Source organism: Cnephaeus nilssonii (assembly GCF_951640355.1).
Source record: "Cnephaeus nilssonii genome assembly, chromosome: 17".
NCBI lineage: Eukaryota > Metazoa > Chordata > Mammalia > Chiroptera > Vespertilionidae > Cnephaeus > Cnephaeus nilssonii.
In genome coordinates, this window is record NC_137088.1 from 13994878 (window position 1) to 14283235 (window position 288358).

The following is a 288358-nucleotide window of genomic DNA, read 5'->3' on the forward strand; positions in this document are numbered from 1 at the left end:
ATCATGCTGCAAGGGTGATAAGAGATACAGCAATTATTTTATGGCAGGAATTGGAAAATAATATTCTGCAAGCCCAAATTCTATTGTCCCCATTTTTTTTTCACTGTATGCGTTGCGGGAATACTCTGTCACAGAAAGAAATGACCAGGAGATATGTAAATATTCCTGTATGGCATGTGTTTTCCCAACTATAAGATGAGAAATTGGTTTAAATAATTTCTAAGGCTACTTCCAACTACAAAATTCTGTTACTCAAAGCAGGGATGGGAGTTTGGGTCCCAATCTACATCTCTTCTTTGAACCTTTGGGTCACTATTTCAACTTGGGACTTAATTTATTTTCCCCCCTACCTACTCTCATAAGAGCTTCACCTTCTGTCCAAGAAAGTGAACATTAAGGAGTAAAGATAACAGATTTCATAGTCTAGCCACCGTGTTGCTCCAGAGAGGTTTTAAGCTGAAAGCATGAATCATATTGCCTACCATGTTATACTTAAATCTTCCTGTCTACATCATATTATAGGCCAGGCCAACCTCTTTCCAGTAGTTTCTCCTCCACCTCCAATGTGCCTAATACCCCAGCGGGAATGTGGAACATGCTCTAGTCACTCCAGAGTGTGTTTCTATTGCTCAGGTCACCTGGCCATCCTTCACCCCTCCTCCAACCTTGAGATCCACACCTACTTTACTTACACTTATTTGTTCCTCTCTGGTTTCAAGCTCTTGTTCCAGACCCCAGTGTGAATTTTCATTTCTAGCCTCTGCTAGGTTCAGTAACTTGCTCATCCTACTCCTGGCAGCCTGGGCCTCGTGCTCTTTACATTTTTAATTTTTATTTTAACTTTTAGTTTCTTCCAGTCCTCTGGCGTTTTTGGCTCTCATGAAGAGTTCCTGTTCTAGCCAGAGGGATCACACACCTTACTATATCAATCCTTAGAAAGATTCTGACCATCAACTTAATACTTCAGAAAATTCATCCATATTAAGAGAATCCAATACCTTTAACATCTCTTCCTTTATGGAAACAAAATCAGTGTCCATCTTACTTTTTTCCATAACCTGGCCTACCTCACCCTCTATGTCCACATAGAATAAGTCTAGCCTCTCACCTCCACCCCAAATATTTTTAGGTGAATGTAGCAGATAGTATTGTACAACAATGGCTGCAACGATATTTCCGGTTCAATAAGCTCTTCCAGAATCTTTCCCCTCCTCTTTCAAGAGTTATCCCCTCCCTTGAAACAGGGCTGGCCTCTATGACTGATTTCGCAATAGGGATGCAGCAGAAGTCACACTGTGGGACATGCTGGCTAGGTCAGGAAAGGCATTACAGCTCTCACCAGACTCTATGTCTCCCATGGGACTTGTACCTTTGAAGCCCTGAGCCATCACATAAGGAGTCCACCCCCCTAGAAGTTACCTTACTAGAGAATCATGTGGAGGAACCACCTGGAGAGAGAGGGAGATGCCTGAGGACCCCCAGCTCTTGTTGTCTTCCCAGCTCAGGCACCAGACAGGTTAGCGAAGCTTGAGAGGATGCCTGCCCCTATCACCATATGCCTGGAGCCACTTGAGAGATCCCGAGTGAGAGTCACTCGGCGATGCCCTGTCAACTCCCAGAACCACGAGCGAGAACAGTAAGAAATGACTGTTAATTATTTCAAGCCAGAGTTTTGGGGTGGTTTCTTATGTAGTGATTGATAACCAAACCAGAAGACACCATGAAACTCTTTTCTTCCAGCCACTGTCAGTCTTTCAGCCAACGTTTACTAAGCATTCATGGTGACAGGCTAAATGGCCTGTTCTTCTCCTCATATTATGTACTTGTCCTCTCACTAGCCTGACCAATGACACTGAGTTTTGGACACAGGCGAAAATGTGCTAATGCTCTCCTAAAGGATAGCACCCAGAACTAAACCCTACATTGTTTTGTTGCACCATCCCAGACAGTTTTGAAAATTAAGTGTTTGTGTTACTAGCACAGTAGGCTTTCTGTTTGCATCCTAGCTTTGATGCTCACCAGCTGTGTGACTCCAGCCAACTCACTGAACTCCTCTGGACCTCTTTACCCCATCGAGGAAATAAGGTTATTAGCACTCACCTAGAAAGGACAATGTGGCTATTAAATGTATGTAAAATATCTGGCATGATGCCTCATAAATGCTTACTAAATGGTAAATGCAGTTCTCGTTTTATTCCCTCTTCTCTTCTGGAAAAGTAATTGTTTTAATGTACCCTAAAATCAAATTAGCAGATCCAATTAGCTTGGGCAGCCACTTACATTATTGATCATATGGAATTTACAGTAAGAGAAAATCTTTAAGTCAGTGCTTCTCAGACCAGGAGAGGATGATGACAAAATTCAGAGGGAAGGGTCCCATTCATCCATATCTTACAAGTGCCCGTAAGAGCAGTTGGTCCACGGACACTTTTTATCACCTACATTTGTGATAAAAAGTAGCCACATGCTTTTGCCTTTTCCTCATCTCAGCTTTCTTGGCTGATGTTAAATAATAAGCACTATTAAATTTCAGCCTGCTAACACTGGCTTCTGTTGTAGAATATAGATAATAATTCTTTCATCAAAGGTATTCAAAGATAGTCCTTTGAACCTTATGTCCCTTTCAATTTGACCAACACATTTTGTATATCTTCACCTGTCATTGATAAAAAACAGCATGTGGAAGCGAAGTCTTTCAGCCTTCCACTAAGAGCTGCCCCCTGCCTGACGTGGGCTCCCAATCCACCCCTTTTGGGGATGGACGTTTAACCAGTCATAAATCCACGTTGCCATGCTATCATCTTAGCCACAATTTCTATCTTCTTTTTAAAAATCAGAAGAGACTTTGACAAATGCTGTGCTGGATCCAGAGGCCTTATATCTATGGAATCTATGACAGGGCTGTCAAGAAGCCATAATAAAAAGGGAAGAGTCTGGCCCTGGCTGGCTTGGCTCAGTGGATAGAGCGTCGGCCTGCGGAATGGGGGGTCCCGGGTTCGATTCCGGCCAAGGGCACATGCCTGGGTTGCGGGCTCGATCCCCGGTGGGGGGCGTGCAGGAGGCAGCCGGTCAATGATTCTCTCTCATCATTGATGTTTCTATCTCTCTCTCCTTCTCCCTTCCTCTCTGAAATCAATAAAGAAATATATTTAAAAAGGGAAGAGTCTGAACAAATTGCCCTTAGCAGGGCCAGGTGATCTCAGCTGGCTTTCTTCTTCTTCTTCTTTTAAGTTTAATTTTTACCATTTCAATAAAATGTCCTGGAATCTAATGTCCTGGTATTGAAATTGGAATTACCACTTTGTGAATCTACTTATTTCTACTCTCTTGCTCTTCTCCCTCTTTAACCTTTCTCCCTCCCTTCCTTTCTTCTTCTCTCCAACTCCCTCCCTCCTTTTCTCCCTTACTTCTCTATATTTTTCTTTGCTTATATATTTACTTACAACCTTGAATTAGGAAAATTTAAATCTATAGAAAAATGGAGAAACTATTCTAATAAACTCCCTCTCCCCCCATTCACATTACCAACTTCAAATGCTTCATTCTCTGGTCAATCTGGTTTTTGTTTTGTTTTGTTTTTTGTTTTTTTCTGTGCCCCCGTACAATCCTCCCAACCACCACTGGATTGCTTTGAATGGTATCAGATCACCATTGTACATACTTTAGTAGGTATGTCCAGAATCAGGTTGGTTTGTTTAAAAAAAAATAACTGCAATACTATTTTATAATTAAAACATGATCATTCTTTAATATCATCAAATGTTCAGTTAATATTAAAGTTTTCTAGATTATCTCATACACTTTTTTCTTTTTTATGGTTTATTTTCATCAGAATTCTAACAACATTCTTAAATTACATTTGGCCAATGTATTTCCCTTGATTTTCCTTTGCATAAATTTTGTTGAAGAAATCAGGTCATTTTTCCTGTAGAATTTCTCAGATATTGTTTTTTTTTTTTTGTACCTCATGGATGTTTAACATGTTCCTTTGTTCCTCCATATTTCCTCTAAACTGGTCATTAGATTTAGAGGTTTATTCTGATTCAAGTATGATTTTTGGCAAAAATATTTCATAAATGATGTTGGGTACTTCCCACTGTATCACATCCCAAGGCATATAATGCCTGGTTGTTTTTCTTTAAATACTGTTAACAGTCCTTAAGGGTATTTTTTCCTTTCTGAAAATCTGAGCTATATTTGACACATGTGCATATGAATATTATTATGAATATTTATATATCTCATGCACCTAAACCTCTGAATGACCTCTGACCACAATTTAGGGTTTTACTTTCAGGTTGTCTCATGGCCTTGAGTGAAATTTGTATCAGGGTCTTAGATCTGATTTGGGCTAAGGGCTCTAGATCCTTGCTCCATGAACAAGCAGCACAGCCATTATCTAGGAGTTTTTGAGAAGTGCAAAATCTCCAGACCCATCTTCTTAGTTTTTAATAAGATTCCCAGGTGATGCATGGACATACTGCCATGTGAGAGGCTCTGTCCTAGGACACCAGACTCCTCCACATACATGTGAAACAAAAACTTGAGTCCTTGAGGCTTCAGGACTCCCTGGTAGATTTCAGTCTATGAGTAGGTCCCCTGTTCCATCATGACATAACTTCAGTATCTGCAGACTGGAAAGCCTGTCTCTTGTTTCATTCAGTTTTCCTTTCTCCTCCCTACCAGTCTTTGTGTTAGTTGCCACTCCCTCTTGGGTTTAAAATTCAGAGTTCAAGATGCCTCAAAATTCTGAACCCCTTTGGAAATAAAGATGTCCATGAAATAGCTTTTCACATTTTCAATGTGGTATAGGGGAAAAAACTGTCAGGAGGTGTGTGTTTCTTGGGCCCACATGTGCTCATCTATAGACACAGGGGTCAACCTAAGCACTCTCTGAGGCTGCTGTGTTAGTTGTAATGATATTAAAACAGGCAGCGTAAGGAGATGTCAGTTCACAGACTTGAGAGCTGGACTGCTGGTTTGCCTACTTCCCAGTTGCATGTCCTTGGGCAAACTATATAACGTTGTATGCTTCAACTCATCGGGGGAAAATATGTATAAAGTTCATGCCTGCCTCCTATGGCTATTAAGAGGATTGAATAAATTATTATTTGTTAAGTGATTACAGAAAGTGCTATATAGCTATTTCTGTTTGTTTTTTTCTAAGTAGTGGATTCTGTGATCTTGTGGGCAATTCCCTCTAGGAGGGAAGCCCCATCCTTCTTGTGTACTCAGCAGCAGATGCAGAGAGGCAAGTCCCATGTATGAGCTCTCAGGCTACATATCCACTCCACAAATATTTCTTCAGCTCGTCCTTGTGCTAGATGCTGGTGAGCAAGCCACGCAGTATCTGTGCTCAATGAGCATACAGCCAACACAGGAGGCAGCTACTGAAGAGCCTCCCTTTCTTTGTCTCTCACCTTTGGCCTGTTTCCCACTCATGAGCCACATATGCCCTCTGGAACAGTCATTGGTATCTGGTGTTTAGATACCATGTTTATGATATGTGTTTTGCATCTGGACATGATCTGGTGAATAGAGCATTCTGAGCTCTGTTCTGTAGAAGCTCCAATTTTAGCTTCAGAGCCAGAGAAGTTGAGCCCATCATCATTCAGCTGGGACTCTCCCAGCTCTTAGTGTTGGGGAGGAACAGCTATCAGGCTTCCTACCAATAACAGAATTAATTCTGAGGAGCTATTATCAGTTACCTATTGTGCATTAAAAATCACCGATCTTAGAGGCTTAAAACAGACATCATTAATTTAACTCATGATTCTATGGGTCAACTAGTTAGTGCAGGCTTATCTGGTAGTTCTGGTCTTGGCAGAGCTCCTTCATGCCCTTGTGATTAGCTGAAGACCAGGTGGGCAGGTTTACCGATGTTGGCTGGGTATTCTCACATGTCTGAGGCTTTATCAGGGACAACTGGACTCATTTGACTCGAGTGCACAGGGTTTTCCATCCTCCAGCAGGTCAGCTTACGCTTATTTACATGGTGGGGTGGGGACCCAAGAAAGTGAGTGGAAGAGTACAAAGTGCTTTAGGCCCAGGCTTAAAATCAGCACAGTGTCACTTCTACCGCATTTTAAAGCCAGACATCAAAGAGATAAAATAAATGTTATCTCCTGATGGGAGGAGCTTCAAAGCCACAGCAAAGGGAGAGATAAGGGATTGCAGCCGTATTGGCAAATAGTGTGCCATAAATGGTTTCTGTGTAGTCCTATCTGTCGAGAAGGGGCTGGGAATGAAGTACTTCTTGTGATGTCCTACTGCCTGCAGCCAACAAATGACCAGTCACTCTGGGAATGAATCACTTCAGAGTGGAGAGCGTTCTGAAAGTTGTATGTGCAGAACCAAGGTGCAGAGTTTGTGAAGCAGAGAACTCAAAGCTGAAAATTCTCATTCTTGCCTCTCCAGGAGATTCCAAAGTTTAGGGGAGAGATACATAGAGGACACGTCTCTTTGCATTGATCATTGAATAATTTTAAGCAAGTCACAGAAACTTCCATATGATAGGTCCCCAGGCAGCCCACCACCCCTTTGTGTGTTATTTCTTTCTAACATAACATGCTTGTCAAAGCAGTGCAGTATTACAGAGAAATGGGCTGTGGAAATGCATGCAAATAGCATTTATATTTTTGATGCACCAGGAGTCAAAGTGAACATCATACTGGCCGTTTAATTTTGAAAACAACCCTTGTGAAGCTTGTTTCATTGCTGTTCAAAATTCATTTGCCCTCCTTTTGAAAGTGCCTTCTACATCTAATACTTTCCTCCCCACTTAGTGTGTGGGCGGCTTATTTAGGGGATGACATGCATTACGACCTGAGACAAAAATCTCTCCAGGTTGTTGGGGAATTGATTCTGCCCCAACACCTCACTATTACAATATTTTCCTTATGATAGTCTATTTGACACTTCCCAATTGAGTGCAAAGGTCGTTTTATTATTTTTTTATTTCAAGGTAGTGGGAAATTGTGCAAATTGTGCCATTCACTTCTTCCTCCTTTTTTTTGTTTTCCCCTCCCACCCCAACCCAAATCAGCAGGCAGTTTTCATCCTGGGGTGACTTTTACTTTGCTTCTATGAGGAAATATTATCCTACTAGAGGCCCAGTGCATGAAATTCATGCACTCGGGAGGTGGGGCGGTCCCCTCAGCCGGGCCTGTGCCTTCTCGCAGTCCAGAAGCCCATGCGGAGTGGGCCTAAGCCGTCAGTCGGACATCCCTAGCGCTTGCCAGCCATGAGCCCGGCTTCTGGCTGAATGGCGCTCCCCCTGTGGGAGAGCACTGAACATCAGGGGGCAGCTCCTGTGTTGAGCATCTGCCCCCTGGTGGTCAGTACACGTTATAATGACTGGTTGTTCCACTGTTTGGCCGATTTGCATATTAGCCTTTTATTATATAGGATGTTGACTGAGTTGGGTTCTGGGGATTTTTAAATATCTTTTAATGATCACAGTTGATAGGATCTATGCTGCTGTCTTGTGTGTCTCTGGGCACGAACAGGTACAGATCTGCCTTAGAGATGCAGCATGCAGTGATGGTTAGAAGTTTGGCTTGGTGTCTAATGGCCTGATTCACTATCCCAGCACTGCTATTTACAAGCAGGGCAACATGATCTTCTCAAGTCCCTTCACTTCTCTAAGCCTCAATTTCCTTATATGGAACCAGAAATAGTATCTACTCATTAGGTAATTGTGGTGATTCATGAGATAATGCACAGAGGATGCTTAGCATGGGGCCTGGTACATAACAGAAACTCACTAAATGTTAACTATTGTTGGATGTCATTTCTATTGTGGTGGTGACCAGGACTGTGGACTTATCCCTTCCTTTTCTGAGCGAGGTCACTGGCTGGAACCAAGGCTCAGCCAGGAGCCACCTAAAACTGTTTTTGGAGATATCCTAAATGTCAGATGAGAAGCTTAATTTAACTCAGATGATATAATGCCATACAAGTGGGCAAAAGAGAGACAAAGAATACATTTCTTCCTTTCTCCTCCCTCCTCCCTTCATTCCTCCATTCCTGCCTTTTTCCCTCTCTTTTCCCTCCAGTTCTCCTTTCTCAATGGTTTTGTGTGGGCCCTGGGGCGTACACTAATATAACAAGGATCCTGAACTCCAAACGCCCTCAATTCCTGGGAGAGGGGGAGAAGCAGCCACTACAGCCCAGTGCTGCAGGGGAGCACAGTGGAGGCTCATCTTGACCTGACAGGGAGAGAATCAGGAAGAGTTCGTGCTAACGGTGAAAGTGGGTAGAATCGATCCAGGTAACTGGAGTGAGGGGCTTTATGGGGAAGAGGAGAAGACGTATTTAAGAAAAGAAGATGGGGAGAGCTGACTCTGTAAAGGCATTGCCTTGCTTGTGCCCCCAGGTAGAAGGAGGAATAAGCTGAGCCTGAGTTCTGAGGCACCGAGACCTGAAAGGGAGCAGAAAAATGAGGCAAATATAATTGAGAGTGTTGCAAAGTCTGTGAGCAGGAGCTGGTCCACAACACCTTTGGGAAAGTGCCACTCCAGGCACAGGCTTGTTGGAAATGTAAGGCTCTTTAAAAGGGGCAACGTGCAATGAACAGTCAAGGGCATGCAGTTGAGAAAAGTGTTTTTAAAAGGAAAATTCCTTGAGGGCAAGGGCTCTGGGTTTGTTTGTTGTTGTTTTTTAAACCTAGCATGAGATATAGTACCTGAAATATAGCAGGTACCTAACTAATGTTGGGAAAAGAATGAAGTAACTGATTAATAAAGATCTGAAAAGTTTTATCTTGTGTCTGCATGGAATGCCATGGAAAACAGGGAAGAGGCTTTGGATCCACACATGTGGGTTTAAGTCTCAACTGGAACACATGCCAGTTGTGTGACACCAGACAAATTATTTCATATCTCTGCGTCATCTCAGTTTTCTTATCTCTGAAGCAGAATGATGCTGCTGACCTTGCAGCGAGAGTTCTGCTGAGAATGAAACATGATGTTTGCTTGTAAACTGCTGAGCACTAGGTAGACACTCCAAGAGTGACAGCTCAGATTTTTCTATGTCAACCATATAGAGCAGAATGACTATATAGCCATGTGGTTAATATAAAAAATCTGAGCTGTTGCTGTTGGAGCTGACAACATTTTTTTTTTTTTTGCCTCAAATTAAAATCCATTGAAAGAATGCAAGAATAGCTTTAGAAAAAGAGATTTAAAGGGCACAACCTATTTAAATACATTAAAAATGTTTTAAACCTTCAAAGAACTCATACATTTAGAGAACTTTCAGTTTTTAAGACTTAGGTATTTTGTCACTCTAGTCATTAGAGTCCCATTAGAAAATAGAACCAGGGAAGTTTAATATAAAAAAATATTAATGGGGATGGAGTACTAGGGAATTGGCTAAGAGGAGGGAAAAACTCTTAAGGATACCCTAGGGCTGAGGGAGGGTACCCAAGGAAGGAACAAACTTGGGAGAGGGTATTATTCCCAAGGCTGACATTTAGTCCTTGCTGGCAAGGGTGTGGTTGATGCCCACTGGATGGTATACCAGTTGGCTGTGTTGTGTTGTCCAGTGGGATGAGGCTGAAGGCTGGCAGGCAAAAAACCCCACCTTCTGGGATGCCAAAGGAAACTCACCAGAAAACTTCCAAGGGGGATGTGGAGTGGGTGCCATTGACTTTCCAGAAAGCCAGCTGGGACAACTGATGGATTTGCTGGTAAGGTCCTGTGAAATTGTGATGGGATGCTGTTTACTCAATGCGAAGAGAATTGCCAGCAAATGAGCTGGTGCCTGGGGGAACTCATTAGCTGGCCTTAGGAATGTTGTTAAACTCCAGTCTGCTCAGGTGACTCTTGATGGGTGCTATGGGGGACACTGCCACAAAAAGCCACCCATGTTGCAGGAACAGAACCAGGACAACAAAGGGGCACACCAGAACCAGGAAGAAGCTCCTCCAGTGACCTCTCAGACCCTCTACTGACAAGGCTTAACATCCCAGCTGTCATAGAGCTATTAATAGTCCACCTCCCTTGCCATGGAGCAGGCAAAAAGGGTGACTTTGGAGCTGAGAGGCAATATATTGACACGTGGGGGAGAATATATTTTGGACAATTGTTTTTTTCTTCCCCAGGAAAGAAAGGATGGGTTTATACAAAGGTAGTGTGTCTATATCTTCCTCTATCTGCAAAGAGATTTCTCAGAAAATGCTTATAAAATTTCTATAACTTACTAACGAATGATTCTTGTAAATGATCAAATTAAGAATGCTAGTAGAGAGCATAGTTTTTGTGTTAAAATCATTTCCCTGATTTTGTCTATGGTTTATGAACACGTGTTAGAAAAGCTATGTGTTTAAGCAAATATTGCAATTAGATTTCTTAGACTTCATGAATTGTAGCAAAATATTACTTTGCAGACACGACATGTTCATTTTTAGAAAAATAAAACAGAAACCTCAAAAGCTTTTTTAATGCAGCAATATGTTTTGAAAGATTTGCTTGGTTTCCTCCAGTTTCTTCTGTGCAGCAAATATTTATTACCCAATTGTCTTAACATTGATTTCCCCAGAAGTGTGCAAGTGATTTATTAAGGAAGTGCTCTCAGTGAAGGAAGGGAGTGAGGAAGTAACTCAGGGCAGGGGAGGAAGCCAAGCAGAGCTCTGATCTCAGAAGAAGGCACACAGGGGGTCACTTTTACCCTGACCCCCAGGGAGCTTTGGGGTACCTGTCACACCTCCCAGTTGTCACTCTCTGAGGCAAGGGACCTAGAGTTTTCATTTCTTTCTTTCTTTCTTTTAATATATTTTTATTGATTTCAGAGAGGAAGGGAGAGGAAGAGAGATTAAGAAACTTCAATGATGCAATGATGAGAGAGAATCATTGATTGGCTGCCTCCTGTACACCCTCTACTGGGGATTAAGCCCACAACCCAGGCATGTGCCCTTGATGGGAATCAAACCTGGAACCCTTCAGTCTGCAGACCGATGCTCTATCCACTGAGTCAAACCAGCTAGAGAGCTGGAGTTTTTCTACGTCCACTCCCAGAGGGGGAGGCATGCCTTCCAACACTGCCAGCTCTCTGTTCATGTGGACAGAGTGGACTCTAGTAGGTTGAGAGGAGTCCTCAGAAATGCAACGATTGGGGGTGAAAGCATGTCTGTGTCTGATGGTGGGGGAGAGGTGTGCACACACGGTAAATAAGTAAATGCTAAATAGAGATTTGGAGAGATGTGGGCAGAGTGCGACATTATCCTCCTCACCATTTTATCTTTGTTCTCCACTCCTTCCTAACTAGCTTTTGCATAAAACTGTTGACCTTGGAAAGCTGAGAGGTTTGATAAGGACCTTTAAATTCAATTCACTACAGGGAAATGTGTACGAATGTGGTCAATAGGATAGGGGAGTCAATGAAAAGTCAGGGAAGTCAATAAGAAATGGACTGATAATTGTCTATTGTTTATAAGGGGTAGACAGTAATTGTTCAGAGAGATTTTTTACAGAGTGGTGGAAATCAGATGACAGTAGGTGAGAAATTGCAACTGGTTACATAGTCTCCTGCAGTAGAAATGGCTGTTTGTTTGTTTTTTTTAACCCAATATCCATTTTTATTTTTATGAGAACCCCAATGTTGTTAAAAGAAATAAAAGCCCAGTTTTCTTTTTTAAAAAGCAAACAACATTTTTCAGTTTCCTTTGAAGCTAAATGTGGTTTAAATTCTGGCCAAATAAGATGTAAGAAGAAGTGGTTGGATGGTGTTTTTGAGAAAGTTCCTTGATAAAAATGCTCCCATGGACCTTGTGCCTTCCTCCCTACCCATCTCTATATTTCCTTCCTCAAATTTGGAACACAAGGTGCCCAGGACATGTGATGACTGACTGACTAGAAAGGCAGAAGGAGCCTCGTCCCTGATGTCACTGTGGAACTGTCATAGCAATCCAGGAATTCGTAACTCCAAATTTACCACTCCACAAGAAAAAGAAAACCCCTATTTTATATTTTGGGTTCTTTGTGCTAGTAGTAAAATGCAACTTCTTCATGATCTGATTATTTTTCAAAAATGTTAGCAGTGAAGGAGTGAAAGGCTTTGTGGTGATCAGATGTAGACAGAGGGTCCAAGGAGGGTGTCTTGGTTTGGGTTTTCCCAGAAGTTGTCTTTGAAATATGGATTCAAGTGCAAGAAATTTATTTGGGAGGGAATCCAAGGAAATACCTCAAAAGAAGTACTGACATGAGATAGGGAAAGAGGGAAGCATTTAAAAAGATTGTATTTTAAGTACGTTACAACTGGAGTTTAATCCTACTGGAGAACTCTGGGTTAAAAATACTAAACATATGCTGGGTTGGTATGGCTAAGTGGTTGAGCATCAGACTAAGAGGTCACAGTACTATTCCCAGTCAGGGCAAGGTTGCAGGCTTGATCCCCAGTGTGGGGCGTGCTGGAGGCAGCCGATCAGTGATTCTCTCTCATCATTGATGTTTCTATCTCTCTCCCTTTCTCTCTGAAATCAATAAAAATGTATTTTAAAAAACACTAAACATATGCTTTAAAATGTATCCCACCTGAGGGATTAGGAAGCTGGGCTATTTATATACCAATAACCCTTAATTGCTGGTGGAAGGCTGCTCCAGAGAGAGGGGGCAGTTCATGAATTCCATGGAATTTTTCAGCTCGCTGAATAAAAGGAGATGGACTCTGGTGGCCAAGAAGCCCTCAATCCCTGGAATGGAAGTAGCCAAGGACACGTGGGTGGCATGCTCACAGTGTCTGTTACACAAGCGTTATGTTCTGGTTTGTTTCTGAGCATGAGAAACTCGAACATGTTTACAAGTCAGGAGAAGTGGCCCATAGAGAGGGAGAGGTTTAAGATTTAGGAAAGAAAAGAACTGGTTAGTGTAGCAGGGAATGTCAGAGGAGAGGTGGTTTCTTGAGCTTTGCCAGAAGGATGGACTGTTGTAGAATAAGTGGACAGTGACTGGAGGACGGAAGGAAGGAGAGAAGTATGGAAGTGGAGGTAGATAATTCTTTAGGTTGAGGGTTGGGAGATTGAGGTCTACCTTATATCATGATTTTAAATTATTAATGAACTATGAAGTCATCTTTTTTAATGGGTGCGGGAATTGGGCAGTTGTTGGGTAACTTAGGCTAGTTCTGGAGGGCTGAAATACCCTGTGATGGGAATGAGAAGGGATGCTGACCCACAGAACTGCCACATTGTGCAACCCCAGGGGCCCATTCATGTAATGATGGGAAGCATGACAGTCTGCTGATCAATGAGGAGGAAATGGCTTCAAAATCGACTCCAATGGATTATTTGATATTGAATATCAAATATTTTTAGTGGCACTTAGATTCATATGCGGACACGTTGGCTTCAGCAGGGCTCAGGCTTTTAAAAAGGCTGGTTGGATTGATTCACAGTAGGAAATGTTCACATAGAGTTGCTGAAGCCATAGAAACAAGGGTTTAGTCTCCTAGAAGACTAATTGGATTCATGAATCATGGAGTCAGTCAGACTGGTAAGAAAGTGGTCAAAGAATTGGGAGTGTTTCTGGTGTGAAAGAACAAGGGTCAGGGAGCAAAAACTGAGAAATGTAGAAGAAGTGGAGGTCATAGACAGACACAAGGAAACAGGAGATGGTCCAGGAAGTGACAATGAAATTGGGTTGATGAAATTGGGGGCAAGTGAAGATTATGGTCAATTGGAGAACAAGGATGCTGGGGCTTGCAGAGTTGGGAAATACACAGCAGGTTGATTACCAGGCCCCTCTCCTCAACCATGGCAGCCCTTACAAACCCATCATGGCACCGATGGCTTCATGATCCTTCTCCAACAGCACTACTGGTGGCTGTGTGCTAATCCCAGAACTTGGGTATTTTGTACAGAAGGTGATACACACCAATTTTAATTCTAAGTTGCTGCGTGTACAAAGTATGCCTGGACTGGACATCTGGAGGCGTGGGTCCTTCTTGAGGTTAGTCCAGGCTAAGTGACTCTGTGGAGGTGACTTGATGGGGTCTGGGGTCTGTATTGGGGATATATTATATCTACTTTGTCTACCTCATTGGGAAGTTGTAAAAATACTGCTCTTGGAAAAAGTAGAAGATGCTGTGTGGATATCTGTCATTGATATTATTAGTCAGGTAGAGAGCAATACAAATAGTGGCATATAATAAAGCAAATATGGAACTAATTAAAAAAGACTACCCATAGACTCAAAATACAAGGGTAGAGTCTGTATTTTATTTTTGCTAATCTCCATTTCCTGGGTATTTTTAAATTCAAATTGAACCATTCATTCCAATGACTGTAAGAGTTATGAAATGAAAAACAAAAGCTCAGTTATTTAAAAAACTGTCTAAAAGAAAGTTGAAGGTTAGAGTGATTACACAATTTTGTCCCATCATGCAACACTGGACCACTCAGATATTTTCTGCTTTTAAATTTTTTCTACAAGTTTCCTGCCTGCCACAGAGACCCAGAAATTCCTGTCCCATTGCTCATGTGCTCATGGTCAAGGGTAAATAAGACTTGTTGAGTTTTCTGGTTTGGCCCAGTTTGACCATCCCCATGTCAACCTGACCACTCTCTATTCTGTTTTTGCGCGGAGAAAGTGAAATGTTATTGTTTATGTCTCTCTTCTTGCTGGAACTCACAAATAGGCGGAACTTCCTTCCTGTACACCCGTGAAAGGATTCAAACTTCATGCTGATTTTCTGCCCTGTGGTCAAAACAGAGATTTGTCTTCTCTCTAGTTTATTTGAAAAGGATGTTGTTACAACGATGCCATTTGAATGATTATAGCTCACCTTTTCCAGTGAACATGTCCAGAGGCTTAATTGGATTCCCAAAGTGACCTCTGCTGACAACAGCTACTCCAGAAGGATGCTTCAGCTTGTTCGTCTCTCTCTCTCTCTCTCTCTCTCTCTCTCGCTCTCATCTCTCTCTCTAAAAAATAAAAATCTAGTAGGCAGGATTAAGTGATTGGCACATTTGTTAGTTATTTACAAAAAAGAATAATTAAAAGAGTAGAGATCTGGTAACAAAACTGACCCCAGTACATTTCTCTCTTTCCCCTCTACCTTCATAGAGCCTTTACTTGGATAGCATGTTTCATCGGATGAGTCCCCATATTTCTCATTGTACATTGTACTATCAATCCCTTGTGACCTCTCAGACAAATTTTAGTGACATCAAGCTCTATAGCTACGTCTGCTCTTTGGACTATCATTATTCTTACAAATTGTACATCATTATACTTTTATGATAGAGCTGTCATATGTTGTAAATAGTACAAGCCCCGCAACTGTGGCCCAGTTGGCAGCGGTGAGGGCACTGCTGAGTGAACAAGAAGATCGAGAGAAAACGAGTTCTCCTGGCTGCTGGGCACTATGGGAGGATGAGTGCTGAGGGAAGAGGTGTGGTTTGGAAGCCCGGCAGGTGTAGTTTGGTTTTCAGCTCTGTCACTGATGAGCTTGAGCACATTGCTGACCTTCTCTGCACTTTAGCTTCTTGAGCTTTAAAGGGGAGATAGTATCCCTGCCTCGTGGGGATGTGAAGGGTTACAACCATTTTGGAAACCAATGCGCACATCTATTGAAATTATATATATGTGCTGTCTTCAAACCAGAAGCCCCACTTCTGGGATCCATCTCATAGAGGTAACAGCATCAATGTACAAGGAGGTGTGTGCTCGGGTGTTTGCCCAGTATTGCTTCCAGTGCCCACTTATCAGGGGACATCATAGTGATTTGGAACATTTCACCCTGGAACATTGTGTAGCTCTCAGAATGAATGAGTTTTTCATGGAGATATTTTCATGAGGTATGGCAACCCCGGCCATGTGCCCTTGACCAGAACCCAACCCAGGACCCTTCAGTCCACAGGCAGACACTCTATCCACTGAGCCAAACTAGCTAGGGCTAATTTATGTGTGTGTGTGTGTGTGTGTGTGTGTGTGTGTGTGTGTGTGTGTGTGTGTGTTTAAGGTACTTGATAACAGCATCAATTGAAATGGAACTCAAAACTCTGTAACTGAAGGATGAACCTTCCTGGTTTTCTAGAACTTTGGAGTTCTGTAGGTGTAGGCCCGCTCCTGGCTCTTGGTTTGTCTTCATCTGTCTGAGAAAAACAAAACAGAAAACAATCAAGAGTTCAAATATCTGGATCATAATTTGTGTCCTGGCTCTAATTAACTGTGCGGCTTTGTCACTTCACCCCCCTGATTCCCAGTTTCACTTTCACTGAATTAGGTGAGCTCTCAGTTGTGTGATACAACCTACTAATTTAAGAGAGATTTACAACATGTACAACTTGATTTTTTTTTTAATTCTGAGTATTAGGCACCTTCTATATGTCACAATAATTAAGTAGGTTGACTGAGTGTTGATTTAATTACTAAGCTGCTTCTCAGCCATAATTTTCAGAATTCTCCACGCTCCCATTGGGATTCTTTACCCTTGACATATTTACTTTCTTACCTTGCCACATTATTCGCCGTTGCCTCCCTCGCATTTCTGCCTCTTCGTTAAATACTGTGACTGTTCTTGTCCTTCTTTGATGAACGATTTTACAGAGTGCAAGCTACAGCTACTTCTCTGAAGCAGAGAATTAGATACAGGCAAACCTTGGAGATAAATCTCCGTTCTGAACAGCCACATTTCAACTGCTCGTTGGCCACATGTGGCCTGTGGCTACTGTAGTTGTACAGTGCAACTCTACTCCTTTGCTAGCAAGTTCATTCTCTCCTTCTATGTACACTTTCTTCACTTTTAATTATTTAGAAATTCTCTTTTATGCTTGAAAATCCAACCATGTGAGCTCCATGGTCAGGGGAGGGGGTGGGCAGCCAGAGTGGACAGGGAGAGTCTTTGTGGCCCAAGGCAGTAAGGGAAGCACTGAAGCATTGTTTTCTGTTTTGTTTTGTTTTGTTTTTAATGAGATACAAAGGACATATAACATTATATTAGTTTCAGGTGTGCAACATAATAATTATTTGTATTATAAAGTGTTCACCATGGTAGTCCACCACATCTGTCACCAGATACAGTTACAAAAAATTTTTTTCTTGTGCTGAGAAACTTCAAGATCTATTCTCTCAGCCACCCTCAAATACGCAACAGAATATTACTAATTCTAGTCAGCATGCTGTATATCACATCTCAGTGACATTCATTGTATAAGTGGAAATTTGTTCCTCCTGAATCCCTTCACCCACTTCCTACCTGCTGCCTCAGGCAACCACCAGTCTGTTCTCTATGTTCGTCACCTTGGGTTATTTTTGTCTTGTTGTTTTATTTTTTTAGATTCCACATATAATTGAGATCACATGGTATCTATCTTTTTGCTGTCTGAGTTATTTCACTTGGCATAATGCTCTCAAGGTCCATCCATGTATTTGCAAAAAGCAAAATTTCATTCTTTTTTATGGCTAATAATGCTCCATTGTGGATATATAATCACATCTTCTTTATCCATTCATCCATTGACGGCACATTTTTTTTCTTATTATTTCAAGGTAATGGCAGACAAACGTTCATACAGATTAATATTATTACTTTTAAATTTTTACCATGAACATTAAATATTTTGATGAACACATTACTTGATTTACCCCTCACAACTGACTGAGCATTGCTTATCAGACAATGATGGAATCAAATCCCATATTTTATCCAATAGGACATGGTTCAGAAAAATTTGAAAGGCCTGTTCTTAAACAATAGCAAGTTATAAGTGGTAATGGGTATTAAAAGTGGGCAAGCTTTCCAGTCAGTGTAAGCCAATGCCACATTCACATGGAACAGCAGAGTTTAATAAAAAGACTTTTCCATGGAGCCAGCAGGCATTGGGGAAACCAGTGAAGGATGGTGCAGTATCCTTGGGCTGGCAGCAGTGGGATCCTCTGTCATCCCCTTGACCTACCTGAGGCGGCAAAGCAGGACAGTTACTGGAACTCAGAGAGAACAGCTCCTGGGAGAGGGCCATGTGGCAGGAGTCACTTGGGTCATCAGTGGGCGGAAACCAACAGGGAGAGAGCACAGAAAACTCACATTTGCCTTCTCTCTGATCTCCCACCAAAGCCCCTCATTGGTTGAGTCCAGCTGGAACCAGAGGGCGAGGAAGCCAAATGGGACAGTCCTTGCAGGTCAGACTCCCCAAGGCACAGAGCAGGGAGGAGAAGGGTAGAGCGGGGACGAGAAATGGCAAGTAGCCAGCACAGTGAGATAGGGCACTCCTGGGTGAGGATTCAGTGTCACCTGCTGCTGTGCACCTCTCCCACTAAGCCCGTCTCCGGAGCGGGATGCTCAGGCCCAACCTCCTTTCCCAGGATCCATGCCGCATGGTTGTTCTTTCGAGGAGTTTTTCAGGAGCGCACTCTTGTCTTGAACCTTTTATTTACTTCCTCTTAAATATACCCAAATATTGTCTGAGATTTTCTAAGGATTTTTACTACTCACAACCACAGGAGAAGATATAAAGAATAAACAAAAGGGAAAACCCCAAAACTTCAAACGTACACCACAAAGTTGAACAAGGAAAGGGTTCTGAGGTCTATAATGCGTTATAGACTTGGCCTCTGTACTTGTCCTCAGCTGATGAGTCCTGCGCCCCCTCAGACCTTAAGTTCCCCAGGGCCAGCAGTTTTTGGCAGGAAGGCACTAGCTTCCTTTGATTTCCTTTGCTTTCCAGAGATTTCTGTCGCTACCATCTTTTGCATGGGTTATAGCAAGGGTTGCAAGCACAAATGCGTGGGAGGGCCTGGTAGGAATTTTAATAAACTGGGCTGGCTGGAGTCTGAGACACTTACGTGCCAGGCACTCCGTGGTTTACACAGATCAGCTCCTTTGCTCGTCACGTTGATATAAGACAGGCATGGTTATTATCCCTATTTTTCAGACAAGGAAATTGAGACACAGAGCAGTTAATTCAGAGGATCCGCTTCCTACATAAAGGGAGCCCAAGCTACTTTGCTTTTCATTGTAATCATACAGGAATATGGGTCATGACCCAGATGTTTTTAAGACCATGAAATGTGGGTTTAATGTGAAAACACACACACACACACACACACACACACACACACACACACACACACACAACAAAACAACAAAGCTGGCTGTTTTGAAAATTTAAAAACACTAATGAAGGCCAAAGAAAATACCCCTGTGGGCCAGCTAGACCTTCGGGCAGCATTTACAGTCTCAGGTCAATGACTGTGGATACCTTATAAGCAGCAAAGCTAAAATTTTGTTAATCAAAAATACAGAGAACTCTGATACATAATTATGACTCTGCTTTGGGTTGAACTGACCCTGGAGGCCACTGCTTTCCCTCAGCAGGAGGCCCCAGGACACCGCCCCCTCTGCCACCAAGAAACAACTGGAGAGCCAGCTCCCACGGGAAGGTAACTAAAAGTTGCCCAGGAAAACACTGAGCAAGTGAACTTCATTTGCATTGTGCACAAGAGGCCTGACACTTGGCTTCTCCTTTTCAATTATCCTTCTTCACATGGAACCCTCAGGAGGGATTTAATTTCACCTCCAATCATTTTTCTATTACTTGTATTTAGGAAAATAAATCACCATCCCTGGTGCTGAGTATTCGCTTTGAAATTGTAGAACCACTACCCAATTGGGAGAAAATGTTTGGTTTGCTGAGCCCATTTTTATTCCTTGCACTTCCTGTTTTTCATAATGTCAGGTTTGAAACCAGCATACCATCATACCAGCATACATAGTAATGGCTGTGCTATAAATACACCAAAAAAATTGCTCCATTGCCCAGCTGGTGTGGCTCAGTGGTTGAGCATTGATCTGTGGACTGGGAGGTCACAGTTCAATTCCCAGTCAGGGCACTTACCCAGGTTGCGGGCTCGATCCCCAGTGTGGGGTGTGCAGGAGGCAGCTAATCAATGATTCTCTCCCATCACTGATGTTTCTATCTCTCTCTCCCTCTCTCTTCCTCACTGAAATCAATTAAAAAATATATATTTTTAAAAGATTGCTTCATGTCTCTGAAAGTTAGTTCTGACATATACACATGTAACTCTTTTCAGAGCGCTCCTCCTAGCCCTCAAAAAGACTTCAGTAGCAATTGAGGCAGATAAATGACGAATTATGGTGAAAATAGTTTGAGAGTCAAGGGTTTTTAAAAGCAAATGTCATTTTAAACATCTTCACAATTAGCTCTAATTGGCAGCCCTTTTCTTCTCACTGTATAATCCGAGAGGGCCTCAGGCCTCCTGTCCATCCTGACCCTCCCATGGGTGGGCAGGGCTGGGAGCAAGGGAAAGAACACAGCCATTTTCAAAGTAGTGATGGCAGGGAAGTTGACTTGAGGGAATGTCTCATGAGAAACCTAGTATGTACAGGTGGGGCTCTCCGGGAAGTAGAGGAGAGCTCCCCTGGGATGCTTGTTAAGCCCCGCTAGCTGACTGGCCTTCCCCAGGACCCACCAAGTCAGAACCTCTGGGAGATTTTTCTGCCGTGTCCCCTGCAGAGCACAGTAGGGCTGACCACTTCTCCGCTCTCCCCTTCTCTCTCAGCTTCCGTTACTCCAGTGTTTACCTTTACACTTCCCCAGTTGTCTTTTCTTTCTCTTACTGCTGGATTCTCTCCCTGTTTGCTCCTTAAATTCGGGGAGCAAGGTTCTATGCCAGCTTTCCTTCTCCCCATCTTCTGACAGTGTTAGCCTTTCATGTGGCTTAGCAGTTGTTTATGAAATGTTCGCCCTATGTCTCCTTCTCATTCGCTTTGATACTCCAGTACCTCATTTTTAAGCATCTTTTGATACATCTACTTGAAGGACCCACAATTATTTCAGACTTATCACAAATAACTCATTATTTATATATCCTCCCCAAACACACTTTTAGCTCTTTATTTTATTTTTATTTCTGTTGATGGTTTTATCATCTACTCGATCTTCCAAGTCAGAAAGTCGAGTCATCCTCAACTCCTGCTATTTTACTTCCACATTTAATGCAAGTGTTGAACTTTCTAGAAAATGCCTTGCTATTGCCTTACTTAGGTCAGATTTATAAATCGCCTCAGAATTGGACTGTCTTAAGCCCTCTTGCCTAGTCTAACTTTAGCGTGTCACCAGATTTGACTTCCAAAGAAACAAAGTTGATAATATCCTACTTCTGTTGAGTTGATATTCAACCTACAAGCTCAAGTCTAGACACCTCGACTTGAAGACATCACTTCATCCCATCTTTCTTCTCCGAACTCCACCATTCTGTTCACTCTCCCCTCTGTTCTTGCCACCCAAAACTGCTAATTTTTTTTCATTACTTCATTTGGTAAATTTGGCCTCATTTTCGAAGCCCAGTTGAATGCCATCTCCTCTGGGAAGCCCCAGTTTCTCCAAGCAGAGACCAAGTTACTTATGCTTTGGCTGCATCAGGATTTGATACACCGCTCTGAAATAGCACTCGCCCAATGTGCCCTGGTTACCTTCTCACACATCTGTCTCCATCCCTCAGCTGGAGCATCGTAGAGCAAAGACCGCTGATTTGCCTTATCTGTCTTTGTAGCCTCAGAGCCTGCACACGGTAGCTGCTCACTAAGTGTTTCTCCAACAGATGGCAACTGCTCCCTGGCAGTCAGAGCGTAATCAGTGTCACAGTTACTTATTTGCCCAAGGTCCATTAAGTTTGGCTCGAGCACTCACTTGCCAGGTTGGTGAGGCATTCTCTAGCAGGGGGTTCTTAAGTCTTATACGACCAGGGAATTGGTGATGGGAGAGGGTCCTGCACACAGCTTGTGGGGGTCATGGCTGCTCTGGCAAACCAGAATCATTGGAGGTCAGCCTCCAGTGGAACAGTCAGGGAGGTCAGGCATGGGCCATCTGCACCGACCTATACGGGTGCCTACATTGCCAGGCCCTTCTGAAGCCTGCCTGTCTCCATGGCCCAAGACCCAGGCCAGGACCTAGTAACTGCAGCCATTTGAAACTCTGACCTGCCCTCCCCCAGGCTTGGGGAGTCCCTGGCCCCATCTCCTCTGACCCTCAGAGGTCAGATTCTCTGTCCTCTTTGTTTCTCTGAGTATCCAGATTAGTTGCTTTGTAGGCCTAGACCAGGCACTGCCAACCACATGCCTACACGCACCAGAAAGCGGGCTGTGTCCGGAGACAGAAAACGAGGGCGACGGACAGTGGCTGCTTTTCAGTTTCAGCTGATGGACACCGTGAGGGAAGCCAGGCCCACTGTGGCCAAAAGGTTTTGCTTTTTCAACAGATGCTGGGAATGAGATTTTTATGAGAAATAGTTTGGCAATTGTTTTTTTAAAAATCCACATGGGAGCCAAATAAAACCTGTGTGTAGGCCGAATTTAGCCAGTGGTTGCGCAGTTTGTGTCCCCTGACCTAGGCCTTTCTGCCTTAGCATTTTAGGGGTTGTCTCTGTGGTGGCCCCCCCCATCCCCAGCAAATTCTCCTGCGAAACACAAGGGAACTGCTTACTCTCACTGGAGGATGGGGAACCTAGTTCTGGTGGTGTGTGTGTGTGTGTGTGTGTGTGTGTGTGTGTAGCAATGGTGGGGGTGCTCTCAACTTTTCCATGGTGAGCTACAGAAGCAAAAATAAAAAACAAAACAAAGGCTAGTTAATTTCTTAATAGTCTCCTTGTAATGTCTGGCTATAATGGCAGAGATTTAGGATAGTCCAAGGTTGTGTCCTTTCTTCTAAGGACCATTAAGTATTTTAATAGTGACTTTCTGTATTAGTCAATGTGTTTTAAGCTATCTGTGGGGAAGAACCATTTTTTAAAAAAAATCTGTCATAAATTAGTTGTAAAATATGATAATGAGAAATTACTAGAAAAATTAAATGAGAAGGCATGCACAATGCAAGCCCAGTAATATTTTCATATTATTAGATACTACAGTCATAAAATTCGTCTGTCAAGTTGCTATAAAGCAGTGGTTCTCAACCGGGAACATTTTGTCTCATGGGGACATTTGTCAGTGTCTGGAGGCATTTTTGGGTGTGAAAACTGGGAGGAGGGTGCTACTGGCATCTAGTGGGTAGCTGCCAGGGATGCTGCTAGCATCCTACACCTCACGGAACAGCTCCCCACAACAGTCACCAGGTCCACGAGGTCAGTGGTGCTGAGGTGGTTTCTAGTACAGCCTCTAAATGACTCCCTCATTTTCTGCCTTTCACTTTTTCTTGACTAGTTATGAGCACTTCCCAGACTGGAAATCACATTCCAAGAAGTGACAGTCCAGAGCTAGTGACACTTCCTTTCTGATCAGACCCAAAGCATGAGCCAATGGTGGGATTTCCAGACAACTTAGTGTGTTATCCAGAGATCCTAATAGCAGGTGGAAGGCACACTGCTTACAATATAGACATTTATTTCTTGAATGTGAGTCCTTTAGTATACAACTATGAGTGCCTAGGTGTATCTCCAAACAGCATAGAAGAAGGAATGCAAAATCCCAGGTCACATCATGGTACCTCACTGACACACAAAATACTCTGTTCTTCTTCGCTAATAGTATTTTAATCAATTTAGCAGGATTTCCCAAATTAATCACTAGTTTCTCACCACTAATCATTAGTGCTTGTTAAAAATATGGATTTCAGGTCCCCACCTAAGACCTAGGAATTGGAGAGAAGATGCTAGGAATCTATATTTTTAGTAAGTGCCCTAGGTGAGTCTAATGATTAGAAAGATCTGGAAAACACTAAGAGAAGGGATACCTCATTAGACATTCTCCTGCCATTTCTGAATCTAGTGACAACATGAGGACTGTCAGTGTGTTCATTTAACAGCTCTTTATTCAGTGCCTGGTTTGTGCCTGACATTGTTCAGCAATGGAAAAGGCAGACATGGGCCCCTGCCCACCGTTAGCTTTTACACACTTCCTATTTTACCTCCTATCTGTCCTTCCTCCCAGTTTTTTACCATCCCTGCCCTGGTGGCAGCACTTGCATCTCTCATCGTGATTACTGTGACTGGTCTCCTTGGCTCTGGTTTCACCCTATGGCCATCCCTGCTTCTGGCTGTCTCCCATATGCTACTGCCTCTCCCCATCTGTCCCCACATTAGAACTCTTCACTGGTTCTTCATTGCCTTTAGGACAAAGTCTAAGCTTCTAAACATGGTCTGTAGGTCTTTCATGACCTGGGGCATGCTCTCTTCTCTACCCTTATCTCTGGACTCCCCCCAGCTCCCGCTTTTTCCCTTCCAAGATATACAGACCCAATTATTGATGCTGGGCAGATGCTAACTCTTTACCCATGTTGGTCCCTCTGCCTGGAAAACTGGTATTCTACCTCATTTCCTCAACCCCATCAATATGATAACCTTGAATTCAGTTTTCAAATATCTGTACTCTCTAAGGACCATTTTTTCTGAAAGGCTTTGGTGCAATCCAGTGTAAAAATTGGACACGAGCTTTGTGATGACAGAGATGGCATTCCAAGCATGGGTCTGAAACTCCTCACTTCTGTGTTTGTGGGCAGGTTACTTAAGCCGAGCCTCTGTTTGTTCATCTATGAAAAGGGAACAATAATAATTTTTTTCACTCCTGTAAGGATTATAGAAGGGAATGTATGAAAAGCAATTGGCAGAGTACCTAGTTGATAGTACATGTTAAAAATGATAGCAACTAGCCCTGTCTGGTTTGGCTCAGTGGATAGAGCATTGGCCTGCGGAATGAAGGGTCCCGGGTTCGATTCCAGTCAAGGGCACGTACCTCAGTTGCAGGCTTTATCCTCAACCCTGTTCAGGGCATGTGTGGGAGGCAACAAATTGATGTTTCTTTCTCTGGCTCTCCCTCTCCCTTCCACCCTCTAAAAAAAAAAAAAAAGATAGCAACTATCATTAGTGAAAATTGTCACTTCTGGTTGGAAACATTTTTTAACCCTTTGAATAGAATTAGCCATCCCCTCAGCTGTGGCTTCTCAATGCCCCATGTATTTCATGGAACATAAAATACCTAAGAAAGGTTAGCTGGCTCTAACCCTGTTTCTCTCACCACATTAAAGTATTCGGAGGGCATAATTTTACTTTAACCTTTTGCACTCGGATGTCGAGATTAAAATTACTCTTTGAATGTATCAATAATTTGAAATATTAAAAAAATCCAAATAAATAAGTTTGTATGAAAAGAAACTCCAGTTTTTTATTCTACTGCTGCGCTTTGTAAAATCTGGGTTATTTAAAAAATTAAATCCCGAGTAGAATAAAGGAATCGAGAAAAAAGCAAGCGAGTGCAAAGGGTTAAATCCTGAGTAACTTACAGGGGAAGTACCAGTAATTGAAGAATAAAAGCAAGAAAGAATGTAACACAATGTCTATGTGTAGAAATAAATATGGAAGTTGAAATAACCCAGTAACAGGTGAGCTCATAGAGCAGTTTCTGGTTATCAATCTAAGAAATTTTGAATGGAACATTCCCTGGGAGGGAGCAGGACGTGCAGGTCTGTAAGTTGTCATTTCTGTAATGTCCCAGATGGCCCTGGTTGGTTTCAGACAGGGAGATATATAACCTACCAGAGCCGACCCTGGTCACTGTTCTGACCTGGGGTGGAAAGGAGTCACTTATTATAACGCTAAAAAATTTAAAAATATCAGTATTTTTAAGAGAGTTACCAAAGGTTAACTCCTGAATTTCTTATTTCTGCTTTCATCACTAGGTAGATCTCAGTCCTTTACTAGGTGTACTGGTTAATAATGCAGATTTTTTTCAATAGATGGAGTTACACATATGTTGATATATATGCAATTTGTTATGTATGCTATTTTGTTGTATTTACAACAAGCTTCAAAACTTCATATGTTAAATTTTCTGAAGGTGTTAACATCATAGATATTTTTATGCTTAAATATGTCAATTTTTGTGCCAAAAAAAGAGCATTTGCTCTTTTGAATAATGAAGTTTTAATTCATTACCTTATTTTGAAGGAAAGTGCTGCTGAAAGTTATCATATACTTCCGGAAGCTTATGGTGAACATGCTCCAAGCAATGGGAAAGATTTTAAAGGGAGGAAAATGGGTGCCACATCAACTAAACAAAAGACAAATGGAAAACCGAAAAATCATCAGTAAAATGTTGCTTCAACGGCACGAAAGAAAGTCTTTTTTTGCATCAAATTGTGACTGGCGATGAAAAGTGGATTTATTTTGAGAATCCCAAAATCATGGGTTGACCCAGGTCAACCATCAACATCAGGAAGTTGTGGTGTATTATGAGCTTCTAAAACCAGGTGAAACCGTGAATACTGATCGCTACTGACAACAAATAATCAATTTGAACCATACTTTGATTGTAAAACCACCAAAATAGGCTAGAAGACACAGCAAAGTAATTTTGCTTCATGATGATGCACCATCACACACTTCAAAACCAGTTAAATACATGTTAAAAGATCTTGCCTGGGATCTTTTAACATGTATTTAACTGGTTTTGAAGTGTGTGATGGTGCATCATCATGAAGCAAAATTACTTCATGATGATGCACCATCACAAATTTCCACCTGCCATATTCAATCAGATACAGTTAAAAATGCAGATTGACCATTTACTGGTTAAAAATGCGGATTTTGTAATCAAAGAAAACACGATAATTTCAAGAGAAATATCAAAAGTGCTTTATTCAAAGTAATGTCCATCACTAGCTACATATTTCCCCCATCTTTCAGGTAATTTGTGGATACTGTCCCAATAGAACTTTTCTTGTTTTGAGGCAGACCATTCAGAGATCCAATTTTCCACTTCTTCCTACATTTTGAAGTGCTGCTCAGAAAGTGCGTGTGCCATTGATCAGAACAAGTGGTAATCTGAAGGAGCAAGGTCTGGTTAATACTTCCCAGGTAAGATCTTTTAACGTGTCTTTAACTGGTTTTGAAGTGTGTGATGGTGCGTCATCATGAAGCAAAATTACTTTGCTGTGTCTTCTGGCCCATTCTGGTGGTTTTACGATCAAAGCATGGTTCAAATTGATTATCTGTTGTCGGTAGCGATCAGTATTAACGGTTTCACCTGGTTTTAGAAGCTCATAATACCACACCTTCCTGATGTTGAATAGATGGGGAGGGGACTCAGAAACTTCATAAAACTTGTCTGTGGGTTCTTAACATTAATATTTTTAACAACTCTAGTTGTACGCATATTAGGAATAATCAGCTCCAATTTGAGAGAAAAGGTCTGACTAACTTCACTGATGGAGCCTTTACCCGAGCTGGCCCGAAGAAACAATTCACCTGCAAAGGACTGACACTGGGCTCTGTGCAAAAGTAAACCAGCATCTTTATTTTCAGCCGTTGCAGGGTCTGGATTACATATGCAGTTCCCTAATGTAGTTGTCATAAACTTGCTTCAAAGTGGCATTAACTGATTGCTCCTATCATATCAACAGCTCAGTTAAAAGCTCCTGAGGGAATTTCACTTTAAACATAAAGCTTGTTGGAGGAATGACAAAAAAGCAGCACTCACTGATTAAATTTAAATTTACAATAGGAACATGGCTAACGCCCAACTTCCCTGCGCTTGCTGGAAGAAACACCGTGTGGAGAAAATTTTAGTCTAAAATCCAAACAAATATTCCACCTTTCTAATTCACCACCTCCTTTTGCTCATAACCACCAGCAGCAAGGTGCCTATCCCTTTCCCTTCTCCAAAGGTGGAATTGTGCAGGATTTTAAGTCTGAAATCCGATCGGGAAAAGGAATTCATTTGTAGAACTCTTAAATGTCAAGGCAGTACTGAATGCATGGGTAGTGGATCCTGGTCACCTCAGATGCCCTAACAGAGGTCCCCTGAGCAGGCATCACATTTAGCTTAGGGCTTCTCAGGCCAGATCAGACCCGGCGAAGTGGTTACTCCAAAAGGCTGGACTTTGGGGAGATCAGGGACCAAGTTTCCCTTACCTGCCTCGCCCAGCCTCTGGCCTAGAAGGGCTGCTGGGGGTACTTCCTGCCTATTCCCACCCAGGCAAATACACACATTCCCCATGCCTCCCCCAGGGCGGAGGGCCCCTGGCCCTGACTCAAGTGAGTGGCGTGCAGCCAGTCTCACACCAAGTATTAACAGAGAGCAGCCGTCTCCAGGAGGCTGGCACTGAAGCCTGGGATGGCAAAGTGAAAGAAGCGCCCTGCGTGCATCCAGGCCCCTCCCCTTGCCCAGGTGCACCTGCTGGTCCCCAAGCGGGGCGCTGCCTCAGCAACCACAGCCGCTGTGGAGACTGCGGGAGCCGCGCAGGGGGCAGCAAGGTGTTGGGGAGCAGCGATGAGCAGCGACCAGGACCCCGAGTGCCCAGTGGAAGGTAACGACTCTCCTGGCGAGGCTGCTGTTTTTAGTCTTTAACTGCGCCCCCCCGGCCCCCCCAGGCAGGCTTTAATCTCCCCACTGCTGATTGGCACAGGGAACTAGGAGAAGGGTCATTTCCCTGTAAGGTGGCTGGGATGGATTGGGAGTCTTCCTCTTGGTGGATTTTTTACACCCTTTCTGCATCTTTCAGGGTTACCTTTAGAATTAAACAAGTTAACGTATATAAAGAGCAGAGAACCGCTTGAAACAATGCACATTATACCGTTTGTTGAAACGCATAGGGTTTCAGGGCTTCTTGGTGTGCTTCTGTGGGTACCCTTAGACACAAGAGAAATACCTTCCCTGAAAGAAAGGTGATTTTGCTTCTACTTTGGGACATGCACAGCGTCACCCTGCCCTCCCACCACCACCCACTACTCTACAAACAGGCATTAAAAGAGGTTGCCTTGGTCTCACAGAGTGGGTGATGCCCTAATGTACTTCTGATTGAAGCTTGGGGGTGGGAGACTGGGACTTGACTTGCTCAAAGAAGTCACTATGGCAGCAGAATTCCCCAAAATGACTTTATAACTCGGAGTCATTAGACCTACGGTACAATAATGGGCACAAGGGTCTCAGATTGCTTTGAACGTGTGATGAAATGCTCTGAGCCCCTTTCCCATCCGAATTCACCTATAATACATGCTGGGATGTTTGCTGAAGATTCCAAGCTAGACCCCTTCACCGCCTCCGTGTACCTCCTGGTTAAGAACCTCTGCTTTGAAAGGTTCTTATTATTATTGCTATCTGAGCATTTTACTAACTAGCTAGTTGTTGACCTTTAGGAGGAGTGTTCCTCTAGGAATAACTCCCCTTTGCATCAATAACCCTTTTGGATAATGAAGCTGCGTTCAGTTGGAACTCTCTGGGGGCTTGGGCTCCACAGGTGCGTCAGGCACACTGGCTTGGCTTCCCTGGGGATCAGTCATTTTCAGGGCTGGGAGTCTGCACAGGCGTTGGCAAAGCAAGGACCATAGTGCTGCAAGAAACATTTCATGTCTTCCTTGTATAGTCCCAAGGAATGTTCCCACATAACTGCTCTGTATTCTCTTAAAAATTTTTTTTAATTTGCATTGTTATTGTTTTCATTATAAGGCATAAAAATACTGGCACTTTAAACTACTGGAGCCTATTGTAAAACTATCACTTTTGTGTTCCTAAAGTCAACACACACTGTAATGTAAGACATCTGGCTATTTGAGAACTAATTGAGAAGTGTAAATCATATTGTTGATTTAAAAATGTCCTAATAATATGTCAGGCTTCCTAATTTGAGGCTCAGTTGGGCAGGAAAATTGTATCTGACTACCTTATCCCTGAACTGTTTTTAATCTTAATTTATGTTTTAAAGCCACACACCTTAGAACTCTGATATAAACTTAAAAAAAAAAGTATCTATTCTTCCTTTGGGTGGGGGGGCTGTAATTAGACTTTTTAAATTATTTATTTAAAAAAATCTTTATCGTTGAAAGTATTATATATGTCTCCCTTTTCCCCCCATTGACCCCTTCTAGCAAGCCCCTCCCCCCACCCCACCCCCACCCGCCCCCAGCCCCCTCAAGTCTTCACCACTCCATTGTCTGTGTCCATGGTTATGCATATAAGCATACAAGTTCTTTGGTTGATCTCTTCCCTCCCATCCACCCACCCCCACCTTCCCTCTGAGATTCCACAGTCCATTCCATATGTGTTCTTGTAACCAGGCATGTCCGTAGTTTCTGAGGATTTCAATAGTTGGCATATATGAATAGTGAGGTGTGAAATTTAACCTTAAATCTGAACTCCAGAAAATACTGGAAAGCTTAGGCTGCTGTTATTCTTGAGCAGGCGATAAGGCAATAACATGTCTAATAACACCTAATTGTGCCAAATGTTTGCTATACCATCTTAAAGGAGTACAGGATATGTATCTGTCAGACTTAGTAAACTTCCAAGTATAGATGACAGGATCATGCAAGGTGACATCTGATCAGTATGTTAAATGATATGCCTGTGTTGAACTGCGTTGCAGGATATCTGTTACAGACTCGACATTATGGCAGAAAGTCACAAGGAATCCTATTTCAGATAGAGAATGCTTATTCTACGCCTCATGCTTTGATACCGCCCGGTTTATGAGTTTATGATCTTGCTATAGTATATCCAAGAGAAGTTTAGGCAGTTAATTACAGCAGATTCAGATTTTAATTCCACTAAAATAAATAATTCTTTGGACTTTAATAATATTTTCCTTTGTGGTTTGAAATAAACCTTCCCCATAATTTGGTGGGCAAAGTCATTGTTTTAATTTTATCCATCGTTTTGATGCTTGTTGAAACTATTAAAATGGAAACAAATTTCAAGTTTTAATGGAGGAAGATAGAATTGCTTTTTGCTGTGAAAAGCTGACTTTTGTGTACTGTTATAAATCTGGTATAGTATAAAACGATAACATTCAGGAACATATTTTCTGCATAATTTTTTTTGCCCCGTCTTTATCTTTTGGTTTTCTTTCTCTCTGTAACCCTTTTAGTTTTCATTACCTTTTTTAAAAAATATATCTTATTGATTTTTTTACAGAGAGGAAGGGAGAAGGATAGAGAGTTAGAAACATTGATGAGAGAGATATACCAATCAGCTGCCTCCTGCACACCCCCTACTGGGGATGTGCCTGCAACCAAGGTACATGCTTTGACAGGAATGGAACCTGGGACCTTTCAGTCCGCAGGCCAACTCTCTATCCACTGAGTCAAACCGGTTAGGGCACCTTTTTTTTTTTTTTTTTTTTAAATCATTTAAATGAAACCCACTGCAGGCAAATTCATTGCCCATAGATCACTTCTCACTTAGGACAGAAGTGTTAAGAACATCTATTCAACACTTACTATCTGCTATGCTGAGCTACAAGTCTATCTTATTTGATCCTTCCTCTTCACTAATCCCTAACAAGTCAATGGGAGGGGAACCAGTATTGTAGTTACAGAAGTCCAAAGAAATACCAAGCATGCTTCCTAGAGAAAGGGAGGGACCCCATTTATTAACACTAGTGGACTCCGGGAATAATTTCCAAATCAGAGTGAAGAAACACGCAGAGGGCTTCACTTTTTATAACCTTCTGGTGTCTTCCTCTTGCAGCTATGGTTCCGCCCCCTTTCGTGGGCTTACAGGAAGGCCCCCAGGTGTTGGGGGTCCCCAGGCCATATCCGATGATCTGTCCTGGGGCCAGTGATAACAACCCTCCCCCCCCACCCCCAGGGCAGTGCATTGTTCAAGGTTCCATGGCCTCTGCATTTAGATAACAAGTTCTGCAAGACCAGTTTCCTCCTCATTGTCTGCATTTTTTTTTTTTTTAATAAAACTGAGGCTCTTAGTGTATTAGCTCTGAACATTCAACTCCGGCCCTCTACCTCCAGACCCCACACTCCTAACACTTAACTCCTGGCCCCTGGTACCTCCTCCTGGGCCATAATGCTGCATGTCTACAGGTGACTTGAGCAGCATCCTTTGCCTGCAAATGCAGGGATCATAGGAAGAATGCTGGAAGGACCCTAGAATATGGCTCTAAGCTCATTAAAGTGACAGCAGCATTCTTTCCTCTTCCTTTGGCTGGGAAAGCTGGGAGGAAAGACTGTCAGTATTTAAAGGTTCCTACTGATGACAGGCCTGGGGCTCACACCATCTCTAGTGTCAGGCTAGCAGTCTAGGCTTGTCCCTGGGGGTAGGAACCCTCTGGTTGCTGGGAATAAAAGGCAGCTTGGCCTTTCTGAGGGAAAAGGGCGGTGTGTCCCATGGCACTCGCTCTCTAACAGCCTTTTTTTCAGAGCAGGTTTACCAGTGCTCACATTCTTTTAGGTCACCACAGTGAGACCATTTTAGAAGGTGGAGCAGGCAGACCCATGGTAGGTCTTGCTGTTCTCTGCTTCTCTGCGGGCAACTCTGGGAACAGAGGAAGGAGAAAAATGCACAGCGCTCTGCCTATGCCTCCTGTGTATCTCTGGATAAGAATTTATCCTCTGGGAGTCTCAGTGTCTTCATCTGTAAAGTAGGGACAAAAATATCCACCATTTAGAATGAATGTAAAGATCAGGAATAATATACAGCATAATACTATACTGTCTGGCAGGTAGTGGGCTCCCTTAAATAAACTTACTATATTCTGAAAATTGGATGTAGAGGTCAATGAGGTAATTGGAATAGCTAATTTGTAAGTGTCTCCTAATTGTTTTGTGCTTTCAAGATGGCTACTGTTGAGTATCCTTTTTTTAGTATCCTTTCTTTGCAAGATTAGTTCCAGGAACAAGAACCTCTTTAAAGCAGGATAGTTTCTTCTTTTTCCTCTTTAAAAAACAAACAACAACACATTTTTATTGATTTCTGAGAGGAAGGGAGAGGGAGAGAGAGATAGAAACATTAATGATGAGAGATAATCATTGAACCGCTGCCCCTTGTACACCCCAAACTAGGGATTGAGCCCACAACCTGGATGTGTATCCTGACCAGGAATCGAACCATGACTGCCTGAGCCACACCGGCCAGGCTTCCTCTTCTTTTTTTAATCACACTTCTTTGGGAATATATGTGTGAATGAGTAACCTTTAACCTTATATATTTATATACTTGGCATAGGTTTTAATGTTTCTTTTATAACATCTCAGGGAGCACCATGATCATGTTTTCTTTCTAATTTCTCATTGCTTCTTCAGTTTTCTGTCTGAGAAGAGGGGTCCTGGGTTTCTTTTTCTAGAATCTGCCAGTAGCATCACCATTCCCTTCCAAGTGGGGGACTCCTTTCAGTCTTGAAGGTAATCCCTACCACCCTGTGTTTGAGATTTTCCCTCACAGGAACTCTAATCCCCTCCCTGTTATCCAGCCCTGCTATACTTCTTCTCTAGAAGTCCTGATCTCTTCATTTGAGGATGGTACCCCATTCCATCCCACTGTGGTAGAATGGATATGGAAAAGGGGAAATGCTAGAAAAAAATTATATCTCAGAAATAGAATTCTTCTCCATGAACTTGGCGCCTGACACTCATGGGTTCTGGCACAGCCCCTTTCTCTCCTTCCCTGCTTTCCCTTCACATTGAGCTTGTGATGATTCCTGAGGCTGAAACTCCACAATGACTGGTTCTGTTTTGCGTCCATTAAACTTCTTTTCGGCTTATGAGAGATTGGTTTATATAGAACACCTAGATATCATCTTGTATGCTTAAGACTACCACCCAGATGAAGAAATATAATTGTCCCATCATCGTGGGCACATGTCCTATGTGCCCCATTCCAATGATAGCCGTTTTCCTCCCCTAGAAGTAACCATTCCCCTGATTTTGATAGTATTTACTTAATTGCATTTTTTATAGTTTAACTGCCCAAGTATGTCTTCCTAAACATAATAATTTAGTGTTACCCATTTTTTAATATCTAGATTTACCCTCCTGTCCTTTTTTAATTCTTAATAATTTATCTGTTGAAGAATCTGGGCGGCTTGACCTATAGAATCCTCCACAAACTGAATTTTGTTGCTTTTGTTCTCCTGGTTCAACATTTTTATTGAAGATTGCCTTTTTTTGAACTCCAGCTCTTGTACTTGTCTAAGTTACATTTCTTAGTCTAATCCTTAAATTATAGAAACAACCATGAAGTCATTTTATCTATTAGGCTTTTTATTATTAGACAGTAAATCATTTTACTGAGCTTCTTATATTCATCTCATTTTTTGCATTAACTTAATTAAGCATTATAATGAGTTGGTTAAAAATTGATATCATCGTTTACCAATTAGTTTAAGTATTAGTAATTTGGGAGTATTATCTGGCAGCTTTGAAAACTTTTAATTTTTTAAGCCCCTTTTTAAAATCTGTTTTCAGAAAATTTTATATTTTGTTCTATTTTACTTTTGATCTCTTATTTAATTTTCAGGCAATTATTTCTTCTCTACCATTAGTAGTTGGAATGCAATAATGTTTAGAAATACGGTTTAGTTTGAAAATTATAAATGCTGGGTTACTTAAATTACAATAGATTGTAGAATAGTTTGTACAGTAGGAGTCCATTTTGTTGAAAAATAGTAATTCATTTATACTTATGGAACTGGAGCAGAAAGAATACACACTTGGGGATTAAAAGTAATTGTGCAAGATTGAGTGAATAATGTATTTTTTTTCTTAGTTTCTTCTTATCTGTATTTTCTGTAGGGGGTCTTCAGTGCTCTGATAGAAAAAAAGAAAAATAATAATTTGGTAGGGGAGAGGGTTGGGATGGGGCTTTGTTTGGCTTAAATGTTTTTCTCATTCAATTTAGGCCAGGCTTTCCAGCTGTATTCATCTGGTTTGATTTTTATCATCTTACATGGGCATGGATGTCATTTTTATTATTCATACAAATCCTTACACTGACATCTAAATGTGTTCTTATTAACCCCCTATTGCTGAATACTGAGGTGATTTTAACATTTTTATAACAAACAAGATAGAGGGAAAAATAACTGACTAAAAATTAATTCAAAATATATAGCCAAAAAAAGAGTTGGGGGAGAGCTCTACAATTCTAGAAAAGGATTAACAATGTTTTAAGGCAAAATATATAGTTGAAAATTTGCCTAGATGTGCATAAGCATTACCAATCTTTGGAAATGCAATGACAAGAAATATTTATTTTTCTGACAAATGATCATCTTGACCAAATTGCATTTGGTCAAATTGCTGTTGAACAAACAGGAGGAGAAAGGAAAAGGTTTGAGCTTTGCTCCTTGTAGACCAAGACAACAGTTTATTCATTGACTGATGCAATGGAAGATAAGAGACAACACTACTTACCTCATGGGATTTTATGAGAACATATGTCAAGTACCTGGCACATTGAAGATAAGTATGTCCTACCTTCCTCCCTCAATAATTTTATCAAACTGAATTACATGGGTAAATATTCATGCAACTCCATGGGGAGTTTGTTTGGAAATAGATTTATTTTAAATAAATCCTCCAAACCAAATAACAAATGCATTCTATTACGAGGAAAGGAGATCTTGGACTCCTATGAGTCCTAATAGAGTAATTGAAAAAGGGACAGTGATTTTTAAGATTCTTCCTGCTCAAAACTGAAACAGCACAAAGAGAGAATACAATAGAAAAAATGTAGCATGGAAGATAGATTTTTTTCCCCCTGCTACTCTTAAATTATGATGAATGAGCTCAATATCTTCCTGAGTCTGTGCAAGGACAGAGTCTATCTCAGATGGGTTTAGGGAACTGAAGTTGGTCCTGCATCTGTTGCCATCACTAGTCTAAGGACTAGCCCTTCAACAGGCACTGAAGACTTGCACATGAAATGAATCACAGAGAGAGACCCTCAACATTAGTTTTCACCTGATATTTATTTTATGAAAAATACATCACAAAATTATTATGCAATGGAATTATCACAGAGCAGGCATTCTCTTGCCCTGGCTGAGCTTTGTTCCTCGTTGCTAGATGTGATTTAAATACTTAACTTAACGTTGCCTTTTCTGTGATTTTTGTCTGGGGCCCTTCATGCTAGAGATGGATCCCAAAAGTGTTGGTCTTCAGACTCAAGAGAATACCATGGAATGCATCTTTGCTGTTCCCTTTCGTTTCCTCATTGGTGGTGGAATGGCAAACATTTGTAGACTGAGATATGGAAGGATTTGGAGTTGGGTGAGAAAATAGAATATTTAGAGTTGAAGGATTTGAACCACTTGTCTATTCCACAGATGTCTCTCTCACTGCTAGTCACTTTATGTTTTTAAATTTATCTTTATTGTTGAAAGTAGTGCCGATGTCCCCTTTGTTTTTTTCCGCATTGACCCTCTCAACCCTGCACCCACCCTCCCAAGCCTTCACCACACTATTGTCTGTGACTATAACTATGTGTATATGCATATAAATTCCCTGGTTAATCACTCCCCACCCACCACCCACCCCTGCCTTTCTTCTGACCATTCATTAGTCTGTTCCATGCTTCTATGTCTCTGGATTTTGTTCATCAGTTTATTTTGCTCATTTTATTCCACATATGAGTGCAATAATGTGATACTTACCTTTCTCTGATTGGCTTATTTCACTTAGCATAATACTCTCCAGGCCCATCCTTGCTGTTACAAATGGTAAGAGTTTCTTCTTTTTTACAGGCATGTAGTATTCCATTTGTAAATGTATCACAGCTTTCTTATCTCCTCATCTGCTGTTGGGCACTTGGGTTGTCTTGAAATTTTAGCTATTATAAATTGCACTGCTATAAACATAAGGTGCATGTATTCCTTCTGATTTGACCCAGTGATCCCACTTCTAGGAATATATACTGGTAATCACTTTAAACATCAAACATTTAAAATTTGTATAAAGAAACTTATAAGATTTACAATAGCATAAAAAAAGAATACTTACACATGAGTATAAGAGTTATAAAGGAGTTGTACACTGAAAACTACAAACATTGCTTAGAGAAATTTAACAAGACACAAATAAGTGGAAACACATCCCAGGTTCATGGATTAAAATATTATTGTTAAAACACCTATATACCCGTGTGAACTACAGATTCAACATAATCTGTATCAAAATTACAAGAGCAATTTCTGCAGAAATAGAAAAATTTATCCTAATACTCATATGGAATCTCATGGGACCCCTGTTAGCCAAAACAATTTTGAAAAACAACACAAGCTGGAGGACTCACACTTTCTGAGTTCAAAACGTATTTCAAAGCTACAATAATCAAAACAGTGTGGTACTGGCAGAAAGACAGACAGATAGACCGATGCAATAGAACAGAGACCATAGAGACAAGCCCTAATGTATATGGTCAAATGATCTCCACCAAGGGTGACAAGGCTGCTCAATAGGGAAAGGATAGTCTCTTTAACAAAAGGTATTGAGAAAACTGGATATTCACTTGCAAAACAATGAAGTTGTATTCTTATTTTATACAATATACAAAATAACTTAAAATAATTAAAGACCTATACTTAAAACTCAAAACTATAAAATTCCTAGAAGAAAACATGGGGAAATCTTCATGACATTTGACTTGGCAATGGTTTCTTGGATGTGACAAAAATGCATTAGGCAACAAAGTAAAAGGAGACCAATGAGAATACATCAAACTTAAAATCTGTTGTACATCAAAGGATACAAACAAAGAGTGAAAAAGTAACCTATGACATGGGAGAAAATATTTGTGCTTCTTATATCTGATAAGAAGTTAATATTCAGAATATATATAAAGAACTTCTACAACTCACCTACAAAAATCAAGTAACCCAATTTAAAAAGGCAAAAGAATTGAACAGACATTTCTTCAAAGATGATATACAAATGACCAAGAAGTATAAGAAAAGATGCTCAATATCACTAGTCATCAGAATAATGCAAATCAGAACCACAATGAGAAACCACCTCACTCCTATTAGAATGGCTACTATTAAAAAAACCTCCCAGAACAGAAAATAACAGTGTTGAGGCTGAGGTGGAGAAATCAGAACTCTTGTACACTGTTGGTGAGATTCTGAAATGATACAACTGCTATGAAAAACAATATGAAGGTTCCCCAAAATTAAAAAAAAATATATCTATCATACAATCCAGTAATCCCACTTGTAGATAAACATCCAAAAGAATTAAAAACAGGGTGTCAAAGAGATCTTTGCACACCCAAGTTCATAGCAGCACTATTCATGACAGCCAAGAGATGGAAGCAATCCAAATGTCCATCAATGGATGAATAGGTAAACAAAATGTGGTATATAGACATAAAAGCTTATTATTTAGCCTTAAAAAAAGATAGAAACCCCATAACATGCTACAACAGGTATGAACCTTGAGGACATTATGCTAAGTGAAATAAGCCAATCACACAAAGACAAATATTGTATGATTCCACTTATATGAGGTACCTAGAGTAGTCAAATTCATAGAAACAGAAAGTAGAAGGGTGGTTACCAGGGTTGGGAGAAGAGGGAAAGAAGGATAAGTATTTCATGGGTATAGAGTTTCAGTTCTGAAGATGAAAAAGTTCTGGAGACCTGTATTGTAACAATGTGAATATACTTAACATAGTGAACTATAAACTTAAAAATAATGGACAAAGTAAATTTTATGTTATATGTTTTTACCACTACAAAAAAAGAAAATCCAATTTAAAAACTAAAAAACAAATAAACAAAAATGATATTTAAGGATATAAATATTTATAAAATAATTTAAAAATATGCTTGCCTCCCTGAACAAGTTTAATCTTCTTTTGTATATCTTGGCATTGCCATTGTGAGCACTGGATAATATTATAACATTTCTCAAGAGCTGAGATGTGCCCAGCTGCTTGTTCCTTCATTGAATGATGTCAGATTTCTGTTCTTGAGTTCCTGCATCTTCTTTTATATTGTTTGTATTTCCCTCATTATAGTCTCCTGTAGGTGTCCACTATATTTTCTTTTCTCTCATAAATCATAGTAGCATCTTTAATCATCACTTGCCACACTTCCTCCAATTTATTGCTTGTAACATGGTTATCTCATCTTCTTGTGTGTGTGTGTGTGTGTGTGTGTGTGTGTGTGTGTGTGTTGTTGTTGTCGTTTATCACACAAGAGGTTGGAATTGTACATAATATAAGGTAGATTGCCTCTGAATGAGGTATGAAAAAGGTCTATATGAGAAGAGTTTATAATTATTTGTTATATTGACAACTTTCTATTTATTTTGAATTCATCTGTATTCTTGTAAATGTTCTAGATATTTGCAATGGCCAGGTAAGAAGAGTGTGTATAAATGGAAAAAATATTTTTATGTAAACATATACATGATTAATTATAGTTCGTGCTCATGATTTGAACCCTCCGATAACATTTTATTGCTCAAGAGGTACACATGTAAACAAAGTTGGCAGGTAAGTTCCAGTTTAAAGGAAAAGCCTAGCTTTCTTCTCACTGGGAGTATGATTGACCTCTAACTCTGGGGGAGAGAACAATGACTGCATCTTCTCTCCTAACTTGTTCTGTTTCCACTGCTCCCACCAGCATCACCACTACGAGGCCCACAGCACAGCTTACAAGGTGCTGAAGAACTGTCTCTCACTCTTTTTTACACTTTTAAGAGCTTTATTGAGGACTGACTTATATATTATAAAATTCGCCTGTTTGAATGTGCAATGCAATTTTTAGTAAATTTGCAGAATTGTGCATCCCTCATCACAATCCAATTTTAGAGCAGATTCAAAATAATATAATTATGCTTTTCTGCTCTTTCTGAATACCTTGCTCTTCTTTACCAGCAGTTGTATTCCTGGGAGAGAATATGATCTTTACAGGTAGAATGCAAAGAGAAAAACAATTACTGTTTAGGTTCCAGTGGCCAAAATAAGAGTTTCAAAACAAAACAATAGTTTTACAAGTCAGGCTATTGCCTTGAGATAGGGCTTTCTAAATTCTTTTATTTTCCCTTTAACATGATCTACTAGGCTTAGAAGACATAATCCTGCAATTTTGTTCTTAGCACAGAGACGATACCCTTTTACACCTTTAAAAGTTATCCATGAAGTTAGGATCCCAAAAAGCAATAGTTAATGTAGGAAGAGGCAATAAAAAAAATCTCCACTATAATCTGAGTTAATAATGGGGAGAGAAAAAGAGATTGAGCCCATCTGGTGTTGTTCACTGGTTGAGTGTCAACCTATGAATCAGGAGGTTTCCCTTCCTCTCTGAAATCAATAAAAATATATATTTTTTAAATTGAGAGAGAGAGAGAGAGAGAGAGAGAGAGAGAGAGAGAGAGAGAGAGAGATTGAAGCATGAGAAGCAAGTGTTGAAAGACCTGGTCTCTATTTCTTATTACTTACGATCCAAGTCAAGGGCAGGGAGGGGTAGTAGATTATGGAAATACTGAAGACAACAACAGAGATCTTGACCAACATCACCTAAAACAAGACCACCTTGGAACTAATTCCAAGCAAAAGTGAAGGTTCAGTTAGTCAGATGGAGAGGGAGAGGCTGGATTTAGTTCCTTAAGCAGTGGAGGTGACTCAGAAGGACCCTCGAAGGAAGGTAGCAGGATTGTGTACTCTTGATCCTCCCATAATCCCACTCTGATAAGGAGGAAGGCAGAAACCAGGGGATGGACCTGCATTGTTTTCTACTGGGGAGCCTGATGAGATACCTGATTAAGGATGTGGCATAAGCCCAGAGGATACTACCCTCAACAGCAAGAACCCCTAGTACCTGGCCAAGATGAGAGAAAAGAGACCATGATTATGCCTCAGCCCTGATTGTCAGATGGGAAAGGTGTAAAGACGTAGATAAGTGAGATTGCCCAGAGACAAAGGTGCCAGTGGACACCACACTGATTCAAGGACCTACCACTCTTCCTCCATCTTAAAGTTGAGTAACACATGCTTTTCTCTCCATGTAACTAGAAACCATTAAGAACAGTACTAGGTGAGGTGGGGAATGGAAGTCTGAGGGGTCAAGCACTTTCACCCAGTAAAACTGAGCATTGCCCAAAGGGACTGTTCAATTTATTATATCTGACCAAATTTTAAGTAGGTTGGACTAAATAAAATAAATTTTGTTACCTCTTTCCAGGAATGGGTACTCAAGGGAAGACAAGATTAATTAGGGACCAAAATAAAGATGCTATGTTTTCTCAGTATATTTGAGTGTCATAACGGTAATGGTGCCACAAATAGCCTTGCAATACATGAAAGTGGTGCTTGAGCCACCGCCATGGAAACAGGCACTGTCTTTAGCAGTGTAATTGCCAAAGATAAATATGCACAAAGCTGGTCTTAGGTCTCCTGATGAAGTGCCCCATGGTAAGTGAGGCTTAGTAGATAAGTTCTCCATTCTTTAAAGGGGGAAAAGCAATGGGTGGCAAATGTCAACCAGTCATATGATCATTTGAAGCTGAATTATTCCTTCATTAATTCCTGGCTACAAACTTTTTGTTTAAGCAAAATAGTACAGAGGTGCTCTTGAGATAACATAGCTTTCTATGCCTGAAGTGGGTTGAGTGTGTTGTGAGGAACACTTTCAGAAATGCTGGAAGGTGATTTATGTTAATTACATGAATAGGAATTTAATTGAAAAACTGGCATTAGCCATAGAATCATTGACAGAGTATGGCAAGTCATTGTTGTGCATCATTTAGCTGAGAGCATGCTTAATCAGAATGTACTAAAGTACTACTTACAGAACTACATTGGGCTAGAGTTCAACTAAAACTCCCCCATCTCAAATTCCAGAGGATTCCTTCTATGCATATTGTCAGAGCAGATAATTAAAAGTCAGAAGTCATCCCTGCAAAATACGGGTTAAATCAGAATTGGATTGTTTGTTTGTTTGTTTCTTTGTTTCCACCAGCATCTGAGATGTCTTGGTGCAGTGTTTAAAAATTTCAGCATTCAGGAGCTCTTAATGGGAAATGTTACAGAGCAACTATCTGAATTATTTGATGTCAGCAAGCCATCGTTAAATATTAAAATCTGTTTTGGTGATTTAGCTGCAGCACTGACAAATCTTAAAATTCCACACTCCATTTTTTGCCCATGAAATATATTGCTAAGTCCTCCCTTTTTTTGAGTTTCTTAGCTGATAAGTCTATTCCCAACTCAGTATTCTTGGTCCTTTGTTGTTTGATCCCCTAATGCTTTGTATTGACTTGCACAATCGATAGAGACTTAGTGGACATTTATGACATATCTGTTGTTTCAGATGCTATGTGGGTCAAAGAATACATTCAAGGAAGTTATTTTCTTCATATGTATTTTCATCATGGTATATTCTGTTATGCCATCAGCTCGTTTTATTTCAGTACCTAATTTGTATGAAGCAGTGATAGAGGAGAAAGAAAATCTATGAAAAATTCAATTTCCTAATATTCTTCATCGGTGGCCTTATTTTTCAAGCTGATGGCACAACAAAACAGAATTTTAGAAAGTAATTGTGGAACATACATATGATGACAGTTTTGCCCAGAAGTGTTCAATACAATATGCCAGTTTAGTAGTTAATTGTTTTTTTATTGTTTTGTGTGTGTTAGTCCAATCTCCCTGATGAAAGAGGAAGCATGGTTTAATGAAAAAAGAAGAGACGTTACATCAATTATGGTTTGAATATTAGCTCTGCTATTTACTACACCAGCTATATGATCTTCATCAAGTTAACTAACCTTTCTGATTCTCATTTCCGTATTTGTAGAATTGGTTTGATTCTTCTTTCATAAAGTGTATGATGATTTGTGCAAAAGCATGTGACATGAGTGCCTTCACTACTTTGTATCTTTTGTACCTTGTGAAGAAGGCCATCTAATCTCTTTGGTAATGAAAATCCATGTGGATAGAGAGGTTCAGCAATCCCAATCTTCCCAGCTAAGCTCAGCTCCAAGCCAACACGCAAGTTGATCAATTGTGTGAGTGAGCCTAGATAAGACCAGCAGAATAACCCAGCTAAGTCATAGCATCATGAGAAATAATACATCATTGTTGTTTTAAGCTACTAAATTTTGTGGTAATTTGTTACACGACTCTAGAAAACATGCACCCTCCCAATAAATTATTTGTCTGCTTAACTTAATCAGAGTGAGTTTTAGTTGTTTGTGTTTTCACAGGGTTCTTATGTGTGATAAATGTACTACTGTTTATGAAGGACTTCCTAAAAACCTGGCACATAGTAAATGCTAAATAAATGCTAACAATTATTATGTGAAATAAGCTCTACATTCTTATGAGAGGTAAAGTGTGGACAACCCTGAGAGGCTCTGACAGATCCGTAGAAGAGCATGTCAAAGCATCAAACACTGTGTGTGCCAGTAAATCTCAGTTCCCTTAAATTAAAAAAAATGAGAACATTTGCTAAATGATCTATAAATGCTTGTCAAGCTCTAAGATCCCATGTTCCTACACAAAATTGGCAAAAGCAACCTTGGCACAAATTCTGGATGGATACAAAGCCATGCAAGAGTGGGTATCAGCTGTGGCATAACCTATGCCAAGTCTTTATGATCTGTTTGTGTGTTATTCTGTGAATATTTCATTTAGCAACACCAGAGTAGCAATGAGACATGTGGGCATCCCCAGAGCTCCTGCTTTTGTCATATCAGGGGCATCATCTATAATATAGTTTATGTGACTGTGTTGGCTCCCAGGTAAAATTTTTTTTTAGAATATTTGCTCTGATTTTATATGCAGGTAAAGCTAATTCTATATGGCTTAAAGGATAAGAAGGAAAATCTATATCACTGAGCAATTCATGTCTGACCCCAAATTTGTATATCCCACTTAGCAATGCATTTGCCTTCCCTCTTTGGAAGGAAGTTTAGATAATCTATTTTTTTTTTCTTTGAGCTGTATCTTACTGCCATTCCAAGCAGCTTCATAGTATATTTTTTCCAATTACATTTAATAAACTCCACAAAAGGGTTCTGGTAAATGCAGATTTCTGCATTTTAGGATGGCCTCACAGTATGTGTGTTGAGGTACCAAGAAGCTGAGAGTAATTGCCCTCACTCACCTAGAAGAGGATCTTCCCAAGGCCAAGGCTGGGAGACTGAACCCTGAGTACAGATAAGCCTCATATCAGAGTTAATCAATGAATCATGCAAACAAGGCAGCCATTTATAGCATTTATTTAAATTTTCATTTAAATTGCTGGTTAAGTGGAATACATTTAAAATCCTGAAGTCAACACTTAGCAAATTGGTTTTAAAACTATATAGTAAATTGCATCACATTGCAACTTAATACATAGTTCCAAGATAATCACTTCTTGCTTCGGAATACAAAATATGTGTTCAGATAGTTTAGTGTGGTTTATGAGGCACAAGAAGCAATATTTTCTTGTTTGCTTTTTGTGAAAAAGGTAATAATGTAGTAATAACATCACTTCTGAACTTAGGTTGTTTGGCTTTAACATCTGACTCTACCACTTACTAGCTATGTGATGTGGACAATTCTTTTCATCTCTCTGGCTTCAAATTCCCTATCTGAAAAATGAAGTTAATAACGGTATCTTCATCATAGATTTATTATGAGGATTAAATAAGGTAATTCATATAAGATGCCTAGTTCAGTTCCTGGTCTAATAAATGTTAATTATTATTTAGTAAGTACAGTTGTATTTTTTTGTTTTGTTTGTTTCCTTTTTGCCATACTACTTCTAGAAAGGAAAGTCACACAATGGCTTGTTTTATATTTCTTTTTGGCAGTATTGTTCTAGATTCTTTTTTGCTAAGATAGTACTCTACCCATTGACCTCAAGCATCCAGACTTATACTTAAGTGGAATGTTTTTTCAAAAGAGAAAGAAGAAAATACTATATTTATTTTCTGATTGTGACTGGGTGACCTTCCAGCTTTGGAGAACAATACAAATACATGGGAGACTCTAAGGAACCAGAGAGTATACTTATAGTAAGGTGTGTCTAGTTGTTTTAACTTTCCTTAGTTGAAATGCCTAAAGATGCCAAGTTATTCAGAGTATTAGTTATGGTTCCCTAGTTTCACAGAATATAGAATGACTTTCACTCACTAAGAGGGGGAGTATATTGAAAGGATCTTGGAGAAGTCACAGAAGTAGAGAGAGAGCTAAATAATTAGGCCTTGGGAAAGATAGGAGCCAAGGCAATTGCGGAGATATGGAATAGTTGGGACTTGGAGATACCCAGAAAAGCAGATAACCTTAACTGATGGTGCCGCCCAAGACAGTGTCCTGGGGGAAGGGTGGCTCCAGTTCAATGCTGGTTAGGCCAACAACGCCCCAAGAAAACAAGCAAACTAAAATTGGGCATTCTACCTATTGGTATTAAATCTCAGAAAAGACAGGCATCACTGATAAAGCAACAAGTAAAATCTGATGCTTTACAAACATATGTAGACAAGAAGCAAGGTGAAGACTCAGAGAGGACAAGAAGCCAAGATGACAGAGGGGGAAATGGCCGCAGGAACTGACAGTGGCTACTGAAGGCGAAGGAAGACACAGTGTACGGCTCCTGGGGAACACATTGCACCTTGGAGGAATAGCTCCCTCTGAGCCCAATAAAAGTACATCATCCACAGCCAAGCTCTACAGCCTGGGCTGCAATTTACCCTGCAGGTTTGCCAAATCCAGTTTTCTCCTGGAGCCCAACTGAACTTGTACCCATCAGAAAAGTTCATAAGGTTTAAAGGTAGGAGGATGGGGTGGGGGTAGGGGGTTCCTAAGAGCTTCCTATCAGTATGACAACAACCTTATACAAAGTTTGTTAAGTACTGTTTACTCAAGCAATAGGAATAGATGATAGTTGTTTCTGGAAAACTTACTCCTCTGAAAAATATCAGAAGGTTACCCAGTTACTGGCCCGGTATCCAGTGAAAAGACAATATTTTTGAAATTAAAAATCAGTAGATAGGATTTATGGTGCACCGTGCATTAATTGACCATTGACAGGGCACGGGCAGCTGCTTTATTTTGGGAGGGGAGGCGGGGGAGGGGGCTGTTTCAGAGATCCCCTTCTGAGGAGCTTGTCCTCGTAGAGAATAGATGATGTTCATGGACCCAGTTCTTTTGTTGAAGGCAATGCCTTGGTGTCTCAACAGAATCCGAATCATCATTTCACTGGCATCCCAGATGCTAATGCAACAGGACCTCATAAAATAAAACCTTAGGTGATGGGAAGATGTCACTTCCCAGAAATGTTATATTTTCATCCACCCTTTGCAAGGGAGGAGCCAATGCATGGATGCACAAAATGATTTTGTTCCTATCTTATTCTGTAACGTTTTCATCTAACGATCATTTTAGAACACAGAGTTACTGGAGGATAGAAAACTATCCTACCCATGGACAGGCAGGGCTCATTAAAAGACACAGGATTCTTGGATCCAAGTTTTTGAGAACACTATTGTAGGGGAGAGATTAAAATAAATATAAACCTACTGTCTTGTCTTTTATCGGATTCATGTCCTCCCTCTCCCTGGCCTGGATTATTGCCATCAAATCTCCCCACCTCCAGTTCTTGTTTTCCCATCTGAACGCTACAGGAGTACTCACTGCATCTTTCTGAATCACTCTCCTATTCCGTCTGAAGTTCTCAATGGCTGCTCGTTACCTACCAAGTACTGGTAACATCTAAATTCCTCAGTCTCCATTCAAGCTCCTGTAAGATCAGTCACCATGCCTCCTTCTCAGTAGTCACTTTTCCCACTTACAGACCCTGCCCCTTGGACAAACAGCAGTTCTTGAGGTTTCCTGGACACAGACAGACGCATACATTTTTCTGCCTAGTTCATGTTTGCTTACTTTTTTGTCACAAATGTTCTTGCCATGACGTTTGTTTCTATCCCATCATAAGCGTTTTCTACTAATCAGTGAAAAAATCTTGATACTCTACCCCCACCTTACCACCCACTTACCCAACTTGTCCTTTTCCAGTGGCCTTCATATCAGTATGGCCCCCAGCATTTCCCTGGTGTCTCAGGCCCCAACCCCAGGAGTCACCTGAGGTTCTTTTGTTTTCTTGACCCCCTACATCTACTTCATCAGCAAGTCCTCTTGGCTTTACCGCCAAAATGTCTCCCACTTTGCTACATTTCTGCTGCCTCCTTCCAGATCAAAGCTGCCATGATCTGTTGCCTGGACTTCTACAGTAGTCTCCTAAGCAATGTCCCTATTTCCACATCTGCCTCTGACAGTCCATCATCCTCATGGTGTCAGAGTAATCTTTTATAACTGCAAACTAGATCATGTTGCTCCTCTGTTTAGAGCCCTTTAAATGGCTTCCTGTTGCTTTTAGAATAAAATACCTTACCTGATCTGCTCCTGTCTGTCTCTCCAAATCTCACTTATTCCTGCCTTCTCCTTGTTCTCACACTTGAGCCACATTAATCTCTTTCTATTTCTTTAAGAGGCCAATTTACCGATTACTTGCATTTTCTTTTCCTTCTACCTGGACTAGTCTCTTTTTCCAGGTCTGGCTCCATCTCCTCTTTCATGTCTCAGTTCAAATGTGGCTTCTTCAGAATGCTTTTCCCTGACCAGGTTCTAAAATAACTTCTTGTCTGTATTCTATCAAGTCATTCAGGTAATTTTCTTTAGAGCATTTATTAGAGTCTGCAACAAATAAAGGAGAGAGAGAATGCAGGGGGAAATAAGCGGTTGCGATTTTAAGTAGGGTTATCAAGGAAGGCCTTGTTGAGAAGCTGGTATTTAAGAAAAAATGGAAGAATATTGAAGAAGCCAAAGTGGTGAGCTTAGAGGATAGAAATAAGAGATGAAGCTTGTGGTCCAAGAGATAATGGGAAAGTGGCTCATTGAGGGCCATAGAGGCCATTATAAGGACTTGGTCATTGGTTTAATGAGATAAATGGCCATTGAATGGTTTGAGTACAGTAGTCATCATGTGATCTGATTTATCTTTTCAAAGGAACATAGGAGCTACCATGTTGAGATTAGTCCACATGGCATGCAGGGTATAGGTGGAGCTGGGGGGTCAGTTGGGAGGCTGCTGCACTAATGTAAGCATTGATGGTGGTCTGGACTAGTATTTGATGGTTTCAGGAAAGAATGTAATAAAAAGAAGTCATATTCTGGCTACATGGAAGATTCCTTCAATTGAAAGTCTCTTATTAACCACTATAACTCCAGCAGTTAGATTGGAAGTCCTAGGGTTGCGTCCCCAAAGATCACAGTGTGACCTACTGTACAATCTCCAGAGGGTCTTTTCCCATTTGGGAAAATGCAGGGGGAGGAAGAGTCACGTGATGCCATTTGGCAGTAGAAATGAAACATATCTATCAAGAAAAGAGGAATAATTTATACCCAGTTTTTATAGTATTTCCTTCTAAATAATTGTATGAATTATGGGCATTTCTTTAATTTGTTGTTATGGAGACAGATCATTTTAATTCCAATTTCAGTAATTGCAAGTCGGTATTTGACATTTTTTAGTGTGTGTGTGTGTGAGAGAGAGAGAGAGAGAGAGAGAGAGAGAGAGAGAGAGAGAAGGAGGGAGGGAGAGAGGGAGAGAGGGAGGAGAGAGGAGAGACTCATCTGAGAGGCTGCTATTCCCTGGGCAATAAAAACCCACAATCCTACTAATGAGGTAGAAAAATCACTAACTTTTTCTGTGTGCTTAATAATAGCACTGCCTACTGACATAACCAGGGTTTCCTGAATAATTGTCCTCTTTTCCAGTTTATTTTTAGGACCTAAAATTGGGGGGAGGAAAGTGCCTTTAGGTGTAAAGCATTTCCGTCTAAAAGTGAAATTCTATTGCTTCAGCATTCAGCCCTAAACCATGTTAAATACATCCTTTCAAGTGTAAGATAAGTGAATGTGAGGGATGGAACGAAAATCTAACATCGGAGCTCTGGATGGTTCAGCCTTCAGTGTGAGGATAAAGTATGATCTCTCACTGCAGGTCCCATCTTTCCCAAGTTGGGGAATGTTCCTGTGACATTTCCATCTGCCTCTAGGGATACCATTTGAGTTTGGCAGCAATAGAAAGAAAGAGTTTATACACCTCAGGACTTTATCAAAACATTTAATGTTGAGGAGAAGACAAACTCAACAGCATAATACATGTTAATACTCTTAGAGCCCTCAATAAATATAAATATATTTGAAATACAGTTAGACCATCAGCATTCTTAAGGCAGTTTTAGATAGTATACGTAAGGCACTGGGCTAGGTGCAGGGCTGAGAAATACTTCCAAAACTTGTTTCTCTCAATTAACACAACTAAGTGAACATGAACATTATAAGGAGGAGAGAGGTACTATTTAGACAAAGAAAAACAAACAAATCAACACGTGTAGCAGATATTGATTGGATATCTGGATTCAGTTGTCAATGTTATTTTTGTGGAGGATGGTCCTTTATTCTCAGCTATAAATTTTGATGCTGACTTTTAACCGTTAGTCACTGACCGGCAGCTGTGTCGTCCTAAAAATGTCCTGTTCCATCCTTCCGCCTAGGCCTAAACTGCAAGTTTGAGAAGTTTAAAGCCATTACATACGGGTTTATGCAAACCATCATGCCTTACATTTTCTTTTGTCTTCTTTCAGTAGGAAATGGCTGAGGAGATTTAAGCGGGAGATCCTTAAGAAATTACAAGAAAGGGTGTGTTCATGCAGTAGACATGGGCTTTGTGTTTACCAAGATCTTTTGAAAGGTGTTTGTAAGAGTGGGTAAAATCGGTTGAATTTAAATTATTTGAGCTCATCCACACTCCCTGATGCTGAACAAGATGCTGCAGGAATGGAACATAGAGGTTTCTTTCCCTAACTCCACTCTTGAGCACCATATGAGAAACTGTCAGCTTCAATGCTGCAAATGTATTAAAATACAGTAAACCATGCCATTTGAAGCTGGGGTGGTGACTCATTTTTGACCCTGTGTTTTGTTGTGGTCTACTTAGATTATCTCTCATACACAGTGGTTTTTTTGTGTGTGCTTCCAGGAGATACTGATCAACAAGAGATGGTTCCAACTAAGAAGAGCGCTGTTCTCGTGGACGGGGTCATACTGAATGGTCCCACCACAGACGCAAAGGCAGGAGAAAAGTTTGTTGAAGAGGCCTGGAGGCTAATAATGGAAGAGGTGGTTTTAAAGGCGACAGATGTCAATGAGAAGGTAAAAGTAAAGAGTCTGTAAGCAATCCCAGGAATGAGGAAAGATGCTTTTTCCCCAAAAATCTGGATGGCTAGATGTAAGGGAAATGGGAAGTGCACACTGAATTTCCTCTATACCTTTGTTTCAAGGGGCTTCCCAGATACTAAAGTTGCATTTGTCTTCCCCACCCCATATCTGCTTTCCTGGAAAGGTTAGCATTTTAAGAAAATAAAAAATATATCCTATGTAATAAAAGCCTAATATGCTAAGTGTCCGACTGTTCAACTGTTCGACCAGTCACTATGATGAGCACTGACCACCAGGGGGCAGACGCTCCGACCGGTAGGTTAGCTTGCTGCTGGAGTCCAGCCAATTGGGACTGGGCAAGACGGGCTGGACATGCCCTAGAACCCTCCTGCAGTCCCTCCCAAGCCCTGATCGTGCACTGGTGGAGTCCCTCGGCCTGGCCTGCACCCTCTAGCAATCCGGGACCCCTTGGGGGGTATTGGGGAGCCGGTTGTGGCCTGATCCCCACAAGCCAAGCCGAGGGACCCAACCGGTGCACGAATCTGTGCACTGGGCCTCTAGTTTATATATATGTATAATTGATTTCAGAGAGGAAGGGAGAGGAAGAGAGAGATAGAAACATCAATGATGGGAGAGAATCATTGATTGGCTGCCTCTTGCATGCCCCCTGCCGAGGATCAAGCCCACAACTCTGGCATGTGCTCTGAAGGAGAATCGAACTATGACCTCCTGGTTCATAGGTCTATGCTCAACCACTGAGCCACACTGGCCAGGAATGGAAGGGTTAACTCTTAACAGTCATTATTTGCTGGGAGATTGTCTGGGACTCCACAACTTAGGCATATAAGGCCACAAAGCGCAAATACATGCCATATGTATTTGTTCATTTAATCCTTAAGGCCCCCTAAGAGGCAGGTACTGTTTAGTAACTATATTTTATAAATGAGGAAAAAAATGAGATACAAAGTGGTCAAGTACTCTGCCTAAGATCACATGCTAGTAAGCATCAGAGCTGGCACTGAAACCCAGGCAGTCTGGCGTCAGAGTCTGTGCCTTTAACTACTTACTCCTCTATATGTTTCATAAAATCCCCAAATTATCCTTTCTCTCATTGATCACCATTTATGTGTGAATTGGGTTACCAACAAATGGGTCAACAAATAGAGATGGAGAGATTTTTATTCCAATTCTATTAGTCGGAAATAAAAGTCATTTAAAAAACATTTTGAATATGAAGCGGAATGTATTCTGAATTTTTGATCACATGCATTTGGGAAAACTAATACCAAAATAGATTTAAATGAATTGTGAACTTTTGAATGGCTATGTTCAAGGCAAAATCACTGATATTTCCTAATTATATATTTATAATTGCCTATTTTATGGTCTTATCTGTACTTGTGAATTATTTTGCACCTGCTTTACTTTGGAGCACACTGCTCCTCTGGTAAGATTTTTTTTAAATTGGCCTTTATGTAGTAATTAAATATTAATTGAGTGTTAGTTATGGGTAAGACATTATATTTAGCCCAGAGAAATATAGAGAAAAATAAGAGAAAGGCTCAGCTTTGAACCGAATTTATAATCTAATTGGAAGAATAAGTTTTCGTTGGAAAAGAGAAGAGGGGGTCCCATAAGAATGTGATAAATGCTCTGTGACTGGGGCTGACTTTGGGGATTTCACAGAGCGGTGGGCACTTTGAGCTCTCAGGTGGAATGTGAAGGTTAAGTAAGATTTTGATGGGCGCAGAGAAGTCAGCTTCTGTGTGCTGAAGAAAGCAGGAAGTTAAATATGGAAAGAGAGTTGTAAAAGAACAAGATGCATTTAACATAGTAAGGGGACCATTTTGCCTAGAAAAAAAAGTGTTCATATAGGGAACTAATAGGAGATAAGATGAGAAGGGTAGGCTTATGATCCTAAGTTATCAATTAAGGAAACACAAGTCAATCACAATATAGCAGATGTGTAGACTATCCATGTGAACGTGGATAGAAAGCTATGTGGGGTGGAGGGAGGGAGTGAAGTTCTTATGCCACTAACTTAGCCTACTTTGTTAGAGATCCAACAGGGTACCATTAAAAGGTGACAGGGGTGGGGGTTACTAAAGGGTAAAGAGGTCAAATATATGGTGATGGAAGAAGATTGGATTTTGGGTGGTGGGTACACAACTCAATGTACAGATGAGGTATCATAGAAATGTACACTTGAAACATAATTTTATTAACAAATGTCCCCCCAATACATTTAACTTAAATTTTTTTAAAAAATAAAGTTCCCTGCTTATACATCCCCACACTTCGTGAGATGATCACTTCTAGTACCCAACACACTTTCTTAGCTGCCTTTAAAAAAAAAAAGTCATAATTTACATTCAGTAAAATTTTACTCTTTTTGGTGTACTGTTCTATGAGTTTTGAAAATTCATGGAACCATCACCACAATCAAGATATAGAATAGTTCTATCACCCCCCCAAATTTCCTTATGCCCTCTATAGTCAAACCCTCCCCTCAACTCTAGACCCTGGCAGCGATTACTCTGTTTTTTGTCCTTGTGGTTTTCGTCTTTTCCAGAATGTCAGATAGGTGGAATCATATCACACATAGCCTTTTGAATCTTGCTATTTTCCCTCAGCAAAATGTATTTGAGATTCATCCATGTTGTTGTGTGTATCACTAGTTAATTCTTCTTATTGTTTCTGTTACTTTTGATTTACCTCTGCCTGTTGTAGTCCTAACATCAGAGGCTGATTTCATACCTCTTGGACAACTTGATATTTCCTCCTGTTTCCCACAACCTCCCACCACTTAGTCTCCTCACTTCCTGACTACTCCCCTGTCTCTCTCCTCCCCTCCACAGCCAAACTTTTAAAAAATTGTCTCCCGCCCCCCTCCCTCTATCTCCTCACCTCCTACACCCTCATTTCACAGCAATCTGGCCTCCACTCCTACCTCTAAGTCACACTGCTCTTGCCAAGAACACCTCCTTGTTGACAACACCCATGAGCACTTCGCAGTCTTTATCTAATTTGGCTTCTCACTAGGATTTGACAGCGATGACTATGTTCTTCTTCTCAGAACATTCTTTTTTCCTTGTGTTAATAGCATTAAACTCTTCTAGGATTCTCCCTGCTTCTTCATCACGTCCCCCACCTCACACATGAGCCCCTCTCCCTTTGCCCATTTTTTAAGTGTTGGCATTACTCACTGAGATTCTGCACCTTTTCCTCTTTGCTGTAGGTTCTCTCTGAGCTGTGTTAACCATGTTAGATTACATGGTGTATGCCTGAACCTCTCTTCCTCATATTTCACAGGAGATTCAGACCAACTGCTACACCCCTTTGGATGTCTTGAGAATCCTTAGACTAAACATTCTCCGAACTCATCATCCCCACCCATACCGGATGCTTCTCCCTGTCACCACCATCAACCCATGCATGCAAGCTAGAGACCTCAGGATTGTCCTTGGTTATTCCTATCCCTCATCCTCACTGTGAAATTGATTTCTAAGTTCTATTGATTTAGCATTTCAAATATCTCTAGAAATACTTCATTCTTATAGTATCCGCCCTCATCCAGCCTGCCACCTTTTTTTTTGCCTGATTTATTACAGTAACCTTTATTTCCAATTTTACTTGGAATCTCCACATAGCAACAAAAGCTATTATCCAAAACACAAATATGATGATATAATTCCCCCATCCAAAACATTCCAATGGCTTCCTTAGTGCCAAGTTCACACGTTATGCCACATAAAGCCTATCATGATAAGAGTCTTGCTTATTTCTTCATTCATTCATTTACTTATTCATTCCTCATATCTTTATTGAGCATCCCCTTAGGTGGCTGGCTCTGCATCATTTACTTGGGACTAGTGAACAAACAGACCAATGTCTCCGTTTTCATGAACATTATATAGGACATAATAAATATTGGAAGGTGATAAGTGCTATAGAAAAATGACGAGTAGAAAAGTCAGGAGAGATTGGTAGAGATGGGTAATATGCAGCTTGTGATTTTTAATAAGGGAATCAGAATTGCTGTCATTGAGCAAGTGGCATTTGAGCAGAGCTGTGGAAGCAGTGAGGAAATGAGCTGTAGGGATATTTGGAGGGGGAGCATTCCAGGCGGAGGGCACAACCAGTGCAGAGACCCTGATGGGAGTATGCCTGGTGCACTGAAGAACAGCAAGAGGCCAGGTTGGCAGGGCAGAGTCAGCCAGGAGGAAAGTAGTGCTAGATGCAACGAGAAGGGGAACCCTACCAGGGGAAGCAGATTATACAGGATCCTTTTAGGTCATTGTACGGACTTTGGTTTTACCGCGAAGAATATGGGGGCCCGTTGGGAATATTTGAACAGAGGAATGACCATGCCACATTGCTAGTAGACTATGAGGCAAGGATATAAGCACACAGACTAGTTAGCAGGTATTTGTTATTTCAGCCTTAATTCTTGCCTCTCCCTTCCTCAAACTGCCTCTTCCAGCCGCACTAAACGTACTTCATTCTTCCCATGTGCCCTGGGCTCCTCTATTCGTATTTCAGCCTTTGTGACTTCTATTATGTCCACCTAGAATGCCCCTTGCACTACCCCATCCCTAAACTTGGTGTGGTTCCTCTAGGACAGTGATGGGCAACCTTTTGAGCTTGGTGTGTCAAACTTCGCCAAAAAACAGCATAACTTGGGTAGTGTGTCACTTTGAGGAAAAAACATTATTTCGCAAATGTTTCATCCTCGGCATGCGGCCGCCTCAGCGGCCGCGTGTCATCAGAAATGGCTACACGTGTCAGTGCTGACACGCGTGTCATAGGTTCGCCATCACTGCTCTAGGACATTTTTGACCTTCCAAATCTAAGGTGAGGCCCCTCATTTGTTTAATGACTTCTGCATTGTTGTGAGAGCTCTTTTCATGCTACACTGTGGTTGCACCTGTAAGTCCCTATAAGTCTCTCCCACTTGTCTGGAAGCTCCATAAGGTTAGAGTTAATGCTTCTAATATTCATTCAATACTTGGCCTCATGGGTGCTCAATTAACCGTTTCATTGCTAACCCTCCAGGTTTGTGAATGGCAGCCTCCTGAACAACTGAAACAGCTTCTTGATTTGGAGATGAGAGACACAGGAGAGCCACACCACAGGCTATTGGAACTCTGCCGGGATGTCATACGCTACAGTGTCAAAACTAGTAAGAATTTACTTCCTTGATCAGTACCTCTAATAAGCACATATCCTTCAGGATTTATTTACCTCATGATAAAGCTGAGTATGACAGTGTTTATGGATGAGAAACCTGGATCAAAACATAGTGGTTCTGCCCTAGCCGGTTTGGCTCAGTGGATAGAGCGTCGACCTGCGGACTGAGGGTTCCGGTTTCAATTCAGGTCAATGGCACTCGCCCAGGCTGCAGGCTCCATCCCCAGTGTGGGGCATGCAGGAGGCAGCTGATCAATGATTCTCTCTCATCATTGATGTTTCTATCTATCTTCTCCCTTCGTTTCTGAAATTAATAAAAATATGTTTAAAAAAAAAGTGGTTCTGATAGTTTTTAAATGGTCCATTTAACCCTTATTACAGATTTGTGGTAAAGGCCAAAAATAAAATGAGAGTGAAACTGTTGGTGCTGGTAGTCACAAGTAAATATTATCCACTCCTTGGCGATCCCCATTCCCCACTTATAATTAAGACCATATACCATTACTGCCGCTTCTCATTTCTTATGTTGATCCATACTGGCAAATGATACTTTGATTATAGAATTTGTAAGGGATTTCAAATCTCAATGGCCTAGAATATGCAAAAAAAAAAAGTTCAAGAATGTGTCTTTAATATAAATAGGAATAGATTTATTTGGAAAATACTTACTAACTCTGGGCAGTTGGTAATTACCAACTTATTTTTTCAACTCTAGTAGGATCAAAAAATAAAAACCTTTAGGAAGGTATAAAAAATGAATCCTATACATGGTGAGTTTATGTTGTGATAGTTTCACAACAATGCTTAACAACTGTGATCTTTGTAAATGCGGTAACATGATGCCAGTTTTGTGCTGAATACTGTTCCAGCTGACTGTTCATATATACCCAGGGAACAAGTTCTTAAAGTAGGCGAATAATTTTCCAAAATATGCATTTCTCAGTGTGATGTAAAGGTAATCTAGTGCTTAAGACTATGCAGGCATTATGCTGTGTGAATTCTGATGCTGAACTAAATGTAGTGGAAGGAACATCATAAAATCCTGGCTAAAAATAATTGGTTTATATTCCCTTGGGAAAGTCTGGTGTATGTATCAAAAACCCACTTAGCATTTCAAAAGTAGAGATACATATCTTATTATTCTAGTGCATGTCAGAAGTGTAGAAGGACATTTAATGCAGGAGATCTTTCAGCTTACTAGATATTTTCCATAACGTTACCATGGAAATCAATCATAAATTAACACAGAACTAAAAAAACAAACAAAACAAATCTAATTAAAATTACTTGCAACCGTGTCTGGTTTCCTTTGCCTGATTAGAGGAAGTTTTTCATGTTTTATTTTAAAAAGACATTTTCTCTTGATACTTCTGTTTTTCATTGAACCCCTGGTTGAAAGAGGAAAAATAACCTAAAACCAAATGCTGGAAGTTGTAACAAGAGGTCACTAACTGAAATGGTTCCCAAATACTCATCGTTGGAAACAGACCTCCTGCACCGTCGTTCTTGGTCAGGCTGGGCGTCCTGTGATTGAGAATGCCAAGCCAGTGAGCCTGGTGTTTGGTGTGAATATTCACATTGTGTAAAGCCAAGGACCTTTACGAAACCTTTTATAGGCGGGGGAGAAAAAAATAGAAAGTTGGAACTGATGTTGTTTGAGTCTTAAAGGCAGCTTGCCTTTGAAAAAAGTTGAATCAGAAAGTTTATGCAAGCTGCACGATGAGTCACGTCTTACTCCATCCACATAATGCCAGTTGCGTTATGAAAAGTGGTCCAGTCTGAAAAATAAAAAGGCCACCCACTGCCAGAAGCCCAAAGCGAAGCCTGCTGGTGAGAGAAGTGCGTGTACATTTGGAGAAGTTAATATCAATATTTTCAGAGGATAAAGGTAGCAGATTTTGATATTTGATACATGTACAGAAGGTGTTCACATAACCCAATTCTTGAGGATTTTGGGTTGGGTCAGGGTGGTAGAAAGAAAGCAGGCAAACCAAAGGTCGTAAAAGATGGCTCAGGTTTTACTCAGAAGTGTATTATTGTTCAGGAGAAAGGGCGAGGGAGATGGGTCTTTAACATTTGTTTCCTTTGTGCATGATTAAGTTTTGAATGCTCTTTTTAAAATTGAGGTGTAATTTGCATTCAGTACAATGGATTGATCTTAAATTCTCATATCGATGAATTTGCACATATGTGTATGTAAATAACCATCACCAAGATAGAGATAAAAACAATTCTCAACACTCTGGAGACTCCTTTCTAATTAATAGGTCCTTCCCAAAGGTACCCAGAATTCCAACTTCTATCTCCATAGATCAACTTGCCCTGATATTGAATATCACCTAAGTGCAGCTGTGCAGTATATCTTCTTTTGTGTCCAGCTGCTGTTATTGTCTAAAAGATTCATTTATGTGATTGCTATATAGTTTTGATAGATTTTTCTTTTTTATTGCTGTGTAGATGAATACTCTGTTTAAATTTACAGACCATCCAAGATTTTTCAACCAGTTGTACGCTGGACTTGATTATTACTCCTTGGTGGCCCGATTTATGACAGAAGCATTAAATCCAAGTGTGTAAGTATCCTTATACTGAAATTTTATACCAAATGTGGATTAGAGATGTTTTTTAAGTCGGTGAAAATTTTATTTTGTAAATTTCTAGTTAATGATTTCATTGGTGCAGTGTCATCATAAATAATGGAGTAGTCTTAAACAGTAGTATTCAAAGAGCTGTTTGATTTGATAGTGATACTGTGAGAGGGTAAGGCAGGCATTATGTCCACTTAAATGAGAAAATGAGCAAGCAACTTTTTAATTTATTCTGCATAAAAAGCTATGTCTCTGCTAAGTACCGGAGAGATAACTTTGAGTAAAAACAAACCTTGACTTGGCCTTCATGAAACAAAATATCTAGTGAGATAGAGATGCTCCGTGCAAATTAATCAAAATGTGCCCACAAATTAATCTAAAATTTCAATTCTCATGTAAAGTGGGCATGATGCTATAAATATAAATGGGCCAATTTTTTCTAGTTGGGAGCTCTAGAAAGTCTTCTCTGAGGAAGTTATAGCCAAGAGGTAAAGGGTAAGTAAGAATTAAGGTGAAAACGGGAGGGATGACTTCTAAACAGAAGGAACAGAATATACCAAGGCCCTGTGGCAGGAGACAGCATGACACATGCTGTGAACTGAAAGGTCACTCTGAGTGTAGCTGAGATAACTAGGGAGATTGTAATGAAGATAAGATTGGAGAGAGAGCTAGGAGCCAGACCTGTAGGACCCAGGGAGCCATGTTTATGCGTTATTCTAAGTACAATGGAAAGCCATTGAAGGTTTCTAAATTATCAAATGCCACTTGCTTATTTAAAATATCACTGGAAATAATGGAGAGGGGATTGGAGGGGATCAAGTAAGAGGGCATTACTCTTAGTCAGGTGAGAGATGATAATAACTTGGACTTGGATAGTAGTAGAAACAGAGACCAAAAAAAATGTGCTTAGAAGAAAAAAACAGAAAGAACTGGTTAATATAGGGTGTCTTCCCAAAAAGTATATACATACTTTGAATAATTATAAAGGCAGTGTTTATTAAAATACATTTCATTTTCAAAATTGAGCTGTCAGTTGTTAAAGTGTGCATACATCTTTTTTGGACACCCTGTATATTGGATCATAGAAATGAGGCAATGAGGGAGGCTTATGGAATAATGCCTGGATTTCTGGCTTTCATAGCTTGGTTGATGATCATGCCATTCATTGAGATGAGAAGCATTAGAAGAGGGGACCAATTTTCAAATACATGGTGAAAAAGGCAAGAGCAAGAATTTCATTTTCAATTGTGAGAATTTGAGCTTACAATGACTTTGAGATGTCTAAGAGTACATGCCACCAAGCTGATAGATACATGAAACTAAAATTCTAATATCTATGAAAAGGATCAATTTAAGAGTTATTGGTGAACAATGGTAGTTGAAACACTGGGCAAGGATGAGATTCCTTAAGTCAGTGATTCTCAGTCCTTTCTGCTCATTAGAATCAACCTGGGAACTTTTTTTTTTTTTTTTTTAAATTGAGACCTGCGTTCCAAACCAGATCAATTAAATATGAATTTCTGTGGTTGTGTTTATAAATGATTTTAATGAGAAGGATGGAGACACTGAAAAGCCAACAACCCAGGAGATGGAGAAGTGCTGCCTTTGGGACAGAGTATAGAGTGAGGAGAGAGGAGGGCTTAGGACTGAGCATTGAGGACATCTACTATTTAGCAGTTAGGAGGAGGAGGATCAGCCTGCAATGGAGAGAGAAAAGGAGAAAATCAGGTGAGGAAGCATGGAAGCCCTGGAGGAGAGTGTCTAGAGTCACATGTTGCTGAGTATTTAAGACAAAGACTAAAACATGTCCCTTAGATTAGCAACATGTATGCCACTGGTGACTTCAGTTAGAGAATTTTGGGTAGAGTAATGCAAGACCATGGATTACAATGAGTAGAAGAGTTAAAGTGTTAGGTAAGTCAGAAGAGACAGTAAAATTGAACAATTCTATGAGCCTTTCCTTGTGTGTATTGGTTTTGCTAAGTTCTTTTAACTGAAATCTTTAGAGGTTTTTAAAGTATTAGTTTTAATTTTTATTTAATTTAGTATTAATTTTTTCTTACAAAAAAGTGGATAATTATTTCACTTATATTGAAGGTACACATAAACATGTATACTTTCCCCCCCACATTTTTGATATGTGTAAACTGGGGTCCCAGCATGATTTAAAAATAGAACTTAGAGTGCTTGGCACATAGGGAGGTGATACATAGTAGATCTTCTTTTTTTATTCTTCTTCCCAAAGTTTTTCCTTCCAGATGTTAAAATAATAGCATTAAATTCTGTGACTATAAATCTGAATGTGTCTGCCTAGCTTATATATTCAGAGTACACATATTCAGGTACAATTCAATGCAATCACTTAACTGTTAGAGAAGGAGGTTGTAGATATTTAGTCATTCTCAAATTAATTGGAGAAAGAAGAGACTCAGATATTGCACAATGGTTACTGTCTCGGGTTCAGTTCCCTGGGAAGCTGCTCTAAATGAGATTTAGTGAACAAGATGTTTATTAAGGAATACCCGTGGGATCAACATGGGTGACACTGAGGGAAGGAAGCTGAGTGGGCAGAGATAGGAGTTAAGTTGCCATGCAGGCGCAATGACAAGAGGCTGACCCCATGGAGATCTCTGGAGCTACAATGGCTCTTTAAAGTGGTCTAGAGTTGGGCCCACGTGGCCAGGCCTTTGTACCTCGAGCTGGACCAGTCATCAGGTGTAGACCACCACAGGGAAGGGTTTAACTTTAGGGAAGGTGGCTCACTTATGCTGAGGAAATTCCTAAAGAGACTAACTTAGCAGTGCTCTCTGACTCCAGCCCTCCAGCCCAAAGCAACAGATTCTTCATGGCAGGGCATCTGGGTAGTGCTTCACTGTAAAATCCCATAATGAGAGATGTCCCACAGAGCACTTCTTATTTGTACAAACACAGGAGTGTGGTAGAGGAAGCTCTCATCCAGAATGGGTCATTTCCATGTGGAATATCTAGAGCTGCCTGCTAGGGTACTCACAGTGATAACCTAATAAAACCTAGTTACCATGACAATGGTTTTTCTGTTAGCCAGCATCCAAAGCATCATCCAAAGAGTAAAATGGCCGCTGCTCATGACTAATGCAAAGAATTGAGATGCATTGCCTTCATCTCTCCCAATGGAATTGAAGCTGTTCTGTAAATTAAGACTGCTGCAGTAGCTAGCATATCCCTAAGGCCACCCGCTATTATCTAACCACAACTAGCACTATCACTGACTGCATACTTCTCTATATCCAATGAATAAATTTCCAAAGAATCTATCTACACTTCAACAGCTACTTGGTTTAATAAAACTCTGTGCATTGCTTGGGACACCAAAGGGATGGTTTGACTCTAGTCATAGAAGTGAAGTATTTTTTATATCTATCTAGTTATACATATGAGGTGTCCCCAGTGTTTCTGTTAGTGGAAGAAGCGGTTCTGAAGAAAATGATTGAATTTATTGGCTGGAAAGAAGGGGATGGAATATTTAACCCAGGTAAGTACAATTAGTTATTGCCATCTCCCTTCCATTAGAAGCATCTAAAAATAGATTAATATAGTATATGAAGAACAACTCCTTGCAGATTCACACATCACAAAAAGTGGGATATTAATAATGCCACTTAGGGAGACCCTAGCTTGTGCCTTTCTCCAGAGCAATAATATCCATAATAATGAAAGTGTAACATGCTAATTAGACTGGACATCCTTTCGGACGACCTTCCGGACAAAGCTGGGACTATGAGGAAAGCCCAGGTCCCAGGTGCCAGAGGGAAGCTGGTGCCAGCAGCCGGGCGAAGGACTCTTGTATGAATTTCATGCATCGGGCCTCTAGTTTTACCTAAAAATAAATGACATAAATGCTAAACAAATTAGATATCTACAATTTAGGATTTATATCTAACACAAATGTTGGAAAGGCTATCATAAGATTATTAGGTTTTTAAATCAGTTTTACCTGAGAAGGTTCCTAAGTCACATTTTATTTATCCTACAATCCTTTGTTTGTTTGTTTGGAAGCTGAGATGGGAATGTATTGTCATTTTATTGATCCAATGACAGACAGAAAGAATATTATTAACTACAGAGAGCTAGATACAGAACTCATAGATTGAAACCTTTAGTTTGGAAAAATTCTGGAATGAGAGAATAGACCAAAACTTCTCACTTTGCTGAGATTGGAAACTGCAGGAATTAGAGACTAGGAAGTGTGTAAGAGTAATGGGGTGGGTGGGGTGGTGTTTAAATGACTTTCCCAGTGATTTGTCATTAGACCAGAGCAGCCACAGCCATTTATGCTTTCCACTGAAGTCAGCACTTAGGGAGCTATAACTTCATGCTATAAATATGCCGTTGCAATTTTGTTTTTGCAGGTGGCTCAGTGTCCAATATGTATGCCATGAATTTAGCTCGATACAAATATTATCCTGATATCAAGGAAAAGGGGCTGTCTGGGTTGCCAAGATTAATCCTTTTCACATCTGCAGAGGTAAAAAATTATTTTGGGTATCAGATATGGATTTTCTGAGAATGCATTATTTAAGAGGACTTGTTTGTCTACGGACTCCTGATGCACTTTTATCCTCTCTGTGTAACTAATATGCCTAAGTGTAACATCGTATTTCATCCCAAAAGAAATTCTGATGGGTTTGATATTGGCCACCCAATTTTGTACATCACCTTTTCTTAAAATTTATAGTCTGTAATATTTTCTTTAGAAAAAGAGAACATTTCATTTGAACGTGCTATCTCTGTGAATCTCTTCTTTGAGTAGCTCATTTATTAGAAGTTAGATGCTTCATACTGATCTCAGCTATGTCATCTACTCACATTTCTTTTTAAAATTGATTGCTTTGAATGACTAACACAAGGTCTTTTCAAGAAGAAAGGGATATATTGAGTTAAAATGAACCTCTCTCTGTCTCTCTCTTTTGCGTGTGCACACACACACACACACACACACACACCCTTGCATGTTGCCACAATCCCCTATCTCATTTTACTCTCCACTTAAGTAGGGGCTCTGATGGTGGATAGGTGCATTGGCTTTGAACTAGGCTGCCTGGGTTCATTTCTTATCTCTACTACTTACTATCTGAGTGACCCTGGGTAAGTTGATTAACTACTCTGTGCCTTAGTTTCCAAATTTGCAAAAATGAGCCTATCAGTTAGCTCTTGTATCAAATAAAATTATCCCAAAACCCAGTGGCATAGAAGTATACACGTTATTGTTTACAAATCTTGGGATAGCTGGGCAGTTCAGCTCCTCTTGCTGGGCTCCCTGACCTGTCTGGGGTTGGCTGGCCAATGACCGATCCAGGAGCAGTTTGGCTGGGATAACTCCAGTGAGTCCTCTCGGCTTCATTGTCTCTCACCCTCCAGCAGGCTAGTCCAGGTGTGTTCTTGTGGCAGTGGTACCAGGAACACAACTGCATGGAAGCATTCCGGGATTCTTGAGTTCTAGGCTCAGTACTGACACCTTGTCATGTCTCCCTTATTTTCTTGGCAAACTAAGTCATGTCTAGGAACCCAGATACAAGAAGTGAGGAAATAGTCTCCCTCTTAAGGATATTTGCTGCAAAACCATTTGGGAAAGGGCATAGACACAGGAGCAGTAAACAATTTGGGCCATTAAAGCAACCCAACAGCCACATGAGCTTAATGGTCACGGGTTAGTGGGTTGTTGCAAAGATTGAATGAGTTAATGCATGAAAAGTAGCATTTGGCACATAAAAGATAGAAAAAAATGTTTGCTCTTATTATTAGTGGGGAGAGAATGATCCAACTCTAATTATGTGGTTAGAATAGATGGCATCGCGTACGTGCCATCTTCTCTGGAAGACCCTATTATTTTTCTTTCCTGTTTTTGTGTGATTCCACTGGTGCCTCTGCCCATCCACAGCTGCTTTTTCCTCACGTCCCTGGCAGGAGAGTGTAGCTTCTGTACCTTTTGCAATTACCCTCGGTCTCCTATGCAACACACGAGGCTGGCAGAACCTGAAAATTCCCTGTTATTTCCAGCTGGGCTTTCCTGTATCTGTTCTTTTCCTTCAAGAGCAAAAGCGACTTTATTATCACAAAGGACAGATTGTACAAAGAGGTCCACAGTGGAAGGAAACCTGGCCACCCCCACGTTTTCCTCCTGTCCTGTCTGCCCTTTGCTCTGGTTAGTTCAGCGCTAAGTGTGAAGTGGGCGTTGGGTGTTGGGAGGCACCTGGGAGGAATCACCTAGTCTGAGATTCTTTACTCAGCCACCCCAAGGCCCTTCTTCACGAGGCATTGTTTCTATAGCAAGAGAAGAATATGTGGGAATGTGGGCACCTGGGGAAAATACTTGGTTGTTTGGGATTATTATGGAGTAGAATTTTCCTGTCTGGGTTCGAACCCTTGGTATCTCAGTTTGAGGAACCCTAGTATATCAGGAATCAAAGTCTCTCCTGCATTGAAGTCCCTATTTCCGTGCCTAGAAAAACTCATTAAATAGGGTCTCTGCTACCAGCGCAGGGCTTTGACTTTTGCCTTTCTCCTTCTTCATGTGATTTAAAACTTGTTAGAGTTCTTTTCTGGAATAATTGCTCCGGAAAGGGGGGAGAAATTCTATAAAAGCCTAGAATAAAGATTATGCCAAGGAAAGATCAGCAACACACGTGTAGTTACTCAGGATGCTATAACAACACCTCAGGGACAGGGTCGCTTAAAGAACAGACATTTACCTCTCACAGTTCTGGAGGCTGGGAAGTCCAAGAACAAGGTGCTGATGGATTCTGTGTGTGGGGAAGGCTCACTTCCTGGCTTGTAGACCCCTGTGTGCTCACATGGCTTCCCTCTGCCCAGGCTTGTGGACAGATGATAAGATCTCTCTGTCTTCCTCTTCTTATACGGACATTAATCTCACCCGATCTTAACCGATACCATCACGCTGCGGGCTGGGGATTACACACGTGAATTTTGATATAACAATGGGAATTCCACAGAGAAATTCCATAACTTCAAACACAGTATAGCCCTGACTATATATTCTCACCCCATCCATCCAGATTCCACTCTATAGCTTGTTCCTTTCCCTGTTCTGCCTAAGAGACTCGGTTCATAGTGTTTGCATTATCCTAATTCATATTTTATGACCACCTTCACCATTTATTACAACAAATCAGTTCATCATTTAGTTAAAAATAAAGAATTAAAGAAGGCCATGTTTCCTAATTGATCTTAAACCCAACATTAATCTTTTTGCTATCTTCCCCTATTTTCTTTTGTCTTTTTTTAAAAACATATTTTTATTGATTTCAGAGAGGAAGGGAGAGGGAGAGAGAGATAAAAACCTCAATGATGAGAGAATCATTGATCAGCTGCCTCTGAGCCCGCAACTGGGGCATATGCCTTTGACCAGAATCAAACCTGTGACCCTTCAGTCCTCAGGCCAATGCTCTATCCACTGAGCCAAACCTGATAGGGCTCCCTTGTTTTCTTTTGGGTGTTGGCCTATGGCCCGTATTGCTTGTTAGGTGGCCTGACTTTCCCAGTTTTTATGCTGCCCGAGATTACCCAGGGTAATTACTGCATCTCTGCCTTGGCCCATCGTATGCAGAATATATGTACCCACCACTGGAGGCATTTTTGCAAACTTCCGGTTCTGACTGTGATTCAGCTCTTGGTGGAAAACTGGAAGGTCATGACAGAGACCCGTAGACTGTTAGCATATCCAAGGTGGCCTCTCCAGGCTAAATAGGAACCAGAGAGAAGGGGACTTTACGGGGAAAATAACAAAAGCAATAAATGTGTGACTTGATTAGCAGTTAACTATGTATTCCTGGAATTTGTAGAAATCTTAGGTTTGTCATTCAAGTCATTTGGGGAATCAGCATAAAGTAGCGCTCCTTTGCCACTAAAGAGTGAGGGGAGAAAAGAAACTCATTGCTTCCAGGTCAGCTGTCAATTGTGCTAGTTGCTCTCTAGCAGGATGGAGGCTGGGGTGAGGCGAGGGAGACTCTAGGGCGCATGTCTCAGGTCCTGCTGCCTTAGATTTTGCACCCAGGGGCCTCGTTCACTCTCCCTATCCCTGGCCCTGCCTCCTAGTCTTGACCTGGGGTTGGATGTGATTGCAGGTGTTCTCCACAGGCAAGCAGGTGCTCTGAGGACGCCGTGCAGGCCGCAGATCAGTCCACCTGGCCTCCGGCTCTGCTGCTTTGGGCACTGAACCAGTGTGTGCTCTCGGAGACATTCTACTTTTCTTTCTTCCCTGGCCTATAGCATTCACGGACCTTGCTCTCCCCGCCGCCACCGGGAGCCAGTTTGAGCATCAAAACTAGGCAGCACTAGAAGGAGTCCAAGCATCCAGAACACCATCTGGAGAGGGAAGCAGTGGTTCATTGAGAAATCCAAGGTCACAGAAAAAAAATCCTTGCTGGAACCAGAAAGGAAAACTTCAGTGCAATCTGTCTTTCATGGAGGCACTGGCTGTTTTAATTTTACAGGAGTGAACACTCGCTGAGATTTTTGCGTCTCCTGTAGAGGAATGAAACCTAGGGGGGATTGGGTCTCAGAACAGCCGACTTCTCTCCTGCCAGTGATGGGAGCGGCCACCACTTGTTTCTAAATGCAGCTCTTACTTCTGAGCTCAGCCTTCTAGGTTTTCCTTTCCTTGAAAGTGCTCAGCATGTCTGAACCATCACCCTCTTTCTTTTCCTCCTCTGATGCTTTCAGATGCTCAGACTTCAGTTTTGCAGACCGTGTTTAATCTGTCCCTCTGCATTTGAGATTGACATCAGACTATATTTAGCCCTGAGGTACCCAAAGATAGCTCCGCTGAGGCTATTCTTATTCTGATAACCAGTGTTTCATTTAGCAGATCTATTAGTTGGGGATATCTTTCTATTTCTAAGGGCAAAACAATGTGGTTTTCCTTATTTGGCAGATATCACTATGGAATCAATAGCTGTTTGGTTGCCAGAGCCCGGATCTCTGGTGAGAAATAATTGGCCTTCCCTTTGTCACCTTTGCAATGGCGGGCTGATGTAACAAGTAGAGAATTAATTACCTTTTCATATAAGTCATGGCTCCTCAATATGCATATGTTCTTGTAACCACCTGAAATGAATGCAACCTACAGGCATTTTGGACAGGTTCTGTTTGACATTTGGAAATTAATTATTTATGGGGGTTTCATTTTTCCTGATGGTGTTGCCTCTGCATTTATTTTTACAGAGGTTTTTTTTTTTTTAAAGAGCTTCCAATAAATTTCTCTTGACAAAAGAAGAAAAAAAATTATCACATTTGAGGGAATATATCAAGATAAGTGTGAAGGCATGACTACTCTTAATGTATTCATACCTACAAATTAAATTACTAAGGTTTTGGGGGTACATTAATGTCCCTTAGCACCTTCATTTTTTTCTGTCATGAAAAAGAATTAATTGACCACCTGTCCACACTAATATATGAAGACTGACATCTCCAATATTTGAATGCTAATTATCTATGGGCTTCATGTAGTAGGCAGAAAGGTGCAATAATCTAAAGCATATTCTACTGTTTCCAATAAGAAATAGATGAAACCTAATTCCAGAGCTATTAGACTCATTCATGCCAGGGCTGCATAAAGTAATCTGTCTATAAATTATTATTAATTTTGTTATGATTTTAGCCACATTCCGGTATGTCTAACTTCAGCCTTACATTGAATATTAAACCAGACTGGTCAAGTGTCCAATCAGTATGTCTAACCCATTGTTTGCTGTTGAAAATCATGAAACTCTTCTGTGATCTGGGATTATAACTTCTGAGACAGAGTCTTGCTTACTCCTTAGGGGTTTTGAGTTAGCAGTGGACTAGATTCTCTTGCCATTGAGTCTTAGTAGCATCAAGATAAACTTTTCTCAATGTTATGGAAAACAGCCTCCAGCCACCAAGTTTGTTCCATATGCCAGGCTCTGTGCTAATCCCTTTAAATATATTAACCCATTGAATTCTATGACAAAGATGGAGTAGGCATTGACATGCCCATTTTACGGATTTGCAAATTGAGGCTTAGCGAGTATACATTATTTGCTTAAGTTTCCATAGCTGTAACTGGGACAACTTGTAATTAAATTCTGTTTTCTCTGACTCTAACATGTTCTCCACCACTGCACTTAGGGGCTCAATTAAATTACTACTTTCTTTTTCTTTTATGCAGTAATGTTTATAGATTGTGCTCAGCCATATAACTTACACCCATTTAGATAATAAGCAGTAGTTTTTTCATGCTACGAACTCATGTCTCTTTCTTCCCTTTACCCCTTTAATTCAGTGTCATTACTCCATGAAGAAGGCAGCCTCCTTTCTTGGGATTGGTACAGAGAACATCTGCTTCGTGGAAACAGATGGAAGGTAATGGGGACAGGATCCGGGAACCTGGTGGGTGGAGGGGGAAATTCCTACTTTTAAAAGAGCTGTACCTATGTGTGTTCACTGCTAAACATAACTGGACATCTCAAATCTGTGTCTCTTAGAGGTAAAATGATACCTGAGGAACTGGAGAAGCAAATCTGCCAAGCCAGAAAACAGGTGAGAGGGGAGAAAGAAAAAGAGGGAAAGAAAATGTATGCATGTATCTGGGTGTGAGGGCGAGATTGCAAGGAGGGAATATCAGCAGTCAGACCCATTTCTGGGGGTGTGGGGCGGGGGGACAGAGGAGAGAGCATGGGGGAATTAAAATGCAGTAACTTATTTCCAGGTGCTCCATTTCCAGGTGCTTGGCTCGTGTTCTGTGCAGTTTCTTGGATGTTCTCATTCCAGGTGGCCAGCACCTATTAAAACACTGACATCATCGTATTCAGGATTCTTGACTAGAATTATCCTTAAAAGGTGGACCCCACCCTGGTTGATGAAGCTATGTGGTTAGAGCATTGGCCTGCACACTGAAGGGTCACAAGTTCGATTCCTGGTCAAGAGAACGTACCTGGATTGCAGATTCAATCCCTGGCCCCAGACGGTGCGGGAGGGCAATCAATGAATATATCTCTCTCACATCAGTGTTTCTCTTTCTCTCTCCTCCTCCCTCTTCCTCCCTCCCTCATTTCCTCCCTCTTTTTCCCCTCCCTCCCTTCTCCTCCCTTTAAAAATCAATGAAAAAAACATCCTCTGGATAAAGATTACCTTTAAAAAAATAGTGAACCCAACCTCTCCAGCAGGGCCCCCACAACCACTCTCCTACAAAACTCCAGACTCTGAGAATTCTGAATTCTGCAGCCCAAACCATTAGTCTCTGTTGCATTCAGAATGATTCCTGACTTCCTGATCAACCTATCCTCCTGGATTGCTTCCACCCAAAGTCCATTCATAACCACCATCCTGTATTGAGTCTGGGTCTGATATTTCAGCTCTGGAAGAACGTTCTCTATCAGCTGCCAGGATGTATTAAAGCTGACATGTCTGTCACTGGAGAAAGCAAGGCATGACCATGCTCATCTGTGATGCTCTAGCTAGGGCTGGCCTTGACACCTGCTTTTGAGGTATGTCGCTGTCTTGGTGCCAGCCATCTTGCTTCTTGGACCTGCTGGCTTAGGTGCACCTACTTCTTCACTGCTTCCCTCCCAATCCCAGCAGAGTCCTCATTGCGAAAGGAGCTTCAGACTGTTCTCCTGTAACTTTCCAGTAGGTAGCAACGAAGTCAGGTGTGACTGCTGAATAATGAAAAGCCCAGCCTCTGACCTGGGATGTATCTCTCCCTCATAGGATTTCACACTCTAAAAAAAAGGGGTTCTCTTATTTTTAATTTTTTAAATTTTGATATTATATTTCTGTTATTTTACTCTTTATATTTTTATTTTCTTAATAAAAAACACATTATCCAGAGCATGCTAGATTATTATATTTGATTTAAAATTCTGTACTTAAAATTTTTGCCTTTTCTGTTTGTGTATTGGCTTAGGGTATGTCCTTAGATCTACATTTGTCTTTATTTTTTTAAACATTCCAATGGCAGGTAGACTTGAAGTTGTCTGGTGGTAGAGATGATCAGATTTATTTGCCTCTTGGGTAAAATTCTAGATTACAACCACCTTGTTCATCTGTGAACTATAGCCATCAAATCCTAGTTTTATCTTTTTCTACAGAAGTTACTATCAAAGTGAACTTTCATAATGTCATAATGCTTATTGGTAGGGAATATTGATTGTGCATTTTGTATAGTTTATATGATTCATTCATTCATTCTTTTCTCTCTTTCTTTTTTATTTATTTATTTATTTTTATTAAGGTATTATATGTGTACATATCTTACCATTGTCTCTCTCTTTTTCCCTTTCTTTTTCCTTCTTCCCTCCCTCCCCGCCTCCTTTTCTGACTCCCTCCCTCCTTCCCTGACCCCTCCACTCCTTTCTTTCCTTTCTTCCTATCTTTTTTGAATTTTGAACTTTTATTATGGAAAATTTCAAATAAATAAGTACAAAACTAATATAATGAGCATGCATATACCCATTATTCAGTTTCAACAATCATTAGCTCATGCTCCATTTTGTGTTATCTATGCCCAGTTCCGTCCCATCACATGTGATTAGTTTGAAGAAAATCCCACACATCATATCATTTGCTTTTTAAACATTTCAATATATCTATAAGAGATATGTCCTCTTTAAAAAAAAAAAAGTAATGCCAGCCCTGGTTGATTTGGCTCAGTGGATAGAGCATTGGCCTGCGGACTGAAGGGTCCTGAGTTCGTTTCTGGTCAAAGGCACATGCCCAGGTTGTGGGCTCCATCCCCAGTGGGGAACGTACAGGAGGCAGCCAATCAATGATTCTCTTTCATCATTGAAGTTTCTATCTCTTGCTCCCTCTCCCTTCCTCTCTGAAATCAATAAAATATATATATATATATATATATATATATATATATATATATATATATATATATATATTAAAAAAGAAAAAAGTAATACCATTACAAGGAATAATTTCTTAATATCATCAAATATCCACTCTATCTTAAAATTTCTCCCATTCCCATTTAAAAATAGTTGGTTTGTTTCAATAAGGATTCATAAAAGGCCTATGTGTTGCATTTGATTGATTCATCATATAAATCTCTTCTAGGCTATAAATCTCTTCTAGATCCCCCTCCTCCTTTTTTTTACTCTTACAATTGATCTGTTGAAGAAACTACATCTGTTAGTGTGGTAGTTTTCCACATTATGAATTTTGTAGACTGCATCACACATTTGAGACTCTAAGTGCTCCCCTCCTCTGCACCACCCATCTGTTCTCTATATTTCTTGTAATTTGACAGTTAGATCTTGAGACTCAGTGAGATTCAGATTGGAAATGTTGCCGGGAATTATTCATGGGTAAATTTTGTCCTTCCATGAGGAGGCATCTCTTGTCTCTTTCTGTGGTAACATTGATTGGTGGGTTCCGGTATTGTCAGCCCACCTGTTAGAGAGCTCTGCATCCGCCTCTCACCTCATGGATTTCCTGCCATTGATGATCCTTGTCTAGACCCATTGTTTCAGTAGCTGATGTTCTAATTTATTCTCTTGCTCCTCCTCCGTTTATTGGCAGGCACACTACCATAAGGAAAAATGTTCCTTCATCCCTATTTGGTTTCCCTAAGGAAACAGTTTTCACAGATAAGGCAGGATCCACATTTTCTTCTTTCCCATTATTTGCTAATTTTCAGAATAGTGAGTTAGTTGCCTAGCATCCCCTAAGATAGTCAAATCATTAAGTATCATTAAGAACTCATTTTCTAGTAGTATATTCGATGGGTTTTATCCCACTGCAATCATTATTATTTTCACTGTGTAAATTTTGCTTTGCTTTAACAATTAAAGTGCGTGAAACTGACCTAATCTTAAGGTGAGAACCTTGAAAAGAGAAGTTTCTCAAAAGTAAAAATTGCTTTCGGCACATTTTAAAGTAGGGCAATGGTGTGAGAGTCAGTATGTCTCCTCTGTTTTCCTTCAAGTCAGCTAAAACTGGGGCCTGGATCCACCAAGGGCAAACCTCCCATCCATTCTGAGATAATAATACCCGATGACTAGGTTATTTTTCTCAATAGCTTCAGACCTAGTTGTTCTGTTTCAAGCTTTTAACTCGGATTGTTTCAGATGTAGGAAATTGTGCATCCACTTCTTTTCTGTTGGGCTTCAATTCCCTGGCCAGCCACAATCCATTACAAATCTGTTGAGCAGTGACCTTTACTTGATGCGGAAAACCACAGAGGCATCCGAGGCTCTGAAGTGCTTATGAAGAGATAAAATAGTGTAACCACTGAATATTTGGGAGTATTTTTGCATATAACTTTTGAACTGACAAAATTTCTTAGAGAACACAAGATATGGTCAGCACACCATCAATTCTGTTTCCACTGAATTTTCTTATTAATCGCATGAGATGTGTGAAAGGAAAAATCTGGAAGGTTAAACCCAGATGGCAAAAGTTTAATTTCAGGGACTGATATTTATAGCTAGATTATTAAAAAGGTGAGAAAAAGTCATTAAAACGCTATGATAGCTTGCATAGGTGTTTTCTCACCACTGTCAGGATGTCATATAGTTTATGAGGCAAAGCTCAACCATTAAAGATGCCATAAATGGTTTTAGTAAATTACTTTTTCTATTGCTTTTAATGATTGATATAAACCTGGTCCCATTTCCTTGAGGTCTCTGCCATGATAAAGGTATATGATCTGTTGGTAGATGAGTGCAGGGAGGAATTCTCAAAGCGCGGGTTCCCCAGGGACTCTGTCACCTCCTGGTCCCACTCTGAGAAGTTTGGGTGGATGGACTAGGTTACAAGTGTCACAACCTTCTGCCTAAACGGCAAATGGGTTCATTGTGTACCGTCACTTTGATCTTATGCGTCTCAATTTTGAGATGTGGATTAAGTGCCCTTGCTCTGCCCCCCTTTCCATTGAGAAATGATATTTCTGTCAATGGTCAGCTAGATTGGAGTGAGTCTGGTTCAGAACCCCCAACAATAAAATGGGACGTAAACTTACTTTGTAAGAACTGCCTGCACTTGACAATAAAACTAAGGGGAAAAAAAATAATTTCATCCAAAATGGAGGTAAGAATGAACTCAGTGGGCAATAAATGTTCTTGTCACTTACTCCTCAGGTGCTAGAATAGTAGGCTTCTCCTTCCTCCCCCTCCCCCCACCTCTGTCTGAAAGTTTTCCCTCTAAGGCACTTCCACAGCCAGTAACATATCTCTGCTGACATGCTGGGATCATCTATGAGAAACAACCCCACGGACTATCTATCCTCTACCTAGTTGCCATGAACTCCCTTATGGGGCCAAGGTGCTGGCTAGCTTGGCTGGAATTACCACTCATCTCTGCATGTGTCCCACATCCTCCCTTTCTCTCCATTTCCTTCGGGCACCTGTTCACTCCGCAAAGATGCAGCCATCAGCTAGATGAGGAGGAATAATCAACGTAGAAGCTATGCAACTTCTCTCTTATAGCACATTCTAACAGACTTCTCTGGGGCAGCACCTGTCTTGGAGAGTGGATCCCAGTGAGGTTACCTTGCCAAGTTTGTACCTGAGCACACTCTCTGTTTTGTAACTGCTCATACTTCACAAGGAGACAAGCCCACAGGCCTGCGGGCTCTGTCCCTGGAGCTGACTGTTTGTCTTCCAAACGGTCCTTTTGATTTTGGAGAAGGGTAACAACACTGGCATTCTGGAGGCCCAGCGGATCTCCGCAAGGAGTGAGGAATCTTACATAATGCCAGTGTGCCAATGGGGATGAGGTTATTTACTTTCTATCTAGGAAAGCAATGAACAGAAAAGGCTATAAAAAGAAAAGGAAACTAAAAATATGGAGTTGGGATTGGGACAAAGGACTACTATTGTAGCATTTTCTGTTTCCTTAATCTATTTATAATACAAAACGATATAGTGAAAAAGCTTAGAAACAGTCACTGAATCGGTGATCATCTCCAAGAACCAAATACGTTTCTGGATATATTAGAACCTTTATAATGTACCAGCCTTTTACAGGATAGACTTAGAGGTGCTGGTGACAGTTCTCATGTGTGGGTCCTTTTCACAGGGAGCAGCACCATTTCTTGTCTGTGCCACCTCGGGTACAACGGTGTTGGGCGCCTTTGATCCGCTGGATGGAATAGCTGATGTCTGCGAGAGGCATGGCCTCTGGCTTCACGTGGATGTAAGTTCATCTGTATGTACACATCTGCTTAGCTTCCTAGTCTTTTTGCAGCTTTGGTGGGAAATCTTTCATTTTCTCAGACACTAGATGTGAGGTCCCCAACTACTTTTATTTACATTTCTAACTGGAGGAAATAGATAGGTCTTTTTTTCTAAGGTATAAAGAAGGATAGGCTAAGACTTGATGTGAAATTTGTTTCGGTTGTCTGGATTCCATTTTATTCCCTCTTCTCCCATGAACCCTTTTCTTTGGTCCCTTGAATCTACTGTCATTGAGGCAGCATGCTGAAGGGACACACTCTGGACTATCCAGTCAAGAGACTTTGGATTTGAATCGGCCTCCTTTGTCACTGTGACCTCAGCCCTCTGGGCTTTGGCGTCTTCATTTGTAAAGAGGGAAATGGCTGGTGTAGTCAGTAAAGAATCTTCTAGCTTTAAAATTATATGATACCAATCAGCCAGAAAATGTAACAAGCTGCACTACGTAATTTCATGCTCTAATTAAAGCAGGTTTTATCTAGATCTGTTATAGATAATTATTTGAGAGGGACTGGGATAACTTCACATTTTTCATAACTTTTTCACTTAAAGGATTGGCCTTTTTTTCTAATTAAGTTTGTAAGTCTTGGAGTTATAATAATTTTTTCCTTAATTAAAGGTCATTCTTAAAATTATACTTATCTAAAGTTAAAAGGTTGAATTCAGGCAGTTATAAATGCTTGTTGAGTGTTTTCTTTTGTGTGTGTGTGTGTGTGTGTGTGTGTGTGTGTGTGAGAGAGAGAGAGAGAGAGAGAGAGAGAGAGAGAGAGAGAGAGAGAGGGAGGGAGAGAGGGAGGGAGGGAGAGAGGGAGAGAGAGAGAGAGAGAGAGAGAGAGAGAGAAAGAGAGAGAGAGAGAGAGAAATCGGACGTTATTTACTTTGATTCATCCCAATAGAAGGGACTTGAACATGCTGATGAAACTTTAGGGCGCCTTCCTCCGGTAAATGAGTGGCTCATAGCTTCCTTATCAGAAAAAAAAAAGAAAGAACAATATTTTTGACTCGTTGAAAGAAAGGTAGCTGAGCATTGGGAGGCTATACCTACACAGAATTTTATACTTTGGATGGTTTTATGCTTTCAAAGTAAAGCATCTATGATATGATGGGGAGAGATTTTTCAGCAACTCAAGGCTTTCATTAGATGCATGCTAATGTATGGTAAAGGCAGCAGTAACATAATCCCACTAGAGTTATAGGCTCTATTAGCATGCCAATGGCAATATTTCAGGTAGGTTATTTGTGACTTCTTTAAGTGGAATTGTAATACTTGTATCTGTTTACATTTCAACTTACATCCTATTGATTTTTATAGACTTAGAAGCATAATAATACATTATGTCCTAAAAGATAATATGAAGTAAGTACTTCTGTAACTGTGGAAAGGATGGGAAAAAAATACATTAGCATGTATACTTGAAAATTCTACTCTCATAAAAAACATCAAATATGGATTATATAGTTTATATAAAACAGTAACTACAGCAGTTTCTAAATTGGAAATGATATTAAGAGATTTATGGGGCTTAGAGAGAACTGTGATTTATAAGTATGAATAAAAACTCTCTAGGTTTTCTAAAAATGAAAGGTTGAATTTTGGAAGGAAACACTTCTTAAAAGGAAATATGTAAGCCACACAAATTATTCTTTTTGCATGTAATGAATGCCTGTAGCACTAGATTAAATTTGACAACAGTTTGTCTGACCTATTATAGAAATTAGCTCAAACATAGAGGCAGTGTTCACGCGTTCTTTAATATTGCAGACATTGAATCTGTTGGTAAAGTTTCATACAGAAGCATGTAGTTGTTCTACCTTTTTATACCATGCAGAGTTTATTCATTTTAAAAATAAAAAATTAACAAAGTTGCCTTAATTACTTTGACCTGTTGGAAATTTTCTAAAGAGTATTTTAAAGATACTTTAAATTACTAAAAACTGATATTTACTTTCTTTTTTTAAAAAAAATGAAATTCTGATATTCTTCCGGTTTTTTTTCAAAACAACAACAACAACAACAAACAAAAAGAGTTGCCCTGCATATATACTAAAATTTATTAATTCTGAGAAATATTTTTTTTTACATTTTTCACATGTCTGGAATTGATATGTTGATATCATTCTTTTCTTTATCAGTGGTAACCAAAAATGATGACTCTAACATTTGATAGTGTCTTAAATTTGGTTAATTACAATGCAGTTTTTAACAACTGAATAATAAAAACCTATTCTTGTGGACATTTTTTGCCTCCAGTTCTATTCTTCCGTAAAACCAGATTATTATTCTAGCCTCTGCCTGTGGGTGGGAGGCCAGGATGTCAGGGCTGGCCCAGCTCTTCTCTGAAACAGAGGCTGTGGCTGCTGCAAAGCCTCACACCCCCAGCAAAGCTTCCTGAATCTCCCACCCACTCTTCATTCCAAGTCCCAGCAGGGTAGTAAACATTATATTTAACATCACGGGCGTTACACGCTGTTGGGTCTCCATTCTACCCCTGCCTCCACCTACCTTCCTTTCAGGATTGGCCTACTGTTCACTTATTACCTAAGTAATTAAAGAAAACATGCAAGTAAAATGCTAACTGTGGTGCCTAACATATAGTAATAGCTCAATAAATGATGGTCCTTATTGAGATAGAAAACCAAGCTCCTTCATCATGTAGGTGATTTGTTTGTTGTTTTTGCAAGTTTTGGAGTTAGAATTTACAACATTAAGCAAACAGAAGTAGGGCATAACATTAGGGGTGTGGTTTTTCTCCTTCCAGCTTTTTTTTGAAGAATAAGTTTATGGATGAGTTGTTCCTTACCCTCCTGACCATTCTGTAAACCAGTGCACCACACCTAGAAAGAATGCATGTGACTTGAAAACTTCAATCCAACTCACTAGGATTGGGAGAACATTGTTTACCTTTGGGGGAAGGAGACGAAGCAGAAGGTAGTGTAGGAGACACAAAGGAGTGCAAGTGTCGTAGGGGAGGCAGGTGGAAAGATTAAGAGGGTAAATGGGTGTGTCTGAGTCTTACTATTAATCCTTCTCATAATTGTCACTAGTAGGTTCTCAATGAAGTTGAGGATAAAAGGATTGAGAAAAAAAGTAGGCAACTCAGTGTTTAGGCGTGTGTAATGGAAGTGAGACAACATAATAGGTAAGTCATCTTAATGTTTGTGAAAGTAAAGATCTCAAGATCTAAATTGGGGATCCTCAATTAGTAGGCCAGGATAAAGTTTTCTTCGATGCTGAAGGCAGTTGCCCCTGTATCTCAGCCTTAATCAGACATGGTCCATCAGGAAAGCCCATGGGGAAGAGTGCAGCAAGAAGGGGGTCAACCCAAGTCATCGGTACTGTATCTGGGAATCTTTGGGATTTGCATGCATACCACCTTCAGTTCACAAACCTTTGGGAACCCTGTGGGGTTATTGGAGACACTAGTCCATGCAAACAGGGCTGGAATTAAGGTGACACAAATAAGGTTCCTAGGACTCAAGTTAAGAAGGGATTCACTCTGAGGGCCAGGCAAGAGCCCAATGCTGAGAGTGTGTGCCTTCTTAAATCATGCACCTTAGGTGACACAGTCATTGCATTCCAGCCCTAAATGAGAGAGCTGTTCATAAGTGGGATTTAAAGCCATGCTTTATGGTTCACCAACGGGCTCAACGTTTGCGATAGTCTGAGGATCATGGAGATGTCTCATTTCTGTCACCTTCCACATCTATGGTACACAGAACCTTTCCACACTTCTTTCCACATGATACTGGGTATTCATCATCTTTTTAAATTCTGTAGCCTAAAATAGGATGGTTCCTAAACTCACCTCCTGCCTATAATACTTCCATCACCCTCAGTTATCCATGCTGCACTCTACCATTTGGCAAACTGGTCACCTTCCCTAGTTATGATGCTATTGTGAAAAGAGAACGCGCTCTGGCTCCCAGATCTGTTTTTTATTACCTGTGAGACCTTGGGCAGTCTACCTACCACTTCTGAACCTTAGTTTTTTTCTATTAAAATTTGAAGTGATAATAATTCCATTCCCAGTGCAATGTTGTGCAGTGGAAATAGCCTTGGAGAGCATTCAACATAGCCCAAGACAGTCCCCTCCTGTTTCCTCGCTGCAATCGCCCTTCACTGCCCTACAAATGAAACTCAGAAGTTTGCTCAATTTCAGGAACCAAACTGACTTTCTTATTCCTCACATTGATTCTTCCTCCCTCCTTTCGAGACTTATTGACTATGGGATTCTCTTTCATCTCCTTATCCTTAGTTCCCCGCTCCTTTGCTCATGTTTACCTCTTCAATGAATAACTTCCTTAAATCCCAGGTTTTTCCTTTCTCTCACGTTTTTGACTTGTAAATATATCTGCAAGCTATTTGGCTGAAAAGATCTAATTTTTCAATAATAGGATCCATTTCCTCCTAGCTGAAGTTAGTTGGCTATGAATTCCTATATTCCCTTCTATCCACCTTGTTAAGCGCGTGCCACATTTACTCGATAGAATGCCAGGCCTTAGTCCCTGACTCGTTATCAGCATTGGCACCTTGTGTATGATAGAATCTTGGTGTGGTAAGGTTATTGTCTATTTTAGATGCTAAGATTCGAGAAGGTATAGACTGTGTCTTTTAAACCTTTTGGATTCCCACACAGCTCACCAGGTTACTATACCAATTTCTTTATAAGATGTGTGAATGTACATCCTAAGCGTCCATAGGGAGCCCTCTGTCCTGATGAGGCTCTGATTGCCTCGGTAGAGGCAGTAATCAATCTTTCTTGGAGTACAAGTTGGTTAACTCGGACTTAATGCCAAGTAGCAAAGCAGGTTGAGGTTGTCCCTCGGGGTTTTCTGGGACAGTTGGCTGGTGAACAGATAACACTGAAATAACATTGGTTTTGGTTATACACCTTTCTCAACAGGCTTCTTGGGGTGGCTCAGCTTTGATGTCAAGGAAGCACCGCCGGCTTCTGCAGGGCATCCACAGGTAAATGCCGCGCCCCACACACAGCGCCTTTGATCGGGGCATGGGAATCTCTTTGGATTTTGCCCACTTATGTGACATTCTGAAAACAGACAGAAACAAAGTAATTGCTTTAATTAAAGAAAAAAATCCCCAAACTCCAAATTCCCTAGACTACTTAAACAAGGAATCCTGTTGAGCCCTACCTTGGGTCTGAGTGCTGAATGTGTGTGCTGCTGATGGTAGAATTCTTTCCTCCAGCAGAAACTAATGGGGCCCCCCCACCTTGTCCTTGTCTTTGTTTTCCATAACAGAGCTGATTCTGTGGCCTGGAACCCCCACAAGATGCTGATGGCGGGAATTCAGTGCTGTGCTCTCCTTGTAAAGGACAAATCTGTGAGTTTTTTCTCTTCTGGCCTCTGGGCACTGAGGGGTTAAATTACGGGGTTTGCAGAAGATTTATTTTTGCTTTTATTTTGGTGCTTTGGGCCAGCTCTAGATAAAGGTCTTTGGTAAAGGTTGGCGCAACAAAAGGAAAGATAAATAGACTCAGTTGAAAGAGGCAGTGCTTCTGCTCAGGTAATTTTACAGATTTGATTTAGGTATTATGTAATCTCATTAGTTACAGCGAAATGGTCTCTCTCGCTCTCATTTGGATTATATTTTAAAAATCAGTTTTAAACACTGCCAAGAATTTTTTTTCTCCTTGATTAAGTCTGGGATTTAAGTTATCTTGAAACTTCTGCTCGCTGAGAAAGTGGAACAGATGTGTGTCATACATTAAATTGAATGCTTAATATGCGTAGCTGGGGCTTAACAGCCCGTTTCGATGGGAAGATGTTAGTTCAGGGCTGATCATCGAACACTGATTTATTAGAGGATTATCTGTCTCGAGCGGTTGGTACTTAGCTTCTTTTGGAATCTTGGGGAGAGTTGAAAACTAGTCTGGATTACTGGGAGGGAAGTGGGCAAAGAGTTGCTGAGGTTCTTCTTGGCTGGAGGTATAAACGCTGTTTTCTGTGGGTTAAATAAGGATCCTGGTGGGCAGTGGCCCAGGCTGGGAAGTGCCACTTCATTCTTAGAAATGCCTCCTCAAGATCTGTGTGCAGCATGTGGGTGATCTTTCTCAGCCATCTGTTTACATTTTTTCCTAGGGGACTCCCTTTGCCAATGCTAAAGTCATGTTCTCTTTGTAAGGAATTGGATTTCAAATGGAAACCATATTTAAAATGTGAAACTTTGTCTTGCCTGTGTGGATAGTTACACCTCTCTTTAAAGGGAAAAACTGTGGCATGTGTATGTCAGCGCCCTTTGTGGTTTGAGATGCGCAAACAGAACGTCCATGGGAAACTAAGAGCAGCTTCCGTATCTGTAGATAGAGACACTCTTGGGAACATGAATCCGTTCCTTAATGTTTTATTAGACTGGTTACCCTGGACTGTCTTCAATTCCATCGAACTGTTTTTCATTTAAGTTTTTAAATTGTAGAGTGATGACTGCATGTTATAACTGAAAGGTAGTTTAAGATTATTATATTATGTATGAACAAAAAAAAACATACTCAACTTGCCCAGCTGGTGTGGCTCAGTGGTTGAGCGTCAACCCATGAACCAAGAGGTTCCCAGTCAGGGCACATACGTGGGTTGCAGGCTTGATCCTGGGTAGGGGCCGTGCAGGAGGCAGCCAATCAGTGATGTTTCTCATAGATGTTTCTATCTATCCCCTTCCCTTCCTCTCTCTCTAAAAATCAATAAAAACATTTAAAAAAATAACATACTCAACTTTTCCATAGTTATATATGTAAGACATGATTTAAGAGTTTAGGAGTAAACCCAGGTTTTCCTTTGGTCTAGATATAAGACAAAAACTGTCTTACCTGTTGGTGTGCTGCTTCCAGGGGTGGAAATTTTAGACCAAGCATGTCAAACTCATGGGCCCCATGCCTCATTTATTTGGCCCGTGTTAGTCTTTGAGTTTGACATGCTTGTTTTAGACCAAAGATTTTATGACTACTCTTTTAAATACTTTTCTAGCTTTTATACATTTTTCTTGTTGAATGATAATTGAGTGATTTAGATAAGAGTTTATTTACATTTATGTACTTGAAGCAATTTAAAATTTTCTGGGTCATGTAACCCTATAACAGAGGTTACATTGTACTGTGTTGTTTTTTTTAAAGAATTCATTCCTGAATCTCAATAAAAGCAATAATATCCATGTCTACTCACTTGGCAAGATTTAAGAGGTTAGAAAAATTGCATTTATTGTATAAAGAATTGAGCACTTTCAAAAGTTGCCTTTTTTGGATGAAAGACCATTTTAAATGAACTGGAATAGAGAGCTGAGCCATGAAATATGAGATATGACAATCAGCTTGCAAAGTTTTGTGTCTGCAGTTTTCTTTCTCTTTTGTACCTATTTTCTGCCTCTGTTGTTCTCTTTCATATTCATTTATTCTACCAACACTAACTGATTTCCTATGTAGGCCAGGCACTGTGCTAATTCTGAGCTTATAAAACGGACACATCTCCCATAGTCAAAGAGCGTATAATCCCATAGAGGAAACAGTGAACAAAATATACCCATTTAATTCCTTGATTACTATTTTGATAAGTCAAAAGCTTAAATGTCCCTTCTTAAGGGTTCCAGGGCTCCACAAGGTAAACTGGCATCTCCCCATTATTCTTTCTCCGACCCTATTCCCTTCCTATGAAGTACTCACCATGATTTGTAATTATGACTTCTCATGTATTAACTTTCCCTACGCCTAGAATGTAATAGGAACTACGTCATTATATTCACCACTCTCTTTCCAGTGCATAGCGTGTTTTCATTGAACAGGAAAAAAATTAAAATTTGCTGAAAATTTTAATGAGTAAATAAATCAAAAGTCCTCAGCAATATCTGCCTTTATGCCAACAATAACTGAGAGTTTCCAATTTCTCCTCCACCCCAAATTATTCCTGTTGAGAGCTCTGATTAAACAGTGATTAAAATTATAGTGGATGAGCTTTATTGCCTGGTCCCTTCCACAGGCATGAGCATGCCTCCAGCCGTAATTGATGAACAGTGATTTTAATTTGGACTTATTTCTCCAGTTAATGGAAGGGGATAACTCCAGTTAAAGAAAGCAAATTACTTAGTGAATATACTTCTGTTAAGGAAAAAGCTAATTCCCTAATTTGTATCCTCAAAGCCCTAACATTCACAATGCTGCTTTCCTGATTGACTAGCTTGGGGTGTTTGCGTTTTTAATTTCCTGCATTAGGAACAAGGCTGCTTCAGAAACAAAGCTGAGCTGTTGCTCTGGAAGAGTACTATCGCTAAACCTCAGCATCATGGGGGGGCGGGGGCGGAATCAGGGATTTTGAAAAAAAAATCTGTGATTTTTAAACAGGTTGACTTCAGATGTAGATGCTGGATTTATAAGGCAATTTTGGATCAATGACAATTTTGATGTTTTCATCTGAAATAAAATATCCTTAAAATCAGTTGCATGGGTGCAGAAAAATCTCAATATTGGCTTCTTGATTTTTAGTGTTTATTAGGAGGACTTTTAGTTTTACAAAACCTCACAGAGGACATGAAATATGCTAATCAGGTGACTTGTTGAGTACAGATTATTCCTCTCCATTGGTACCTCTCCATTTGTACCTACCATTATCATCCAGTATTAATTCACAGGGACTCCCTGTTTAACCTATCAGCTGCAGGCAATTTAAGGGACTTTTTTAAAGAAAGACTGTTGATACTGTGAATTTTAATATTATGTCCATTTTTATAGGTTTATTTCAGTAGTAATGTATGTATATTTTAGGCAAATCAGAAAATTTATATATGGAGAAAGATGAAGAAAATGGCATTTTATGTATTTACTTATGCATATATACATGTACACCTACCTAATCTAAAAATATTATAATCTAAAAATATTATAACATATTTTGCTTTTAACATGCTTTTTCTATTGAACAAAATTGAGCATTGTTCCATGTCAATGTGCATTGTATACATTTTTAATATCTGCATAATATTCTATTGTTTTGATATGATATAGTTAACTTGACCACCCCCTTATTATTGACCAATTCGATTATTTTAATTTTTGGCTATTATGGATTTGACTGCCATCTTTGAGGCTAACTACTTGCACAGCCTTTATTCTTTCCTTGGAATAAACTCCTGGAAGTAGGAAAGCTTTGATCATCTTTCGTGATACTGTTTTATACTTGTTTCCTGAATTTCCTCCTAGGAATGGCTTAACTTTTCACTAGCAGAGTGTGTGTGTGTGAAAGAGAGAGAGAGAGAGAGAGAGAGAGAGAGAGAGAGAGAGAGAGAGAGAGAGAGAGAGAGAGAGAGAATGAATTACAGGGATCCCTTTGACATCACATGGGTATTTAGCTCTGTTGATTTAATAGGCAAGTCATTTGTACCATTCTAGAGAAGGCTCAGAATGTAATCCCAGTTTTTCTATAGGAGAAGGAGCAGTGGGAAGAAGAGTAGGAAATTCATTCAATACTAGGTGTGGGCACTGCAGTGCAAAGAGGAAAGAAGAAAAGGGAGATGAATACCATCTCCCAATGTGGTCCCCCAGTAGAAGGCAGAGAAATTTCCTTGGAATACCACCCCTGAAAAATGTGCTTTCTATCTCTCAGCCGACTTAGAATGATACTTGATATTGTAAATGACAATTATTATATGCCGTTTTTAAAAATTGTGCAAGCAAAAAAGAAGGAAGAGGAAAGAGATGTATCAGAGAAACTAGAACTATCGGCTTTTGTTCGGATTTCTCTTTTAGCTCTTGTTTTTCCTCTTGGGGTTCCTATAGAAGCGCCATTAGATGGTTTGAAAATACCGAACAATCTGATCATCAAAACATTGTTTTTCTTTCATGCCAGAGAACACTCATACTCTCCCTATGCACGTACATTATAAATGTCTTTAGAACGACAGCTTCCTAACTAATGTAGCAAAAAATAGGGGGAAGGTATGCGTTTAAAACTGATTAGAAAGAAGAAGCATTTGACTTGTAGAAGGGACATCAATCTTCGGTGCTTGATGCTGCCAAAATTATTCTCTGTATCTTGAATGCTCTTGCTTGAGCTGAGAAAATTCTTTTTAGACTTTTCAGCAAGGTTGAGAATTGCATAAACCTGGCAGAACTGATCGAGTTCATGGTTAGTAAATAGTCCTTTTCTTTTTTAATTCCTGTTTTTAAAATCATAATAAACAAAAGTTAATTTTATTTTCATGAGATTTTTGGAAATGTGTGCATATGCATGTTTATATGCATGCATTACATTTTTGAAAACCCACATGGTATTATTGCTCGTAACAAACACCCCTATTAGGTCTGCTTTCCTTCTCAATGAGGTAAAGAGATACAATAATTAATGTTGGAGTTACACATGTTCAAAATACATTATGCCTTTTTCCACCAAACAAAATAATAAAAATGGGGTTTAGTGTTTATTGTTACTGCCATTGTTATTAAATTTAACAGGGGATTTGTACTTTGGTTTAGATCCTTGCTCCAAGGGGTGTGTTATTTTGCATAATAGTTATTATACTACTTGATTTCAATTAACAGTTGCCATCTTGGCATAAATGGACACAAGTCCCAATGTAGGACTTAGTCCATGGTTCTTATAATCATCTATATATTAGGCCGTGCACTACTGGAGGGCAGAAGGGGTCTTATTGCTATAGTCCCACCTACTTAGAACAGAGCCCAACACTCAACTAATGCTCAATAAAAATGTCTCCTGAAATGATCTTTGTATCTTTTTCCAATACCATCAAATGATAATGTGTTTTAAATTCTTTACCTGCAGCTGATGTAGTAGTTCCATTTTATTTGAGACCTAATCTCTTCCAAGTCTCAAAGAGTATCCTTTCCCGCTAATAGGTAACAAAATTTTTTGACGGGGTGTAGAAATTGTTTGTCTCATCCATATGGTTAGATATACCCATTGCCTCCTCACATCTCCCATTTCATGTTGGCACTTTTTTAAAAAATCCTTTAAACTGTGCCAACATTTGGCCTTTTATCTTCGTGCCTCAGAGACCAATAATAAATCAGTGACTCATGCTTTCCTTTTTCAGAAACCGTATTATCCTTCCTCTAGGGAGTTATTTTTTGTTTTAATGTCTAATGATGCTGTTCTTTATTGGAGACTGGACAAGTGGAAGAGATACTTGCTTTTCTAAGGTTCCCTGAGTCCTCTCTTGACCTCTTCTAATAAACAGAATGCTTACTGGCTGTGGCTGCTTATATTATTAGATGCAGCATTTTGGCCAGTGGTTTCCTAATTTCATCCCTAAGTTCCTTCAAACCTCTGTGTGGCTGCCACCTGGTCCTACTGATTAAGCTACATTTATTTCATCAGTTTGACTTAGATGAGTTGGAATGTTGCCCAGTTTTGATTTAATATCTTCTTCCTATCTATTTCTGGAGAACCCTGAGAGTGTGTGAATCCCTCTGATATTTTTCCAGGTAAAGAATTCAATCTTTATGGCAACCATCCCATTTCAGTATGGGACTCACCCCAACCTTTGCTTCTCTGCCAATCATCACAGAAGACTTCAGATTTTCTAAGAAATAACCAAAAAAGGAAAAAAAAAGTATGAGACACTACCTTTGTGTCCTTTTGTCATCCCCAATTTGATAAAAACTAGCAGTTGAAAAATAGGATTCTATTTACAGATTGAATATTTTCTCTCCTCTCTTGTAACAAAACTGAAAAGGGCCTCAAAATAATGGGAAAATTATATAAGTTAAAAATCTAAGAAAAATGAGAAACATAAGGGTAAGGGCATAAAAAGAAACCTGGAATGAAGCTAATGGAAAAATTCATGCCATAATTAGCATGCTACACCTGCTTCAGTGGGTAGGCCAAAATATTTTAGCATTTTTAATGGATTCCAGGCATCTGCCTTTTTTTTTTATTTTGCCTTTTATTTTACTACTAGAGGCCCGGTGCATGAATTCAGGCACCATTGTGGTCCCTCAGCCTGGCCTGTGGGATCAGGCTGAAACAGGCTCTCCGACATCCCCCAAGGGGTCCCGGATTGCGAGAGGGCACAGGCCAGGCCAAGGGACCCCACTGGTGCACAATTGGGGCCAGGGAGGGACGCAGGAGGTTGGCCAGCCAGGGAGGGACCGCGGGAGGGCTCCAGGGTGTGTCTGGCCCTTCTTGCTCAGTCCCATTTGGCTGGACCCCAGCAGCAAGCTAACCTACCAGTCGGAGTGTCTGCCCCCTGGTGGTCAGTGCACATGATAGCGACTGGTCGACCAGTCAACGGTCTGCCCCTTGGTAGTCAGTGCATGTCATAGCGAGCGGTTGAGCAGTCTTAGTATATCATTAGCATATTACACTTTGATTGGTTGAACAGACAACCAGATAACCGGACACTTAGCGTATTAGGCTTTTATTACTAGGTATATAGGATTAACTCACTGCAACAAGGCTTTCTCTTCCATTTCTACTTTCTGTTATGACACTTGACACCCTTTTAACTTCTTGGAATAAATATTCCATGTGTTTGCCTTTGCACAATGCTAGTGGTCATTTTTGTTGTTTTCCAAGAAAGATATTTTAAAACATACCTAACACTCCTAATTACACTTTCTAGCTTTGTTGTTTTAAGGCCAAAAAGTTTCAAGAAGTCAATTTTTTTCTGGGTTTTTCTTCCACAGCAACTCAACATGTCAATACAAATCTATGTGAATGAGAGTAGTATTCCAATTTTGTAGATAATTCAGAGGTGGTAAATATATATTTATTTTCTATAGACTTTTAATAGTTGTACTTAAACTCTAATTTGTACAGAAATTGTTATTAGCATATAATAAAGAAGTTAATTGTGGACTGAATAGAAAAATGAAAATTGTACAATAGTTACCATATTTTTCATATTGAAGGTGCATATATCTTATGCAGCAAACACATCTGCACTTACATTCTCACAGCGAACATACCTGCTGCCTTTAGGCCCTCATGATGCTGATGGTAAATCATAGTCTAAGGAGTTTTATTTAACTGCCCAAGGAGCTCCATCTCTTCTCTGGTAGTTTATTCTTAAGGCTATTTGGGAGTTTGGAAGATATTGGTCATTCCTCCCCCCCCCCCCCCCAATTGATTATTATGAAACACTAGAGGCCCATTGCAGGAAGATTCCTGCAATAGGGCTTCCTGTGGCGGTCACCGCCGCCTGGCATGCTTCCCTCCCTTCTCCCCCACCCTGCCTGCTTCCCTCCCTTCTCTCCCGCCCTGCCAGCTTCCCTCCCGTCTCCGCCGCCCCACTTTCTTGCTTCTCCGCAGCTTCGCTCCCTTCTGCAGCACTTGGCTTCCTTCTATGCTGTCTTCAGTCTTCGCTCTGTGCCTAAATATGCAAATTAACCGCCATCTTGGTTGGGTTAATTTGAATACTCGCTCCTGATTGGCTGGTGGGCGTGGCTTGTGGGTGTAGCGGAGGTATGGTCAATTTGCATGTTTCTCTTTTATTAGATAGGATAGGAAAAACATAAATTTTATGCATAAAATTTAAGTGAAAATATTGATGTACTATCATAATAAGAATAATCAGGTAATTGCCGCCCAGAGTAAACCAATGAGCAGGAAACCAGAAATTGCTTTTATGCTCTTTCCTGTTACTGATTTTCTTGCTTTTCTTCTTAGTTTTGCTTTGCAGTTATATATCCTCAAATCATATAATTTACTTTCGCCTGTTTGAAATTTGTATAAATGGAATCATACACTGCATTTTTTCCATTTGGCTTTGTTGTTGTTGCTCCAACTTACCATATGTCCGTAAGATTCATTTATGTTGTGGCACAATCCAATTCCCACTGTTGCATGCTATTCTATGAGTACATCACAATTTGTGTATCCACGTATGTTGATGGGTTATTTCAACTTTGGGCTTTCACAAAATTTTTCTGTGAATATTTTTGTGTACATATCTTTATTGCTTGCTATATCCCTGAGGTTTCATCCAGTATAGTTTTTCTTCTTCTTAAAGGCCATATTTAGGAATTTCATAGGGAATCAAAAAGTGGCAAATGCTGTTAAACTTTGCTTCTTTAAAAATCTTTTTATTTTATAGTTTTCTGGGGACAAAATTCTGTGAGTAATTTTCTTTCAGAACATTTATAATTTTAGGGGGTGAGGCTGTTGGTGTTGCGTTAGAAAATTAGCTATTTAACTCATTCCTTTGATGGTAAAATGACATTTATGTGACTTCTTTTAAGATTTTCAGACTTTCCTTATGGATTTTGTTTAATTTACCTTATGTTGACTTCATTGGGCTTCTTGAATCTGTGAATTGTTATGTTTCACAAGTTTTAAAAACTATCGTTCAATTACTGACTCTGCATCCTTTCTTTTTTATGGCAGTCCAGTTAAATGTATATTAAAGCTACTCACTATTTTGTCTCTCTTACTTTATTTGTATGTCTTTCCTTCATTGTGGATATTTTTCATGACCTATTTTGAAATTCACTAATTCTCTGTTTAGCTGTGTCTAATCGGATGTTAACTGCCTCTCTTCTGTTCTTACTTTATCATGTCTTTCCACTTTAATAATACCTGAGTCTTTAAGCTCCTGTTGACATTTTTAAGATCAGCTTTTATCTCTCCTGTTATTTTTTGTGTTTGTGATTCCTATGTAGCCTTACAATTTTTTAATGGCTTACTGAATATTTTATTTGAAAATTACCTTTAGGAATACTTTGAAACCTGAAGTAAAGTTATTTACTGGATTTTGTATAAGTCTTGAGAGATTTAAAGTTATTCTCTTGCATTTTCTAAATACATAATCATATCAATATATAACTATAATTTTGTTTTCTTGCTAATATCTCAGCTTCATATCATTTGCAAATATAATACCCTGATAGAATTTCCAAAAATATATTCCATAATAATCTATCCTATATAATAAAGAGCTAAAATGCTGATTAGACTGGACAGTGGAATGACCTTTCGGAATAATCTTCCAGAACGACCTTCTGGAATGACCAGTGGGCAGGGGCCCAGGGCCGCCGGGGCCACGAAGGCTGAGACCCTTGCACGAATTTCGTGCATCAGGCCTCTAGTATATATATAAAAGTATAAGTGACCAGCCGACCATTCAACCATCCAGCCAGTAGCTATGACACGCACTGACCACCAGGGGTCAGACGCTCAACACAGGAGCTGCTCAGCTGCAATGACTTGGCAGCTGCAGTTCTCGGGTGATGCAGAGAGGAGGGAGCCCAATTCCAGGGTGCATCACCCGAGAACTGCCCTTTCGTAATCCAGGACCCCTCAGGGGATGTCAGAGAGCTGGTTTTGGCCCAATCCCTGCAGGCCAGGCTGAGGGACCCCACCGGTGCATAAATCCATGCACTGGGCTTGTAGTAAATAAAAGGCACTTCTGTCTTCTTTGTGAGTTTATTAAAGTTGCCTTATGATACACATTCTTTATAAATCCTCTTGAGAAATTATCTAGGAATGAGTATTGAATTTTAACATATTTGTTTTATTATATAATCATTTTACTTCTTGAATGAAGTTAAATGTGTTAATAGATTTTCTACATTACTGATTAGCCTCATTTTATTGCAACAAATTGCTTTAATGTGTTGATGGATTTGTTATTTAGATTTTTGCCTCTGTATGTATGTGATTGAACTACTCTGTGTATGTGCACATCCACCTGCATGTGTGTGTATGTGTGTGTGTGTGTGTGTGTGTGTGTGTGTGTGTGGTATGTTTTATTGTGATTGGATTGTATTTTGAGTGCCAGTTTTAAAAGATCTTTTTCACTATGTTGTAATTACTATAGCATAAAGATCATCAGTTTTTAGAAATGCCCAGAAAAATCAATCATAAAACTCTTGCTCAGAAATTTTGGAGGAGGTAATTCCATAATCAACTGTTCATTTTTTTCTATCATTTTTAAACTACTAAGCATTTCCTTGAGTCAGTTTTGATCACTTAATTTCTCAAATATTTAATATATTTGATTGAGACTTTCAAATATATTAGAAGAATATATACCATCCCTTTATTGTTTTTGTCTCATTTTTATCTTATATCTTTACCTAAAATGTTAATTTAAAAATATTTTTCTATTTTTCTTGATTATGTTTATCTTATCTTCTTAGGAATTGCTTCTTGCATTTACTTTCCAATTGATATCTTTATTAAATTTATTTAAATGCTATTCTTTGTCTCCTGCTTTCTTTATATTTTGTTCTGTAAGAATGTGCTCTAACTCTGAAAGTAACAGTGAATTTTAATAAAGGGCAGGGTTTGCAAATTACTCTTGCTGATTGCTGTCAGTGACTAAAAAGCTTCTTTTAGAAACTGAAAGGAAGCCTGGCTGGGTGTGGCTCAGTGGGTGAGCATCAAACCAGGAACCAGGAGGTCAAGGTTCAATTCCCCATAGGTCACATGCCCTCGGGCTCCATCCCCAGGGGGGGCATGCAGGAGGCAGCCAATCAATTGATGATGTTTCTCTCTATCTCTCTATCCCTCTCCTTTCCTCTCACTAAAAAAATCAATAAAAACACAGAATCTGAAAGAAGAAAAAAATGGAAATACAGTATAGTCTCCCCATTTCCATGGGGATACATTACAAGACCACCAGTAGATGCCTGAAACTGTAGATACTACTGAACTATATACATATATATATATATATATATATATATATATATATATATACACAATATTGTGGGGCTTTTTCTTACACATACATACATATGATAGCATTTAATTTTTAAATTAGGTAAAATAAAAAGTAGCAACATCTAATAATGAAATATAATCTTACCTTATAATAGAGAAACATGCAAATTGACCGCACCTCCGCTATGCCCACGATTGGGCCGGCAGGAGGCTGGGGGCGGGACTCCGGGTGGCATATCCACCATTGAGAAGATCAAGATGGTGGTGCCCAGTGGCCAGGCCCATGCCTCCGCTCCCAGGGGTGCCTGGGGTGATGGGCACCCCGGGGGGGGCGTGGCCGGACCCATGCTGCTGCACCCGGGGTGCCTGGGGTGATGGGCACCCCGGAGGGGCGTGGCCCTGCCCATGCCGCCCCTCCTGGGGGTCCCGGGGGGCGACGGCCACCTGTGGGGGCGTGGCCGGCCCCTCCTGCCCCTCCCAGGGGTTGGGGGGGGGGGGGCGATCGGCCACCTGTGGGGGCGTGGCCGGGCCCATCCTGCCCCTCCCGCCGCTCACGGGGGTTCCGAGGGTCGATCGGCCACCTGGGGGGGCGTGGCCATGCCCATCCCGCCCCTCCCGCCGCTCCCGGGGGTCCAAGGGGCCGGGGCTTTCCGGGCCTTGGGCACCAGCGAGGAGCTGCACTGATCGCAGGAAACCACTGGGGGTCGGCTTCTGTGATAGGTAGCAGGGACGTTGGGTGCGGCGAGCCCAAGGCCAGGAAAGCCTGGGGCGGAGGCTTTCCCGGCCTTGGGCACCAGTGGGCAGCCTGCATGGATCGCAGGAAACCACTGGGGGTCGGCTCCTGCAATCCTTAGCAAGGATGTTGGGTGCCGCTGAGCCCAAGGCCACCGCCCGGGGCCAAGCCCCGACCCTGAAAAAGGCAGAAGGCGGTGGCCACAGCCAAGGCCTGGGTCCCTGGTGCCGGCAGAAAACTGGTGCAGGCAGCCAGGTGAATGAAGGTCTATTGCACGAATCTTTGTGCAAACGGGCTACTAGTTAATCTATAATAACAGTTTAGATTTAGTGTTTTGAGCCAAGAGTGATTTATTTAAGTTATTTTAACCTGCCAAGTACTTAAGATATATTATGACATTCTGGTTTGTTTAACTGTAGTCAGATAATGAACAGAATGAAACCAGGGATCAAGAGTAACAAATTTTTTCCTTTTAAACACAAAAGTGACTTTTGAGAGGATATCTTATCATCCAGAATCCATTTTTATTTTGCTTTTTTTCCAAGGAAACTGTCAGTAGAATTGGGGAGGGGAGAAAGTGTTTGAGGAGGAATGAAGTGTTAAATTTGAATGTGGCCCAGCCACGGTGGCTCAGTGGTTGAACCAGGAAGTCATGGTTTGATTCCCAGTCAGGGTACATGCCAGGTTGTGGGCTCGATCCCCAGTAGGGGGCGTGCAGGAGGCAGCCAATCAGTGATTATCATCATTGGTGTTTTTCTCTCGCTCTCCCTTCTTCTCTGAAATCAATAAAAATATATTTTTTTAAAATATGAATATGCACACCCAGGGGGGGTCAAGAAAGAATAGAACTTCCCTGTAAGTGTAGGTCATATAGGTTTTCCTTGTCTTTTGGTTCAAGTTTTGGTGAAACTCAAGAGAGTTGGGAAGACTCTCTCGTCCCCTACCTCTCATGTTATCATGGTAAATCAAAAATTAAATAATTGGCAGGGGAGTTATGTCTAGGCATCGGCGTTTCTGAGATAGCCTCCAGTTTTCCTGCAGGCTTCAGAGTGGCTGGCAGGAAGATCATCCAAACGTGACTGAAAAAGAAGACACAAGACAGCCTGGGAATAGGGGCAACAAGAAGCATGATTCATATGACATGTCAACCAGAGTCTGTGGCAGGTCTTCAGGTGTGAGCAGGGAGAGGTAAAGACCATTCAGAGATGAGCTAAGGATGACGCAGGTGGTCAGCACAAGGATAGCAGTGAACACCCTGGAGAAGCAGATGTTCACGCCCAAACTTCAGCAGAGGGATGGCATATTTAACAAATAAAAATAAAGGATGCTCAGTTAAATTCGAATTTCTGATAAGCAATATATAATATTTTAGTATATCCCAAATATTGGGTAGGATGTACTAAAATTTTTGTTTTATAAATGGTTATGTAATTCAAATGTAATGGGATGTTTTGTATTTTATCTGGCAATTCTCCTCAGTGGCATTTGTGAATGCCCCGATAATGTTAAATGAAGAGCAAGAGGAAGAAAACTGTCAGGAAATATGATTGATTTCTGAATGATCTGCAAGACCACTCAATGTGAGTTTTTTTCTAGAAATGACCAGATTAGATTTTTGCATTAGAAATAAATGTAGCTCCAAATCAGAAATTTTTGTTACAGAAAAGTGAAGTGTCATCTTGGTACATCCAAAATGATATAATTGTATTTGTTTTTAGGTATGTGTGGGGTAAAATAGGGCACTTTGCAGTGTGATATTTACATCTTTGTGCAAGTGACCAGCACAAGCTAAATTATTATCCTTCAGTGTTAATTCCAAATTCCTCGTCTTCTCCACCTCTGGTCCAATAAACTGGGACCAGGGGGATGGGGTAGGAGAGTGGTGTAATGTGACAATCTCTGTGAATGAGAAGTAAGGGGTCCTTGTGAGCCTAATTTGTGTCTGCAGTAAACATCTGCCATCTTCAGCTGTGACAACTACCAGGAGATTGCTGAGGTTTAAAGCTGGTGCAGAAACTAAAACAGCAGGCACATGGATCGCATCTCCCACATCTCTAGCTCCAGGAGTAATCAGAAAGAAGCTCATAGCTTCTTTTTTTTATAAGGCTACTCTCTTCCCAGTACATTTCATTATGCCCTTGTCATGGGCAGCACGTGTCACTGTTATACATCCTTTGGACCTTATCTTGACATATTATTCCTCTGTTTTATTACCAGTTTTAGACAGCACCATAGTGCAGATTAAACCCTCGACATCCAGTTACAGAAATACCGATGCATTCATTTAGAGTGCTGTCAGAATCTTTGTGCAATTTCAATACCCAACTTGCCAGAGTTGTAGTGAAATGCAATGAAATACATGGCTTTTCTTAAGAGCTAGTGAGGATCAGGGATTTATGCATAACAAGGAAAAGATTGTTTCGTGCCTGTGAGATAGCAACAGCAAGCATTACAGGGTTAGTTATTCTAATAGGGTTTATATTCCAATTCTTAAAAGTTATAGGGCCCCATTCACTTAAAGGGCTCAATAGAATTCCAGGAGGAAAATATCCAAGGGAATGGAATTCTTGAAATACCTCCTTAATTTAAAAAGATTGTGATTGGGGAAATGACTCACCATCATTGGTGGTGAATTCATGGAGCCAGGAATCTTAAGTGTACTCTACAGTCTGATCTTGGCTTTACAGTTTAACAATGAATTAATGTGAGCCCATGGAGTTTAACTTTTCCTCTGTGGGGATCTCCCCCCATCCCCAATGTGTCTGTTGGTCTAGGCATTCTTGAGAAAGGTTTGCACTTAAATTCAATAATCTACAATAATAAAAGCATAATATGCAAATTGACCAAATGGCTGAACAGCAGAACGACCATCCAGATGACCTTCTGGACAACCATGCTATGACACACACTGGCACCAGGCCAGCCAAGGCGGGTGCAATGAGCTTGGTCGGGGGGGGCCCCGCCATTGCCCCTCAGAGGGAGGCCTAGGCCACCCTCTGCGGGGTGATTGATGAGGGGACTCCTCGATTGATCACTCCAAAGAAGGAAGCCCAGGCTACCCAGCTGGCGGTGCTGCAGCAGGTGTGCAGGGCCGGCCAGCAATCACCCCACAGAGGGAGGCCCAGGCCAGCCAAGCGATCGCACCCATGCCTATCGCCAGCAGAGGGAGATGACCAGTGGCAGGGGATGGGGGGGGGGGAAGGGCCACATAGATGGCAAGCAGTGGCAGTGGGGGGGGGGGCAGGGGGGGGACCAGCCGCTGGCAGCCGGGGGAAGGAAAGCCCCGATAGGCCCTGATCACGGCCAGGCCTAGAGACCCTACCCAAGGGGTCCCGGATTATGAGAGGGTGCAGGCCAGGCTGAGGGACACCCCCCCCCTCTGGTGCACAAATTTCATGCACCGGGCCTCTAGTTTATAATAATTATTTAGAACAAAAAATATCATTCATTGTTACCAGGCTAGATGAGATCACAGAGAAGACATTTTTTCCCCTCATTATTGTACCAACTTCATGGATTTTGTAAGGTAGGGGAGAAAGAAGATATTGATGGTTCATTTTAGGTCCCTGTGGATCTGGGACCCTATACCTGTCAGCCCACAGGTGTCTTTCTAGAGAGTACACTGAGCAATGTTAGGCTTGAGGACTATATTTGTGGTAGGGTAATGGTAGGAGTAGGAATGAAGCCTTCACCCCATGATGTATGTGCTAAACAGAAATTGAGATGGGGCTGTGCTGAGAGATGGGGCTAGGAAGCAATCTCAGGTTGCATATTGAGGGCTCCAGACATCACATGAAGAGTACATTCATTTTCCTCTAGACAGATTGTTCCCTCTCTGTGGAAAGCTAGACACTCTCTTCTTTGCCTACCCAAGTCCTACTTTTTCTCTCAGAAAACTCTGCTTAAGCAACAACTTTTCTCTGGAGCGGGGGCGGGGGTGTCGTCTTGCTTTCCTGGCTGCTTTATTTAGAGGTCTCTTCTATCCAAGCACTTATTCAGCATATACCACCAAGTCCTCTGTAATCACACCATTAGCCTGTCATCTCCATTGAACCAAAAGCTCCTTAACTCTTCTCATGTACAATATAGGCCTTGGCAAGTGTGATGAACAGATAAATGAGGTGAGGACTTTTACTCTGCCCACTGTACAGATGAGGAAACTGACTATAGAAGTCATAAGTAACATGTCCAAGGCTACAAAGCTAGTAAGGGTAGAACTTTGATTCAGAACCAGTCAGGCACACTCCACAATCCAGGCTTTTAATCACAGAGCTCATATCTTCCTAAATCAAGATGACAAGAAATGGAGCAGCCTCATATCCTAACTAAATAAAACGCTGCATTTCACAGTCACACTGATGTATGGAAAATGTTGATTTAGAAAGATAAAATTTGAGTGATCAATCCTCATAGAACCAATTCAAAGTGAAATTCTATTGCTAATTATGTTGCTAATTCTCTTTTCTACAGAACCATTCAGGCTGCTTGAGCTGACCTGTACATCTCCTTGTAACTCAGTTTGATCCACAGACCTTGCCAGTAGGTTTTTCTCATTGACTTCTTCTCTTACTGCTCAGGGGTGTACAGAGATTCTGTAGTTGTAGTCACTCTCTCCCAGGATTTGCAGTTAAGATTGTTCTAAATACACCTGGTCCAATGTTTCCTTCAGGACTTTGCAGTTCAACAAACATGAGTTTGGTTTGGAAAACATAGTTCTCATATCTAGAAACCAGCTGAGCCAGAGAATCCTAGAAGTCAGTTCACCCCTCCGCTTCTAACCCACCAGACAGCCTTTCTGTCCGCCTTCCCTCCCTCCCTCCTTTCTTGCTCTTTGACCATGAGTAGTTTCTATTAGCTGTTTGCATATAATGAGTTTCCAGTTTGAAATTCACATCCTTTCCTGCCACATTATTTTAGCAAAGAACCATTATAAATGAGAAAATACAACCTTAAAATAAAACAGAAAGTGAACTCAGATTTAACTTGTTTCATCACAGAATACTTTTTTCTTCTTCCTGCGGTGTTGGGGGTAGAAAGGAAGTTAGAAACTGTAAACCAGATGAGTCTGATCATCAAATGCCATTCTCCATAGAAATTGCATAAAGAAATTCTTAAAACTGCCTGTGGACTGAAGGGTCCCAGGTTCAGTTTTGGTCAAGGGCACAAGCCTGGGTTGTGGGCTCAATCCCCAATGGGAAGGCATGCAGGAGGCAGCCAATCAATGATTCTCTCTCATTATTGATGTTTCTATCTCTCTCCCTCTCCATTCCTCTCTGAAGTCTCTCTCTCTCTCTCTCTCTCTCTCTCTCTCTCTCTCTCTATATATATATATATATATATATATATATATATATTTCCCCCCTCAAAACTAAAAAGGAAAATAAACCATGGCAACTTTATTTTCTAAATTAGGTGTTCTCTTTTAGAAGTTAAAAGAATTAAACACTTGCCTTAATAAAAATGGAAGCCAATGGGTTGGAGCCTTTGGGTAAATGTTTAACTTTCCTATCTCTACAGATTTGGAAACAGTCGTCTCATAGATATGTCTCAGAACAGAGGTCTGCAAAGTATGGCCCTTGGGCTAAATCCAGCTTTGCACCTGTTTTTGTAAATAAAGTTTTATTGGAACACAGCCATGCCAATTCACTTAAGTATCCTATATGGCTGCTTTCATGCTACAACCACAGAGTTGAGTAATCGTGTCACAGATTGTATGGATTACAAAGCTGAAAATATTTACTAACTGGCCCTTTATAGAAATTGGTTGCTCGTTTGTATTTTAGAAACACCCAGAGGGGAGGACTGTGCCTTCCCCAGTCACTGGGACCACAGTTTAAAGTAGGAAATTCTGGGAGTAAGTATGATTTCTCAGTGGGTAAATACACCTATGGACTGAGAAGCCCAGCAGAACTTGTGCTCAAATTCTGCTTCTGCTTATGACTGCCCTGTGTGACTTTGACAGGTTGCTTAACTTTTCTGAACTTCAATTATTTTATCTGCAAAAGGGAGATACTTTCTGTTTTGAAGAACTACTATGACATTAAATGATACAATGTTCAAAAGGGTGCAGGGCAGTGCCAACCATGGAGTGGGCACTCGGTGAATGTAGTTTTTCCTTTTTTGTGTCCAAATTGAGTGAGCCACATGCTAATGCACAGGTGCCTCTGTCTGGACAAATGTCCACTTGTACAGCGGAAAAATTCCTTGTCATTTTAGTACATTTCTGAATGTTATTAGGAGTCATTGAAAAAAATGTTTTTGTCCACTACACCTTGTGTTCTATTCAGAGGATTTTTACCAAGTGCTTCCTGATTCATTTTGAATTGTTATTTAAGGCCAGTTTTAAGTAGGATTCCCCATGGTTACAGTAATAGCAACAATTTCCAGCAAATCTTTAAAAAGATTTATACAAAGAAGAGCAATGAACTTGTGTTCAGAAATTGCCTTCCTGCATAGCATTTTCCCCCCTGTATAAAATCAATCTCTTAGCTATACTCCAAGCCTCAGAGGCCAGACCTCTAGAGGATGCTCTGACTCCAAGAAATGTAGGCCAGCGGCCTTGCTGCTGAATGTGTAAAATTCCATTTGAAAAGAAACCAGGCCCTTGTTAACAGCATCACAATAAGCTGGAGACATAGATTGATTTTGTTAAATATTGTGCCCCTGGTGTAGAATCACTCTTCCAGCCTCAGTCCAATGCAACACACTTGCTCTGTGTCTGTTTTGTCCAGTTTGAAAGACACCATTGCCTTATGTCTGTCCATGTATTTGAAGAGATGCAACTAAGCCATCCAGACTGAAGAAATATGTTCTATGTTAATAAATATTTTTTCCAGACATTCACTTAAACATTGTGCCACGAATACTTCTCCACAGGAGGTAGGCCGCCTGCAGTGTCATTATCTTCAATTTACAGGTGAATGAAATAGTGATATGATGAGGTGAAGGGATGTACTTGACAGTTACACAGTAAATGCTCAGAGCAGCAAATAGCCACTGGATGCCTTTGCTGTGCATGCATTACCAGGTGTGCTGAGAAACTGGCAAGTCATCTGTCCTCTTCCACCCTCCTTCCAGCGTGCTATTTGGGCACAGATATACTCCAGGCTTCACTGTATTTCCCCATCACATTTTCTCTTGGCCTTAATCTCATCCTTTTTCCTCCTCTTCCTCCTCCTTTTCTTTTCTTCATCTTCCCCACCTTCCTCATCTCTCCTGTCTTCTTCTTCTTTGTTTCCCCCACTTTCCCCTTTTCTATCCTAATCCTACTGTATTCTATATTTGTAAGCTGCCTTAAATCCCCTGGGCACAAAGTAGGCTGTAAACATATATTTACATATATATCATGTGTATATATGATAGAATCTCAGAAACTCAAGAGTTGGAAGTAATGCGGGAAGAGCAAAGACTACAATTCCTCCGATCAGAACTGGTTGAGCAAAGTTTACTTATATCATGTTGATATGGCTAAATATCCAAAAACAAATGATGCTTTAGTCTGTATCACAAAAACATAGGAAATTAAACAGTTGAATAGATTAGGGCTGCGGGAGTCATTTTGCCCATCACAGCGATGCCACAGTCTGTAGACACGTTTCATAGATGATTAAAATGCTAGCATTATCCATATCCCACCTATATTCTCTTTATTTGGGTGCATAGAAAAAAGTCACTTTTTACTTGTATTCAAACACAAGTTTTATAACAGACACTAATAGCACAAAAAGAAGTCAGATAATCACCTTGGTTTATATGCTCAGGTAAAAACACAGCACTTCAGAGTTGTCTAGTCTCAACATGAAAGCAATGTCTGACTGAAACCCCTTGACCAGGAGTTTTCAATTTAAGGTTGAAACCATGAGAGCAGTGGTTTTCAATCCTCGCTGCACGTTTGAACCACCTCAGAAGCTTTATAAGGATTGCCCTTACCCCATACCAGGGATTCTGATTTTTTTGGTCTTGAAAGGGCCCTGCATTGGTGTTTTTTTTTTTTTCTAAACTCTTCAGACAATTCTTATATTGTCAAGGGTTGAGAACCACCACGCTAATTGATCTTGAGTTGTACAGTCAGTTGTAAGTCATAACAACTTTTCATTTTCTTTTTTAATGAACAGTCATAATAGAATGGAATAGAAAATATTGGTATGCAATTCAAGTACGAATGGGTACTATTCCATTAAGCTTTTGTTTCTGTTTCATGTGTATTAGGGGGGATACTGTCACTGTTTAAAATATAATTGCTTACTGTGAGTTATAGTCAAGGTTGCAAAAACACAGTTTTAGATCGTCTTTAACAGAGAAGGGATGCTATGTTGATAGTTGCCTAGAGAAAAATCGGAAAATCTCCATCTGTTCTAAGAGAGAAGCCCAGTTGCACTATGCACTATTTTTAAATGCTTGCAGGGCATGCAGTGATCTCCGCACAATCAGATGTTTCTTACCTATTTATAGAAGCACTTCCACCTTCTCTCACACACTGAGCCCAACTCTCCTCTCTCCTGTAAGCACCATCACTGCTTAGACTTATTCAGTTGCATTTCTTAAAACTATCTAATAGCTCAGTTTTCTTGTTTTCAAATCAGTTCACTCTAACTCTTAGTTAGGTGTATTTAAGGAAGATTTACACCTCAGAAGAAAATACAAGATCTAAGGTTTAGCAGTAAAGTACTCTATTAGTTCTCTGAAAATCCCTATCAGGTCCGTAGGCCTAGAACTCAACTAAATTTCTGAAATCTTCCAGGATGCTTTCTGGAAGTAGAAGTGGGGCCTTCGTATTAGTACTCAGTGCCCAACCATTCCAGGATAGTCAGTGGTTTTCACAGATTATACCAAACCTTCAGCTCCTATGATTTCTTAGCAGTTCGTATGATGATAGCATGGAAACCACTATCAAGAAAAGCTAGTGTGTGGAGAGTATTATGCTAAGCGAAATAAGCCAGTCGGAGAAAGACAAGTATCACATGATCTCACTTATATGTGGAATCTAATGAACAAAATAAACTGATGAATAAAATAGATCCAGGGACATGGAAGCATGGAACAGACTGTCCAATCTCAGAGGGAAGGCAGAGGAGGGTGGGTGGGTGGAGAGAGATCAACCAAAGAACTTGTATGTACATATGCACAACTCATGGACACAGACATTAGGGTGGTGGAGGTGTGGGGCGGAGGGCGGGGGTGGGGCTAGAAGAGGTCAGTGGGGGGGGGGGGGGAAGGGCAACATATGTAATACTTCCAACAATAAAGATTTTAAAAAATAAAAAAACTAGTGTTCCAAGTCTCACTGGCCCTGCCCCCCGTAAAATAGGCCCTCCCCTCCTCCTAACCCTCCACCTGTAGTTTCACGTCTGTGTTGATGCACACGCACCGCTCTTTCTTCCTGTCATTTTGCTGTGAAGTGGCTGTGGAGTGACTGGGAGGAGTAGCAGGTAGGGAGGCAAATGGAGAAGGGAGCTGAGCCGGGGAGGCTGCGGCCTTGCGAGGCCCGGAGTTCCCTCAGCTGGGGCTTCGCCTGGGAGGGACCTGAAGATTGTGCCCACAGTTCATGCAGCGCCCCTTTGTGCCACTTCTACTTTGAGCTGGGGTACAGACTTGTAGGATCTCTATGCTACCTTAGAACAATACACACAGTGGATAAATGACAATTTTAAAAAATACTTCAAATGCATTAAGGAAAGGAGTGACTGAACTCAGCGGTGAAAAGCAACTTAGGAATAAAAAATAAATAACTTGCAGCCCAAAGGGGAAGACAAATACAAGTATATATCATGTTAAACCTCCTTTTCAAAACATCATGAGTAAAATGATGTTTCCTCAAGGAACATACTTCACAGAATACTGTGTATTAAAAATGTGAAGAACTGAATGAAGCACGCGAGGAAATCACTTCTCGTGTATTTTTTTCTTTTTAGCTGGAAATCTAGCCCACAGCACCCAGAAACTTCCTGGAAACAGAATCAGGTAGTCCGTTGAGCAAGTTTGCAAAGAGGGTTAGTGGGGCAGTATTTTGAGACAAGGGAGGCTGGCGTGAACTTTACAAAGGGAGTTAATTGAAATGGCAGGACAGAAAGCTCAAATGTGTCACCACATGGCAGGAGAGAGCAGAACAGACTGTTCAGCAATTCTTCAGAAACTAAAGCACCTTAAATATCAGCAAACTTCTATACATGGCATCTTCCAGGACATACAAGTGATGAGGGAAAGGAGGGGAGTGAGAATTGTAGAATAAATTGAAGACATGGCAGAAGTTGACCTGTAGGTGATACCAATGACTAGAAAATGCTTGAATGGAATAGGAAAGAAAGATGAATCAATTGACCCCAAAAAATTATTCAGAACTGGTAATGGAAGCCTGTCAAGTCAGGACGTGAACCTTCTGCAGACACTGAAGCACTATGACACACGATGTATCTGAAAGTAGCCTTTCATAGGGGAGAAGGCATTTGCCTTGGGTTTGGTGGAGAGTTCAAAGAAAAACCGTGGCCCTTCCTCAAAAATAATCTTTCTGTCAAGCTGGATATAGCACCAGATGGTTTTAACAATTTTCCACTCCGACAGAGAATGAAAAAACTAAAACAGAAGGAAATGAATGAAATCAATAAATACTAAAAAGATGGGTCAAAAAATGCCATCGGAAAAATAAGAAGTGTCTAAACAATCCACAAATGAAAGGACACATGCTTTGGATTACAGATGAATTTAAGAAGGGCGCAATGCAGAAACACTGTGAGGAGAGGTCCAGAAAGTTGAGGCCTGGCTGGTTAGAGGGAAAAAGAAAGGAAAAGGAAAGGTACAAAAAATCCCCAAAGCTAATTAATGAGCTTTGGACATTTCCCCTCCCTCCCTCCCTCCCTCCCTCCCTCCCTCCCTCCCTCCCTCTCTTCCTCCCTCCCTCCCTCCCTCCCTCCCTCCCTCCCTTCCTCCCTCCCTTTTCCTTCCTTCCTTCCTTCCTTCCTTCCTTCCTTCCTTCCTTCCTTCCTTCCTTCCTTCCTTCCTTCCTTCCTTCCTATCTTTCTTTTAAGGCTATTCATGACTCAGCCGAATACATTGACCTTTTCCCTGGTTCGGTATGATTTGTTTCCTTTGGGGGAAAATAACACTGGCATTATTGTCATTTGCTTACTTTATTCCCACCACTCAGCAGTCACTCAACATATCCATTTTCTTGTGTGAATAAGGAAACTGGAGACAACTAGGCAAGTTACACCTGGTCACTTGATGGCTCCTTAGCCTTCAGTCCACCTAGTGCATGGCCTTGCCCAATCTCATTTCTTATTCTGCTTTTTGTTTCTTCCATACAAACCATGCTGAGACTTATAAAGACCCACAACATCTAAGAAGGTTATCAAGAATGATAATGTAAACAAGGGCAGGATTAGCTCCACTTGGAGGATAAAGACCGTGGATAATTCTTCCTATTGCTCTAAGATTCCTTTTGATAGCTTTAATACATTCTATCAATGTGACCTGCTTCTATGGCCCCATCCCATTAAAAAAGGGAGGTCGGTGAGAGGTGTAATATGCTTATTTCGTAAACAGTGATGAAGTCTAGAGCTGGCATCCTGTTCTGCAGTTTCCTTGGAGATAAATCTAAGGAAAAATGGGTGGTGACAGTTGGGGGAGAGGTCAGGGGTACAGGAATATGCAAGGGAAGAGTGGAGGGGAGGATTTTGAGCAGACTGAGAGGTATTCGCAGTTAACGTTATTTCACTAGGCTTGCACAGTATTCCTGCATGGTAGGTAGAGCAAGTATCATTATCTCCATTAGGTCGATGAGAAAAATGAAGCCCAAGATGTTAAGTGACTTGCTTTGAGCTTTGACTCCAAGTGACTAAATCAAAAGCAGAATCCACATCTGCTGATTCTCACTTTATTCTGCCAGAACAATAATGAAGTTTAAGTTGTAATATCTACTTGAGCCTGTGAAAATTCCATGACCCATCATTCTTACCGAGGCAGTTAAGATCCTTGGTGACTTGGCTATTTTTTACCTTTACAGCCTTCCGAGCTATGCCCTACCTCATTAATTAGCCCCAGTCATACTGAATTAATTTTATCTTCTCTTCTCCTACTCAGCAACTCCTTATCTTTCAGCTCTCAGGCGACACATTTCTTCTTCTGAAAGCACTATCTAACATCTCTAAGTTAGTGAAAGATGACCCTTCTTCATGCTCCTTAGACCTTGTTCTTTCCCCTGTTCTAGCACTGTACTCTAATTGCCTGTTTTTCTGTCCTTATCTCCATCTTCAACTTCTTAAGGATGGTGACATTACAGCACCAGTGCCTAGCACAGCATTTGGCATGTAGAAAGGCTCTCAAAATGTTAGCTCAACAAACAAATAAAGCCAATATTGGAAGGTATAATTGTTTTTAAAAATTCACTTTTATATTCTACATTACAACAAGCCTGTCTGCTATTCACAGCCTAAATTTAATTTTGCCCATTTAGTCAACAAATGTTAGCCTAGATCAGGGGTGGGGAACCTTTTTTCTGCCAAGGGTCATTTGAATATTTATAACATCATTCGTGGGCCATACAAAATTATCAGCTTAAAAATTCGCCTGCTATATTTGGTCAAATATTTAATTAACTCACCCCCAATGCCTTGGCAGGGCCGGACCAAATGATTCCATACCCCTGGCCTAGATGCTTAGTACTTCCATTGGGGTTGTATGCCCAAACTCCTGGCATCATAGTACTTACCTTAAAATAGGTCCTCAATACATAATTTAGGAATGAATTAATTAGTACAAAGATGATTAATATACTAACTTCCTAACGCATTTAATTTAGACAATGTCTTGACTGTAAGTAATGGTGAATCAGGACAGAATATGGGAAGAGCCACATGGGAGTTTTTGGTAGCTTTTGTTTGGTAAACTGAAAAAGGCGATTGCAAGAAGTGAGGACTTAAAGTAACCTCATGTAGTCACTGACTCTTGGGAAAGAGGCTGCCGAATCTGATCTGGCCTGTGGAAATCAAATGTGACTGGACTAATCTTGACAAGGAAAATACACAACTTGCCAACTCATTATGTGTTTTTAGTGATCTCCTTAAATATCACCAGAGTCACAAGTATTTAGTAAAATCTCAAAATGCTTCATAGACAAGATATTGCCACTAGTAAATGCCGAATTTATATTTATAGGGACAAAGTTAAGGGCCCAGAATGGGATGTTAGTTGTTTTGACCTTTAGTTTGATGTGTACTCTACTGCCATTTTCCATTTCACCGACCTCTTTAAGAACTCTTAATGAGTATTTATGGAGCACTCTCTTCCACACATACTTAAGCGCTCACTGTAGAGAGAGCAGAGAGTGATGTGTAAAGAGCTGAGGCCTTGGATTCAAGAGGCCTTGGTTTGAAGCCCAGGCCTACCACTTAGAAGCTACATGATCTTAGGTAATGCACCAAACTTTCCTATGTTGCAGTTTCTTTACATGTACATGGGTGTTGACAAAAATAGTACAACTTCAGATTTAAATTAATTCATACATATACGGTGCCTAACACATAGTAAGGACTTTATAAATGTTGGCTCTGGCCATTATTAGTATGTGCTAGGTTAGGTGTTGTGAATACAAACACTGAAAAGGAAAGTTATGGTTTCTGTCCTCATACTGTGTGCTTGACATTTGCCTGTTTCTCTTAACTATATAATTCATTCTTCAACCTTCCTCTGCTTTGCTGTGAAAAGGGCCTGGCTCCAGAAAACCACATTTCCCAGGCTCCCTTACTAATTGGCCTCCTGCTAGGTTTAGGCAGCAGCAGGTTCAGAGAAGAGATTGAGCTTGGAAGGCCAATGGTGACTTGCTGCTTGGGTAGTAGCATCAGTGGCAGAGGCTCTCTCTTCTTTCTTGCCCCTCTCCCTCCAACAGAGCCTCCTTCTGTGCTCACAGGTCCCACTGGAATACCCTAGTTCCTAGGCTTCTTACCAGCTTTCTGCTGTGAGAATGAGGCCAATATAGAAGAAACTAGAACAAGAGGAAAAAGGCACATTCTTGATTTAGTCCTGGATCCAACTGTGCCTGCAGATTTTACATATCTGGATTTTTAAAAATATGAGCCTGTACAATTTTCCCTTTTTGCTTAAGCTACTTTGATTGCATTTCTTTCACTTGCCTCTGTGAAAATTTTCGTACATTGTCTACTAATTCATGAGACTGTTTGAGATACCACAATATAAAGCAATTCTCACTGAATATTTGTCTCCGGAATCCACATGACTAGTTTTTATTGTCCTGCTAGGAATCCTACCTAATAATAGAGTAATATGCAAATTGGCCGCACCTTTGCTACACCTAAGCCACGCCCACCAACCAATCAGGAGCAAATATGCAAATAAACCCAACCAAGATGGCTACAGCCACTGAGAGCGGGAGGGAGGCTTGGGTTTCTGCGGTAACAAAAGAAGCCATCCTGTTGCCGGCCTAAACCTCCACTCAAGGCTACAAAGTTTCAATTATAGAAGGTAAATAAATTCCAGATACCAGGGCCTCCTCTTGGGTCACCAGGGGGCATGGCCAGCCTGCAAACCACCACAGGCCCCTCGCTCAGGCCGCCCCACACCCCAAGGGAACCCCCACCCTTCAGTCAGCCGCCACCCATGCACCATGCCTCTATCCTATCTAATAAAGTAATATGCAGATTGACCATCACTGCAACACACAATATAGCTGCCCCCATGTGGTCAAAGATCCTGCCCCCATGTGGACACAAGATGGCCAGCAGGGGAGGGCAGTTGGGAGGGACCCGGCCTGCAAGGGAGGGCAGTTGGAGGCAATCAACCCTGCAGGGGAGGGCAGTTAAGGGTGACCAGGCTGGCAGAGGAGAGAAGTTGGGGGCAAACAGGCTGGCTGGGGAGCAGTTAGGCATCAATCAGGCTGGCAGCGGAGTGCTTAGGGGTGATCAGGCTGGCAGGCAGAAGCGGTTAGCGGCAATCAGGAAGGCAGGCAGGTGATCAGTTGGGAGCCAGCAGTCTTGGATTGTGAGAGGGATCTCCGACTGCCCGTTTAGGCCTGATCCCGGATCCCAGATTGGAGAGGGTGCAGGCTGGGCTGAGGGACACGCCCCCCCTCCGTGCACAAATTTCGTGCACCAGGCCTCTAGTAAGTGTATAAAGATGAGCAAGATAAACATGGTCCTTCTATTTGACAGTACAGTAATGACAGATTAAGTGTTTTACACTTAAAAAGTAAAAATCTTAACTTTTATTATACTTATTCCAATATTGTTGTTTTCTCTGGAGATCTTTCCTTAGTTAATGTGTATCTTAAACTAAAGAGATCTCATCAATTTTAATACAAGAATATAAACTAAAATGCAAAGCAAAAAAACTTTGGGGAAATAGCTTTCATTTATTTTCAATAAAGTAAGTCCCAAGCCTCCAGTTCTTTATGGGAAGCTTCCCAAGGCAGGAGGATTTTTCAGTCCAACAAAATTAACAATGTCACTACCGCAGGACCATCACTCATTCTGCTGTATATTTCCTTGGCTCTCCTCTTCTCCATTTGACTAAGATGATCCATTTGTCTTCTGATAATGAATGGGCTTCCTCTTCCTTACAGCCACTAGCATAAGTCACTGAAACTTGCCCAAGACACGTTTAAAGTTCATTTGCTTTGGGAATTTTTTGAATCTTGCATAGTTGATGAAAATACATTTATAATCAGGATGCAATTACAAGTGTGTGTGTGTAAATATGGTGTGTGTGTGTGTGTGTGTGTGTGTGTGTAGGCTTTGTCTTTGAAATATAGGCAGTGGCCTTTTAATGTTGTAATGCATGGTCAGGCTATAGTTGCTATGGAAACAATAACCAAATTTCCTGACATTTGAGGGTAAGGAAATGCTGTGGTGGCTGCTGTGATCGAAGTTGAAAGATTGCTGATAATATTAAAGTAGCTTAAAGAGTAAGGAGCTTTTTCTACCTTAATATTCAGATCAGAGCAATCAGCTCTTCCCCAGTGTCTCCCAATTATATCTATCAAGGCCAGGCTGACGGTTTACTAATATTGCTTTAATTATTATTTTATACTCAGTTTATTTTGGATAATGGATGAGTGGGATTTTGGAGTTCTTGATTATAGTTGCTATATAATTTTTATATAGTATAAAGTCATTCTTTGTGGTAATGGAACACATTATATCCAGATTAATATCCACACAAGACAAAATTGCTATTAAGATAACAAAATGCATGCTTTTGTTTGGAATGTGATACCTGGAAATACAAGTTGATCAGTCCAGTGAATACATTTAATACATTCTCTGTTTAAAAGGGATCATTTCTAGGACCTCTATGACTCCTCTGGAGTTTCTCTGTAGCTTCCAGTACAGCACAGATATTTTTGCATCGTTAAGGTTTATAAGATGCACCATATGAGAAGTTCACATATCTGTGTATATTCTGTTCATACTACATATCAGGAGAATGTGAGAGAAGTATGGAATATGGGGAGTGGCATAATTGCCCTAATTGCTTAGTGAGGGTCCTCTGTGTCCAATACAATGTTATGCTCTGTGGATGTGGACAAGATGTGGATAAGAAATGATTCCTGTTTTCAAGAACCGGTTTTGCCACATGAGGAGATAATACATGCAGACTGCTCATTGAGTGGGGACGTTGCAGGAGGAAAGCCAACAAATGCAGCCGAATATAAAGGCAGGAAGTGAGTCCAATCGAATGGGCAGATCAAGAAGCTGAAGAAGAAGCAGAACTTGAGATGGAACCCAAAGGAAGGGCAGACCTTGTTAAGAGGGAAGACTATGTTTGGTGTTAGTAAACTTCAGAACTTATAAGTATTCTGTACATATTCTTTTGAATGTCATGTTATATTAAAATAGAGACACGGTAAAGCAAATGGTGTGAGCAAAGGTGCAGAGGGGGCATGGTCTAGTGGTTAAGGGACATTGAGTAGTTTGGTTATGCTGGGGAAGTAGACGGTTCTATTAGATATTCTCAGGTAATGAAGATGCTCAGGGAATTATGGGGGCTGTGAAAGACAGGTTAGAAAATCTGGGATTTTGTAGATACCAAATGACATTGAGGGCCATAGGGCTTAAACAGTATTAATTTGATGTCAAAGCGAAGACACTAAAATGGTGATAAACATAGTGAATTGTCTTCCACTGCTTGGCAAGAAGTTACCAGTCAGTAAATGCAAATTGAGTTTGGGTGTAAATAAAAACCAATGTGACACCAAAAAAACGTTTGGCATTGTAGCTGATATACTGTAGTTGTTAAAACTTGTTGACACTTGTTTAACTCCTCCATAGCACTTTCTTCAGATTTTTTCCTCTGGGTTATTGTCACTTCAGGCTTCTTTAATATGGATGAGTTGAAAAGAAGAGGTTTTAAAAGCCTAGTTTTTCTGCATATGAAGTTGTATAAAGTATGTACAATATGGTAGGAGCCTTGAGTGAGTTATAATCAGATTTTTATTTCATACTGAGAAATGGGCCCACCTTGATTTCATACAGATGATGACATGGTTGTCTCAACGCTTCTCAGTACTCATCAGGAAAAGTGTTGTGGATGGATTTAGCATTCTCAACTCTCAGGGTTTTCCAGAAACACAATGGATAATCCATCCGAGTTAATACATACCTTTTGCTTCTGATTTAGGGCAGTCATAGAATGAGACCAAACACCTTTGGGACAAAGTAGTAGAATATTATACAGGTTATGTTTGTGGGTGTTTGTTTTCAAAATTAAGTGTATTTTTAAAATGGACAATCTTTTAATCTTTCTTCTTTTTCCCCCCCATAAAGGATCTTCTTAAGAAATGCTACTCTGCCAAGGCATCTTACCTCTTCCAGCAGGATAAATTCTATGATGTCAGCTACGACACAGGAGACAAGTCTATCCAATGTAGCAGGAGAGCAGATGCATTCAAGTTCTGGATGACTTGGAAGGCCCTGGGCACATTAGGCCTCGAAGAAAGAGTTAATCGTGCTCTTGCATTATCTAGGTACTTGCGTGTGTGTGTGTGTGTGTGTGTGTGTGTGTATGTATAATAGACTCAGTGACAGTAACATTTGCGAGGTCTGTACATATTATTTCATTTGTGCATTTCTTCTTTTATCTGATAACCATTTTTTTCCAGTATCTACTATGTGTTAGGAATTGTGAACAAAGTACTCCTACTCATTGCCCTCCAGGATCCTAGCCTATAAGAAATTTATTCTGGTGCCAAAGCAGATAAAAATACAGTTGAACCTACTTTTTTGTTAAAGGAAGGTGCATGGTGCTCCAGACCACTCAGCAGGGTTCCCCAGTATATTCATGAGGGTCACTGGCAGAGGCTTTCTGTGGGAAGCAACATTCAACTAAGACATAATAAAGAAAGGACAGAAGAAGAATCCAGGCAGAGGGAATAGCAGGCCTAGATTTCCAGATGAGAGAGAGATCATGGTGACTTCAAGGACCCAAATAGCAGGTCTTGAGCCTGTGGGGCTGGTGTAAAGGCATCAAGGTAAAGGTAAAGTGGAAGCCCCAGGGTTGCTTGCCTTGTTGTAACATTAGAGACAAAGCTTTTGAACCCACTTTCAAAGACATTTGAAGAGCTCTTGATATATGCATTGGACACATCTATCACCTGAACAGAACTCTGCTGCTAAGCTTGGATCAGTGGGTGCCAATGGGCAGGCCATGACCAAATTTACTTTTAAATGTGACTTGTTGGGCCTGAACTTCATAGGGTTAACCTTCATGATTTTAAAAATAAAACATTTGAACATTTAAAATAGTATTTAAAAATAGGGAGATTTGTTAAAAATCTAGATTTTGGGCTTCTATTCAGAATGCTCTCAATCCCACATGGTGACAAGCTGCTGAACATGACACCCGACTCTCGGGAGAAGCATCGTTCCCTCCACTCCTCCTGTTTCTTATCTAGCTCATTTTACTATAGCTTAGAGGAGCTAGCTCTACCATGTATAAGCTCTTTGTGACTTGGGAAGGTTTTTTAAACTTTCTGTACCTCAGTTTCACCCCAGTAACATGAAGATAACAACAGTGTCTAACTCAAATAATTGTGATGAGGATTAAATGAATTAATATGTTTAAACTCTCAGAACAGTGCCTGGCTGGCATATGCTACCTGCTACATGAGCTTTAGTTTCAGTTTTTTTGTGTTTTGTTTTTACCTGCTTGCCACTACAGGCATCAGAATTTGTGATCTCTGGCTTGAATAATCTCTCCTTCTTCACTCCCTGTTTACATTTCACTTGCAAAACCTGAAGTGTCTCCCTAGAGACTTAAAACAATTTCTTCTTTCTATACTGGGAGTGGTATGGGTGCTCTCTGCAAGACTGTGTGCAACAGCCATGCTCTGAGCATCACTGCAGATTGTCTAGAAACTCAGTATCCTATACAATAGGAGAGGAATATGCTAATTATCCCTTATGCCGTGAGGTGTAACGACTGACCACATAACGACCAGATCACGGATCTGCAGGAGTGTGGGGCAGCAAACTACAAGTGGGTGGCAGAGAGCTATAGGACAGAGCAGGGCAGCAAACTATGAGGGGAGGCGGGGGAGAGCTACAGGAGGGCGGGGCAGTGGGCGGAGAGCTACAGGAGGATGGCAGCGACCTACTGGTGCATGGATTCGTGCGCAGGGCTACTAGTCTTATAATAATAATAATGATTTACTCGTACGTCTGCAACTTGGCTGGAGTGGCTTTATCTCATACTATGGTGGCTGGGGAGTGGAGGGAAGCAGACTGGGTCTACTCTCCACATGTTTTTCATTGTCCTTGGGTCAGCAGGCTAGCCGGAGCGTGTTCTTGTAACGGGGCTGACAGAAGCCCAATAAGGCAAGCCCACTTTAACCTCCTGGTTGCATCATATCTACTAGCATTCCAGTGGCCAAAGCAAATTTCATGGCCAATCTCAATGTCAAAAGGCAGGAAGTACAGTCCGTCATTTTGCAGGAAGAACTGCAAAAGTACATGGCAAAGGACTTGGATATAAGGATAGGTGAAGAGATGGCTTTGGCACTTTCTGGTGATTGTGGTTTCAGAAGTAGTTTGAAAAATCTGCAAATATGTGTCTGTTACAATTATTTTGGTGGTAAGTGACAGAAACCTTAACTCCAGGTATCATAAGTAAAGAAAGATAATTTATTATCTCATATTACTTATAAGCTAGTATAGTGACGACTTCTGGAATGGCTTATTCAAGGGGCTTAAACAATATCACCTGACCTCAGTTTATCTCCATCTATCAGGTCTGTTCTCCTCCATGTTTGGTTTCTTCCTATGTAGGAAGGCAGCTGCCAGGAGTGTCAGATCTACATCCTCCCAAACTCAAGGTCAAGGTAAAAAGGAGAGACGTTTCCTCTCTCCATAACCTCGAGGAAATGTATAATCATATCTGTGTGGAGCAAGCATCCACCTCAGAATCAGTCACTGTGTTCAGGGAAAGGTGCTACGCTCATTGGTCATGCTGAGCCACAGGCCCTCCCTTGGCACTAGGGAGACTGCCAATTCCTCCTATAGAACATATACTGAAACTAGGTGAGCGGTGTGCTTTTAGTAGAAGTGGGGCTAAAGTGCTTCGGTCAGAAGTAGGGAGATAACTACCCGGAGGTGAAAAAAAAATGGAACTGTCTACCGTAAATATTCATAGTTGCTCACTAAAAGTTCAGAAATCTCTGTTCACTTTTTTTTGTATTTTCTCATACCATTTAAGTGTGGTAGAATCTCTGCATTATTTTTTCTAAGCCGCTGAGTAATTCAATAACAGGTGTCATGAAACAGGCGAGATATAAATATTTGATGATTGTATTTATTATAAAGTTAACATTCATCTCAGGGTAGAAGTTAATTTATAGTCAAAGGAGTTTTTCTCATTTTTGCAGAGAAATATCACAGGAGGATAAATGTTAACATTTCAGTTCAATTCAGCAACACTTATTGTTTATAAATGTTTGTCAAGTTGAATTGAATGGAATTAACATTTCAGTGAGCATTGCTGCAGACTCTGTGACCTATATTTAATATTTGAAAAATAATCCCTCCTCTTTCATGCTGTTACTCATAATAGTTTTTTTTCCCCCTTAATATTCCACATTCTTGATATCTAACACTCTATTCCTGGAGTAAGCAAAAGTTATTCTGTTTTCCAACCTCTAATACCAAGCAAAAGATAAGTCGTTTTACAGATATCACTTTGAATGAATATAAAATTATAAACTTGGAGAAAATTACTCTAGGATTAAGAATTATATTAAGATAGCAATATAAGGTCTTTATTTTCATGATTTTTATTTCCTTTTAAATTGGTTGACTGGTTTGTGGTTCTGCTCTTTAGGGAAAAAAATGGAACATTTTCTCAATTCTGGGAGCTAATCTGTATCCTTGAATCAGTGTGTAGTGGTCTAGAAATAAAATGTCTCTTGGGAGGGGAAAAAATAGCCTCAATTTGTAATGTCTGCCAATTTCCAGTTGTGGCTTACAAAATTCCAGAATATTTAACAATTAGCTCTCACTAGCCAGTAAAATCTAGCACTAGAACACCACTGATTTTGTGAGCCATCATAATCAGTTCAGACCACTGACTGGTGAGAGTTGAAATACCATTTTCCACCACACCCACTGACCCTAGACCACCTGCTTTAGATTTTTGTAATAAAAATGATTCTCATTCATGGTGTTAGGCTCTCCTTGGTATAACTTCTCTAATTTATGGCTAACACTTTTGTTTCCTAGAAGTATAATATCCTTCAGCAGATAAGAACTCTAGCAAAGTAAAGATGCACATGAGAATTGTGTTACTCTTTGGAGTGCCCCTCTATTATCAGCAGTCTAACGTAGCTAAGATATCCATTTCCCTAGGCCCTAGGTCAGGTGTCTTAAATACCTGGAAAAGCTGTGCGACTCTACCCCTGGCACATTGCAGTAAGGATTGCACTGACCGTATAGAAGCAATGTTTTCATGTTCCTGAATCAAAATGGAGCTTAGTGTTGAAATTTCCATGTTGACTTTAAGACTTAAGGGCCCGATTTTGATGTACCTACGGACTGCCATCACCTTGATCAGGTAGCTTGCTCCCTCTTCCCCTGGAGAGCAGGAACAGACATTATGATTGCTATGTTACCAGTTGTCAGAGATCCAGCAAGAAGGAAACATGTATTGCCTAGAAGATGGGAAGGCTTTCCTAATTTTCTTTCGACCCTTGTCATCCCAGTTGATGACCGCACGTTTCTCAGAAGAAATATTAACCACTAAAAACTTGCTTTCTCCTTGGGTTGTTTGAAAATCAGTGGTGTTGGGAACCTAAAGCAACACACAATTGAAACCCAAGGGGCTGAGGTTTAAAATCGCCATCTCCAGCACAAGCCAGGAGATTGTGCATCTCGGATTTCTGCCTAAGAAAGTGGAAAATGTTTCACAATGCCCAGGGCAGCCTGTTGCTGAGGGCACCTTCCAGCCTTTTGTTATGGCACTCAGGTTAAATGGATATTCACTAAGGGGTAATTTTTAAAGCAATCTAGAAGAGTCACGTACATAGGCCTTTTCAACAACAAGAAACAGCTCACAAACTCCCATTCTGCTGTTGCTAGGTCTCCAATGTATCATTTATCTATCCCCTTGACACACGTCTCTGTAATTCCTCCAGTGGAATTTATTTCACTGACTTGCATGAATACTGAGGGATTTACTGTTGTCAGTATGGAAAAGGTGAGCAGCTACACAGTGGCACTTTGGTGCTAATGTGTTTCTCCAGGTGACAAGAGGAGGAGAGTCCAAAAGACTATTAGTGGCTAATGTTTTCAATTTTTTATATTGGTAATTTTTTTGTAAATCACCATTGCAGTAGAATGTAGTAGGTAGGTGTTTGTGATGAATCACAAGCCATGCATTATGGCTTAATGTATGCAGAGCATACAGAAAGCAGATGGAAAGAACTCCCAGGAGTTCTGCAAGGCTCCATGTATCAGAAAAAAATGTCAAGTGAGGAGATGAGCCCTGGAGAGAAACTTGGTTCAGAGTGCTCCGTGAAGACTAAGTGGCTGGTGAACTGAGAAAGGGACTAGAAAGGCTGTTTCCAGAAAGGACAACGAAATGCAAAAATATTAAATTCATTTAATAATCATAGACTTGAGGGTATCTGCCATCAGAAGCACATTTTTAAGCAAAGGATGGGAACGTGTTTCAGAGCAAGATTGTCATGAGTGTATGCTTCAAAATCAAGCCAGAATCTTCCTATAATGAGTTTTTTTACCCAGTAGGTTTGGTGAAAACTCTTGCTGATGTATTTTTTTCTCTCTTTTTTTGCTAAGCTTAGTGAGGACAGTGGTGATTTTTATGAAGCTATTGTTGTTCCTTGAACCTATTTACCTGGATGCTTTTTGGTCAAAGTGGTTTATGGTTCCTGCATTATGTCCCAAAAATCAATGTACATATTTTTCTTTTTTTTTCTGGCTGGCATCAGATAAGAATAGTTTTTTTTTTAAAAATGTATTTCATCTCTAGGCTGTTTCCATATATTGAAAAGAAAAGTTGTGAGGAATAAATCATTCCTATGAATGTAGGAAGAAGTGACTCAAAACCTTATTTTGATTCCCTCTCAAAACTCATTTTATTTAAGCTTTAAAAAAAAAAAGGGTAAGGTACCCTGTAGAAGAGGCACTTGTAAACTAGCATTTCTAAAACTATGCTCTATGGAATAATAGACTTCCAGAACATCGTAATAAATGTTCTTCCAAAAAAAAATATTTTCATGGTCAAATATGCTTGGGAAATGCTAACTACTACATTATTTCTCTCTTGGAGATTCAGTGTTCATTAGCACATTAAGGACTCTGAGGAGGGCTTGTAATATAGAAACATTTTCAACTTTGCTTTAACCAGAATGCAGACACTGTTAATTGTTCACCCAACAACCATGCTCCCCTTTTTCTTGCCAACAGAACCTTGATTTTGTGGAGGTAGGAACATTACAGCTGGGAACACTGGTCCAAGCCAGTTCCCATTGCCAACAATTAGTTCAGGGATGGGTATATGACTCAGCTTCAGTCAATAAGATACAGGATGAATTCTGTGCAGGCATCTGGGGGAAATAGTCTTATGTAAATAGAGAAAAATTAAGTAAAACCACTTTTGCTCTAGCCCTTTCTCTTTCTTCTTGGGACATTGTTGTATAATGATGTGTGATATATGGAGCTGTATCAGATAGCTTGATGAACATGAAAAAATGTACTAATGCTGAGCATATGGCTGGCTGAAATGATAGGAAATGTCTACTTCTTAATGATAGCCTTGAACCACCGAACCAGCTCAATAAACGTCCTTATGAATTAAGCCAAGGATATTTCTCATTGTAGACGACAGCAATGCCGTTGCTCAGATACATTTGGCAATGGAACCCCTTCATGTGGGAAAGCTATTGACATGGTGTGTCGTAGAGCACGGAATTGTTATAATAGCAACTCTGCACCCGAGAGACCTCTACTCTCAGCTCAGTTGGAGTGTTAACCCTGGCTCTGAGAGTGACTGCAGTGGGGACATTGACCCTCAGGCAAAACCAGGTCCATATGGTTAGCAAAGAGCAGAGTCTTAATTTAAACGGTTCAGCTCTGTTTTAGGATGCCTTTCTCCCACGAGCAGCTCTAGCCAGTTTGGCAGAAATATTTTAAGTTGAGACTATAGGTAGTGTGTGTAAGTTTCATACAGTCATAATCTCTTAGGGAAGGATTTTACCAATCTAGCGTCACATCTCCATTACATGCGTGAGTAAACTGAGGCAGGCTCAGGGAGGCTAAGAAATTTGCTCCGTCCCAGAGTTGATTAGCTACACCACTAGCATCCTCTGCAGTTGTTCTGAGGACCTCTGGAGATACGAAGTTTTTCGTAGCCTCAAGGTGACCAGGATTAGTGAAGGCTCCTCGGGATGAGACCACAATGGCATCAGCTTCTGAGTTAACAGCTAGTCTGTAGGTTTCTGCCTGAGTAGGTAAGGAAAAGTGTGGTTCGCAAGCTTTCCTTGTCTAGATTGTATATGTCTATGTTGTTTTGTGCTTTACGTTTTATCTTTTGTTCAGTACCTTTTCAAAATTGCACAAGTAACCACATCTATGAAACTTTGCAAAGAAATATAAAAAGAGAGTTAATAATTTCTACCTCCTCCGTTGCATTGCATTTTTCCTTTTCTTAGGTAATCATTAACAATTTACTAAGCATCCTTTCATACTTTACTATGTGATCATACATAATTGTGGGTAGGGATTACTTTTGCTCTCCTTTTTTATAAGTTCTCAGAAAGTAGAATCATAGTATCCACAATTTTTAGTATTTTGCTTTTACCTCTTACTAAAATATCATAAGAATATGTGTGGTTTAATCAAAGTAGACATAATCCATTTTTATTAATAGCTGCATCATATTACATTGTATTGCCATAATACATTTTATTTTACCATTTGCCAATTTCTGGACATTAATCTTATTTCTAGTTATTCTGTATGGAATACATACACACACATATAGATTTAGGTACAATAATGTATATATGTACATATAAAGATATATATGTGTATGTGTGTATATAGTAGTGATTATTTTTTCCCTTGGTAGATCAGCATCACTAAAATGGTTGGCTGCATCAGAAGATATGATTATTATTAATTTTAAAAGGTTTTTAGCAGCTTTCTGTCACATTTTCACTAGTTTTAGGTCTTGTCTCTCTTAAATTTTATTTTTATATCACATGAGCAACATGGTTCAGTATTGTTTTAATTTGCCCTTCTTTGATTACCAGTGATCTTGAGCATATTTTCTGATGTTTACTAACCATTGGATTGGTTTTAGCAGAAGTTAGGAGTGTGCTGAAGGTTCAAAACATTACAGCTACATAACATCTCCTGAAAAAAATACTCAGGGAAAGAAGTATGTAAAACGTGTGTGTGTGTGTCTGTGTGTGTGTGCGCACGCACGCACATTCACAATATTATTGTTCAAAATAAAGGGTCTATATTATCTAGCTAATAATGGTAGAATTTCATAAGACTTTGTATCATTTAAAGATGATATAACTTATTTGCTAAACACCAATATTTAACCTTATATGAAGAACTATATAAGCAAGTTTGGGAAAAAAGAACTGAGTCCATTTTCACATTCTACAATAGCCTTTATAGCAAATGAACATAATGATAATAACCACTCTCATTTTCACAGTTTCTATACTTAATAATTTGTTAATGTCTGATTAAAAAAAATTTTTTACAACAGCATTTTGAGACGAGAAAAGTAGATTGTGTTATTTCAGTTCTATAGGGAAGGGAATTGAGGCCTGAGAAGAGCATTTTTTGTTGTCCTTAAATATTAATTGAATATGTGTCATTTAGTGACAGGATCACATTTCATGTGGTTGTACATGCATAACTCCTTATGACTGACTGGACCATAGTTTTCAAAGCCAGTCCTCGTTCTTGGATGTGATGTCCCTTCCTTCCTTCTTTCCTTCCTTTCTTTCCCTTTTCTTTTTCTCTCTTTGCTATTACATATAAAATTACAATAAATACCCTAGCAAGTACATTTTTGTCAGCACCCCTAATCACCTCCTTACATTTGACACCCAAATTTGAAATATTGAGTCAAGTGTTACAAACCTTTCAAGGCTCATGACCAAATCACTAGTTTTCAAGGCCAACCATTTCAGAAGCTTTCTCTTTTTATACAGACAACTAGAGGCCCAGCGCACGATTAAATCATGCGTGTGTGTAGGGTTCCCTAGGCCTAGCCTGCCATCAGGGCCATGTCTGCCGCCCCGTGACACCTCGTACGCTCTGCGGACGGTGGCGGACGGCACCCCACGATGCTCCGCTGATGCTGCCGGTGCCCGGGGGTGGGATGTGAGGGGTGGGGGAAGGGCCCGTGAGGTGCTCCATGCACCTCCTGGTGACCGGTCATTTGGTTGTTCCAGCGTTCCGGCCACAGGCCTTTTATAATATAGATAATCAATCCCAGGGAAGGGGTGTCAGTGTTAATTTACTTTATATTCTCAATGTCATTTCAGTCTTTTCTCCATCAGATTCCATATCTCATGTATCTGTGTCCTTTGCTTGTGGTGTGATAATTCTCTTTTCCCTGACGTTCAAAATGACTTCAGAGACAGTTCACCAATGGCTATAACCTGCTTACTTGAACAAGAGAAAGTTATTCTTCCCTCTGTCCTGCCTTGGACAAGATGACGCTCAGCTTCCTTGATCTTGAATGAAATTACAAGCAGCACTACACACCAAAAACTCTTTCTCCCCAAGCCAGCTAGGTAATTTAAGTACCTATGCTAAATACCCACCTAGAATGTAAATGAGAACTCCACATGTTCAGAGATATATAGCCAATCTACTTTGTGTGGATTTCATAATGGGGTGAAAGTCTGATGCTAACGTGTGAGATAGACATCATCTCATCCAAAAATGTGTCTTTTTATTCAGGCCCCAGGAGACTGCAATAGGTTCAGGAGTATCTTCCAAATCCATACCTTTGCCTATACCTCTACCCTTATTTATTTCTAAGCCTCATATTTCTAAGCCTTGTCTCTGATCCAGAAATAACAGTTTTGTCATGTCAGTCATGTTCATGGACTTTTTAGATTTCAGATTATAAATATTATTGTGGGGTTTTTTTTAGGTACCTGGTAGAAGAAATCAAGAAAAGAGAAGGATTCAAGTTGCTGATAGAAGTAAGTACGGAACTGTGCCTATGATTTTGTCACTCAGCAGTGATGAAGGTAGTAATTTTCCAATCTATTATATTTCATTGGTTTTTGTGTTGCAGACTTAGAAACAAGTCATTAGCTTAATTCAGAGAGTCCATTATGTTAATTTACTCTATTAGTGAGTGTTTTTCCTTTGTTGGATTCAGAGAACACACTTGCCTTTACATATTGAAAATTAAAGTGCTCAATAATAATTACCAAGGATAATACTGAATAAATTATGTCCTCTGTCCTGATATATAAATTGCATAATGATTGTACTGCAAATATTCAACTGTACTATAGTGGTGCCTGCATGTGAAAAATCAATTAAGCGAATGTACAATAATGCTTATAGATTTCTCTTTTCATAAAATAATGAGAGCATATTAGCTTTGGAGCAATGGAAAAATAAGTCATTTTGTTGTTGGATTATTTGCTAGACATAAGAAATAGGTGGTTACAAAGATAGAGAATATTTCCCCCCATAAATTTATGATTAGAAAATATGAGGAATATTATTTAATTCTGATTTTTAAAAAATATAAAGTGTGAGAAATATAAAGTGATTTTTAAGAAATATAAAGTCTTAGATATTCTTATAAGTAGCATATGCTCAATAGCAATTTTTAAAATATATTTTTATTGATTTCAGAGAGTAAGGGAGAAGGATAGAGATAGAACATCAATAATGAGAGAAAACCATTGATCAGTTGCCTCCTGCATGTCCCCATCTGGGGATCGAGCCCACAAACCAGGCATGTGCCCTGACCAGGAATAGAACTGTGATCTCCTAATTCATAGGTCAATGCTCAACCATTGAGCAACACCAGCCAGGCTCAATAGCAATTTTAACCTAATATAAAAATTTCTCTTTTCATAAAATAATGAGAGCATATTAGCTTTGGAGCAATGGGAAAATAAATCATCTAGATATTGCAGTGTAGGAACCTATTTTGTATATAAGCATTCTAGCTATTTTTTGATGTTTATTTAGCAAGATTTATTGAACAATTTCTGTGTGCCAGGCCCAGTTCTAGGCACTGGAGATATAAGACAGGGAAGTTTTCTGCTCTCATGGTTCTTATAGTCAAATGAAAAGTGATAGGCAATAAATAAGCCAATTAATACATAGGAAGTATCAGATAGTGAGAAATCTTAGGAAAACAAATTAATTCATCTATATATATAAAAGCCTAAGCCACCGAGTGACCAGTGGATCGGTCACTATGATGTGCACTGACCACCAGGGGACAGACGCTCAACGGATCGGGCTCCCTCCTGTCTGGATTGGGCCTGTGGGGATCGGGCCAAAACTGGCTCTCCAACATCTCCTGAGGGGTCCCGGATTGCGAGAGGGCGCAGGTCAGGCCGAGGGACCCCACCAGTGCATGAATCTGTGTACCGTTCCTCCAGTAAGAGATAATCTAGTATACAACTAAATAATTAGACAGTTACGGATGTGATAAGTGAAAAGTTAAAGCTGATAATGTGCAGCAGGCTAAATAGGCATCTCAGACAGTGATTAAAGAAAAATTGAATTTATTTAAGGAAAAGGGGTTGGGGGATGGGGATATCCAAAGGGAAGGGCTACACAGCACTGAGCTAAAGGGTATTGGGGTCAAAAGGGTAGGATGGCAGCAAAAATGTACTTAGGACAGTGAAACCAGGAAGGTCATAGAAGAAGCAACAGGAAAGCCTAGGCTGGGCTGCTTTGGGCTGTCTTGAGAAGTCAGAGAAAAGGGTGCCTTGGAGATAGGTTTGGGGGGTTTGGGGGGTTAGCCTGGGACGAGCTGCTGCTGCCCATTACTCCCTTGGTTGCAAGTCTCATGGGGTCCCTTAGAGGCTGGGGGATACTTGCCTGTGGGGAAATGTAAGCGGGGAGGGAATGGCATGAGTATGAACCTTGGAGGGAGAGTTCACACTGGGCCCTTTGTCCTGAGCATATCTCTCTCTTGCAAGTGGAAATCTTAGGGGAGGGTCTTAATAGAATATTCATCAGTTTTCCAGGTGTGCTCTTTTAGGGTCATGGTCTCCACTGATTGGTCAGTGCCAGTGCAGGGGGATCATTAGTCAAGGTAGCTGGTCCTGAGGCAGCTATTTTGTCAGTTGTCTGGTTTTGCTGCTTTTCTGGGCCTGGAGCTGAAATACAAGGCCTAGATGGTATCTTTAGGGAGGAAAAGGTCAGGGGGTCTAAACCACCTCACCAGCAATGTGAAAGATCTGGGGTTCAAACTACATGACCAGTGATATGCAAGGGGAGGATAAGTTATCCTGGGGCCGAGGTTCTTGTGTTCCCAGTTTTGCCCCTTGCTAGGCATCCAGGGCTTTCTGTCCTGATGAGTTTCTGTACCAGGCCAATTGTTCTTACTCTGCTCAGGTCTGTCTAACAATAAGTACTATAATGGAAATAAGTAGGATGAAATGCTAAAACAAGAAGTGAGTGTGGGTGGCTTCTTAGCTTTGGGTAGTCCAGGTATGGCCCTCTGACGTTATCTTTGAGCTGAGACCTGAATAACGGTATACAGCATGCCTTGTCTGAAGGAAAGGCATTCTAGGTAGAGTCAATAAACAATGGCAAATGCTTAAAGCTGAAAAGAGTTCTGTGTGTTTGAGGAGCCAAAAGAAGGTATATTAAGCAAGGGGTGCAAGTTGCAGTGTTTGATGAAGTTGGAGAGGTGGGTGGAGAGATCAGTTGGAATCAGCTAGGACTTGGTAAGATCTTTGGCTTTTATTCCAAGTGTAATTGGAGAAATTTTCAGGAGACAGGAGCCTGACATCCATTTAAAAAGATCATGCAGGATGTCTTGGGAAGAGAGGAATAGGGAGAGGGTAGGGTGAAGACAGGATGAGGAAAGAATAAATGAGACAAATTGGAGACTTGTTGTAGTAGTCCAGGTCTTCAGACAAGTTTTAGAGACCCTGTTCCAGAGAATTCTGACTGTGGCTTCTACCACTATCCACAAGGGAGTTCAAATTTCCTGAAAAGTAGTGATATAGAGACTTGTAAAGATAGCAAAAGAACCCATATTTAAATGACTTTCTGGTAACACTTCAAAGAATCAAGAAGATAAATTTCAAATGTAAGGCGTTCTATAGGACAACTGACCTGATTTCTTTAATAAAAACATAAGGAGAATGTGGTGTTAATCACTTTAGGTTCAAAGAGACTGAAGAAGCATAGCAACCAAATGCAAATTATGCAGCTTTTAGAATCCCAGTTCAAACAAGCCAATTGTAAAAGTACATTTTGAAACTGTTGGGGGAATTTCTAACATGAACTGATTATTGGATAATACCAGGTAATTATCAGTAATTTTATTAAGCATGATAATGGCATTATGATGCTGTAAGAAAATGTCTGTAATTTTTAGAGATGTGTACTTACACATGGAGGGGTGAAACAACAACTGTACAATTGGCTAGACTGTGACTTTGAGTCACTTTTTTATTTCCTAGAGTTTGAGCTGCCATCTTTATTTTCTTGAAGTCTAGTTACATCTTTATTTTCTCAAGTTTGAATTGCCTTCTTCATTTATCTGGCTTTGGTAGCTGCAGAGCTTATGGAAAGTGCTTTATACCTCAGAACTGCACCGTCTTTTGATAGAGCTAATAAAAAAGTCATGAGAAAAAAAGATGAACTGACTTAAAAGTTATTTATATATTTGTCCTAAAGGCTTAAAAATCGCAGGAGGAACCTCTTATCATCATCTTGAGGAGCCTGCAAACATTCACATTCTTGTAATGAAAGTTGAGGTGGGTTTTCATTATTAGGAAGCCTTCTGCCCTGGATATTTTATCTGTGGGAGCCAGATGGCCCCAAAGCTGTGGAGGTGGCTTTCTCAATGGTTCTCCAGAGGTCCTACTTAGAAGGATTTTTGTGTGTAATCTGCATTTGTCTCTTTTCTGTGTATTCCCATTTAAAGTAATGAAGTAAATTTAGACCTTGAGTTTCGCATAAGTGTCAAGCTGCTTAGCCTCTTTCTGTTAACAAATGCATTCATTGGGTTGATTAAATATAGCCCTAATACATACTTAAGGGAAGAAATGCAAAGATCCATTTGGAGCATAGGTCTATGAACTATAATTCTTTCCATTTAGGAAAAGTCAAAGTCTATAATTATATATACAATAATGGGGCACATGTCCCAAAACCCCCAGTGGGTTAATGAATTAGTAAGAGATTAACAACAATAACTAATAATAAAATAGGATAACGATAACAATATTCTGTAATAAAAGTTCTGTGAATGTGGTCTCTCTCTACAAACTAGCATGGTTTTCTTTTTCTTTCACCATTTCATGGAGAGAAGATACATTCTTAGCATAGATCTTAGCAACCTTAGCATACAATTTTTTTTCTTTCTTTATTAAGTTGGGGAACTTTGACCTTTTCACTTCAGGGAAGCACATTACCGCTTCTCTTTGGCATATCTGAATTGCCAGCATCACTACTCTTATTTTTAAGTAAAATAAGGGTTACTTGAACACTATCACGGTGATACCAGGACAGTAGATCTGATAACTGAGATGGCTACTAGAGTGACTAATGGGCAGATGGTGTGTGTATAGTGTTGATTCACTGGACAAAGGAATGATTCCTGTCCAGGGCAAGGCTAGGCATATGTGTATCGGGTGATGATGGTCATAACTAGGTTGAGTCAGATTCAAACTTTGTTTATTCTTGATGTTGTGTGCATCCTAACCTAGAGGGAAGCGCCCTCTAGGTACACCCAACTGAGAAGAAAATTTCCCAGTAGAATGTTATCAGAAGTAAGGCAAAATGGATGTCTACTCTCGCAGAGTCTGATTTGTTATCAACATAATACACACACAATAACTCATAAAGAAACTAGCTAAGACTTTAATTGCATTCTAAGATTAATCTTAGTTTAACAACTTCCAAATTTCCTTAATCCTCAGCCTGAATATGCCAATATTTGCTTTTGGTACATTCCACCGAGCCTCAGAGAGATGGAAGAAGGACCTGAGTTCTGGGAAAAACTTAATTTGGTGAGTAACAAGTAAACTGTATTTTTCCTCTTGATGAAACAGAGTCAGCGCCATTCTCTGTTGATCCTATAAATGCTTCTGTACTTGCTAGAACTCCTTGAAGAACTAGAGAGGTGGCTCCTAGTGTATTAAAAACTAATGGCACTCCCAACAGTTGTAAATATTGTGTACATTTACCAAATTAACAGACTTGACAGACACACACATTCAAAATAATGGTGCTGTGTGCAAGATGGCTATGGAATTTATTAGAAGTTCTGATGTACAGTACAGAAATTGGGATCTGGTAAGAGGACCCAAGATTAAAGTTACATGAGGAACGGCTTCCTCTTTCAGTTTTGCTAGTACGTGACTGCTTGCATCTTCTCGCTTGGAGGTAATGTTAGAAGTCTACATCGGGGACCCTTTGTGAGATTGAGACTTTCTGTTCTTTCAACAAAGGCCCTGCATCTTATGCCTGTGGGGCTTATGGGGTAAAAAAGAAAAGGGGTGTCAACACGGGCTTTCAACAAATTATTGAACACAGCTGGTGAAGGCTGACAATCCAGAATGAGATGAAGCGGCAAGCTCTGTGGACTTCTTGCGTCTCATCAGCACCTCCCCTAGCGTGTACCTGCCAATTATCCTGCCTCTAAACCCAAATTTCTAGGGCTATGACGTTTCTTTAGTCAATTCTACTTGATCCCACTCCCGTGTTGGGTGGACATAGTGCACATTGACGTGACCCACTGGGAGTTCCCCTGAGGATTCTGTGGCCATGACATGTAGAGAGAGAGTCCACGACACTTGGTAACATGAAGTTAAGTCATCCTCTATCTTTTGTGTCTTCCCTCTCAAGCACAGCTGGCTCCATGACTCTGGTTAGTACAAGCTCTGACTGGCAAACCCCTCCCTAACCCTCAATGGGGAAATCAATGGTAGTTTTAACAGCTGGTATAGTCAATAGCTCTCTACTTGCCCTCTAGAAGAAAAGGAAGAACTTCCCAGTCGGGAGGTATCAAACATTTACTGAGTGCTCACTATGCTGTGTACCAGAGATACAGATATCAAAAAAGACTCAGTCCCTGCCCATAGGAAGTTCATGTTCAGGGAGAAAAACGAGAGTATACAGACAATCACAAGGTAACTAGTAGGTGCTAGTGGAGATAAACCCTGAAAGCAGAGAGGAAGGATATCTATCCTGGTGTGCGATACTAGAGCTGAGTCTTGAACAATAAGTAGATGCCAGCCAGGGGACAATTGTAAAGAAGTATATTTCAGGAAGAATGACAGCATGATGACCCAGAGTTTTAAGAAAGTAGAGTATGATTCAAAGACCACGGAGGTGCAAGGGGACAGTTGCAGGAGGTGAGATCAGAGTAGCAGGCAGAGGTTAGGTCATGGGGTCCCTATCTTCCATGACAAGCGCTTGGAATTTGTACCTAATTAGGAGGGAGAGGGAAGACCATGGTCTTTAAGCTATAGCCACCTATAACCTCTCCTGCAGCATGTCCTTTTAGCCTCAGGTTATTTTCTATTTATTTATGTCTCATTAAATCTCCTGCACTGTAGCATAATACAGACCCAATATATATAAATATTCTGCCTCTTGCCAAACCTGAGATCAGGCAGCAGAGATGGGGAGAGATGGATGGTGTTATCTCTGCCTCAGTCTAGACAAGCCCTCATTACCCATTTTTAGGCGGTTAGCATAGTCATTGGGATTTGTCTTGCCTTGTTGCCATACACTGCAAATAGGAGAGTGCTAAAGAATACATTTCAGATGGTAAGTAACCCATAAAAAGAAACAAGGACTGGACAATGTGAGAATTTAATAGTGAGGTTTCTAGGGACATTTTCCACTTTGATGGAATGCAACTGACATTTTTTTAGGTGGAGTGGGGGAATGGTTGCTTAGAGGTGAGAAGGTAATGGTTGCTATTTTTCTCACGTTTCAGTTATTAAGAAAAGCAACCAAGAATGTGATATTTGTGCTTTACTGACAGTGCTTTTGCACAGACATGGATCAGGATAACTATAGCATCTCATTATGTCTGGAGATATTTTTGACTCACTTTTTCATGATTTAAAGAAACATTTACATAGTCTATTATCAGAAAATTTGAAATTGAGGATGAATATAGAAGCTAACATCAGATAATTCAGCATATAATAAATACACTGTTATTCTTAACTGAAAATTGAATATAAATCAGGCCACTTTCTTCTATTCCCCAATATTTTTCAGTATTGATTCTCTTATCTAGGATTTTCTGTCCCTTCATTTTGAAATGCTTTTTCTGTCATTTAGAACCATGGTTTTCTTGCCCAGTCTAATATCAGACTATGTTAATTGCTATGGTTGCTTCCGATTAGTAAACATGTACCCTGCTGACAAATTATCATTGGTTCTCAGATTCTTAGTTTCCTTTTATTCTCTCTTTGTGGGTGTGTGTGCACATGAATTTGTCAAGGAAGGGAGGCATATATATCTATTGTTGATCTATGTGGTTTTATGCTTACTGTACTATGAGAATGCAATACATGATTTATAACCTGGAGTGCACTTAAAGCACACTTGAAATTTATCTTGGGGTTTATCTTGGATGGAGAATCACAAACAAATAAATAATCTGAATAAGTCTTTGCCCCTTCGATTCAGCCTACTGTCAGGTTTAGCTGTCAGATTTCAGAATCAGTGGTGTAATAAGTCTTCCCTTTGACAGCAGGAGAAGAGAGGGATTATTTGGTAATGAATCTGGCATTTCAGTGTGTGTGTGTGTGTGTGTGTGTGTGTGTGTGTATGTGTGTGTTGTATGTGTCTGCATGTGCTTTTAACTGTGTGTGCACATGCATGAGACTGTTTTTGAGAACGCAATCATTCTGCAATCTAATAACACTGTGACAGTCACTCTGTGACACCATATTCAGTCACTGGGTTCCAACGAATTCTCTTTTTAAGATGTCCTCCATAAAAATGTTCTTTCTGATTCTTTCAGGCATTGCAGTTTTCTAGGTCTTCATTAGTCCCCTGCCCAGGTTGTATTTGCCTCTTGTCTGGTCTCTGCCTTCTGCCACCTCCTTTTCCCATTTATTTTCCTACTCTCTGCACTGTTCCACCTCCAGCTCGGCTTCATCATGTCACTGTCCTGCTGGAAGCCCAGAATAGCTTCCTGGTCTCTGCAGCAGCAGTTGTCCACTGTAGAGACCCAATGGCCACTGTTTAGAATAATTATTGTCAATGTTGCCTTTAATCTCCTAAAGTGAAACCAGTAGAAACTATGACCTGCCTACATGTAATTTTGTAAAAGGCAATAGAATGCCTTGCATGTAATAAGAAGGAGAAATACCTTAGTTTAAAATAAAGACATGTATTCCATTACATAAATGCTTTGCCATGACAATATTAGAAGGCATGAGGAAGTTATAAGGTTCTCACATGCTCTTAGAATCACAGTAAATGTAAGTAACTGAAATGGTGTGGTATTGGTGATATAATTTTTCAAGATGGTGCACAACCCTTGGTAAAGCTCTGAAGAAAACCTTTTTCCCTTGGTTTACATGGTAGCAGAAAACTTAATATTTATGAACAATGGGCACAGATTATTTTGCATTCGTATGTAAAATAGAGTTAGGTTCCAGGCTTGGATAATTGTCATAAGGCTTTGCCCTCATGCATTTCCAGTAAGATATGTGAAAGTTGTGCAAGGCATGAGACAGTACTTCATTGCTCAAGACTGTTCTGTGCATTGCAGGGCAACTAGCATGTCTGGTCCCTATCCACTAAACACCAGCAGCAACCCCCAAACACTGTGAAAACTAAAACATCTGCCCAAACTATACTCCCTAGGGGTATAGTACCAGTCCCATGGAATGACTGATCCCCAGGATAAAATCTAGTCCCATCTGCCTGGCATCCAAAGGCCTCCATGTCTGATCCTCGGGTATTTTCATCTCAACCTATTGTAGCTTCCATGATTGAGAACCCTGAACCAATAACCTGAGCCAGAGGAGTTTGCCAGTTTTCCTACTAGTTAGGAAACTAGTTAGGAACTAGGTAATGGATAGCTTTTACTAATCAAATTAGAAAATTACTGTGGTTTTAGTGTTAATGCCTAGTGTTGGTGCAAATGTCATGGGACACATTATAACTGCTAATGAGCATAAATATGTACAAATTTTCTGAAGACCAACTTTATAAAACATATCAAATATCTTAATTTGGCATATATTTTCTTCCAAATATTTCATTTATAGAAATATATCCTTTAAAATAGTTACAGAATTGTGGGGGCAGAAAAGCTACTCAGAAGAGCCTAGCCATTATTTAAAATGGCAAAACACTAAATAACCATGGGAAATGGTTAAATTTTACTACGTAACTTTATTCAGATTTCTAGTGTTTAGACAATTAAAATTCTGTCCCAAAATAGCATATTCATAATTTACTATTGATTAAAAATGAGTTATAAAACAGCCAATATCATTTGATAACAATTTTGAAAAAACATATTTATGTATAGATACTTATATACATATAAAATATTGTATATATGGTTAGAAAAGAGGCAGTCAATAGGCACCAAAATATGTTAGAGATAGAGTTACAGGTGATTTTTTTTCTTTCATTTATAGTGTAATTTATTTTCTACAATTAGTGTAGATTGCTTTTGTGAAAATTGTAACAACAATGGTAAACCAAAGTGTAGCATAATTGACATGTAGAAGCCAGAGGTTTCGTTGAGAGCTTATCTAGACAAAGGCTATTCAGGGTTTGACCGCATATTCCTAACAGTTAAAAGAATTGAGACCCTGGCCGGGTTGTTCAGTTGGTTAGAGCGTTATCTCAATACACCAAGGTTCCGGGTTTGATCTCTGGTCAGGGCACATATAAGAATCAACCAATAGCCCTAGCTGGTTTGGCTCAGCAGATAGAGCGTTGGCCTGTGGACTGAAGGTTCCTGAGTTCGTCCAGTTAAGGGCACATGTCTGGGTTGTGGGCTTGATCCCCAGTGGGGGGTATGCAGGAGGCAGCCAATCAATAATTTCCTCTCATCATTGATGTTTCTATCTCTTCCTCTCCCTTCCTCTCTGAAATCAATAAAAATATATTTTTTAAAAGAATCAACCAATTAAAAAAATAATCAACCAATGAATGCATAAATAAGTGAAACAATAAATCGCTGTCTGTCTCTCAAATCAATAAAGTAAGAAAGTAATTGAGCATTCACCTCAATATATGTTTATTGTTTTCAAATTATCTACATGCATTACTTTATAAATAAAGCGTATATATTTAAAAATACACAAAGTAAGTTTTTGAATGATGAATTTAAAAATTTTAAACAACTATTAAGGTATGTTCTCATCTTTTCTTCTTATACCACCGGGATAGTTTTGTTGGGAGATCATGATTATACAATGTTTAACCAATTAGTTTGTAAACTATTTACTCTCATTACTTTTCCCCAGACATAATGTATAATCTCTCGTTTCTTCCCCTATTGCTCTTCCTGTTTCCTTACTAAAATCCCCACACTATCTGCACTGATTTTAAGTTTAGAGGCATTGCCCGTGATGGTGTATAGTGAGATGTTCAACAGGCTTCCCAGGGCTCTCTGAAAGCTTTCGGCATTGAGGTAGAGTGTCACCTCTCTCTGAAGTGACTGCCTAAAATAAGCTTATGAGTTTGTTTCTTCGGAAGCCTCCCCGCTAGTGATCACATACAGAGGGCGAGAAAGTTGAAGACAGACTGTAAAGATAAACTGGAACGTGAAAGACCCAGAGAATGTAATTGAAGATGCCATCAGCTGGTTTTGTCTCATCATTACTCAGTGTCATAAAGCAGAAGATTTCCTCTTTTGTTGACATTTCAGAAATTATGCCAGCAAAATTTACATTCTTAAAAGTAATGAACATGTTTTCTTTTTGCACTCATGCATGGTCATTCCGACTTTATTTTTTATTTGCTGACCTGCGGATTTGTGGCAGATGTTAGTCATTTATAACAGGCTCCTTTCTCCTCAACCGGAGAAGAGGAATAAATCTTTAGAACCTGCTTGATGGGCTTGTTGTTTTATTGCTCATTTGGCATGTAACTTGATATGGTATTCCAGATATCTTTAGAGAGAATTTAGCATTCTCCTTGGCATGTTTCTGATGAACAGCTCTTGAAAGATGAGGCTGCATAAACTGAGTAGGTTGATGTTTTTCTGTAGGAGCCTCACAGGCAAGGCATCCAAACAGGCCACTTCCTGGGACTGTAGGTGAGGCTTCAGTGCCCCTTGCTAATGCTCCATTGATTTCTGTTGTGTGTGTGCATGTGTGCATGTTCGTGTGTGCGCGCGCGCGCGCGCGCGCGCGCGCGTGTGTGTGTGTGTGTGTGTGTGTGTGTTCACAAATGTGCGTAAGAACTCATACACATTTTGAGAGCCTCTGTATATTTTGGAGGATTCTGATTCCGATGTTCTTCCCATCACCATCTGTGCCACTGGCATATCCAATCACTCATGTTTGGATTGCAAACTTGTAAACTGCCAGACTTGTAAACAGGGGATTTTAAGAATTGCAATATTGTGGCAAATGCAGCCACACAACTGGGACATATGGGTGTATTCTGTGCTTGTGTTTTCTCCTTTGCTCGTCCCTGGAATTAGACAGGGCCTCTGGGCTCCATGCCTCTCTTGAGCATGTCTCTTGAAGACATCTGTCTTCCTAAAAGCTTCATCTGGCCAATGATGAAAGAAGGGTATTGAGTTTGGGGGCAGAAAGGAGGCACAGGGGAAAGAGGAGAGGAAAAGGGGAGCAGGAGGCAAGAGTTCCACATTTAGGGATGACTCCAAGCTCCCCTTCTTTGAGTGCCCTAAGGAGGTGTGTGTATATACATGCATGTGCATGTGTGTGTACAAACGTGTATTCCAGATATGGAATCTGCCCATTCTTAACAGGTAAGGACATAGCACAGTGACGCCATATCAAGGGATCATGTTGGTTCAGATCATAAGCGTTTCGTATATTGGGCCTAAATGTCAGCCCTGGCTAAGGCTCCCAGAACCTCTGTGGGGCCCTTTTGGGTCCCTGGGAGCCATAACAATGGCTGACATTGACTTTTAACCTGGCCTCGTAGGACCAGTGGCTTGAGGCTGTGTGAACGAGAGAAACATTTTATTTAATTTTATTTAAAGGATATAAGGTATTTATATGTTCTTGCACACCTGAGTTTATGGAACAAAATTCATACCAGCTGTTAAGGACATTGTTCTGGACAATTGTTGCAAAACAAAGAATACACCCTGTGCTGCAGGAAAAGACTTTCTTGTTTTGCTCATCTTCTTGGTCCCTTTGCCAGTACCAAGCCTGCCCCCTGGTGGCACTTTCGCTCATTGTTCCTTTCCTCACTGGGAAGTGACACACTAAATGCTGACTGAATAAATGTGTTATAAAATGTTGTGATGGAATTTGATCCTTGTCTCAACAATCTCTTCTGTGTTTACCTTTGAGTGTCCAGCCTGGGACCTCACCCTCCCTTCAAACTCACCACTCCCTTCTCGTTGCTCCTTCCCTCCCACCCTCTTCGCTTTTCTCCTTCCTTCTCTCTCTCTCCCCTTCTCACATTTTCATGTTTTACCTCTAATATATTGACATACACACCCAGGATCTGACAACCTTGAAGGAAATAGTGCATGATTTTCTCTTAATATTGCTTCACCTCAAGCTACCTCTGTTTCTGTCTTCATCTCTTTGGACTAGACTTCTAAAAAGAAAAACTTAAACTTGTTTTACCCTGTTTAATAGTCTGTGTCATTGTTTATAAAGCCATCCCCTTAATTAGGGGTGCTTCTTTGGTTTCCAGTATTTCTCCATTGTAAACAGTGATGGATAAACATCTTCATGCTCACATCCACTTTTGCTTTTATTGCTCCCAGAAGATAAAGTGCTCAGTATGTAATTAATAGTTATGAAAATCAATGTGGTTTTGAGCCCGAGTCTGTCTCTGTATTGTGATGCTATTGATATTTTAAGAAGGTTGTATCCATTTTCAGTGCCACCAGTGAGGAATGGGTACACAGCTGTGGCAACATCACGTGGTGCCAGTTTGGGGGAAAGTGTTATTTAGGAAGGTGAAGAATCTTCCCCTAGTCGGTGTGGCTCAGTTGGTTGGGCCTTGTCCCATGCATCGAAGGGTTGCTGGACCAATTCCAGGTCAGGGCACATGCCTGGCTTGCAGGCAGCCGATCGATGTATGTTTCTCACTGCCTCTCTCCCTTTCTCTCTCTAAAAATCAATTAAGAAATCTTCTTAAAAAGGAAAGAAAGGTGAAAAATCTTACCTTAAGTTTGCTTTACTTTTATTAATTGTTGGTGAGCGGAACAATTTTCTATTTTTTTCTTTAATGATTGTGCTCCCCTGTGTGTTCATTTTTTTTTCCGCCTGTCTTACATATTTATATTTTAGAGTCTGATGTTTTCCTTATAAATTTGGATGAGGACATACAAGGTTTGAGTTTTAAAGCCCTCTTTGTCAGATGGAATGCAAATATTGCCCTAAGTATAATGTCCTTTTTTAGTCTTGCTGTGTGTTTTTTATTGGACAGAAGTTTAAATGTTTTATGTATTCAAATCTGTCAGTCTTTTCCTTCATGATTTATTCCACTGCTTCAAAGTGAAGTGACTGTTCGCTCACAAATCTGATAAATATTCTATTCCATCTCCTGCTGGTTTTCTGTAATTCCGTTTTTTTGTATTTAACTCCTTAATCCATGTGGAAGCTATTTTTGTGTACAGTGTAAAAATATACGCCTAACATGATAGGGTCCCCAAGTTATTATCCAGTTATTTAAATTTGATTTATTAAATAATTCTTCTTAACACTTTTTATTATGGGAAGCTTGTGCTATCATGTTACATTTTTAAAAACACTATATTCTATTTCTGGAATTTTCAGTCGCTTCTATTGATCTGTGTTTCTGTTTTTGTGCCAGGAAAAAAAGGTTTTAAATGGAATTGCTTTATAATTGATTCTCAAAGCTGCTAAAACTTTACCCTTCTGGATGTGTTTTTTTTTTTAAACATCGTTCTTCAATATTATATTAAAATTTGTTCATGTATATTTTAGAACTTTTTTAGTTAAAAAACATCTTGCTAAGAGACTTATTGGGGTTTAAATCACTGGATCTGGAGTTAAATAAATCACACCCTTGCTGCTCTCTGGCTGTGTAACCACGAACATGTTATTTAAACTTCGTTTGCCTCCTCTTTTTTTTTTTTTTTTATCAATAACATGGGGATAATAAAAAGGACCTACCCTGAAGAGTGTTAATAGGGATTGACTAGCATAATTCCAATACAGTGTCTGACACAGAGTAAGTGCTCATTAAACATGAGCTTTCACTATCATTAATCCTATTACCTCATGTTCGAAGGACTATGTGAGCCTCAAATGTCTCTTTCCTGCCTTTTTGTTTGTCTCCCTGCAAATTACCTTATCTATCATTACAATAAAAACTTTCTAAAATACAGCCTTGGTCATGTCCCTCCGTGTTTCCCTTTGTCCTAAAGGAGAGAGACCATAGCCATTTGGGGACTGCAGCGACCCAGTTTCCCTCACCCTTCTCGCTCTGTCTCCTGCTAATCCTCCTCATGTCCCCTGCGCTCTAGCCCGCTGAGCTCTTTGCTCCCATCTTTACTTGGAAAGCCAGCCTACCACTGTGTTTAAACACATCCCTTTGGCAGTAAGAAAAACTAGGGTTCAGATCCTGGCCTCATCAATTCTTTGGGGTATATCGCTTGGGGATGTACATTACCACCCCATTCATTAAATCACTGCAATATGTTGTGGATTTGCACAGAGCAAATAAGATAGTGCATGTAAGCCATTTTGTTTACATGTGGGGGTCCCTTTTTCAAAAATTATAAAGAATTTCAAGACAGTGTGACAACAGAGCATTAAATCAAGCCTGGGACCCTTCTAAGTGTGGGAGCCTGTGTGACTGCGCCGGTTGCACAGCCTTGAGCCAGCCTTGCTGCTCAGTGTTTAATAACAGAGATGAATGTTCATATTCTTGCCTCCTTGCATTTTCTCACACTGCTCCCTTTGTCTCTGGTGTCTCGCGCCTATGTCCTCTCATTCCTGCGTTCTTTATGGCTTGTCTCACGTGCTCTCTCCTGGAGGCCCCAGAGATACGTACTCTCATGGAGGAACATGGCTATGATCCAGGCTTCCCTACACCACTTACAACTTCCAGCCTAGCACACAGGGAATTCTTGTGTCTGACCACCTTAAAATTAGACTGTTAACCCTCAGCTTGTCCAGGAAGCATTTCTGGACACTTGAGTATGAGTACCCTTTCCAAATACCCCTATGTCAGCTTTGCTACCCTGTCTTGGCAATTATCATAAAATATCAACATTTGGAGTGTGGGGAAGAAAAAAAATGGCAGCAAGAAGAGAAGATCAGGCGATGAGAGGAAATAACTGATGAATTCTAGCACACGGGTGATACATCGAAATCCCCCTGTTATCAGTAAAGATTCACTCATTTGTATTAATGATATTGTTGGTGGAAGAGGAGATAAAGAAAGTGGAGCACTATGTCCCACTGGGGTTAGCCATAAATGAGCTTTGATATTCCAAGTCTGGCTAGTGCAGAGCCCAGTGCAAAATAAAAATGCAGAGCCCTTTGTTTCAGAATCATCAAGAATTTCAGTAGTGACAGCAGAGCATTAAACTAAGCCTGGGACTCTGCCAAGCACAGGTTGCACACCCATGAAGCCAGACCTGGCACTGGACTGAGTGTTTCATAACAAGGGTGGTTGTTAATATTCTTCCTACTTTGCATTTTCTCACATTGCCACTGTCACACAGTAGATGCATCATTAATGGTTCCTGAATGAATGAATGAATCCATGAATAAAGGAATGAGTTAATGTGCTGCCCTCCTGGGTAACTTACGTGCATGTAGGAATTTCCTGGAGGCATAGTTGTTCTTACCTTCTTTGCTCATTAACTCATCCACAGAAGTTTTAAACGACTGCTCATCCTGAGCGTGTGCTTGGGTTGGTCTGGAGTGAATTCCTGGGCTTTTCTTTTTTTATCTCCTTTCTGATGTGCAGCCTGTTTTGATATGCAGGGCGGGCCATCACATCTTATGAATGGGATCTGTGTCGGGTTCTCAGGACAAGAGCAGCTAGATAAGGAAGATGTTGTGGGGGAGATATGAACATTCTAATTGGCCTTCTAATTCTGTTGTAGAGAGGGCCACCTCCTCTGTTTTTGTGAAGACCTAGCAGAGTTGGTATTGTAAGGTGCTGTCTAGTTGTGTTCTATTGGCCAAATCATCCGTCAGTGCAGAGACCAGGAAAAAAACTTAAAATATCAGAATTTATGTCTGACTTCAGATGGCTAAACCTCTCGTGGTTTTTGTTCAGACTTTTCCTCTCATCTATCTTTGATCATGCTCTGCTTCTTATGAAAGTGTCCCCCCAATCTAGGATATTCTAGAAATGATAGCACCCCACTGTTTTTTTTTGGGGGGGGGGATAATTCAAATGCTGCAAGTTTACTTAAGCAGAGTTTACTTATGTTAACTGTAGTATCACCTGCCTAATTCACAATGGAGACTGTCTTTTAGTCTACAACCTGGTGGAGCCAGTTGTCCAGGTGGTACTAAGGTAGACCAGAATAGTGTAAATTGGCCCTAGCTGGTTTGGCTCAGTGGATAGAGCGTCGGCCTGTGGACTGAAGGGTCCTGGGTTTGATTCCAGTAAAGGGCACGTATCTGGGTTGCAGGTATGCAGGAGGCAGCTGATCAATGGTTCTCCCTCATCATTGATGTCTCTCTTCCTCTTTCCCTCTCCCTTCCTCTCTGAAATCAATAAAAATATATTTTAAAAATATATTAGCTAGTGCATTGAGACCTAACTATCTATAATAATAGAAGTATAATATGCTAATTAGACCGGACATCCTTCCGGAAAACCTTCCAGATGAAGCTGGGGCTGCGAGGGAAGCCCAGGTCCCGGGTGCCAGAGGGAAGCCGGTGCCGGCAGCGGGGGGAACGAAGGCCTACACTTGCATGAATTTTGTGCATTGGGCCTCTAGTATCTGTCATAAGTCAACAATTCTCAAGTGTAAAAAGACAATCAGGGAGTCAGAATTCTCATTTGAACTGTCCCATTCACTTAAAAACTATATACTGAGCATCTACTATGGTCAGGACATATGCCCGGATTGTGGGCTCTATCCCTGTGAGGGGTGTATAGGAGGAAGCCAATCGATTAATCTCTCTCATCATTGATGTTTGTATCTCCCTCTCCATTTCTGTCTCTGAAATATATAAATAATTTTTTTAATGTACTTTATAGCCTTAGCCAGTCTGGCTCAGTGGATAGAGTGTCAGCCTGCAGACTGAAGGGTCTCAGGTTCAATTCCGGTCAATAGCACATACCTCAGTTGCAGGCTTGATCCTGACCCTAATTGGCAGGTGTGGGAGGCAACCAATTGATGTGTCTCTCTCACATTGATGTTTCTCTCTGTGTGTCTCTCCCCCTTTCCTCTACTCTCTCTAAAAATAAATGGAAAAAATATCCTTGGGTGAGGATTAGCAAAACAAACCAAAAAAGAGTACTTTATAAATTATAAAGCATCAAACTCTTTAAGCAAGGGTGGGACTATGAATGGGATCTGTGTCGGGTTCTCAGGACAAGAGCAGCTAGATAAGGAAGATGTTGTGGGGGAGATATGAACATTCTAATTGGCCTTCTAATTCTGTTGTAGAGAGGGCCACCTCCTCTGTTTTTGTGAAGACCTAGCAGAGTTGGTATTGTAAGGTGCTGTCTAGTTGTGTTCTATTGGCCAAATCATCCGTCAGTGCAGAGACCAGGAAAAAACTTAAAATATCAGAATTTATGTCTGACTTCAGATGGACTTTGTAGGACTTGTAGAATTCCTTCAAGTTCTCATAACTTTGTGAGTTTGATCTATTAATTATGAGAAATATTTGAATGACTGGGGTTCAAGGCCCCTATCCCATGCTTATGCATACTCTGCGGGAGAGGTTAAGCCCTGAGAAGCAATCAAAATGCAAACAAGGAAGAAATAAAGGGAAACAGTTATCCATGGACCAGTAATTCTCCTCAGAATATTCACAAGTGCATTCCATTAGCTTTGGCTCTATGTAGCCAAGAGCTCTGTCAGCAAGGACATACTTGATCAGGAAAAAGAATTTGATGAGTTACCATAGCGTTTCTTTTTGAATTACCTTTCCACTTTCCATGCAGATCCTCCTGAGCATTTATGGTGTTTACAGGCTTCTCCTGCTCCAGCCTCTGATCGCTTCCCTTTTCCACTTTTGCTAACTAATCCATTCCTGCTTCCCTGTATCAGCTGGTTTTTAAATGTCAGCCTGGGGAGGTTGAGTTCAGAAGCTATATTTAAAAAGAGACCTGCCTGCCTATTTGGCTCTTTATTGAGGCAGCATCCTCAGGGATTTGATAGGATCTGGGAGGCCATTTCTTCTTTTCTTTTTAGATCATGTCTTGGAAGCAGAAGTTGTTCACAAGGTGTCCTGCGAACTAAGGACAGTCATTCTGCTGAGATCAGAAGCGCTCAGCCTTCGTCCTGAGTTCATCCAGGAACTGTGGTTAAAACCACCCTGGACTTGCTGAAGGAAGCTGAAGGGAACAACTGAAACATATGGTTGTCATCCATGCGCAAGAGCCACACCTGTTCTGACCAGGTTAATCCTCTTTCTGGACATGTTCCCAAGGACTCTGGTAGGAGGCTACAGGCATACCTCATTTTATTGTGCCTCACTTCGTTATGCTTTACAGGTACTTGTGTTTTTCACAAATTGAAGGTTTGTGACAACCCTGAGTAGAGCAAATGCATTGGCACCATTTTTCAGATAATGGTTAGCAATTTTTAACAATAATTTTTTAATTAAGGTATTTACATTATTTTAGACCTAATGCTATTACACACTTAATAGACTACAGTATGCTTTAAACATAACTTTTATATGCACCGGGAGACAAAAACATTCATGTGACTCACTTGATTGCAATATTGTGGTGGTCTGGAATTGACCCCGCGCTGTCGGCCAGGTTCGCTTGTATAATGCTGTATCAGTTAGCTGTGGCCACATAAAAAACCATCCCCACACCCAGTGGTTTGAAACAATAAGCTTTTATTCACTCCTCATGAAGTTAGAGGTCATCTGGGTAGTTCTGCTGATCTTGGCTGAGCTCCCCCTCACACCCATAGTCAGCTCTGGTCCACGGAGGCAGCTCTGCTGATTGCGGCTGTTTGCTGCTGTACGCTGGACAGCGATAGTCTCAGCTGGGAAGGCTGAGCTCTCCTCCAAATGCTCTCTAATCCTCCTTCACACTATTCAGGGCTCTTTCTCCTGGCAGTGGTAGGGTTCCAAGAGAGCAGATGGAAGTTTGTAAGACTTCTTGAGGTCTTGGCTCAGCACTAGCACATCACTTATGACTTTAAAAAAAAAACAGGTCAGAGCAGATTGCAAAGCCAGCCAGATTGGAGAGGAGGTGTGATAGAGGAATAGACTCCACCCATTGATGGGAGGAACTTCAAAGTCATTGCAAACAATAGCAAAGAGAGAAAATTAGTACTATATCTGTACTCATTCTATCACAAAGACACGTTTCTTCACAACTTTATATATTGCAAACTGTTTTAGGGCTTGACAAGTATTTCCACATCCACAGTCTCACCTGACCTGCCTAAGAATCCTATAAGGTCATTCTCATTCTTACCATTTTCATCTTACATGTGAGGAAACTGAAGCCAAGATCAATTCATTAGGTAGTTAATTAGGTAGAATTTTAGTGGAACCAGGACTTAAATTTAGTTCTTCTTGTCACCAAGCTCCGTGTTGTTTTCATGGTCCAAGAGGAGTTGATTCTATTGAAGGACAAAGTGAAAAGAAATGCTTCTTGATGGAGCTAGATCATGCGTGTCAAAAAAGTGGTGAGTTGTTTCCTCTCTGCTACTGCTGGTTCCGTGCTGTCAGGGCATTTCATGAAGCTCCCTCTTGCTCAGCGAGTGGAGGGCACGTGTCTCCTGTACAGTCCTAGGGCTCTGCTGCCAGGCCTAGGTAAGGTGACCCCATGGATTATCTAGAAGCTGAGGTCTTCATGCTCCTATAGGACAAGGCTTGTGGAAGTCTACCAGAGAGGTCCCAGTGGCTCACACAAAGGAATCAACCATTTAAGGCTGGCTTGGGTCTATATATCTATATATGTAAAAGCCTAAGTGACCATTACAACCAGTTATTCTGACGTGCAGTGACCAACAGGGGGCAGATGCTCAATAAGCTTTTTGCACCAGGAGCTGCCCCCTGGTGGTCAGTGCACTCCCACAGCCAACCTCCCGCAGCTGGCCAACCTCCCATGGTCCCTCACCCCAGCCGGCTGGGTGGTAAGTGCACTCCCACAGCCAACCTCCCACGGTCCCTTTCCCGTTGTCCCCAATTGCCAGCCAGGCCAAGGAACCCCACCCATGCATGAATTCGTGCACCAGGCCTCTAGTGTGTGTGTGTGTGTGTGTGTGTGTGTGTGTGTGTGTGTGTATGTGTGTGTGTGTGTGTATATATATATATATATATGTATATATATATATATATATATATATTATATATATATATATATATATATATATATATATATAAAATCAGTGTTGGGTATACAGATGGTTACCTTCCACTCTCTCTTAATAGGAAAAGAGAGAGTACTTTGGCTCTTGTGAATCAAAGATACCCATATGTTTCAGTTGTTCCCTTCAGCTTCCTTCAGCATGTCCAGGGTGGTTTCAACCACAATTCTTGGCTGACCTCAGCTTTTATTTCATTCACTCATTCATTTAACAAATATCTATTGAGCATTTCTAATATGTCAGGCAGTGTTCTAGGATGCCTCTCTGTTTACAATAAGCTTCTAGTCTAATGGGGGATACATACACATCTATAATAATAAAAGTGTAATATGCTAATTTGACTGGACGTCCTTCTGGATGACCTTCCAGACGAAGCCAGGGATGTGAGGGAAGCCCGGGTCCCAGGTGCCTACCAGCAGCTGGAGAGAAGACCGGGGTCCGGGTGCCAGAGGGAAGCCGGTGCCAGCAGCTGGGGGAAGGAAGACCTACTTTCACATGAATTTCATGCATCAGGCCTCTAGTCCTATATAATAAAAGGCTAATATGCAAATCGACCAAACGGTGGAACAACTGGTCACTATGACATGAACTGACCACCAGGGGGCAGACACTCAATGCAGGAGCTGCCCCCTGGTGGTCAGTGTGCTCCCACAAGGGGAGCACTGCTCAGCCAGAAGCCAGGCTCAAGGCTCGCGAGCACAGCGGCAGTGGCAGGAGCCTCTCCTGCCTCCGTGGCAGTGCTAAGGATGTCTGACTGACAGATGTCGGACATCCCCTGAGGGCTCCTGGACTGCGAGAGGGTGCAGGCCGGGCTGAGGGAACCCCCTGAGTGCACAAATTTTATGCACCGAGCCTCTAGTATACATATAAATACATATACAGATAAACATATAAATAACTATAACATTCCCATAATTTCCCAAGTACGTATTTCCTATAACTGTCACAACACCTGGCAATGTCCTGTCTTAACAGTATTGCAAAGGAGATGGCCTTCCTGGGACAGGCCTAGGAATTGCTCCAAGGAGAGGAGTAATCTTCACCTCAACTTTAGCTTAATATATTTTTAATGTGTGACTAATCATCTTTGTATTTACTCCAGTGCCAGCTTGGAGAAATTTGTGAGTTATTAAAAGTTTTACTATGTCGAAATTTTAAATTATTTATAGTGGTTATCTTCGTCCAAGAGCTAAATTAGAACTGAGCTCTTTTATTTTTTCTATCTAATAATGAGAAAAAACACCAACACCCAGATTCCTTAATAAACCAGGCTGGTGTTAACATGTAAACATCTCTGTAGATGCTGTCAAGTCTTTAAATAATTATTATCTCCTGTCATATATAAGACAAATCTACTTAGGATATAATGTGTGATTTACAGTCAGGTGAAGGTTAGTCCTTGGTGGAAGTGCAAATCCTCTTGCTATTTTGCTAGCTCAAACAGCATTCTTCATCCCCAAATCCTCTTCAGAAAGCTGCTCTGACACTGAAGTGATTCCCTTTTTGTCTGTTTTGTCAGGAAAAAATCTCAATGTTTTTTGATATTTGACCATCTTATTAGTTATTGGGGGACGAGGGGATTAATTCTCCTCAAGTACATAAGAAACTATTTTTTTCAGAAAGGAAAAAGAAAAACCAGTGCCCTACCATAGCTCCTCAGAGCACAGAGTTAAGATCCGTTTTTAGAAAGACATGCTGGATAATTACATCTTCTGCATTTGCCAGCTTATCTCTGTCAAGCACAGTAAACATCTCACTGTTTCATTTGCTCTGTCAACCACAGCTTTGAAGGAACTGGAGCTCTCATGCAGTTGAGATGTTACGTCTGCAGTATAATTTCCTAGGCAGGGGTTTTTTCCTTTTCGTTTTCATATTCTTGGCTTATTTACAGTCAAATATCTTCCACTCCATGAAGCTTAAATATTGAGCCATCGAGGTGGTGCGCTCTCTGCCATCTGTCAGCTTAGACGCTGGACTCTGTGTTCTTGATGCTCCCAGGCTCCTGTAGATCCGGTTTGTCCTCAGCATTCCTAGGGGACTGTCACAGTCCTTATCCTCGTGGCTGAGTGTACTCTCAAAACACAGTCCCAACATACTCCACTTCTCTTTCCTGAAGGAGTTTCTTAGATGATATTATTTGATGACTTTTGTTTCATCCGCTGGACAAAAGTACAGTTTGCTCCCCCAAAGTCTTGCATGTCCTGACCAAAATAAATGTTGGTCTTCCCGTCCCTTACACTACACTGGACTTGTCACCCAGGGAGAAGAAGAAAAAGGATGGAGCCATACTTCAAATGCAAACCAATATACCCCCTTTTCTCTTTTTATTAAAAGGGTCTTTACTCATCTGGAGGCCACATATCAATCAGGTGCTTTTACTCTGGAGCCTGCGTGTCACTACTTGAATTTATCCCATGAAGACATAGGATAAAATTGGTGATGCCAGTGGCCCTCAGGCCCCCTGGGGAAGTTCTGTGGGTGGCCGTGACTTCTCCTGTACTCCTAACAGAATCATACTGTCATTTTAAACAAGCGCTTCCTCTTCGCAGATTAGTCAGGGCTCTAGTTGCCTTTTCCACAAGGCCCACTGAAATTAAGGTGCTGAGTGAGGAGCCTCAGAAATGGATTCAAATGTACGAGGGCACCTAGTCTGCTTTCCTGCAATTTATGAATTAGCAAAAGCTTGCATAGGAATGCATGTCCTTATAGGTTTAATAGTTAAGAAGCAAATGAGGCTTTCATTGTTTGTTTCTGTGGTGGTTTATATTGGGGCTACTGGATTCATATTGCTTTCTTCAAATTATTACCTAGTGTCAGACGGGGCCTCCTGAAAGCCTCATTCACCAGGTAAACATGGGGTTAAGAGGATGAATTTAAGTACTGCTCAGGGGAAGGACTAACCAGCTATCCTTTAAGGTCTGTTAGTCTTTGTTTTGTTGGATGAACTCAATGGTGGTGGGTGGGGAAAGGGTTTCTCATTAATCATTCTCCTATGAGAAACCATCCTTCCTTAGCAGAAGTAATTTGGTTTCTTTTTAGATTGAAAAAAAATGACTACCTGAGAGAGAATTATACTCTGTTTTCCCTTTTAAAAAATTAAGAAAATTTAAAAATAAACAATAAGAAAACCCTCCAATTAACCAAGATATAAATAAGCAAAATGCATGGTATATGCAAACCTGTTACCGGGTGTTTTCAAAGATGTATTTGAAACTAGAAAAGCTTCCTTTGAAGAACGGTTTCTGAATCAAAAACTCAATGTCAGAGAAAAAAATGCTGTTATGTATGGAGCAGGTAATGTAAATTGGAACTGTCTCCACTCACACAGTCTGAAGGCAATTTTCCTCCACTTGCATGCAATCATGGGTGGGTCTTTGGAGTGTGGTTAATATTTCACAAAGTTACTTAGCAGATTGATATCACAGAGGCAATAAATCACTGTCTCACCAATAAGAGAAAACATTGCATTTATCTATTGCCAGTGACAGTTGTTTTTAAAGAGAAGTCGGTTTAAGAAGACGCCTATTGCGAGTCTCCTTAAGGAATCGGAATATACTTAAAATGTAATATGTAAGTGTGTACTGATGGTGGAGGGGGGTTCTACACTGTTGAGAATGCAGGTTCTCTCTCAAACTGTGCTCAAGGGGCCCACCAGCGTGTGTTATCCACTTACACTAGTTGGATTTCCATCTACCTTTGTTAGCACTTCTTTTTTGAGACTTTAAGAATTAATTATCCTATTAACGTAAATAGAGAGAACACATGTCTTACTGTGTCATTGATATCTCTAAACGTTGACAAATCTTTGGACTCCAACACATCCTGGAAACCCACCCCTGATCTAACAGCCGGGGAAACTTCCTCTTACGACCCACAGGTTGAGAACCGCTAGTAGGGTCGCCTAAGACCGTCGGAAAACACAGATATTTACATTACGATTCATAACAGTAGCAAAATTACAGTTATGAAGTAGCAACGAAATAATTTTATGGTTGGGGTCACCACACATGAGGAACTGTGTTAAAGGGTCGCAGGTTGAGAACCACTGCTCTAGACACTCCTGCTGCTTTTACGCTCCTGGCATCTTGTATGGAGTGTGTGCGCCCTCATCTCCCGGCAGCTATCAGATGTTTAAGAGGAAGAGGTTAAGAGAGACAGCGTCACTTGCAATTCCTTGAGACAATTCCTTGGGAGTGGTTCTGATGGCTTAAAGAACCAAATACTGTCCCGTGTCAAGCTCATCGCAGGGGCTCGCATAAATCCACAGTAACTATGGCCATCTGAGACGCAGGGTCTTGTCTAAAGCTGAGGTGGGCTGTGGCACAGACTCCATCCACAGTTCTTCCCCTGTCACCTTGGACCACAGGTTTCTACACCGCCATGCAAAGCGCCCCACGTAAGTGGATTTTGTGGTTACGTTGCCCCTTGTCACTGTCGGATAGGCAGAGGCAGTGCCTACACATCTGAAGTGGAAGGAAGTTAAGCTTTGTCTCATGCCAACCTGGGCTGGTACTCCGTTTGTGAATATGGCCTCCGTTAAACTTAAAAGGAGAAAAACCCATTGGTAACATCCCTAAAATTATCTAAGGAAGCCCGATGAGCAGGTCCACATCAGCGCTGCATCTTTTGCTTAAGTTTCTCAGTGGAGAACTCAGTCAGGTGCCTTTTTGCGTGTAAAGTGAGAAACCACAACCTTGTTTGAATGACGGAGATTTCAGTGGCCTGGCTGGGCAGCCTTGGGAAGCCTTCGGCCTGCTGGGTTTCATTTCAGAACGTCAGCCTACCTGACTCAGCCAGCCATCAGCGTCTTGTTACTGTTGTTGTTATTGAGTTGTTTGACCCTTCGCCATTCATTCCTTGGTTGGCTGTGTCAAAACCTATGATAAAGTCTCCCAAGGGCTTTCCCCTAAAACTGCGAGCAGTGGAATTGTAAGACCATTGGGGGGCGCCAGTGCAACAGAAATCTGAGTTTCTCAGTCCCTGGGTCAACTGTAGTAAAAATAGATTGGGGGAGGGGAGAAGATAACCCCTCAAATAATTTCTCTTTAAGTTTTCATATCATCCTATTTTCCCCAGATACCTCCATTCGAAATCTGGAGGACATTTTTTTTTCTGTTTCGCTTGATATATTTAACTTGCCTAAAAAATAGCTCCTTACTTCTTTCTCCACCAAAACACACATCCTCTTACATTTGCTACCAAAGTTGTCCTTGTGATGCAGATGATGCCTTGTATCTTCCAAAAATACCTAAAATATATAATGTTCTGTTTGTTAGAGGTTCTATCAGGGCCTGATGGTCACTGTAAATTAAAAATGAGCTCTCCAAGTCAGGCAAATGAAATAGCATTTATTTTTGAGTCAGGCTGAAGATAAATTAGTTTGAAGAAGATACTCATTTAAATCAAGCTATGTGAAATCACAAAACAAATCACATGACTGCATGTGCATATTGTGTGTGAGTGCAAATATTGGCAATTAGTTGTAGCAGTTGTGGCAAAAGATTGGCATCAGGGGAAAAGAATGGGAGAGATGGGAAGTTTTAGCCAGTAAGCTTTTCCATCATTTGAGAACAGAAATTGGTACCCTCTCAAAGGCCACTATGGCACTGCAGATAGCCTCACCTTTGGAAGTTGTTTGGCTATGGCATTTGGTTAGGCCTGGCATTTTGAAAACCTAAGCAGAGATCACATTGCTAGTGGTGCCAGGGATGCTGATAATGCATCCCAGCCACTTGTGCCACTCTAGCCACTTATGTAGCAATCATGACACAGACTCTCCGTATGTGTCTGGGGACCAGAGAACGCATTGCCCTACTCAGGACACTTTTGAAAGTGAAGTTGACGCTATTAATAATTACACCAGAAAACCGTTCATAAACCAGGACCCCTCTCAGCAAACCAGCACCCCTAGTTACATGCACTTTTGACTGTAATTTTAACTCTTTCTCGTTCATGAAAGCGTGCCAGAGCAGGAGTAAGAGGAGCGTTACATGGGGATAATGTGAAATACTCTTTAACTTTTTTTGAAGAGGAAAGAGGGGTTGAAGGAGGAAGAGTTGCTTGCAAATTTCTGTACTTTAACCTGATGAGTAATAAGTTGTCTGCACACCACGCAATAAAATCTCCTGACCCTTACCTAAAGTACAAAATCTCCTGCCCAAACATTTCTTTCCATCATCTCTGATCATTGGCTATACAACACCATGTCTTGAAAACACTGTGGCTGATAGGTGGGCGTCTGCAAATCCGGTGCCTCACATTTTTTGTCGTCAGCTGTGATACCTATCCCATTGTGTTTCATATGACGGTTGTTCTCCTGTTTTCTCACCCCTCATTAGTGTAAGGGGCTGAGCTAGAGCAAGTGCCATAGACTGTGGAGTTCTAAGCCCCTAAGTAGAGGCCTGCCACCATCCTGCCTGTCTGCAGGCGCTTTTCAGATTGAGAATTCATCTTCCCTCCCTGTTAGTTAAAGGACCACCAGCAAATAAAAAGAAACAACAGTTAAAATGTTTGAAGACCCCTCTATTCTCTTAAGTTCAAAGTACGTCCAATTGGTTTAAAATGTTGGCTTCTTGAAGAAATGTCCCAGAGTCACCTGTATCTAAAAACAAACGTGGATTAGTCCGTGCATGGCTGGCTTTTTATAACGATAGTGAGTTAGCCATTTGTCACGCAATGGAAGAGTCAGAAGGTGGAAGTGGGACAGCCCCCCCAGTGCTCTGTCCAGTCTTCTTTTCTCCTGATGAGAGAGAGGAGACCAAGGTGTGATGGAAGGTTGCTCTCTTTCCAGTCACCTCTAATTGAGGCCTGGAGACCTGCAGGAGGCTTGCTTTCTTCCCCTGAAAAGGAAAACCCAGCAACATGGGCAACACAGATAGAGCATTTGCTTTCATGTAGAGCAGCTACCATCAGTTACAATTAGAAACCGTGATGCCCCAAATGGCACATTCGCCATGTAACTTCGGAGCTACAGCTAGAAAGGACAAAGCCAGCAAGAATGGTGAAGTGAGGTTTCTGGAAGTCAAAATATGATGAATGAAGATTCATTAGAAACTCTTGATAGTTAATTATAGTAAATGGAGCATAATGTTGAGCTGCGGGGGGGGCGGGGGGGATTGTTGTTGTTTTGCTTTCTCTCTTCCCCCACCCCCACCCCTGCACATGTCATTTATTTAATGCTGAGAGCACATAGATCAACGTACCAAGAAGGGGGTGACGCTGAAATGTGGAGTTGAGAAGTTCAAAAGGGAGAAAGGAGGAAACAAATGACACAGTTTTATATAGAAGAATTCAAAATTGAATAGTTGAATTATATTCAACTTTCTCCCCTGGTTAAAGATTCTAGCTGCCACCTCTAGTTATTGAATGCTCTATTTATTGAGTGCTTTTTGTGTGCAGCACACTGTGAAATAGGTAGTGTTGGTACTGATTTTTCTGGTGCTAAAAGCTATCGAGTACCAGAAAAAATGTTTAACTTTTGACAGCTAATGCCTCTGACACATACACTGTTTAACTGAAAACACCATGGCTGAGAGATGGGTGTCTGCAAATCCGGTGCCCTGGCATCGTTCTTCCCAAACCCGTTGGTATTATTCCAAGATGCTGACTTTCTGGCAAAAGTAGCCTATTGATTGGGCTGACTCCATGGAGTCTCTCTTACATTCTGACTGTACAGTAGTAAATGGGAAAGTGCTAAGAGAGGAAACTGGCCATTCTATCCAAAGAGGCAGGCGACGTAATCAACTGAACATTGGTCATTCTGTTTTGTTTTTGTGCTAACTTAAAAAAAAAAGTCACACTGTCTTTATCTCAGAACCATTGGAAATAGTCTGAAAGGAAGTGTTTAATCCATTGAATCGGAATTTGACCTGAGATTTTTCTATGTTGGTGCACTTCCTCAAATCCTTCACTAGATGGTGTTCCAAATCAATCCATAGTCTCTGCGCCATTGCTTTGGTCCAGGAAGAAGAGGGGAAACACAAAGCCATCCCTCTGTGACTGCCCTAACTCCCTTTCTTCGGCTTCAAAAATGACTGGACCTTTCACTATCCAATGAGTGACCAGGTCAGCATATTGTTACACTGTTCTTGCAGGCCACACTTGTCAATATTTTGGGGGTTGTTTTGACAGGAAGCATTTCTGCGTGATTGACAGGAAGCTTTGCCAGACCCATCATTAGTGCACTAGCTGGTGCTGTGAATCAGGAACAAATTCATTTTAACTTCCTGGTGAAGACAGACAGTTCAAACCATAGGCCACAATTCTGACAGAAACTGAAATCCAGGTTCAATGAGTGGAGTGGACACATGGGTAATGACTAGAAAATATTCCAGAATATGATAGGCCAGCAGAAATGTATGAACCCTGTGCCCCCATATGCAAATCTTTGTTCTTCATTCCCTTAGATATGGCCATGTCTAGAGTCTTCATTGCAAAGGAAATGATAAATGAATGTTGTTTTAAAATACTGAAAAGTGCACTTGTTTCAGAAAATATATTGGAGACTCTCTTTAAAAAGAAACTAGATTTGAGGATTCTGTAAAACTGTCCAATGAAATGTATGAATAGATATAAATTTATCCTTTACCAGAATTATTAAGTGTGTTTGGTTTCAGACTCTACTTAATTTCAGTTTTCTCACTTCCTCCTCCCCTTCCTGCTGGATTATTCAGATAGCTAAACATACCTTCATTTTGACAGCTCTATCTACATTTAATTCATTATTGTCAGTAGCCAAGGAGACTGAATTTTTTCATAACATGTTTGAGGTCTGGAGGCAGCTCCAGGTGGGAAGAAAACTTTTAGACAACCTGATGAGTTGGGTGCTAAAATCCCTGGTAGGGAACACTGGCCTGGTTCCACTTGTGATCAGTTGGCTGTCAACATCCACAGCACCAAGCCCGATTCAAACTGATGACTACTTCATGTGCAAGGCAATCATCCAGCCGTGATGATAAAAATCATGTGAGGGGCAAAGAGGAAAACGCAGGAACCTGAAAAGTGCCATGTTGCCCTAGCCAGTTTGGCTCAGTGGATAGAGCATCCGCCTGCGAACTGAAAGGTCCCAGGTTTGATTCCGGTCAAGGGCACATGCCCAGGTTGTGGGCTCGATCCCCAGTGGGGGACTTGCAGAAGGCAGCCGATCCATGATTCTCTCTCATCATGGATGTTTCTATCTCTCTCTCCCTCTTCCTTCCTCTCTGAAATCAATAAAATATATATATATATATATATATATATATATATATATATATATATATATATATATATATTTTAAAAGTGCTATGTTGTGGAGCCATCCCCATACAATTGCTGTAATTTCACAAGATACCCAAAGGGGCCTGCGAGGATGAAGAATGGCTTAAGTAACACCCTTTCACTGGGGGCTCTTTTCAGTACCCAAGTACCTTCCTGCCCTTTAATGCTCAAACTCACACTGTTTCATGTTCACTCCGCTGCACTGCTGGCCCTCAGGAACACCAAAACACAACACTGAATTCATAGAAAGTGATTTTTGTATATGTGATAGATCTGACTTCCCCCGCCCCCAACCATTTCAATGGCAATTTTATTAACAATTATGTATTTTAATGACAATTTTTTTCTTGCATTCCAAAATTATACCTCATTTTGATTTGTTGGTATCTTGAGTATGAAAATCCAGATGACCCAGGGTTAGGTACTGTTCTCAGCTGAGAAAAAGGAACAAAATAGAAAGGGAAAGCTTCTCTCAAGAAATGTCAGCCCATCTGTCACCATATTCCCAGTGCGATACGCCCTGGTGCTATTTTGCATGCCTCCATGAAAATACCAGCGGTGATGACTGATCTCTCATGATCTTCATGTTTCTTTAATAAGGAGACTCCCATACTTGGCTTGTATCAGAATCATGAGGAAACTTTGGTAAATATCATTATTTCCAGGCCGTTAGGCAATGGAGGTATACTAAGTCTGCAATGACTGATGTCCTAAAATCTGTAATTTTAACAAACATCTCCAGATGATTCCAAAGCGTTTTGTCCACATTCCAGAAGCACCACACAGCGCGATTCAAGGCCTGGTGAAAATGCTACTGTCTCCACTCACCACTAGAACTGTTAACATCAGGATTAACTCATTTCTCTGTTCTAGCCTCCCTCCCCCACATGTTTATTCAAGCGCACAGCCATACTGTCCCCCCAGAGCAATCTCACTTGCCTTAAAATTCTCCCCTACTCTGTGATAAGGTAGAGTTCTCCTTAAGCATATACCCACATTTTACAGAAGGGTATTTCTGTATTTCTATACCACTTGAGCTATGCCAAAACAATGACCAACATCTCTGTCTCTCCCCCCTCCCTCCCACTCTCTCTGAAAATCAATGGAAAAATACCCTCAGTGAGGATTTAAAAAACAAAAAGTAAAATCTCAGAGTTATCGCTTTGTGTAGGCTCTTCACTACCCTCTCCTCTTCCAGCTGGCTCATCGTTCTGTGTGCGGTTCTGGCAACCCAGCCTCGCCGCACCTTCCACACACGTGTTTCTGCTTTTGTTGGGGGGGGGCGGGGCAGGGGTGAGAGCCGATGACCTGACAAATAATCAACGGTGAGGTAAGAGCAGGTCCCGTCAACAGCTTTGATTTACGCACTATTCTGAGGCTCTTCATTTATTCCACATCGCTGTCCCTCTATTCATGGGGATTCTAAAATGGAAAGCAAAAATCACCTAAAAGGCTGCCTTGTGATGATACAGGTTTCAATTTCCTTTTTAAAGAAAGCGACCCCTTTTGTGAGCCCGGAGATGAAAGTTGTCTGGTAAACGCAGATATTTCTGACTGTTCTGCCTGGAGGTCAGTGAAGCCGAACAAGATATTAAAGATACTTCCCCAAACTGGGTCACAACTGTGTCAGAGGATGAGAGGATTATTTCCGGAAGCCACACAATAATCCACTCGCACAGGTTGGAAAACTTAATTTAAGTAGCAATTTTGGACGTGCACAAACTGTCCGAGGAGATGGATTAGTCAGCCAGCGTAGCGCACGGCGTGTTGCATGGATTCCATTTTAGTGCTCCATTCAGCACAACTTCATTGTTTCAAAGGCTAAGCAAACGCAAGTCTTAAAGAGCAATTTCACCACTTTCTGTCGACCTCTGAACAAGAAAGTAAGGAAAGTCATCCAAAATTATGGAGCAAGAGAGAAAAAACACACAATTTAAAAGAAAAAACACATGTTGAAGGACCTCCCAAATTAATGATAAGGCTTAGAGGTTATCTCCTGGTTATGTGCTTTTGTTTGCTTATGTGATGTATAAGATGAATATATATATTAAACATGAAAAGCCTTCTCCTAAAACTCAGTAACAAATTAGGAACATCTGCCGAGTTCCTATTGTTCTGGGAGTGCCAGGCAGTGCGACCATCAGGAAGAAACGTTGGCTTTAAATATTTAAAAGGAGAAGGCCCAAATGTGTCCATTTTAGAGTGTGTGATTGTGTATCTATAAACCCAAGGACAGCAAATAAAAAACTTTTAATGATTTGCTATCATAGATGTACGAAGTTGAATATCTTAAAAAGTTTTTTTTTTCTTGCACATAAGAGTGAGAAACGAGGAACTAGAAAGTTGAAATTTATATCAGAAGGCAGCTTTTTAGTCGGAGTAATTTCATCACCACAATAGCAAAAAATACATTAAATAACCAAGAATTCATTTAAATGAAGTATAGTACCAACAGAAGAAAACCATAAAATTTTATGGCCACAAGAAAACCCCAGTGTTGCCGTAACAATTTCTGTTTTGCAAATTAGTGCAAATGTGGCAGTTTCAAACAGCCATTGTATTTCCTTCTCGGATTCTGTGGGTTAGAATTCAGACAGCACGGGGGAAGAGCATGGCTGGGTGGCTAGAACCTCATCTGGGAAGACTAAACTGGCTGAAGGTGATTCAGAGGCCTGGGTTGGAGTCTTTCAGATGCGCCTTCACTCAGATGGCTGCTGGTTGATGGATTCATCATAGCAGGGTGGGCTCCGAATTGGTGGACTTCAAAAAGCGAGTCCGAAAACCAGCTGCACACTGCTCCCCTGCTCCACTCTTCTGACCTCACTTGGAGGCCATACAGTGGCCACTGCGTCCAAATGCTAGTTGACCTTCCACAAATCCCCTCCAACCCAGGAACTCTCTCTGAGAAGAGTGCCAAGGAAACTGCAGCTGTGTTTTTTAAAAACCACCTGATTTAGAAATTGAAAAACATGATGACTTGGAGATGAGAAGATTAATTTCCCCTAATTAATACAGGCTTAATAGAATTCTAATCATATTAACAATTTTTTTAACTTGTCAAAGTGTTTCCAGATACCATCTAAGAGAATAAGTGGGGACCAATAGGTGAGAACATTTTGAAAGGGGTGGCTATTAACAAGAGAATTCCCCTCTCGAGCACTGTAGTATTTTATAGACTACAATAAACACAGCAGCTTGGGTTACTCTCAGAATAGACATGTCAGTCTTACAGAATAGAAAGCCAAGGCCCAAGTAGTCATAGGGATCCTATCTGCTCCCAATACATGCTGAGGGGAGACAGGCTTATTCCATCAAAGATGTTGACACTACTGGTTTAATGTGGGAGTTTAGGGAGGGTAGCTCTAATTTATTCAAGATACAAATGTAATGTCCAAATGGATTAAAGGTTTTAAGTATCAAATCAAATCAGAAAAAAACACAAATATTTACTTAATCGTGGTGTAGATAAGGCTTTCTAAGTATAACACTAATATTGGAAAAAAAAACATGTATATAATTGATAGGTCTGATTATATAAATATTAAAACTGTACATGAAATAACTATAGACACAAAATTAAAAGCAGATACGTAACTTGCAGCATGTAAAAACAATTAGTTAATGTCCATAATAATAAAGGGTTCTTTTCAATCAATTTTTTTTAAAAAGATGGTCACCGCAAATGGGCAAGGAACACGAACAAGCAGTTCACAGAAGGAAGACTTTCACATGGCCAGTGGGTGTACTGGGGGAAGCTCACAGGAATGGAATGATGATCAACTAAGAGCAGCAAAAGAGCCCTTCAACTGGACGGTGATAGGGCTTTGTTATGTAGCTGGACTAGGGGCCGACGTGAGGCTCAGTTATGTAAAATGGTTACTTATTACTTCTTATTACTCTGCTTGAACATAACTTGACGACGCATGGCTTATCCTGAAGTCTTAGGCAGAAGAAGCTTCGTTTTAGCAGAGCAGCGTGCTTCTCTGGGACTGTTGTGTTTCACCAACTTGGTCAAGAATGGCAGACTCCGAGAGCCCTTCGCTCCCCTTAGATTGGCCATGTAGGAAGTGTTCCCTTAGCCAACATCTTGAGGGATATTCTTCAGATATGCCAAAATGGTAGCTATTGAGCCATAATAATACTAAATACATTGCCAATCTAACTCACATGTGGTCTTTTAAAATGGCAGAGCCCTTTTGGTCAAATAAACTCTTACATAGAACTCCAGTATATAAGACAGGTAGAGTGGAGCTGGGTTTTGGCCAAGAAGGGCCTTGTCCACTTTGCCTCCTTCTTGACCCTTCTCAGCCTCTGTAGACCGTAGCCCCTGGAACACAATTGGAACACCATGGCTTTGAGGTAAAAGGCAACTTCCAATTTTAGGCAGAAGGTAAAAAGAGTGTGGAATGAGTTCTAAAGGAAGAATACATAATTCACTTTGTTAATTTGCTCAACATGTGCAAGCCTAAAAGCTATTGCTTAATATTCATAGCATTCGTTGTAAAAAACAAAACAAAACAAAACAAAAAACACACTAAACTCTTTACAAGAATTTATACCGATTTCAGTGAGGAACATCTGACACTTAACATTTTCTCAATATTTTTATAGCTAATACAGAAATGATAATTATTTTTAAATATCCTCATGGTAGCTCTCATTGATTCAGTAAAAAACAAAAAACAAAAAAAGTAAAGCAAGCTACATGAAACACATGACTTTAAAAGCCCAGGTTTTGCCTCTGAGGTTGAAACGCCAGGCATTTTAGGATGCACTCAAGCTGAATAAAGTGCAGTGAAATAATATGAAAACAACTATAAATAGGGATTTAAAGGAAAGCCAGGGGGAGTGGTATGTGTAGGTCCTATGTATGCAACTAACTGTTGGGTGGACAACGAGAATCTGTACTCAACCACAAAAAGGTCAAAAAGATCCTTTGAACTTCAGTTTACTCCAGAAGCATATAATCAGTGCAAAAGAAAACTATAAATGAGACAAGGATGCGGATGGACAGGTGCACATAGGTGGTGCCAGGAGGGTGGGTTTAGACTGGTGGGCACCTCCCTGAGGCAGAATTCAGATGCCTTGGCGGGCTGTGCAGGGCAAGCTGTTCGTCAGAACAGAGCCTACACCATGAGTCACTTCCCTTTTCACTCCCTGCCTGCTCAGGCCTCAGAAACTACTATAAACACCAATATTCCACTACTCAGGAAGCTAAGTCTCCCAAGCCTAATAGGCAGGTTTGGCCCTTTAAAAATATTGCTGTGCCAACCCCAAGACCACTTCCCACACCTGTGCCTGAGCAGCTATTGGGGTTTTGCATGTATGCCCCACACAGCCTCCATGGCCCTTAGAGGCTTGTTGCTGTGGAATGAATCCAAAGACAGACTACAGCTGCTAATTGCCCATTGCCAAAAATCAAAAGGGAATAGGATTCTCTGGGAAAGTTACTCTGAGAAAACTGTGGGAAAAGGAATCAGAATTTTCATCCTCTTTAGAATGTTCACGTCACTGAGTGTGGATGAGGTGTGGTGTAGCATCTGTGTGGCTGAACACTCAGGAATCTGATCCAGATGGGAGTCCGCAGTAGTGCTGGGACCACCGTGAGGGCCTCCAAGCTGTGTCCCTGCTAAACCGGCCAGATGCGGCATTTAGAAACATTGGCCCACTGCCCAGAGGCCCTAGAGAGAAACCTGAGATCGTCCCATTTCCTCCTCTCGGACTGAGGGATACTCTTTGAATAGGTTAAGAATCTTGGAGGAATCATTTCACAATGTATGCGCCTATTGAAACATCACATTGTACACTATAAATGTATATAATTTTTATTGGTCAGTCATACCTCAGGAAAGGTGGGAAAAAATAAAAATAAAACAAGAACAAAAAGAATCGAAGGAAAACAGCCAGACAGTGTTTTGTCTCTGAAGATCCCATTCACTTTGCTCACCCATCAGTTTAGTTATCTGCTCCAAACCAAAGCAAGAGTAATAACTCATGGGAGAAACTGGGAGGATCCAGGAGTGCCCAGACACAGTGTAGGAGGAATCCCCTGGAGCACACGGGGCTCCCGATCAAGTGTTTTCCCACAGGAGCATGATGGCGTTTGGGGCAATGTAAGTCTTCCTTGGGCAGGCTTCGTGTGAGCACTATGAAACATTGGTACCTTTAACCTTCAGACATACATGCAAAGAGCTCCCTGAAGTCCTTGCAACAATGCAAAATGCTGAGACTCCTTTCCATGTGCCTACTAAAGAACTGGTATGAACCATGGCAGAAAATTCCCAAATAACGTGTCATTGTAAGGAACAGTATAGGGATCTCCCAACACAGGCTAAAATCTGGGAGTTGGCCCACAACAGTTCCTGAGGAGCTACTAGCTCAGACGGCTGCTGTGGCACAATGGAGTATTGGATGTTTGCTTTATAGAGTGTGCACAACATTTACTGTGTCCCTCCTTCAGCTACAGCTTTCGAGTCAGTTTGGTTTATTGTTATGACTGTTCATTTCTGCTGCCTTGAATATATGGCTGACATTAGGGTGATTGGAATTGCTGTCATCGTCATTTCTGTGTTGTAAACACCAAATGTGAGGCTGTGTTCTTGGGTCTTGCTGAGATTTGGAACTTTGTTTTTGTGGCTTTGCTCCTCTGTGTTGGAAAGGGTAAAAAACAGGGCAGTTCTCAGGTTGAAGGACTTTTCTTTTTGTGCACGTCTGATTTTGCAATATCTTTTAGAGGACAAGAAGGCTAAAAATCTATATTTGAGAAAAGGTCCATCCAGTCCAAGTGCAGCCTATTTCTCCATGTTTTGCCAAGCTGAAATGAACTCTTAGTTGCATATGATTTCATGGGCTATAGAACACCAATTTTACATAATTTAAGCTTGGGAGACTTATACCAATGCAGCTCACTTCTAAATTATAGGGAACAGATATCAGGGGAAATGCTTGAAGGTTGTGCAGAGGAGTAAGAAAAGAATTTGACAGGTAAGGAATAAAAATATATTGAAAGAAGCAAATGGATTCTTTAAACAATCAAAACAAAGAGTTTTCTTGTTTCTGGAGCCAAGGGTAAGTGTTTTTGAGCACTTTATCAGGTCTTATGATTAGCAGAAAAGTTGGCTAGTAAATTCGTTGAAGGTCACTGGTTTATTTTACTATGGAATTGACATAAGCAATTTGAGGAGGAGAGATTCCCAATCTCCATCTCCATCCCCTCTCGAAATTGTTTTTCCTGTCTAAAACACCTCTCACCCTTTCATCACCTCTCCCAGAGTCCTAGTTAAGAGACTATCATTCTCCCTGTTCCAAAATTTGCATCATGATAACAAAAACTCGAGGTGCCTGGTAAATATATAGACCACCAAGCCTATCTCATTGAGATTCAAATCCAGTAGCTCTGGATTGGGGCCTGAATCCAGGTGATTTATACCTTCAGGCACATTTGGGAAACAATATTGCTCTTCAGTGATCCTTTGATAAAAATGTAAGTGACAGGTCAGCACCAGGAGACTGTTCCATTTTGGACACAAGCTCATGAATATGGGGACAAATGACCTTTTCGCTATATGACTTTTCATGTACCCAACAAAGTAAATTTTAACTTATAAAATATTTCTGGATTCTGAAAAATACTTGCACTTACTTACAAAATACTTTACACAACACATAGAAATTTCTAGAACATAATGGAAATATCCCTGCACACAATATATTAATTTCAATAGAAGGCTTCTCCCCTCGCGCCCCATCCTCCCCCAGTCCATTTCCCCCAACCTAACTACCAAGATGATTGACATCTGTCTTAATTTTTAAAGGAAAACAAATGTACTATGTCAATGTTGGAAAGAACTTGGAATTAAATCGAGGATTAATACGGAAGTGGCACATGTGAGGTGCAAGATTGGATTTCTAAAGCTGCTAACGCACAACGTCGCAATTATTTTAACACAGTTTAGATGCTTTGGGGAGAAACAATGAATGACAAGTCATACTAATATATAAAAACACACAGTCTGTAACAAGTGACCGAAGGCTTGACCAAACACCGGAAGTCAGTCCTGCAGTCAGTGCTGGGTTGCCATGGCGACTCAACACTGACTGCTGAGGGGGCTGTGCATCAACCCCAGAGAGAGGCCAGAAGAGAGAGTCAGGGTCTGATCCGCAGCCTCCGTGGCAGCTGTTGATCAGCCATTGCCTCTCTCTTTCTCTCCGGGCTTTGCCAGCAGCTGCACCTCTGTTTCTCTCCCCAGGCCTCCACAGGGGCTGCTGATCAGCCCCGCCTCTCTGATCAGGCCCAGAGATAGGCCCGGAGATGCTGACTGGCATAGAAACCGACCAAGCAGAACCAAATCTGGGTGAACTGTGAGGAGTCAATGGCTGCCTATGAGGTGGAGCTTTTGACACTGACTGGCATAGAAATTGACCAATCAGAACCAAATCAGGGTGAACTGTGAGGAGCCAATCGCTGCCTAGGAGGCAGAGCTTTTGACGCTGGCTAGCATAGAAACTGACCAATCAGAACCAAATTGGCAGGCAGGGGAGGGCAGTTAGGGGTGATCAGGCAGGCAGGCAGGCGAGTGGTTAGGAGCCAGCGATCCCAGATTGCAAGGGGGATGTCCCACAAGGGGTCTCAGATTGTGAGAGGGTGCAGGCTGGGCTGGGGACCCCTCCCCCTGTGCATGAATTTTGTGCACTGGGCCTCTAGTCATTGATAAGAGAGAATCATCAATCAGCTGCCTCTTGCACATTTTGAACCATTTACTCTTATAATCTCTGGACTAGACTTTGAAGAACTGATGTAGAGGTTTCATGATCGCGCCCATGGTTTCACTGAAATGCCATCATAACTGAAGCAGCTCTGAGTTTTAACGATTGGGAAATGTTTAGGTAAACTAGAACACAGTGGCATGGTGGTACACAAAACATCATTCAAAATGGAGTGAAGACCATGCCAGTAGGCAGAAATGAGTGTGCAACGTAACAAGAAGATACATGCTTCAAATGATATACATCCCCAGGAGTTCAGAGAGTTACAAGAGAGCAGCAGTCCTCCAAGTGTGGTCTCCAGCCTCACGCAGAACCATGAACTTGGTGATACCAGTGTGCAATCAGGAAAGCATGGAAATCCAGAGTTACTATTTAGAAGCTTTTATAACAACAGTGTAATTACTGTTGAATTTAAAAGTAAAAGGACAGCCCAGCCTGTTTGGCTCAGTGGTTGAGAATCAACTCATGAACCAGGAGGTGGCAGTTCAATTCCCAGGCAGGATACATACCTGGGTTATGGGCTTGATCTCCAGCAGGCGGTATGTAGGAGGCAGCCAATCTATGATTCTCTCTCATCATTGATGTTTCTATTTTTCTCTCTCCCTTTCCCTTCCTTTCTCTCTGAAATCAATAAAAACATTTACAAAATAAATAAAAGAACAAAATTGGGCTTTATTTTTCTTTAGTAATTCAATTTTATTTAGTAATTTACTTTTATGGTATTTCACAAAAGTATGTATGGAATGCATTGGAAAAAACAACTACTTCCTCATGGATAGTTTTAGAAACACTTCATGTATTTTAAAAAATGCGTTGCTGCTAACATTAAATATGTAGCACATTTTTTCAAAAGAAATGTCTTTTTATGGATATTGCAATTTTATTTTGATAAAGAGGCAATTATGGTGCCTGGTCAGTTGTTGTTAAATGACTATACTTGGCCAGAATGAGAGCATTGTTTTATTTTTTTTTCCCGTGGATTTAAACAACTTTTAAATATCAAATGCTATTTCATGCTGTAGGGGTGTGACAACAAAATTCTGTTTAAGTGACTAAATCATTGCTGGAACATTATTGACGGGTTGGGGAGGGGGACAGCAATCCTACAGAAACGTGTTGATTAGGTTCCTGTGCAACCAGATAGAAATGTCAGGATCCTCCTCCACTTAAGATGCGGGGACCAACGCACTGAGGCATGAGAGAAGAACCTGATTTACAATTCGAAGGAAAACCAGCAGTAAAATAATTGAGAGCCGGAAAGCAATCTCACTCCTGCCAAATTGCTTTCCTCCATGCATGCTCCATTTAGGGACGCTCTTTGGATACTCACATTTAGTTTGTGCATATTTTCTCTCCCCTGTGAATGAATATTCCGTCCTGGTGGATTAGGGCTGTTTCTCTGCTGTGATCAGCAAAAGAAAATATTCAAGTTACCCAGCCCTGGATTGTGCCTGGAGCTTTATAAATGGGAGATGGTTGTTGATATATTTTTAAGGGTGAAGGCCCTAAACTGGCTGTTAATGACAATATTCTCGTTCCCTCAATTGCACAAGCATGGGTTCCTTTCAAATAAGCTTTAATTTGAGTTTGCAGGAATCAGACATGTGAAGGCAGTTTGCAGATTGTAAGGAAGTTGGTACAATATTTGTTAACAAGAGCCACTGCTGCTACTACAATTATAACTTGTGACAGGGATTTAATGAATATCGACCTTGGTGTTGCTTGTGTTTTTCTTTCCCATGAAGTATTCATAGACAAGGAAGGCCTCCCCCTCTTGCCTAGGAGTAATTTCCTCTAGGAATTAATCTTATATTCATGGATACACACATAAAATGTGTGTGGTGTTGTCAAACCCTCACTTAATTGGTTCCCTGGGCCACATAGATATTGAGTCATTTGTTTATAATTTTTGAAAGTCAGTGACAAAACTTGGCTGAGAAGTTTGGTTCTTATGCCATTGTTTTGCCCATGGAAGAATATTCTTATGCCTTACACAAGAGCAAGAATTTAAAGATAAAAAATACCTTTATATTGAAATATTGAGGGGCCATCTTTCTTTTAACCTTCCTTGCTCACATTAGAAAATATTTTTGCTTACAATAAATGCAATCCGAGCAGAATTATTTTGAAGATTGCCTCATGTGAGCCTCTGACACATCAACGAGCTGGAATCAAAATTCAAATGCTCTCCAAAGATAAGGCGTGAAATTCCATTGGGGGGAAGGATAGAGGTATCGAAAGGTAGTCAGAAATAGACAATGCAAATTAGCTTTGAGCACATGCCTGTTTTAAATTTAAAATTGGCTATAAGCCAGGGCCAGTTATACCCTGAGTAGCTAGAGGAGGATGGAGATGAATATGAAGGGAATTTTTATGCCCTCCCCCCCCCCAAATAAAAAAAAAATCTACAGAACCACAATCTGTGTGCTCTAAGATTGATAGTCTCTGATTTTCCTGGCCAGACATTTATCCATGGTGCACCAGGGCTTCCCAATATTGATCAGCACTGGCACAATTGTGCTTTTCTCCCCTATCTTCAGTTCACATCAAGAGGCCTTTTGTTCTTTTAATTAAAAATAAATGTGCCTTTGTCATTGGCCTCAGTCACACCACAGTTCTGCATTGCTCTGTGGCCAAAAATAAGGATTTTAAGAGTCATGAATGACAAATGGTGGGTTAGATGTTTAAATCACATGGGGTTGTGCACACCCATGAACATCCTATACATACTAGTACATATATACATACTAGAATGTGCACCAATCACATCCACATCTGCACCAGAAATCTCCTACCTAAGGTGATAGGGATTGGTCAGTTAAAGCAATTTACCCTAGAAAAACATGCGATGCATACATCACTTAGACATCTTAAAACACATCTACCTATGTGCCTTTATTTCCCCACCTTTGATGGGAAGGTTGTCTCCGCCCCGCCCCTCACTTCCCCATCAAATGAAGATTTCCAATTGCTTTCCAAAAGCAAGTGCGGCTTTTCCTGAGTAGGTCTGATGGTTAGAGGGCCTCCGCTGTTTTCATAAACTACACCCTTGAGACATCACCTGTCATGTCCAGCACAGGTTTCTTTAAGTGGTGTGAGTGCACAGGCACCTGTGTAGCCACCTGTGTGCAGAACCAGCCTGGACTCTCAAGATTTTATGTTAAAGCTTTTACAGTTCTCCTACCACACCTGACTTTACCTAGTCTTCCCAAAGGATTCAACTTAGTTTTTGTGGCATTAACCTTTCATTTGCTTACATATAATTTCACTAGATTTTATAATTCTAATAACAACTGAGACTTGCATTAAGAGCTTTGGAAGAAAATCCAGCTGATGCTTGGAGTGTTCAAAATCAGGTGTTGCTAACAGATATGCGTAGGCATCCCAGAGTTACCTACTAGCTTCAGCTTTCAGCATCTACTGAACATTTGTCACTAAATTTTGCAGAGATCGGAGGTGGTTTATTTAACCCTGGTTTTCTAATCTCTAAAAAGCTCGGAATAAAGTTTGTGACGCAGTTCCAGGTATTTATAGGACATGATGGTTCACATTTTCTTCCTACCTTAACCTCTGACTTTATCTTGTTTTACTTGCTTTTTTTCTTTTACGCTCACAGATTTTCTTTTCCTGTCCTATTAGACTAAGGGAGCCCCAATCTTTTGCTAGAATAGCAATGTGATTGTGCTTAATGGGTGTTTGTTTTTGCTGTTGTAGCCCATGTTCCGCAAGATTTACTTTCTAACGCTAGCACATGAAGAATAGTGTACTTAGTTAAAATTATCCTTGAACATCCCTTGAGAAGGCTCTGTGGCTCAGCCCAACCCATCATATCTCCAGAGGTCTAAAGCCCTTTGTTTTTCCATCAGCTTTGGAATAGATCAAGATTATGTGGAGTGTCAAATGAAGTAGTTTGGCATGTTTTCAGGGGGGGTGTCTGGCAAAATGTAGGTATATTTAAAACTAGAGAGGTGTGGGATGATCACACAGAGGCTCGTGGGAACTGACATGCATGCCTGTCAGTCGAACTCCTAAGGAATTTTAAAGGACATTGTGCCTGGTATTATTTTAAAATGTATTCCTCCCTTATGGATTAGCTACGTCTCATCTTACTGAGAAAATTAAGACCGAAACTCATTATGTTTCCTTTCCACATATTCAATGGGACATGCCAAGAAACTTTTACAGCAGTAAAGTAAGATGAAAATGGAAAACATTTCCCAGCCAGTAAGAACATACTCTTAATGTTTTTAAGTTCGTGTTTCAAAAATTAATAACTTCGCTATTTCAAGTTTATAAGTTAGTTCTTGGGTGGTCACACTGCTGATGTGAAAATGGACTCATTTTCGCATGTATTCTTAAATTGGAGTAATTTCTTCAAACCTTAAACTTTTAGAGAAATGTGTGCATTTGGATTATCAGGGGCCGTTCCCATGTTAGCTGGAAATCCTTAAAATATGAACATCCTAATTTATTAGTAACTCTACACCTCTTAATAACAGAGTGTTTACATTTCACATATGTCCTATTAATAAACTAATAAACTGTTAGTCTTCAAAATAGGCCTACACATAATACTGGTATTAGTGTTTTTCTTGGTAGACTATCAATGCAAGGCTGTTATTTTGTGGGATTTTTCTCCCCCAATCTATACTTCTTTTTATTCAAGATGCCTGAACTGAAGTATTTTTTTTTTTTTTTTAGTTCAGATAAATTTGGGAATGTAGCATTTGACACTTTTGAGACCGTGGCGCCTGAGGACACCTGATTTGGTTTTAATGAGGCAGCATTGCATATGCTGTAGGTTTCAGAGTGGGCTTGGGTGAGACTGCCTGGATTTAAATCTTGGCTCTCCCTTTTACTGAACACGGGACCTCAGGCTATTTATGTAATCTGTGCGCCTCCATTTTCTCATCTATAAATGTGCATATTAGTAGCAGTATCTCCCTCATGGGGTTATTAGGAAGATTAAATGAAATCATATATTTAAAGCACTGAATCAGTCCTCATGTGTTATAAATTCTCAATAGATTTATATTCATGTCGATCTTGCTGTGTATTGGGGAATGGGAGCCACACCAGTGGGTGCCCAGTAAATATCAAATGACTGGTTAAAAGGAGTTGTGATGCCTTGCTGTTCTGGTCATTCACCTCCGCCCATCCTCTCTGTCCATGCAGGTGGCCCCAGCCATTAAGGAGAGGATGATGAAGAAGGGAAGCCTGATGCTGGGCTATCAGCCCCACCGGGGGAAGGTCAACTTCTTCCGCCAGGTGGTGATCAGCCCTCAAGTGAGCCGGGAGGACATGGACTTCCTCCTGGACGAGATAGACCTGCTGGGCAGAGACATGTAGCTGTGGTTTTTGGTCCCCCAGAGGCACGGGTCTGTCCTGGGGAGGGTTACAGATCCAGATGTCTGGGGCCAGACACATTAGGTGATTACAACCCTTCTGATGAGAAATAGGAAACACACCCATCCAGGCCCAGCAAAGCCAAAATGCTAAGCGAATAGTGTTCAGGACTCTAGCTGCCTGGGCACTACTGTTGCTGTAAAAGAGTTGGATTTTCTCAAGGATTGTCAGAGAATCGTAGAGAGTTTAGTGTGTACCTTGTTTTGTGGTGCCTGGAATCGAAGCTTTTGTTGCTCTTTAAAGAATGTCTAAGTCAATGGTTTAAAGCTGAGATTCTCAAAAGTGCAATCCCTAGACTAGCAGTATGAGTATCACCTGAGAACTTGTTTAAAATGCAGATCCGTAGCCCCGCCTCCTACCTGCTGAATCAGAAACTCTGGAGCCCAGTGGTGCCCAGTCTTTCTGGATTGTAAGGAGTCTTTCCGGGTGATTCTGAGACAAGGTAAGGCCTGAGAACCAGTGGTTTACTGAAACCTCGTAATGACTGAATAATTGCTCTGATGTTTTGCCAGCAAAAGAATATCGAATATTTCAGTGGTCCCTGAGCCATCCTTGAGAATATAGCTGCGGCATTGGTAGCACAAATGTTTAGGTGCGTCAGAAGTGTACCAGAGCTATTTTTGAAAGAGAAGCTACTTAAGATGTTTACTTTATAAAGATATATCTTTTATGCAGGCTGAATGTTTATTCTCAAAAGTTGAAATTAACCATTATCTATTCTAAATTATTTAGAGAGAAAAATAAAAGACAAACACTCTGTTGCATGGCCCTTTAAATCAAAGCAATAATCCTAATTCACTTCTGAAAATCATTGTATCATTAGTTTGGTATAGACGCTAGGTATGTGTGTCTCTAACTATGTACCTCTTTTGGCTTAAGGGGCCCATTTCTTAGCTTGCTCTCTGCTTGTAGGAAATAACCAGAATGAAGTTCACAGTGATACATTCCCTTTCTCGGGCTTTGAAATGTTAATGTCGATTTTTAAATGGTTCATATTGGGCAGAGAACCTGGTAATTATAAACCTTTCAGTGCAAATACCTCCCTCCATTTTCCCTGGGAGTAGGTGATGGTAGTTCTGTCTCTTATCCTGCCCCTAGATTTCTAGGAGAATCTTATTTAACTGAGAAATAAGCAAAATTCAGAGTTATGATTGCAGAGTTCAAGTAGGTAAAATTATGAATCTAACTAGAGCACCGATTTTGGAAATCAAATGATTGAAAAGTTAGACTTAACACATTAATTAACCTTTAGTACTCCAGCATTAACTTGTGTCGTTTAAATTTTGAAGAGTGAAAATCAGATATGTGTGTACTCTGCTTTTATTCCATTTGGGGGTGTGTGGTTTCTTTATATCTCCATTGGGCAAAGAATTACTTGAGTTTCTGGTGATAGTTAGTTGTGTGTGCGCGCATTGCATTTCTCATTGCCTTTTGTTTTAATATCTTTATAAAATGTTCCTGAAGCTGATGTTTGCAGTAATCTGGGTTTCATGAAATAAAAAGCTACATTAGCACACACTTAGTGTTGTTTTCTTTTCCCGTTATTTCCTTTTTACTAAACTGAACCAACACAGTTTAGAAGTGATTTGGGCTCGGTTGGCATTTTAGCTAAACAATTGAGTAGGTTGCAAGCTGTTTTTAGTTGTTAACGCCTTGGATTAAATGGCAACAGCAGCTGTAGCGAAGTGTGGACTTGCCTCTTACTTAGACCCTTTTCTTCTCCTGGACTAGGCGGGGAAACTCAGTAGCCACAGCTCAGCTTCAGCTGCGCGTTGTGTGAGAGATGCAAGTTCCTTGATCAATTAAAAAGCGGCTGCTACCAGGTAGTTTGAAATTTCCATTTTGTTCTTTAAATGTCAAGATGTACAGCACAATCAGGTATCGACTGAATGGTCAAGAATGATTTTTTGTATAAAAGGTTAATTAGAATTCATTCACTCATTAAACGTATTGATAGTGGGGCTACCGTGTTCCAGGCAGTTAGCTTGGTGCTGGGATAGGTATGTGTATGTGTGCAGTGAATGAAATAGAAAAAAGTCCCTGTTCTTCTGAAGCTTTTCATCTACTTGGGGCAGACAGTCAACAAGTAAATACGTAACAGGTCAGGTGGTAGTAAGTATTTTGAAAGTGAGAGCGGGGTGTGCTATTGGAGAAAAGGGTTAGGCAGGGTCTCTCTGTAAAGTACCATTTAAATGGAGACTAAGAAAGTAAAGGTGGGTATCTGGTGGCGGGGAAGGGTGTTCCAGGTTGAGGGCATGGTGAACTAAAGGCCCAGGGAGCTGCATGCATGATACTTCCGAAGACCAGCATGGAGGTAAGCACGGCTCGCGCAGAGGGAATCATGGGGTGAATGGTAGATGATGAAGTCAAAGAAATATCTGGGAGTCAGTACACTGGGCCGTATAAGTGGGGACTTAGAGTTAGACAGAAACGCATTAGAGAATCTGAAGAAGGTATTGAATGATTCAACTTATATTTTATTTATTTTTAATTGAATTTACTGGGGTAGCATTGGTTCACAAAACCATACAGGTTTCAAGTGTACAACTCAACAAAGTATCATCTATACACTGTGTCGTGGGCCCATTGCTCCAGTCTCTTTCCTTCCCCATTCCCCCACCCCTCCTTTGCCCACTTCCACCTATCCCCCCACCCCCTTTCCCTCTGGCTATCACCACACTTTGTGTCTATAGGTTATGTATATATGTTTCTTTGGATCCATTCACCTTCTTTCATCAAGCCCCCCATCACCTTTCCCCTCTGACAGCTGTCAGTCTGTTCCATGTATCTATGCCTCTGTTTCTATTTTGTTCATCAGATTATTTTGTTCATTAGATTCCACATATAAGTGAGGTCATATGGTATTTGTCTTTCTCTGACTGGCTTGTTTCACTTAGCATAATAATCTCCAGGTCCACCCATGCCATCACAAAAGGTAAGATTTTCTATTTTGTTTTGTTTGGTTTTTAAATGGCCGAGTAGTATTCCATCGTGTAAAAATGAACCACAGCTTTTTTATCCACTCACCTACTGTTGGGCACTTGAGCTGTTTCCAGATCTTGGCTATTGTAAATAATGCTGCAATAAACATAGGAGTGCATATATTCTTTGGAATTAGTGTTTTGGGTGTTTTCAGACGTATTCCCGGAAGTGGGATCGCTGGGTCAAAAGGCAGTTCCTTGTTTAATGTTTTGGGGAAACCCCATACTGTTTCCACTGTGGCTACACCAGGCTGCATTCCCAACGTATATTTTAGAAGGATCACTGCTAATACTGTTTGGAAAGTAGAGTGTATGTTTGCAAGTGTGTACTCAGGGTGACCAAATAGGAGGCAATTGCAGTTGTTTGAACAAAAAATAATGAAAGTTTATGCACCAGGGTTGTAGTGAAGGAAGAGGCCCAGTTTTAGGCATTTAAAGGTAGAGTTGAGGGGGGTGGCTAATGGAGTGGAGTGTTCAAGGAGAAATAAAGAATTAAGAATAGTTTCACATACTTTTGGCCTGGACAACAGCCTCCTTACTGCATCCAGACAATGATTTGGGGCATTGTCCAATCTCCTCATCAAACTGCAACCTGATTAAAACACAAAACTGATCCCCTCTCTCACTTTCTTGGAAACTTTCAGTTTGCTCTTAGGATTGACAACTGCCAACTTTGCAGAAGACCATCAGAAAGCCTGGTGGTCAAGTAAAGCTAAGTTAATTAGCCCTATTGAGTGCGGGAGAGCATTGCCTTGAAAGAATCTTCTTGGTGTCTCAAAAGGGAGAGGTTGGAGGAGGATATTGACAGGCTTCCGGTCTGTGCTCCAGGGGCCTACAGTGGGTCTTTCAAGGCAAACTGAATGGGAAACAGTTCATCACGTCCTAGTGTAGAACTGGTGGGCACAGCAAGGTGAGAATCTTGACCCAGGCCCCAATGAATAAGCTGCTGTGTGACAAGCAAGCTGTTTCTGCAGGTGAGGCAGTCTCTTGTCCTGGTGGGAGAGACAAGTCAAGCGTTTGTCTGGATAAATTGGCTGGCAGGAATTTGCTAAAGCAAACAGGAAAGTTGTTCATTGATTTACAGTCTTAACTTTCTGAGCAAGAATCTCCTGAAACAAATGGTTAAATCACATTGACATAAGTGATCTCAGTCCTGATAGGTAAGCTCTACAGAGGCAAGTGACTTCAATTTTCAGGATAAAGATCAAATTCTGCACGTGGCTGCCAAGGCCCAGCATCCTGCCAACCCCCAGTTTAACTTAAAGTTGTGCTGCCTCCCTCTTGCTGAGAGCCAGAAAAACGAGTCTTCTTTCAGATCCCACCCCACCCCCTTCCTCTTTACCCTGCACACCAAAACCTTTGGATGTAGTACTCCCTCTTCCTACGATGCTATTTCCCCCTTCACCTAACTAAATACCTGCTTACAGTTTATATTTCAGCCTGATTCGCAGTTCCTTGGAGGCGCCTTCTCTATCTGCCCTCCACCTATCCAAAAAGGACTCTGCAGCAATATAAACTCTCTGTCATTTTCTTAAAATACATGCATCACTCTTTGCAATTATATATCTCTGTGCATTTTTTAAATTAAGATGTATTGTCCATTGGAGACTTAGCACATAATCATCACTCAATAAATAACTGTGAAAATAAGGAAGGTTGGCATACAAACTGTGGTATTGAATGTTTGGGTTAGTAAATGTGCCCCTGAAGAAAAAGAGGAATGTTCCTCCTTAAAAAAGAACTTAGATTTGGCTTGTCACAGAATAATTTTCTTCTTTGGACAAGTATGATTTTGATATCTAAATATTTGCTTACAAGAATGTAAAACTAGAGCCATAACCACCTTAAGTTATCACAAGTTGTGGGTTGGTTAGCATTTCACTAGCATTACCCAGAATAGACTTACGTGAAATATTCTGCAATTCTGACTTATAGCTGATAACAATGTAGACTATGGATCATGTGGATGGGGGTTTGAAACAATTTTTATTCTATGATTTGAAGGCTTTGAGATTTCCTTGTGTTGGTCATTTCTGCTGGGGAGGTTGTTGTGAGAACTATAGCCATAATCTGCTTCTGACCGCTGGAAGCTACTGATTCCCAAAAGGGTCCAATAATCATGACGGGCAAATATGACTTAGGTTCATTCACAACGGATGAGGCCTGAGAAATGTCTGTTGGGGCACTGGGGCAACTCCTTGTTGAAATTCAGTGGGCTCTATGGATCGAGCTTCTCACCAGGTGCTCAGTGTGAAGGATGAATGATGTGATTCCTTGGCACAGAAGACACGAGATGCTCACTTAACTAGATCCTGGAGATTGTAGAGTATCTGACTTAGTTTCCTTCATTGTTCCCATGAAGGCGCCACTCTAATGAGGTGTGGGTATTCTCTGGATTATGACTTAACCTCAGTCTGCATGGTTCCTCCAGCTCTCCAGCACACTGGTCCCCAGCCTCATGGGCGTTGCTCCACATCATAGTCCCCTTGCCTCCTTTCACCTGGGGAATCTTGGCTAAACTTGATGGTGTGGACATAAGAAGCCTTGTTCTGATTCAACCTGTCTTCCTCCTTGCTTTGAGTCCACCATCAGCTTTTGAAATTCAAAAAGGCCTTTTCTTCTTTAACAAACCTACCTAGAAATCATCATTCCCCATGATCTGGCCTGAATATGCATGCGAAGGCACATCATGAACAGAAAACTTACTCATATGCTTATCTTCCAAACGCTATTCAAAACCTCCAGAGTCTGATAGATATAGAAATGTGGACATTTGGGGGATTTTTAGAAAGCTAGTAAGATGGATATTATGTGAGACCCTAAAGTGTGGTGTAGGTGACATCCCCATAATTAAACACATTAATATTTCTGCCAAATAACAAATATTCACCCTAAGTGGGATAAGGAACAACTATAAGTAGCCTCCCATCAGGTTTAGAAACTATGTGAAGAAGGACATTTACCTACTAGTATATATTTTTTCAGAGCTCTTGGATGTGAAATAGCAAATAAAGGATATGGACCAGCATTATCTCATCCCAACTATAAGCACTGTGCCTGCCATTTTGTTCTCTTTTTGGTATTTTGTCAGTGCTGTTAGCCGTGAAAGAAGCTGTTCTCCCATCAGACCTAGGAGATTTCGGAAATGGTTGAACACAGATTCCAGAAAACTATCAGATGGAAGTGTGATTCCCTTTATTATACTTCAGGCTGTGCAATGCATATTAAATAAGCCCGATATTCTTTTGTTGCAGGATGTGAACATTCCCTCTCATTATGGAAAAAATAATCAATTGGTTCTTCTTCCCTTTCTTTCAAGCATTAGAGAGATGGAATGCAAATGCGTCCTTCTCTGGGGAAGATTTGAAGATTAAGCAAACTAATTACTTAGTTGCTAATAATTCAGGCTCCAAGTTGATAGGGTCCCAAAATCTGTTGAGCAAAGAGCAGGAGCAGAGATTGGGCTAAGAAAAAGGTGGGAAGTTGAGAATTCCTAGGACTTAAAGGAGTGACCGTCATGGGCGTCTCTGGAGAGGCGGGCCCCTGCCTATTTCCCCAAGGCAAGGAGCTGAGGGCCTGGGGGGTTTTAAGAGAGTAGCCATGGTGCACCAGGAAGCAAATTTAGACCTGTGGCCCTCAGGTTCTCCCAAGAATAATTCCAAGTCCCCAAAGGCAAGGAAGCAGAGGAGAGGCAGACCTGAGCAAAGGCAGCAAGTGGGATAATGGGCTTTGTGGGGAACCAGCTTCATTGACAACACAGAACAAGTACTCCCCAAACCTTTGCCCCTTTCGCTGCATAAAACCTAGAGCAATGGTAAAACCTTATTAGTTAGTGGGGAAGGTGGTCCCAAAAATAAAGGCTGAATTTCTCACAAGCCCAGCAGGATAGAGGTTCAGATTAAAAAATAAGTAGGTTTATAGAAAAATAAGACATGTGACATTTCTTACACACCTGAGTTTGTAATCTGAGGGTACTAGCCACTACAATTTAATTAGAATGTTAAATTTTACATTCTATAATGTTAGTTATAATGGCAACTGATGCCTCTTAAAAACAAGATTCCAGAATGTCTTTCTGGCTTGATTCATTTTAAGAAAATGATTCCAAAATGGTGAGCTGGTGAGATCAGCACACTCACACACACCAACACATACACACACACACACCACCACCACCACACACACAGGCAGATGCTGGACAGCAGGCCATTTTTGGTTCATCTATCCCCTTCCACTTCTATTTTAGCAATATTTTATTTTTAAATTTCTCACTATAATTGACATACAATATTCAGGGGTATAACATAGCAATTAGACATTTATGTAACTTACATAGTGATCCCCACAATAAGTCTAGTATCTATCTAATACCATGAGTCCTTATTACACTATTATTGACTATATTCCCTATGCTGTACTTTACATCCCCATGACTGTTTTTATAACTGGTAATTTTTGTTTCTTAATCCCTTCTCCTTTTTTACCCAGCCAACCCTAATGCCCCTCGCATCTGGCACCTCTCCCTTTGTTCTCCATATCTGGGATTCTGTTTCTGTTTTGTATATTTTTTTGTTTTGTTTTTCGATTCCACATATAAATGAAATCATGTGGTGTTTGTTTTTCTCTGATAGCCCTATTCTTACTGCTCTCCCAGGTCAGTCCTGTCATTTCCCTCATTTTACACACTGAGAAACCAAAACACAAAGTCCAGGGCTAGTCAGTAGCAGAGATGGGCTTTGAACCAAGCGGTCTGATTCTAGAGGCCCTGTTCTAGCAATGTTGATCTGACTATTTAGGCAAACAGGAATTTCAAAGCCATTTACCTTTTCGGATGGCCCTAGGACACTGGGGCTGTGGTTATTCTGTTGTCTGCCATCTCGGGCATGGATGGAGAGGAGACGTTGGGGACAATTTCAGATGCACTGTGCTGCACAGGCTATGTGCAGAAGTGACTTTTAATGATCAAGTGTGTGCGTGTGTGTGTGTGTGTGCGCGCGCACACACATCCGTGTAAAAAGGAGAGAACATTTCACAGTGTATGCAATTTTAGCTTAATTAGAAGAGGAAGAGTGTTAACAAGTTATTTTTAAATGCACCAAAGAGCAGGAGGTGTATTAGAATTAAATTACACCCTGTGAGGCTGATTGGCAAGCCATGTAATGTTGGAAAGTTCACAATCTTGTCTTTATCAGCTCAGTTTGCAAAGTAGGCCTGAAAGCTGTGTCCCCAAACCCATAGTCTGGATCTATAACTATTCAAATTAAAAAAAAAACCTAATTGGAAATGTGATAAGCAACAATTAGGCAGCCTATTTCAGGAAGAAAATGAACAAAATGAGCAGATGCCAACTGCTGTGACTTTTGTGAAAAAGGATGGACACTGGTTTAAATGAAAGGTTTTCTGTCAGTCACCTAGGAAAGGCATTTCCCTCAGGGCTGCACATTAGCATGTCATTTGCATAGAGAAGTTCAAACAAAAACCAGCACCACCAGCTAGAAGCTCCTGGGCACAAAGAGCCTGCATTCAAAAGCTGCTGACTGGTGGGAGAGAGGGTGTCCCTGTAGAGGGCACTGGGAGACTCACTGCCAACTGGGAATGCCCCTGACCTTGCAGTAGCGAGAACTGAAATAACCCTGGCAAAATGGAGCCCGCAGGGGGTCAGAGGACCTTGGCTCCTGTTTTGGCTGAAGTTCTTGGGCTGGAGCCCAGAGTCCATGTGCCTTTGAGGAGTGACTTTCCCTGGGCTCCCCGATAGCCACTGCTCCCCTCCAGGGCAAACTGCATCTTCTTCCTCTGTTTTGAAGGCTAAGGCGTCAGTCCATCCATCTTGTTCTCTAACTACAGCTGCATCTCCTGTTCAAGCAGGCGTGTGGATGCTGTGTCTGTTTCTGTTCAAATCCCAGCCTAAAGATTGCTCCCTGGGGACTGTGAGCATGACGTTCCTATCTGCCTCAGTTTCCTCATCTCTAATATGGAGGAAAGACTACCTCCTAAGTGTGTGGTGAAGATTAAAGCAGATAAAGAAAATAGAACAGAGAAGCGTGTTTGGCACTTACTGAGTGCTCGATATATGTTCGCAATTGACGTGGATTTGCTTCCTTGCGTGGAGCTAACATCAATCATTCATATTCATATCCCCTGTAGTTGTCAAGAATAAATACCGTCATGTACTTAGTGCATTTAAAAAAATCAATTCCAGTTTTTAAACTCAGCTATATTTCAGGTGATGATATTTGTGAAGGCTCACATGCAATGTGTTTATTTTTCCTAATATACATTCAAATAAAAAGCAGACCCACTGAACTAATGTTTTCTAAGGTTGGCACCATCTGAAATCATCTGAAATACGAGGGCACATTTCACAGGTTGGGCAGCGCTGTCCACACAGAGTCATTCATCTCTCAGTGGCTCTCTCAGCAAGAATTGAGACAACACTTAGCAGGCGAATGGAGAGCCAGAATGGCAATAGAAATGGAAAAGCACCTTCCCTGCCCTCACTGAGCAAACAGACACGCACGCAGTGGGGAGATGAGAACAATGAGAGCCCTGGAGATGGGGAGGGAGGCCTCATTCCACCGGGCAGGCCAGTTCCCACAGGAGACAGCATGAGGAGAGAACCAAGCATCATTCCAAACTGTTATTCCAACTTATTCCAAATTCCCATTTCAAGACAACTTGGCTGTACACCCAGATTCTACCTCCTGGAGATCGGAGGCTTATTCCTGGAGCCCTCCAGGCATGATTTCTCATCTGTAAAATGGGCATGCCATCCAGCCTGCAGAGCTGGTGGAGAATAGAACCTGCTGCCATAGCAAAGGAGAGTTCGCCTCGGGGGATCGATCCTCTTAGGACAGGGCCTTCCTCATCGGCAGGCCTGCGATACGTGCCCGGTTCTCCTCTGGGCGGTTAATGCTCTCTCGGGTTACCTCGAAATCTGCCTCTTTGGGAAAGCAGCCCTTGACATACTAAACCCGTGGTCGGCAAACTGCGGCTCACGAGCCACATGCGGCTCTTTGGCCCCTTGAGTGTGGCTCTTCCACAAAATACCACGGCCTGGGCGAGTCTAATTTGAAGAACTGGCATTAGAAGAAGTTTAAGTTTTAAAAATTTGGCTCTCAAAAGAAATTTCAATCGTTGTACTATTGATATTTGGCTCTATTGACTAATGAGTTTGCTGACCACTGTACTAAACCAACTTAATATTGGCTATGGGAAAGCTTTCCAAGGTCAAGATACAGAGCCTTGCATGTATTTCCTGTCACAACAGTATCCTGCATAGGTGGAGGAGCATAAGATCCCATTAGAAACTGAGGCATGGAAAGGTTATGTCACTTGCCCAGGTCAAATAGCTGGCAAAAGGAGGAGCAGGTAACTACTAAAATTAGTAACCACTAAAATTGCCAACTATTCGCTCAGATGCTGGGGTTCTTGTTCCAGCATTAAGAAGGGTTCAGCAATCTGGAGAAAGGCTGTGTGTAGATTAAGTAGGAGTCCAAAGACGAAAGATAATTTTAAGAGGCATTTGGGGTCAAAGGGGCCTGGCTAAAGAAGCCAAGTTCTTAGTTCCCCTTGTCTCAGGACCCCTTGCTTTTTATTGACACAAACTGTCCTAAGGCAAGGAGGAGATATATACTTCGAAGGGTTTCATACAGAAGCATTGTCAGATTGGGAAATAGCCTACGGCTGTTCAGGTGTTTGGCCAATAGGAGGCAATAACATGTAGATTAAGATGCCCTGAGCTATCTGGCAGCAAACAATCATCCTATTCAGGTTTGGGGAAATGCCTTTTGCTATTCCAACAGGTGACTACATATGTGACTCAGCCCTTGTTGAGTCCCCATGTTCCATTAACCTTTTGATGAAATTCTTGCAATTATGACATGCTGGAACTGGCTTCAGGCACTCAGATATGCCTCTAACTAGTGCCCACAGTAGTGTAGGACCACATCATCATCTAGCTCAGTGATTCTCTGCTAGAGTAGTTTCTGTCTCCCCCAGAAGACATTTTTGGCAATAATGGTGACAGTTTTGGTTGCCACAGCTGTGGGGTGGGTGCTACTGGTATCTAGCGGGCAGAGGTCAGGGATGCTATTATACAACCTGCAGTGCAAGGGATAGGCCTCTCCCAAAACAATCATCTAACAAAGGATGTCAGTAGTGCTGAGGTTTAGAAACCCTGAGGTAGGCACGACCTTCTTAACTCTGCAGAACCTTAACTGTGTAGCACCCAGCTGATAACGTGGAAGAAGCCACAGGATCTCTGATTCCAAAAGAGGGGGCTTCAAGTTGGGGCAGAAAAACCACACGTGCTTTGTCACCGGAAAGTGATGACCTTGAGCCAACTGCCCAGGGTACATGTGCCTGGTGATGCAGATAAGCTGGTTACAAGCCTCAGGTGAGACACTGTGGCTGGGTAGAAAGGAAGAGGGACGAAGCATGACATCTGGCAGAAGTCGAAGACAGTCATCGGCCAGCTGCTCGTGTAGAGAAAGGCAGAAATAGAAGAAAGAGGCACGTGTTCTTTATGCAGCAACCTTGGCTGAGCCACGCCCTGGGAGAAGCAGTCATGGAGATGGAGGCAGCTCCATGGACGGCGGGGAGCGGGGAACTGGCTAAGCAGGCAGCCAGGGGATGCAGAGGGACCTGCTAGGGCCCTGGATCAGGGAGGCCACCCACAGCGTCGGCTGCATCTATTGAACTGCTGCTATGAATACTTTTTTTTTTTTTAAGGGGACCTGAGGCTGTCAGTTGAAGAAGGATGCAAATGGAAAAGTTGGAGAGGATTATGTCTTGTGATATTTTTCTACATAAACTGCAAAATAACCAAGTGAGGCTACAGGGCTTGGCTACTATGAATAGGGACAGGAGACAAGAAGCTGACCTGAGTACTTTTGCTTTATTCAATCTAATAAACATTTTATTTATATAAAAGACGAACGATGCACAGTATGAAAATAAGTGCTTGAGACATTTGATATAAAAAGAGTATATAGCATTCACATTCCTATTTTAATACATGAGTATGGCTGAAGTGTTCCATAAAAGAATAAAACTTTCCCTTTGTGTAGAGTAGTAAAAAAAAAGTCAGTATTTTTAGGAACTACAGATTATTCCTTGGTCGTCTTCTCGAATAAGAAAAACAACAACACATAAACAAATCAAGCCACAGTATCATCTGATTCTACATTCCAGTTTATGCTGACCCAGAAGTGATAAAGCTCTTTGGAATCATTAATAGACCAGTATTCTAGAAATTCGCCACTAGAGGTCAATGAGCAACAGCTATTGGGCGGTGTCAACAAGCCTTAAAGTGCTCGGAATTTCTGGGCACTTCCCATGTATTGTAGCCAACCTGTCCTTACGTTTCAGCCCCTCATACCCCCTCCACCCCCACGGGACAGGGTGCCTAGAAGTTCCACCTACTCCCAAACCCCAAACTTCAGTATGTCTGCTAAAACCCCAATGAGATGAGCTCTTCCAAAATCCACATAGAGCTGATTTACTCACTGTGAAGTCTCTAATATTCCTATATTTGGCAGAAAATAAGTAGCTTCTTAAAAAAAAAATTACTTGCAGCATTGACACTTGTTTGTGGAAGAACAAGTTTCCTATGGAGTATTAAAGCTCATTCTTTGTTCTCAGCCACGCAGATTTCCTAACTTCAAACAGGACTCCTGTGTCCCACCCTCGAATCCTCACTAGGAGATTCTGCAAGGTTGGGAAGGCTGGTGTGAGGGAGAGACTGGTGATCATGATGCAATCTTCTTGGAGGAAAGGACTCCCCTCCATAATACAGAGGGGAAGGAAGCTTACAGGGGCCTTGGTCCGGGGCGGGGCGGGGCGGGGCGGGGGTGGGCAGAAAGCGCCAATGTTTACATCAAGAAGTGAAGCAGCTTTATAAGTGCGTCCACACCTTCATTTTATGAGTGATGTGGGCCAGAGAGAACGGAAAACCATCTGCTATCTAGTCTCACTTGAGGATCTAGATTGTGTGTGTACGTGTAAAATCTCCAAACATGTAAAAACTGGCTCCATTTTGTGAAATGCAGCGCTGGCCAAGCAAAACACATGCTCAGAGTGCCCGAGGGTGCAGCGCCGACTGGGGCGGTATTGCGCAGCTCAAATCCTTTGCACCAGACCAAGATACACTTGGGCACTCGGGAGCCCGGGAGACGCAAGCTACTGGTGTTGCTTAGAAAGCTGGAGACTCACTCCAAGCGTGTTGAAAAGTTAAACACAAGGAACTCTGGGGAGATTTGATCCTTTTTAGGAAAGGGAGAAGTGCTGGGAGCGAACAAGAGTAACATAGGTATGAGGTGGGGAATAAAATATATATATTTATATATCATATTAGTAGAAGGTATAGCGATTTCATGGACAAGGAAATTTGTCCTGATTTTTCTGCAGCCAGTGAAGGCAAAAACGGTGCTCAAGAATATTTAAAACCATTAGAGATGGGGCCACATTTCTGCGCTAGTTGAGGAAGGTGGTGCGAGGCCGGCCAGATGTGGGGCCTGAAGCTCAAGTGAACAGTCCAGGAGAAACAGTGGCACAAGGAGCCCCAGGATCTGGTCCCCAAACAGTGGGACTCTTAAGTAGCTCCATGGACAGATGAGGGCCCGCACACAGGGAATGATTTTGCAGAAGCAAGTACAACGTGGCCATTGCAGCCTGTGGGACACGGAGCCTCTCTCCTAATGCCAGCCCCTCCCGCCCCCCATGTAGTCAGAGAACCACCCAGCCCACATGTGATTGTCAAGTGCTAATGTTGTCATGGATCCCTTCTTCTGTGCTCAGCTCTGGAGCTCTCCAATCAAACCAATTTCCTGGGAAAACCTTATCTTTTTCCTTATCTCTTTTCCAGAGTATGGCTGTATATATAGATATAGACATATATAGATATATATATAAAACATAGCTATTCCATATTTATATACAGGCATTAATAAAGTGCAAATGTTATTAGCTATTATAAAAGTCAATCTCATTTCCTGAGGAACTGCTAACACAGCTTATCCTATGACAACGTCAAAGGCATAGAATGCTTCATGTCACCCACCCCGGCCAGCTGTTTTCTGCTCAGTCCCATCGCTTACAGGGAGGATAGTGAGCCCTGGTTTTCCAGGAAGCATCCATCGGCTTAGGGGCAGCTTCCGCTGCCTCTGTTCTTTGGACTTGGCCCAGCCTGCCCTGGAAGAGCTATTTGGTGGTGCCCAGCGAGCCATCTTCGGGAATCTTCTCCTCGGAGCAGCTCCTCCCCGAGAGTCTGTCCAGGTGCTCCAGCTCGCTGAAGCGCTCGGCCACACACTGGGCCGTGAGCCGGGCTTCTGGGTCGTGGTCCCAGCACTCGGTCAGAGTCTCACACACCATCTGGATGCCCTGCAGAGGAAGAGAAGTCCACAGGCAACATGAGCAGGTGTGTTGCTGGGCTCCACGGAGGGCCAGATGGTCCCTGGTTCCCGCAGTGCAGGCCAGGTGGGAAAGAGCCCATGCATTGAACTGTTTCGACCGAGTGCTCGCGGTGCGAGGCCAGCCAGTGGCATGCAGAGTGAGGGGGCTGTGCATAGCCCTGGACACCTGTTGGACCTGTCCGCTCTGCTGCCTTTTGATCACAAGAAGTCGTGAAATGGAGAGACAGCTCAAGGACCCTCAGTAGGCTTCTGGGGTCCTGAGCATTCCCAGGAAGTGCCCCCATACCATATCACGGGACCAGTCAGAGCTGCCCCACTCCTCCCCAGCGTTAGGCTGGGTCCTGCGAAACAGGTGTCTTTGTGGGTCAGACCTGCCTGATTCCAGGCCTTTTTAGAGGGTCCAACCTGACCCCATTAATGGCCCCCATTCAAAAGGCCCGTCCAGGAAATGCTGCCCAGTACCCTGGGGAGGGTCTTCTTCCAGGGCTTGAATGTTTACTTTGCATTGCAAGTATTTTTGCTATTATTTCAAGTCCTTGTGGGAAATAAAGCAGGCCTGGGGTAAACAGACAGCCTGTAGGCAGAAGGAGTGTGCTCCGGACAATTAGGCTCAACACTCCTATCTGTGGGGACCACTCACCAGGTGGGCCTGATGAATCCCAGCACTGCCCAGCACACTCCCCCTACTTGTAACTTTCCTAACACACCTCAGAGCCCCTCCCTGCCCTGCCGGGGATCACGTTCATGATGTTGAATTAATTGTATAATTCACCTAATTGACGGTATTGATTGATGGCCCTGTTAAGAGTGGAGTGTTATTGTTGGTACACAAGTAACATTTATTTTATTCTGACACTGTAATTACAGGCAGTAAATTAAATTAAATATTAAGCATTAACTTGAAATCAATAGGGCAACAAATCTCATTAAGGGGAAAAATGTATTATGCAAATTCTTTCCAGAATTTTATAATCATGAATCATGGCTTCATTACAAGAACTGCACAGTTTAGTAGGCGCGTTGCAAAGGAATAACACGAGTGCCTTGTGATTTCAGAGTTAACGCCCCACAGTCTCCTACCATCAGAGTCTAAGAGGCCTTGCCCGAAACCCCGGGGCTCAGCCCTGGACTGCCATGGTGGGGTCACTCTCCCCAGCTTTATTAGCTTTTGTCCTGGGAAGTAGCTCTAGGCCAGGCCCCGCCCAGGCCAGGCCTCCCGCTCCATCTGTCTTCCCTCCTGCCAGAATTCTTGTTTCTGTTTCTTACCCGAATTCATTCGCCTGGCCCTTAGGAAAAGCTGTGACAGCGCCAGCTTGCACTGGATGACGATTCATCCAAGGCAAGAGGAGGTTTTCCACTAGAAAGGACAGCTCTGTCCGTGACTCGGGGCACACTGCTCCCCCTTGTGCTTCAGTCACGGCTGTCCTGGGTGTGTGCTCACAGCCTATCACTTTGCTCTTTTTCTCTGACCACTGCCCTCACCCGAATGCGAATGCCCCCCCACAGAGAATTTGGATAAGTCCAGAATGACTGGCCTGCTATAGATGGCCTTACCTACCATTTCTTGAAAAGAAAAAATAAAGCCATTAGGATGTTCCCAACAAACAGACTCTCTGTTCATTTGCATGTCCCTCCTCTTTGCTTTCTTTCATTCTCAGCTCTGTGCTCAGCCTGCATAGGCCTGCACGCGGCCCTGGGCGCACGGCAGTTGCCTCTCAGCTCAGCTGGCCGACACCCTCTGCTGATCTCTTTCTGCTCAGTATTTCCTTCTACAGCTGAAAGTTTCCAGAAAACATGTGGAACCCAGAAGGGAACAAAACATAAACTCCCTAGGTAAAGGTCTAGAGGTGAGTGGCAGAGGCCGCAAACAAAATATTTTAACTGGAACCGAGGGGCCTGGGCAATGGGACAGATGCCCTTCAAATGGTGATCATGAGCCCTCTCTGAACGCTGTATCTACCTGCCAGTTGGGACTTACAATAACAGGGTCACCCCACTTGACTGAAATTTTCTTTCTAAACAAAACCTAATGGGATCACAGAACACAAGGGAACCTGCCCTCCGATGGAAGCCCAATAGCCCAGAATTCTCTCCTACCAGAGGGGCCACTCAGATTCCCTCCTCACAAAAGCCACCTCTTACCTGGTGGTTGAGCCAGGAGGTGGGAATTTCCGGTCGTCCCCGATCTCTCAACACATTGTCCTTCATGCTTTCGACACAGGGATGCTCCCGCACCTTGGAACCAAATGGAGGCTCATACTCTTTCACTTCTGTTAAGAAAGCAGATAAACACAGGGCCATTGAGAAGAGTGTCTGCAGCCGGGGCCAGGAGCATGTTGGGAAGGCTGGCTGGACTGCTGCGGCACCGAGTGTCAAGATATATCTGCGACGACTCTGAGTGCCATTTTTAATCTTGGGTTAAAACTAGAAGGAAGGAGTGTTTGTAGAAGGAGCTTGAGGAGTATTCCACAAATGACGACCGAGTGCTTGCTCTGTGCTAGGTATTGATTGGGATAACAGGTGGGGCCAGAGTGGAGCACAAGACCAGCAAGGTCAGCAAGCTTCCATTTGAACACAGGCCTTCTCAACGGGGTGATGTTGCCCCAACGGAGCAAAACTGGTTCTTTCTTGGGAGGTGGGAACAGTCTTACACACTAGAGTGGTTTGTAGCCCAACAATGGTCCAGAGTACAAAACCAGATTTCATAGGTGGTGTTGAGTTCATGGCAATGTTCAGCCTAGGAAGGGATGAAATTCTGATACATGCTACAGTACGGATGAACCTTGAAAACATTATGCTCAATGAAAGAAGCCAGACAAAAAAGATAAATATTGTATGATTCTCCTTACGTGAGGTACTTCGAATAGACTAATTCTTAGAGATAGAATGAAGAACAGTGGTTGCCAGGGTGAAGAGATGGAGCGTTAGTACTTAGCAGATTACAGAGATTCAGTTGGGGAAGATAAAAAAAAAAGTCTGGAAATGGATAATGGTGATGGTTGCACAACATTGTGAATGTTCTTAATGCTAGTGAATTAATTATACACTTAAAAATGGTTAAAATGGTATGTTATGTATACTTTCATGGGAATTCATGATTTAGAAAAAAAATGTCTACAAAGTCTCCTTAGGATAGCAATGATGAGAAAAAGTTTGCAAAATGCTGTTTAGTAAATTGATAGAGGGGAGAGATTAATAATAACATCAATAAGCAAAAACTTAAAAAGTAATTTTCCTTCAGTGAGACAAGTTGTAAAGACAATAGAACATGATGTAACCCCTCACTAGGGCTTCAGGTTTCAACTAAGATCAATTGCTTTATAGACACTTTCTTGAATATACCCCAAGCCATTCTTGATCAGATGTCCTGGGCAGAGCCCTACTTTATCATGTGTTCTATTTTAATATAATCACCTGCTTATTTGTCTTACCCAACTAGACTGTGAGCATTCGAGGGCCGATTCAGAGTTCCTTTCTCATTCTTGTATTTCCAGCACCCATGAGAGGGCCTCCCATACAAAAGGCTCCCAACAAGGGCTTTGGTGTGTGAATGAATGAATGAAAGAGTGAGTGAACGAATGGCCTGTGGATCCTGTCCAGAGTAGCAATGTATAAACCCCGGTTGAATCTTACTTAAAACAGCACACTAATTCCAGTGGGTGGGCTAATAATACATGTCAGGGAGGCACGGGAAAATTTAAAAGATACAAACAACTCCAGAACTAAAACATGTCAGAGCTAAAAGGGGACAGGAGGCTGGATGCAACATTCTTCTCCCAAGGAAAGAGGACCTTTGACCTATAGCTTCCAAACAATCCTGTTTAATGAGTAAAACTTTCTCTCGTTGGCCCTCCCAGGCTAAGACGTGAAGAAGCTTTCAAGGCAAAACGACATTTTGTGAAAATAGATGGCTTGCTCTTGTTGGTTTATTTGGTATTTTTCCCTCTTTCCCAGAACCCTGCTCGCATACTTATCTTCTTCAGCCTCACCCAATCAGGAGAGCTAGCAAGATGTTGTCTTTCTATATCATTTGAAATAGAGAAATTTGGAAGGAAGGCCTCCCTTCACACAAAGACAAGCACAAACCACCCTGCTGTGTGTACACTTTTGCCTTTAGGGGTTCACAGCATTTAACCCATACTGCTCTTGGGGTGAGACCTGAGTTTTGATTTGCCTGCTGTTCATTTATTTCTTCCATTCTCTTCACTTCTACCAAACTGTCAAGTCCCTAGGAAGAGGATGAGTTTTGTGTCTTTGCAACTCCCCAACCATTGAGAAACTGCTGGCGCCGGATTACATATCTTTTATCCCTGTTTATTTTTCATGTTGTTTCTTTATTTTTATTTTAGAAAATGCAGATAATTAAATGTACAAAATCACTAAATAGATAGATATAGACAAAAGCAAGTATCTCTCAACTCCTTGACCCTAGTTTCACAAAAGTGGCTTAGGCTAAAAGGTGGGATTAAAAGTGATTTAAAATTTCCCCTTGTTGTTTGACCCTTACCCATATATTTCTTTATTTAAAAAACAAACAAACAAACAAACAAAAAGCAAATGTTTTGCCCCCGGTTCATTGGGGAGTGAGACTTCCGGGAAACGCTACAGAAATGAATTACAAGGAAAATGAATTCCACTTGGGTGTCATGGCAACACCAGATTGCTACTAAAGCTACTAACCACCTGCTCTCGCTTCCATCCTCCTCCACGTCGCAAATCTGAAACAACCAGTTGGAGGACCACAGATCACAGGTCCATGGCATTGCTCTACGTGTTTTGCAAGGAATACGCGCTGCATCTCGACAGAGGAAACGAATACAAGTTATTACAGATACTCTAAGGGTTTCAAATGGGTCAGACAGAGAATGCTAAAGGAGTCTTCAGAGATGTGACCCAGCACCTCCTTTTCACGGTTGAGAAAACGAAGGCCGAAGGGTGCACTGGATTCCGGGAAGAGCGCTCAGAATTACCGACTGCATCACTGTCACTCTGATGGGACAGCTTTGCCTTTTTAGGAAGCTTTCTCCTCGCTACCCAGCCTTTCAGAGACCTCTTTCTCCCCCACCCAGAACAAGCACAGCTGGGAACATGCCTGTCACCAACGTGACAAATGTGTCCCCGGCTGCCTGGGCTAGGCCCTTCCCACCAGAGGACCCGAAAGGGGAACCTTCTGGGACCTGTTGGATGTTATAGTTTGTCATTCCTAATCAAGCGCTGCAGAGACACCACTGATGGCCAAGCGCACCCCTCTCCCTACTGCTCTTCTGTACCGACAATGCACCATTCTGGGGTTAGGGGAGCTGGAGGACCGGGGGCGGGGGGAGGGGGGTGGGGGGAGGGGCGGGGTGGAGATGGGGAAAAGGAGACTGCTGCGGTTTACACTGCAGGTACCAGACCAGGTCAGGGTATGGCTGGCAAGAGAGTTATGGCAGTATTTCCTAGAGTTCCTCTGTGTGCCTTTGATCAAACAATGCCCAGGCCTCCCTTCTGTGATGAACTGCAGAGGCAGCAAGTTAAGGGGTGAGTGGGATTAGTTCAAAGAGTGCCATCCTGGCTGACCTAGAACGAGAACCACCCTTTAAAAAAATCTGGAAATGCCTCTAAGAAAAAAAGCAAAGAGTCGAGAGAGTAAGACTGAGTTTAGCCCTTAAAAAAAAATAGTGTTAACAATATGCGTCACAGCTTGGGGTATTGTCACTTTTGTTTGCCCTGGCTCCATCGTGAACTAGATAGGAGGACTTGGATAAGAGACGTGTGCACGTGATGCCTCGGTTCCCATATCCACAAAATGAGGGAAGTCAGCGCCCTCCATCATTACTCTGTACCGTAGCCCCTCTTATCTGAGGAGGCTATGCTCTAGGACTCAAGCAAATGCCTGAAATCGTACAGCGTGCCACTCTCCAACGTGTGTGTGTGTGTGTGTGTGTATGTGTGTGTGAGAGAGAGATTCGTTTTTATTAAGTCAAGCACTTTCACCTTTTTCACTTAAAGGAAGCAATTTCCGGCTTCTCTTTGGCACATCCAAATTGCCAGCAACACTACTCTTGTGCTTCGGGGCCATTACTAAGTGAAACAAGGTAGACCTGGACACAAGCAATAAGATGCCAAGGCAGTGGATCTGATGATCCAGCGGCTATGATGGGCCTGGCAGTTGGGAGAACGTAAACAGCGTGGATATGCTAGACCAGTGATGGCGAACCTCTGACACGCGTGTCAGTGCCATTTCTGATGACACGCGGCCGCTCAGGCAGCCGCATGCCGAGGATGAAACATTTATGTTATTTTAACTATAAATACCGCGAAATAATGTTTTTTCCTCAAAGGGACACACTACCCGAGTTATGCTCAGTTTTTTGGCGAAGTTTGAAACACCAAGCTCAAAAGGTTGCCCATCGCCGAAACCGGTTTGGCTCAGTGGATAGAGCGTCGGCCTGCGGACTGAAAGGTCCCAGGTTCGATTCCGGTCAAGGGCATGTACCTTGGTTGTGGGCACATCCCCAGTAGGGGGTGTGCAGGAGGCAGCTGATCGATGTTTCTAACTCTCTATCCCTCTCTCTTCCTCTCTGTAAAAAATCAATAAAATATATATTTAAAAAAAAAAAAAAAAAGGTTGCCCATCACTGTGCTAGACAAAGCGATGATTCCCCTCCCTAGCAGGCCTCAGCACGATTTCACCACGTTACTCGGTACTTTGTGCAATTTAAAACTTATGAATTGTTTCTGGAATTGTCCATCTAATAGCTTTGAATGACTGCAGTAGCTGAAACTGCGGATAAGGGGGACCACTGTTAACTGCTATAGGACCGACCACTGGCCACACCCCCCTCTACACTTACCCTTTCCATGCACGCGGGCCGAGCTGGCAGTTCACCCTCCCACCTGGCCCCGGGAGCAGCCCTTGACCAAAGACGGACGGGCGCTGTGAGGTAAACACCCAGCTTCCTCCTGAATCGGTGGTGCGAGGCCGGGGTGCACGTCTGACCTGGCACCCCGGGCCCCCAGCGAGGTTAAGCTCCAGTTGTCCACAGTGGAGACCCGCTTGCCGACACACCACTCTCTGGCTTCCTTCCCTTTCATGACTCACTTCCCCGCTCCCTCGCTGGCATTTCCTGAGATCTATTCCCAAAGAACTACACGCACCCACATTCTTGTTCCAGGCTCTGCGACACCCAACCCAAGGCAGATGCCTAAACAGTACAACTACGGGCTCAAACCAAGCCCCCGTCTCACCCACGGGCTGCTTCCCACCCCAGGCGTATGAGGCTCCACACCTCAGGATCTAGAGGGCCTCACACACCTTTCCCGAGAAACATCTTCACTTCACTGCGTGAGAACATGCTCTTCTTTCCCTTCCCCTGCCTTCCCCCGCAGTCTTGTCCCTGACAGAAGCTCCCCACCCTTACCCTCACCCCCAGGCCCTCGCAGCTTCCTTTACTTTCTCTGCTGTTTGGTGTCCATGCGAGTGTTGCTGGGTGAGTGGGAGGCCCTGGAGAGAAACCACACTTGCCTCCCTCCTCCCAGCTGGGCAGCACTCCAGGGCCGGTCTCTGCACAGCAAAGCCACTCCTCTGCAAGCCAGCATCTGGCCCCCAGCTGCAGCGCGGACTGCAGCTCCACCTTCACGGTGCAGAGAAGTTGTTGACAGTTTTCCCCGAACCAGGGCCCCAGAGTTTTTCTATCTGCCTTCCAATAAGACTCCCCTGAAATCCAGCAAAACCAAGTGCTTCCATCCCAGTCTTTTTGGTCTTTGGTCCTTCTCTCCCACCCCTCTTATTTTTTCCCCCCTTTTCTTTCTTTTTGATGCATTTGCACTCTTTGTCAGTCTCACAAGACTGCAGCAAGCTGACAGTACGCGCAGGAGCCATTCTGGGGGTTTTGTTTTTCCTCTTTGTTCAATACCCGCTCAGCCAGCTGCTATGTGTCAGCTTCTATTCGAAGGCCTAAATGGCTAGCGACTTGGAAGTCGGTGGGCTGGTGGGCCTGTTTTGGCTGGGGATGCCATGAACATTGTGCCTGCTGTGCTCGCCAACGGGCGCCCGGAGAGGCACCCCGCCTTCATCTGCCTCCCACACACCCCACAAACACTTGCATGAAGACTAAACAAACTGAAAGCCACGGGACAGAGATTTCTTTGTAAAAGGGCCGGTCACTGGGCTTGTCGTTGCTGAATGGAGATTTCAGCACTTTTCTCCTTCTTAAAAAGTAACACACCAGTCTCCTCATCCTTTCTAGCTCTCTCTTCAAACAACTACAAAGCCCTGTTTTCTTGTGTTTTTCCTCTTGTATTCTTTCAGATCAAAGTATCTGAAATAACACCCTTGGTCTTTGGCTATTCCCTAACTCTGCTTTATTTTTCTTTCTATAATCACCCCTGATGTTATAGTATACTAGAGGCCCGGTGCACGAATTTGTGCACGGGTGGGGCCCGGCCGGCCCACGATCGGGATGGGCCATCCAGGGGTAGGGGCCGAGGGTGGTTGGCGGGCTGGCCCTGCCCCATGGTGAACTCCCGGTTGAGGGGACAATTTGCATATTAGCTTTTTATTATATAGGATATCTACTTGTTCATTACTTGTCTTTCTAAAATATTAGCTCTTCATTAGATTTTCTGTCCCTTGAGGGCAGAGGCTGGTTTTCCTCACTGCTATATCCTTAGCATTTTGGTTAATGCCTGCCACATATTAGGTGCTCAATGAGTATTTGTTGAGTGGAATGAATGACACGTCGAACAAATGTACGAATAAGGAAGTTATCTCAAACGCGAAGACACCAGGCCTGCAACATGCTACAGAATTTACTAGCCTTGGGATCCTGTGAACAGAAATTCACCTGGGGAGAGAGGAAGGTCAATCGCTACAATCTTTCAGAAGTGAGGCCATCATTGAACATCCCTCAATGTGTGGCTGCCTTGTCAGGGACTGCCAGAAAGGCCTGCGTCAAAGGCCGGGATGCACAAAGTAGTGCTGACTCCCCGTCCCTAAGAAAACAATGGTAACTGTCCCTGCCATTTATTAAACATGTCCTCTATGGGTCAGGCCAGCATATACTAGGAAGGTTAGGGCCTGTGGGCTAGAGTCAGATGACAGGGCTTTGATTCCTGGCTCCACAGCTTTCCTTCTGAAGCCTCTGTTTTCTCATCTGTAAAATGGGGCTTATCATAGTACCTACTTCAGCCCAGCCCGTGTGGCTCAGTGGTTGAGCGTCAACCCATGAACCAGGAGGTCACGGTTCGATTCCCAGCCAGGGTACATGCCCGGGTTGCGGGCTCAATCCCCGGTAGGGAGTGTGCAGGAAGCAGCCAATCAATGATGCGCTCTCATCATTGATGTTTCTTTCTCTCCCTTTCCCTTCCTCTATCTGAATTCAAAAACAAAACATACTTTTTTTTTTAAAAAAAAACAGTACATACTTCAAAGAGTCCTTGCTGGATGAAATGAGCTGATCCATGAAGCTGGTATTCATGTCATGGTAGCTAGTATTCCTTTGTGTTTTGTTACATGGCCAAACCTACCTCCACCAGAAAGCCTTTCCCCTTTGGCCACTCTCCTCAGTTATGGCATCCCATCTCTTGGCTCCCAGGTGGAAATCTGTGCTAATGGGGTTGCACCAATTGGCTTCAGAATGGTGCTATTATCGCCTGTTTGCATTTTCTCACCCGATGAGAGCGAGGGTTCCCTAGTGTAGTGCTCTCTGAGCTGCTCTGCACAGAGGAGAGGCTGGCTGAAAAGATGCAACTCAAGAGGACACGCCTGGGTCTTTCCTTTCCTTCCAGAGCTGACCTTTCCCTCACTGCCTCACCCCGCGGCCACACTCCCTTTAGCCGGCGTGGGCCTTCAGTTCCCTGTGCCCCCGCCTTACCTCCCTGCAGCACTAACCACAGCTGAACCACACTTGCCTGTTTACAAGTCGATTTCGGGGTCCTAGTCCCAGTAAACAGCGTGAGACAAAGGCTGGAGGTGAGACCTAAAAGGCGTCCATAAAGGTGACTGCAGAACAGAACGAAGAGAGTGTCGAGCGGAGAGGAGGCCAGAGAGGCCAGCCAGGGCCGGGGTGCACCCACGTGAAGAATTTGGGCGCAACCCTGAGAACAGAATGGACTGGCTCCAAGGCAGGAAAACTGGGAGCTCACATTCTCCTGCAGGACTGTCCCCAGCCACTTCACAGCCTACCTCACTCAGGCAGATGTTCTCTCGCTCAGAATGAACTAGATGGGAATATCACTTGCCCTATTTGGTGGGGAAAAAAATCGCTTTATATCTCCTCAAACTAAGGTGAGCATAGTCTGCATTTCCTTTTTGAAATGAGGCTGGCAATGAAAATAAATAGTGTTGTGTTTCAAGTCACAGAAAAAAAGTTAAGCTTAAGGAAAGCCATTTATACCCTGCCCTCTCTCTTAGAACCTTATCAATTGAAGCCGGACATCAAGTGGAGGGAATTATCACTTTTCTTTGGAAGGGAAGAATTGTGTCTGCATGGGCAATTTTTTTTAAGAAGGAGAACAACAACAACAAAAAAAGTTGGATTCATCAGTAAATTACACGCTTCTTGAGAGCAAGCCCCATCTGTACATGTGTGTTTCTACAGCAGCCGGGAGGGGACACATTGCTCTTCAGGTTTTACGTACCTTCCAAGAGACTCTTGAAATGTAAAAACCAAATCTGAAATTAAGACGAGGCAAAAAAAAATGAAATAAAAATCTGGCTTTAAGGTTTTTAAGGCAACCCAAAAAAAATGCTCTTAGAAAAAAGTGTTTTTTTTTTTTTAAAAAAAAGGACTTAATAAATGCGTTCACACATTTAACCGAGTGAAAGGCTTTCTGTTGGACCCAAATGACGATAGATAAACAACTTTGTTTTTTTTCTGCCTGAGCAGAGATGGAAGAAACAGGACTGTGGGCTGACGATCAAACAGAATGAGAGCCTCTTTCCGGATCCCCCAAAGCCGGCCATCTGCTCTTACCTTAGAGGTTATGAAAGGCTCTCTGGGACCAGCTGAACAAATGGGATCCTGTTCCTTCTTTGGGAAAACTTGTTTATACTGTATCTGTTTTTAGGCCTCATAAAAGTTGGTGAGCTGCGTTCTTCCCCATTAGCCTGAATTCTTCCACACTCAGCAAACAGCAACAGGAAAGGGCTTCAGTCATTGATAACAACGAAGGCAGGAAGCTCACACGAGGCCCTAATGAGCTGGCTGCCCTGACAGAGCAAACGACACAAAGACACCCTCTCCAGCTCGTGGTTACAGGATACCGGGTTTGAAAGGACAGGAAAGATGCCGAAATTTAGGGAAATTTATTCTGACGGTGACAACAGCATCATCTCTTCCACAACTCATACAGGTCCTAAAGGATTCATTTTGGAACTGTCAAAGCTTTCAAACAGAAAACGATCCTCAGCGGCTGAAACCTGGTTACACAAATATCACTGTGTAAGGAAAAACCAAGTAACTTTTGAAAGTGCTGTGTGGGGAGGAATCACAGGCAGGAAACCAGAAAATGACAGTGGCAGCCGGAGAGCAAGGGCCATCCCTGGGCAGGGCCCCAGGGGAGCAGGGGAGGGTACAGCAAGGTGCTCAGGGGCAGGGGGTGACCTGGGCCCATCCTGGGAAATTGGCTGAGCGTGTTCTAAACAGGATGAAGAATCAGAGCCAGCACACGTGTCACCCAAATCCACCTCGGGCGAAATGTTGGGTAGACTGGCCCAGTGAGCAAAGCTGTGGCCATCGAAGCAACAAAATAAATAATGATAACATCACAGACCCGTAGACTAAAATAAATATCCACAACTCCATACTGATACAAATTCATAATTAAATAAGTAACAGGAGGTGATGAAAGGAAGTATAGCTATTCCTTACAGTAGAATATCTATAATAAACACAGGAGGAATAAGAAACAGAATTGCTGTTAGAAAAACATTACAGTAATAATTATTGCAGGCAAGAACAACTCATGGATCCTAAAATTAGCAGGTAGAATGATAAGAAACAGGTCTAGTATCCTTACTGTGTACGTGTTTAGTGTCTTTAGAAACGGGTCAAAGTACCTTCCCACAAACTACATACATATTCATTACAAATGAAAAAAAAGGGAGTTACTTTACAGGGAAGAAAGCTGGTAGATGCCACCTGCACCAAGTGATCAAGGTGAACTGGTCCCGATATGAGACACAGAGAAGGACACAATGTCATTTCTGGGGTATTCTTGCCCAAAATATATAGCCTCAGTCTAATGTCTAATGAGAAAACATGAAAGAGACCCAACGTGAGAGACTGTCTATAAAATAATGGTTGTGAATTCTTTGTAAGTGCCAAGGTCATGAAAGACAAAGATAGACTGAGAGCTGTCACAAGCTGAAGGACGCTAAGAGGGCGTGGACGGCCAATGTAGTGGGGGAACCTGGGTGAGATTCTGTTCCAGAAAAGGACATGACTAGGGACTCGGAAATTTGAATAGGTTCTATAGATTAATTAAGAGTATTGTCCCAATGTTAACCTCCTGTCTTTGCTATTTCTGAAACTATTCTGTAAAAGTCTAAAATTATTGCAAAACAAAGAGCTAAAAATAAAATTGGAGTTAGGTTGGCTAGACTTAGCAGTCAGCCAGGACCATGTTTAGATCCATAAATTTCTAAGTTGGGACCTCAGACCCTGATGGAAACTACTGAGAAGAGAGTCAGGCAAGGATCAAGTACTGTAGACCTCAGCCATTTTCGTGTCCAGAAAGCTCAGGGGACAAGGGACCGGTACTCTCTAAAACAGTGACATCACGCCTGCACCCCTGAAGAATGCTGCATTCCTCATAACCTCTCTTCGCACAGTTTTTCAAAACCTAAACAGATACATCAAACCATTCTGCTAGTTTTCCCAACAAAGGAAAGTCCTGTCCATAAAAGTAAATTCTGAGTCAAATCCATCTCCCGGACCTTATAATTCTGAGTAACATTAAAATACCAAAAAAAAAAAAAAAAAAAAATCAGATATTTTTCTGAATAGTATCCATTTGATAAGTAGAAGTAATTCTTATATTATTAGTGTTCATCACTTTCTAGGTATTCGAATACCTGTGGGAAGCTACATCAAGAGGAAGAATTATACTTTACGAAAGAAGATAAAAGCTTTATGCTCCAATCACGGGCTTTCAGCTTAAAGACCTAGGTTTTTTAGCAATATTCCAAACCCTACAGGGATGGCTATGTACTTACTACCACATCTCAACTAGGCTCTCATTGTGGGGCTGACTCTTTGGCAACCCTGGAATCATGTTGGAAGCAAATAACATGACATGAGTGTGAAGGCGCATGCACCAGGATTGGGGGTGCATACATACCTCCCACCGCATTGCAGCGAGACGTCATCTCCCAGAGCACCAGAGCCATGGAGTAGACGTCCGTCTGCTTGAAGGACTCGACATTCTCCAAGTTCATCCTGGACTCTAAGACTTCCGGGGCCATGTATCTTGCAGTTCCCACCTAAAGCAAAAACAGACATGGAGGCCCATTATTTCATTCCAACTGCATTTTCATTTTCCAAATATAGCTGATGTTTGTCCCCGACATTGGGTAGATACTCTTAGAAAGTACAATGCTTTTTAAAATAAGGAGACCTGCATGGAAAGGTAGAGCTTATATCATTATTTTTAAAAATAGGGTGTTCTCTTCCTGGACACCCTTTAAGGAGTATAAGCAAAACATGCCAAAAGAAGGAAATGCCAAACCCCAGAACTGCCTTGTCCAGCCCCATGATACATGTCACCGTATTATACAATAACATCCTTGCAGATAACCTGGGAGGCAACATCTGTGGTACTTCAGATGTTTATTTTTGCTTTTGCAAGTCAAATATTTCTTCATTCCTGAAATTCCACGATTTATGGTGGAAATGATCATAAATGCCATTGGTCTGGGTCACTTAAGGGCTGTCTGAATCTTCTTTGTAGTGCCGAGGATGTAGTATAATTTCATAAAATCTCTACCAAATGAAATTGTATGAAGCTATTTCCCCAGTAAAAGACCAAATCTGGATCTTTGTGTCATTTCATTTGGACGATGACTGATAATATGAAAACATTGAGACACAGAGGAACACCAAAATATTTCTAGGGAAGGAATCACTTAAATGCTTGCTGATGCAGCATCTATAAAGCTAAATAATAATGAAGTCCTCCCTTCTCAAGAATCTAAGGAAAGTCAAGTGAGCTGGTGTTATTAACCCAAAGAATGTTTCTTTATTGGCATGCATTAGAAGACATTTTTCTTTTTAATAGGTCATTGCATGAGTCATTCTCCTGGCACATTGATCTGTTCGTGTTTCCACATGTTTACCTCAAGACTGCCTGAGCAGTCATGGACCCAGGGGGCTGACTGGGCAGTGACTAAAGGCTTCAGAAGCACGTTCCTCCTCCCGGGTAGAGAAAACATTGGTGCCCTGGAGACTCCACTCTGGTCCACAGTTAAGCTTCCAGTGTGGGAAAACAAGGGGCCACGTCATTCATAAAGGATGCTGGTAATTTCTAGTCACTTCCCAATAACTCCTTAGCTAAATGGTTTCTATTTTACTCTGTGAGATGCTTTAAAAGTGGAATTGTTCATTCACTCAGCCCATCACTCACACAACAAATGCTCCTTGGTCACTTTCCCTGTTCAAGGCATTGTGCTAGATGTGACCAAATGGGCATGGATTTTTGACTCCATGGAGAGTGCCTGCTAGAACAATGTAAAACAAAACAAAACAAAACAAAAAAACCCAATACAACTACTAACAGTACAGAGTATAGCCATCAGAGAGGGAAAAAATAGAGATAAAGTGCTAACAGTGTTTGAAGCACAGAAAAATAATTGGCAAGTGGAAGAGAAATGAGGCTCGACTCAAGAAGAAAAATGTCTATCCTGAATTGGGGAGGATTTAAAGAAATAGGAGGAGAAATGCTGCTCATCAGCACCCTGCCAGGGGAGAGTGGGATATAGACAAGTATAAGAGGGTAGGGCTATTTAGGGATGAAGAGGTAGGTGGGGCCAGGGACAAGGTAAGGGGAATCCAGGTCTGACTCACCTGCCCACTGTTGGCCAAGTCATCCACAGACAGAGTGGGGTCCAGACGCAGGGAAAGCCCAAAGTCACACAGGCAGCAGGTCAGGTCGTTCTTCACCAGGATATTGGAGCTCTTGAGGTCCCTGTGCACGATGGGCATCTTGGGCCTCCCGCACAGGGTGTGGTCGCTGTGCAGGTGAGCGATGCCCCTGGCCAGGGAGCTGCCCAGCTTGCACAGGTCCTCCCAGCTGATGACGTGTCTCGTGAGATACTCCTGCAGGTTGCCCTTGGCATGGAAAGCAGTGATCAGCCAGTACTGCTTCCCCAACTCGGTCTTCCGCTCCTCGGCCGTCAGGAACTGGAGGATGTTCTCATGCTTCAGGTTGATGTCCGAGAAGATGTCCTTCTCCATCTTCCAGGAGGCGTACTCCTCATAAGGGAAGATCTTGACTGCCACGGTCTCGAACTGCTCGGAAGTGTTCTGCTTCAGCTTGGCCTTGTAGACCTCGGCAAAGCGACCTTTCCCCACCAGGGTGTCCAGCTCAATGGGCAGCAGCTCCGTGTTGTGGTTGATGTTGTTGGCGCACGTGGAGCTGATGTCGGAGCGGTCGTCTTCCATAATGATGGCCAGGCGCTCGCTGAGGTCCATGAGCTTCCGTGGCTTGCTGGTCTCCCAGGACGGGGTCAGCTTCTGCTTCCGGTGGACACGGTAGCAGTAGAAGATGATGATGACGGCGATGGCAATGACCAGTGGTGGCAGAAGGCTGACGCCGGTCACTTGGAATATGACTAACATTAAGTCAGGGTTGCTGGTGGAATATTCTGATGTGGGAAACAAAACAAAAGAGAAAAGGAATTGGGTTAAGTAGGTACATCCTTGCAGATAACCTGGGAGGCAACATCTGTGATACTTCAGGTGTTTATTTTTGCTTTTGCAAATCAAATATTTCTTCATTCCTGAAATTCCAAGATTTATGGTGGGAATACTCATAAATGCCATGAATTTGGTCACTTAAGGGCTGTCTTAACCTTCTTTGTGATAAAGTGGGTGTACACCTCACGTGTCCAGATGTTTCAACATCAGTATAGTTTTTATAAATAATGCATTATGAACTTTTACTCCATGGAGGGATGCGAGTGTGCACCTGTCTCATCTTCCCTGTCTCTGGTCATTCATTCAATGTTTCTTCCTCTTCCCTCAAACTTTAGCTTAAATGCCACAGCTAAAATAAATCTAGGAAAACTTGGAAAATATTGGCATTTTCCTTTATATAATCTCACAGCACCCTACATTGTTCCTATGTAACAATGTACCAATTTCAATGAAATAACTATGACTCTACTTAGTGGTTTTATATTTGTCTTTTTCTACTTCCCACCCCAGAAGACTGAGAACTCTGTGCTGGCAGGGACCATGTCTGTCTTCTTCACGACCCGTAAACAACACCCACCACCCGTCAGGGCCTCAGTAAGTGTTGAATAAGTGGAAGAAGTGTTTACTGAGTGTTAACTATACTCAAGGCATTGCAGGAGGCTTTGGGAACATAGAAAGAATGACAACTCCTGCTTCCAAAAGCTTGCATTTATATGGGATCTGGTTTAAACCAAGAGATCGCCATAGTGAGCCCAGAGTCTTTGCTCCAACGTGTCCTGTTCTGATCAACATCAGCTCTGAGCCTAGCGGTGGTGGAGAGAGAAATCTGTGGGAGGGGTCTCTTTGGAAGTCAGTTCCCTTATATTCACCCCATATTCCCCTTTTCGGTGTGCATGTGATTGGTAGTTTCACAGAACAGAAATACTTAATGGCAGCAAAGGTGAGAGGAGTTAAAGAAGGAAATGTAGCCTGTTTGCTGACTAGGTCACTGAAGCAGGCCCTGTGGTTTGACACCAGCTATTTCACTACAATGTCTGGTATTTCAAATGCTGATTCGTGTGCTGGCCACGGTAGAGGCTGATTAGACAGTTCTCCTCTTGAGGAGAAGGCCATGGATGGAATCATTCAGGGGGCAGGAGGCAGTGAATGGAAGTTCAGTGAGAGCTTTGTTAGGCAAGAATCCCAGAATTCTATTGCTTTATACATCTTCCCTCAAAGGTATCCTTTCATTAGCAGGCTTCATGCTCAGGTGCTACATTCATTCATTAAACACAGAGCTCCTGAGTTCCTGCTATGGGTCTGGCACTGCCCTTAAAGAGGTTATAATCCAGTAGAGGAGTTAGGGCACGTATTCAAATGCCTAGTGATATATGGCCGTCCAGAGTGGGAGCTACATGTGTGCTGCAGTCTATGTGTTGGTGGAAAAGCTTAGAGAAACAGAGAAGACACAGTGGCAAGGACTGCCTTGGAGTTTAGGCAAAAAAGTTAAAGATGTGTAAAAGGAATGTTATGTTAAGAATTAAGAATATATTATCTACTTGAGGAAGAGGAATCCCCCCACATTGATTATTCTGCATAAGGGAAATAAAAAGGAAAGTAATGAGTAGGTGATATGGAACCAGGCATATCAGAGAAGGGATCTATAATTATTCAATTGGCAGTTTTCACTGACTATAGGTGTTTGGGCATGGGGGGGGGGGGGAATGATGAGAATACAGTACAGGTGGAATGGAGATAACCATAATCTCCTTAAGGGAACCCATTACCTCTTTGTATTTGATATAGTCACTTAATGAAGCACAATGAGTAAGGAAGCTAGGGCCACGTCAAATTGGAGTTTTTAGGTTTAATATGATTCACAACCTATTCTTATGGTAACTTCTAAGTGGAAAAATCAACTTCCACTAACTATATATTCTAAATGAGAACCTTAAGTCTTAAGCCTGATGCCACTAAAAACTGGAAAAGTAACCCCAAAACATATTTTCAGCAACCAAGAGAAAAATAATCAATATTTTGAGGAAAGATACATTAATGCATTAAAACAAATAGGAAAAGGGATGCAATTTGACTCTTAAAAACCTGAATTCTTGCCTGGCTGGTATGGCTCAGTAGGTTGAGTGTTGATCTATGAACCAAGAGATCACAGTTCAATTCCCAGTCAGGGCACATGCCCAGTTTGCAGGCTTGATCCCCAGTAGGGGGTGTGCAAGAGGCAGCCAATCAAAGATTCTCTCTCATCATGGATGTTTCTATATCTCCCTCTCTCTTTCCTCTTTCTGAAATCAATGGAAACATATTTTAAAAGAAAAAAAACAACCTGAATTTTTACTCACACTTGGAGGCTTAAATGGGACAAAGGACAGGTAGGACTAGGAGTGGACATGGCAATGGGATGAAGCAATAACAGAAAGGAATTGTGGAGACATATGGACTGTCCCTGGGATCTGGCAAAGTATGAGCCTAGAGAGCAAAATTAAGGGGACAGATGAGAAAATATTCAGGTGCAACAGCTGAAAACCACATTCCTTCACTGTAACTCCACCTCTATTATCTGAAGTATCGGATGAATGTGTTTGTGTCAAATACCCACTTGTCTGCAAATACAGAGATGTTTTATCATCATAAATTGGTTTGATGCTCTGATTGTTGGTCTCTCCCATGAGAAAGCATGTTCTGCTTGGGGAAAAGCCAGGTGTGTTTTGATCCTCATCATACACCCAGAGCTGGCCTCAGGATGGGGCACTTTCTGGTACTCAGCCACTATTTGCTGTAGAAGCTGAATGAATGATGACTTAGGGCGACAATATCCCTCACGTGTTTTATGTTCTGCAGCAGGAATTGGCAAATTACAGCCCAAGGTCCATGGCCTATTTTTGTACAGCCTATGAGCAACAAACGTGTGTTTTTTCACCTTTAAAGGGTCATTAAAAAAAATTCACTGATAGGGAAATGAAAATCAAAACTACAATGAAAAGTCATCTCATACCTGTTAGAATGGCTATTCTCAAAAAGAAGAGTTAAGTGCTGGAGCTGATACAGAGAAGCCCTCAGGCATTGTTGGTGGGAATGGAAATTGGTGCAACAGCTATAGCCAACAGTATGGAGGTTCCTCAAAAAATTAAGAGTACAGCTACCATCTGACCCAGCAATTCATCTTCTGGATGCTTATCCTAAGATATGAAAACACTAATTTGAAAGATACATGTACCCCAATGTTCATTATAGCATTATTGACAATAGCCAAGATACTGAAACAACCTAAGTGTCCATCAATGCATGACTGGATAAAGAAAAAGTGGTATATACATACAATGGAATACTACTCAGTCAAAAACAGATGAATTATTGCCACTTGTGATAACACAGAAGGATACTGAGGGTACTGTGCTAAGTGAAATAAGTCAGATGGACAAGGACAAAAACCATATTTCACTAATCGTGGAATATAAAACAAAAAAGTAACAAACAAAAACAAACACAGAAAAGCAAATATAGACACAGATCACAGAATAGTGGTTAACAGAGGAAAAAGGGGATGAGAGGAAGGCAAATGGGTAAAAAGGGGTCAAATATATGGTGACCCATGGAAATGAGACTTTTGGTGGTGAGCACACAGTATAGTAAACAGATATTGAATTATAATATTGGACACCTGAAATTTATACAGTTAATAACGAATGTTATCCCAATAAAAAATAAATTAAAAAAAAGAAGAAGAAACTAAGAAGTTCATGCAAGAGAGTTCATATCTGGCTCAGACAGCCTAAAATATTCACTACTTTCCCCTTTACAAAAAATGTTTGCTGCCTACTCTTCTGTAGATGTTATTTTAACAACCTATAACACACGGGCAGAATTTGGAGAGATTGTATTTTGATCCATTGTGAATATTCTTTCACATATGAGAAATCAATGCAACTAGAAATTTTTAAATATTAATTGCATAATTACTTAGTCATGTCTCCAATTCATTAAACAGTGCAAAATGTCCAAATGAGCTGTTTATCTATCACTCCTAAGTGAATTTTATAATTCCTGGCCATACAGCAAAAGGGTCTTCCTCACTAAATTCTATTCTTCTTCAGGCTCAGAGACACACAAACACAGAAATCCCTAAAATGTATCTGGTCATTCATTGAAGACGTCTCCAGAAATACCCCCACCTTCAATGTCAGAAACCAAAGTTTTACTTTCCCCTCAAATTTCCTGTGTTATCTTTTTGAAAATCTACTGTAAATATCTTGTGGGGAGGGAATTATTGAATAACATCTGTCAATTTTGAAACTTCAAAGAGGCGGTGAAAAACCCTCACAATAGCAAAGGGGCTGAAAGGAAGCTTTGGGATGTGGCTTTATCTAAACAGGAGCCACCCACACCCTCTCGCAGTATTAACCCTTAGGCTGCTACGAAAAATAACAAAACCAACAGCTGTGGGTGTAGGTACCAGCTAGCATCTTCTATACTCAGAGACCAGCAGAAAGTATTTCTTCTCGCCAGCCGCCAATTACACAGAAACTCATACCTTGAATTCTTAGTATGAACCTGGCTGTGTCCTAAGAATTTTATATAATATTTATATTTCATCAGAAAAAATAAAACCCCTATGAGGCAGAAACTGCTATTGTTATAAACCCCATTTTATAGATGGGGAACGTAAAAGGGCCAGATGGTTTAAATAATTTCCCAAGACCATAAACTTGGGCAATAGCAAAACTGACATTTGAAAAGCGCCTGTCAGATTGGTGAGACCCCTGCTCTTAACTCTACGCTGTAATGCTCAGACTTCCCATTGGTGAGAACCAATTTACAATGACTTCCATATAACCTCCCAAGTTGATAAAAGTTGGGGCTGGACTAAGCAAGCGGATAGCCATCGGTTAAGTGATATCGGCAATTCTTGGATGATGTGTCTTAAGGGGCATATTCTGAGTGTGCCGATTATTTCTCTCATTCTTAACTAAGAACCACAGTTGAGTGGTGTCCCTGAACATATGTATCTTTTCTCTACATGGGAAGAAAAAACCTTACATGAGGAAGAACCCTAAAAACCTTTTTCTCTCAGAGCCTATTCCTAGTTAGAACATAGTGGGGTTCAAGATGTAAGTGTTGAACTGTTGCAAACTTCCATGAATTGTTTCTTGGATGCATAGGTAGCTAGTGCTCAAGACCTGACATTCACTCGACACTCCCTTGTTATGTAACATTGAGCTCGTTCTGGAGGGCATAACAATAAGGAGCATTTCTCCAAGGCTATAAAAAATGAGTCCCCACACTATAACAGCAGGGGCTCTTAGCCTAAGGCCCAAGGAGAGAATTCAGTGCCTCTGTGAGTTTAAAATGGGCAAAATTTGCTCTAACCCTTAGCTAAAATATAGCATTAGCATTGGTAACTTTGTCACCAATATTAACATTTATTGCAGATGTCTTGGCATATCATTTATACTTATCACTTAGACATTTCCATTTTTAAAAAATTATTTTTATTGATTTTAGAGAGGAAGGGAGAGGGATAGAGACAGAAACATCAATGATGAGAGAGAATCATTGACTAGCTGCTTCCTGCACGCCCCCTACTTGGAATCGAGCTTGCAACCCAGGCATGTGCCCCTTGGCCGGAATCGAACCCGGGACCCCTCAGTCCACAGGCCAATGCTCTATCCACTGAGCCAAACTGGCTAGGGCCATTTCCATTTTTTAGACCTGATCTAGATCTTGTTATTTAAAACATTACCATAGAAACAGATGCTACTATAGCATGAGTTTATTTTTTTTAAATACTTGATAACTGCAGTCCAACGTCATGGATTTTCTTTGGTGTCCTGTGTTTTTTGTATTATATGCATTTAAAAAAACACCACTCTGAGAAAGGGTCCGCAGGCTTCTCCTGACTTCCAAGAAGTCCAAGGTGCACACGCGCACAAGCAAGAGCCCTCGGCGGAGTAAAGGCACCTGACGCTCATCTCTTCGCCAGGATTTCCTAGGGCGGAGTCTGAGATTCTTCCCGTTTCTGGGGGAAGCTGGTAAGGGAGGGAACAAAGCCTCCTGACATGATGTTGTGTTCCCCACGGGCAACTGTGGATTCTTCCTCAGCTTCTGTCACATGGACCGGGAGCTCTGCAGTGGAAAAATGATGGGACCCCCCCCCCTCCTTTGAACTCTTAATAATAAAGGTAACTGCCATCATGTGCTTCGTTGAGCTAGGTTCTGAGCAATTCACTTTATAAGCATCATCTCACTTTAGAGATGGAGAAGAAAGAAAAAGAGAGAGGGGGAAAGAGATACAAGAGAAAGGAAGAAAAAAAACAAACGGGGAAATTGAAATTTATGAAGGTTCGCACAAGGCAAGCAGGGGTTCCCATTTCCTCAGGTCTGAGTGGTTCCTTCACCCCATGCCACCAAGCTGTGTTCCTAGCAATAAACCCAGAGATCCATTTAATCATTCTGAAAACTTCCTACGAAATGTGTCCCACATAGAGAGGCCAGATTTTGTTGCAAAGAAGGAGCCATTTGCAAATGTCAGACTTGATAAATAAATCTTTTTTTAAAGACAATCAAAGATAAATGTTAGTATACCATAAAAAAAATACAAACTGGCAGAAAACCTCAAGAGGAAATTCCATGGTACACATTCCTCTGGAGTGATTTAAAAGTAAACAAGTTGCTGAAACACACAGACACACACACACACACAAACACACACACACACACACACACACCCATACCCATATAGAGGACAATGAAGACAGGTTGCTTCTAGCCTCTTTCAAATCCTTTGTGATGCCCATATGCAACACTGGTTGCTAAAAGAAAATCAAAATTGAACCTCTATAAATCAGTATTTTTAAAAGATCACATAGAAGGCGTTTGGAGCAAATTTACCAAGATACTTATTTATCCAAGCAATAGCAAGGGGCACAGATGATCATTTTCCCCATCCAGTGGTGCGTGGGTATACAAATGAGCATCACATGGCAACTACAGAGATTCTTGTGAAGTTGGTAGTGACCCTCTAACCACAAAGATTTTCACAAGCCGACATGTTCATCTAAAGCAACAGGATATATATGCAACTGGCGGAGGTCCAAAGAAGGAAACTGTGCTGAAGAGAGATATGCTGGGGGGGTGGGGGTGGAGGGAGTATTTCCTGTCTCGAGCCATTCTGTGAATTATAACCCCAAAAAGTATAGCATTCATTTATTGAGCATCTGCTAAATGCCACACCCTATGTTTTTATATGGTTAAGTTTGAATCCTCGTAGCTGCACAGCTAGGTATGTATTATTCCCTTTTCATAGAAATGGAAATGGGGAAAGATACATAAAGTGAGCTGGGGTCCAAGCAGAGGAGCCTGGCAGGGTAGTTAGCGGTGTGTTTGGAGGGGTTGAGCTTCACTGACGAGGTTGCTCATGAAATAAGCAACGTCTTTCTTGGTAGCTCTCAGGAGAGTAAGCCAACACAGGGTTCAACATGAAAATTCAGAAAAAGGAAAAAGTTATGGAGCCAAAAAAAATAGAAGTAAAGGTAGTTGCAATTGGTGAAACAGAAAACAGAGACATAAGCGGGAGTATCAGCAACACCCCAAGTGTAGTGAAAATGATTATACAACATACGGAGCTCTGAGAGACTGATAATGGAACAAAAGCACAAAGAGGACATATAGTTAATAATAGGCCCAACGAAGATGAAAAGGTTAAGAAAATCCATGAGCAGCATTTTGTTAATAAATGTGAAAACTTAGACAATGATCAAATACCTAAAAAAATGATATATATGTGTAACTTACCAAAACTGACCCAAGTAAAACTATAGAATTGGAATAATCTTACAAATATTAAAGAAGATGAGTAAGTAAAAATCTTCCTGCAGCAAAACCTTCGTAAGTTTTTATCTTTGATTGTAGCCTTTTACTGTCCAAGTAATTTTCTTGGCCTTAATATGACTGAATACAAATGTCAAAATTTGATTTTTGCAGATTTGTCCAACCCTGCCCCCAAACTCTTCCTACAATAAATACCAGTATAATCCTTTGGAAAATGTTTAGAAAAAATCGAATTAGTAAAAAGGAAATGAAATTACTATCTTGAAGATATATATGCACCCTGATGTTCATTGAAGCATTATTTACAGTAGTTAAGATATGGAAACAACCTATGTGGTCCACTAATTATATATATATATATAATGGAATACTATTCAGTCATAAAAAGATGGAAATCCTACCATTTGTGACAACATGGATGGACTCTGAAGGTATTATGTTGAGTGAAATAAATCAGAGAAAGACAAATATTGCATGATCTCACCATATGTGGAATCTTAAAACATCAGCCCTAGCCAGTTTTGCTCAGAGGTTAGAGCATCTGCCTGCAGACATAAAGGTCACGGGTTTGATTCCCAGTCAAGGGCACGTTCCTGGGTTGCAGGTTCAATTCCTGGCCCTGGTCAGAGTGTGTGTGGGAGCCAACCAATAGATATGCCTCTCTCTCATCAATGTTTCTCTCTCTCCTCCTCCCTCCTTTCAACTCTCTCTAAAAATCAATGAAAAAAATATCCTCGGGTGAAGATTAATTAAAAAAAAAAGTTTTAAGAAAAGATAAACAGTACTGATATCTCCTAAATATTTACTGGATATGTTCTGAGTATGTTCACTGATCATACAGAGGAAGCGATGCTGAGTCACAGCACTCACCAGGCGGACATGCTGGGATCCCTTCCGAGAAAGATTAAGGATTTCATAAGGAGCAAAACAAACTGCCTCTTTATTTTGTTACATTTCATATCCTTATCTGCTTTCCTCTGTTCTTGCCCCATCACACACACACACACACATGCACATACCCCAAGCCATTAAATATACAGGGTGTCCACCCAAAATATATACTTTTAACAGCTGATAGCTCAATTTTGAAAATGAAATATATTTTAATAAACACTGCCTTTATAATTATTCAATGTGTATACATATTTTTGGGACTATAGATATAGATGATATAGATATAGATATATAGATGATATAGATACAGATATAAATATACAGATACAGATACATAGATATCTCATACTCAGGAATTCCAATATTTTATCACCATTTTCTGCATCTTTAAAAATTTTGGTGGCATGGTCCAGAAAGAATCTTTTGACACCCTCTATTCAAAGTGTGCTCCCCAGACCAGCAGCATCAGCAGGCATTACCGGGGAATTTATGACAAATGGACTCTCAGCCCTGACCCAAATTGCTGAACCAGAATCTGCACTTTAAAGAGTTCTCTAGTCGGTTCATTTACGCGGTGAAGTTTGAGAAACACGGCTCTAGCAAACATGGAATAAGCCCCTTGGTGCTCTGCCACAGAGATGTTTCCCTCTTGCAAAGAAAAGCTGTAATGGACTTGCTTGCAAAGCCCTTGCATTCAGTGCAAGCCAATGAGAAATGGTGCCTGAGAATTTTCTAGTCAAAGGAACCTCTGGAGGAGTGTAGAATGAGATATGATTCCCCATCCATCATCTCAATAAAAAGCAAACAATTAAATTCAGGCAAACAATGAAAAAACCATTTTAATTAAACAACAGAAGGACAGTGAGCTCACTGGGCATGCAGAATTTAATTTAACCTCCAGCCCATTGACAGGACTGTTTGTCATTCCAGACAGAGACTGGGAATATTGTTCCCCCAGAATGATGGAAGATGCTTCCCTCCAGTTCATATGGTTGTTTTATTCCAATTATACATATTTCAAAACCCCACCTCTTGCAGCTCATCCTGCAGTCTCCCTTACATTATTTCCTTCCTACCTCTCTCCCCAACAAAAGGGTCTTACATGTAGTCTAATTTGATATGACAACCTCTTCAGGAATAATTCCAGAGAGAGAGAGAGAGATAAAACGTCTGGCTGAAATATTGCAAGGGGACCCCACTCCTCTGTAAATCATCCCAAAATCTAATCCCAACAGATCTAGCTGCAGGTCTATTAGGATAAACTAATTCTAAACATTGGGCTATTCGAAAGGTTATTCTTTATGTTAAGTCATATGCAACCTTCCTGTTCGTCCGCATAATGGCTTTCTTGCTGCTCTCTAAGACAGTGGTTCTCAACCTTTCTAACGCCGCAACCCTTTAATACAGTTCCTCATGTTGTGGTGACCCCCAACCATAAAATTATTTCCGTTGCTACTTCATAACTGTAATTTTGCTCCTGTTAATGAATCGTAATGTAAATATCTGTGTTTTCCGATATTTTTTATTTCCTTCCTACCTCTCTCCCCAACAAAAGGGTCTTACACGTAGTCTAATTTGATATGACAACCTCTTCGGGAATATTCGGCGACCCTGCTAGTGGTTCTCAACCTGTGGGTCGCGACCCACAGGTTGAGAACCGCTGCTGTAGAGCCTAAGACCATCGGAAAACACAGATATTTACATCATGATTCATTAACAGTAGCAAAATTACAGTTATGAAGTAGCAACGAAAATAGTTTTATAGTTGGGAGTCACCACAACATGAGGAACTGTATTAAAGGGTCGCAGCATTAGAAAGGTTGAGAACCACTGCTGTAAGACAAGAGACAACAAAAGGATTCCTTATTCTGTGAGACGGCTCTTAAACTCCTGGTGGGCATTTAGCCCATTTCTCTAAATCATTTCCTTTTCCGGTTGAACACCCGTTTCCTTCAATCACTTTTCAAAAGACATGTGTATCAGACTCTGAAGTCTGATTATTTGTCAGACCCTAAAGTCTGCCAGCCCAGCATACAGCAGGTGCCCAATCCGTGCCATGTCCTTTTGTGAGTCTAAAGTGATCTGTTCTCTGAAATCATTCTTGCTACTCAAGATCCTCCATGTCGTTTCGCTAGACCCAGCTATAAGACTTGCGGCATAGATTACAGTGGGCTCCTTCCAATGAGTGCAGTGTAAGATGACTGCTGGTTTGTTTGTTCTGCTGTTCTGTTTTGATTCTCTCGGCCAGATCACCCCGATTTCAGGATGACCTTGACTCACCTGTAAGCCCCTGGGTCTTTATCATGAACAGTTGCCCAGCCAGCTTTCTCGTGAGCTGCCCCTCTACAATTGACTGTTTAAATCTATATGTCTCACTTTACATTTATCTGTTGCTTCGTATTACTGGCCATTCCAGGCAATGAAAACCCAGATTGTGTCTCTGCTGTGCTAAGCATTCCTTCCACTCTGCTCATCAACCTTCGTGTTACCCCTGGGGACATGGATTCTTGCTACTTCCATGGCTTTGGTTTTAGAAGGAGGGCAACTAATACCATCAGAGAGCTGACAATGGGCCAGGCTTTGCCCATGATATAACGCCATGTCTTATGAATGTCCGTTCCATCAGGGACAGTGCCTTGGCCTGATAGATGTTCTTTGGAGCTGGAATTTTTTTTCATTTTCTTCTCAGTGTTATAGTCTGCTGAACCACTAAGGTGGGGTTTTGTTAGGATGCCCCAATTCTTCAATTCTTTTTCTAGATTATATCTTGTACTGTGTCTAGGGGTCCTTCATGTTCTCAGGAAACCAGAAAGCAGAGATAGAGTTCTTAAGTGTTTTCAGTATCTTCTCCAATAGGGAGACTAGCCGGCTTAAGAAAATGCCCATTGATGACTCACACTATCAATACCTGTCAGGTCACCAAAACATGTTCTGACTTCTCTACGGGCTTTCCACGGGAACCACAGCTTGCCACGATTCCCTCCCACCTGAGGGTCTCACCTCCTCCAACTACACACACTGCCCACCAGCCGCCGCCCCACCCCATCTTTGCCAGGACAGGAGCATCCAACCTTTCAGCCATGCGTTCAGGTTTAAAATGTGCCTGCCCGTCAGTGTATCATTTCATCAATTCTAAAACCTCACATACCTATTCTCGATGAGGTCCTTGGCCTCTCCTGAAGTAACTGTTAACTGTGACAAGCACAGTAATAGCTTACATTAATGAATCTCACTCTTGCCCTAGCCAGTTTGGCTCAGTGGATAGAGCCTTGGCCTGGGGACCGAAGGTGTCCCGGGTTCGATTCCGGTCCAGGGCATGTACCTCAGTGGCAGGCTCCTCTCTGGCCCTGGCTCATGCAGGAGGCAACCAATGGATGTGTTTCTCTCCATTTGAAATCTCTCTCTGTCTTTCCCTCTCTCTTCCACTCTCTCTAAAAACCAATGGAAAAATATCCATGGGTGAGGATTTAAAAAAAAGAATCTTATTCTTCCTCAGGGGTCTGGTAATACGGGTGTTTTGTTTGCTTGTTTTCCCCTCCTTTAACCTAGAAAGCAAATTTCAGCTACTTCCTGTGGTGGCTGGCATTCTCTAATTGCCACCATCCTTTTTCAGGTTATATGGGGAACATGCTGAAAAATACAAAAAGATTTGGCAGAACAAACTGTCTTGAGTCCAGTGTCTCCCAACATTGGCTGCATATTAAAATATCTTGGGAAGTTTTTGTGGTTTTTTAAAATCCCGATACAAGGCCTCGGACCAATTAAGTCCAAAACTGCAGGACTAAGACCCTTTAATGAGTAGTTTTTAAAGCTTATCAGGTGTTTCAAACCTGCGGCCAAGGTAGGGAACAACTCCAGCCTGACAGACGACATGCTTATTTTAAATACGCTGGGACCGGACAATGGAAGGAATGGAAAGAACTTTAATGACTGAATGTAGGATCAATTGTTCTTGACATCGGAACTAGCTATATCCTAATAAGGTAACAGGAGGTATATATTTTTCAAAAGTAGAAAAGCAAATATTAATTGTTTCTTGAAAAGTTAATATTATATATTTTTAAAGGCATAATTGTTGCTGGTAAATTTGAAATCTTACATAATTAGCAACATGCAGGAGTGATTTGCAAACCAGAAAAGGTTTTTTCCAAAAGCTAGTCGGCCAGATGTCCGGCTGGTGGTAAACACGCCCTCTGAAGTGTAGTATGGGCGGAAATGAAAGTCAGATTCACAGTGGTTGGCCAGCTCCCTGGTGTTTTTCCACCGGAGGGGCACTGCCATACTTGTCAAGTAGCAAAGAGTCTCCCTCGACCCTTTTCACCGTCACCCATCCATATGTTGTTGATAGAACACGAGGAGGGGGCTCGGGGAGAGATGAGAAACTGGACGTGTGGATGTATGGATGTATCACCGCAGCCTCAGAGCAATGCCAGCCTCATTGGCCCACCCGTTACATCCAACCTGTGGACGGGATGCCAGGCCGAGGGTCCTTCGTCATTCCGCTCTGCCTTGATTCACATCAGAATGAGGTTCCAGAGCAGAACTAATCATAACCAGCAGCCACATCTGGCCTCGGAGCACCTTGTTTACTTTGCTGCTTAGGAAAATAAAAATCTACAAAAGCCACTGAGTTGCCTGAAGTCACTACAAATACATTCCCTAAGCTTCCCTGGACTGCGTCACAGTGGCCTCTGGCACGTACAACTTTTCATTATTTTCTTGGCCAGACACGGGCCGAATTCACGGATTCCGAGGAGGCTTTCTAAGGGCACTCATTCACAACCCAAGGACCCGCGGGCGTGAGTCATCCCACCAATGGCTGATTTCTCTTCCCAGGAATGAGACTACTGACTTGAATCCATCATTTTCCTCCTCTGCTAACAACTCTGCACAACCATACTTCCACTCTTATTTTTTTTTCTTCTTCTGCATTTAGACCAGAAAGTAAATCTGGTTTGTTTCTCTCGAAACAAAAATGCACAGCTGGCGAGACAGCTATTTTGAGTAGCGGGTGCACGGCTCCAAGGCTGCACACCCAGAACTCCCCGACCTGCCAAAACACCACTTATGCTTCTCGTTTCTTACACGCAAGAACCAGGAGTTACTCAGGGAGCCAGCTCCCTGGTCCCGGAGTGAAGCAAACACAACAATGAGATTTGAGAGGAAAGGAGCCGCACCTCCCTCCAAGCCTTCCCTGACTCCGAAACCAATACGAGTCAATCAAGTGCACCGGCCGTGAGATCAATACACAGAGTGGGCTTGCTGGATGGCAGGAGGCAACGTTATTAAGGTCACAGTAGGTCCACGGGGAACCAGCTGGCTGAGATGTTCTGCTCGCAAGTTAAACACAGACAGGAAACCGCGTGTCTGATACTGTAAAAAAAATCATTTGTCTTCCTGCCAGAGTTAGGCTTGCAAACCAGAGAGGCTGTTTTCATTTAAAAGAAATTCTTACAATGAGAGGGGAAGGAACGAAACTCTGTGGCTACTAGAAGTCCTCGTCTCCCCTCCCTCAACTTCTCCGGTTAGAGAGCGCGCTAACGGAACGCCTGCACGCAGCCCGCAGGTCAGCGGGGAACACACCCTGGGTGACAGCCTACATCTGACGGTCTGCTTCTCCATTTAACCCCATCCGTTGAACTTTGAGTCAGAGCGGTTTCCAGAGTCCTGGTTTCTAAGTTGCATAGATGTACTTGATATAGTTGCTGATAGTTCCATCTTTCTTTTGTTTCATCTTTATTGTTGAAAATGTTACATAGGTTCTCTTTTTATCCCCCCATCAACCTCTTCCAGGATGCTCCCGTCCTCCTCCCCCATTTCCATCTTTTTGAAAAAAGAAAAATCACATGCAACCTATGGAGAAACGTAATAGTAAAGGAAGACAGAAGGAGCTGGGATCAAGACAAATGGGAGATAAATGCAGGAAAACAGGCAAGCAGGGATGGTAACAGTATACAAATGTGTGCTCACAAACTTGCTAGGAGCATGACTTAAATTGGACTTTAAGCTTTTCTGGTAGTTTGTATCGAAGGGAGAAATACAAAACAAACAAAACAAAACAAAAAAACATGACCATCTACATCAGGGGTTGGCCTGAAGCCCGGTTTTGTAAGTCAAGATTTATTGGAACACAGCCGCGTCCAACTGTTTACATACGGTCCATGGCCGCCTCAACGGCAGAGCTGAGTAGCTGCAGCATGGACTCCATGGCCTGCAAAGCCAAACATATTTATTGCCAGGTCCTCCATCAGAGACGTTTGCTGGCCCCTGCTCTGCATGCTTCCAAGTGTCCCCAAGTTCCGATGCAAATAGGTCCTCATGAGGGAGCCATCTTTCTGAGGCCGGGAGCTGAGCGGCATTTCTCCTGGCTTCTCAGGAAGACAGCAATGCAATGCACTAAAGAGCTTCCTCAACCACATTCCTGACAGTGAGCACCTCACCGAGGTTCACAGAAATGTTGTTATGGTGGGTGGCATCAAACATAACTCACCTGAAGGCTTTCAGGAAGGAAGAGAATATGACATGAGGTTGCTATAAAGCTCCTCGTCCATTTGAATCCAGAAGAACAATAGTAACAGCCAAAATGTATTGAATAATTAGCTCTGTGCCAGGTACTATTCTAAGATCCTACATGAATAAGCTCATTTATCTTCACAAAAACCCTATTGAAATTGAGCACTATTTCTATCCGCATTTTTTTTCAGAGGGGAAGTCTAAGGTGAATTAGTTCACCCAAGGACAAACAGCTTAAAAATGGCTTAGATGGGGAGATGATTTTATTGAGGAGACCATGATCTCCTCACAAGGTGCGAGCAGCCTGCTGGCCATCATTTATAAACATCATTCCTCACAAACACATGAAGAGTGTAAGCCTGGGGATATACCGCTTTCCAAGGACTTGCTGAATGTTGGAGGGAAGAAAGAAGGGGAGAAGGAAGGAAAGAAGACCCTCATAGATTTGTTCATACATAACCCATTATAAATCCTACCTATGCCACCCACTGGCCATGTGATTCTGGACAAAGTGTTCACGTTCTCTGAGCTTTGCTTTCTCACTCATGGGATGAGGATGCTACCAGTGCCTGTTTCATGAGGTAGCTCTGAGATTCAATGAGGCCATGCCATGGAAAGGTCTGAGCACCTTACACAGCAACAATACATTCTCTCTGAATGTGAGCTATCACACATCACAGCATGGAAAGTAAAGATTTACAATTTAAAAAACAAAACTGTGGCTTAACCTTTTTTCCCTTACTTAAGAAACCAGATGATGTAAGTAATTATCATCCATTGCGTTTGCAGGTCAGAAATCTGGCAATGAGACCAGAGTACTATGCTAATAAAAATACAGTGTAAGAGTCCTAGCTAGTTTGGCTCAGTGGATAGAGTGTTGGCATGCAGATTGAAGGGTCCCAGGTTCGATTCCGCTCAAGGGCACATGCCACACATGGCTCAATCCCAGTAGGAGCATGCAGGAGGCAGCTGATCAATGATTCTCATTGTTGATGTTTCTATCTCTCCTTCTCCCTTCCTCTCTGAAAGCAATAAAAATACATATTTTAAAAAATACAGTGTAAGATCCACCAGAGATGTTGTGTTCATCATCTTGTTTGGCTTGGACTTCCAGTTTTTATTTTTTAGTATAAAAAAGAGGAGAAATGGATCCTAAAATGTTGCTGGTTTAGGCAGGGGGGGAAATATCCCACTGTGGAGAATAGAGATGTTTTTGAAAAAGGAAACACCCCTAGAACATTTTAGAAGACTAATGCAAACAACCCTGGAAACGTGTTAAAAGATTCCGAAATCACCCAGACATCTGAGTCATCAGCTGCACTGGATCTCTTGAGTTGTACAGTGAGAAACTGCCTTTAGGGTGATTATCTCACATCATAAGGAAATAGTCTGATAATGAATAAGAGGGAAAATATGTGAATGTGGGCCCGTGATTATCACCTGAGTTGAAACACACTGAAAACTGAAGTCACTAATATCTTAAAAGCTTATAGTACTATATGTATCCAACTTGCAGGTTATTTATCACATTTTGTCTTTTGGAGATGAAATAAACTCTTCCATTATGGGCAAGCCAGTATGCAAAAGGAGAAAAATACTTTCACAGATGAGAGTAAACATGTCTGGATATTCTACTCTTAAATCTTAATTCCTTTAGCTTAACCTGGACTTTTTTTTTAAAAAGTGAACTGTTAGAAGAGGTCAATGGGCGGGGGGAAGAAAGGGACATATAATACTTTCAACAATAACTTTTTTTTTAAGTGAAGTACTTGGAGGACATTGACATGTTAAGCCAGGATATCAGGTGTTAACATGCCTTTGTGTGATTTAATCTAGTTATATCTTCCCTCCTAACTCAAATGACATAAGGAAAGTGAGAAAAATGGTGTGTTTATACAATGAGAAAGTAGGAGGGAGGAGTGATTTATAAGTGTTACTGATAAAAATGTACATGCCTGCCTTCATGAACTGAGAAGCTGGCATAAGTGGGAAGCTGGACAGGAAGAGAGGGGAACAAGCAGGAGGTCAAGGACACAGAGGAAAGGAGATGGGTCTGCATCATTGGGACACACACAGGGAGTGTGCAGACGTAGCACTTGTGTTCCAAAAGGAATTTTTATAGAATCAGATCTATTTTGGGTTAATAACCTGTTCCTACTCTGAATTTACATTCCTAAAACCAAGAGAATATCATTTTCACTATCAGACAGGCAAAATTAAAAGGCTTATAATTGTTGGATAAGGTAAATGAAAATCCATATGCTCAGGTATCTTTTTTAGAAGGAGAACAATTTAGTCGTGGTTACTATATTTAAAATGTTCATAACTTTGATCCAGAAACTTGGCTTCTAGAAATCTAGCTTGCAGAAATATTAATAGTATACATGTGTAAGATGAGCTTACAAAAGAATTCACTGTAGCATTAAGTGACAAACTGGAGACACCTAAATCATCCCAATGGAAATGATTCAGTCAGTCAGAGAAGGTAATCCATATTATGGAATTAAAGGTGTGCAGTGTATCTGTATGTGTATCTTCTTTAGAAGGAGAAGTAAAAGTGGTTGGCTAAAAAAAATGTTGCCCAATAATATTTATAGTCTGATCAACTATTTGCCCTGAAAGATGGATGAGTGGATGGGATGGGTAGATGGATGGACAGAGGACAGATGCATTGATGGAGGAAGACAGGGAAGGGAGAAAGGCTGCAGGGATTATATGAATGAATGTCAGAGAAACATGTGTTTCCCATAAGCTCTCAGTATTGAGTAGCTGATGAGTTGGGAGTGAGGGGATGAGGTGAATGTACTTTTAATTTTAAAATTTTGCATGTTGTTGGATTGTTTGAATTTTTGATAAGGATATACTGCTTTTATAATTAAAATCATTGAATAGGGTGTTGTTGGTTTTTTAATTGAGGGAATAGCGTGTACCCTTCTTTCAAGCTGAGTGAATGCTGAACAATTTAATTGAGTCTTATCCTGTCTCCATGGGTAAACCTTGGCTCATTATTTTCCCTCTGCATTTTAGTTCTTTTCTCACATGGGACCAATAATAACTACCCTTTAGACAGACAAATCCTAGGAGTATGTACACTAAACTACTGGAGTTCGTTCAAAGCAAGTCCCCTCCAGTGTCAAACAGCCTCCTCCAATCTAGTAGTTCTCAAATTTTTAGCTGGATCAGAATCACTTGGAAAGGTTTGTTAAAACACAGATTGCTGGGCCCAGGACCCAGGGTTTCTGATTCAGTGGGTCTGGGCTAGGGCCCCAGAATCTGCTTTTCTAGCACATTCTCCGGTCATGCTGTACTTTGGAGAAAGGAAACTATTGGTCCAAGGCAAATAATAATGTGGACCCTATGACTCAGATTTGATAAGGACCAGACCTGACCCTGTTGCTCCATAAGCACCTCCTTCCACCATAGACTCACTCTCCAGCACCAGCCAGAGGAGGAGGAACTGTCCTCTGAGACTGCAGACCAGGGGCCCGAGAAATCAGCCCAGAGGAAGTCAGGCTCCAAGCCATCAAGGGAAGGAAACTCACCCTCTGAAAAGATGATGTTGTCATTGCACTCATCCGTGCTACAGGAACACATGAAGAAAGTCTCGCCATCCATTTTCTTCTCTTTCATAATACACTTCGGGGAAGCGGCGTCTTCAAGAACAAACCCATGGTAGACGAGCGCGGGGTCATGGCAGACCGTCTCCAGTGTTATGTTCTCGTCGTTTTTCCTCCTTGGGTGCAGAGTTTCATAGGTGGAGCAGGGATGGGGAGTAGAGAAAGAGAGAATGGATGAATGGGGTCTCTGGACAGAAAAGCAATCTGGAATGTATTTCCTTCATCAAGTTGTTTCTCAGAAGGGCAGCTGGCTCCTGTTTTGCAGCATCAACAGGTTGCCTATGGTCCCCCGTGCTTTCTCTACTCATTTCAGTTTTCCCTTTGCTTATTCTCCAAGCCCACTGATGATCACAAACATGAGCGTTTACCTCAGGGGCTCTCCTGTCAGAGGGGTTGGCACACTGTCTTAATTCAGTCGTTAAAGGGGAAGGCACAGGAAACAGAAGACTGCTGAGTCCCCAGGCTGATTTCAAACCTTCCATCCTGAGTGTGCTGCCAGGCTCACATGGCATCTCTAGGTTACTGGGCAGAACCAGGGTCTGTCTAGCTAACGTCTTCTCAAAGGGCATGTCTGGGGAAGTAGTGGCGGTTCCTCTTTCCATGTTTGCTGGGCACCATGAGTGAAGGCATGTTCCATGTCAGCAGCTGGCTGTGCTGAGAAAACGGAAGATACCTCCTAGACAAAGAACTGCAGGTTCCAGAATTGAATTACAGAAAGGAACAGAAAGGGGGAGGACTAAAACCCACGGGAAAGACCTGAAAGATGTTCTTCACTTACAGTTTAGTGAAATATTTCACGCTAATATAAATCAATTGTGTCTACATTTTGTGTTCCTTTCCATCACATATTGGGAGCCTAACTCAGCTACGGGCTCAGCAACTCTCTCACATTTTGCTTGGGTCCTATGAAGTGCTCAATTGGTTCTATGTGTACATTGCATCTAATAATGACATGATTAATACCCGCTATAATAACTGCAGAAGCCAAAATCAACCTCTGGCTTCCTTGGAAGTGCATTGCTTCTCTGCCTGCTTCCCTCTGCTCCCCTCAAAACCCTGCCATCTTGGGTGACTGCGTTGGTCTGATATCCTTCCTTCCATCTTCCCCTTTTCAGATGCAAAATAGCTGTTGTCTTAAACAGTAGTCTCTAAATCTGGAGGGGAAATCAGGCCTTAAATGACATGATAGGTCCAGTCAGCACATGTAATCTTCCCTGGGAAGGATTCTGAGTGCATGCATATGAGTGCATATGTGCCAGCATACACTAGTACACACTCACCAATCAACCCCCACACCCCCAAAAAACTCAGTGCTCACAGCAAGGAAAATGGGAGGCAGGCTGGAAGCGTGAAGCTGTTAAGACAGTTTTCCCCTGAAAAGAAGTGGGCCCATAACCATAGGGAAACTGCAACTTGACTAATCCCCTGCTGGCTTAGGGCTTAATTCAAGGACACTAAAGAACAGTGTGTGAACGAGGGGATAAGGGAGTAGGGATGAGGGTGAGGCTGGAATGGAGTCATGGTTGTGACATCCAGAGGCGACTCCGGCAGAAGCAGGTGTGCCACTTTGTGAAACACATCAATGGTCCTCGAACTAACAACACTCCAGCAGGAGCAACAGAAGCAAGGCCTTGCTACGCAGGTCCCCACTGTTAGAGGGGGAGCAACCATCGGAACCTTCCCTCCAGGGTGGTAGCAGGGAACTCAATGAAACTTGTCTTGGCACAATCACACAACAAATATGTCCATTGGAAAATATGCCCACCCTTAACCCAAGGTTACTGGAAAGTCTTAGCAGAAATGGTGGCCTTGAAACTAGATCACCTCCTTTCCCCCAAAGCTGTGTCTGTGAGTGTGTGAGTGTTGCAAACACGCGTGCATGTGTGTGTAGATGGATAGAAAGGCACATTGAGTCCACTCTGCTCCCAGGGAAAAGCATGGTGTCTCTTTGTTGTGAAGCTTCTAGGGGTCAAGGAATGGGATGAGGAAGGAGTTGTGAGGACAGCCCCTCGGCAATGACTGGGCATCTCCTTCAGAGCCTCTTGCTTCCCACCTCCTAGCTCCTAGGGAACTAAAATCACAGAGAGGAAACTCAATACAGTACTTGAGTCTGGGTGAAGTCCTCAGCTGCTTTCTCCACTCAGTCCTGTAACACTGCTCTCTCTGACAGCAGAGTTCACTTTGCAAACTATCTTGGGATGCAGATGAACATAGGAAGGGAAAACACGATGGGAAAAAAAAATAGATGTCTTTGTCCAGCAACATTTGCTCTGAGCAATTGAAGAGTTTGTCAATCACCACTGGAAAGCAGAACCACCGTCATGAAATTCATTTTGGTTCCAATATATTTCTCTTCTTGGAAAGAACTTGAACATTTTACATGAAATGGGTGCACAGTTGACATTAAATGAATGAATGACTCAATGCATGAATGAAAAAACACTAAAACTGATAAGGCCTTGGCATGCACGCCCTATCATGGTAGAGGCTTTCAGTTTCCATGTGTGACTGTTTCTAAAACAGCCCCCTTCCCCGGTTTGGGTTCCCTGGAAACAGACAGTGAGGCTATGAGGTTTCTGTGCAGGAGGTTTTTGGACAGGCACCTGTAAGTGACCTGCACACTGGAGGATTTGAACCGCAATGCAGGTTGCAAATAAAGGACTCAGCTGATCCCTCAGGAGCTGTAAAGCTGGGATGGCCCATCAGAGCTGTCCCATATTGAGGCAAAGTGGCCAGGCATTGGACCCATGCATCAATCAGATCTAGGATGCGGGCTGCCCAGGAAGAGGGGCCAAACTTGAGGAAAAGCCCACCTCCAATGCAGCAGTTCTGCTCAGTGCCAGGGAGTCCCCAGGAGGGACTAGGGTGGGCCTTTAGCAGCCAAAGCTCCAGAGGCCGATGGGGTGAGTGCCTCGGTGCTGAGGAGGAGGAGGGGGGTATAGCACAGCACCCACTGCATGTGCCTTTCTCCTCATCACGAGTGTGTGTCTTTACCAAGACAGGTAAAAGTGAGGCTCACTCTTCAGTACTGGCTTCACAGCTGGGACGTGGTGGAGACAGCAAGCTTCCTCTCCCCCACACATTCCCATTTTCTGAGACAAGTAAAGCCTCTATTCCGGTGGCTTGATTCACAATCAATCATTCAGACTTGTACTGTGAGTCAGGGAAAAAGATCCTAATTAAAAAAGCCTATTTTTTTTTTCTTCATTAGCAGAAGTCAGCTCACACCGCCGTGATACTTGGGTACAGACCATAAGTGGAGAAGCATAGTGAAGAAGGAAGCGTTGGGGTCATCAGGCGGGTGTCTCAGTCTTGCCTGCACTAGACTTGCCAGGCATCCAGCCCCTCCTGAACTTTGACTCTCCCAGAGGAGGAAGTCGGCTCTGCTGATAGGAAATCATGATTGTGAAAATGTTGAAGTATGTACCGAGCATGAGTCCGTCCCCTTGTAAACTTCATAGTCTCTCCTCCTGCCCTTCAGCATTACAAAGAAAATGTTCGCTATACTTCCTACTTGAGCTATCACAAGAGATATCATGTCCTTCAGTATCTCTCAAGAGAACCCTCGTCCTTTCTTTCCTGGAACCATGTCTAATTGCCTCGGCCATTCTTCGGACGGCACACTTTCTAAACCTCCAATGCTGGTCCCTTTCTTCTCCACACAGTCTTTGTCAGAATCCTTTTTTCAAAAGCACTTCTCAGAACTGGACATGAATGAAGCTGGCAGCTACAGCAAACTGTCCTGGCAGGTCTGTGCTGTTAACATTCCTTTAGTTCTTAGGGAACAAGTTCATCCCCCCGTATGTAGAGAAATTTGCAAGGTTTTTAGATTGCTCTATCATCAAGGCTAACTATATGTGGTTAGGAGAAAGTCCAAAAGACTCATTCCCAAAAAGGGAGGGGGAGATATGTGGGTTTACATTCTCATTTGCAACTGGTCAGGAGATACATAGGTTACTTAATAACCTGAATTCAAATAAATTCAAATCATGAGAATATGTTGTATTTCATTAATGAATGTAAACATTTGCATAACATGGGGACTTATTTGATGATCTCTTTTTCTTTTATCTCTTGTTCACACTTCCAATTATAACTACGAATTAATCAGATACTTTATGAGTGCACTTGTGTGTGTGTGTGTGTGTGTGTGTGTGTATGGTAAGGTGGAGTGATGAGAGAAAGAGAGAGAGAGAGAGAGAGAGAGAGAGAGAGAGAGAGAGAGGAAGGAATCTGATCTAAGGGAACTATGTAGCGCTGATCCAAGAGAAAGAAGTAGTGTATTGCCCAGTGGTGGTGTGAGCGACATGGCCAATGCTTCTGACTAAGGAATGGGTTGTTTTCTGGTTCCAGAATACCTTCCCCTTTTTGACAGGTGCTCCCCTCTTCCAACAGCCAACCTTTCATCTCCTCTTTTTCCTTAAAATGAGACTGAGACTGCCTCAGGAGAACAAAGCCCCTGGTGTCACTGAGAGGGATGGGGGAGGGGGGGGTGTCATTAAATGTTGAAGAGTGTCATATTCTTCTCCTGCATAGAAGGAAGTGTCTCCAGATTTATTGCAAATATTAAAAGTCATCTGATATACTGTCACACACATAGAGACGTGTGTGTGTGTTTGAAAATGTACAGAATGTCTCTGGAAAACACATTTAACAATGAAAAGAGAGATGGTCTAAGAGAAAGGGAAATAGGTTGTGTCTACGCTTAGGGCATGAAGACACTGGGACTCCATGTACCACGAGCATGCGTTACTATAAAAGGGGGAAGAGATTTTTTTCCAAGGCAACCTTACCAGACAGCCACACAGACTTCGTTGGGCTTCTCACAGATGGATGTGATACTGCAGTTGCTCCTGCACGATTTCTGGTTGTCACAGGTGGAAGATCTCACGTCACAGAATTTACACAATTGTGCAAACTTGAGTGCACCATTGTTTTCGGTGATCATCACATCATTATTAACTGTGGAGGGAAAAGAAAGATACACTGAATGATTATCTAATGAATTCCTACCAATGAATTCCTGATGATGTTATGCAATTTCGAATGAACCTGATGTCAGAAAAATAAATACGAAGAAAGACGAAATAATGCTTTCACATCAGATGAGCATTCCCTGCACCTCTACAATCTGTTAACGTAAGCCACTGCAGGGTGGGGGGGAGTTTTGAGTTATTTCTTGCTTTTGTCCATGACTTCATAAGGCACTCTTTCTACACAAACCTTATCATCCCATCAAGAAACATAGATTAGATTGGCCTATTGCATTGTTCTGGGTGCTGGGAGCACAATGGAAAGTACCCATAGGGAAATTATAGTTTAGCTGGGTGGACAGTCAAGGAAACAGATGAGGGTAGGATAACCCAAAAATAGAGAGAAAGACAGAGGATGTGGAAGCCGGACAAGAGTCACCACCCAGATGGGCAGAGAGGTCACAGAGGAAGCAGAGCCATGAAGTGCGAACGGGAGCTGGCTACTCCCAGGAGACATTGTAGGTGAGGCAGGACTTGACCATTTTGTTCCTGACCTGCACCCGAAAGAGCTGTGGGAACTTCTTGCAACGGACTGGCTCTGCCTTGAGGAAAATCAGTTGCTCAACCAACATGGACAGAATGCCTCCTAGAAACAATCCCAAACACTGCCACGACTCTGGATTCCTGCAGGCGAGTGAAAATTGAGTTCACCTCAAGGGTCTGCTACCTCTCTGACTTCATCCCTCGCCACCACCACCTCCATCGCCCATCCTCTTACTCCTTACCCATTAATTTTGCGGGCACATGGGCTATTCCTGGAAGAAGACAAGTTCCTTCCTTCCTTGGGCCTTTCCTTATTAGTCCCTTGGTTTGGCTTCTTGTCACCTTTCTGGTCTCTGGTTAAATGAGAGCTCTTCATTTATAGCAGCCCCCAAGTAACAAGGACCAGACTCCGTTTCATCTCCTGCACAATCCAACTTGGTCATTTACATGCTTATAATCTAGCCACCAAAAGGCAAGCTCTGTGAGACTTTATCTGCCACGGTTATATACTCTGCCAAGAAGAGGGCCTGTCGCATGGAAGAAGATATTAAAAAATACTTACTGAATAATGAGTGAAGAGATGAATACATAAAGAAATGAATATGGGAAGTTTGCATTTGGTCCTTCATACCAAGAGGGAAAGAATACAGAAGTTCTTCCCCCATATTAGGGGGTGCAATATCCACTCATATCCACCAATCACACATTGAAGGCAGATTATTCTTTGCAACTCACATATTGCATGCTGAGAGGCAATAATGTATAACACTCCACTTTCCCAGCATTTTCCTCAAAGAGATCCATTTCTATTGGCAATGAAGGTAATTAAAGGCATGCATTTGGAGAGACGAGTGAGACAAGGCTAGAAAGCATTTGGTCAATCAACCTGAACTTCATGACACTAAGGAAGATCAAGTACCTAGACCAGCGGTCACCAACTGGTGGTCCGCAGACCACTGGTGGTCCGTGAGGTCCGAAGGGTTGGTGACCGCTGACCTAGACCAGGTGTGGCACTAACCACTCCTTGCTGGTTAAGAAGATGGGAGGTGTGCTTCTCCCAGGGATCACGCTTGGAAAAGCTTCCTCATCACCTCCTCTTGTTAAGTATGCTCGTGCCTAAACACAGAGAAGCAGTTTCCAAGCCCTCCCACAGTCCATGTCCGTGAAATCAGATTTCTGTCATCGACACTTTGCCACTCAACCCTCTTTGTCACTTGGACATAGCACCTGTTTCCTGGGTCTCTAAAAATATAGACGTATATAAATTCAAGGTTTGCTTTCTTGTGGTAACATTAAATATAGAAGAAAAAATAAACCCATTCATCCCTCCCAGGCTTCAAGTTCACTTCAGGAAGTGTATTTTTAGGTAACAAACTATTTTGAAATTCTCTATGCTTAGCTAAAAATATAGGCCGAAGTGCTCTCTGAACCTTGCGTTAAATTTGGAACTAAAGCAGCAATGAATATATGTGTGTTTTTTCTGCAATCGTTAGATTTGGATCCATTTGTGAAATAATTAGTTTAACCCTTTAGGTTTCCCTACAAGGCATGGGCAAAGCAAAAAAAAAAGTTAGGCCGTGTTTTGGTGTATTGGATTTCTTTTTAATAGAGTATGTTTAATATAAGCATCTATTTGCTGGTGAGGAAGCCTTATTGTTTTTAGCTATAAAATCAAGCCTCCCTGACTTGGAATTCAGCCTCCCATCACATTAGGATGTTAGCCTAGATTAGTGGCTATCCATTTGGAGGCATGTTGGAATCCATCACCTAGGGAACATTAAAAAACAATAATGCCCGGCTGGCGTGGGTCAGTGGTTGAACGTCGAGCCATGAACCAGGAGGTCACTATTCGATTCCCAATCAGGCTGCAGGCTCAATACCGAGTAGGAGGCATGCAGGAGGCAGCTGATCAATGATTCTCTCTTTTCATTAATGTTTCTCTCTCTCTTCCTCTCCCTTCCTCTCTGAAATCAATAAAAACATATCTAAAAATAGTAATAATGAAGCGGTCCCATTCCAGATGATTTAATTATTCTGGAGGGTCCCCTGGGCATCAGGAATTTTAGAAGCTGCCTGGATGATTCTCATGTGAAACCCAGGCTGAGACCCCCTGACCTAAAATTACCTGAAAAGCAGCATAACCAGCACAAAACAAAGCAGAGAGAGGAAAAAACCCTCCCCCCATTCAAAGGCATATACAACTTGTGTGACAATGAAGCGGGAGCCCCTCAATAAAGCTTGGATGACTCCTTGTGGAAAGCATGCACCCAAAGCGAGGAGATTAGCACTTTCACACCTCAGGGGCAATGCATCCTTTGGGGGCTGTCCAATCCTTTCCTCACAGAAGGTAGAAGTGTGAGGAAAGTGACAGGAGTTAGGGGTGGTAAATACAAACAGATGAGATGGTGCTGGGCGCAGCAGTGGCAGCCACAGATGTGGTGACAAGTATAAGGGGGTTGGATTTGATGCCTGCAAAACACAATCAACAGTGAAGAGACCAAAACAAAAGAAGAAAAAAAGCCATCAGAAGAAGAAGAAGAAGAGGAGGAGGAGGAGGAGGAGGAGGAGGAGGAGGAGGAGGAGGAGGAGGAGGAAGAAAAAGGAGAAAAGGAAAAGAGAAAGAAGAATAAAGAAAAGTCACCAAGTTGCACAGCCTGAGAGCACCACTCACATTACATACAATCTGTGCAAACAGGCCCCTGGATATGGGCAGGTGTGGATCCATGTGCCTCAAGGTGAGGCCCAGAAAGAGAAGACCTCTGCATTGAATTCTGAGTAAAAGGCAAACATCCAGCTCTACTCCAAACTTGGAGGTGAGACAAAAGGGGGCAGGGGAAGGTGTACACTGGGAATTGATGCTAAGCTCCTACTGCTGGTTAAGACGCATAAGTTATCAGGTACCACCTGGTAAGTATCCAGCAAGGAGGCCTCATTTTTTTTTCTTTATGACAGTAAAAGCTACCTCTGCTAAGGTGAGCAGACTTTTTATCTTGATCTGCCTTTGTTTTCATTTGAAAGCTTTTTCCACCCCCCTCCTCCGCCCCGCCACTCACTATTAGTTGGCTTAGGGAGGCTCCCCACCCTGTAATTCCAGCCAGTCAATACCCAGCCTTTGCTTTAAGCCAGTATTCTCCTTTGTGAATAACTGTGTTGCTGAGATAGAGTTAAGTGTAGAGAATAAAGCTACTCTTAACCTTTGTTGGGGTCACCTCATTTTGATAAAAGCTTTATGAACTCACTCTGGGGCCAGGGGGCGGAGAGAGGTACATACAGACTTTTGCTCATCATTTCAGAGGATTGGCTCACAGATTCCTTAAAGGTCCATAAGCCCCAGTTGAAGACTGCTAGATTCCTCAAGAGGGATAGATAACTCGCTAAGCAGCACACTGCCCATCAGAATGGGGTGAAGGGCCAGCGGGCGCAGGGGGTGGTGAATTGCTTCTGTGCATTCCAACCCACAGAGGAAGAGGTTACTGTCATGACCTCACTTATCAAACATCTTTATGTTTAATACATAATGCTCGTAAGGCCAAAGGAATGCATAAATGCATAAAGTAAGTGCAGAGTTGGCCCTGTATATCCACAGGTTTTGCATCTGTGGATTCAACCAACCTCGGATGCGAAATATTTGGGGAAAAAATTTTTTTAAGTTACTTTGCTGCTGATATGTAGCTAGGCCTACCATGGTTGCATCTGTACTAAACACAAGACATTTTTCTTATCCCCTATATAATATAGTATATGACTACTTACGTACATAGCATTTATGTTGTGTTAGGTATTATAAGCAATCTAGAGACAGTTTAAAGTATATGAGAGGATGTGTGTAGGTTAAATGGACTTGAGCATCCATGGATTTTGGTATCTAAGGCGGGGGGCAGTCCTGGAGCCAATCCCACACCCCCAGGATACCAAGGGACAACTGTACCTGTAAATAGCCAGGGGTGGAGCCAAACAATACAACAAAAGCCACCTAATTAACCCTATAGCAAACCCTAACCAACTTCAAAATTACTTCCACCTCAGGTTGCTAACTTACTCCCCTAAGCCTCTTTAGCTATGATGTTCTCATGTTAAGGCAGTGCATTTTCATGTCTGTAGACCCTCTGTGAGCAGCTGACTATCTTTAGGGGATTTTCTACCCATCACAGGCAAATTAGCTATTTGTAAAGTTCCAATATGAATGTCTCCCCACCCCACCGCCCCCCAGAAAGTCATTCAGTAAAGGAAGTGGACATGGGCAGCTGCTTGCAGCATATGATAGTGTCACATGGCCCATCACATTTCACTTCTCTTCAAACAAACCCGTGAGAAATACTACATCCAGACCTTCAGTCTAGGTCATACTGCCTTCCTCATTTTAGGGCACATTTTCCCCAAGCTCACTGCTAAGAGACAGAGTTTCCAGGTCTTGAGAATATGAATCAAGCAAATGCTTAGCTGTGTCTATTTCTGAAACGATCCTGTTATCTCTGAAGGTCAGAGGTGAACAGCCTAATAAGGGTTAGATTTATTCCTGATAAATACTAGACATTTTGGATAGGAATACTGAGTCCATATCTTTGGCATAGAGTCTACAATTATGTAAAATCTCAAGATTCCAAAAATAATCCCACACACTTTGCCAGAAATGCTTTCGTGTATCTTTGAATTCATGCATCTACCTACTGTTGTTCTGTAGCATGTTTTGGGGGGCATTTAAGAAGTCACTTATTTCACAAGCACCTCTGGATGTCTTGCTTAGTGCTGTACAGTATATTTTGTAGCATGATCACTAAAATTGATGCAACTGAGGGCAGCATCTCATAGAATAATCCATGGCAACTGGTGAACAGAACTCACTACGCCTGGGAGCCATGAGTGTTAATAAGCACGAATCCCTTGGGAACATGGTTAGCCCCCAGGAGTGCTGGATAGTCACTATTCAGCAGTGTATACTGGCTCGTGCAATTGTGAAGCTGGCAACTCTGAAACTGATAAGGCAGGTGGGCGGGCTGGGAACTCAGGCAGGAATCCATGCAGCAGTTTTGAGGCAGAACTTCTTCTCCAAGAAACCTCAAACCTCAGCTTTGCTCACAGGTTTTCCAACCGATTGAATAAGGCCCATTCCCATTATCTAGGGTACATTTTTCTTAAGTTCAACTGATGGCAGTTGGTATTCACATTACAGAGTCCCTTCACAGCAACACCTGGATGAGTGTTTGATTTAAGGACTGGGCACCAGAGCCTGGCCAAGTCCTCAGACACTGACCGGCACAGGTAGGAATGGAGACTCTGTTCCCGGGTGACATCATGCCACTGGTTCACACTGAGTAGAAAGGCTGTGAAGAACCCGATTGTTGACTGGCTATTATTTCCCTTTCTCCATTCATGTTGGATCTAGCAAAATTAAATACACTACGTCCTCACTTGAAGTCACCGATAGGTTCTTGGACTTTAAGCAATGACGTTTAATGAAACTAACCTGGCCACAGGCTAATTGATGTAAGCAAGAGTTAAGTAGCTGTGTCATCTCATCAACGTTATAATGAAACAACTTTGAATGAAACGACGTTATTCAAGGACCTGCTGTACTACTTCTCACCTTTTTTAAAGGCATGTCTCATCTTACAGTTCCTTCCATCTGCTTTTCTCTGAAGCCTGGCCTCTTAAACAGTCACAGGCCCAGCGGCTCCAATCACCATATGGGCCCGGAATAGAAAGACTTGTTCTCTGAAACTTTTTAATCGCAGTTGGCATTTCAGAGTCAGACACTGAGGCGACCATCTGGCAGACAGCCGCCATGGTTTGTGATGTGGGCAACACCTCCCCGGCTCCCCAAGTGTGGCCCTTGAGACCAGGTGGGACAATTTACTGGCCTGGCACACATGTCCTCCTGCCCAGAACAAAGAAGCAAATCACACAACCTCAGAGGTGGCCCTTCATGAGTCCTCATGAAAGAAAGACATCCCCAAGCTAATCAGATAGTTTGGCCAATTATTATAAACAAACAAAAAACACCTTGTGATCAAGTCAAAGATATTGTAGGAATAGTTCCCTTCTCTGAATATCTATTGCACAATTGGAACGTCTAACACAATGAGATACCTTCTTTTTCATTTTCGAATTGTATTGGAACCCTCATCCCCTAAGTAATGTTAAGTATCTTGAGAGCAGGAGAGGTGGAGCTTTCCTTTAGTGACGGTCCCACATGGTCCCAGGGCCAGTCCTGGAGAAGCCATCACTTAGTTAACAGGGAGACCACCGTGTGGGCAGTAAAGAAATAGAGACAAGTGGCCTGAAGGCATCGATTCTTCTTTTTATGCAAATGTTTTCATAGTAATAATACTTTTTAAAAACTTTGTAGGATGACCTAATCAATACTCTAAAATCTCTTTGAAACTGTAGGGAAATCATTTGTATTAGTCAGAAAGAATATATATATATATATATATATATATATATATATATATATATATATTTGTAGTAAGAAAATATATATATTTTGCTGCATTGAAATTGCCTATCACAAGGTCAACAATTAAGGATTTATCAAGTGTCTCTGATGTTCACATGGTAAGAGATTTAAAACACACATCAGGTTGGCTCCTGCCCTACTATGGCTGACATTCTAGATTGAGAGGCAAGATTACCAAAGCAATGTGCTTGCCTTTACATGCAAACATGAGGTGAGAAAAGGAGAGAGAGCCCATACAGGAATACCCAGCTTCACAGAGGAGTCCATCCTTGCAGGATGGTGGTCTTGAGAGGCAGAAGAAGGTCAGAAAGACACTAAGTGTTGAGAACATAGCTCAGACCAAGAGGTTGAGCAGAATGGGCAATCCAGACAATCTAGACATCATATCTCTGAAAACACAGAATTATTCAACAACTTGCATGTTTCATTTCACAGATGGAAAGGCTGAGAGGCACACGGAGGTTCTAGGTGTGTATACGGTTCATACAATTGGTTTGGCCGGAACTAGATTTACAACAGGCAAGGAAAACTGAAGAGGCGCAGACAAAGTCCCAGACTTTGTCCACCTAATCTCACAATAGAAAACTATCCTGTTCTAAAATTAACTGAATAAACTCAATGCCTCATTTAAAAATGGAAAAGTCAAGAACTAGCAAATAAATCTGTGAATCTGGAAAGTTGTCGAGCTCCTTACTAAGACTCCAGACTACCTTGACTATTATATAGTTATGTAGGTAATTATGAATGAACTAGAGGCCCAATGCACAAAATTCGTGCACTGGTAGGGTCCCTAGCTGCTGCTAGCTGCTGGCCAGTACTCCCTCCCTTACCCCGGCCGGCCCCACCCCTGGTCGAACTCCCGGTCAAGGGGACAATTTGCATACTATACTTTTATTATACAGGATTGGAGAGGGGTGTGTGCGTATGTATGTATGTGTGTATAACTTCCTTCCCTGTTTGACTTGTTCCACTGAGGGGATTTAGCTTTGCGGATTTGGGTTTCAGTAGCTTTTCTGTCTCATGAGTTTAATTTTTCACTCTGGATTGCTTTAAGAAGACTGCATAAACATAAATCTGTATTCACCAAACAAGGAAATTAAGGAATTATAGGATGCACCAAAGGGATTACCCAAAAGAGTACTTTAAATTAAAAAATTTGACTGTGCCTTTAGGATTTTAAATTTTTGATTGACAACATTTTAAAGAAACCATATATAGAATTAAACAAACAGTAACTGAATGGAAAAAGTAATTGCCTTTTTCTAGTGACAAACATAAACTAATTGAGCTGGAGCTTCCATTGCATTCTTCCCTGTTGAACACTCCCCAGTACCTCTAATAACTCCCAAAAATGCACACTGTTTTCTTGCTTCTCCCTGAACTTCATGGATCACTGAGGAATGAAGTGTAGTTTGAGTTCTAACCCTTGCTGAATTTGCCTTTTTTTTTTTTTTAATATGTCTCAGAATCAGGGCACATATTTAGGAGACAAAACCCAAACATTTAAAATGACTCTTGCAGATGGAAAAAATCTACATGGTTGCCAAAGGCAGTATTTCAGAATACCAGCACTTCACCATATTCCAAAAGCTGAAAAACTCTCAGGCCTCTGGATCACCTTCCTTCATCTTTAATAGGGATCATGTGGATAAAACACACTCCTGAAAGCTGGGCAGGGGTGAGCAGTTTGCAGCCAATACCGCCGTCCACACTTGGCAATTTTAGTTTAGCATTGATAAAGCTGGTTTTAACAGTGTATGTATCTGGTCAATCCTAACTGTAGGGACTTGAGCCCCAAACCAGGAGCATGCAGGGGTTGGGGCTGAAGACAAGAGGAATCCAGTTGATGAAATTAATTTTATTCTTCTGCTTGGAAGTGCTGGGACTTCACATAAAGCAATAGCAACTGAGGAAACATTCTCCCTCTTCTCCCTGGGTTGTTCAAACTTGGACTAAGTGCTGAGCAATAAGGAAAATCATCCAGATTATTGAAAATAAAAGACGATTAACTCTCTTGGTGATAGTCAAAACAACACTGGTAAACAGCACAGTCTGAGAGAGGCAAGATAATGAGCACAGGATTTATGGAATTTTATAACATTATAATTCAGCTAAAATAATTTGTTGCTTAGCAGAAAAATTGGCCAACCTATACAAATATACATTGTTTATCTACTCTGTGAGCGCCCTCACATTAACCCCAGAGGAGAGGTTGGACAGTATAAGACACGGCGCTTTTCTCAAGGGGCTTACATTCTTGCAGAGAATGAAAAAACATACACAAAAATGATTTTTTATCAAACGAGCTGAAAATGAAAAAGATCTACATGAAGATGTGTTTTTAAAAACCATATTATTAATTTAAGAGTGAAACCATTCTTAATCTCAGGCAACTGCATGCAAAAATGAGTAACAGAATCTGGTAAGAAAGAACTTTTTAAAAGATAGCAGCTCTTAGAGAATCTGAAAAACAGGCACCTGAGATGACCCATGTGCTTCAACTGAGCAAGGAATTTGGTCTGAATATCAATTTCCTGTGAGACCGGTCTTTCCATTTATAAATGTTGTGGAAGCTTTTACTCCCCCTCCTTCCACACATGCCTAGTGCCTGAAAGGTTTTTCAATTACAGTTTTACTAAGTATGTGAAAATATCAGTCAAAGCAGACGATTCCCATATTCAAGCTCTGGAAAAAGACTGGAAACATTACTGCGCTGGGGGGAGGGACTCCTTTTAAAGGTGAGGTCCAAGACACGTGGTTTCTGACAACCTAATAACTGGGGAGTAGACCAGCCCGAGAGATGCTGAAACAGAGGTTGTTGGTGGGGGGTGGGAAGGGGAGGATGGAGTGAGCCGGGAGAGTCCAGGATGTGTTCTGTTGGGCCTAAACTCTTCATTTTAAAATTTGAACCAAGCTTTAAAATTAGGATACTTCCCATGAAAAGCCAGATTTCCAACTCTACTTAAGAAAGTAAAAAAAGATGGAGTAACAGTGGGCATACATCATCCCATGACAACAGTCAGCTGGTGGTGAGGGGTGGTGGTCCCTTAAGGTGGTACAAGCATCTTCAAGTTTGCCTCACCCCTGCCACTCTCTTGGATCTCCTACCCCCTGCCTGGCTCCTGTGACCATCTGAAATTTTACCATTAATGATCATTTAACATGTCCATTCGATTCTCTCTCCCAGTATCAGAGATTTCACTGAAATATAAAAATTCATGATTTAACTCGCTATTGTGGCCATTTTCTAATATGTATTTGATTCTCTAATGTGGATACTCACAATATGGTTCAAGGAAAAGAACAACTTTTTAATCAGTTCTGTATGGGATAATATTACTGGTTATTATTTCTATTATCACCACCTACTGACTACAAGCCAAGCCTAGCCCCGTACTAAGTGCTGTGATGATTATTTCATTTGCTCATCAAAACAACCATGTAATTTTGTCATCACCATTTTATAGTGGGGAAATTGAGGGTCAAAGGGGTGAAATAACTTATCCAAGATCAATGACAGACAGCTGAGAGGCAAAGCCACAGGTCACATGGAACCCTTCGTCCTTCCTCATGCAGCAATAAAATGGATGTTCCCAACATAAAGGTTTGAGAGCAGAACTTTGCTGGAATTCCATGGAAGACAAAGACACTGCCTGTGGCCTGCAGAGGTTGAGGAGTGTATGTAGGCGCAGGGGGAGCAGTAAGTTTCTCAGAAAAGAGCTTTGATTCTTTGTAATTACTTCACTTACTTTACGAGACATATAGAATAAGGGCAGCTTGGTGAAGTCCAAGAGTTTTAAGGTCAAAGACCTGAGAGTGAATTTGGGTTCTGCCAATATTAACTGTGGGGCCCAGGGCAAGCCACTTAAATTCTTGGAACCTGCATTTCTTGGTCTATGGAATGGTACTTTCCAGGGTCAGGAAGGAGAGAAAACATGCTGAAGTACATGTGAAAATTGTCTAGACAATAGAAAGTGCCACACCAGCACTCTGGTTGGAAATGGAACACGCACCGCATGCAATGCTCTATCCCAAGAAAGAAATTTACAGGCAAGGCAGGCCAAGATAATTAAGAGTAATGTAGCAGTTTGATGACTTTTTTAAAAAAATGTTTCAGGAAATTTGAGTGAGGAGACAAGTTGAAATACAGTGTTTGTTACCACTGTGCTCCAAAGCTTTCAGAGATATACTGGAACCAATCACTGATTTATAATAAAGCTCCCAAGAGTGTTCAGGATCTTTAAATAATCCTTCCAGAACCAAAGAATCCAGTTTTAAAATATTATTCATAACCAGTTTAGGATGAAGTTCAATTTTCAAATTCTCTGCTGACTCTACACAATACTCAACAGGCGAGAGCTGATCTGCTTTGGCCTGGAGACACTTTCATAGGTTATTTGGCAACACGCTAATAAGATTAGTGAGTTTGACATGCAGAGGTGGGGAGGCAATGAGGCGCCTTAAGATTACGAAATTCTCAAGTGTTGAGATAAAGTTAGATTTGGCTTCCTTTCTCAAGGAAATAAAACCAGTACACTTTGACTCACAGCTGGTGAGAGAATCAGAGAAGAAAATGAGCAACAGTTTGGCTAGATTTGTAAGTATCCAGTTCAGAAGTGCTCTGTGCCATTCAGGTATATGGAAAGCAGTATTTCTTAATCTCTTCTCCTTGAGGCCATTTACTCATGTAAAAATTAATTATGTGACATTGCTATGCAATTTCTACTGGAGGGGACTCGGCCGTGCTGGGGACAGAAGCAGGTTGCAGCAGAGAGGGCTATGGGCCAGCTGTGAGCTGGGATCACACCACTAGACACTAACTCAACCACTCTCTGCCTGTCCTCTGACCAGATAGGTGGGTTGAAATCATGACCTTTAAGGTCCCTTTCATTTTGGAAAACATTCACAATTCAAGCCCCCAAAGTGAAGAAAGCTGGATAATTCAAACATGGCCCAGCTGAGAGCAGGTAGCCCTGGTGAAAGAGAATGAGATGCTGTTTCAGCTTAGAAGAAAAATGGCTTCAGGACTGTCAGGCAGGGCGTTTACATTTTGGGCTGTTTTCTCTGCTGGTTGAGAAACCCACCTTTGGAACCTCTTAGCTACCATGCTCCCACCAAACCCCCCTTAACACTCATACACAGACGTAAACCTGAACCCGGCCGCTGCTCAGTCCTGTGAGAACAAAACTCCACAGTGTCATTTGGGCATCACGAGGTTGGAAGGAGGAAATGTATGGAAGGGTCACTTTCCATTCAGCCCCTGTAGGCATTTCCTCTCATTTTATGGGGGATGTGGAGGAAATTCTGATTTGCAGCAAAGACTTTTACTGTCACAGTTTAAAACAACAACCCTGAGCATGTTTCTAACGTTTCTAGTCTCTGTTTATTCTGAATCCATTCTCTGGGCTCAGCTTGGATGATAAGGAATAATAACAAAAGGTTTGATTGTGTAAAAAAAAAAATCCTATTGCTTGATCGAAACCTTGATTCTGTCTGACAAATGGCTGTGGAAGGTTAGCATTATTGTTCTCATGTCACAGCAGAAGAAAGTGTTAAAGGAACCTGCTGGGTGGGCAGACAGCACAGGCTGTAAGCTCCCTGAGGGCAGGGACTGTCATCTGTCTTGTTCCATGACAACAGCCTCCGGCCAGGGTCTGCCACCTAATAGGGGCCCAATACATGTTGGTTGAATTAAAAGCCAAAATTCAAAATCAAGCTCCTTCTCCTTTGTCATCTATTCAAGGCTGATTTCCCTCCAAATGCAAATGAAGTAAAAGAAACACAATCAACTTTAAGGAAATGAATATAGAAACAACTTCTAGTGTGCTTCTACTGATATATTAAAAACAGTGATCCACTTCTAAAAGAACTTGGGGAGGCTTTTAATTGACTGTGGCCAAACTACCCTTGACTACTTAGTATATGAGGACTGAAAGGCATATTCAGATTCATTTTGGTTTCTAAAAAAACACCAAACACACCGAAACCTCCCCACCACCACCACCACCACCACCACACACATACATACTTCATGTTTTTCAAGCAGAGGAAGTGAAATTAAAAAGAAACAATTTTCAAGCATTGTCAAGGCTTCAAGAAAAGACAACAAAGGGCAGGAAATTTGAAACGAAATCTGAGAATCTGCCCTTAAACTGGGCAACTTCACTTGCTTTCTCACAGTGCAGTTGGATGAGAAAACGTGAGGCTGGTCTTTGCCTTTCCTGGGCATCATTCATTGCTGTCATGACCTTCAAGTTATTTGCAATAACTAGGATAAAGGTATGTAGCTGCCATTTGTCTGATGCAATCCTCCAATGAGTGAAAACCCAACTTCGCTCCAAGCCATAGCAATGCAACTCAAGTTGGGGAGAAGAGAGAATAATGTTTACATGATGACATTGTCAACAGGCTGCAGTAGATAGATCCCAGTAGCCATTTTAATATGGAAAATGAGAACTACACTCCAAGTCCTTGAAGTACATTCTTCTCACAGAGTATTGGAATGTGGTGAGCTCCTAGCATCAAGGAGGAATGACCACATTTGCATACTGAAATTACACTTCCTACTAGGGATAGGGTGTAATAAGTAACTTAAACTGTGAAATGCTTTGGATTGCCTTTGACTAGAAAATCGAATTAAAATACTTTCTAGTTCTTAAGACAGCAATCTCTGGTATGCAACTAATGTTTGTACCTTCAAATTGCCCACCCCCCAATGCAATCTTATTTGTTAAACCTACTGAGAGCCAAGATGTAACTCAGCATCATCTCTTTACCAACACCAAAGGACTGCAATTGGCTCCATTTCTATTGGAGTCTAATGTAAAACGAGTGAAGCAAAGATGACAGACCACGGGGGAGTGGAGATAGCGGGGAAAGATGACAAGCACACTCTGGTTTTAGGGCACTTGAACTTGTTCCCTCCAACTCGAATGTTCTTACCCCAGATATCCGCCTTCTTCACACAGGGATGTGGCAACCCTTCTGAAATGACAAACGCTCACCATCACTCCCTGCCTCTCGGCTTGCACTCACCATCCCTGGCCTGTGAGAATTCTGTTTGCTACCTTGTACACATGGGTTTTGTTCAGTTCACTGCTGTTCTCCAGCATCCTGAACACTGCCTAGAACAGGGGAGCCGGTAGTCAATAAGCACTTGTTCCCAGCTTTCCATTTCCCCAAGTCCTCTAAAGCCAAGTTTCATATCCTGTTCTTAATTCCTAGAGAAAGCTTTTACCCTTCTGGGAAATTCCTCTCACTTGTTTAAAAAAAACAGTATTTATTTGCAGTTGCTGGACAAGGAATAAAGATGTGCTCACAGAAGGACTAGGACAATAGGGGGAAAAAATGCTGAACCCAGGCATGGAGGGTTGTTGTTGTTTTTTAAAAAAAGCTCAAGGTTCATTAGTCAAAATTAGCCATATAAAGAAGTCAGCTCAGAAGTCCAAAGTTTCTTTTCTGGGAAGAGCTGTTTCATGAAGGTGCAGGATCATGGAACAGTCAAGAGAAGTGGCTTCTCTCGAAACACACAGTTCTGAAGTCAGGGGGACAATCCAGAGCTGCAACTGTGTAATGCGGTGGTCAGAGGCTTTTCATTCAACTTGAGTTCAATAAAAGCACATACTCACTTGCAAGTCGCACTAGCCATTTTCAAGTGCTTAGTAGCCACAGGTGACCAGCCTACATAGACATAGAACATTTTCATCACCACAGAGAGTTCGACTGGACAACACTGATGGAAGGAAATCCAAGAAGACCTGGGTTCCTCGCTCCCAGGGAGACCCGAACACGAAGGCTACCGGATGTGGAAGGAGAAACGGGGCAGAGCTAGGAAGAGTGTCCCACTGGGAGGAGACGTGCCTACTGGCTCGGAAGCCATCTGTACTTAAAAGTTCCATCCTGATTTCTTAAGGAATGTGTTCTGTATTAAATGACTGGCTGTCTGTACTATTTCTGTTGAGATAAGGACAGAAGACAATTAAGGACAAGAGCTAGATTCCACGGTAAACCTATAAGCCATGAGTGGCAGCAGCAGAAGTTTCCAGAAGTAAGAAAAACGGACCGAACTGGGTGTGCAACAAGCTGAAACCTGTGAGGGTTCAAGTCAGCTGGCACAACCTCTCAAAATGCAAATCCCTGCGCCTAAGATAAAAGACTGTGTAAAAAACAGTCAGACTCCGAAGGTATTAAGTAATTCCTAGTAAGCCCCATTTCCATGGCTGAAACGTAACTCAGAGCTGAAGCACACAGATTAGGTTTCCAGTCAAAGCCCACATGAGCCTACAGCAAGGAAATTAACAACTCAGAAAAAATACTGGCCTTTTTTGTCAAGGTTTTTCGGAGGATTTAAATCACAGCCGGCCAAATAAGGGTGAGTTTCTAGAACACAGCAGAGAGGTGACCAAAGCAGGAAGAATGTATTCACAGGGGAAAATCCCAGTATCCTCAGGGTAGCCACTTCCCATGGATTTCTGTGATGGAAGCTATACCCAAGGGCAACCTTTCTCCTTAGAGACCTTTACCTGCCTCTTAGACTTCTCTTTAGCCAGTTTGTCCAGGAGTTTGAATGGTTTATAATCCCTAACGCGCCATGGGCATACACTTTAAGCATATTTTTCTCCTGCAGAACAACACTAGTTTTACAGCCTTTTAAAGATTAAAACTAAAAACACAGGTGATAAAAGAGACCTGGCTGGATCCTCCCACAACCAAGTATTATAATCAGAGTGTATTACTAAAGAGTATTTCCATAAGCATTAAAATATTTTGTACCCAGGATAGAAATGGTCTGTGTAATTCCAAAGTACAGGTCTGGAAAAGTGCAAATAATTGAATCTGTCCTACTATGATTATAGGTGCTAAGAAATGACCTCAATAGACTTCAGTATTGGATTTGAGGAAAATGGGAATTTAAAGGATACGCTACCACTGTTCTGCTATTATGGTAGTCAATACCTGCTTCATGTGCCAGTTGACATTTAAGTTCATTGAAATAAAATAATATTTAAAACGAAGTTCCTTAGCTGCACCTGCCACATTGCAAGCCATGGGTGGCTAATGGTTACCACACTGGACAGCACAGAGATAAGATATTGCCACCAAATGCAGAAAGTTTTACTGAATAGTGCTGCTCTCTAAAATCGCTATATAATTTGCCCCAATATCATCATAGAGATTATGAAGTTAAAACACCAAATTTCTGGGCTATTGGCCACCTTCTAGACCCTGATGAATTCCTTGCAGTGCTTTATACATGTTGTATAATCAACCCAACCTCCCAGTCTCAAGCCTGTTAAAATGGCTTTAGATGTTAGGAAAGTATTCCACCAAGGTTCTCCCCAAGTGAAAGTCTAAATTCTTCAGAGTTCCAAACATACATGAATCATATGAGATAACTGAAGTGTGAGCTTATCAGGAACATGAATGAGGCCCAGGCAAAATAAGGCACTCTCTGGAATTAATGTACTTGTGTCCTTTGTTTTGTTTTGTTTTGTTTTGTCACACTTTACCCCAGAGGATTCAGCAGGCTACTTTGCATGGAGTGAGGTCTAGATAGCACCTAAGGAAAGTTCTGGGACTCTTAAGAGCTTCCCCATAAATCTTTTCAGGTGCAAAGAAGGAATGATAGTTTCTAAAAATTGTGAAGTGCTGACAAGGAATCCATGTGCTCACTGAGTGCACAGGGAGGTCCTGATGCACTCCCCTGCCTCTGCTATTGCAAGGCATTATGGGAAAGGAAGAAAGAGATGTGTTACCTTCACATCATGAAAAACTCCTGGCCTTGCAATGGTTTATTTATGTCATTCTTCTACTTACAATTTGTCAGCGACTCAAGCCTAAACTACATGGGTTGGCATTTATGGTAATCAAAAATCCTTTGCTCAGGTCACTGCCTTTCCCACCTCCCCGCAAGATCTACCAGTGCATGGCCTAGGCATGATCCCCAAGGTGGACTGCCCAGGCCCCCGAAAGGGTTCAGTAACCTCTTAGTGTGACTGGGAGAAGGGACTCAGAGAATGGCTGCTCCTAGGACACCTGGTGTCTGACACTGTCCAGGAAAAGAGGCCCAAGGCAGTTAGCATGCTATTGTCCACACTGGACGTGGCTCGGGGAAGCTGGAGCACTTCCTCTGTGTGGTCAGTGGGTACAATGCCAGCAGGCAGCTTCCCAGCTTCCCCTCTGTTTCTTTGAAGAAGGTAGGGAAGTATAACTCTGGGGCTAACAAGTAGACAGTCCTGCCATTGAGTGGTCGCAGCCTTTCAGACCCTGCTCCACTGTTTTCTACTTCAGAAAGTCATCCTTATTACTCACTGCCAACCCAATCCCCCAGTCTTTGCCTATTCTGGCCTTGATTTTTATTCCCCTTCATTGTGAGGTAGCCTTTTAGATGGGCATCTATTTTACCCCACGCTGCAGGTGAGTTTCCGTAAGTAAAGGGATTTTCATTCTCCCATAGCTCTACTCCAAAACCTGCCTCATATCAGTTATACTGGATTTAGTAATACAGTCAGAAGATGGGAGGTTTTGAACTCAATAAATGGTACTTCTTTGCTGGGGAATATCAATTAAGTACCTTGACCTCTCTGGTCAAATTCCCCATTTGTAACCTATCTGGAATAGGCTGCATCAGTGTTTCTCAACCTGGGTTCCACATCTGAATTATCTGGGGATTGGTGCCAGGACCCTACCAATAGGGGAAATAAATCAGAACTTCTAGGGGTTAGGCCCAGGCCTTAGAATTGTTTTACAAGCTCTCTAGATGATTCTAATGTGCCCCTAGAGTTGGAAAAACAACAGTTTGGTAAAGGATTTATTTTATATGGAGTAAGAACTTAACAGAAATAAACTTAGAGGTTAGAGATAGGGGCCATGACAGCACTGGGTTAGGGGCGACCAGGCCCATGAGCAATGTGTCTCCATTTGCCCAGCTGCTAAGGAAGATCACAAACATCATTATCACAGAATCTTATTACACATGGGCATAGGTAAGAGTCAAGCCCAACCCAAATAGTTTTCTTATATGACTCAAACTCTAATATTTTAGGATGAGGCAGGGATCATAAACATAACCAGCCCTAAGGGATTTGGTTGTTATTGTACAATTCTTCCTGGAAGAGGATCTTTTGATTAATTTTTAAGTACGGATTTTAGAAGTTCCTAACTTATTAAAGGATGGAAATTCTTTCCCAATTACCAAGGAGACAATAGGCTTAAAGGAAGCTCGTTTTGAAAGATCTGAGGAGCAGGTTTCCTGAGAAAGCTGAATTCTAAAGTGTTTTGACCCCATGAGGCAAAATGAATAGTGAATTCAAGCAAACGTGAGAAAATGCATCTTCCCTTAGATAATCTAGCAAACAAGTTTAAAAGGCAAATAAACAGTTCCTTAGATAAGTTAACAGTTGTGGATAAGAGTGTCCTTCAGAAAAACCTCAAAGCTAAATAGATATAACACACAACAGATAACTTCTAAGTCAATATATTCCTATACTTTAATTTCTTTTCCTAATCTCTGTGATATTTTTCTTTGTTAGTTCATTAGACAAATATACATTGAGCACCATCTATATACCAGGTCTGGGGAACCATTCCTGAAATGTGCAGAAATTGAGTATTTTTCTTGGTACAATGGCATTTGCCTTAACAGAATTCAGTATGTAAAACTTACAATTTTTAAAAGATTATATATAAAATGTATTATTCCAGAAGGTTTACTTTGAAATCCTTTTTTTGAAGTGCATGAAAATGGAAAACCTAAACCTATGATAGTTTTCAAGAAAAACTCTCCACTTATAAATTCATGAGCCCAGTCATTATTTAATGAAGCTCATCTTTTCTAGGAAATTTTCACTGAAAAGGAAAAATCAGAATGATTGTCAGTTCCAAGTCCCTGGGGGAAATCATCCTGATGAATACCAATGGAAACAAAGAGAAAGAAGTCCATATTCGTGTGGGAGTTCACTTGATGGGCTTCCTTAACCAAAATTAAGTAAAACAACATCATGACTCAACTTCTCTTTTTATGTGGCGGGGGGAAATAACATTTATGCAAAGCAAGTTGCAGGAAAGCAAGAACACAAATTAGCGTTCTGTCTGGCAAACCAAATACAGTTTCTGCTCATTGAAATCAATCTTTATTTACCATATCCTTTGAAAATGTCATAGTCATACAAGAAGTAGGCTTTGCTACTCGAGGTATAATTTCTTTTATATGAAAGCAACTTGACTAAATATGAGATGTCTATGTTATTCGTGTTATGCCAGTCAAAACTATTTTGTTGTTCTCTGTATCTTCAGATAGTCATCTTCAAGAAATTCTGTGAAAGGAAGCCCCAGACAATACTTGACCCCTATGCCCACATGGTGAAGAAGCGCCCTTCCTATGTACAGATGCCCTCCACTGATTAAGTTAAGCGCTTGAAGCTCTGGGAAAGAGCAAAGCTCCAGGACTGTAGCAGCGACCACAACGTTTTATAAATGGCAACATCTGTCTACTGACCATGCCCTCAAGGAGACAGACCACACGTTGCTTAAAAGAGAAATTATCCCCACATGAAAAAGGGGTAAAAAATGACTCATTACATAGCATGAACTCCAGTAAGACTGGTGGACAAAACTCTCAAAGACATGCATCTTGAAAGAGGAAATTCTCCAGTTCTAAATGTGGCTTCTGATTTTCGAGGCAAAGAACAAGGCTTCTGGTATCAATCCTTCCATCCCCTTCTTCTGCAGTTTAGCTACGGAAATCCAAAAACACGATGGGACCCTAGTTTTTAATCTTAGGTTTAGTCAGACAGCAAGCAGCGGGCAGAACACAAGGACTAAAAATGGTAAAATGATGGAAAGACAAATTTGTGATCCATTGCAATGCCTCGGACAGTTATCATCTTTCTGGGTCTCCATTTCCATATGATCTGTAAGGCAGGATCATTATACCCATCCTAAAGGATTGCTTCCAGAATTAAATATGGCATGTGAGTGAAACTGTTTTGTGGACAATAGAGCATCCTATTAACCTGAGAGATTGTTTAAAAATTATTCTCATGCCCTAACCAGTTTGGCTCAGTGGATAGAGCGTTGGCCTGCGGACTCAAGGGTTCCAGGTTCGATTCTGGTCAAGGGCATGTACTTTGGTTGCGGGCACATACCCAGTAGGGAGTGTGCAGGAGGCAGCTGATCGATGTTTCTCTCTCATCGATATTTCTAACTCTCTATCCCTCTCCCTTTCTCTCTGTAAAAAATTAATAAAATATATTTAAAAAAATTATTATCACCAGGCATGGTCAAGGTTGCCAGGCTAGACTTGGCACGCACTGGTGCTCGTTCCCCCATAAACCGCAATGATAGTAAAGTTATTCAAATCACTTCTCTTCTCTGTGTTCCTGGCACTAGTTTTCATTTGCCTGGACAAGTAGGCAAATGACTATTTTTACAGTGTTTGCTGTGCTTTGAATACTTATTTGACAGCTATTTTAATAACAACAAGAAAACAAAACACTTTGTTCTCAGGAGATATGCACCCAAAAGGACTGCGGACAGAAATGTTCATTAAAATGCAGACTCTCTACTGAGCCCTGGTCACCACTGGCGTCTGCTGGCCACCAGCACAGTCATCAACCACCCACTCTGGCCCCTTCCTTTTCTTATAAGTTGAAGGCACTTCAGTTTAGAGAACAGGGGCCCAGTCTGCCTCCGTGACCATCTTGTGTAACACGGGAAGGTGATTTAAGAGAGGCGATGCCGGATCCATCAGACTTTCCCAAGATTTTCAACAGCTCACTCAGAAGTCTCTTTAATAAAACTTTTATTAAAGTACTGATCATAATCAAAATAGTACATTGTATCAGAGGTCAAGTATTGTTTGGGGCTTCCTTTCCCATAATTTAAAGGTGTAATGAGAAGAGCAAAACTGTTTTGACCAGCAGAACACAAGTAATGCAGACGTCTAACATTTATTTTTTTTAAAGATATATTTTATTGATTTTTTACAGAGAGGAAATGAGAGGGATAGAGAGTTAGAAACATCGATGAGAGAGAAACATCGATCAGCTGCCTCCTGCACATCCCCCATTGGGGATGTGCCCACAACCAAGGTACATGCCCTTGACCAGAATCGAACCTGGGACCCTTCAGTCCACGGGCCGACGCTCTATCCACTGAGCCAAACTGGTTACGGCATCTAACATTTAGTCAATTGCTTCTATAGCAAAGAAGTTACACCTTGAGGAGTAGCAAAGCCAATAGTGGACTTAGCTACTAAACACTGAACTAAACACTGAACTGTTAAGAAACTAGATTTCCCTCCCTGTGCCCTGAAGGCAACATAAGCATTTCACTAACAAACTGGTAACAGGAAACACTCTGAGCTGGACCAAATACTTTGCATAGTGCTGAATAAATACAAGTGATTGTGTAATTACCACAAACATCCTCACCAACATCATCGTCAAAATCTTGGGAGGTAATTGCTTTCGGCAGTTTGAAAGCTTACCAATGGTACATCAAATTAAAAGGACTCTATCTCAACCATTTCCAATAAGTGCCCCAGGAAATGAAGACATAAAATTCTTATTTCATCTCCTTTCTCTTCCAGGTAGAGCAGGTAGGGCATTGCTCGTCCATGTTTAATGTTATAAAGTCACTGGTGGCTCCAGAATTCCCAAAGAGGAAGGGCTCTTATGGGTGATGATGAGCCAGCTGGAAGGGGGCTGGTCTGGAAGCTGGGCAGGCACAGGAAGTGTACTACCTCTGGTTTCTAGACTCGCATTCATCCCAGGGGGGCGTTCACGGGGAACTGATGGAGATGACGGTGGGAGAGGAAGCTGAAGACCTTCAAGAACATTCTTGGACCTTTAAGACTCATTCCTATGAAGCACCCATCGAAGAAAGCCTCCATATTTAAGTCTCCTGAACATGCGCCCTTGACGGGGCTTTCCAAAAAGTACAACCAGGAGTCACCTTTGCAATAGGGGATGTTTGCCCTCAGGCCGGTAGAAGAGCGTCAGTGTCTTCAGACACTCTCCACGTACCAAGCAAGATCCTCTCATTCAATGGCCCCTTCTCCAACCATCCCAATGACGGGAGATAACCTATGATTCATAAAAGTGAAAGGCAGGAGTGGCAAAAATTGTCCTGAGTCAGATGGGATGGTTTACGTTATGACTTTTTCTGGCCTCTCCAGTCATAACATGTTGGCCCTCTATAAAAAAATTCACACACAAGAAGATAAATGAATCAAAGGCAGCCTGCAATCGGTGGAAAAACAACAGCTCTTAACACCCACAGACTACTGTTCCCCCAAACTCACCGACACTGAAGACTGAAGACAGGAAACCTCCACTGTAAAGAGCAACTCACACACATCAGATCGTCTGAAATTTCCCATAAGCCCATGTTCTCTCAAACAACACTGTAGGTGGCTATAAATAACACAGCCATGGATGACAGACACACTTGGTGGTGAAAAGGTAAGCAGTCTAGGGGGGAAAATGTGTGTGTGTGTGTGTGTGTGTGTGTGTGTGTCCTGTCACCCCATCTTGGATTTATGAGCAGTATTTCCCTGGCCTTTAAAAGTAATGAATTCCAGATAGCAACAATATTTTAGTGAAATGTGTGCTGGGTGCTAGAGAAGAATCAGACGGTTCTCCTTCAAAGAGTTTTCATCCTAGTAAGAGAGTTGAAACACACACACACAAACAGCCACAGGTAGTCCAATGGCCAAGGCCATCTGAGTGAGAAGCAAGGCCTGTTAGAGAGACTGTGAAGATTAAAAAGGGAATTTTGATTGGAATAGTAACAAAAAGATGAAATAGAAGAAGTGGCATGTAGTCATGTATTGTTTCAGAAGGTGGAGATATTGTAGGGTCCAGGTAGAAAATGGGAAAATTGGGGGGAGCAGAAAGTCACAAGTTAGAAAATTGGAAAGCAAAAAAAAAAAAGTGCGAGAAAGCCTGATTGGAGTGGAGCCAGGGCCTGGAGCATGCGCAAAGGAAGTGAGAAAGAAGGTTGGTCGACTCCATGCATGGGGCCATCACACAGCCCTGTGTCCCATCTGTGTGTCTTAGGAGCCAGGGTCACGGATACAGCCTCTGCCCTCAAAGAGGAAGCCAGGGCCATGTAATCACCTGGATCCAGGGATAGGATCCAAGGGAGATTTTCTAACAGAAGCCACCTATGCAAAGTGATGTGTGTGGAGGTGGGGGGAGAGTTAACTGATAATAATGTATACGTATAAGAGAGATAAGGGACTTGGGGTGGCCATGGGCAGAAACCAATGAGGAGATTCTTACAGATGACAGATAAGAGTTCAGCCTTGCATTGTGGTAACATAATGTAAGAGCAAAAATGAAACCAAATGGTTATGCATTTCATGTAACTAGATTCCTCTTGTAAATAAATGTCTGATTAAGAGATTCTAGGTATTAAGATTTTAAAATTATTCTGATAAATAAGTTGACATTTGATGCAACAGGAAACGACATGAGGTATAGGTTGCAATGGAAAGTCCTTCACTGTTCTTTTTTTCTAAGTAAAGTTAAGATGTCAAAAGAAAAAAAAATAGGTCAGAAAAGAAAATTATTTGGAAAAATCAGAAAGTGGCTATGAGAACCGGTGGTTGTGACTGATAGGGACCCATAATACTTGAAGAGGTGCAAAATAATTGCCTTTCGCTGAGTAAAATACAGAATCCAGTCAATGAAACAGCCAATAGTGGTATTCTCAGAACCGTCTAAAATAAATCTGGAGAGGAAAAATTTAGTGAGTCTTCACTGAGCAACAGCCAGATAAGTTTCTGAAGACAAAATAAGGTTAAATATATATATATATTGATGAGTAGCATTACTTCCTAGAAAAACTTGACATCAATTCATTCATTTATTGGGTACATACTTTGTACACAGTATAGTGCTATCGATTTTAAGTAATGCTAAGGTATAATAGCTCTTAAGTAAGGCCTACAACTGTCAAGGCCAACTGTGATTAGATGCCTAGTGAGTAAACATGATGAATGCTGTGAATTCAGCAGAGGAACGGTTCCCTGGGACCCACAGTTGGTGGTCAAGGGGCATTCAGTGGAGGAAAGAACATGAAGGACACTTTGGGGAAACAGACTGGTTAAAACTAACATATTAATTGACCTGCCGTCAATGCCTTCTCTCTTCTGCTACCTTAGTACATTAGTTACAACCAGTGAAACGGGGCCTTGGGGCTTAGGAGGAGTCAAAACACCCTCATAAAACCAGGAGCTACTCTTCCTAGAGCCTTCTCTTGCTCAGTGCCAGAAACGAGCTGGATCTGATCTACTGAAATCAGTGCAGATCACTGGCCTCCTCTGTGGAAAATGCTTCCATGCTACTAGAGCAGTGCTTCTCCAACGTCAACGAGTCACCTGGGGAATCTTGTTAAAATGCAGGTTCCCATGCAGTAGGTCTGGAGAGGGGCCCAGCGTTCTGCATTTCCAATAAACTATCCATGCTGCTGATGCCACTGGTCCCTGGACCACCCTTTCAGTAGGAAGGCATTAGAACATCCTGAGTTGCTGTTATCAGGGGATGATATAAAAAGCATCGTTTGGGGGGTCAGAATGCTCAAACTCAAGATCTGGGCCTCAGTGCACAAATTGTAACGCATGAAAGGTAAAGTTACGAGAGGAATGAGGCTCCTGAAGGAGTGAGGAAGAACAAGCAGGGTTGCAAGCTGGAGATGATGGAAAACAAGAGATACCAACAAAGCAAAAGACTGCTGGCCTGCTGCTCATTAGAATAAATAAATAAATGATAAGAGAGGCAATAAAAATTATATGATTAGTTATAACAGAAATCATAAGGATAAAAGTAAGAGTGCCGCCCGGCCAGTGTGGCTCAGTGGTTGAGCGTCCACCTATGAACCAGGAGGTCACAGTTCGATTCCCAGTCAGGGCACATGCCCGGGTTGGGGGCTCAATCCCCAGAGTGGGGTGTACAGGAGGCAGCCGATTAGTGATTCTCTCTCATCATTGATGTTTCTACCTCTCTCTCCCTCTTCCTTCCTCTCTGAAATCAATAATTAACAAAAAAGAGTCTGGAGAGGGGTTATATTGTTAGGAATTATTTTATAACAATGTTACTTAAGGGAATCCAGAATAGTGAATACAAAATATTATTTTTGGGTGTTTTTTTTTTCCTTTTCATATATTTAAGGAAAATGTTATCACTTTTTTGCCCAATACTGTGAGTTCTAGAGAATAAAGCATAAATATGATATGTAGCCACAAGATAGTCATTCAAAACAATAGTTAGAAGACTCCTCCTCTGTGCTAAGCAGCATCTGCTGAACACATTATGTAAAGTGCAAAACACTTTCTACAGAAATGCAATTATGGGACTCACAGCGACTTCCCTGCCCCAAAAAAGCAGTCTGAAAACTGCCAATGTGTAGCAAATTCTGTCTTTTCTGAGAGTATTTTAAGAAAAGTGGTGGAGAAATCTTTGAAAGGCAACAGATGACTAATTATATTTAGACAAGTTTCCTTTCTTTCCCCCCCCCAAAACATAGAAGCTCCTTGAGAGCATTCTTTTCCTAGACATGGCCAAGCATTTCACAGCTCTCTACCTTAGGGAAAACCTTCACAGACATGTTAACCAACCCAGAGGAAGGGGAGGATGAAAACACCATAATTAACCAAAGAGAAATGGAATTACCACCAAAACCAAGTCAGCCTTTTCTTCAGCAAGAAGGAGTGCCCGCCGGCGTAAACATGCTATTGAGTCAAGGATGTATGCTCAGGCACCCGAACTAGGTAGGAACTTTTCAAAAGAACTATGGTTTCTTTTCCTTTTGTTAACAGTAGTCATTGCCAACAAACTCCAAGTGAATGTCTGTGGTATTTGTCAGTTCCGACCTGTTATGGTTTTTGACAGATTCCTATTTTGACTAGTCAAAACTAGTGTTTTCTAAGTCACTTCAATGGTTTCCTCTACTAACTAACCTACAGAATGAAAGATTTCAACAGAAAAAAAAGTGAAAATCTCAGCTAGTCCAATTCTTACCACTATACACGGAAGAAAAATGAGACCCAGTAAGACCAAAGGACTTAAGCAGGTCACCCAGACACCTCGGTCGCCAGTATCACATGCTTTAGTCTTTACCAGCTGTCTCCTAGGGAGAGTCTTAATCTCCAACGAAGGGTTAGATCTGGGTTACCTTTCATTCAAGATCATGGGTTTGTGGTAATTACATATTTGCAACTTCTTTTCAACTTGGCATGGGGCCTCTCCACTAGGAAAATGATGAAGGGGTTTAGCTACATCTGGGGAAAACAGATGGTGATGTAACCATGCAGACTTAAGTCTGTTTGTCCACAAGAGGAGGAGGAGGAAGCAGTTGTTATTTATTTTCTAAGTCAAAAAGCAAATCCTACCAGTAGGCATAGAGTCAGGTCTCACGGAAGCTGAAACTTTTAAGTTTCAGGGACACTTTTTCAGAAAAAGAATACAAAAATTAAGAATAGAAATTTAGGTATGAAAGTGAATATTTAGAATTTAGAATGGCTTCTTACAAATTACAAATCCTATATAATAAAACCCTAATAGGCAAATTGACCGAACAGCGGAATGACCAGTTGCTATGATGCGCACTGACCACCAGGGGGCAGACGCTCAATGCAGGAGCTGCCCCCTGGTGGTCAGTGTGCTCCCACAGGGGGAGTGCCACTCAGCCAGAAGCCGGCTCACGGCTGGCGAGCGCAGTGGCAGTGGCAAGAGCCTCTCCCGCCTCCATAGCAGGCAGGTGGTTAGGAGCGAGGGGTCCCGGACTGCGAGAGCCCTGGACTGTGACGGGGATGTCTGCCTAAGCCGGCAGGCAGACATCCCTCGAGGGGTCCTGGGCTGCAAGAGGTCGCAGGCCAGGCTGAGGAACTGAGGGACACCCCTTGGCCCCAGTGCACAAATGTTGTGCACTGGGCCTCTAGTTTAAAATAAAAGCTGTAAATAACACACATAGAAAACTTAAAAGAAAACAAATATGTGTGTTAGTTAACTGCCTGACACACTTCTGAAATACTTTTACTACATTTTTTGGGGGTTGCATACTGTTTGACCACCAGTTCCAGGGATATTTCGCAATATTGTCCACAGAGAAAACAGAAAAATAATTTAATCTTTCCTCTAGAGCTGTTAATCAGAATTTGTAATTTATTGTTGAATAACTTGGAAAAGTTTCTTTCTGCTTCATAACTCATTGTAAGTAATATCATAAATGTTTGGATTGCCTCTCAATTTGGGATAACTCTATCAAATTTCTTTTATATGTGAACTGTAATATTCAGGGCACTGCAAGATTTCTTAAGTATTCTTTAACTTGATGACACTCATTAGCCACATTGGCAGGACCCCATCCAGAGCCAGGAGATGGGCCTGTACCAGGCAGCAGCCTTGAGTTAAATTCCATTCACTTCCTGATAAATTCTTCTTGGCATACCATATACATCCCCCACATATTTATGCATCCTTGCATTCCCCCAATCCTTCCAAATAAAGTGGCTGTTCTGCTCAGAAAACCTAAACTCTTTGATGGCATAACTATTCCGTGATTCAGCCCAGACCATTATCACCTGGGGTGTGTGTGTGTGTGTGTGTGTGTGTGTGTGTGTGTGTGTGTATTTCATTTCCCCGTTGAGAACACAAGACAGGCACGATGTTTGACTACTTTGTGTATGAATCAAACATCATTTTATTTAGCTAAAGAAAGTAAGTGGGATAACATAAAAAATGCTAACGCGTTAGAAAAAATGTTGATTATCATTATTTCTCTTAACCCCTAGAGTCTCCCAAAATCCATGGTACAATGGAAAAGTGGTTTATGTCAATTGAGATGGCCTAGTCTCAGTATAACATAATAATTACGTTCTAGGTCCCCAAACCAGAGTATTATCCATTTGCTAATCGGTGGCCTTCATTAAGTTTCCTAATCTTAGTCTAGAGGACTTGTAAGGAGCATTATAAAATCTACCTCCTAGAGTTGTTTAGATGATTACATAATACAGAGGAAGTGCTCTCAGCACAATCCAGGCAGTAGCAAGACCTCAGAAAGGGGTAGCTACGTACATTATCGGGAAACCTGTCCAGGAAGGCTCCTGAGTAGTATTCTCAAGATTGGAGCACCCCTCACAAGGAGCATGAAGCCAATTGCATTTCTCTGTGTAGGAAAGTTCTGGAGAGTTTTTAGAATGACCAGTAGTCCTCCACAAAGCAGCGGAGTTTCCTCCAAAGTCAATGAACCCTCCATAATGATTTACAAGTTAAACAGATAAAGAGCTGCTGTGCATATGCTGAAAGTATGCACCTGCCGCATATTTTTCTTCAAAGACATTCATGTTTGTTCTGCCAAACCCGTAGTTCTCTAAAATAAATAAATAAATAAAATAAGAAGAAGAAGAAAGGGGGGAAAAAAGCATATCTTTGACAACCCTATACCTGTTTCAGTGTCAGAGGGATTTTCACTTTACACTGTTCTAATATCTTGTTTTCTTTAAAGAGGATTGAGAAGGCCATGGACTAGTCAAATATTTACAACAGTAGAAGAAAACATCCAGAGAAGCGTTACCATGTTCTCCATACACAAAGGAAACGCATCGAAAGCACTGGGAAATCTTTTTTTAAAAATGTGTAAGTGCAACAGCAAATAGAAGGAGTCCAGTGAATAAAGCTAAAGTTTCCTTCAGGAGCATACAAACTATGAAAAACTGAATTTCCCAAAGGAAATACAACAGTAGGATTACCAACTCTTAGCTTTTTAATAATAAGCAATCTCTCTACCCCAGGGCAAACATGATGCAATCAAGGAAAACCACCTTTGTCCTCAACACCTCTGCACGGGAAGGTTGCTGATGCCAGATCCACCACTGATACTGGAAGGCTCAAGAGCAAGAGGACAAACGGAGGTCCACATACTCAAGGTCAAATACCGACAGCTAAGAAAAGCAAACAGACTGTTCAGTAAAATAGGTTGCATCCTTCTACCTTGACTAACAAATACATCTTGGAAGACCAAGTACTACTTTAAAACTCTTCAACTACTCACTCCAAGTCCCAGGCCTGGCCCGCAGTCTGCTTTCCTCTTTCCACTGCTTGGTCCCGCCCACATGAAGACGGCCCTGTGAGATGTGTATGGACACCCTAGTTTTAACACATCCCACACATACACAGCTGTCCCTTAACCACCCCTCCGGCACACAGACCAGTGGCTGGCTATAAAGGCCTGGGGAAGAGAAAACCAATAGTCCATGTAGGTTGTAAAAGCACCATCTGGACAGTGAATTTGGGGTTCCCAGGTACCTGAAACATGATCTAAAATGAGGGCAGAGTTTGGACTCAGAGGTCTGGAATCTGCTCACCCCATGGACAGGGGCTGGACCAGAGAAGAATAAAAGCAGTACCCGCTAAGGCTCATGATAGAGCTCCTTTTGCTCTTATGTGGTTGGTGAGCTTATATTGGGGTGGGGAGCAATGAGAGGGAAGATATATCTAATCAGAAATTTTTTTTTTAAAAAAAAGGGGAAGAAAGAACTACATGTCTTGAAAGCAGGCAGCCTTATCCCAAATACAACGTCACCAGTCATAGGCACTTAGCCTGCAGCTAAATCCATGCTAATGATCTATAGCTTCAGCCCTATAAACAAAACACAGATGCTAGGAAACCCTTACGGGCTTAAGCAAGCCATCCCACATTGGCTGTGTCCAAGGAGGCAGTTGCTCCATGTTGAGTGCCAACACCTAAAATGCTGATCTAGGCAAGTAAAAGGCCAGATCCTTCTGTGCAGAGAAGCATCTTAGCCACCCACGAGTTTTCAAATTAGTTGGACCTCAAAAGTCAAACCATCCCCCCTTTACTGCGTAGGATAAATTCTGTTCTTTCTGCCCGCACCAGCAGTTGTCTGAGGCCTGTACACAGATGCTGGTCCTCTATGCCTGGAATCTGGGGTTCAGTTACACACCTTTGAAAACGGTTCATGTATAACCGCTGTAAATAGTCAAACCATGGGTCCCCAGCAGTGGGTCCCACCACCAAGATGCCGTTATCAGATTAGGAACTGGAGAGTTTCCTGTGCAAAGAGACTCTCCCCGATCTTGATGTTCTGTTGGACGAAGATAATCAGGAAGGAGCCAGATCATGCAAGCAAAGCAAATCATGAAATCAGGAGCACTGAACTTATGACATTCGCTGGTAAGTTCCCCCTTTCTCAAAAGGAATGTCCCTTTACCCTCTCCCTAACTTCCATCCTAACTCACGCATACACACAGATGCACCATGAAAAAAGAGCCTGCACAATGCAAGCAGGGCAAGCTTAGAACACACACACACACACACACACACACACACACACACACACACACACGAGCAAACCTCAAGTGACCCTGAGCAGACTCCATCTTCCTAACTTATAAAATAAAGATAATAACACTTATCTTCCTGGTTTCCTCTGAAGATTAAATTAGGTAAAGGAATGTCAAACAGCTGGCTTAGAGCAGATTCTCCCTTCTCCCCACTTCACCCTGAGATGAGCCAGTTTGCCTGCTCACACCCTTCTGACATGCCAAGCAAAGACAGTCATCATTATCTTGACTGTCAGAAGCAACAAGTACCTGGGGGGGCAAAATATTTACAACTAAAAGAGGGAGAGCAAAATGAGTGGTGAGCCTTCTGGCTGCTAATGAATATCTGCTATGTCATTTCTACTGAAAATCAGGAGTTAAATCTGCTGGATTAACCCCTGGAAAGATGAAGCTAACAAGGTGATACAGCTATGCTTTTACGGGGAAATTGACTAAAGGATGCCAAGCTGTAGCCAGGAACTATGTTTCCTCAGCACCCTATTTTAAACCACTTCGGTGGTCTGCATCAGGCCTAAATAATATCCACACTGCTCTACAGCAGTCGGCAGCCCTAAAGGACCACCCTTCCCTTAGACCAGTGGTCGGCAAACTCATTAGTCAATAGAGCCAAATATCAACAGTACAACGATTGAAATTTCTTTTGAGAGCCAAATTTTTTAAACCTAAACTATATAGGCAGGTACATTGTTATTAACTTAATTAGGGTACTCCTAAGCTGGCCTTTGCTAAAAACTCAAGGGGCCAAAGAGCCGCATGGGGCTCGCGAGCCGCAGTTTGCAGACCACTGCCTTAGACCAACTCTGCTCAACTACTTATAAACCAAAACATAAAACCCTGATAAAAAAAAAAGGAACTTAGAAACTAAATTACGATTTCAGCACTCTTTTCCATAGCTCATCAGAAGAAAAGAACCCATAGACCAGGGGTGGGGAATATCCGGCCCACGGGCCATATAAGGCCTGGAAAATCATTGGGTCTGGCCCTGCCAAGGCATTAGGGGTGAATTAATTAAATGTCTGACTAAACAGAGCGGGCTAATTTTAAGTTGATACTTCTGAATGGCCCTCAAATGATGTTATAAATATCCAAATGGCCCTGGGCAGTAAAATAGTTGCCCACCCCTGCTGTAGACCAAACTCCCAATAAAGAGTGACTGCCTGGTTGGTCAAATGCTTGACTGGGTTGCACTTTGTCCAGGGGGATGAAGGAGAGACTGAGTCCAGCATTTCCTGGATAGTAAGTGATGCACCAGGTACTGCAGGAGACCTGGAGATAGAGGAATGAATAAGCCACACCCCTTGCCTTTGAGAGAATTAAAGGCCTAATGGGCAAGGTGATCACATAAAGATATAATTTTGGCTTACTATTGTTAACAGTTGTTACAAGCTAAAAGAGAGAGAGAGAGAGAGAGAGAGAGAGAGAGAGAGAGAGAGAGACCTAGCCCCCAGGAGAGGGTATCAGCTCAACCAGAGGCATTCAAAGCAGGTTTCCTTAAAAAGAGATGACATTTGAGTTAAGTCTTAAAAGACAAGTGAAAATTATCCAGGGTTCAGGTATTCCAGACAGCACCCTCAGCAAAGGCACGGGTGCCTGCACTGCTCACAGCATGTGTGCGCATGGTGACAGGAGGGGACTGGGAAAGTGTGAGTCTTGGCGGGATGTTAGCTGCAGAATCAGAGGGGAACCAGGTCCCTGAGGGCCATGTTAGGCCAGATTCCGGCGTTAATAATAGGAAGAATAGAAGCTGGTATTTAGTGAGCATTTACTATGTTGCAGGCACTATGTTAAGCACTTTAGAGTACAGTATTTTATTGAATCTTCGGCAGAACACCATAAACCTCATTTTACAAATGATGGCAATGACGGTTAGAGAAGTAACATCATTGCAACAGGCTACACAGATAGTAAATGGGAGGTGGGTTTGAAACCCAGGATAGCCTGATTCCAAAGCTTGTACCCTATACTCTTCCATCTGCAAGTCTATGCTGGAAGAAAGACTAGGTGGGCACATACATATGGGTCCCTCATGCTGGCTACAGACTGAAGAACTGAGGTGGCCCAGTTGTGGACCTGAAACAAGGCCTGTATGGAAAAGAATAGATCAATGAAAAAAAATGTTCAGAGAGACTGAGAAGGAAACATTCAACATGTACCCACCCCCTAGCATTCAACAAGGAAGTGGACTTTGGACAAAGGGGTCTGGAAAATAAACTGCCAGTGCTCAGTAATGCTTCCAAGTGTTCAGGATTAAAAGGTGAATGTTCTCTTTGCCTTCAACAGGCTGCCACATGTTAAACTCCACGAGGGCAAAGACCATGCCTCTTATTCAATGGCTGTCTCCTGGTCTGAGCCTCTTGCCTGGCACAAGGAGGCACTCGCTATAAATACTATTGAGAAGGAAGAATGAGTAATGGCCACTTTTTACAAGGGCACCCAGGAAGTGTCATTCTTCCTTGGAAAAATTGGGCTAAAGAATAAAGAAAACGTTTAAAAGTTGGGTTGATAACCGAGGATTGGTAAACTGAAATGAAAAACATGTAGCATTTATGCGGACTACGCAGAGGACAATGAGGACTCATCACCGTGGGGTGCCATCTCTATAAAAAGGCGAGGAATCCAGAATGTGATGAGTGTTTTGTATAAATCGTAACTGGTTAAAAAAAAAATAAGATGTTGTTAAAGGAAGTGACTTAGAAGTGGAAATGTGCTTTCTGGTAACAAAAGCAATGAGACCTGAGATCACATTCTGGGCATACTGCTTTCTAAAACAGGGTCATCATTAAAGTGACTTTAGGAAAACAGTTGATCTGTATGACACTTTTACCAACATTTAGTCAGCAACAAGCAACTCTTGTTAGGTATTTGAAATATGAAAGTCACATTTTTCAGATTGGAAGAGTTTTTCAATATGTAAAGTTTTCCCTCAAAAGAGTAATTACTCAATGGTAAGATATGTACACATATAATACTTTAATAAAAAAATGAAAAAATAAAAGAGTAATTACTTAATTCTAAGCATTTAAGGAAAAATGAATCTTAATTTAAAAAGTTTTTTAAGTTTATATTTCTTAGTGAAGTTTTTTCTTATATTGCAATCCTCTGCTCACTTATCAATCTACTAAACAGAACACGGGTGTGTGTGTGTGTGTGTGTGACCTGATAAGCTGCTGTAAATAATCTCATTTCCTCGTATCTTATCATGAATTAAGATATCTTGAAAAATGTTTTGACAGTTTACCAATTATGTGAGAAAAATCCTGAAACCATTTACTTATCTGGAAAATTAAAATGTAATCATGAAATTAGGTTTCTCATCTTCACTATAGTTACTTTCAACCTTCAACTAGCTTCAAAAATTTAATTTCAAATGAATACACATTCAAAATGATTCCTTAGTTCAACCATTTTGAAACTTTAATTCCATAAAGATATGAAATCTGTGGGGTTTGTAAAACTGTTTAAAAGCCCAAATAAAAAGCCACTAGGCTTTTAATTGTTTAAAAGTGTGTATATAGATGAAATGAAACTGACTCATGAACTATTGAGTCTGGAATTTGTAATCATAAATCTTATACTTGTAAACAAAACCTAACAAATCAGAGCCCACAAATTTCCTTCTTTCGTAATCTGAAACAAAAATTTTAATGATTTTGCACGTACAGAGAAAATTAAGGGTGCATTTAAAATATTTATTAGTTAGCTATAACTCAGTTTTTAAGAGTCTGGGGTATAATCAGAGACAGTTGAACATATTGAACATTCTGGTACTGAAATGTAGGACAACATCCAAGAATGAAACACCGGGATTTAATTTAACCCTAGAACTCACATTTGTGTTAGGAACTTTTGTTTAAAATAATGCTTCTTCCTCGTTCCATGAACAACTCCCATCTCCATGTCACCTTCAATATGAAATTCTCAATCTGCTGCAAACAGTCTGGAATGCACCAGTTAGAACCTGGTGCACATTTCTTCCAGACAAACCTACAGATAAAGCTAACTTCTGCCTCAGAGTGACAGTGTGGACTGTCAAATCCTCTCCATTCCATCCCAAATCTACACAGGGCATCTCCAAGTCACCACAGGGGGGAGGAGAGGGACATACGATGAAGGGAATGGGAAAGTTTCCAAATCTAACCATGCCATTTTACAGATGAGGAAAATTGAGGCCCTGCAAGGTCCAAATACTGAGCTACCCAGACCACAGTTGTAGATACTCTGCAATATGGATCCTAGCTGCAAAAAAAAAAAAAAAAAAAAAAAAAAAAAAAAAAAAAATTTCTAATTTTTGAGGTCTCAGGGGCTCGGTACTTTCCAAAACACATCTTTAAGTATTCAGTTCATTCATTCCCCTCCCCCTAAAGAGAAACCTCTAGAGATAGAGATCTGTTGGGCTGCAGTTTACCATTTTCATTTAACCTTTCCGTTTCCACCAAGATAATTGCAGAGAACCATCAACTCCGGAAGATAGGGTTGTCTTGCTGCAGGCAACCTCTCAGGCACCCAGCACCTAGCAGGCCCTCGGTCAATAGGTCAATAATTCTCCGCCTCCACCTGACAATCCCCAGCCCCTAAAGCATCCAGGCCAACCATGCCTTCCGTGGAGTCAGATAACTTTCCTTTTGCAAATCGCCTCTTCTCTGGAGAGTTGAACTATCCAGTAACTCCGGGCCAAGAAGCCAGTCTGGGGGAGTGTGTGGCCCTGCCCAGGGGCTAAGGATGTAGTAACCGGTCGTTTATGGGGGTGGCTCGGCGAGCCCCTGGGCAGGCAACGCAGCATCGCCAAGGGCCGCCGGGGCCCCAGGTGTGCCAAGTGCTTTGGCGGCCTCGGCGGCCGCCGCTCCAGGCCGCGGTTCCCCTGCCTCCTCCAGATAACCAACTTCTCAAACTTCCCTTTCCGGGGGCTGGGGCGCGCCTCGAACGCAGCCTACACACAACGCCTTTCCTGCCCGCACAAAGGGGGCCCAACGCGCCCCGCGCCCCAGGCCCCTTGAACTTTCCTTCTCTTTGGAAAGCACAACTCACACATTCCCGTGGCTAAGGGAGTCGGGGTGCGTGATGCCCGAGGGGGAAAGGTTCCCGTTTCCGCCGAGCGCTGCGTTCCCGGGACCGCCTGTCAAGCGCAGCGCAGAGGCGGGGAGTCCGGGGCGGGGGGGGGGGGGGGGGGGGGACCCCAGGCGCCCCGCCAAGCCCGGCTGCGGGCCACTCACCCGACTTCTGAACGTGCGGAGGGATCGTGCTGGCGATGCGCGTCCACAGGACGATGTGCAGCGGCCACAGGCCCCTGAGCAGCCCCCGACCCATGGCAGACCCCCGCCGCTCGTCATAGACCGAGCCCCGAGCGAGCGCAGCGGCCGGCGCCTTCCCGGACCCCTGGCTGCGCCTCCGCGCCGCGTCCTCTCGGGACCCCGCGCCTGGCCGGCCCGGCAGATGTGCGGGCCAGATGTGGCGCCGGCTCGGCAGCAGCGAGGAGGGGGCTGGAGGCCGGCGAGGAGCGGGGAGGCCCCCGGCGGCCGAGGGGAGCAGCGCAGGAGGCCCGCTCCTGCCCCTGTCCCGGGCGTGTGCGCGCGCGGGCGTGTCGTCGGTCCGGGCGCGCGAGTGACTCACTCAACTTCACCCGGCGCTGCGGGGGGAAACAGGAAACTCCTCGCCAACAGCTGGGCAGGACCTCTCGCCGCCCCAGAGCCTTCTCCCTCTCCGCTCCCGGCCCTGGCTCGCTCTCTGCGAGCTGCCAATCACGTCCCTTAGACCAGCCCCTCCCAGGGCTCTGGCCAACTTTTCAGCTGCCCCTGGCCGCCCTCGGGAGTCCTGGCTCCAAGGATTCACTCCGCGGTGACTAAGCGCACACGTTTCACAAAGTAACCGAACAGAGGAAGTGTAGATACTTTTCAAAGCACCCCCACCAAGCACCTTCCCCTTCCCCCTCCCCCCGAACCTTCTTCGGATGGTTCCAAGGTGCTTTAAGAGCTGTGTTTTCAAACTCCAAGTTGCAACCCAGAAGTGGATGCTGAAATCCAAGGAGTTTGAGCACTTTTTTTTTCCCTATTAAAATCGGCAAAGTGTTGTTGCCTCATTAAACTTGTGTTTCAGTTATGTATGCAGTGTAGGTGGGAGTTGAGAAAATTTTTTTCTCTAATACTGTGCATGTTGATCACCTGAGAATCCTGTTAGAATGCAGATTCTGCTTCAGCACCTCTAGGTTGGGGCATTTCTGATGAGCTCCTGGGTGGTGGCTCCCATTTGGAACGGACCCTTGCGGGGGGGGGGGGGGGTGGAGGGGGGAGCGGGAGGCAGGGGGTTGTGATTCAGTGAAGAATTGTACATGATCAGCCATCACACAGTTATAATGGCGGGAAAGGTTCTCTTCAGAGTGTATCCTGTGTGGCAAAACATTTAAAAACAAAAGTGGCCTGGAGGTCAGCTGAATGCCCGGGTGTGCATTCCAATAGTGCCAGCGATGAGAGAGAAGACTTAGCCTCGCCTCTGCAAAAGGTGAAATCGTGGGAGCAGAACAGGAGAAACTTTCAACTTCCCCTTCTTGATAGGGGGACCAGGTGTGCCCCAAACACTTCTGGTGTACTTGTGTTTTGAAGGTAATCATTACCCAACCAAAAACACATTCTCTTTTGCATGTGTCTCACTTGGACAAGGAGTTATATGCTCACCCTACTAATAGCTCTCGAGGCTTGGATTCCATACAACCCTCCGGTCAGGGACTCTTCCGGCAGGTTAAACAACTAACTCCTTTATCTGAGACAAAGATTGTTTGCAGAGAGGCAAGGTGGCCAGGCTTACTGGAAATGCATAAAGGCCATAGCCTTCCCCGTCAACCCACCTCCTGAAGCCTCCCCTGTCAATCCCTGGGTTCATTTGCTGGATCCTGGCACCGTAAGTCTTGTCACCATGGTTCTAGCCAGCACCGAAGCTGCCTCTGAATGAGTCTTTTAGGAAAAGGCCACTTCCCAGGTCTGAGGTTTAGGAGGCAGGAAGGGCAGGGAGATGAGGAGGGCCGGGCATCTTCTGGCCCACCAATGCCACTGGCAAAGTTGGAGCCACTTTAAGATGCAGAAAACTTGACTTCAAATCTGCTTCTCCCCATTTCCTACTCCACAGCCACCTTGCCTCTGCCACTGCCATCCCTTGAGCACGAGTCCCCCGGCCACTCACCCTCAGTGGGGCCATTCTGAGCCCTCTTACTCCGTTTCTCAAACCAGAGCTGGAGTTGGTGTTTCAAAGTGCAAACCTGAGCATACCCACCTTCTGATGAAAATCATTCAATGGCTTCTCACTGCTCTTGAGATAGAGGGTAGGAACTGTACCCTTTGCATGCCTGCAAGCCCCCTTCTCTCTTGTAACTTTCCATTGGACTTTCCCTCCTCTCCTGCTGAGGGCCTTCTCTACAGGCCTAGAAAATACCCCTCTATTCTTCCCACACAGAGCCCGTCCCAGGACGCACTTCCCTTCCTCTGACCTTCCTTTCTTCTTCACCCAGCCAACTCCTGATCAAAACTCCCGTAATGGACAAGCTTTCCCTGACCTCCCTTTCATGATAGCTTCTCTGGGCACCAAATGCCTCTCCTTTTTAACACTTACCACGGCTATAGTTTTATCATTCTTTAACTTCTATTCCTCTCCCTCACTTAAATCCAAAATCTTTGAGGACAAAGATCAGTTTCCCTCCACTCATTATTGTATCCCTAGTTCAATAAATATTTGTTGGATGAATGAGCAGAGGAGGTGATAAAGATTCAGAAGGAAGCTATACTTAATCCTCCTATTTATTTCATGACTCTAAAGAGGGCAATGTATTACCTAATAAATTGAGATAAACAAGCTAAATTTTAGCTGAGGGTGATGTCACTAACTACTTCCTTTTCTTAAAAATAGAGAAGTGTGTAAGTTTCTTTTTTTTTCTTTTTCTAAATTTGCCCAAGTTCCTCCACATAGCATACATATGTTTCCTTTCTCCCCAAAACACACTGAGGCAAATAAATGCCCAATTGATTCTAAAGACTTTATTTTCTATACTTATTGCAAAGACAGATGTTTACATTGTTAGAGATGAGGTTTGAGGTATTTCATTCCATGGTGGAATATTTAACTGGTGGGCTCTGTCATCATGTATCACTAATGCTGATTTCAGTTTCCTTTGCCATTAACATTTCTGATTTGATCCTTAATCTCCTGTGAAATTGATAGTCTGAATTCAACATTGCGAAGTGCAAACTCGTCTTTTAGCAACCATCACAATGAAATCAGGCATGTAAACACACATATTACAACTTGGCAATCTTGAAAATTTGTCAAGATCACCTTCCTTTCAGGATTCTCATTGAAAGAGAAATTTAACATCCTTGATCAAGACATTGTGCCACACATCATTGTATATTTGACTAAATATAATTTTCTGTATATTCACATAAGGCAGTTAATATGCATATGCAAAAATTGGGCCATTTGCAGATGAAAACAAAAAAAAATGAAAGCTCAACTCAGGACTTAAAAAACAAGAAAGGTAATGTTTAAGCCCTTACCAAGTTGAACAAGGATAAAAACCAAACTGATCCAAAGTTAAACAGCTTGAATATCTTCATTTTCCTAGTTTTACAATCACTAAACACACATACATAAAACAATTGGACTGAATCAAAATGTGGTTAATGTGAGCCCTGCATTTCCCAGTTGTGATGAAGCAAGAATTTTCTACTCCCCTGAACTTGTTGACATGCAGCTGTTGAGGTTACTTTAGTCAACCCAAGTGACTAAAGCAGTTGACAGGGAGATTCCTCTCCGTGTAAATCAATCACTCTGCATTCTGGGCTCTTATCTCTTGCCCCATTTTCCTTCTATTGTGAAGCAGACCATTAAGCATTGAGAGAATGGTGAACTTGTGAGGGTCACCCACCCACCCTTTTAAGGTCATCGGTGATGCCAGGCCCTCTGGGAAACATTTTGTGATTCTTCCAGCCTAATGTGATCTCTTCTCTCCCAGGGAGAACCCAAGGAGGATTAAATTTATTTATCCTTTTTCTTTTCTTTCTTTTTTTTATGTCTGCTCCATGGGGACATGAAATGCATTATAGTTATGCATTAATTTTTAGAATTCCACCTCACCAATTATAAAGTCCTTGAAAACACAGATTATTCCTTTGTCGACTTTGAACCCCACTCTGCACCTTACAATGTATATTTCTTACCATCAATAGAGTGAAAAATAAGAATATCTATTTCCCTAATCCATTTCGTTGTTTGCAATTCTTCCTGATATTAATAGAGCCTACAATTATGTCACATGTTTACAGAAAGCATGAATAGCTTCTTTGGAAAAAATAACTTTTAAAAAATTACAACAGTAATGTATAGATTACTTTTAGTAGAGTAAAATGTCTGAAGTACAAACAAGCCAAAAGTGGAAAATAAAAAGAACCCCTTAACTTTATCAATAAGAGGTAATCACTGTCCACCTTTTGGGACACATCCTTGCAGTACTATTCTAACCTTCACTTTCCAGGTAAAAGAATTTGAGGATTAGAGAGGTGAAGTACTCAAGTACTTGGCAAAGGTCACATATCTAGATGGGGACTGAACCCGGATTTGAAGTAAGGCTTCTTGAGCGCCAGCCAACTAATACACCCTCCTTCCTGCCTGTTTGTTCAGCTGTTTCTTCTCAATATCTTTACAGGCTTGTTTTCTTCCACTTATTGTTCAAATGGAAGTGCTTACCAACGCTGTCTTCTGCCCCTCTATCACTCCTGCTGGGGACACATCTGTTTCCATGGCTTCACCGATATACCATGATTTCAAAAGCATTAATGATCAAGCTCTAATTTCTCATCAAAGCTACAATTATTCCAACTGCCTACTCTCTTCATAGATGTTCTGCTGGCATCCACCCTTTTTGCTCTGAAGTGGAACTCCAAAATGTATGCCCCCTTGGCACATTTCCTATATGAAGGAAAGGCTCCATCTCAATGGGTAATCCAAGCCAGCAGCATAAAAATCAGCTAAGAGTTTGCCTCTATTTTACCCATCAGAACTTAGTAGGCATTGGGGTATATTTACTTCCTAAACATCTCTTGAATCAATTCTGTTCTCATCCTCATCACTCACATTGTTTTAGTTCTATTTCTTATTTCACTTTCTTAATCTTCTTGCCTCTCTAGTCTCACCCCAGTCTGTCACATCCTCCAATGTTACCAAAATGTTCCCCTCCATAAATGCAAGAAGAGCAATCACATTTAAAATTACCCAATGCCTTTTCATTGCCTTTAGGACCTAATTTCAACCTACCCTTAATCTATTTATTTATTCAACCAGCATTTAATTCTCTACTATTACCCAAATAGTGTGTTAAACAATGAAGACATAAGGACTCAGAACATATAATCCTAGCCTTAACTGAAGGGCACCAGGCCATGATCACATTTATGATCTAATGTGAAATATTTATAAGGAAACAAATAAGCTTATTAAATATGATGCCGGGCCAGTGGGGCTCAGAGATCATGGTTCGATTCCCAGTCAGAGCACATGCCTGGGTTGTGGGCTTAGTCCCTGGTGTGGGGTATGCAGGAGGCAGCCAATCAGTGATTCTCTTTCATCATTGATATTTCTATTTCTCTTTCCCTCTCCCTTCATCTCTGAAATAAATAAAAATATATGTATGTTTTTAAAAAGCTTTAATTAAAAACATAAATATGATAATATGATTGTCACAATGGTGATAAGCTCAGGGTGATAAGCTAAGGAGAAGACACTACAGGCCACTAATCCAACCTGAAAGTAAGAGAAGATGTAAGGACAAAAATACATTGGAGCTGAATCCTGAAGAATGGTTAGGGAAGCTGAGAGGAAGATGTTACAGATACAGAGGTCAGCAGTAAAGACAAGGAGACACATGAGCTTGGATTAGGTAAGGAGATGCAAATATTTCAGAATGCCTTGAGTATAGATTTGAAGGGATTTTATATTGAATTTGTGGGCCCAATTCTGCACCCCTGCCTGAATTCATACTCTTGTGACTGTGTGTACTTCTTGTTAGAGGCAAAAGGTTCTTGTAGGCAAAAATGATAATGGGGTTTACTATGGAGATTGGGGATGAGGAGAGCAGTAGGAATCTAATTTAAATTTGTGGTGTCATCTACAAATTGGATTATATATACTCTTACAGAATATGGCCAACATCATTGCTTGCTTACACAAAATCCATTCTCCCTTTCCACGTTGCTGTCAGAGTCCAATTGTGTTTAGGATGTGACTTTACATCTTAGGGAAAGGGCCCATCTTTGTTTAAGGGTAGATATGTGATCCGATTCTGGACAAGGAAATGTAAGCAGAATTCTGATGGAGGCTTGTGAGAAAAATGCTTTTCTAGCTGGTTACAAAGAAGTGTCCATGGAGAACTCCTCTGCCCCTCACCACTCCTGTTTCCTACCTTCAACACGATTAGAGGAGGCTACAACTGTTAGGGGGGTACAGTCACCTTTCAACAAGAAGAAGGGCAAAGGTATCAGAGTGGAACCACTGAACCAATACCAGCAACTACCTCAGTGTGGACATTATCCGAGGGTGGTAGGTATTCTTCAAAGATGACAAAGGTCCCTCCCTTCCTCCCTGTATTCTCATGTTACTCCTCACCTCCAGAGGTGCGATGGAGTCTATTCTGTTTTCCGTCTCCTTGAATCTGGGCGAGCTTTCACCAATAGAATATGGTGGGGATGACACAGTGCCCAATTTAGAACTAGCCTCAAAGGCAGACTTCCTCTCTTAGAAACCAGTTACCAGGTAAGAAGTCAGAACACCAGGCTGTGAGAAAGCTCAAGCTAACCACGTGAGAGGCACCTGGAGAAAGAAATACCCGGCCATCCACCAGCTGCTCAACCCTCCTGGCAAAGGCACTAAACATGTGGATGGATGAAGCCATCTTGGACTTTCCAGCCCTAGAAAATGCTTAGCAATCCTAGTCCAGACAGAATCATAAGATATAATAAACTGATACTGTATAAATTGTTTGTTCCAGTCAACATCATTTCTAATACAGAGTAGTCCACTGAAGAAATGGAAAGATGTTCTAGTCACCATATGGCTGTCAATCTGTGTACCAGATACAGAACCACATTAACTATGAATTAAGAATTGCATGATTCCTCCAATTATCTTGTGAATCATGCAATTATATTTGTATGGATTTGTGTTCATAAATAAATATATTTATATATTTGTATTTTATATGTGTAATCATATGTTGCAAACATGTACATATACCAACATTTTGTGGGTTTATTTTGCTAGTTAGCTATTTGTACACAATAATAAGGGATCACCGAACCCAAGAGTAGCCCAAGATAACTTCAGCTCTGAGAGGCCCTGTCTTTCATGCCAGACAGAAGAGTTTGTACTTCAAACCCAAGATGATGAAAGACATGGAAAGGGGATTTTGTTCAGGGGAGGGAGATGGTCAGAGATAATCATATAAGACTTTCAAATTAGTGATCTGAAGCTCTGAAAGATGCTCTGAGGACATGCCTATGTCAGAAAAACAGATGTGAAATAACAAGTCTGAACCAAACTCATGATCATGGGAACAGAGGGAAATCTATAATAATAAAAGCATAATATGCTAATTAGACCAGACATCCTTCTGGATGTCCTTCCGGACGACCTTCCGGACAAAGCCGCAGTGGCAGGGGCCAAGCCCCTTGCACGAATTTCATGCACCAGGCCTCTAGTAAATAGATAAGAAAGCTAATAAAGAACTCAGCAAGCAGGAATTGGTGTCTGAACTGAGTTGGGATGAAGAGAGGGATGCTTTTGCAGAAGGCAGCTTCCAAAGCACCATGCACTTCATAACTGTAGCCAACCTGTGTTGTCCAGCACATTTACTAGTATGTGCCACACTCTGTGCTGAGCTTTTTATATGAATAAATGCCTTAAGTCTTCCTAACGACCTGTGAGGTAGATAATATTATCATACCCACTTTATAGATGGGGCTACTGAACCACAGAGAGGGTAAGTAATGACAGAGGCAGAGTTCCAACCCCGCAAGGCGGGCTGCAGAGGACGGGCTGTAAGCCACTTTCTCGTCTGCTGCCATTACACTAGCCACATTTCAGTCTCCGCCCCTAGACTATGACATCTTGGAGGCAGGGACTGTGTTTTCGCTTACTGTGCCTGGTCCATATTAGTTGCTCAATAAATACCTGTGAATGAGAGGGTGATTCAATGAACAAACTCCACAGCATATGACACAAGAACCATTGTGAATTTGGGAAATTAAATCTATAATGCTCTTGATGCCTGACAGCCAAATGAGGCTAACAATGTTTGTCATGGAATTTAAACATCAACATCAACTTTCCCTTCCACTGCTGAAAAATGCTTCCTAAACATGCAAATGGTACAAATAAATAAGGATAGATTTCACTTCCTGAGAGAGCATTTATGTCCGTGACAGTGAGTTATATTCATCAATTTCAAGCTGGTAAAAATGTTCATCTCTGATTCTTAAGTTTTTTAAAAAATGAAAATTACAACAAAACATTACATTTCTTTTTTTCTTGTCTAATTTGATCTTGCTTGCTTAGAAACCCTGGACAACTTCACTCTCATCTTGACATTATTTTCCAATCTGAGCTCCAAAATTATTCCGTTTAATAAGTAGTTATTCACCAAATTATCTCACAAGACTTGAAAGTTAGAAACTTAATCAAATGTAAGTTATTACTTTAATTATAACAAACTATTTTAATTGTTCATTTCACAAAAGTATAAAATCACTTAATGGTACAGGTTTGTTGACTTAAAAATATGTCTTAAGGTGGATTACTTTAGTTCGTGTCAGAAAATTGATGATAATCATTTTAAGAGCTATACTTAATTTGTACTTCAAATCCGTGGAAATACATATGAATGTGTACTAATTAGGTTCAATGAATTTTGAAGTTTTCTGGTAAAAATTGTGTACCCTGGTCAAAGATACATTTTCTAGGGTCATGGTAGCATTTAGAAAGCTCTTATCAAGAGACTGTGTACCCTAGGCAGCTTCTGCCATCTTTTAGATGGATTCCAGAAGTTTTCTTAATTGACATAATGGAAGTCAGAAATAACATTTTTATTACTGAAATGATTGGTTTTCAAGATATGTTGATTAACTTATGGGAATGGAGCCCTCAACCTGACCCAGGATCCTGTGTTTAGACACTTCGGTCTCACACTAGCTGGATCCTACTGCTAGAAATTGTCACATTTTTCTGGAGTGAAGCATTTCCTGCAAAATACATTCAGAGTACAGTAGGTACCTAGTGCAGAGTCTTCACCTTCCTACAGAGAAGGTCAATGCTGGCTTGCTAAAAAATATTTGTATGGGTAGCAGAATTCAATCTGAGACTACCTTTCATCGTTAAGAGTGATGCAGGGATATGGGGAGACCTTGAGTTGTGATCGATTCCTATCTTCTCCCTTCTACCAAATGGAACCAAGTATTTACCAGTGACAAAATAACTTTGGTCAATTCACAGCAGTTTCATAAACGCAGAAACTTTAGAGTAGCTGCTAAGAACGATTGCCAAGACTGTTGGGTAATAAAACCCTCATGCTTTAGTTCATCGGGAGTGAAGAAATCACAGTGTGATGTGTGCACTTGCATAATCATTTGCACAAGTCTCAAGAGGTCATTAATTATTAACCCACCGAAAAGCATGTGTCACTTGTGCCTTCAGGCATTTCAAAGGATTGCCTCCTTCCTGAACTCGATAATACGCATTGGTTCTTAGTAAAGGCTTATCTCTTAAGTCATTATTACATTAAATCATCTGGTCTGTGTAGTCATTCCTCACATAAAGGCTATCAGAATGCTACCAGTCCTTAGAATTCCAGAGGAAGCAGTTCAGAGAGGATGCCTTTGAAGTTTATTGTTATTGTTTTGCCTCCATACACAAAACAAACTCTTGAAAGATAATTAAAATATCAGGCAATTTCCCTAACACTTAATGTTTTATTTGACTGATTTTATAGACACCTTTTATTATGCTCTACTTTTTCTTTCAGCTCAGCCATCTGCTCCAATAAAATGTGTTTGCTTCTTTCATCGGAAACATAGGACATTTTTCTCAAAATAGAGAAAACGAGATCATGGCTTTGCCATAGAACTTTTATATAGTTCTGGTTTTCCAATCAGGCCTTTTATGTAAATACCTTTTACAGAAAAATGACAATTCTGTACATAAGATTCTACTTCTGGGTGAAGTGTACAATGCCTAGTCAGACCTAAAAATAATATTGGTTGTAGCATTTTCCAATTCACAAAGATTCTTCACTTACATGATCTTATTCGTTACTCAAGAAAATCACATGATGGAAGCAGGGCAAGAATTAACTCTATTGCACAGATGATGAAATTGAGATTTTAAGATTTGAGTGACTTGCCTGAGGCTGCACAGCTAGTAAAAGCCAGAACAGAACACAAATCAGTTACCTGACTGTTCTCTCTTCTGTTCTCCAGGGTCTTCCTAACCTCTCTTTTTTTGCTGGCTTACATGTCTAAATTGGGCTTTCACCTCTGCACCTGGCTCAGGGTATTCTGATAGGCTTAAGTCAACCCCTAAAGTCCATGTATTGTCACCTGTCTGGAGCCACTGTGTCCTGGGAGAACTGCTGCAGCGCAGGCAGCATGGGGACCAATAGCAGATGGCATCCTAACATACAGAGGAGCTCAGCAGAGCTGTCTGTTCAGGAGAGTCGTACCTGATAGAGATGGGCAGGTGAGAGGCGGGCGGGGGGGGGGGGTGGTGAGAGTGGCCAGTGAGGGTTGGGGACAACTATAGAGTCTGGTGAGAAGAGAGAGATCTTCTAGTCTAAATGCTGCTCTTAACACTACCATGATGCTCCCATAGTTGTTCTCTCATTGCATGGCCTCAGAGCCTCTTGATCCAATTTTTGAATCAAATGAATGGTCATTTAGAAGGTGATTCTTTGTTGCTACTTCATAAATGTGGCCTCTCTCTTCCCTACAGCTAAGCCCATGGCATATTTTTCTCCAAAACATGAGATCCTAATCTGGAATTCATGTAATTTGCCATGATGTGCAAAATGTCCTAAGTATTTACATAAATGTGCTTTTCAAAAGAGGGGATCATAGCTTTCATCAGATACTCAAAGGGGTCCGTGATTTAAAAAAAAAGAAAAGAAAATAGAAATACCTGATAATAGTTAGAGTTGTGTGGTAGATCTGGGAACCAAAACCATTCTATCTCACTCTAGAGTCTTTATTCTTAAGGCTTTTTCTGATCTTCCATATTCTTCCTGTGGCTTCTATCTTCAAAGTGACAAGAAGGCTGGTGGGGCTCTAGCCATTGTATCTGGGCCCATGAAGGAATAAAAAGAAGGACAAAATCAAAATGGTTATATTCCAGCTCTCCATTCTCTCTCTTTTAAAAAATATATATATTTATGGATTTCACAGAGGAAGGAAGAGATAGAAACATCAATAATGAGAGCGAATCATTGTTCGGCTACCTCCTGCACACCCCACACTGGGGATCAAGCCTGCAACCCGGGCACATGCACAGGAGGCTGAAGAATGTAGTGCTTTCCCTGGCCACACTACCACACCCAACAAATAGTATAGAAGAAAAGAGTGCTATTCCTGATGGTTTGTTTTGTTTTTTTCCTAGTCAAAGCAGCCAGTTATTTTCTGAAATATTTGAAAGAATTTATCATCTCTCATACATCTTTTAAAAAATATATATTTTTATTGACTTCAGAGAGGAAAGGAGAGGGAGAGAGAGATAGAAACATCAATGATGAGAGACAATCATTGATCGGCTGCCTCCTGCATGCCCCCTTCCAGGGATCCAGCCCATAACCCTGGCGTGGGCCCTTCACTGGAATTGGACCTGGGACCCTTCAGTCCGCAGGCTGATGCTCTATCCACTGAGCCAAACCAGCTAGGGCTCTCGTACATCTTTTTAAATAGTTCCCCAACATGTATTCCTTTCTGTATCTATGTATTACAAAAGCATTTGGTGAAACTAGCATAAGCTGAGACAGGTATAAACATCTGTGTTTTTATTTAAGTACACAGCACCTTCCCACATGTGTGATTTGCTCTAATGTTTGTCTCTCCATCTCCGTCAATGTTTTCCACTTATTTCCTCTAAGTTTGCCAGCAACAGCCTCTCAATTTGTTGCCAAATTGCACCTTCATGTTATTTCAGCCATTTTTACTATGGAAGAAAAAAAAAACACCCCACAACCATTTAAAACTGTTGAGTGGCATTTGGTAAAATACTGGATTGAGCATATTGTGACAGAAACTTCATTGAATATGTGTAGCTGTTTAACTGTCTTGTTCTCATACTAATATTAGCTGTAAATTCAAACTGTTTATCTTAAGAAAATTTTAGCATGTTTTTCTAGGACTGGCCTTTATGTGATTAGCATTACACAGCCCTGTGCCTTAAACTGTTCCGATTTAAGTACTAACAGGCATTAGATGTAAGCCATGTTTGTATTTTTCAATGTCTAATAGCCACATTAAAAATGTTAAAAAAAAAAACACAGGTAAGGTTAATTTTAACAGTATATCTTATTTAAACCAATATATCCAAAATATTATAATTTCAACATATGTAAATAAAAAAATTATTGAGATACTTTATATTATTTTTATACTATCATTGATTTTCATTATATAGTTTCTGTTTACCATCCATGTCAGTTTGAATTAGCCACAGGGTAAGTGAAGGAGAAGAGGAATGGACAATGGGGCACCAGTGTCAGGGACACCAGTCCCCACGAGAGAGAGCCCAAGGAACCTATTTCTGTCAAATGTAAGGAACTGTTAATGGCTTCTAGGAAGGCGGTCTGTTAGGGACTTTTCTCTCTTATAACACAAAAAGAAAGGAGTCATCCCAAGAATATTTTCACAGGCTATATTATCACACAGTACAAGGGGGAGCATTACAACTTTATTTTCCTAATAAGTTAGTGAAAGAAGCATAGATTAAAAAGGAAAACTAAAATCTGTATATATAAAAGCCTAAGTGACCATTATATCTTAACGACCAGAACAACTGGTCAACCAGTTGCTATGACGCTCAACACAGGGGCTTCACCCTGGTGGTCAATGCGCTCCCACAGCCAACCTCCGTCAGCCGGCTGGTGGCATCAGCGGCCGGCATCTGTTCCTTCTGTGCCCAATCCAGCGACTGTCGCCTTCTCTCCCAACCCCACCAGGGCCTTCAGGCGCTGGGCTGGGACAGGGAACTGGGGTGGGTGGTGGCGGATCCAGCCCCTTTCCCAGAGGCCCGAGGGGTGGCTCCCTCCTTGGGGTAGACAGCCAACCTGCCGTGCCCTGTCCCTCCCCCCCGCCAGCAGGCCCCAATTGTCCTGGCCCTGATTGGCCCTGATCACCGGCCAGGCCTAGGGACCCCACCCATACATGAATTCGTGCACCAGGCCTCCAGTATAATATAATATAAATGTGAGTTTTATAGTTGATGAGCTGAAATTGTCAATGATTACCAGATCTTTCTAAGATACAGATCTGCATACTTACATATCTGAGAGTATTTATTCCCATTCACTCTAAAAAAGGGAAGCAGATGGCATCATGAATGAGACATCCTAGGTTTCGTGCCCAGCTTCACTACATACTAGCTGTGCCATCGTGGGCAACTGATTTAACCTCTCTGAATTTGACTTTCTTTATTTCCAAAATAAGATAAAATATTTCTCCTGCTTAGATAGGGATAATGTGACATAATGAATCAATGGATATAAAAGTGCCTTGTGAAGGATATGCTTCCATATTTTATGATTTATATATAACCGTATTGGTACAACAGGAAATTGGCTTGGGGGCATTCTGATCCATAACATTTCTGGATTTCCAGTAATATTCCAGGTGTTGGGTATGATGCTTTTAATATAGCATGTTTTCAATACTGTATCTGTGTGCACTCTCCTTGCATCTCAGAGGGCTAAAGCATGCCCTGGCATGCCGCGCTCCTTGGAGGGAGAGCAAGCACTGAGTCCTTTGTCCTGAGTATATTTATCTCTCTTTTGCAGGTGGAAATCTTAGGGGAGCTCTCAGGGGAGGAGTGCTCTTTCAGGGTCGTGGTCTCCACTGATTGGTCGGTGCCAGGGCAGGGGGTCATTGGTCAATGCAGCTGGTCCTGAGGCAGCCAAGGCACTGCTTGTCTGGTTTTGCTGCTTTTCTGGGCCTGGAGCTGAAATACAACTGAGCACAGAGCCCAAAGAAAATGATGCTACATGACTCCCAAGGCAAGGCATAAAAGACCATTCAGCTTCCACCTTGTTTTCTGGATCACTTACTCTTGGGATTCTGAGCTGCCATGTGAGAAATCTGACCACCCTAATGTTGCCATGGTGGTGAGACCTTGAGGAGAAATATGGGAAGGCCCTGAGACTACATTGAAAGAGATGCCAATGAGCCGCAGGCACTCAAGTCATGGAGGCTCAGGTACCAGACGTGTAAGTAAAGATCATTTTAGTCCCCATGCACTCAAGTTGACCCCAACCATTGAGACTTCCCAGTTAAAGGTTCCAGACAGGGTAACACAGACAAGCCATACTGATTATATATCTTGTTCAAATTCCTGACCTACAACATTCACAGCAAAATCACAGTCACGGAACTCTGAGTGGCATATTATGCAGTAATAAATAATCAGAGCAGTTTCTCAGTAGGTTTCTACAAACCCCTGCATAATCCCAATGAAAACTGAGTCAGTGAGTGTGAAAGGTTAAAGTTGGTGATGGGTGGGCCGGCTAAATAGCCATCTCAGACGGTGATTTAAAAAATTGAATTTATTCAAGGAAAAGGGGATGGGAGATGGGCATATCCAAAGGGAAGAGCTACACAGAGAAAAGGGGGCCTTGGAGACAGGTTCAGGGGGTTAGCCGAGGACGAGCTGCCACTGCCCATTGCTCTCCTGGTTGCAAGTCTCATGGAGTCCCTTAGAGGTTGGGGGATAGTGCCTGTGGGGGAATGGCACAGGCATGCTCCTTGGAGGGAGAGTTCGCACTGGGTTCTTTGTTCTGAGCATATCTCTCTCTTGCAGGTGGAAATCTTAGGGGAGGTCTCAGAGGAGGATCTTACTAGAATATGCAGCAGCTTTCCAGGTGTGCTCTTTCAGGGTCCTGGTCTCCACTGATTGGTCGGTGCCCAGGCAGGGGGTCATTAGTCAATGCAGCTGGTCCTGAGGCAGCCAAGGCACCACATGTCTGGTTTTGCTGCTTTTGTGGGCCTGGAGCTGAAATACAACTGAGCACAGAACACAGGGAAAATTATGCTACGTGACTCCCAGGGCAAGGCCATAATACAGTTGAGGCCTAGATGCTATCTTCCGTGATATGAAAGATCAGGGATTCAAATCACACGACCTGTGATATGCTAGAGGAGGACAGGTTACCCTGGAGGCACCATTCTTGTTTTCCCAGTTTTTCCTCTTGCTAGGCATCTGCATCTTTTTTTCCCTGGTGAGTCTCTGAACCTGGCCCATCGTCCTTGCTCTGGGGGGTCTCACAGAGTGAACTGAAGTAACTTGGAGTCCTACCCTGGGAAATGGTAGATCTGGTGTTTGAACTCAGGTCTGCCTGGAGCCAGAGTCTTTGATCTTCTGACCACCATCAGGCTGACCTCTGAGGGCTCACGGGCAGCCTGCCTGCTGAGTCCACAGGATGAAGGGGCAGAAGCAGAAACCTGCATTCTTGCTTTGGTGCTTGTTTGCTTGTTTTCAGGCGTCTGCAGGGTGATCATTCAAGGAGCCGAATCCCTCACATTTGTTATTATCTGCCTCAGACATCTTAATTAAATACTTTGGAGGTCTGTACCATACAATCAAAACTCTAAGCACTTTTCTCTCTCTGGGAAAAAAAAAAAAGAAAGCAAACTAAAATTCCCATCCACTATTCAGATTACAACTATTGATTTTTGCTCTTGTTTTTAACCTACTTTCTCTCTGAGAACCCAAGCCCCCCAACAAGATAAGAATGAATAAAAACAAGTTAGTGCCACCTGAATAAAGGAGGGTGGGGAGACCAGAACACTGATAAGGGCTGGCTGGCGTTGATGGTTCAATAGGACAAGGTTAAGAGACCTCAGTTTAAAACTTGTTTCAACTTGAAAAATCCTTTCTTGAAACCCCAGTGGAAGGTCTTTTCACTTTCACAGTGAGCTTTGGCAATAAGAATAAGAAAAAGAAAAGAGAGAGAAGACAAGAAAGCAAAGAGATGTGTTATACAGCACAATTTTCATCAACTAATGTTTTAGATGGAAAAGGGATTTACTCCCTCAATCTTATTAGATGAAGAGAACGTGGCCCAGAGCCCCATGTGGTATTGCTGAGACGGCAGAAAACCAATGGAAGCAAGGCCAGAGAAGAATTCTCCATTCTGTACTCTTGCTCCCTGAGCGGGGTCCATATTTATTTTTATATTGTTCATGCTTGTTTTTCTTCAATGCAGTTGCTATGACTGATGCTTGTTTTGCATAAAATTGGGCCACTTTGGTTCTGTGAGGTTATATGTAGAATCAGAGTGGTCAAGAGACTTTTAGAGAGAGTCAGAAGGGGAGAAAGAAGAAATACAGTTTGAAAGCTGAAGCATCAGAACCATGTTAGCAGCTATGACTTAGCAGCCCCCAATTAGTCTGTGCAAGGCTCCCATTAGGTGATTTGCATGTTATTCCATTTAATCGTTACAATTCCCTGAGGTCAGTTTCTTTACCTCCATAGTTACAGAAAGACTTTTAGCCCTGGCTGGTTTGGCTCAGTGGATAGAGCGTCAGCCTATGGACTTAAGTGTCCTGGGTTTTGATCCTGGTCAAGGGCATGTACCTCGGTTGCAGGCTCCTCCCAGACCTGGGCCCTGGTCAGGGTGCATGCAAGAGACAACCAATCTCTGTGTCTCTCTCCCCCTTCCTTCCACTCTCTCTAAAAAATCAATGGGAAAAATGCCTTCGGTTGAGGATTAAAAAAAGAAAAAAAAAAAGTCTTGACTTTTAAAGAGGTTAAGTCACCTTGGAAATGGAAAAGCTTTGACCTGAACACTCATTCATCTTCTCCTGGAAGCTATGTTCATTCTACTGTGCCAGGGTTTCCCATGGTATATCCTTAGGTAATTCTAGGATGGGCACAATATATTTCATATTTCTGTGTTTATTTTAGTGTGCATTAGAAAACTTACACAACAGGCACATAAAACTAAAGTATTTATGGATATTATTTCTTGCAACAGGGTTAAGACTGTGTATTTAAGTTAACAAAAAGTAGGCAGACTTAAAGAAAAATATATACTAAATAATCACAGAAATAAATAATAATGTAAAATAGTTTGCGCGAAACTATGAAGTAGTACGCAACGAATCTGGAGTTTGAGAATCTCTGCACTATATGCTAGGCTGCCATAATATTTTCGATTGGTTACTGGCTAAAGATTTCCAAAGAATTTATTTGGGTTTTCTGATAGTGAACATAAGTGAGATGTGGTTTTATTTCGTGTCTTTTGCTGCAAAACGCTTCCCTGTTTCCATTTGGTCCACAGCATGGTAGAGGGCTCCAGGGTAGTGGCTGCAGGGACAGGCTGAGGCAGAAACCAGGCGCCAAAGGGGGGAGCAGAGGGACCCCTCAAAGGCCTCAGGGCTCCCAAGGCCCCTCGTCCTGCTTGAAGGCGCGCATTTCCAAGAGATACTTGCCCATGGATCCTGGGGGCCGGCCAGGCTGCAGAGTTTAGTCAGGTGTCGCCCATCTTCTTGATGAGTTTCACCTCCTCAGCCCGGAAGTGGTTCTCCGGAAGTCGTGGAGATGAGGGTCTGTGAGGGCAGAACCCAGGGCGCGCAGGTGCAGAAGGGGCTGGTTCAGGTTCCTCTCTAAAGCCTGGGCGGCTTCCCTGGCGTCCTGAGTTTGCTCACACTCATCTCGGGAAGCTTGCAGCGCGTCCTGGAAAAGGACACCACGGCCATCTAGACAGTTTTGCATCTTCAGGAGATGCTGGGCGCCCGGGGCTTCTCTTCGGCCCCCCCGCCCTCCAGCGCAGCATCCCCTGGTGGAACTAGAGGCCTCGAGCGAGGTAGGTGTGGAGGCCCGCAGGTGCAGGTTGGCCAGGCGGGGACAGTGGCCTCCGCCTCAGTGGAGTAATTCTGAGGAGTTTGGGAGCTCCTGGTGGCTTGGCAGTAAGGAGCTAAGCCAAGAAAGCAGTGTGGGTTGGTCCGGAGGCTGAGGATGGCGGAGATGATGCTGAAGGTGGCGACTAGGAAAGAGGTGGGAGGGTGGCCAGAGACTGGAAGAAGGGGCGTCCTTGGGTCTGTTCCGTCCAAACATTGTTGAAGCAAGAGACAGATCAGGGACCACCGAGGGCACTGCCAGTGGCATGTGGTTTTAAAGTGATAGCAACGATATTTTGGGGTTAGAGTATGCTCTTTAAAAAAAATCACTCCTTTCAAAGGTATTTGTTTAATTTTGTAGGAATGTAAATCTCATGTATTCATAAAGAGTTGTTCTCACATGTAAGCCTTCCTCCACTCAATGTAGTTTATTAGGTACCTGAAAAGTAGTAGAAATAGTATAATTAATGCACATTCCCTATGTTAAAGGAGCTCATGTTTACTGGGAAGGGCGGTCATGTGAACATTTATTCATGACATATTTATTTGTGGGCAAAGTGCTATGGAATCAACTGAAGAGTGAGTTAACTCTCTTGTCCCGGCCGGTGTTTCTTAGTTGGTTGAACATCGTCCCATGCACCCAGAGGTCGCTGGTTCGATTCCTGATCAGGGCACATGCCCAGGTTTCAAGCTCCACCTCCAGTAGGGGGTGTGCAGGAGGCAGCTGATTGATTCTTCTCTCTCATCAATGTTTCTCTCTCTCTCTTCCTCTCACTCTCAAAAATCAATAAAAACATTTAAAAAAAAAAGTGAATTACTCGCAAACTCTCTAGTAATGGGACCTCTGGGAAAATTTCACAGTGCAGAGAATTCTATTGGAGATAACAACCAGACATTAAATTCAGTCCAAATGCAGGTCAGCTGAAAATCTGCAACTTATATCTGATAAATTATGGGAATTCCATTAAGGGTAAAGGTGGAACATGGTACTTTACAAAGTGATAGATCAGCATAATTATCACCCAGAGCTTGTCCTATTTTAACAACACCCTTCTTTATTAGATAAAATAATTTTCAGTAATAATTCTGAAGTAAAAGATCCATAAAAACAATGGTCAGAAAAGAAAGAGTAATGAATGGATTAATACTTTATGATTACCTTAATGTACTTTTGAACAAAGGGGAAAGTGTATGCCATCATATTGTTCTCTCATAGTAATAAATAATAGCATGACAGGTTTGTTCTTGAGGCTTAATTTGTGCCAATTTGTTGATGACTTCAGCAAAATTAATCTTCTGCAGACATTCTGAAAAAAGGAGGATAGCTAGATTTTTCAATCTGTTTCACTCATGATTGATCAAAGAACACACTTGATTCATTTTAATTTAAAATGTTTCTTTCACATGAAGCAACATATATGGAAATAGTTATGAAAAACCTTAAACGTAAGATAAATTTGGCAGAGATGACAAAAAATTCCATTTTACAAAACCCCCCCAAAAAGCAATACCCATATATTTGTTTTAACCTTTTGCACTCGGATGTCGAGTGTGACTCGACATGGTTAGCATTAGAATAAAGGAATTGAGAAAAAAGCAAGCGTTAAGATAGTAGATTTAAGATAACTTTGTACAGTATATAAATGTCTAATCATTATGTTGCATACCTGAAACTAATATAATATTGTATATCAAGGGTAATTAAAAAATAATTTAAGCCCTTCCCAGTTTGGCTCAGTGGTTGGAGCATCATCCCATGAACTAAAGAGTCGCAGGTTTGATTCCGGTCAAGGGCACGAATCTCAGTTGGAGGCTCAATCCCTGCCCCAGTCGTGGTGCGTGCAGGAGGCAACCAATCAGTGTCTCTCTCTGTCTCTCCTCCTACCTTCCACTCTCTCTAAAAAATCACTGGAAAAAAATATCCTTAGGTGAGGATTAATAAAAAAAATAAAAATAAAAAAATTTAAAAATAAACAAAAAAGTAGTGTGATTGATTCCAGGGGCTTTAGTCTCTGGCATGAGACGTCTGTGCAGTCGAAGAACTGTAAGCACAAATTAAGACGCCCCACAATGGCAGAATTAGTCACTCCAGTTCTGTTCCTTGTCTTTGCAATCACTGTGCCATTGTTGTTTATCTCCAAGCTAATGTTTAAACTAGAATGTTTACCCCAGAGGTTAGAGACAGGAACTTTGCCTGAAACCAGGGTTTCAGACTTACTCTCAAGTACGCATGTAGCTAGGGCAGGTGTTCTGTGTTAGGCTGTCTAATAGGATTCTCTGAGTTTCATGTGCAAATAATAAAATTCACTAATTTTCTGGTTACGTATACAGGGTGTCCCAAAAAACTGTACACACACACACACTTTAATAGCTGATAGCTCAATTTTGAAAATAAAATGTACTTTTATAAACACTGCCTTTATAATTATACAAAGTATATGTATACATTTTAGGGACAATATACATTGTTAATGCTCACCCAAAAATACTTTTTTCCATTGATTTTTAGAGAGAGTGGAAGGGAGGAAGAGAAACAGAAAGAGAGAAACAACGATGTGAGAGAGACACATTGATTGCTTGCCTCCCTCGCATGCCCCAACTGGGACCAGGGATTGAGCTTGTAACGGAGGTATGTGCCCTTAAGCCAAACCTGCGACCCTATAGTCAGAGGGCCAATACTCTAACCACTGAGCTAAACAGGCTAGGGCAATTTTTAAAACGTAATGATAATTACAGCAATTGTTTAGAACTTAAGCAACAACATTTTTTTAGAGAGGAATATTTCTGTATCACTGTCATTATTCAGGTTTGTTAGTGCGTAGAATTATTAAAAGGAGGCCGACTCTTTTAGTCAGTTTTCCTATTGTTTTAGCACTATCCACAGGGCGCTAAGTCTGTCTTATAAACAGAAGCAGGGCCAGCCACTCCCGGGCCCACCCTTAGTATGCCACTGCTCTTGGGCAATGTTTGTTAGATAGTGGGGCTAAGTCACATGTCATCAGACCCAGGAACTGGGCCTAGCCCTTCCTGTAAGGTTAGTCTCTGGCATGAGACTCTTTATAAGTTTCTTGGGAGGAAACAGAGCAGACGTAGTAAGGAATTCTGCCCTCCGGGATTCGCGCTCACTGTCTGGAGTGGCACCACTTCACAGTGGCATGGGGGAGCACCACTCCCTGGGTTCGGCTCCTCTTCACCCACTGAGGGAGGGGTAAGCGGACTTCAGCTGTCCGCTTGCAACTTCAGTCAAGGCCTTCAGTTCTTTTTGTTTCTTTTACCTTTTTAAAAAATGGTAGTTAAGGTGGTGAAAACATGGTAAGGTATGTAAAGTCACTAGGTTTTACTTAGTGACTGCAGATAGCAGGGAAAGAGCAGAGGTCCATTCCCATTTGTGCAGAGGTGACTCGATGTTTTATTTCATTTTTTAAATATATTCTTATTGATTTCAGGGAGGAAGGGAGAGGGAAAGGGAGATAGAAACATCCATGATGAGAGCCAATCAGATTGGCTGCCTCCTGCAGGCCCCCAACCTGAGCATGTGCCCTGACTGGGAATGGAACCATGACCTCCTGGTTTATAGGTCGATGCTCAACCACTGACCCACCCTGGCCAGGCCTATTTTTTATTTTTCATTAAAGTATAGTGGGAGGGTCATATTATATTTGTTTCAGGTGTACAAGATAGTGAACTTAGGGAAATCAAAATGAACAAACAGAACAAAACCAAAGCAGACTCATAGAAACAACAAGCACGCTGATGGGGTGCAGGATGAAGGGATGGGTGAAAAGGTGAAGGGGAACATAATAACAGTGTAATAACTTTGCATCGACTTAGTGTGGTGAGCGCATGGTAAGGTATGTAAAGGCCTCTGGAAACGTGCAGACGCTGGCGTACCTCAGGAAACACACTCAGGGCTGCGGAGGCCGGGCAGGCAGTGATTGCATGGAGAGGGCAGGGTGTGGGCAGGAGGGAGGAGTGGAGTTTGCTAAGGCCCCAGCGGCCACATCTGTCCCATATGGGTACCATCTACCTCATTCTTGCCAGTCCCTGCCACATTCAGGCTCAGGGCTGCCATGTTTTCATTTTTTCCAAAAAGATCTATTATCTTGCTTTTCTATGTTAACTCTCATGTTTTTAAATGTTGGTAGTGAATTAAAAAAATATTCAAAATCTGTGCGAGCCTGCCAGTGTCTGGTCTCCAGATGTGGTGAGCTTTCTGACCCTTGGGTTTCCTTCGTGATCCCACCTTGCTGGGAAAGGAGAGGCTTGGCCATCTTTCCTGGGTAGGCCATCCAGAAAAACTCTTTCTGGTCTGATGCCGAGCTTCCAGTTGGAGTTTCATAAATCAAAGACTGCGTTGTTGGTTTGGTCCAAATCTATTTAATCCGTCCCGATCTCATGCACCGGGCTTCGAGAAAAGGGGGTTACCTTTGATCAATGGTCACCATTCTACATCAGGGCTTTCAGGGCCATTTGGAATGGGTTGACTTTTTCTGTTAAGATACTAGTATAAATACAAGTAGAAATGGAGATGAAAGAAATGGAAACTAGCCAGCTAGTTTGTAAGCTAGCCAGGCAAAATGAAGGCACAGAAGCTTTTCATGCTAATACGCTGTATCATTTTTATGGTGAAAGGTGAGGTTATACCCTTTTTGAAAGGGTAAATTAAGTAAGACCTATCTTTTCTATTCGCTTTGTATATACTCGTGTGTGCGTGCGTGTGTGTGTGTGTGTGTGTGTACGTGTGCACAGTAACATTATCAGCTTAATTTGAGCAGTAAATTATTAGGACGTTTTGTTTGTTTGTTTGTTTAACTTGCAATTTATTACAACTCACTGCCCATTTCAGTTCTTCTCTTATTGCCTCAGTATTTTTCTAAAGAAACTCTAGCCCAGCCAGTGTGGTTCTGTGGTTGAGTATTGACCTATGAACCAGGAGATCATGGTTTGATTCCTGGTTAGGCAACATGCCCAGGTTTCGGGCTCAATCCCCAGTAGGAGATGTGCAGAGGGCAGCCGATCAATCTCATCATTGATGTTTCTCTCTCTCCCTCTCTGAAATCAATAAAAACATATTTAAAAAAAAACAAACACACACACACCCTACAAAGGACTTTTAAGGATTAACAAGAGATGAGAAGACATTGAGGTTAGAAGAGGGAAAGGGAAGGAGGGGGCCAGGAGAAGGCACAGGCAGGGGAAATAAAGCCTGAACAGAATTATTACTCATTTTAGTCATTAAGCAAAACTATTGCTCTTTATTATTCTGTTGGGTCTTGGTGGGCTTGCCTCTGGGATAGAAACCTGTGCCCTCATTCTTTTGTTCCATGTTTCCATTGTAATGGGAGAGGTCACTTATTCAAATATAATGCTATTTCTGGAGAAACCATAAGAACATATTGAAAGTCAGTGTGTGAGAATTCTCTCATCCCCAGTTTTCCATGCCATAAAGGACATTTTCATTTGCATTGTTTGTTGTGAACAATTAAAGCAGAGGAGAGAGCATATTCAATTATAAATTAAACCTTTTCAGAAGAGGATTAAAAAATGATCTTATAAACAGGCTTTTTAGTGTGAGAGCATAAGCTTTCACTCTGAATTGAAAATCAATACCGAATAGAAACTGACACAGGAGCAATTAATTAATCCACAGTTTATCCTCTAGTGTTGAGATAAACAAACAAAAAAAAACCCTGTAATTTTCTTAGAACCTTTCTGTTTAATTTTTAGGAACAATTGCATTAACTGAGAGGGTAATTATTAGTGCAAGGGAATGCCTGTGGATGCCTTGCAATCACAGGAACAATACTAAAAGTCTCCATGCTTGAAATTTAATCTGTCTCATATTGCTGTGGTCTAATAAAAGAGTACCTGAATTTCAACCACTCATAAAGTAGTACTTCTTGTATTTGTCTGTGCTTGCCTGTTTTTATTTAACTCCTAGGGGGTGGGGGAACATGCTTCGGTAATTTAAAACAATTATTCTAAGATATGGCCTCAATGATGAAAGGAACAAAGCAGGGCCAATTAGTGATTTATATATAACACTTTTCAGTGAACATTTCACTTTTCGCTTTGCATACATAGACACAAGCCAAGAGAAACCAGGAATGTAATTTCAGAATCTGTATGAGAATTTCAAGGCCAAATGTCAAACACAAGAGTTGAGGAAAGAAGAAAAAAAAACATTAGCATTAAAAGTAATCATCCTCAAAATTTAACTTCGGTCACATCTCCAATTACTGAAATAGGCATCTTTTTAGGGCAGTCTTGGTTATGGGGAATCTTGGTCAGTTTCCAACTTTAGATCTTGCTTAAAATGCAGAAACTTGGGACCTACCCCAAATCAATGAATCAGAATATCGAATTTATAGGTCTGGAATGGGGTCCAGGGAAATGAATTTTAGACAAGCATGCCTAGGGCATTCTGATGCAGATCACATTTTGGGAAACCCTACACTACAGCTGCAACAAATTACCTATGTTGATCAGACATTTCGCTAGCAGTTAAATGCTTTTCAAACCCAGTAAAGAAAGAGAACAAACTCAGAGCGGCTCTGTCAAAGTTAGATGATCATTCCGGACCTGTGGCCTTGACCTGCCTGGCTTTCAACCTCGAGGTAACCTAGGAATATCCCCATGGACTGCTGACAGCCAGTGCACCTCCCTCCTCAACTCTGCGTTCAACAGAAGCTCTGCAGTCTCTTTCCTGGGAAGAACTACAAGGTTAACACAAACATTCTTGTGAGAGTTTTGCTAATGGTTTGGTACAAATCTAATTACAACTAATGTATAAGTAGAACCCCCTCCTCCCCCCCCCCCCCCCCCGCCTTCCACACATACACACTAGATTCTAACCAGCGGTGCAAGGCTATCCTCTGATCTGATTGGTTATTGCTCCATCTCTGTTGTTAAATATTTTATATAACCAGTGTTGTTGTTTTTTTATTAAATTCTTGTGGCAGACAAGAATACTTGGCCTCTTAACAACCACTCCTAGCTTCAATTTTGCTTTTCTGCTTTCTACTATAAGGGATGAAAAAACTTCCCTGGCAACCAAGAATGGCATGTCACATAGATTCGAACAAGGAGGTATAAGAGGCAGTCTTATGGAGTCCTTCTGAGATGGGTTTTCCTCCAGGATGAAAGCAGGACAGTATGTGAAAAGAACTTTCCTACCTTTGGGAGCAGTCACATGAGGAGGTCATGTAGAAAGTGGCAGCAGCCACCTGAACATCCCAGGGCAGAGTCCAGGAGAATGTCAGACAACTGTCCTCCACACTGTCATGCAGAGCTGATGAACTAACCTGGGAGGAGCAACCTCCAGACTTCTTGTTGAATTAAAATGCATGGCCTTGAATTTTAGGTCTTCTTATAGGTTTTTTTTCTTTTTTCTTTTACCTGAGAGCATTCTAACTGATGTTGTCTACAAGTCTCTCTCTTCTTCTCTGTCTTCTCTGGGCCATCTTCTCTTAGTGGAATATCTTCCCCAATTAATTTATTAATTCATTGACTGATCTTACTCTAAAATGGGTTTAGAAAAACTTACAAGTATTCACACATTCCAGATACCTTAAATAAAAAGAATTAGGATCGCCTCTGCAAGGGAGCGAAAGTTAGGACATAAAATAAAGGCTGGAGTGAGGAAGATAGAAAAATGTATAACCTGATACATGCTCTGACACAAGGCCAGCTATATACCAGTAGTTGTTAAACCAAGGAGTAAGTTATTCAAAGCCAACCCATTGTTCAGAACAATTGTAACTATTCCTGAGCCTAATGTCAGAAAGGATTATGTTTTTCTGAAGATCCTTATATGTAGAGTATTATGCAATGTCCCCAGGCTTGGTGCTAAGTATGGCATCCTTCAGCATTTGTCTGTGGCATCATACCCGTGTGTGTGGTCCTTCCTGGAGCTCATCAATACATCCTAGTGAAGCTGAAGCAGAGCCTAGTCCATAAATAGACAACTTAAAAGGGATTTATGGAGCATATTAGAAACCCTTGCTTATTTTGACTACATGAAATTGAATTTCTTTAAAAATAAAAAGAGTTGTTATTTTAGTGTGTAAAGAACACAGACTCTGAAGCCAGGTGGCCTGATTTTGAATCCTAGCCTTGCTGCCTACTAGTTGAGTGACCATAAACAAGTTACAAAATCCTTTTGTGCCTCAGTTTCCTCCAAATAATACTTGGTTCTTAGTATTGTGTGAGAAATGCATGTGTTACAGTTCTAAGCACATAGCAAATACTACACAAATGTTTGATATTATCCTATTTAGGGTTTGAATTAAGCCATGTAAAATGTTCCACACGCAGTTGCAATGTGGATGGGCAGGGAGGCTGGGGGGAATCCCACATCAAGCAGTTTTTGGACACCAGCTGAGTATCCTACAGTTCAACTCAATTTTGACACTGTCTACCCCAACATGGCATTAGATTCCACAGGTTAAGGGCTCCATCCTATGAGATTGTCCTCCACTTCAGATGCCAACTGCAAGTCCAGGTTGTCATCTGTGCTTCTGACCGAACTATTGATCAGAGGTTCCCATGACCCCCTCCCATTTTGCAAAAGCAGCTCAGAGAACTCAGAGAAACATTTTCTTTGCTAGATCACTGGTTTCTTATTAAAGGGAAGAACTCAAGAATATCCAAAAGGAAGAGATGCATAGGGCAAGGTATGGGGAAGGAGCTCAGAGCTTCCCTGCCCGCTCCCACTCTGCCACTCTCTCAGAATCTCCATGTGTTTCCCAACCTGGAAACTCTCAGGCCCCGATCCTTGTGGGTTTCTGTGGAGACTTCAGTACCTTGGCATGGCTGATGAAACCACTGGCCAAGCAATAAGAGCAATGAGAGCATCTTTTGTTATAATAGTTCTTCTCTTGTCCTTAGTTCCTGAACACCTTCAAAGCCATAAAGGTGAAATGGGTGTTTTGTTACATATAACAAGCCCCTTTCTACCACAACTGGGTTTGTGTTAAAGTTTGTGTTAAACTGGGTTTTTGGAAAGCAACTAAGGATGGAGGCTGGTTGCCAGGGGAACCAACCATAAATAGAGGGTTGGAATTTTCAGTCCCACGCCCCTCCTCCCAATTTCTGGGAAGCAGATAGGGGACTGAAAGAACACTACTGGTCTCATATTTGTCTTTTACCTGGTCAAAGTCCCATGTTGGGGGATCCTAGACTGAATTTGTCCCTCACACTATCCAATGAGCACACCATTCATTGTTCTGTTTTCATTGTCTTGTGATATTTTTACTGTGTTTGAATATGTTTGGGGAGGGAATTTATGCTTCTCTCTTAGGCACAGTCTTCACTATCCCTTATTGTCATACACTCATCTGCTTCACTCATGTCTGAAACCTGAGAAGGCCTTATTAGTCCTATGGCTTTCTCTGGTCTTGAATTGTTTGGGGTTCAGAAGCTAACCTCTAACATGAAGGAAAATGAGGACATAAAAATATCATCCACCCACAGCTATTGAGGGCAGGTTCTAGAACTGGAGCCAAGTGGAGCTGGGGAAAGAGTGGATTGATGTCTGCACCACTTAGTCTTAGGGGAGCTGGTTCATAGCAGTGGTATCACCCTGATTATTTTTGCTGGTCGTCTTGCAGTTTGACCATTAAGGTTTGAATAGAATATTGAATAGTTTGGCCCTTAGTTTTAAGCTTCTTACTCTGGTGTTTTATATTATGCCAAAGATTACCTCAAAAAATTGTGGGGCCCTGGCTGATGTGGCTCAGTTGGTTGGGCATCCCATGCGCTGAAAGGTTGTCAATTCCCAGTCAGGGTACATGCCCAGATTGTGGGCTTGTTCTCAGTAAGAGGTGTGCAGGAGATAGCCAAATGATGTTTCGCTCTCACATCAATGTCTCTCCCCCTCTCTCTCTCTCTCTCCCTCTCCATTCCTCTCCTCTAAAAATCAACTTAAAAAAACCTTTTTTAAAAGTTATGGAAAAGATACCATTTTAAAAGGATGTGCTCAGGAGGATTAACTGCTTTTCCTGTAGCTCTCTGCTTGGGCTGAGGTCATTTTCCTTAGGGTCTGAGCAGCTAGTTGCTAATTCTATTAGCAATGATTGCAGTGGATTCCTCAATAACCAATAGTTGTAAGGAGGACAAATCTTACATAAGTCATTGGAATATCATGAAATGGACATTATTAGTTACCAATCAGATGCATCAGATCAAGCTTGCCCATGTTTTGACAGAACAAATTCAAATAAAGCACTTTAATAAATGATCATATTTTATTATATGGATTTGTACTTTCTGGAAGATATTTTTTCCCACCTAGAATATGCATATTCTCTACATGTTTGCTCATATTCATTTCTTCTCATTATTGACACTTTGAGAACTTTCATGTTAGACTACAAGAAGGAATGTTTCTCAGGGTCCATAGGAAGAAAATAGCTGGATTTCATTCAGAAAATTCTGGAATTGAACTGAAAATAACAGTGGGCCCTCGAGTTAAGAGATCCCTTTACTCCAAGACCCCTGTCAAATATGATGCAATTTGAGACCCTCTGGGTTTTTCCTTCCTCTATACTTGTTGCCTTTTGGTCCTGTATCAAAGAATTATTCTCATTAGAACAATAACAATAAAAACCCTTTGTTCTTTCATTGGTCTCTTGGGTGGTTTTAGTGGTATTGAACTAAGACATATATTTGCTGTTTCTTGAAACCATGAATTCCACATCTCAATGGGGTCATTACAGCCCTGCAGTATGAGATAAATCAAATTGTATGGCATTTGTTTGAGAGATTTCTAAAGGACAAAAGGAGTGTATGTGTTTGGAGGAAGGATGGGGGTGTGGATGAAATCTATTCATACCTCCAAGATCATGGAAAACTCCCTCTCCTTAAAATAGCTGCCCTTTGTGGCAGGTGCTACTTGTTGGCTCCCCCAAATGCATTTTTTTCTTTTTTCTTCCTAGCAGGATCCCTGATTTCTTTCAGGGCTGCAATGTGTGTAGTTAAAAAAAAACCCAGCTCCTGAAGTTCCTTTGTGTTATGGAACTGCTCTGTATCTTGATTGTGACCATAGTTATATGAATCTATATAGTCGATAAAATGTCACTGAAATATATAAAAAAAAAGAAAACCGAATTCATGAAAAACAACACATTGGTGAAATCATAATGAGGTTGGTAGTCTGGTCTGTCGATGTAAATTTCTGAAGTATTTTTAAAAATATTTTTCATTGATTTCAGAGAGGAAGGGAGAGATAGAAACATCAATGATGAGAGAGAATCAATGTTCAGCTGCCTCCTGCATGCCCCGCACTGGGAATTGAGCCTGCAACTTGGGCATGTGCTCTGACATCGGAATTGAGCCATGACCTTCTGGTTCATAGGTCGACACTCAACCACTGAACCACACTGGTTGGGCTGGTAATGTACCATAGCTATGGAAGATAATATCATTGGGGCGAAGTAGTATAATGGCTACCTGGCACCTCTTAGTATGATTTTTGCAACTTCTTGCGACTCTAATTATTTCCAGATAAAAACTTAAAAAATAAAGATAGTAACTCAGATGTTTTTGCAAGTAAGGATGATGCTGTGACTAGTTTTGACCAATAGGATATAAACAGAATTGGGTAGGCTATTTTATCATACTTAACCCTTTGCACTCACTTGCTTTTTTCTCGATTCCTTTATTCTAATGCTAACTGTGTCGAGTCACACTCGACATCCGAGTGCAAAAGGTTAAAAGGAGTATGCCTAGGTTTTCACTTATTTTTTTATTTTTTGTTAACCCTCACCTGAGGATGATTTTTCCATTGATTTTTAGAGAGTTGAAAGAAGGGGGAGAGAAAGAGAAAGAGAAACTTCAATGTGAGAGAGACTCATTGATTGGTTACCTCTGGCACATGCCCTGACTGGGACCAGCGAACTAACTTCCAACCTAGGTATGGGCCCTTGACCGAGAATCGAACCCTAAACCCTTCTGTGTATGGAGTGATGCTCTAACCACTGAGTAACACCAGCCAGGGTTCTTTACACTCTTTGTTCTTTTAGCCTTCTTCCTGCATGGAACTTAAACATGGGGCCAGAAAGGCAGTTGCTTTGCTGCAAGTACAAAGTAAAAAGATGCTTAAGTAGGTGAAGATGAAAATGAAAAGGAGCTTGGGTTCTTGACTGTACAAGCCCAGGTAAGCCTACTTTGGGGTTTTGTATCATGTGAGAAAAATAACCCCTTTTTATGTTTAAGATGGTGTAGTAGGGTTTATGCTCTTTGATGTATGTAATCCTAAATAATAATATCTTCTTTGTTCCAAATGTCACCTTGATCACTAAAAGGCCAGATGCCCATGGACTTTTATTTTTATCATCTTTAGGAGAACCCTGAAGAGGGCCCTGGATGGCATTTAAGAGTCTTGTGTTCTTGTAACAATTTATCCATGAGCTATACGTATGCTTTTGGACAACAAGTGCCATTTTTTTCCAAGATGGGAGGGTTGGAATTAAGAACACTGAAGGCTCCTGTTTGTATGATTAAAGAAAATTCTTAAACCAGAGAGTGGGTAATGATGGACTCTGGAGACATGCTATGTCGGTTATTGTGAGAAATAGATATTGAAAGGAAGGAGGTAGATGACACCAGTTTTCACAATTATTTACCCTCCCCCTTTTTTTCTTTTATTCACAGAAAACATTCTTTTTTTAAAAAAATCTTTATTGTTGAAAGTATTATGTATGTCCCCCTTTGTCCTCCCATTGACCCCCTCCAGCCCCCTCCCCCACCCCACCCCAGGCCATCACCTCCCGATTGTCTGTGTCCATAGGTGATGCCTATATACATACAAGGTCTTTGGTTGATTACGTCCCACCCACCCACCCTGCCCCTCCTGCCTGTTCCCATATATCTTTCTGTGCTTCCTGGGTGAAGGATAAACATCTTGCCTCACTGCCTTTGGGTTTGGCCAAATGATGTGCTTTGGACAATGAAACACGAGAGGACGTGATGTATTCCTTGCTCACACAGAGACTTTCAGAGGCATCACAAATTTCCATCAGAGCTCCTGCTCTTCTCCTGTGCCCTGAACACAGGCGCGTCACACATAGGAGCTTCTCTTCCCTTCTAGGTCTCTGAATGAGCAAACACATGGAGCAGACTACAGCCTGGCTGCAGTCCTGCCACAGTAGAAACATAACATGAGCAAGGAATAAGCCTTTGTTGTTGTAAGCCACTAAGATTTTTGAGGTTTTGTCACTGCAGAAAAACTGACTAGTACTGAGATGGACCTCTAAGGCTTTGGGAAAAAGCAGTCCATGGAGATAGTTACACAAGCCACATTCTAAGGAGGAAATTGTGGGTAGAAGCTGGGAAATAGAGTTAGGGGCTAAAGAATGGGAACTTGGGCTTGGTTTGGTAAATTCTTTAAATTCTACTATATGCTTTTTATTACATGACAAAATTGTTACAAGTAGTGGCTCTGAGGCCAGATGTATGCATTCTCATACCAGTTCCACCATTTGCAAATTGTGTGTACTTGGTCAAGTTACTAATATCTTCTCTAACGTAGGGTAAAAAACAGGATTTAATTCACTGGTTAGTATACAGAAGGATTAAGTGTATTAATATATAGCATTTCAAATCGTCTAAATTATGCACTTACAGTTAGCTAGCATTAATGTGAGTGTCTCTCCCATCCCTCCTGCTGCCAACCATTATGCAACACTTCTTTTGGCTACGACAATGAAAAAACTATCAGAGTTGTGAATATAAACACTGACCAATGGATTATGGTTTAGAAGAAATTAGGGCAAGACAAATGAAAGTCTGAAAAATGAGTACAGAGGAAATGCTTTATCTATCATCTATCTATATCTACTATCTATCATCTATCTATCTATCTATCTATCTATCTATCTATCTATCATCTATCATCTGTTTATTCATCCATCATCCTTCTTTCCATTTCCCTGTGAATTGGCCTCGAAAGAAAAATATATTTATCAAAGGCAAAGGCAGACTTTAAAATAGCTCTGCCTTTTACCTAAATTGCTATTTTTATTGATAAATTTTAAGCATACACAAAACTGGAGAGAAATGTACAAGAACCCCTGTGTACCCATCACCTAAGTATAAGAATCATCAACTCATTGTTGTTTCATCTACATCCTCTATTCCCCTGCACCAGTAAATTATTATGAAGAAAATCCCAGATGTCATAGCATTTGGTTGAATAACTTTGAAAAATTGTTTGCAATTAATCTTTTTCCGATAAAGGACAGCATGTTTGGACTCTTCGAATATTCTCATCCCGAGTTACACAGCATCAGAAAATGGGAGGATAATAATGAACTGGTGGGTGGTATATCAGCTTGTTAAAATATAAAGTGTGGGTGGTGATCATGGTCTGGAGCCAAGAGACTGCCTCGCCTGCTTCCCACATGGCTTCAGGGTGCTCCTTTTTGGAGTGCTGTGGTATGGGAGGGATTTGTAAGAGTGCCACTTTATAAACCCTTAAGAGCGAATCAATGCAAAATATCAATTCACTTTATTTCCATATACCGTATTTTCCGGCGTATAAGACGACTGGGCATATAGAAGATTTTCCTGAGTTAAAAAGTCGTCTTATACGCCAGAAAATACGGTATATTTAAAGACCACCATGAATATAATACGCTTTAGTATTTTGGAAAATAAGTGAGTTCAATATGGGCCCTGCCTTTACAGTTTAGTGAGGATGACGCACGTGTAATAGCTAATTGTAACCCGAGGCAGGTTGAAGACTTTTAGTATAGAATTCCAAACCAGAGGCTATATCATCACAGAAGAAGTGTGAGTAATTTTGTATTTGGAGGAGGTGAGACAAAAAGAGAGTTTCATAGAGGAAGCAGTTTTTAAATTTAGCTTTTAAAGGATGAGTAGCATTTTGACAAGTGAACTAGGAGGTGGGTGGTTGAAATCCCCCCTCCAAAAAAAGGAAATAAATTCTAAAAGGTGTGAAAACATATATGTGTCTCAACCCAGAGATCAACCCCACTTTTGGAACCTTCTTTCCAGTATTACTTAAGTCCAAGGACTGTTCTGGAAACGTGTTTTTCAATAGATGTCATTTGTTGGCAACATTTTCTGCATGCTGATGAAATTTAATGGGCAAATCAAATAATGTAACATTTGTATTCATTTTAAATATTCGCATAGACCTAGAGTTGGCAAACTATAGCCCTCAGGCCAAGTCTTGCCCACTGCCTGTTTTTACAAATAAAGTTTAGTTGGAACACAGCCATGCCTATTCATTTAGCATTATTCATAATGTTATGGTGCTACAATGACAGAGTTGGGTAGTTATGTTGATGGAGGGGAGAGGGCTTTTTCTCCCCTGGTTGCTTGTGGGGGTGGGATTCTTGGGGTACCACTGGAATAAGAATTTCCAGAGGCCCCCATTGGAGGATGAGAGATAGTAGAAAGCTTTATTTTTGTGGAATTAAATCTCTGAGTTTCCAAAGTCCCATTTCCCTTAGTCCAGTCAGAGAAGAAGAGTAGCTAGGGCTTTAGCAGAGCTAAAATCAGAGTCAGTGTCCAGACGTTCCCTTTCCATGTTGGAGCCGGGTCTAGTCCAGCATCAAGCTAGTTTAGCTTGTGTTTCCTCATTGCAATCCATTAGTCCATTGCATGTGGGGTTCACATGGCCATGGGCCATTGGGGTGAATGCAAGGAAGCAAAAGCAAAAGAGCCCCACAAAGCCAAGAGTCAAGGCCAACAATAGTCATGAGCCAAGCGCACCAAAAAAGTGAGCTCCTTTGTTTAAGAGATTGTGTAGTCTCAAGTTTTTGCATGCTTGCAGTGGCCCCGCCCATTCTGATCAACCATCTCTGTCCCCTGGTGTGATTGAGAGACAAGTACTTTCCCTATGTCATCCCAACTTTACAGGGCCCGTGTCTATCTTCCCTTTTTCCAGCTCCCTTCCCCCAGTATTTTGCCGGGAACAGACCTGTGGTTTCCTGGAGAGTGCAAAGCTGCAGCTTCCTGGTGAAGCTGCCCAAATAACCTGCCTAGATTGTCTGGCCTTTCCTTTACTCCTTCCCTATTATTAATAACTAGCTAATTACAAAATTAGTTATAAGAAACCATCTGGCCGGCAAAGCCTAACAGATATACTCATGGTCAGGACTAGGGTGAGTAAGGTGCCTAGGGTGCAAAATTTAAATAGGCACTCATTCCCAGGGGCACCTGCAGGACCCTGAGAGTGAGAGCTTTCTTACATTTTATGCCTTGATGCCTCACATGACTTACCCTAGTCCTGGCCCTGTATTTATTTATATCTGGCTCTTTATAGAAAAGTTTTTCTAATTCCTGTTACAAAACAAAAGGCTTTGTAGCAAATTATATTCATAAATTATTTAGCAGTTTCCCTGGGATGAAATGAAGTCTGTTAATTCTCCAATGAACAAGAAGAGTGGGCAGTGATGCATTTAACATTCATTAATTTGTGATTAAAATGTCACTTAAGGATACCAGAAAATGTCACCCCAAAATATGCCACTTTGGCATAAGGACTATATGGAGAGCCAGCAGACACAGGAGACACTCTTTACCTCACCCCAACTGCCTAAAAATATAATATTAATTTCTCCTTTTATGAAGGAAATTTACACTTCTAAAGGAAATTTCCATTTGTTGAGATGTTTCTATACCAGGAAGAGCACAACTCACCACCTGAGAGTCTCTAATCTGCATAACAAGACAACCCTCATTTATCATATCTTTCTTCCCTTCACTTTCCCAAAACTTACCTCCCCTGCCCAGAAGCCCCAAATCCCTTTTCCTTTGTTTAGCCTAAGATGGTATACAAATCTTCATCTGGCTGCCTGCTGGAGCCACATTTTTCTCTGTGAGATGTAGTGCATACATATGTAATTAAAACTACTTTTTTCCCTTGTTAATGTCTTTAATCAGTTTGATTTGTGGGCCCCAGCTATTGAACCAAGGAAGGTAGAGAGAAAAAGATTTTTTCTCTCCTACATCACTAAATGGAAACTCTACTCCACGATTTCTGCGAAGTATCCTGGGAACAGGACTGTTGAGTGTAGCATGAATGGGTCAAATAGGATTCATGTATTGGTCTTCTCCTATTTCATATGATATAATTTTATTTTCTGGTTATTTCTGGATATTGCATCATTAAAAACACAAGGTTATATGGGGCAGACTGCTTTATATTTTATACATTTGGATCAGTGCATGCATTGAGTTTAATAAAATTGCTCTCATAAAATGAAAACAATATAAAATATTATTTTTTACAGATTTACAGAACCAGACAATAGGAGGTTGGCCAAAATAAGTGGAAGCTCAAATGCAATGCGAATGGCTCTTTCCCTTCCTCTGCTGCTAATTTTTCATCCACTCCGGCAGGCCACCCTGAACAGCACTCTGGCTGTGCCCCAGTTTCTAGTGCTTCTAAAGGAGCATTTTCACATATGAACCCTATTGTCACTTCAGTGAGGGTATTCCTTTCAGAGAAAATTGCTTTGGAATAATGTTTCACTTGAGTTTTTACCCATTTTCTTGTAGCTCTTTCTGTAATAGGCAGTTAGACATACATGAACGGAGCAAGGCTGATGGCCCAGGTGTAGAAGGTCACCAGGCCAGAAAACCCCAGGTGCTTAGCAAGGGGCAAAACTGGGGAAACAAGGACCTCACCCCAGGTGACCTTTCCTCCCCTAACATATCACTGGTTGTGCAGTTTAGCCACCCTG

General features: G+C 41.7%; 2 protein-coding genes across 3 annotated transcripts; one reads left to right on the forward strand and one right to left on the reverse strand.

Annotated features, from left to right (window-relative positions):
• Positions 1-28218: 28218 nt before the first annotated feature.
• Positions 28219-162981, forward strand: GADL1 (glutamate decarboxylase like 1; the record flags this gene model as incomplete). Its single annotated transcript, XM_079795485.1, has 15 exons — positions 28219-28255; positions 49715-49887; positions 54949-55075; positions 57566-57656; positions 61076-61182; positions 62060-62175; positions 67975-68054; positions 68177-68231; positions 73722-73838; positions 78781-78845; positions 79136-79217; positions 109004-109203; positions 118878-118929; positions 123868-123957; positions 162807-162981. The coding sequence occupies 15 exons, from the start codon at positions 28219-28221 to the stop codon at positions 162978-162980; spliced, it is 1566 nt and encodes a 521-aa protein (XP_079651611.1). The 3' UTR covers position 162981.
• An 11914-nt stretch (positions 162982-174895) lies between these two features.
• On the reverse strand, positions 174896-253222 carry TGFBR2 (transforming growth factor beta receptor 2). 2 transcript variants are annotated; one of them, XM_079795161.1, is made up of 7 exons: positions 252726-253222; positions 216967-217135; positions 212099-212289; positions 192477-193276; positions 190756-190897; positions 179572-179699; positions 174896-177397 (listed from the first exon to the last, which is right to left on the reverse strand). In XM_079795161.1, exons 1-7 carry the CDS (start codon positions 252817-252819, stop codon positions 177218-177220), a joined length of 1704 nt encoding a protein of 567 aa, XP_079651287.1. In that variant the 5' UTR covers positions 252820-253222; the 3' UTR covers positions 174896-177217. The 2 variants fall into 2 exon arrangements, with proteins under 2 accessions (XP_079651287.1, XP_079651288.1); XM_079795162.1 differs by lacking the exon at positions 252726-253222 and adding an exon at positions 252541-252559.
• Between the last annotated feature and the right edge of the window lie 35136 nt (positions 253223-288358).

Excerpts from the sequence above, each read along its gene's own strand:
- TGFBR2 (XM_079795161.1), bottom strand. The coding sequence starts at position 252,819 with ATGGGTCGGGGGCTGCTCAGGGGCCTGTGGCCGCTGCACATCGTCCTG. Across the intron at positions 217,136-252,725 it reads TCCGCACGTTCAGAAGTCGG|TTAATAATGATGTGATGATC; the intron begins GTGAGTGGCCCG and ends TTCCCTCCACAG. Across the intron at positions 179,700-190,755 it reads TCGCTGCAATGCGGTGGGAG|AAGTGAAAGAGTATGAGCCT; the intron begins GTATGTATGCAC and ends CTTTCTTAACAG.